The sequence below is a fragment of the Oncorhynchus gorbuscha genome, linkage group LG11 (genome assembly GCF_021184085.1).
Source record: "Oncorhynchus gorbuscha isolate QuinsamMale2020 ecotype Even-year linkage group LG11, OgorEven_v1.0, whole genome shotgun sequence".
NCBI lineage: Eukaryota > Metazoa > Chordata > Actinopteri > Salmoniformes > Salmonidae > Oncorhynchus > Oncorhynchus gorbuscha.
The window spans coordinates 46,942,323-47,230,680 of record NC_060183.1 but is presented as its reverse complement, the minus strand read 5'-3'; the positions used below and the strand labels follow the sequence as shown (position 1 = coordinate 47,230,680).

General features: G+C 43.5%; 10 protein-coding genes, 1 long non-coding RNA gene and 1 pseudogene across 26 annotated transcripts; 6 read left to right on the top strand and 6 right to left on the bottom strand.

Annotated features, from left to right (window-relative positions):
• Window positions 1–26,936: 26,936 nt before the first annotated feature.
• On the bottom strand, window positions 26,937–28,662 carry LOC124048782. Its single transcript, XR_006841303.1, has 2 exons — window positions 28,439–28,662; window positions 26,937–27,306 (listed from the first exon to the last, which is right to left on the bottom strand). It is a non-coding gene; the product is annotated as an uncharacterized LOC124048782 (long non-coding RNA).
• On the top strand, window positions 27,638–31,203 carry srsf9 (serine and arginine rich splicing factor 9). 7 transcript variants are annotated; one of them, XM_046369859.1, is made up of 5 exons: window positions 27,638–27,822; window positions 29,057–29,236; window positions 29,421–29,614; window positions 30,167–30,339; window positions 30,459–31,203. In XM_046369859.1, the coding sequence occupies exons 2-5, from the start codon at window positions 29,079–29,081 to the stop codon at window positions 30,690–30,692; spliced, it is 759 nt and encodes a 252-aa protein (XP_046225815.1). In that variant the 5' UTR covers window positions 27,638–27,822; window positions 29,057–29,078; the 3' UTR covers window positions 30,693–31,203. The 7 variants fall into 7 exon arrangements, with proteins under 7 accessions (XP_046225815.1, XP_046225812.1, XP_046225809.1 ...); XM_046369856.1 differs by lacking the exon at window positions 27,638–27,822 and adding an exon at window positions 27,850–28,036 and having other exon boundaries at window positions 29,060–29,236; XM_046369853.1 differs by lacking the exon at window positions 27,638–27,822 and adding an exon at window positions 27,850–28,036.
• Window positions 31,204–31,382: 179 nt separating this feature from the next.
• triap1 (TP53 regulated inhibitor of apoptosis 1) lies at window positions 31,383–32,612 on the bottom strand. Its single transcript, XM_046369860.1, has 2 exons — window positions 32,329–32,612; window positions 31,383–32,030 (listed from the first exon to the last, which is right to left on the bottom strand). Exons 1-2 carry the CDS (start codon window positions 32,473–32,475, stop codon window positions 31,953–31,955), a joined length of 225 nt encoding a protein of 74 aa, XP_046225816.1. The 5' UTR covers window positions 32,476–32,612; the 3' UTR covers window positions 31,383–31,952.
• A 149-nt stretch (window positions 32,613–32,761) lies between these two features.
• Window positions 32,762–48,152, bottom strand: sgsm1b (small G protein signaling modulator 1b). Of its 3 annotated transcripts, none has more exons than XM_046369849.1 (20): window positions 48,010–48,152; window positions 47,728–47,878; window positions 43,111–43,178; window positions 42,529–42,671; window positions 42,292–42,423; window positions 42,053–42,174; window positions 41,858–41,925; window positions 41,598–41,761; window positions 40,500–40,629; window positions 38,436–38,627; window positions 38,180–38,325; window positions 37,837–37,965; window positions 37,546–37,713; window positions 37,335–37,397; window positions 35,720–37,186; window positions 34,918–35,125; window positions 34,714–34,823; window positions 34,509–34,605; window positions 34,057–34,224; window positions 32,762–33,812 (listed from the first exon to the last, which is right to left on the bottom strand). In XM_046369849.1, the coding sequence occupies exons 2-20, from the start codon at window positions 47,775–47,777 to the stop codon at window positions 33,724–33,726; spliced, it is 3,714 nt and encodes a 1,237-aa protein (XP_046225805.1). In that variant the 5' UTR covers window positions 47,778–47,878; window positions 48,010–48,152; the 3' UTR covers window positions 32,762–33,723. The 3 variants fall into 3 exon arrangements, with proteins under 3 accessions (XP_046225805.1, XP_046225806.1, XP_046225807.1); XM_046369850.1 differs by having other exon boundaries at window positions 47,728–47,875; window positions 48,010–48,124; XM_046369851.1 differs by lacking the exons at window positions 35,720–37,186; window positions 37,335–37,397 and having other exon boundaries at window positions 37,513–37,713.
• Window positions 48,153–53,205: 5,053 nt separating this feature from the next.
• LOC124048778 lies at window positions 53,206–73,365 on the top strand (annotated as a pseudogene). Its single transcript, XR_006841301.1, has 20 exons — window positions 53,206–53,470; window positions 54,820–54,953; window positions 55,502–55,614; window positions 55,808–55,913; window positions 56,041–56,127; window positions 56,258–56,388; window positions 56,696–56,790; window positions 56,895–56,940; window positions 57,605–57,656; window positions 57,739–57,811; window positions 58,775–58,872; window positions 59,013–59,124; window positions 59,251–59,396; window positions 62,450–62,602; window positions 63,109–63,317; window positions 63,534–63,623; window positions 64,378–64,460; window positions 64,618–64,791; window positions 70,779–70,842; window positions 71,142–73,365. The product of XR_006841301.1 is annotated as an ARF GTPase-activating protein GIT2-like (transcript).
• Window positions 73,366–73,630: 265 nt separating this feature from the next.
• On the top strand, window positions 73,631–79,992 carry LOC124047674 (glycolipid transfer protein-like). The gene is made up of 7 exons (XM_046367984.1): window positions 73,631–73,636; window positions 73,761–73,865; window positions 74,329–74,332; window positions 75,577–75,635; window positions 75,749–75,882; window positions 76,036–76,186; window positions 79,213–79,992. Exons 1-7 carry the CDS (start codon window positions 73,631–73,633, stop codon window positions 79,393–79,395), a joined length of 642 nt encoding a protein of 213 aa, XP_046223940.1. The 3' UTR covers window positions 79,396–79,992.
• Window positions 79,993–89,257: 9,265 nt separating this feature from the next.
• Window positions 89,258–125,460, bottom strand: LOC124048775 (protein FAM222A-like). Of its 7 annotated transcripts, none has more exons than XM_046369843.1 (3): window positions 125,161–125,460; window positions 102,321–102,475; window positions 89,258–90,800 (listed from the first exon to the last, which is right to left on the bottom strand). In XM_046369843.1, coding segments are annotated over exons 1-3 (1,551 nt in total). In that variant the 5' UTR covers window positions 125,163–125,460; the 3' UTR covers window positions 89,258–89,406. The 7 variants fall into 7 exon arrangements, with proteins under 7 accessions (XP_046225799.1, XP_046225800.1, XP_046225802.1 ...); XM_046369844.1 differs by having other exon boundaries at window positions 125,165–125,460; XM_046369846.1 differs by lacking the exon at window positions 125,161–125,460 and adding an exon at window positions 117,738–118,127.
• Window positions 125,461–136,386: 10,926 nt separating this feature from the next.
• Window positions 136,387–144,014, top strand: LOC124048771 (ankyrin repeat and LEM domain-containing protein 2-like). The gene is made up of 13 exons (XM_046369839.1): window positions 136,387–136,535; window positions 137,321–137,692; window positions 137,782–137,979; window positions 138,129–138,322; window positions 138,427–138,615; window positions 138,766–138,888; window positions 139,055–139,118; window positions 139,215–139,396; window positions 139,494–139,600; window positions 140,537–140,736; window positions 140,859–141,339; window positions 141,478–141,609; window positions 143,304–144,014. Exons 2-13 carry the CDS (start codon window positions 137,335–137,337, stop codon window positions 143,446–143,448), a joined length of 2,373 nt encoding a protein of 790 aa, XP_046225795.1. The 5' UTR covers window positions 136,387–136,535; window positions 137,321–137,334; the 3' UTR covers window positions 143,449–144,014.
• LOC124048774 (serine/threonine-protein phosphatase PGAM5, mitochondrial-like) lies at window positions 143,961–151,055 on the bottom strand. Its single transcript, XM_046369841.1, has 6 exons — window positions 150,623–151,055; window positions 150,271–150,452; window positions 150,027–150,152; window positions 144,914–144,999; window positions 144,584–144,714; window positions 143,961–144,326 (listed from the first exon to the last, which is right to left on the bottom strand). The coding sequence occupies exons 1-6, from the start codon at window positions 150,853–150,855 to the stop codon at window positions 144,176–144,178; spliced, it is 909 nt and encodes a 302-aa protein (XP_046225797.1). The 5' UTR covers window positions 150,856–151,055; the 3' UTR covers window positions 143,961–144,175.
• Window positions 151,056–151,138: 83 nt separating this feature from the next.
• On the top strand, window positions 151,139–177,272 carry cplane1 (ciliogenesis and planar polarity effector 1). Its single transcript, XM_046369838.1, has 40 exons — window positions 151,139–151,290; window positions 151,585–151,781; window positions 151,943–152,078; window positions 152,381–152,500; window positions 152,597–152,829; window positions 152,956–153,056; window positions 153,223–153,483; window positions 153,570–153,752; window positions 155,955–156,207; window positions 156,392–156,574; window positions 156,798–157,549; window positions 157,677–157,867; window positions 159,622–159,702; window positions 159,781–159,945; window positions 160,144–160,311; window positions 160,420–160,651; window positions 160,784–160,923; window positions 161,060–161,277; window positions 165,186–165,350; window positions 165,816–165,957; window positions 166,046–166,155; window positions 166,409–166,561; window positions 166,697–166,808; window positions 167,052–167,388; window positions 167,536–168,529; window positions 170,326–170,480; window positions 170,554–170,803; window positions 170,915–170,973; window positions 171,282–171,362; window positions 171,522–171,762; window positions 171,858–173,477; window positions 173,614–173,854; window positions 173,937–174,172; window positions 174,300–174,402; window positions 174,917–175,111; window positions 175,577–175,636; window positions 175,971–176,004; window positions 176,157–176,288; window positions 176,395–176,715; window positions 177,179–177,272. The coding sequence occupies exons 2-39, from the start codon at window positions 151,701–151,703 to the stop codon at window positions 176,588–176,590; spliced, it is 9,114 nt and encodes a 3,037-aa protein (XP_046225794.1). The 5' UTR covers window positions 151,139–151,290; window positions 151,585–151,700; the 3' UTR covers window positions 176,591–176,715; window positions 177,179–177,272.
• A 4,953-nt stretch (window positions 177,273–182,225) lies between these two features.
• On the top strand, window positions 182,226–271,006 carry LOC124048773 (WD repeat-containing protein 70). The gene is given in 19 exon segments (XM_046369840.1): window positions 182,226–183,126; window positions 183,979–184,032; window positions 184,148–184,231; window positions 184,309–184,396; window positions 184,561–184,771; window positions 185,641–185,700; window positions 192,497–192,541; window positions 192,543–192,631; window positions 198,663–198,816; window positions 201,601–201,677; window positions 223,267–223,441; window positions 242,532–242,631; window positions 243,264–243,348; window positions 243,571–243,709; window positions 250,202–250,302; window positions 255,870–255,949; window positions 261,105–261,221; window positions 265,590–265,752; window positions 270,740–271,006. Coding segments are annotated over 19 exon segments (1,935 nt in total). The 5' UTR covers window positions 182,226–183,101; the 3' UTR covers window positions 270,828–271,006.
• A 2,017-nt stretch (window positions 271,007–273,023) lies between these two features.
• Window positions 273,024–285,372, bottom strand: LOC124047840 (glial cell line-derived neurotrophic factor-like). Its single transcript, XM_046368158.1, has 3 exons — window positions 284,670–285,372; window positions 283,198–283,428; window positions 273,024–276,595 (listed from the first exon to the last, which is right to left on the bottom strand). Exons 2-3 carry the CDS (start codon window positions 283,400–283,402, stop codon window positions 275,994–275,996), a joined length of 807 nt encoding a protein of 268 aa, XP_046224114.1. The 5' UTR covers window positions 283,403–283,428; window positions 284,670–285,372; the 3' UTR covers window positions 273,024–275,993.
• Window positions 285,373–288,358: the final 2,986 nt, after the last annotated feature.

The window sequence follows — 288,358 nt, the reverse complement described above, 5'->3', positions numbered from 1 at the left end:
TGATGTGGACACAGAGGAACTTGAAGCTCTCAACCTACTCCACTCCAACCCCATCGATGTGAATGGGAGTGTGCTCGATCCTCTTTTTCCTGTAGTTCAAAATCATCTCCTTTGTCTTGATCATGTTGATGAGAGGTTGTTATCCTGGCACCACACTGCCAGGTCTCTTACCTCCTCCCTATAGGCTTTCTCATCATTGTCGGTGATCAGACCTACCACTGTTGTGTCATCGGCCAACTTAATGATGGTGTTGGAGTGGTGCCTGGCCACACAGTCATGGGTGAACAGAGAGTACAGGGGGGGACTGAGCACGCACATCTGAGGGGCCCCTGTGTTGAGGTTCAGCGTGGCAGATGTGTTGTTTATCTACCCTCACCACCTTGGGGCGGCCCGTCAGGAAGTTCAGGATCCAGGTGCAGAGGGAGTTGTTCAGTCCCAGGGTCCTTAGCTTAATGATGGTGTTGAATGCTGAGCTGTAGTCAATGAATAGCATTCTCACATAGGTGTTCCTTTTGTCCAGGTAGGAAAGGGCAGTGTTGAGTGCAAAAGAGATTGCATCATCTGTGGATCTGTTGGGGCAGTACGCAAATTGGAGTGGGTCTATGGTTTCTGGGATAATGGTGTTGATGTGAGACATGGCCAGCCTTGCAAAGCACTTCATGGCTACAGTTGTGAGTGCTACGGGTCGGTAGTCATTTAGGCAGGTCACCTTAGTGTTCTTGGGCACAGGGACTATGGTGGCCTGCTTGAAACATGTTGGCATTACAGACTCAGTCAGGGACAGGTTGAAAATGTCAGTGAATACACTTGCCAGTTTGTCAGCACATGCTGGGAGTACACGTCCTGGTAATCTGTCTGGCACCCTCGGCCTTGTGAATGTTGACCTGCTTAAACATCTGGTAGGCTCGTGTCACTGGGCAGCTTGTGGCTGTGATTCCATTTGTAATCTGTAATAGTTTTCAAACCCTGCCACATCCGACGAGCGTCAGAGCCGGTGTAGTATGATTCAATCTTAGTCCTGTATTGACGCTTTGCCTATTTGATGGTTCGTCGGAGGGCATAGCGGGATTTCTTATAAGTGTCCGGGTTAGAGTCCCGCTCCTTGAAATCGGCAGCTCTACCTTTCAGCTCAGTGCGAATGTTGCCTGTAATCTTCTGGTTGGGGTATGTACATACAGTCACTGTGGGGACGACGTCATTGATGTACTTATTGATGAAGCCATTGACTGATGTGGTATATTCCAGAACATATTCCAGTCTGTGCTAGCAAAACAGTTCTGTAGCCTAGCATCTGCGTCATCTGACGACTTCTTTATTGACCGAGTCACTGTTGCGTCCTGCTTTAGTTTTTGCTTATAAGCAGGAATCTGAAGAATAGAATTATGGTCAGAATTGCCAAATGGAGGGTGAGGTAAAGCATTGTATGTGTCTCTGTGTGTGGAGTAAATGTGGTCTCGTGTTTGTTTTCCTCTGGTTGCACATTTAACATACTGGTAGAAGTTCTGAATGAAACGTATTTCATTTTCCCTGCATTAAAGTCCCCGGCCACTAGGAGCGGCGCCTCTAAATGAGTGTTTTCCTGTTTGCTTATGGCCTTATACAGTTCATTGAGTATGTACTTAGTACCAGCATTGGTTTGTGGTAGTAAATAGACAGCTACGAAAAATATAGATGAAAACTCTCTTAGTAAATAGTGTGTACAGCTTATCATGAGATACTCTACCTCAGGCGAGCAAAACCTTGAGAATTCCTTAATATTAGATTTCATTCACCAGGTGTTGTTTACAAATATACACAAACTGCCACCCCTTGTCTTACCTGAGGCAGCTGTTCTATCTTGCCAATGCAGCGTAAAGCCCGCGAGCTGTATTTTATCAATGTCGTTGTTCAGCCACGACTCTGTGAAACATAAGATATTACAGTTTTTAATGTCCTGTTGGTAGACTATTCGTGATCGTAGCTCAACTATTTTGTTATCCAACAAGGCATCACGACCTAAGTCCTCCATATCTCCTTCTCTTTCTCCTGCGAATGACGGGGATGAAGGCCTTGTCGGGTGTCTGAAGTAAATCCTTTGCGTCCACCTCGTTAAATAAAAATCTTTGTCCAGTACTAGGTGAGTATTCACTGCCCTGATATCCAGAAGCTCTTTTCGGTCATAAGAGACAGTGGCAGAAACATTATGCACAAAATAAGTTACAAATAATGTGAAAAAACACACACAATAGCACAAATGGTTAAGAGGCCGTAAAACGGCAGCCATCTCCTCCGGCGCCATTCAAAGGTCATTTTAATCCTGGAATGCAGTTTATTCGTCATCATCAAGTATCATGGCATACATTATTAAATTACTGTGCTTCTCTGCAGTAACTACAACATGACAACTGAGAGACAATGTTTGCTCTTTATTCTAGTTAGATCAGGGTATTTTGACTGAACTGTTTCATCATCATTCATTGCAATCATCTTCATTTAACCAGGTGAATGGAATATTGAAACTTGCTGATATTGTATTAAGACCAAACTTCAATAACACTGAAATTGATATAAACTGGAACATTACTGCTCGAAGTAGGCCTACTGTACATCGACTGAAAGAAACCAACCTTGGTTCTAAACTGGCACCCTGACTGGACCACTGAGGTCACGAGACAACACAACAAGGTCACACACCAACACTATTGCCTCACTGAAACCTATAGTAATGTAATGGCATGTCCACTAAGCCATATGCAATATGACAGGCCAATTGAAATACTGCTGTAAAACCACAGTCTGATAATCCATGAGTATTAGATATGACACCAGGGCATTCTCTCCTCTCTCCATTTTTCACTCCAGCTCTCCTCAGTGCAGTCAGCCAAATATAGAATGTAATGGGTGAAGAACAAAGGGGATTGCATTCCCCAAGGTCCATGAGAGTTGAGAGTTTGCCTGTATTTTGGTCTGGCTCTTGATTTGTGGACTTCTTCTGATTGGACAATCCACTGGTAGTGGTGTCATCCTCCAATAGCCCAAAGCAGCAGAGATTTGCATTGGCCTACTGGTACATTTCCAAAAAATAAAAACTGTGGAAAATCTAAGACTATTGTCAAATATAACTTCTGAGATTTGATCTCCTACGTCTGTCTACACACAGGGCACAGACGTCATTTCAGTCTAGTTTTGATTTACGTTTGGTTAAGTTGTCAACTAACTTGAATTCAACTTGAAATCAATAAAAAAAATGTGTGCTAATTTATGTTCATGTTACGATTTCAAGCTGATATTCCTACTGCTACATGTTATACACAATATCATATGTGAGTACAAAGTTTAACAACGTTTTTTGTTGTCATTATAATTTACATTGTATCATATCACCGACTTATAGGCAAGGCCTACACTCACCACTGCTGTTTTGTGGACTCTGGACTCGATTGGAGAGCACACATACAGGTCACGATAGTATAGCAGGTGCGTGTGCTCACTAATTAGAATGTTCTATGTTGAGGGATATTTAATTTCGTCAGGCTATTCTTTGAATCTCTGTCATATTATGTCCTCAGATGTTGAAATGTATTATCTATTGTCCATTGAAATGACAACTATTGAGAACTAGCTTATTGATTATAGCGTGATTGACTAAATACCTAAATAATTGCATTTGGATTATCCCATTGGTAGGGTTTGGGCGTTTAACCGGTTGCTCGTTTCAGACAAGACATTATATACAGTGGGGAGAACAAGTATTTGATACACTTCCTATTTTGCAGGTTTTCCTACTTACAAAGCATGTAGAGGTCTGTAATTTATCATAGGTACACTTCAACTGTGAGAGACAGAATCTAAAACAAAAATCCAGAAAATCACATTGTAGGATTTTTAAGTAAGTCATTTGCATTTAATTGCATGACATAAGTATTTGATCACCTACCAACCAGTAATAATTACGGCTCTCACAGACCTGTTAGTTTTTCTTGAAGAAGCCCTCCTGTTCTCCACTCATTACCTGTATTAACTGCACCTGTTTAAACTCGTAACCTGTATAAAAGACACCTGTCCACACACTCAATCAAACAGACTCCAACCTCTCCACAATGGCCAAGACCAGAAAGCTGTGTAAGGACATCAGGGATTAAATTGTAGACCTGCACAAGGCTGGGATGGGCTACAGGACAATAGGCAAGCAGCTTGGTGAGAAGGCAACAACTGTTGGCGCAATTATTAGAAAATGGAAGAAGTTCAAGATGACGGTCAATCACCCTCGGTCTGGGGCTCCATGCAAGATCTCACCTCGTGGGGCATCAATGATCATGAGGAAGGTGAGGGATCAGCCCAGAACTACACGGCAGGACCTGGTCAATGACCTGAAGAGAGCTGGGACCACAGTCTCAAAGAAAACCATTAGTAACACACTACGCCATCATGGATTAAAATCCTGCAGCACACGCAAGGTCCCCCTACTCAACCCAGCGCATGTCCAGGCCCGTCGGAAGTTTGCCAATGGCCATCTGGATGATCCAGAGGAGGAATGGGATAAGGCATGTGGTCTGATGAGAGAAAAATAGCGCTTTTTGGTCGAAACTCCACTCGCCGTGTTTGGAGGAAGAAGAAGGATGAGTACAACCCCAAGAACACCATCCCAACCGTGAAGCATGGATGTGGAAACATCATTCTTTGAGGATGCCTTTCTGCAAAGGGGACAGGATGACTGCACCGTATTGAGGGGAGGATGGATGGGGCCATGTATTGCGAAATCTTGGCCAACAACCTCCTTCAATCAGTAAGAGCATTGAAGGTAGGTCATGGCTGGGTCTTCCAGCATGACAACGACCCAAAACACACAGCCAGGGCAACTAAGGAGTGGCTCCGTAAGAAGCATTTCAAGGTCCTGGAGTGGCTTAGCCAGTCTCCAGACCTGAACCCAATAGAAAATCTTAGGAGGGAGCTGAAAGTCCGTATTGCCCAGCGACAGCCCCGAAACTTGAAGGATCTGGAGAAGGTCTGTATGGAGGAGCGGGCCAAAATCCCTGCTGCAGTGTGTGCAAACCTGGTTAAGAACTACAGGAAACGTATGATCTCTGTAATTGCAAACAAAGGTTTCTGTACCAAATATTAAGTTCTGCTTTTCTGATGTATCAAATACTTATGTCATGCAATAAAATGAAAATTAATTACTTAAAAATCCTACAATGTGATTTTCTGGATTTTTGTTTTAGATTCCGTCTCTCACAGTTAAAGTGTACCTTTGATAAAAATGCCAGACCTCTACATGCTTTGTAAGTAGGAAAACCTGCAAAATCGGCAGTGTATCAAATACTTGTTCTCCCCACTGTATACTCGAAATCTATGGATTTCACGACTGGGAATACAAATATGCATCTGTTAGTTACAGGAAAATTGTAAGAGTGAGAATCAGAAAACCAGTCAGTATCTGGTATGACCACCATTTGCCTCATGCAGCGCGACACATCTCCTTCGCATAGAGTTGATCAGAATGTTGATTGTGGCCTGTGGAATGTTGTCCCACTCCTCTTCAATGGCTGTGCAAAGTTGCTGGACATTGGCGGGAACTGGAACATGCTGTTGTACACGTCGATCCAGAGCATCCCAAACAATCTCAATGGATGATATGTCTTGTGAGTATGCAGGCCATGGAAGAACATTTTCAGCTTCCAGGAATAGTGTATAGATCCTTGCGACATGGGGCTGTGCATTATCATGCTGAAACACGGGATGATGGCGGCGGATGAATGTTACGACAATGGGCCTCAGGATCTCGCCACGTTATCTCTGTGCATTCAAATTGACATGGATAAAATGCCATTGTGTTCATTTTCCGTAGCTTATGCCTGCCCATACCATAACCCCACCTCCACCATGAGGCACTCTGTTCACAACGTTGACATAAGCAAACCACTCGCCCACATGACGCCATACACGTGGTCTGCGGTTATAAGGCTTATAGTAGAGAAATTAACATTAAACTCTCTGGCAACAGTTATGGTGGATATTCCTGCAGTCAGCAGGAATATTGCACGCACTCTCAAAACTAGATACATCTTTGGCATTGTGTTGTGTGACAAAACTGTACATTTTAGTGTGACCTTTTATTGACCCCAGCACAAGGTGCACCTGTGTAATTATAATGCTGTTAAATTAACTTCTTGATATGCCACACCTGTCAGGTGGATGGATTATCTTGGCAAAGTAGACATGCTCACTAACAGGGATATAATAAGCCTTTGTGCTATGAGAGAAATAAGCCTTTGTACTATGGAAAATTACTGTGATCTTTACATGTTACGTTTATATTTTCTTCAGTTACAAATCAAATCAAATATTATTTGTCCCATGCGCCAAATACACCTTACCGTGAAATGCTTACTTCCAAGCCCGTAACCAAAAGCGCAGTTCAAGAAATAGAGTTAGGAAATATTTACTAAATCAGCTAAAGTGAGAAAAAAAAATCCAATCAAATCAAAACGTAACACAAGACAATTACGTAACAATAACGAGGCTATATACAGGGGGTACCGGTACCGAGTCAATGTGTGGGTGTACAGGTAAGTCGAGGTAATTTGTAAAGTGACTATGCATAGATAATAAAAAGTGAGTAGCAGCAGTGTAAAAACGGGAGGAGGGGGTCAATATAAATAGTCCAGATGGCCATTTGATTAATTGTTCAGCAGTCTTATGGCTTGGGGGTAGAAGCTGTTAAGGAGCCTTTTGATCCTAGACTTGGTCCTCTGGTACTATTTGCCATGCGGTAGCAGAGAGAACAGTCTATGACTTGAGTGACTAGAGTCTTTGACCATTTTTTAAGCCACCCTCTGACACGCCTAGTGTACAGGTCCTGGATGTCAGGAAGCTTGACCACAGTGGTGTACTGGGCCGTACGCACTACCCTCTGTAGCGCATTACATTCAGATGCCGAATTGGGGGTCATCTGCTTTAAGGTCCCTCAATAGGTTACATTTCTGTGTACATTTTCCAATGTTAATCACTTGACATGTTTCTTGAGTGTTGCATGTTTTACATCCATTCTGGCCTGATGAAAATTGTATCCTGCAGTATGTCATTCATTTATGCATCATGTGCTCAGGAGAGCAGTTTCACTGCCTGGTTGTGCCAAGATAGTCTTTGCACTGCCAAACACCTAGGCAGGTGAGGAAATGCCTTGGTAACATCTGCTTAAGTGCTAGAGCATTTCAATTAGTTGGTGTTTCTAATGTCATCTTTGACAATCTCACTGAATTTCGGATTTTCACTTGCTCTCAAGCAAATCAAATCAAAAATCAAATCAAATCAATAATCTATGGCCCGACAATACGACAATTATGCAAGTTGCATAAGCACACCCATTGCTGCTATACAGCTACTATACTGCTATACAACATTCTGATACTTTTTACAAATGATGCACTTCAGACAAAAAAAATTGACATTGCCGCCCACGTACATCAGTAAATGTAGTAACATGCTCATTAAGGAAATCTAAATCAAAGACAGTATTAAGAGGTCTAAAACACTGTCCACTTCCCCCCCAGACATCCTCTGGATCTTCCTTCAGATAGAGATTCCATGGCCAGCATCACAGAACCTGCGTCTCTGCTCCCTAGAAACAACAGAAGCCATTCCTCTATTCTCTCATCTTAACTAGCCCTGGGGGACTGGGGAAAACAAAGGCTCAGTGGAAAAGCGAGGTGACAAATATGAAAACCCTTAAATCTCACTCTTATGTTTATCAGGCTGTAAAAGTCCACTGGATAGGTTGCTGTTGGCTGGAACTGTCACAAGATTGAGAACGAAGAAGATATTTAAAGCCAGAGAGAATAGGGGGGAGAGAGAGAGAGCATGCGAGAGAGAATGATTGGAACTTTTGTGAATGTAATGTTCACTGTTCATTTTTCATTGTTAATTTCATTTATTATTTATTTCACTTGCTTTGGCATTGTAAACATATGTTTCTCATGCCAATAAAGCCCCTTGAATTGAAATTGAGAGAAAGAGAGAGAGAGAGAGAGAGAGAGAGAGAGAGAGAGAGAGAGAGAGAGAGAGAGAGAGAGAGAGAGAGAGAGAGAGAGAGAGAGAGGAAGGGAAGGAAGATAAAGAGGGGAGAGAGCGTGAATGAGAGTGTCACGCCCTGATCTGTTTCACCTGTCCCTGTGATTGTCTCCATCCCCTCCAGGTGTGGCTTATTTTCCCCAGTGTATTCATCCCTGTGTTTCCTGTCTCTCTGTGCCAGTTCGTCTTGTATGTTTAGTCACGTCAACCAGTGTGTTTTTCCCTGTACCCCTTTCTATTCTCTTTTGCTAGTCCTCCAGGTTTTGACCCCTGCCTGACTCTGGACTACTTTCCCGCCTGCCTGATCATCCTACCTGCCCTGACTGGTTTTGACCTTTGGCCTGTACACGACCATTCTCTTGCCTACCCCTTTTTGGATTTAGTAACATTGTGAGACTCCAACCATCTGCATCTGGGTCTCGCCTTATGCCTTGATGGAGAGAGAAAGAGGAGGGAGAGGCAGATGTTAACTGAAGAGCATCGACAGCAGTGAATTATAGAATGAGATGGGCGCTGGGGGTTTGTTTATCTAGAGTGAAAGTCAGAATATGTGTTTGTGAGTGGAATAGCAAGCAGAGTGAGGTGGTGTGTCCTAATCACTGATGCAAAGGGGGGTGGGGGTGGGATGTAGGGCAGAGCGTGGGTAAGAGACACAAATATTTAATTACCCCTCCTTACCATTAGCAAGACATGAATCAAATAGATCAAGCTTTAATAGGTCAGGTATAGAAATCAAGCCATCATTCACTTAATAATCGTTATAACGTGAGTTGTGCACCACAGGAGATTGGTGGCACCTTAATTGGGGAGGACGGGCTCGTGGTAATGGCTGGAGTGGAGTGAGTGGCATGGTTTCAAATACATCAAACTCATGGTTTCCAGGTGTTTAATACCATTCCATTCGCTCTGTTCGAACCATTATTATGAGCCGTCCTCCCCTCAGCAGCCTCCTGTGATTGTGCACAGAAGGTTGATGACATTGGTCGTTCGTGACATGAAGCAGGTTCTGGGTATTGATTGTCTGGGTGTTGTTTTTCATGTTATCAGATGTGCTAGGCTCTCTTTGATCCCTGTCATTCAGAGCACGACAGCTAATCAGTGAAATGTGGTGCGTGCTGGTGGCAGGGAAGTCAGGCGTAAGAGAATGAACTTGGTAAAAACGGAGCTGTTTTAATAAACATCAAAACCTCAGAAAACCAAAGTATACAAAATAACAAATAGAGGGTGCAAAACCCGTCGCACACCAGAATAACAATAAACACCTACATACAACAAACAATCTCCGACAAGGACATGAGGGGAAACAGAGGGTTAAATACACAACATGTAATTGATGGGATTGGAACCAGGTGTGATGAGACAAAACCAATGGAAAATGAAAAATGGATCAATGATGGCTAGAAGGTCGGTGATGTCGACCGCCGAACACCGCCTGAACAAGGTGAGGGACCGACTTTGGCGTAAGTCCTGACAATCTGTCCCAACCACACAGACCCATTGCGTCACAAGAAAACTCTGTATTATGAGGGGAGCTGCAGAAACATAATCTATAGACAATGGAAATTCACAGCCAAGTTGTCAGTTATGTGCCCAAAACTTTACTAGACTACAGAAAAAGTTCATATTCATGGGCAAAATAATCAAATGTTGAAGTGGTTTGTTTCACTTATTGCCTGCTCACAAATCATTGCTAATCTACTTCAGAGCTGTGAAGAGGAGCTTCTGCTTAGGTAATGTGTGGGAACTGCAAGAGCAATGTGTGAGAGCAGGTTTTCCATGGTTTTCCACTCAATGATCCCCCAAACCAAGTCAGCACAGATCTCCCTCCAATAACCTTTGATAAGAGGTTGAGATTGCCATGGAAGTTCTCAGAAGTCTGGTCCACTGTAGCTTTTATAGAAATTCATCCTGGTGGCCTATAGAATGGCAAATTGCAGTGGTTCTGCCATTTCATGGAGTTTAATTAGACAGCATGTGATGTTAAAAGACTGCGGCAATGGTGCTCCCACAGGGATAAAATGGCAAGTTTTCCATTCCATCTCAATGGGGATCGCTGTAATATTTTCTATTCATCTACATTCTGAATTCCTTTTTTTGTTCAATGATTATGTGACAAAATAGAGTATGTTTCACAGAGCTGGGCGAGAAAATCTTGCATAAGGAGATGTTCCATTTTACAAGATATTAACAAACAGTATTTTGCCCACCCGGGATTCAAACTGTCAACAAATGTAATCTTCTCCATGGCAGAATATGGCTGTGTTGTTAAACATGAGAAAGCTAATAATTGCAAAGTACTTAAATTTCAGTGCCCCCAACCAACAAAGACAATGCTTTTTTTGGAGCCCTAGCATGATTTCTTTATTACCACCAACAAAATAATCCTACAGAAAGACAATATAGCACTAATAGCGTTCAATTTAATTATGCGAACACCTCATCAACACATCCCTTTTGATCTTTGGCCAAAGAGTGTCTATCTCTACAGTGAACACCTAGCATCAGCATACGTTTCACTATGGCTTGGCATATACATTTTTTTTCAGGTTTTATTTAGACTTGTAATGGACTCTGTCAATGAATCTTCTTGTCTGTGTCACTCAACCTGCATGCGTTCCCTGTCTCTCTTCTCTGAGCGAAGGATCACAGCCACCCATTAACAGGTCTGTTTTACCTGCATGTTCCAACTGAAGGTCAGGAGTGGAATATGCTTCTCCTGATAACATTCATATTTACCTAACTGCCATAACAAAATGGGATTTGCTTATGGTGTTTGACATCTGTTGGGAGGCAGAAGGACTTCCACTCTTCAAACAGAAAGAGGTGTATGAATATCAAGGTCCATGGATGCAGTATACACACAAAAACACAGAGATAGATATTGACAGAGATTGTATAATTAGATATGAATGCATGGGGAATAGATATGAGCACTAGAGACTAGAGGGAAAGGGTATGAATACAGGAATGAGGTGGGATATGAGTGCAAACGGAATTGATATGAGTACCAGGGTTCTGTAATAGATCTGAACCCAGAGATGCAGGAGTGATATCTGACACTAGAATGCCATGCTGAATATTACAGAGAGTAAACATTGTGGGCTCTCGCTCTCTCACCCACTCAACAGCCTCACCCTGACAACCTCACTGAATCCATCAAATTATGTTTTATCCACCTCCTCAGCTTGATCCACTAAGTTCAGCTTCACAGCTCTTTAAGGAGCATCTATTAACCAAAAGAAAATGAATCCGTGAGTCATGTCGTCCAGGGAAAACATGGGAATAGTAATTTGTTGCAAAACCAAGAATCTAGATGATTTCCTGCAGGAAAAAAAAACTCTGATGCGCAACGAATGCAGGCAGAAAAGGAAGCTTCAGAGACATATTTGAAACAAATAACTCTTAATAAATTTAAAATAAGTGCAATTATTTGAGTGTCCCCTTTTAGATTTGATCATTTGCAGCAAATTGTGCGCTGTGCGTAACTGATCGATGTGGGCAATTAGGAAGGTCTTTCCAGGGCTGTCTGTTGATCCATGTCCTCCATTGGTTTTCTTCCTGATATAATCCAACAACAAAGGAAGTTGGCCGGAGGTCAGGCTTTGTTCAGGTAACATGGTAAGAGTGGAAGCAGGTAACATGGTAAGAGTGGAAGCAGGTAACATGGTAAGAGTGGAAGCAGGTAACATGGTAAGAGTGGAAGCAGGTAACACACGCTATGCTTGACAGTGACAGATGTAGTCAAATTCATGCATAATCCACAATTTAAAGTGTATTAACTATTAAGATGTTATGGGCACAAATGATATGTCAAAAAAAATAAAAGCATTATCAGAACATGTTGGTTTCTAATTTATATCCTAATCCATTATCCATGGTCATTCATTTGTTTTAAATTCTTTCAGATATTTAACGCCCCTTTTGAAGAGGTCTTTGGGGACCTCTTTTGTGTTGGCAAAATGTAGAAGCACCTTACAAACACTCAATGCCACCGTGGTCATTTAGACACAGCTTCTTCATGGCTTAAGGCGTTAATGCAAACCCATGCAGTCATGATTCTTACCTTGTCTGTGTTTTGAGCATGTATGAATCCCAGTTAACCAGCAATGTACATTTTGATCATAAAATAACTATGCTGGGCTGGCCACTGTGCAAGTTTCCATGGTAACCAGCTCACAAAATAGGTTCTCTTCTCCCAACTTCCTTGTGGCAGTACCATAGAGTCCAGGAGATTTTATTGTTTTGTTTATAGTTGATGTCGGAAGTTTACATACACTTAGGTTGGAGTTATTAAAACTCGTTTTTCAACCACTCCACACATTTCTTGTTAACAAACTATAGTTTTGGCAAGTCGGTTAGGACATCTACTTTGTGCATGACACAAGTCATTTTTTCAACAATTATTTACAGACAAATTATTTCACTTATAATTCACTGTATCACAATTCCAGTGGGTCAGAAGTTTACTGTACCTTATATAGCTTGGAAAATTCCAGAAAATGATGTCGTGGCTTTAGAAGCTTCTGATATGCTAATTGACATCATTTGCGTCAGTTGGAGAAGTACCGGTGGATGTATGTCCCTAACCTTCAGTCCCTCTTGGCTTGACATCATGGGAAAATCAAAAGAAATCAGCCAGGACCTCAGAAAAAACAATTGTAGACCTCCACAAGTCTGGTTCATCCTTGGGAGCAATTTCCAAACGCCTGAAGGTACCACATTCATCTGTACAAACAATAGTACGCAAGTATAAACACCATGGGACCACACAGACGTCATCCAACATCTCAAGACATCAGTCAGGAAGTTAAAGCTTGGTCGCAAATGGGTCTTCCAAATGGACAATGACCCCAAGCATACTTCCAAAGTTGTGGCAAAATGGCTTAAGGACAATACAAAGGTATTGGAGTGGCCAACACAAAGCCCTGACCTCAATCCCATAGAAAATGTGTGGGCAGAACTGAAAAGGTGTGTGCGAGCAAGGAGGCCTAAAAATTGACTCAGTTGCACCAGCTCTGTCAGGAGGAATGGGCCAAAATTCACCCAACTTATTGTGGGAAGCTTGTGGAAGGCTACCCATAATGTTTGACCCAAGTTAAACAATTTAAAGGCAATGCTACCAAATACTAATTGAGTGTATGTAAACTTCTGACCAACTGGGAATGTGATGAAAGAAATAAAAGCTGAAAGAAATCATTCTCTCTACTATTATTCTGACATTTCCCATTCTTAAAATAAAGTGGGGATCCTAACTGGACTAAGACAGTTCATTTTTACTAGAATTAAACGTCAGGAATTGTGGAAAACTGAGTTTAAATAAATGTATTTGGCTAAGGTGTATGTAAACTTCTGACTTCAACTGGGCAAGTCAGTTAAGAACAAATTCTTATTTACAATGACAGCCTACCAGGGAACAGTGGGTTAACTGCCTTGTTCAGGGGCAGAATGACAGATTTTCTTTTACCATGCCAACTCAGGGATTCAATCCAGCAACCTTTCGGTTACTGGCCTAACACTCTAACCACTAGGGTACCTGGAGTCTCACTACAGAAGTCACTACAGAGGCCAGGGTCTACTGCCCTTCACAACATTCCATAGTACTTTATCAGACTATTCACTTAGGATTATCAGACTGAACCAGTGGGTTTTTTGTACAGATAAGTGCAGCCTAGTGTCAGAGCATTTCGTATTATTCTGTACGTAAATCAGTTCAATTTAGTATGATATGTTGCATTTTGTATGGTATGTATTATTTTGTATGATATGTTATGAATTACAAATGGTATTATATGTTACAAATTTGCTAAATGTACTATATGTTAAATTTGCAAAATGTATGATATGTTACGAATTCTAACTAGGTGGCGAAAGTCAGCTAGCTGGCTAATGTTAGCTAGGCTAGGGGTTAGGGTTAGGGGGTAGGGTTAAAGTTTGGGCTAAGTTTAGGAGTTAGGTTAAATGGTTAAGTCTAGGCTTAGGGGAAGGGTTAGCTAATTATCTAAAATGCTAAAGTTGTCCATGATGAGATTTGAATTCGCAAACTTTGGGTTGCTAGACGTTCGTGTTATGAGCATACCCATCCACCCTACTTTTGTAACCATCTGTCTTATGTAACCATACCTAACGGAACATATCATACTAATTTGATTGTCCTGGATTTACATTTGTGTATGAGACAAGGCTGATAAGTGGGATAAGAGACCCTCTTTTAGTGGAGATTCACCATGCATGTCATGGTTGCACATTTTCCCCACCCGCTAATATGAACATAAATTTTACAATTTGTGTATATTGTTTTATTATGCAATAAAACAGTTGGAACCTGTTTTACTGATACAGATTCTGTATGGTTTTTAAGAAGCTTCATTACGAAGGTGCTATACTGCCCCCTAGCAGCCAACAAATACACTGCTCCTTTATACAGCATCTGATATCATGATGATATGACAACCGAACCACTAACGGAATTGTCCCATAATTTGATTTTATACCTAATTTCCAGCCACAGCTCTATCAATATCAACAGCTGCAGTGAGATTGGAAATTTGTCAGACAGAGTGACTTTCAATTACTCTAGTTCAGCACTGGCTTGGTGTGACACTGCAATATGTGCAGAACTTCTGTCTGTCATTGCTCATTAGACAGTTCTGTGGGCTTTGTGTCCTTTCTCTCATTAGTGGGATAAAATAGTGTATTGCAAAAGCACTGAATCTCTACATCATTAACTACAGCAGGCTAGCTACTATGCTGGCTGGTTCAGTGGCTCTGGGAAGCGTGACTTGTTTTGAAAATAATGCTGATCAATGTCTAACTGTCATGGAGAGAAAAGGGGATTATCCGACTAAAGCACTTGAACCTTGAGCCCTGTTTAAATGAACATCGACCTTCATTAGGACTGTGAATGACGATTTGCACACTCATTTATATGCCTTAATCTACTAAATAACACACATTTGGCATCTTCAGTATGAGAGGAGGGGAAAAGGATGTCATGCAGGCTTCAAGAGCCAAACTCTGAGAGCAGTTTTCAGATTTTGAAAAAAATATAAACAATTCTAAGAATAAATTAAACATCTTAGATGTCTGTAATCAGCTCATGGCTGTTATACATACATCAATGCAATAAGACAACATTGCATTAGGAGTAAAGTCATTTATATTTATGTGCTCAGCCAAGTTGTTTAATCCAAGCTGTTCCATAAATCAGTTTGTAGCTTGGATATAGTGTGCTTTAAGCAACCCCATAATCGTGTGAGCCACAGATTGTACCCTAGCTCTGACAGGCACTGTATTTCAGGTGTGAGCATTTTCCGACAGAGTTCCCTGTATTTGGAACCAATATTTTTCCTCAAGTTTTAACCCAGGATGGAGTTCTCTCAGACTGGCTGCCAGGGAAGCAGATCGCTGTCCCGAATCATCCCAGCCTCCACTGCTCTGACTCCCACCCTCAATGCACATGGCAGCCATCTCTGCATGCCTCATCCTCAGCTCTCTCACATCCTGCTCCATCCGTATCTGCTAGTACGCCTCCACCTTGGCCCAGAATGTAGAGTTAAAGTGCTGGCAGAGCCTCCTGTCATCCCCGTTCCACTCCAGGGCCTTGGCCCTCAGCTCAAATCCAAAGTCAAAGAAGAGAAGGTTCTTGAGGTAGAATTAGTTGTAGCTCTCTGGGGTGTAGCTCCCTGGGACCCCGAGTGGCACAGCGGTCTAAGGCACTGCATCTCAGTGCTAGAGGCATCACTACAGACCCTGGTTTGATTCCAGGCTGTATCACAACCGGACGTGATTGGGAGTCCCATAGGGTGGTGCACAATTGGCCCAGTGTCGTCCGGGTTAGGGTTTGGCCGGGGTACGCTGTGATTGTAAATAAGAATTTGTTCTTAACTGACTTGCCTAGTTAAATAGGAAGGATGACTCAATCGGCTCTGATGGGTCTTGTAGGATGGTGACATTGGCAGTGTCTACTGAGAGAAGCTTTGCCACCTCATGCCCATCAAAGCCCATATGGTTACATATGATGTTGAAACATGCCCCAGGCTGGTAGTCTTTGACCTGGGAGCAAAGGAAGGGGGATGGGTAGAAGAAGCAATTGAGTCCATCAAGTAAGGCACTTTTTAATCTGTAGTTCTCACCGAAGCGGAAGAGGATGTTGAGTAATGTATTGCTGGCAGTCTTGTGGGGCTTCCTGAACATGATGTTCATTGTGGGCACCCACTCCCCCGACAGACTTGTTCAGATGTCAATTCAATATCTATTCCACGTTAAAATGACGTGGAAACAACATTGATTTAACCAGTGTGTGACCAGTGGGATGTTTGCATAGCAAACGATTAGAGGAAAAATGTTCCACTCCCATAGACAATGATGATGAAGATTTGTAAAGGTCACGATACAGAAAGCATGCAAAGCAAAACATATCAATTTGCACCCTTGAGACTCGGTTCAGCTGTCAGTCTTGTTTAAGCAGGTAGGGGTTTGTATTTGTCGCTCCTTTTTATTAAATGTTTTGATACACAATTGTATGAAACAAGAACTTTGTTTGCATTTCTTTTTCATTTCAACTTTGAAAGGTAACTGACACATAGTTACATATACATGCATACATACACACACACACACACATACACATATATATACATACCAAGATGGCATAGCAGTCAGACGTCCTTTGTCCTCGTCTTGTCGTGTCCCGTGTATATATATATTTACATCTTTCTTAACATATCTTTTATATATTTTATTTTCCAAAAACTCAACTTCAAAACACTCTCCTGCAACCCGCCTCACCAATTTAAAAAAAAAGTATAATTTACCTAAAATCTGAAATCCACAATAGAAGCTAGCCAAAAGATAGCCAGAAGCTATGCCAGAAGCTAGCCAGAAGCAAGCCAGAAGCAAGCCAGTTTAATGGCTAACGTTAGTATTAAGCTAACCACGGTTTGTGAGACAATAGAGACAATATCTCTCTCATCATCACTCATTACCTAGGTTTACCTCCACTGTATTCACATCCCACCATACCTTTGTCTGTACATTATACCTTGAAGCTATTTTATCGCCCCAGAAACCTCCTTTTACTCTCTGTTCCGGACGTTCTAGACGACCATTTCTCATAGCTTTTAGCCGTACCCTTATCCTACTCCTCCTCTGTTCCTCTGGTGATGTCGGGGTGAATCCAGGCCCTGCAGTGCCGAGCTCCACTCCTATTCCCCAGGCGTTCCCTTTTGATGACTTCTGTAACCGTAATAGCCTTGGTTTCATGCATGTTAACATTAGAAGCCTCCTCCCTAAGTTTGTTTTATTCACTGCTTTAGCACACTCTGCCAACCCGGATGTTCTAGCCGTGTCTGAATCCTTGGTTTAGGAAGACCACCTAAAATTCCAAAATCACGATAGGACGGCCAAAGGGGGCGGTGTTGCAATCTACTACAAAGATAGCCTGCAGAGTTCTGTCCTGCTATCCAGGTCTGTATCCAAACAATTTGAACTTCTACTTTTAAAAATCCACCTCTCTAAAAATATGTCTCTCACGGCTGCCGCCTGCTATAGACCACCCTCTGCCCCCAGCTGTGCTCTGGACACCATATGTGAACTGATTGCCCCCCATTTATCTTCAGAGCTCATGCTGCTAGGCGACCTAAACTGGAACATGCTTAACACCCCAGCTATCCTACAATCTAAGCTTGATGCCCTCAATCTCACACAAATTATCAATGAACCTACCAGGTAGCACCCCAAAGCCATAAACACGGGCACCCTCATAGATATCATCCTAACCAACTTGCACTCTAAATACACCTCTGCTGTTTTCAACCAAGATTTCAGCAATCACTGCCTTATTGCCTGCATCCGTAATGGGTCAGCGGTCAAACGACCTCCACTCATCACTGTCAAACGCTCCCTGAAACACTTCAGTGAGCAGGCCTTTCTAATCGACCTGGCCGGGGTATCCTGGAAGGATATTGATCTCATCCCGTCAGTAGAGGATGCCTGGTTATTTAAAGAAAATGACTTCCTCACCATCTTAAATAAGCATGCCCCATTCAAGAAATTTAGATCCAGGAACAGATATAGCCCTTGGTTCTCTCCAGACCTGACTGCCCTTAATTAACCAACACAAAAACATCCTATGGCGTTCTGCATTAGCATCGAATAGCCCCCGTGATATGCAACTTTTCGGGGAAGCTAGAAACCAATATACACAGGCAGTTAGAAAAGCCAAGGCTAGCTTTTTCAAGCAGAAATTTGCTTCCTGCAACACAAACTCAAAAAGGTTCTGGGACACTGTAAAGTCCATGGAGAATAAGAACACCTCCTCCCAGCTGCCCACTGCACTGAGGATAGGAAACACTGTCACCACCGATAAATCCACTATAATTGAGAATTTCAATAAGCATTTTTCTACGGCTGGCCATGCTTTCCACATGGCTATCCCTACCCCGGTCAACAGCACTGCACCCACAACAACTCGCCCAAGCATTCCCCATTTCTCCTTCTCCCAAATCCAGTCAGCTGATGTTCTGAAAGAGCTGCAAAATCTGGACCCCTACAAATCAGCCGGGCTAGACAATCTGGACCCTTTCTTTCTAAAATTATCTGCTGAAATTGTTGCAACCACCATTGCTAGCCTGTTCAACCTCTCTTTCGTGTCGTCTGAGATTTCTAAAGATTGGAAAGCAGCTGCGGTCATTCCCCTCTTCAAAGGGGGGGACACTCTTGACCCAAACTGCTACATACATATATCTATCCTACCCTGCCTTTCTAAGGTCTTCGAAGGCCAAGTCAACAAACAGATTATCGACCATTTCGAATCCCACCATACCTTCTCCGCTATGCAATTTGGTTTCAGAGCTGGTAATGGGTGCACCTCAGCCATACTCAAGGTCCTAAACAATATCTTAACCGCCATCGATAAGAAACAGTATTGTGCAGCCGTATTCATTCACCTGGCCAAGGCTTTCGACTCTGTCAATCACCACATCCTCATCGGCACACTCAATAGCCTTGGTTTCTCAAATGATTGCCTCGCCTGGTTCACCAACTACTTCTCTGATAGAGTTCAGTGTGTCAAATCGAAGGGCCTGTGGTCCGGGCCTCTGGCAGACTCTATGGGGGTGCCACATGGTTCAATTCTTGGACCGACTCTGTTCTCTGTATACATCAATGATGTCGCTCTTGCTGCTGGTGAGTCTCTGATCCACCTCTACGCAGACGACACCATTCGGTATACTTCTGGCTGTATACTTCTGTATACTTATTTTCCACCATCATTTGCAAATAAATTCATTAATAATCCTACAATGTGATTTTCTGGATTTTTTTTCTCATTTTGTCTGTCATAGTTGAAGTGTACCTATGATGAAAATTACAGGCCTCTCTCATCTTTTTAAGTGTGAGAACTTGCACAATTGGTGGCTGACTAAATACTTTTTTGCCCCACTGTATATATAATATGACTTTTTAGGTTTATGAATATGAATATGCTTTAGGGCTCCCGAGTGGTGCAGTGGTCTAAGACACTACATCTCAGTACAAGAGGTGTCACTGCAGTACCTGGTTTGAATCCAGGCTGCATCACATCCGGCTATGATTGGGAGTCCCATTGGGCGGCGCACAATTGCCCCAGCGTTGTCTGGGATTGGCCGGGGTAGGCTGTCATTGTAAATAAGAATTTGTTCTTAACTGGGGGGCTCAGGGTCAGGTCAGGCAGAGGTCGGTAATCCAGAGTAGCAGGCAGAACAGTCAGAACCGGGAAACTAGAAAACAGGAGCAAGGAAACAGGCAGGAGCAGGGAAACAAAACGCTGGTATGTTCTACGAACAAAACGAACTGGCAACAGACAAACAGAGAACACAGGAATAAATACACAGGGGATAATGGGGAAGATGGGCGACACCTGGAGGGGGGTGGAGACAGCATAAAAAAGGTGAAACAGATCAGGGCGTGACACACTAGCATAAAAAAACTGTTTTAAGCAATGAGCCTGAGGCAACAGAAGAGAATGCTTAGCTTAAAATGTTATGCTACTTCTTCACATTATAAGCACAGCAATGCGGACACAGCAGTAAGTGTGAATGTTTCATTGGCAGAAAAAAACCATTCTCAAAAGTGACCACAAATGTGATTATGCATGTATTGCTTTTATTATAAAAGTGCATTGTTATGGTGAAAATTATCTTCCCCAAAATTGAAACTCACACACTGCATATGTAGCCGATGCAAAATGGCTAGCTAGTTAGCGGTGGTGCGCGCTGGTAGCGTTTCAATCGGTGACGTCATTCGCTTTGAGACCTTGAAGTAGTGGTTCCCCTTGCTCTGCAAGGGCCATGGCTTTTGTGGAGCGATGGGTAAGATGCTTCTAGGGTGACGTATGCAGAGCATCCCTGGTTCACGCCCAGGTCGGGGCGATGGGACGGACGTAAAGTCTTTACTGTTACACATATATATGCCAGTTAGGCTCTACACCCGTTGTGAAGCAGATTCGTGTTTCATTTAAAAAAACTTATTTGGCCCCTTTAGTTGGTGACACAAACCTTATCAAAACATATAGGCCTATGGGTTAGGCTACAATGATTTGAAAAAGTCGCCAAAAGAGATCATGCGCGTTTTGCCTTAAGCTGGGCATCATTCACAAGTGATAGGCTAATATTGTTACCCATCACACTATTCTTGATTTAATCTTGTCTTTACATATACTAAATAATATATGTGTGAAATTTGTTATGATTTAGAATGGACCATTATCATACACCTGTCTAGAAACAGGGGCAGTGAAAAAAATGTGTGACACCTATGCACTTAAAGAGCTAATGGACTACGCGTTTCACATGGTTCATTTTCATCCCAGCCAGGTAGGCTATACTCCTGTTGTAAAGAGAAACCATGTGCTACTATTAGGAAAGTTGAGAAATAAATATAGTAGGCCTAGCCAATAGAAAGCTGATGCGATACTCTTTTTCCATACAGCACTTTGAGATATCAGCTGATGTAAAAAGTGCTATATAAATACATTTGATTTGATTTTTAATAGACGCCATCACTCTGTTTTCACGCAATTGCATAGCCTATAGAAATGTTGACCAACACGAGCTCATGGGCTCTCGTGAAAGTGTTTGATTAGATTTTCGATTACATTTGCATTGATGTCAGAGTGATTGGAGGGACAATAGAGTGCAGAGTACCAGGCAGTTAGCAGGTTTTGGTAGGCTGCCAATGACCATCAGCAGCATCAGTGCTTGGAGAAGCCTAATTACTGTGACTAAATGGTCACGTGGATTTTGACTGTCATCATTACTCGTGACCGCCCACCGTAACAGCCCTAGTGTAGGATCTCATCTTCACTTTGCATATTTATGAGTCCCATTTCTGTATGTCACCCAGATTAACAGAATTCTTAAAACCTGTTGCACAGATGGGTCATTCCGCCAATAGAGTGCCTTTTGCGTTCCAGTGATATTTTAAATAAAAATTGTGCACCAATATAGAATTTTTAAAGACTGTTAAATGAAATGAATTTAATTATAATATAAAACACATGGAACTTGCTAAAGTGCCAAAAATCTGCATTTTGACATGTCCTACATCATGTTTTTCTGACTTCTAGGAAGATTGTAACCCACTTAACCCCAACATTTCCCCAAGTTTTCACCATAATTGGTAAGCCCTAGTTATTTCGTTGCTTTGACAGTCATTTTCTGATGATTATTATTTATTTGTAATTAGCGATTAATAAATTGGTGTCCATCACCACGCCGCACCTTGGTCCTCTTCTTTTAACGGCCCGTGATAGAACTTCCCACTACAAACGGACCAAGCAGCGTGGTAAGGAGGAATGGACGTGGGAGGACATTTTGAATGGCAAGGGATCCTGGACGTGGGAGGAGATCTTGGCCGGGAAGGAAGGATCGCCTGCACTGGGAGCAGAGAGGAAGGCGAAGGCAGCAGCTAAAGCAGAGCGGCAGCATTATGAGGGAACACGACTAGCAAGGAAGAGGAAGCACCCCAAAATCTTTTTGGGGAGGGCACACGGGGAGTGCTTACCGTGGCCCGTGCTTACCGTGGCGAGCATGTGACTGGTCAGGCACCGTGCTATGGGGTGATGCGCACGGTGTCTCGGTTGAGCATTCACAGGCCGGTGTGCTCTGTGCCAGCCTCCCGCATTTGCCGGCTGGAAGCGGGCATCCAGCCAGAACGGGTTGTGCAAGCTCTGCGCTCGAGACGCCAGTGCCCCTCCACAGCCCAATGTATCCGGTGCCTCTGCCAAGAACTAAGCCTACTGTATGTCTCCCCAGCCTGGTGAGTCATGTGCCTGCTCCCAGAGCCAGGCCTCCTGTTTGTCTCTCCACTGCAGTGATGATCCATGGCACGAAGCCTCCAGTGATGATCCATGGCACGAAGCCTCCCATGATGATCCATGGCATGAAGCCTCCAGTGATGATCCATGGCACGAAGCCTCCAATGACGGCCTCTAGTCCGGAGCCTCCAGCGACGGCCTCCAGTCCGCGGCCTCCAGAGACGGCCTCCAGTCCGGAGCCTCCAGAGACAGCCCGCAGCGAGGGTGCCCAGTCCGGGGCCCGCAGCGAGGGTGCCCAGTCCGGTGCCCAGATTTTTGTAGTTTGTTCCAGTCATTGGCAGCAGAGAACTGGAAGGAGAGGCGGCCAAAGTAAGAATTGGTTTTGGGGGTGACCAGAGAGATATACCTGCTTGCTACAGGTGGGTGCTGCTATGGTGACCAGCGAGCTGAGATAAGGGGGGACTTTACCTAGCAGGGTCTTGTAGATGACCTGGAGCCAGTGGGTTTGGAAACGAATATGAAGCGAGAGCCAGCCCACGAGCGTACAGGTCGCAGTGGTGGGTAGTAAATAGGGCTTTGGTGACAAAACGGATGGCACTGTGATAGACTGCATCCAATTTATTGAGTAGGGTATTGGAGGGTATTTTGTAAATGACATCGCCGAAGTCGAGGATTGGTAGGATGGTCAGTTTTACAAGGGTATGTTTGGCAGCATGAGAGAAGGATGCTTTGTTGCGAAATAGGAAGCCAATTCTAGATTTAACTTTGGAATGGAGATGTTTGATGTGAATCTGGAAGGAGAGTTTACAGTCTAACCAGACTCCTAGGTATTTGTAGTTGTGCACATAGTCAGAGCCGTCCAGAGTAGTGATGTTGGACAGGCGGGCAGGTGCAGGCAGCGATCGGTTGAAGAGCATGCATTTAATTTTACTTGTATTTAAGAGCAATTGGAGGCCACGGAATGAGAGTTGTATGGGATTGAAGCTCGCCTGGAAGGTTGTTAACACAGTGACCAAAGAAGGGCCAGAAGTATATAGAATGGTGTTGTCTGCGTAGAGGTGGAACAGAAACGCACCAGCAGCAAGAGCGACATCATTGATGTATACAGAGAAAAGAGTCAGTCCAATAATTTAACCCTGTGGCACCCCCATAGAGACTGCCAGAGGCCCGGGCAACAACCATCCGATTTGACACACTGAACTCTATCAGAGAAGTACTTGGTGAACCAGCAGAGGCAATCTTTTGAGAAACCAAGGCTGTCGAGTCTGCGGTGATTGACAGAGTCGAAAGCCTTGGCCAGGTCAATGAATACGGCTGCACAGTATTGTTTTTTTTACACCCATTTTCTCCCCAATTTCCTGGTATCCAATTGTTAGTAATTCCTATCTTGTCTCATCGCTACAACTCCCGTACGGGTTCGGGAGAGACGAAGGCCGAAAGCCATGCATCCTCCGAAACACAACCCAACCAAGCCATACAGCGTGCATCCAACCCGGAAGCCATTATTTTTATTTAACCAAGCAAGTCAGTTAAGAACACATTATTATTTTACAATGACGGCCTACCCTGGCCAAACCCTAACTTGGACGACATTGGGCCAATTTTTCCCCGCCACACGCGCCTCCCAATCGCAGCCGGTTTTGACACAGCCTGGAATTGAATCAGGGTCTGTAGTAACGCCTCTAGCACTAAGATGCAGTGCGTTAGACCACTGCGCCACTTGGGAACTGAAGAAAAAAAACAATCTAGGAGCCTCATGGTTTTCACCCCCTTCCATAGATTTACACAGAATTATGACAACTCCCGGAGGCCGTCCTCCAGCCTATCAGAGCTCTTGCAGCATGAACTGACATGTTGTCCACCCAATCAAAGGATCAGAGAATTAATCTAGTACTGAAAGCATAAACTACAGCTAGCTAGCACTGCAGTGTATAAAATGTGGTGAGTAGTTGACTCAAAGAGAAAGACAATAGTTTAACAGTTATGATCAAATTAATTTCTTCCAAAATGAAGGAGAAGCAAGAGAGAATGTCATTCTTTTCATTTACTTAGCTAGCAAATGCAGTTAGCTAGTTTAGCCTACTGAAACACCCTCCTCAAACAGAGAGATGCTATGTTAGCTAGCTGGCTATGACTTTCCAACACAACACTGGAACTCGTTCAAGTCAAGGTAAGCTTTTGGTATTACTGCCACCAGGGCAGCCGGTGTATAACTTTCTACCCTCTCCACTACTGTCCCGTCGATGTGGATAGGACCCCCCTCTGCTGTTTCCTGAAGTCCACGATCATCTCCTTTGTTTTTTTGAGTGTGAGGTTCTTGTCCTGACACCACACTCCGAGGGCCCTCACCTCCTCCCTGTAGGCCGTCTCGTCGTTGTTGGTAATCAAGCCCCAAACTTGATGATTGAGTTGGAGGCGTGCATGGCCACACAGTCGTGGGTGAACAGGGAGTACAAGAGAGGGCTGAGAACGCACCCTTGTGGGGCCCCAGTGTTGAGGATCAGCGGGGTAGAGATTTTGTTACCTACCCTCACCACCTGGGGGGCGGCCCGTCAGGAAGTCCAGGACCCAGTTGCACAGGGCGGGGTCGAGATCCAGGGACTCAAGCTTGATGACGAGTTTGAAGGGTACTATGGTGTTAAATTCTGAATGCTTAAATGCTAAATGCTTTACTGCTCAGAATAAGTAGAGCTCTCTTCCAGAGGAATCCCTCAGCATTGTGGCCCTTTCTAAGAATAGCACAGAGCAGAAGTGAAGGGTTAAAACTCACAGTATTTGACATAAAGTACTTGAGATCTCTATATGGATATACACTGAGTGTACAAAACATTATATTGAGTTGCACCCCCCCCCCTTTTGCCCTCAGAACAGTCTCAAAACGTCAGGGCATAGACTCTACAAAGTGTCGAAAGTATTCCATAGGGATTCTGGGCCATGTTGACTCAAATTCTTCCCACAGTTGGCTGGATGTCCTTCAGGTGATGGACTATTCTTGATACACACAGGAAACTGTTCCGCATGAAAAACCCAGCAGCGTTGCAGATCTTAACTCAAATCGGTGCGCCTGGCACCTACTACCATACCCCGTTCAAAGGCACTTAAATCTTTTGTCTTTCCCATTCACCCTCTGAATGGCACACATACACAATCCATGCCTCAAGGCTTAAAAATCCTTCTCCCCTTCATTTACAAGGACATCAATAAGGGATCATAGCTTTCACCTGAATTCACTTGGAAAGTATGCATCATGGAAAGAGCAGGTGTGCATAACTGCATAAGAAATAATAATTAAGTATATATATTGCTACAAATCTCGATATTCAGGGGCATGTATAAAAATGCTGGGCAGGCCATTATTTTGGCTACCATGGCTATACCCCCATATGATGACAATACCCCATCCACAGGGCACGAGTGGTTACTGAATGGTTTGATGAGCATGAAAACTATGTAAAGCATATGCCGTGGCCGCCTCAATCACCACATTTCAACCCGATTGAACACTTATGGGGGATTCTGGAGCGGTGCCTGAGACAGCGTTTCCACTACCATCAAATGATGGAATTTCTCGTGGAAGAATTGCATCACATCCCTCCAATAGAGTTCCAGACACTTTTAGAATCTATGCCAAGGTGCATTGAAGCTGTTGTGGCTCGTGGTGGCCCAACGCTCTATTAAGACACTTTATGTTGGTGTTACCTTTATCTAGTGAATACCATGCCTGCAAGACACTGTTATACATCAAGGCTCATGGGGTTATATCCTGCCTGTTTGGCCCTGTCTGGGGGTGTCATCAGATGGGGCCACAGTGTCTCCTGACCCCTCCTGTCTCAGCCTCCAGTATTTATGCTGCAGTAGTTTATGTGTCGGGGGGCTAGGGTCAGTCTGTTATATCTGGAGTATTTCTCCTGTCTTATCCGGTGTCCTGTGTGAATTTAAGTATGCTCTCTCTTAATTCTCTCTTTCTCTCTCTCAGAGGACCTGAGCCCTAGGACCATGCCTCCGGACTACCTGGCATGACGATTCCTTGCTGTCCCCAGTCCACCTGGCCTTGCTGCTGCTCCAATTTCAACTGTTCTGCCTGCGGCTATGGAACCCTGACCTGTTCACCGAACGTGCTACCTGTCCCAGACCTGTTGTTTTCAACTCTCTAGAGACAGCAGGAGCGGATAGAGATACTCTCAATGATCGTCTATGAAAAGCCAACTGACATTACTCTTGAGGTGCTCCTCTGTTGCACCCTCGACAACTACTGTGATTATTATTATTTGACCATGCTGGTCATTTATGAACATTTGAACATCTTAGCCATGTTCTGTTGTAATCTCCACCCGGCACAGCCAGAAGAGGACTGGCCACCCCTCATAGCCTGGTTCCTCTCTAGGTTTTGGCCTTTTTAGGGCGTTTTTCCTAACCACCGTGCTTCTACACCTGCATTGCTTGCTGTTTTGGGTTTTAGGCTGGGTTTCTGTACAGCACTTTGAGATATCAGCTGATGTAAGAAGGGCTATATAAATACCTTTGATTTGATTTCGTATTATACATCATATTCACCCTCTATAACAACTGTGATAACAAAAAGGCTGCAATGTTATTTTAAAAATCCTTTATCAAGGGAGACAAATCACATAAACCTTATTGATACAAATGAAATGAGATTGACCTGATAGGGCTGTAATACTCTTTAAATGCTCTGCTCTGAGTTGCCCCTCTGCCTGTTACTGAAAAATCAGACCTCCCATCCACATGCACACATCTCTGTCGTGGAAGCATTTAGATGTCAGTTTAGATGTGTCCCGCAGCATGACAGCGGTGACACTGAAATGTTTTGGCACCTTCTTCTGTTGGCCTCCCTCCTCATCTCTATGGTTCAATGTTCCACAATGCAGCAGAACCTCAACTCGCTCTTACATGCCATCACTGGAGCTCACTCTGGTGGTGGCTACGGTATTAAAGGAAGGAAGCTATATCAGAAAAATGGACAGAAAAATGGAAACATACAAAAAGTCTTGAGTAAACCAGTCAGTGAGATTAACATTATCTGACATTTTTGACAATCTTGTTGACTCCTTGCTTCCATAAGTTCTAACTGTAAATTAATTTGGAGTGATTTATTCGCCAGCCCCATGCAACCCTCAGGTTACCAAACAAAGTCAAAATGTTGAAATTGGATTGTGCCTTGCCTCCAAAGGGAAGATTGTATTGATAAGCCTATGCAAATAGTTCTGTCTCAAGTAGGCGCGTATTTCTGACGTAGAGAACCAGCGACAGCTATTTTTTTTTTATTAAACAGTAACATGCTAAACATAAACAGCTCACATAAACATAAACATTCATAACCGATCAAAGTAGCTCTTGCTATTTACGCTTTAACATTGAAGAGGAGAGTAGACTTTAGCGTTAGCATTTCTGACGCGACTGCTCGAGCTGACTTCCTGCATTGACTGCTAGATAGAGTATCTTTCATAAATTACATTGAGGTATGTCTGAAAATAAAATAAACATTTATAGCAAGTAATTCGCTACACATAAACGACCAAAATACCTGTTGCTATTTACACTTTAAAATTTAAGAGTGTAGACTTCAGCTTTAGTATTTCTGACGTGGATATCCAGCGACAGCTAGAGCTAACTTCCTGCATTGTTGAAGCACTGCTTGATAGCGTTCCAGTATTTTACATAAATTACACTGAGGTATGTCAATTTTTTATAGCAAATAATTCGCTACTCAAACGATCAATGTACCTGTTGCTATTTGCACGTTAAAATTGAAGAGGAGAGTAGACATTAGCAATTTAGTATTTCTGACGTAGTGATCAAACGACCGCCCGAGCTGACTTCCTGCATTGAGGAAGAGACTGCTTGATAGCGATCCCGCCCGTATTTTACATAAATTACAGTGAGGTATGTCTGAAATTTTATAGCAAATAATTTGCTACTCATAAACATTCATAACCGATCGATGTACCTGTTGCTATTTACACTTTAAAACGGAAGAGCATAGTAGACAGCGTTAACTAGCTAACGTTAGCCTAGCTAGCAAGGATGGAATCAGAGGGCTAACGTTTGCTAACTAACTACTGTATCGAACGTTACCTAGTCAATCACTTTGTCACAGGAGGCTGGTGGCACATTTGAGGAGGACGGGCTCATGGTAATGCATGGAGCGGAATCAGTGTGGAATGTTATTAAATCCATGAAACACACCTTGAAGTGCCAGCCCTCTTTGCTGTCTGTTTAGCTAACTGTAGCCCGCCTCTTTGCTACGAAGCCTAGCTATCGAAGTGGTTTGTAAATTATAGGCTACGTCACTTTGAGGGAAGATCAGTAGTACTAGCTAGCTAGCCACTAATTAGTGTATGTTCAAACGACTTCTGATGGCTATATGGTTTGAATCTAAGGCATTCATCATTATCCTGTGTTTTAAAGCTTTCAGACTGGTCCAAGGTGCTGTGCAGATTGTCTTGAACTCAACATGTAACGTTACTGCTACTACTACTCCTGCTCCACAAAGATTCTAAATTTTTCCTAATTAAAGCAATAGAAGAGAATGGACATGTGGATTGGGACTAAGATTAGGATACGGATTCTAGATTTCTGAGGGTATATTTAAAGCATTAGAAGAGGATGGATTAGGATACGGCTCACCTCCACCTTTGTTCTTGGAATGGATCAATGAGTTTGAAGCCTGCAGGTGCCTTCGGTTTATTTTAGCAGGGCCTATCCAATACCAACAATGACTGATGGAAGGATCTACGTGGGAAATCTTCCAATGGACGTCCAGGAGAGGGACATAGAGGATCTCTTCTTCAAATATGGAAAAATTCGGGATATCGAACTGAAGAATAACAGGGGAACCATCCCTTTTGCTTTTGTTCGCTTCGAAGATCCACGGTGAGTTCCTGGAATGATCTAGTGTGTGTACACGTCCAATCACAATACCTGGCTGTTTGGCAAGGCGTTCTCCTGATTTAGTAACATCGCCTGGGACTGACCTCAGTGAATGGATGGAGAAGGCGTTGACAAGTGTATATCCCTTAGGCAAGTAAGTAAGGAGTTCTGTGCTCTCTTCTCTTAGGGATGCAGAAGATGCTGTCTATGGAAGGAATGGATATGGATTCGGTGACTCCAAGCTTCGTGTAGAATACCCTCGCTCCTCTGGTGCCAAATTTAGTGGCCCTATGGGAGGCGGAGAAAGAGGCGAAGGAGGGGGTCCTAAGGGGAGGTTTGGGCCTCCAACTCGGAGATCTGAGTTCCGGGTGATAGTGACTGGTAGGTGGACGTTCTGAGTCGTAGACAGTTGTTTTTGTCTCTCTCTCTTGGCGGACTGGAGGTCAAAGGGACTAAGTGGAGGTCAAGTCAGCTGCCCAAAACAAACAGGAACAAAACGGTAAAAGCTCTAACTGATCATGTTGACTGCATATACCCAAACACCGGCCATAGTGACTGGTATGTTTTATCATTCATTTTTGTTTTACCCATTGGTAGTTCTCTATTGTATGTCCTCTTATATAGCTTAGACATTCCTATTTCTTAGGTTTCAATCTGGCAGTCAGATCATATGCCACTTTTTTTCTTTCAAATCAAGGGAAAATATTAGTTGAAAGACTGACAGTATTTGCATACTTATGGTGTCCCTCAAAGCTTTGCATGAAAATGTAGACACAAATGTGAATTGGAGGTATGCCACTTGAAACAGGTCTATAAGAATCTGTAGTTGAAAAGGCGTAGTTGATTGTATCAACATAATCACTTTTCCACTCCACTAAGCATTATGCAGACTTAGCAGCTTCTTGTATGACAATGTGCTGTCTCCCCTCCCAGGCTTGCCCCCATCAGGGAGCTGGCAGGATCTTAAAGACCACATGCGTGAGGCAGGGGATGTTTGTTTCGCCGACGTGCAGCGGGATGGTGAAGGGGTGGTGGAGTTTGTCCGTCGGGAGGACATGGAGTATGCCCTGCGCAGACTGGACAGGACTGAGTTCCGCTCCCATCAGGTGAGTACACCTCGCCACAGCAAAACATCTCAAATAGGAGTGCATTTGCGAGTTACAAGCTTATTCAAGCCCATGACGGAAGATTGTCTCCTCAGTCATTTGCTCTGTATGTCCTTCAGGGGGAGATGGCAAACATTCGTGTCCACGGAGAACATGGTGCCAGTTATGGTCGCTCGCAGTCCCGCTCCAGATCCCCCCGGGGGCGTGGCTACTCACCACCTCCTTACAAAAGCAGAGGGTCCCCTCCACAGCGCTACCAGTCACCACCACGGCGCCATGTGTCCCGCCATAGCCCCCCAGCGAGGCGACACCCAGTAACACACCACAGCCCACCCCCACGCCACTATCGGTAGACCAGCCAGCCATTCACAAGAGGGCACTGATGATTAGGGGCAGTTTAATTATGTTTTGTTTATACCAGTTCTCCTCCCTGACACACACAAATAATTGTCCCCCTTTTGCTTGCTATGTGCATTCCATGGTCAGTCACCCCTGCCTTCTTGTTGGCCTTAATATGGTTGATTTATTTTCCTGTTGATTGATGTAAACTTCAGTTCCCTGTGTCAGCGCACTGTATTGAGCTGAGTTCTGGTGAGACCATTTGTTAACTTGTCAATTTACTGGTCTTGCTGCTCTTGGTCATGTATGAACATGATCCATTTGTGATGAACACTGCCCTGAGTGTGACTCAACAAAAACTAAATGTGAAGATCTGCCTGCAATGTCTATTTTTAAATGAATTGTAAGTGTGGACCTCCAAGTGTCTGAATACCTTTTGGAAATTGTTTGATTGTAATCTGCTGGTAAACCTGAAATCCTTAAATTTGTTTTATTTTAAATAAATGTCAAACTTTTTAATCAGTTCATTCCTTCCCCTCTCAATGTTTTGGTAACTGGTGGTGGCTGAATTGAAGATCATTTTGTTTTTCAAACCAAGCACCTGCAATGGGTTGTCACGTTGCAGATTGGGTTTCATGCTATACCTTTTGTCATTTCTGGTCCATCCTCAGAGCTGAAAATATGAATTGGTAGTAGTAATGAAACATGATTATTCTATTTATTGCTTTGCCAATGTATATGTTAATCACATTACATTGCATCACTGAACTAAACACATTCCAGTAAAAAAAAATAATACTTTGAGCAAAGAGACCCACAACTTCTACTCTTGTACAGTATTAACCAAGTCCAATGCATCCACATTGATGTCCTCTTCAGTTGTCTTGAGGGACATTATGCCAGGACACTAATAGACATTGACAATTCCAGAATTTAAAAAAGTTCAATAAAACTCCCTTTGCAAAGCATCATAATCATTTTACAATGATCATCTGAAGTGCCCACCACATATCCATCTTGTGACCATGGATGTTTATTGGTCAGACCCAAATGTCTGGATTCATAGGTTCCTTTTAATCAATAGCCAAAATCCAATCCCAATTGTCATTCAGCACTTTGGATCCTTCATATGAATGCTCTTTAGTCTCCACACGAGGACAGCGACCTCAAAACCCCTTTCAAGCTAAATTGGTGGACACGCTGTTCATGTTCCATTGCATGCCCAGTAAGCGATGCCAGTGAGTCATAAGGCAACGTTGTTGGGGTGATCCATCTCATCGGTCACCTTTCTCTTTATTTGGGCCCATGAATTCTACGCCATCAATGGGAATGTCCTTTTCTTTTATGGCCTTCTGCGAATACAAGCACACCATATGTTGCTGTAACATTAGATACATGCATCTGACGTTTAAAAAGACAATGGATTGAGGACAATAGGCTATCATGAAGTGAGTATATTTACATTCATATATTGGAAATATGACCTGTGTTTCAGTCCTGTGAAAAATAGACTTGTGGCCTGACAGCTGACACATTGGTGTTGCATAATTTTGGTTAGCTAACAGTACGTGGTACAGCAGTTATCAATGCGTGGTGATGATGAACAGGCAGATAGCTAACATACGTCCGTGTTTGATATCATGTATTTACCTGGACACAATGCTGATATTTCTTGAACATTTCGGTACAGGGATCACCGCTTCGATCTCCCTTCAAGAATTTCTCAGCAAACCAACGGTTAAAGCACTGGTCATATTCCCGTTTTAGGTCAGTGCAGCCCTCTCCAACACTATTCATCTTCAATGCGGAATAACCATAGACCGTCTGAGAATAACAAATACTGAAAGAATAAAGATGACGATTAATTATTGAATTTATTGCAAGCAAAAGTCTCTTCCGCACAGTTCTCTTGACTTCCCTTGAACCATATGATCTATTTAGCCAGACACCATTGCGTACTTTGATGGCGTAATAAACAAGCGACACATTGTTAAAGCAACAGCACACTTTGGCTACAGGCAAACAATTTTACACCAAAGACCGCACAGAGAGTGAAACGAATTAAACCAAACTTTGCACAATGTTGAATCCAAAATATACTGATTGTTTAATGCACAGCAAAGTAATAACAAAAACAATTCAAGAATACATTGAAAAAATAAGAGTATTTTTCTCATATGTTTGTCGGTATATTTATCTATTGTCGTCAAGCAACAAATCACATGTACAGTGGCCTACGTGTGTGTACATATCTGATATTACACAGTATAGCTACATTGTTATACTCACAGATACTTTTGAATATTAGCCTGTGTGTGTTTCAAATAATTGTACAGTTACCATTACAGTACAACAGCAATACACGCAGACATTTAGCCGATAAAGAGAAGATAAGAGAAATTTAAGCACTTAATACAAAAACACTGGAATACATGGGGGACAATATGTTTAAGATACAGCCAGGGGTTTCAGCAAGTGTTCCTGCGATGTTGGAGAGGTGCAAGCTTTTTGGCTGCACCTTTACTCTGTGAATGGTTCTAACTGATGGGAAGTGTATGAAGGAAATGTACAAACAAGATCTCATTTGGTTATCATATTGAGAATATCCCTGCACAAGATAGCTACATTTAAGGCAAAACAAATACAAAAACATTCTGAAGCAATATGCAAAGAGTTTTTGTTTTTAAAATGGTACATTCACCAAGTGAACAATTACATTTTTTTCATAAACTTATTGATTATAATGTTAATTACCTGAACATAGGAAAGTGCTTTTAGGGACAGACAGAAATACTGCATTGTGCAATTATTGTAGTGTGACAACAGCTTCAGTATGGTTCACCTGACGATTTCAGGAATAAAAATCATGATTGAGAAGCGTGATTTTAAAATACTGACCACTATGTCTGCTTTTGTCAATTGTTGGTTTAGCTTTCATACAAATACAAGTTACGATTTTCAGAATACATTAATTCTATGTGACTTTCTCACAATTTTCACAATTTTGGACACTGAGTGAAAGGGGAGGAAAAGACACATGCTGGATCACTTGTTTTCTATGAGAGTCTGCACTTTGAGGACCAAGTCTCGAGCCATCGTTAGGACCTGCGGGATGTTGTGATGCTCAGCCATTTCTGAAGAGGGAAATCAAATCAAAAACACACCGTGTCACTCGAGCCTAGCCGCTTGTGCTGATTTACATATGAGTGTAGCCTTTGGGAGGTAGCTAGGCTTTTTGCCTTTGTCAGCAAGCACAGTAAAGGCAGTTGGTACCTTCAGATCATACATTTAGCAAGCAAACACTCAGTGACAATGAAATAACTGAATGATCAAATATTCCATTGCATAACAGCATCTAACGTCATCGTTTAGCCTCACCGTTGAAGAACTTGATGATGTCAGTGAAGTCCATGTTGTTCTCCAGGATGATGTCTCGGTACATCTCCACCAGTGCCAGAGCGATGAAGAGGACAAAATGAGTGGAGGAGGTATATGTGGCTGCCCAGATGCTCTCCCACACGGAGAACACATCATCATACAACATCTCTGGAGGAAGAATGACACATCAGGTTATATACAGAGTAGGACTATCAGATGTGACCTGCCTGCAGAAGAGTCATGTTAATTAAATAAAAACATTGACAATGACATTTTCCAAAATCTATACAGGTCCTTCATATTGTATACCTTGAACACGATTAATTTAAGTTTTAACGTCATCAGCATGAACTATTTCCTTAGGTTCCAATGTGAAATCCCCCCTTTCTGTTCGATTTCATCACCATACAGATAGTGTATGCGGTCAAACACGCCCATGCAGATGCCAGTACCTCTTTTGAAGTCTAGCAGGAACCAGCGGTAGCAGAAGTAGAAGTGAGTGTAGTCTCCATTCATCTGCATCAGTTCAAAGAGCTCTGAATCAAGGATCTAGTGGGGGAAAAATGGCAAGTGCCTTTATTTTACTACAATGTAATATCACTGTACTTATAATAATGTGCATGTGTGATTGAGTATGTACATGCACGTGTATGGTACCTGGATTAGGGAGCGCATGTTGGCAAAGTGTGAGTCCATGGCCCCTCCATGGGGGAAGTTCTGATTCATCCTCTTCATCAATTCAGAGAAGCAGCTGAAAGCCATGACCTCTGAGACACACATCAACAGCAAATTATTCATCGTATCTTACTCATGGCTGTGAATAATGCAGTTCAAGGAGAGCTATTGCTAATGCAGACTGACCGTCATCCAGAATGACCAGTAAAGGAGCCAGCAGATCACACATGCCCTGGACATAGCCAATCTCCAGATGCTGCCACACATAACTGCACATTATGTTGCGTAGTTTCTCCAGGTTAGCAGGGGTGAAGTACCAGTAGGTTCTGTCACAGCGTCTCACGTCCTTATCAATGCGATGCAGGTTGAGCAAGTACAAGTCCAGCTGCTCTTGCTGCACAGAGTGACAAAGGGGACTAAGGTTAGTTAAAGCGGTTCATGTTCAAATGGCTACTGTTTCATGATTCATTCCAGCATTGTGACAGCTCTGTTTGTAGTTGGGTATTTTATTAGGATCCACATTAGCTGTTGCAAAAGCAGCAGCTACACTTCCTGGGGTCCACACAAAACATAATACGAAATGACATAATGCAGAGCATCAATAGAAAAGAACAGCTGAAGGACAGTACTACATACATTTTATAAAAAGGCACATGTAGCCTACATATCAATGCATACACACAAAATATCTAGGTCAAATAGGGGAGCGGTGTTGTGCCGCATGATGTTGCTTTATCTGTTTTTTTTAAACCAGGTTTGCTGTTTATTTGAGCAATATGAGATGGAAGGAAGTTCCATGCAATAAGGGCTCTATATAATACTGTACGTTTTCTTGAATTTATTCAGGATTTGGGGACTGAAAAAGACCCCTGGTGGCATGTCTGGTGGGATAAGTGTATTGTATGTTGAACCAACTCTTAGCCAATCAACCGCTAAAATCGGCAACATGCATTACAGTGCACACAGGTAACTCATTTGGAGTACTTACAGAGTAGGTAGTCCCTGCAGGGGACACTACCACTGGTGAAACCTCAGGTTTGAGTTCACCTGTCACAACCAATAAGTCAGACTGGGGGTAGAGACTCTCCATCTCAGGCTCCTCCTCAGACAGGGTTGGCTCAGTTCCATCAAGACTGGTGTTGGAGCTTGCATGCAGGACAGGTTCCCCTGAAGCAACTCTCCCCAGGGCCAAGAAGGGGGCAGCAGGGGGGGCCATCAGGCCGGACAAGGGTCTTGCCCAGGCCGTGGGAATGTCCTCCATCTCTAAGGCAGAGGGCGAGTCATCAGAATCTAGTGTATCAGGAGAACGCATAGAGTGGGCTGTCACTGTAACACTGGCCCTGGCCTCTAGCTGAGGTGGCTTCAGTACTGGCATGCAAGGTGCATGTTTCTCTGAATCTATGGCAACTGTCATTTCTGCAGCTTTGGTATTGCTTTTCTCAGGGACACTGGCCTCCACAGTGTCTAATGTTTTGGTTTCGGCTATTTCTGAAACCTTTTCTTCAGTACTACCCATGTCTTTCTCACAAACACAAGCTTCGCTGGTTTGAGGTGTTTTAATTTTTTGTAATTCAGATTCTGTGATTTCTTCAATGTCAGAGAAGTTTGGGTCCTCTTTTTCAGCAATACCAGCCTCCACTGCTATTGTTGAAGCTTTGCTTCCTTCTGTTAAAGATGGCTCTGTGGCACAGGATGGTTCTGACACTGAGGCTTTGCTCTCTAGTGTTTTATTAACTGTGGCCTCGCCTAGTGGTGGAGCTGGAATATATACATTAGAAACCTCCGTTTCTAGTATGAGAATATCAGTATTCTCAGTTGCGTACGCAGCTCTCACAGGCAGCTTTGGGTCTTTTGTGGTGGAAACTTCAGACAACCCATTTCCTGCAACTTTGTTTTCAGTTTCAGTATTTCCTAAGGACTTCACGTCTTCTTTGTCAGAACCGCTTTCTTTAACCCTCTCTGGGATTTGTATGATTTCTACCGATTCAGAGCATTCAACCACTTTACTCTCTGGGGCTTTGGACTCTTGTGTTGGAGCCTTAGGATGCTCCTCCCCTGCCTTGTCATCAACTGTTATCGTGACCTTTGGTTCCTCTGTTGATCTTGAGACAGGGAGATCTTCGGTTAGCTTTGACCCAGCTTGGGTCTCTGCCACTGGCCTAGATGCAGCTCCCTGGGGCTCTGATGGCTCTGGTGATGGCTGAGTGGCAACTGTTTTGACAGTTAAATCAGTTGCAGGAAGTTTTGTTGCAGGGCTGTTGTTGTTTGTGCTTTGGGGCTGTTCTGGAAGACCTGAGCCAACAGAGATTTTTTGGGGTGAGTCTCCAGATTCTGAGGTAACATTTCGGTTGGCCACATCTGGGCAGTCTATCATTGGAATTTTGGACACCTCTTTGCCTTCCTCTGGCTTCATCTCGGATTCTATCGGATCCACCTCCTCCACAGACCCAAATGCCTGCAACACCGGACAACAGACAGTGAATACCCAGCATTATAAAGTCTCCCTACTATTGTAAGGCACAACTTCACAAGTATTCAGTATTAAGGGAAACTATAATGTTATGTGGTGATGTATTAAGCCCCAGAAAGAAAGCCTCCTGTACCTGTGTGCTACTGCTGGAGTCACTCTGGGCAATCTGTTTCTCTGAACTGGTGCTCTGTGAGGACTGGTGTAGGATATGGGGTCAAATGCCATCCAGGAAGAGAACACCATGAAGAATCATATGTTAGTACAGTATGTTAACCATATGCCAACGAGTCACTAACTCTGTCATGTATTACCCTCATCAAATGGGACAGGTAGGACCCCCTTACATCAGTGCTGATGGTGGAGTCTCGCTGCACTGGTCCTGGTCTTTCCACAGAATTGCACTTGGCTATGGCTTCAGCATGCTTCTCCCCCTCCCTCTGCTTGACGATGGCCTCACAGCCCAGCCACTCCTTCATAGTCTGCTCATAGTAGGCCCGCACCTGCTTATCCACCTACACACACACACAGATGAACACACAGGGTCACTGGTATGTAATGGTATTACACATGACCCACCTCCCTACTTGGATTCCAGAGGTAGTAGTTTTACGTCATGACAATATAACAGTACTCACCTCCAGCCTACGTTTCTGGGTCATATCGAAGTGGTAGTGTCCCAGCAGGAATGGCCAGACCTCCTTGCGTATTGTAGGGGCCACACCACCATAGTACACCATCCGCATAAGCTCATGCTCATCATACGCCTGAGAAAACGTTGTGAACGTGATTACATATTGACTCAATACAGAAACATACAAGTTCAGTACGATCATCGGTTGCAGTGGAATGTTGATGTTGGTGAATGCAGATACATTCAAGCTGTGACCTGTTAGCTAAGTCATAAAGAGCATGCACAGTCACTGCAGGTTGTGGTTGTGTGTACAGTATTTTTAGAGCAGATTGTACAGTAGATCTTACAGAGCAGTCCTGGAGGAAGCTGCTCCAGACATCCACAGTCAGCCCTCCTCGGGCATCATGAGGCACGTTAGGGTCAATGATGGTAGGGTTGACCAGGGCAGAGAGGTGGATACGAACGGTGGACAGGTGACGGCAGTAGGCAAGCCCTTCAATGAAGAAGTGAAGAAACACGCATGGTTATCAATCCAGCCATAACACGAAGACTATAGCATTCGAATCAGTCTTTCCTAAAGGAATTCATGATGCATGTACTCACAGCCATAGAAAGCACGGGAAATGATCTGGTACTTCATGGTGTCACAGAGGAGTTTCAGGGGAGCCCTGTCCTGGTTGCAGCCGTTGGATAGTGAGCCAACAGGGGATCCGTTCTGAGAGCAGGAGAAACAGGAGGACTTCCTGGGGGTGGGGTGCCACATGTTCACCGCCTGGTCCATCAGCTCTGGAGCCACTAGACACCAAACAGGATCAATGGTATCATCAGCAGGATCATCGTCATCATTGTCATTAGCAACATGATCATCTAGAACTGATGGAGGATTTGGGTGACTTTCTCTAATAATATACACTACCGGTCAAATGTTTCACAACATTTACTCATTCAAAGGTTTCTTAATTTTTACTATTTTCTACATTGTAGAATAATAGTGAAGATATCAAAACTATGAAATAACACATATGGAATCATGTAGTAACAAAAAAAGTGTTAAACAAATCAAAATATATTTATATTTGAGAATATTCAAATAGCCACCCTTTGCCTTGATGACAGCTTTGCACACTCTTGGCATTCTCTCAACCAGCTTCACCCCTGAATGCTTAAATAACCAACAGTCTTGAAGGAGTTCCCACATATTCTGAGCACTTGTTGGCTACTTTTCCTTTATTCTGAGATTCGACTCATCCCAAACCATCTCAATTTGGCTGAGGTCAGGTGATTGTGGGAGGCCAGGTCATCTGATGCAGCACTCCATCACTCTCCTTGGCCAAATAGCCCTTACGCAGCCTGGAGGTTTGTTGGGTCATTGTCCTGTTAAAAAAACAAATTATAGACCCACTAAGAGCAAACAAAATGGGATGGTGTATCGCTGCAGAATGCTGTGGTAGCCATGCTGGTTAGGTATGCCTTGAATTCTAAATAAAATCACAGACAGTGTCACCATCACACCACCTCCTCCATGCTTCACAGTGGGAACCACACATGCGGACATCATCTGATCACCTACTCTGCGTCTCACAAAGACATTGTGGTTGGAACCAAAATCTCACATTTTGACTCATCAGACCAAAGGACAGATTTCCACCAATCTAATGTATATTGCTCGTGTTTCTTGGCCCAAGCAATTCTCTTCTTATTATTGGTGTCCTTTAGTAGTGGTTTCTTTGCAGCAATTCGACCATGAAGGCCTGATTCACGCTCTGAACAGTTGATGTTGAGATGTGTCTGTTACTTGAACTCTAATGAACTTATCCTCTGTGGCAGAGTTAACTTTGGGTCTTCCTTTCCTGTGGCGGTCCTCATGAGAGCCAGTTTCATCATAGAGCTTGATGGTTTTTGCGACTGCACTTGAAGAAACGTTCAAAGTTCTTGAAATGTTCCGGATTGACTGACCTTCATGTCTTAAAGTAATGGTGGACTGTATTTTCTCTTTGCTTATTTGAGCTGTTCTTGCCATAATATGGACTTGGACTTTTACCAAATAAGCTATCTTCTGTATACCTTGTCACAACACAACTGATTGGCTCAAACACATTAAGAAGGAAAGAAATTCCACAAATGTACTTTTAAGAAGACACCTGTTAATTGAAATTCCATGAAGCTGATTGAGAGAATGCCAAGAGTGTGCAAAGCTGTCATCAAGGCAAAGGGTGACTATTTGAATCATCTCAAATATAAAATATACTTTTTTGGTTACTACATGATTCCGTATGTGTTATTTCATAGTTTTGATGTCTTCACTATTATTCTACATTGTAGACAATAGTAAAAATACAGAAAAACCCTTGAATGAGTAGGTGTTCTTAAACTTTTGACCGGTAGTGTATATGCTTTTTTTTTAAACATGGAAACATTGACAAACCAAGCCAGAAGATAGAGGTGTGACAAAGACAACTTCATGCCCATGCATGGTCTCAAATCCAGGGTAACCAATGTAAGGTGTTCACAGGGCTACAGGCACAGGGGCTGGACAGAGAGGGGCTGAGGGAAGGGCAATGGTCAACAAAACGAACGGTGAGAGAAAAATAAATCATGAAAAAGTATATTATGTACAAATTTCAACAGAAAATCGACATAGAATAAGGAGATCACAAGTGAAATTACCAAAGTCTGACGGAGTACCAGGGAGCAGGATCCGGAAGACATAGTCAGTGGCCTCGTCCTCCTCTTTATCCGACACAGACTCCACAGACCCCTGCGGACTCCTCTTCCGCAACTTAGGGAAAACCTTTCCCTGTGGGCAAAGGAAGGTAGTGCACTCAGTATAAGACATTAACATGGTGTTATTATGATTCGCAAGAGTGATTAAAGTTGATACCCTAAAACTCAGATCCCCATCATTTCATTGTGATGCAAGACTAGGCTAAATATAATTAATGATCCAGCCAATCTCAAGTCAGTCATCTTTTCCTTTTCTGTTTAAAAACAACAACAATTTTTAGTAATTTAGCAGTCTTATCCAGAATGACGTACAGTTAGTGCAGTCATCTTAAGATAGCTAGGTGAGACAACATGTCACAATCATAACAAGTACACTTTCCCTCAATAAAGTAGTTAACAGCAAAGTCAGTGGTACAGTAGTAGGAAAATTACATTTGTATAATTTTTTTGGGGGACCTCGTCTTTGGTCTGCAACTTTCCTTCATGGTGGTTTGAGGACGTATTAAGACCCCACTCACTCCTAGACTCTCTGTGCCACTCCTAGGTTGTATAGTCTTTCCCTGCTCCACAGGGTAATATACCAGAACCTTAACAATGCTATATTCTACAGCAGCCTGTAAATTATAGTCTCAGCTCTAATACGATTACCACTTTTATCATCACAACCCCTCTAAAAACTTCCTCATGGGGTTCCCTTTGCTTTGGCAGGTCAGGGTTGATATTATCTACTTAGAGGCTAAATTGGTGGATAAGATCAATGAAATTACAGTGTCAGTGTAAAAGTATCCCTCTGGCAGCAGTGCACAGTACTAACACAGAGATCAGAGTTGCCCTCAGTCCAACAACATCCACTCTGCTATAGATTAGTTGTTTCTAATGCTACAAGAAACAAAAATCATACCATCACGTTTCAATTGGTTTAGTGAATGTGGACATAATAGCTACAGTAAACATTAATTGAGATCTGAAACATTGTCATGAATTCCAAATGTGAGGGTTATATCTGGTGCATGTTAGGACATGTCTATGTTCCATGCTGACCTTTCCCCTCTGGGACCACAGAGGGGGGTCGAGTTGTCCGTGTGGCAGCAGGCCTGTCTCCAGGCAGGTCAGGAACTGGAGCAGGTGTCCTCCCCGGGGGAACCGCAGCGGAGGCCTCTGGATCCCATCCTGACTCACCAGAACCACTGTTCCACCGCTGTCCACTAGGAAAAAACGTGAATTCAAGGTCAAGAAGACACACACAAACACATGGATACAAAGATATATGCCTACATAATTAAAATAGGTTCCTCCTGTACCTTGCTGATGGCAGTGCAGATAAACAATCTCCTCCAGGCGAATAGTCATGGCAAAGTCCCAGTAAACACTGGGAAAATCAATATGAGAAATTGCTGAGATTTAAACAATATCCAATTATATAAATTGGCATGTCCTTTGTAGACACCTATGAGTGTCAGAATAGGTTTCTTTACTGTGATTTGATATTACATTACCTTTTTTCAGTGTCATCTGCCACAGTGCCATTCATGAGCTGGTTGGGGGTCCATTTCAGGGTCATGAGATCTGCAGTCTGGTGGAGAGACAGGTACCCTGGGATAGCCTCCATATCATCCCTCTGTAGACCAAGACAGGAGATTTGTAGAAAGCATTCCTTGCTGTTTAAACAGTGATGAAAAGCAATGCCAAGTCCTTTAACACGCAGAGAGAGACACACACACACACACAAACACACCGGCTGCACCAGGACGTTGTTTTTGCCAAACAGCAGTGTAGCCCTGTTGTTCTGATGGAGGGACTCAACGTAGTCCCGAGCCCACAGGATGGGCCTGTCCTCCATACTGCCACTGGACTGCCTCTTCTGGATCTATTAGAAAATATAATTGTATTCGAGACCATTGGACCATTTTTTATGCATCATATATTATACACGCACACATCATTCGTTTAAACACATAATCCACACACTGACCAGGGCAGGTCGCCTGGAGGGGGAGTCCTGGCGACAGTGGCCACTGTGGATGCGGTGTCTCTGGACGAGCTCATCAGCAGAGGGGTCTGTCCAGAAGTGGTCAGCTGTCTTCACCTTAGTGTACTCCAGAGCACAGGGGCCGACTGCAAGGCATAAGGGCAAGACAACACTGAGATCCACAACAGTTTTCATGTAGAAAGGTGTAGTCACTATTTCTAACTTCTAAAGCACTGTACTGAACCATCACCATCCAGAGTGAAAGTTAGTGTTACCAGCAATGTCAATGTTACCCTTACAGTAGAAGGTAAATGCACTTGTCTATTATAAGTGTGAGTACAAAGTCAATTTGGAGTTAGTTACCAGTATGTTTAACTTCAAAACCACAGAATTATGGCCTTATCTGAAATAAGGCAATTTCCACTGTAAAGCACTAGTCTCCAATGTCATGTTAACCTACAGACTATCTCAGGGGGAGTCAAATTCACTGTAATGTGCCATTCATTGTGCTATTTCTTATCTTATCAGAGATCTGTCCGGCCACATCTTGGCAAGAGAGGCCATAAGAAGAGGTTCCATCAATACCTAACAGAGAGGCAAGGATTGGTCCATCCACAGGATCCATTAGAATGGCCTCACTGTCATAGAACGTACTGGAAAAGAGAAAATCACGTTTCCTCAAAATGGTGCAAGAAGAACCATTGCTGCATGTTCACTGAAAAGCGACTAGAAATACAGATGTCAGATCTTAATTTGACCCGTTTAATTGCAGCAGGAAAATAATCTTGCAGCAGGAGGATTTGAATATCTGAAGAAATATTTAGAATGGCGCCAAGAAGCAGCTGGAATACATTGCAGTACCGTACCCACGTTGTACCTTAGACTGGAGGTCCACTGTGCCCCGGTTCAAGTAGTCTATGTAGGCTATGTGCAGGCTACAGCGCATCTCGTGTGAATTCTTATGTGGATTATAATAAATTGACATATTTGTAGAGGTAGATATATTTTTTTGTTAGGTAAAATCTTTTTTTTTTTTAATCAACTGTTTTATTATATGTTCAAGGCAAGTCATAATGCTGCCCTACAGTAGGCTACACCTTAACCACAGCCTACTGTAGCCTATCAAAACTAATTGCACACATAGGCTTATAATATCATATGTAAAGACGCGATGAAATTGAGAATAGTGAGGTATCCTACGGAATGGAGTGCAATGGTGGATGAAAGAGTGACTCAGATTGTAAAACCCCCAAGAATTTAGGAACCCAGAGAATACATGTGGGTGTATATATAGGAGAAGATCATAGCATTCAGACATGTATGTGTGTGTGAAACACACACACACACACACACACACACACACACACACACACACACACACACACACACACACGCGTATCTATTGCCAACAAGGGTTTTGCCACCAAGTACTAAGTCATGTTTTGCAGGAGTCAAATACTTATTTCCCTCATTAAAATGCAAATCAATTTATAACATTTTTGACATGAGTTTTTCTGGATTTTTTGTTGTTGTTATTCTGTCTCTCACTGTTCAAATAAACCTACCATTAAAATTATAGACTGATCATTTCTTTGTCAGTGGGCAAACGTACAAAATCAGCAGGGGATCAAATACTTTTTTTCCCCCTCACTATATATGAATGCTATGATCTTCTCACATACGAGATATTGCCTCACATGCTGGTCAAAAGCATGGCTAAAATCTATCCAAACCTGTACACCTGAGTTATCTGTGGTTCCTCATATGTAAGACGACAGCTGATGATAGTGTTGTTGTTGTTGTTAGAATGATATATTATTTGATGTGATGTATTGGTATGTTGTGTTGTTTTAGTGAGTATGTTTATTGTGGCTGAGTAATTGTCCTTAGCTGCACTGGCACCCACGGGTGCAAATGATCTTTTGGCTAACCCCGCCACATTTAAATGGATGTTGAATTATTGTAATATTGATTAATGTGCATTGTCCCCTATAAATAAATATATATATGTATGAATGTGTGTATGAGAAAAGAGAATATATATATTATACATACGGTTGATCTGGGGGGGTGTTGGGGTTTTAAAATCTGCACCATTTCACTCCATTCCGTAGGATATCTCACTATTCTCAATTTCATCTCGTCTTTACATCTGATATAAGCCTGTGTGTGCAATTAGTTTTTTATAGGCTACAGTAGGCTCTGGTTTAGGTGTATTCATTTTAATAGGCTACAATAGGCTGTAGTTTAGGTATATTAATTTTGATAGGCGAGAGTAGGCTATAATTTAGGTATAGCCTACTGTAGGGCTGCATTTCAGACCGTGTCATAGACCAATATCTATCTTGTGTTAAGCTATATAAAATGGCAGTTGTTGATGTGTATGGCTGCATTTCACATAAACTTATGTACATTTGAATGTTGCAGTAATAGGACCTATAGGTCTACAGTAACAATAGGACATTTATTCGCTGCAACTCCCGTACGGACTCGGGAGAGGCGAAGGTCGAGAGCCATGAGTCTTCCGAAACACAACCCAACCAAGCCGCACTGCTTCTTGACCCAATGCCCATTCAACCCGGAAGCCAGCCGCACCAATATGTCAGAGGAAACACTGTACACCTGGGATATGTTTCGTATTGCGTCAGACAACAACATTGACGAATACGCTGATTCAGTGAGCGAGTTCATTAGAATGTGCGTTGAAGATGTCCTTCCCATAGCAACGATTAAAACATTCCCAAACCAGAAACCGTGGATTGATGGCAGCATTCGCGTGAAACTGAAAGCGCGCGAACCACTGCTTTTAATCAGGGCAAGGTGACCGGAAACATGACCGAATACAAACAGTGTAACTATTCCCTCCGCAAGGCAATCAAACAAGCTAAGCGTCAGTATAGAGACAAAGTAGAATCTCAATTCAACGGCTCAGACACAAGAGGTATGTGGCAGGGTCTACAGTCAATCACGGATTACAAAAAGAAAACCAGCCCCGTCACGGACCAGGATGTCTTGCTCCCAGGCAGACTAAATAACTTTTTTGTGCGCTTTGAGGACAATACAGTGCCACTGACACGGCCCGCAACTAAAACATGCGGACTCTCCTTCACTGTAGCCGACATGAGGAAAACATTTAAACGTGGCCCAGACGGAATCCCCAGCCGCGCCCTCAGAGCATGCGCAGACCAGCTGGCTGGTGTGTTTACGGACATATTCAATCAATCCCTATCCCAGTCTGTTGTTCCCACATGCTTCAAGAGGGCCACCATTGTTCCTGTTCCCAAGAAAGCTAAGGAAACTGAGCTAAACGACTACCGCCCCGTAGCACTCACTTCCGTCATCATGAAGTGCTTTGAGAGACTAGTCAAGGACCATATCACCTCCACCCTACCTGACACCCTAGACCCACTCCAATTTGCTTACCGCCCAAATTGGTCCACAGACGATGCAATCTCAACCACACTGCACACTGCCCTAACCCATCTGGACAAGAGGAATACCTATGTGAGAATGCTGTTCATCGACTACAGCTCGGCATTTAACACCATAGTGCCCTCCAAGCTCGTCATCAAGCTCGAGAGTCTGGGTCTCGACCCCGCCCTGTGCAACTGGGTACTGGACTTCCTGACGGGCCGCCCCCAGGTGGCGAGGGTAGGCAACAACATCTCCACCCCGCTGATCCTCAACACTGGGGCCCCACAAGGGTGTGTTCTGAGCCCTCTCCTGTACTTCCTGTTCACCCACGACTGCGTGGCCACGCACGCCTCCAACTTAATCATCAAGTTTGCGGACGACACAACAGTGGTAGGCTTGATTACCAACAGCAGCGCCTATTCAACCTCAGGAGGCTGAAGAAATTCAGCTTGTCACCAAAAGCACTCACAAACTTCACCGCCTGGTATGGCAACTGCTCCGTCCACAACCGTAAGACTATCCAGAGGGTAGTGAGGTCTGCACAACGCATCACCGGGGGCAAACTACCTGCCCTCCAGGACACCTACACCACCCGATGTCACAGGAAGGCCATAAAGATCATCAAGGACACCAACCATCCGAGCCACTGTCTGTTCACCCCGGTATCATCCAGAAAGCGAGGTCAGTACAGGTGCATCAAAGCTGGGACCGAGAGACTGAAACACAGCTTCTATCTCAAGGCCATCAGACTATTAAACAGCCACCACTAACATTGAGTGGCTGCTGCCAACACACTGACACTGACTCAACTCCAGCCACTTTAATAATGGGAATTGATGGGAAATGATGTAAAATATATCACTAGCCACTTTAAAAAATGCTACCTAATATAATGTTTACATACCCTACATTATCCATCTCATATGTATACGTATATACTGTACTCTATATCATCTACTGCATCTTTATGTAATACATGTATCACTAGCCACTTTAACTATGCCACTTTGTTTACATACTCATCTCATATGTCTTGCCTATGCCGCTCTGTACCATCACTCATTCATATATCTTTATGTACATATTCTTTATCCCCTTACACTTGTGTCTATAAGGTAGTAGTTTTGAAATTGTTAGCTAGATTACTTGTTGGTTATTACTGCATTGTCGGAACTAGAAGCACAAGCATTTCGCTACACTAGCATGAACATCTGCTAACCATGTGTATGTGACAAATACAATTTGATTTGATTTGACCTGGTCAGCATGCACTGCGCCCGGCTCGCCACAGGAGTCGCTAGTGCGCAATGAGACAAGGATATCCCTGCTGGCCAAACCCTCCCTAAACCGGACAACGCCCCATGGGCATCCCGGTTGCGGCCGGCTGCGACAGAGCCTGGGCTCGAACCCTGAATCTCTGGTGGCACAGCTAGCACTGCGATGCAGTGCCTTAGACCACTGCGCCACCCGGGAGGCGGGTCTGGTGCTTTTAGTTTGAGCGAGTGAGAAAGGGAGAATGATTTTGATGGCTGGCACTGCTCTGAAATGACTGGACTATTCCCACATGGAGATAAAGAGAACTGAGGATTTTCAGTGAATGTATGTAAATCACAAGCCCCATTTGAAATTTCCTGATGCGCAGGGGGAAAAAATGTGACAAGCGAGTGATCAAATTAAGATCGGACATCTGTAGTATACATATTGAGCAGCTACGATTGTTGGTATTTGTAAGATCAAACACAATGTCAGACTTTCAGCTGGAATCTGATCTGTTGATTGATTAGTAACCTGCTGTTCTCCACTAGGTACATGACAATCTTGTCCAGAAGCTTCTCCATGAGAGCAGTGCGGATCCACAGGTTCCTCAAGCCCTGAGGGGGGGAGGTTGGTCAATCCGGGTTGCTTCTGAACACTGCCATTATTTAGTTGAGCCTGTCTGCTGGAGAATACAGAGAGAAGTGTTTGATACACATTTTGTATTAATTTATGGCATACTAGTGTGTGTATGTGCGTGGAGGGGGGGGGGGGGGGGGGTTTAGGAGTAATGACTAGTCAAGATCAATGTCTTACTTGGTCTCGATGAGCTGCTCTAGTTCCTGGACCTTCTGACAGAGTTCCTCCGCCGGGGTGAAGCTCTTCCCCACCTTCATGAAGAGTGCTGCTACCTTATTACTGCAAAGGAGGCCCGCTGCTCGCCTCTTCAGCCCATGGAGCACACATGCCTCCACTACAGCTGTAGACACACGGAAACACATAGTATTGAATATACAGACACCAACAGTACACACAGAGTTTGGTTTCAAAACCAACTTTCCCCAAAGCGATATTCATTAAGCTATGATTGCATACACTGTCAACAACAAGTAAACCACATGCAGAGTTTGCTAATTAGATTTTCAGGCGCAACCAGTGAAAACCCTTGGACAGTCTGAGTGCTACTGCAGGGAAGCAGAGACGGGTTAGAGGGAAGGTGCAGGTGGCTCTCAGCAGGACCAGAAATAGACTAAAAACTGACAAACGATGTTTACTGTTGCTAGGATATCCGTGGATGTGTAGAGGTGTAGTATCAACACCTTTGCATAGTGTCTGCTGTCAGTTAAATTTAACACAGATGGACCGACACATCTCTATGGCTGTGGCCGGTGCCAACCTAAAATCAAGCTGTGTTCGGTTGAGAACGTGACCGTACACACTTTGGGGTAGTAGGAGGTGGCCAGGCTTGACATTTCAACACCACAGGATGATGCCCAATGTCACTTGCTCTGTAAATGTCAATGTAGTCATGAGAAATTAATTTTAAAAATGTTCTGACTCAGATTTTTTATGTGAAATTAACATAATACCTATGGCATTTACCTCCGTACAATTCAACCAGCAATAATCCACCTACTTTTGACTCCATAATCTTACTGCTGTGCTCTTAATGTAACAATAATCCTATGTGTCACATCACAAGTGTGAAATGTGAGGCTGTGAAACCAGAGTGATGGGGTGGAGGACAATTGTGAAGAGATTACAAAGCACTAGTTCGAACCAACTGTAATTCTTTAGTTGACGGAGAATAGCAGCACTGCTCGAGTCTGCGATGAGAGAGAAAGGTGCTCTTTCTTTTTCATTTTGTTATTAACTTATATTTTCAAGCATAGCAATTCCTAATAGAGGTAGTGTAAACATAATTGTTGGCGTCATCATTATTATTGTCTAGCTCCCCTACCCATTCCCCAAACTACCTTGAGTCAGTATGTGTGATCTCCAATCAGCAGCGTGGTCTGGGTCACTGCGTGTCCAGCCCCCGTACCCTTTCCCAACCACTGAGGAGATTCCCACTTGCACTTTGCAGAGTATTGCTCTATGCCGTGACAGCAATAGATTGGTATAGTTTTGTAATTTTTTAACCACCAGTTGCCCTTTTCTGAGTATTGATAAATGTTTTTCTATGAGAGAGGGCTCACCCTTCCTTTTTACCCATTTGTGGTGTTTCAGTAAATAGTCTCTTAGCTGTAAATAGCTAAAGAAATCTGACTTTGGCAGATGGAAGTCTGAACTTATTTCACCGAATGATTTAATTTGGTTGTTCTTCAAGACTTGGTGTACACATTGCAAAGTAAGTAATGACCACCATTTGGAAACCTGAATCGATTGATAATGGGGAAATATCTGTAAGATCTGCAGTACCAGTTAGAGATGATATACCCATAGGCAGATGGAGACTTTTTAAAACTTTCCTCCAAAACTGGAGCGTATGCTTTGACCATGGGTTCTTACTATCACGGTCTGTCCTCTTACCCAAGTAATCATTGGTTGCAATTGGGTGGCCCAGAAGTCCCACCTACCTTTTGGTAGGTGCTCTTTGGAGATAAGGTTACTTTCATCTCACCAAAAAATATTATGTATTTCTTGCCACGATCTCTTACTTCTTTCTATCCACTCTACTCTGGCTCTTATTACAATAGTAATGGTCTTCGGTCAAAGATGAGAAACCAAGCAGGTAAGTATCTGTTACACATACTGGAAGCCAAGCAGTCATTCATTTAAATCAACACTTCAACCTACCCAGACCAGCTATGCAGCTAGGCTTGCCCATCAACTATGGCATGCACCCTCCCTCCCATCCCGTCACAAGAGCACAGCACTGCCATGTGGCACTAAAGTCCTTCAGTGGGCTTGTAATAATTAAGTACCTCACTGTGATTGTTTAGAAATTGGAATGGTCAAAAAGAAACAAAAATAGCTTCTTAGCAAAGAGTCATTTCTCAAGCAATAATTTTTCTAGGAGGGGAAAACTGAAAACTAACTGTTATTGGTAGAGGTTTGGAACTCTATTTCTTATTGGTCAATTGACTAATTTACCATCTGGGGATGTCACCAGGCAGGCCAAAACTCCATCCCACTAAAACAGGGTGAAATTTCAGGTCGTCTTTTTAAACAGCTTCCCTAGAAGGGAAATATCATAATTTTCACAATATTATTCCAACCTCCTTATGTGGAAATATATATAAATCACAAGACTATCACAGTTTTGACTGCACTGGGCCTTTAATTGGGGGTTAACAAACCATAAAAACTCAAAATGAGCAAGTCGAAACTCTAATGAGCCATATGAACTGTAAATTCAATAAGTAATATATTACGACATGAACACACTCACCACAGAAGGATATGATATGGCTGCTGTCTGCATGCACAAACTTCCGAGTCACTGACTCCTCCATGATCTGTTTCACCTGAGAAAAAGAGAGAGAGACAAAGGTGAGGTGGGATTTGATATGACAGGCACTTAAAGAGACAGGGTCTGACTAGAGTAGGCACAGAAAGAGAAGAAATCAAAGTGCAGAAGGAGGCAAGGATGGGGAGCGATTTTGCAACAATAGATAAAAAAAAGTCTGGGGTTGAGATACAGTATATATTTACTATCACCAACTAGGACTCTCTTCCTTGCTGCATGACCTGGTGCTAGTCATGTCCCTTTTGTGATGTGGCCTCCACATGCAAACCTCACACTCCTGTTTACCATCCCAGGGGGCATGTGACCAATGATTGCCTTCATGAGACGAGAAGAATTGCTGCCAATAACTTGGCAGAATAAGAGTGTTTCTCTAGCATGTGCCTGTGTACATGAGTGTGACTGCCTGTTTGCTTGCGTGTTCATGCATGCGTGTGTGCGAGAGAGAGACTGTTTTTCCATCATCTAAAAAAATGGCACAAAGATGGACAGGGCTATCCATACAAATTAGAACACGATACAATATGCTGCTAATAATGCTCTTTTACTTTTCAGGGCAAAATAAAATAACATCTCATAAACGGAGCTAGAACAGAGGACACACCAGCATGCAGCTACAAAGAAAATAAGCCAGACAGGGAGTTGGTCTCTTCTCTCCCTTTCAGGTTTCTGTAGTGCTGCAGCCCAACTATACCATATGCCAGACAATTTTCCTTTGAAGAATGGTCTGGCTGTAGCTAACAGATAAGTGCGAGGAGTCCCCAAATAATAAACCGTGACTTTATGTCACAAGAACAACATCCTTATCACTTTAATTGGATAGTTTGTAGAGCATCTGCAGATGGATTGTATACAAACTATCAGTAACATTTCAACTTACTATCTACTAATCCTAACCCCAGCCATAACACTAACCCTAAACTTAACCATAACCATAACCTTAGCAAGCAGTTTCTTATCAACAGATAGTTTGTTGATATTACAACCATATGTAGAGCATCTGGACTATCCAAATAAAGTGTGACCACTATCTGGACTATCCAAATAAAGTGTGACCACGATCTGGACTATCCAAATAAAGTGTGACCACGATCTGGACTATCCAAATAAAGTGTGACCACTATCTGGACTATCCAAATAAAGTGTGACCACATCCTTTAGGCCTAATTTCCAGACACAGGATGAAGCAAGATATCATCTGATCAATTGATTACGTGATTTTTCATATAAAAGAGAGAGGGGTAATAGGCTATCCGAGATATGAGCATGCCCAGTGAATTGAGCTGCCCTCCATTACAGCATTAGCATTCAGATAAAAGAAAAACACACGTAAAAGCGGTTATCAATAATCCTAATGATGCTGCTCTTGGCTCTGCACTGTGACATGCACACGTATTCACGTCAAGCAGAGATAACAGATACATTACTGCTACTTTGATCGTGGCGTTATTGCCTAGGCCTGCCTACTGATACCAAATCATTGCTATGTATCTGGATATATACACGTATTTCAATCCAGGTCGCCCTGAACGCATCCTTTATAATAAAATCACGATCCAAAGAATATAATATCCTGTTAGGCTACATGTATCCTTATGATCAATTTTATTAAAGCATATACACCAGACTTCCCGGTGTCTCCAATTTACAATCTTATTTTGGGCATCAAAATACAACAGAACGGCTAATAATTTGTCGTTAAAAACATTGCAAATACTGAAGGCACTCACCTCTTTCTTCACATTGCGCAGCAATTTCTGACGCGTCTCGGCCTCTGGAATGAAAAAGCATAACGATATCATTGAAAGTTGGTGAGGCATTCAAGACAATTTTGATATTTTATAACATAGCCTATTCAAATCGAAAAACCTAATTTACCTCCCATTGCGCCCCGTTGTTGCTGTTGATTCAATCGCACAAGGCCAGCTATTTGCTTCAAATGAGTCCCTCTCTTCAATTTACACTCTGGCAGATTGGGAATATGCGACCGAACGCCCCCTTTAAAGCGACACGGTGCAGTACACAGCCAATTCTTGATGATAGGGCTTGTATTTGCAGTCTATGGTTGATAAAGAATGCACGGACGCACGCAGGTAGGCTACACACACAGGCAGGTACATGCGCACGCTCTCTCACTCACCCATTCACACAACATAAGGGGTTAAATGTGTGGGTTGAAAGATATTCCACTGTTCCAAGGTATTCTAACTGTCCACTGTTTTATTTTGCAGTGTAATCTGTGATTATCTCCACCTAATATATTATGAGAGTATACCTAATCTGCATTAGGTTTACCAATATTGTCAAAATTACAGCTAGTGAAAATTAAGAGCTAGCCAGGCCTACAAATAGCTTCAACGTACCACTACCTCCATTGTAATCAATGTGAACATTTGACAAATATAATAGGCTATAATCACGCGGTGTATCAACAATAAATTATTAGTACCACAATATGAGGTAAACATATATAGAATTTTGGTGTTTGCGTTTTCAATGACAACCCAGATGCCTCTCGCTTTCTGTTGTTGACGTCAGATAACGGGAGGGAGCCAGGGAGGGCTCTTTGGAGAGGGGATCTTGATGATAATGAGATAGCATAGACAGTTAGCATTTTCCCTTATCAAATTCCCTGACCTCGTCGTTGTAGCTACATTAGATACTAGCATAGTGTGTCTCGTGAGTTTCCGTTGAACCGGATAGTTTAAAGGGCTTTCTCTATACAACCAGCTAGTTTGCGCGCTTACGGGATGTCAAAGCGTCTGCGCAACAGAGACTGTCAGGTCTGCGCTGACTGTAGCGCCCCGGGTAAGCTAAGCGATGGCTGGCTAGCCTTATGAATTTAGCAAGAAAGCTATCTTATGCTAGCAATTGTATTTCATGGAATGATAGCCCAAGCCCTTTTAGTCTTTGTTTGCTTTATTTTCACTTTCAATGGGATTCACAGTCTTGAAACGTTAGTTCCAACAATGCATCGCGTTGCTTGCAACTAGCTACATACTTGCTGCTATGACAATGATATCTACGTTAACAAAGAAGAATGGGGAAGTCCGCTACAGTAGCCTTAGCCGTCTGTTGCTAACTAGCAGGTCTCAACTTTAATGTTCCTAGCTAGCTGGTTAACTTATGGCTAGCTAGACTTTACAAGAGTCATTCTTTTTTTGTTTTAGCTTGCAAGTTAACGTTAGTTGGGGTATATCTCGTTTATATTGTGTAAAATCGTTAGCTATGACATTTGTAGCTAGGGAGTTGCTGTCTGGCTGAAATCATAAAACAAGTATGCATGAAGAATGATTTGTACACTCAACCTGGTTTCAGAGCACTTCGTTTTATTATGTACGTAAATCCGTTTTTGGTGTGATATGTTAAGTTTCGTATGGTATGTATTAATTTGTGAATATCTTTCAGTGTAACCCATTTCGTATGATATGTTATGAATTACAATTCCTATTTTATGTTATGCCTTTTCAAACATAAAATATGTTGGGCTCCCGAATAGCGCAGTGGTCTTAAGGCACTCAGTGCAAGACCCGTCACTAAAGTCCCTGGTTCGAATCCAGGCTGTATCACATAGGGTGGCACACCATTTGCCAAGTGTCAGCAGGGGTAGGCTGTCATTGTAAATAATAATTTGTTCTGTTCTTTAAATAAAAAATATGATTTGCTAAAGTTTTATGTCACAGATTTGCAAACTTAAAATATGTTACGAATTTGCAAAACGTATGATATGTGGCAAATTTGCTAAACGTATATGCTATGAATTCTTGCTAGGTTGCTAACGTTAGCGAGCTAGGGGTTAGGGTTAAGTTTAGGAGTTAGATTAATGGGTTAGGTACATGCTAAAATTCTAAAATTGTCCCAGATGAGATTTTAACTTGCAACCTTTGGGTAGCTAGATGTTCGTGTTATACATCCACCATGACCAACCAACATACTTTCAGTTTTTGCCTTAAGTAACCATCTGTTTTATGTAACCATACCAAACGTAACATATCATACTGAATGGAATGTCTTGGATTTACGTACGGAATAATAGGAAATGCTCTGAGAACAGGCTGGTGCACTGGATGCATGACTTTTATTCTTTATGGTGTTTGTGTGTGGACTTGGAGCCTTTGTAGTAATATTGAGTCTAATCTTGTGTGTGTGTTTTCCAGGCCCATGTTGGGGCTCAGTGAACAGGGGTGTGCTGGTCTGTGATGAGTGCTGCAGCATCCACCGGGGTCTGGGACGACACAGTTCCCAAGTCCGACACCTGACCCATACACCATGGCCCCCCTCCCAACTACAGGTGGGCACCTCACACAAACTCACACAGTAGTACTGACACAAGAACAGTCAGTGGTGTAAAGTACATTGGTAGTCTTTAAAGTAATTTGACTTAAGTTGTTATTTTGGGTATCTGTACTTTACTATTTTATATTTTTGACAAATTTTAATTCACTACATTCCTTAAGAAGATAATGCTCATTTTAATCCAAACATTTTCCTTGATACCCTAAAGTACTCGTTACATTTTGAATGCTTAGCAGGACAGAAAATGGTCCAATTCACACACTATCATGAGAATTCCTGGTCATTGCTACTGCCTCTGATCTGGCAGACTCACTAAACACACATGCTTCGTTTGTAAATTATGTCTGAGTGTTGGAGTGTTCCCCTGGTTTGCTGTCTAGTTTGCTTAATTAAAGTATATTTTACTCAAGTAGAATTTCAGGGTGACTTTCACTTTTACTTGAGTCATTTTCTATTGTGGTATCTTTGCTTTTACCATCAGAGAACTTCTTCAAATGTTGTTTTTCCCCTATCAATTGGTTTTATTGTTTGCTTCTTTTATAGATGGTTCAGACATTGTACAGCAATGGGTCCAACTCCATCTGGGAGCACTGCCTTCTGGATCCCTCGTCTATCTCGAGTGGAAAACGCAAGGCCAACCCCCAGGACAGAGTCCAGTGAGTGGAACACATTTAAAACTTTTTGTTGAAGGTTAAACAATGGAACTTTCAACAATGTCATGACAAAGCATAAGCATCTAGTCTCGCCATGATCTATCACCATCAGTGTGGGACTCTCTGTTGTATTAAAGTGCCATTGGGGTTAGGACAGTCTCAGAGGTTTATTAGTGTGTGTCTGTTCCCTTTCCAGTCCCCATAAAACGGAGTTCATCAAGGCCAAATATCAGATGCTGGCTTATGTCCATCGAATGCCCTGTCGAGAGGATGACAGTGTCACTACGAAGGACCTCAGTAAGGTGAGAGATTGCAGCTAGAACATCCCCTGGATTGCAAGCTTCGTTGCCATTGAGATCATTCATTTGCCAATTTATTTAAAAAAAACTGTTTTTAGCTAACCAAACCTCTCTTTGGTGTTGCCTCTAGCAACTCCACTCCAGTGTTCGGACTGGGAACCTGGAGACGTGCCTGAGACTGTTGTCTTTGGGAGCCCAGGCCAACTTCTTCCACCCGGTATGTCAAAAATAGCCTGAACTGTATCAATACATAATGGAATGATTATGAGCCTGCACATTATTACAACAGTGCCCACACAGTGTCCAGTGTCATATTGTTTTGGGGTGGTGGCCTGTTTGTTCTTCAGGAAAAAGGAAACACTCCGCTGCATGTAGCAGCTAAGGCAGGCCAGGTGTCGCAGGCAGAGTTGCTGGCTGTGTATGGGGCGGATCCCGATGCCCTAGACATGGGGGGTAAGACCCCTATTGACTACGCAAGGTAAAGCAGGCTTCATACTCTTTTATACTGCACGGGAGCAATCCATAACCCCTGATGGTTGCACAACTCTTTCACAGAGAACGGTTTATGAGGCTGCCTAGTACTAAAGTTTATTTGAAGAATCTACATGATTACAGATGTCAACTCGCTGAATAAAATATAACTTTACCACCCTTGGCTTTATTGTAGAGCGTTCTTAGAAATAAATAGTGCTATAGTTGGCATTTACAGTAAACAGAAATTGACCTCAACGCCACTAATATTGATGTGGAGAAGAATCATGACCTTTTATACCTGTTCTGCTCAGACAAGCAGGTCATCAGGAGCTGGCAGACAGACTGGTAGAGATCCAGTATGAACTCACTGACTGCTTGGCATTTTACCTCTGTGGGAGAAGGCCAGGTAAGAGTGCAGAGAAGGGGGGGGGGTTATAGGGAGATGGTGATTCATTGATGAATTGAACAATGATTTTTGTTTGTTCTAATCTGACTGTGTTTGCCTACTAGATCATAGAAACGGACAGCACTTCATAATTCCACAAATGGCTGACCGGTAAGAACTGAACCCAACACCATTGCTTGCTTATGGAGTAATAGAATGCTGTTCAGGCATCTTTGTGACATTTTACAAAAACCTCAGTCTGATAAGGCCAAAATGAAATGCATCTGTGTGTATCCATAGTAACTGAGGTTAAAACATAATTCCTTTACCACACCATTGTTTATCTCCCTTTGCTTTCATATGTTAATGGAAAAGAAATGTGTAAGTATGTCAACTGTTGGCTATAATTTATTGTCTTGCATTTGCTATATAAACTGATGAGATATAGATTGTGTGTGTCTGTGTGTACCAGCACCAGTCAAAAGTTGGTTGGTTGAGAGAATGCCAAGAGTGTGCAAAGCTGTCATCAAGGCAAAGGGTGTCTACTTTGAAGAATCTCAAATGTATTTTGATTTGTTTAACACCTCTTTGGTTATTATATACAATTCTATATGTGTTATTTCATAGTTTTGATAACTTCACTATTATTCTATAATGTATGAAATACAAAAAATAAAGAAAAACACTTGAATGACTAGGTGTGTCCAAACTGTTGACTGGTAGTGTGTGTGTGTGTGTGTGTGTGTGTGTGTGTGTGTGTGTGTGTGTGTGGTGTGTGTGTGTGTGTGTGTGTGTGTAATTTATATGTTATTTTATTTATTATTTTTGTCCACAGCAGTCTGGATTTGTCAGAATTTGCAAAAGCTGCAAAGAAAAAACTCCAGTCTGTGAGTGAAATGAAACTTTTTGTTTTATTATGGTCCTTTTGACATACCAGTGATATGATTTTACTGTGGCTTGTGATTTCAGCTCACCAACCATCAGTTTGAAGAGCTTGCCATGGACGTTTATGATGAAGTGGACAGAAGAGAAACTGATGCAGGTGAACAGATACAGTGACATTTGATTGTTTGTAGTAGGGTCGTTCTTGAATTGCGGTGCCATTTTGTGGCCCTTGCCTATGCAACCAAAAAAAAAACACTTTACAATGACATAGTTACACATCACGTTTGATTATTTTGAACTGTTTATCAAGGATAAAACATAATGAAAGTATTTTTTTACTGCAAACTTTTATTTAAAGGACTTAGGGTAAGAAAATGGGTTGTCGAAGTAGTGACGTGTAGCGTTATATTGACATGTTTTGGGGATTTAGAGATCTATTATTTTGAATGCTAAAAGGTGAACAAAAGTAGTTAATGTATTGTATATTTCTATAACAAATGAGTAATGTCTGTCCCTCAGTTTTGTCATTGGTGTTACTGCCTTAAATCACTCATTTAAAGATCTTCAAGGACCTTGAGCATTCCCTCCAGCAGCAAACTGTTATCGGGGGAGGGGTCTCTATTAAAGAAGTGTCTTTTATGTCATACATTTGAGGATTCCGTTGATACTTTGGTATGTCTGAGTCCAAAGTGTCACTTGGTGTTACTCAGTTTGAATGAAGAGAAATAACAATGTGAGCAAAATGATTAATGGTATCATTTAGTGAAGGGACCTTAGATTTGGGCATCTGTGGCCTCCATTTTAAGAAAATGTTCAATAACCTAAAATGTCTCATTGGTATTATCATGGTTAGTGTTTCTAGCTCCTACTGGTGGCACAATGTTATTTCAAGTAATTAAGCTGCCATATCAGTTGATTTTAAATGGAAAGACGTACCGAAATGCATTTTCTTCTAAAATGCCATGCCCAAATGCCACTGCAATTCAAGACTGACCCAGTAGGTTTAGCAGAAATTGTGATTGCTTATAAGTGTTTGATAAAGGTATCACTAGGTGTGTTTTAATAGATTATTAATATGAAACAAATTATGTATATCTATGGTTTGTCTTTGCTGTATCAGTGTGGCTGGTGACTCAGAACCACGGCACTCTGGTAACCGACACAACTGTGGTGCCTTTCCTCCCTGTCAACCCTGAGTACTCATCCACCAGAAACCAGGCAAGTCAACTACAAATGCAATTCACTGTTATTTCAAATTGGTGGGTCTCTTTCCCAAGCTATTAGGTGAGTTTTATGCATTTGATTGAAGAGTCTTAACTTCCAAAACAGCCGCTTCATAATGTTGTCTTGTTTTGCAGGGCCGGCAGAAGCTAGCGAGGTTCAACGCACATGAATTTGCAACACTCGTCATTGACATATTAACTGACGCCAAACGTCGGCAACGTGGGAACTCCTGTAAAAGTCCCAGAGGTATAGTACAGTAATCTGAAGCTACTTTACTTACATTTGGCACTTTGGAACAAAGCTCATTACTCTACCCACCATGGCATGGTTGTTGCGTGGTCCACTCCTCTGACCGTTGCTCTCTCTCCTCAGAGGACATAGAGCTCATCCTGGAGGGAATCAACAGGAGTGATAACCAGGATAATGAAGACCAGCCAGATTATGACAGTGTGGCGTCTGATGAAGATCCAGAGCGGGAACCAGCCCCTGGGAAGAATGGGAAAGATGGCAGGACCAAGGTAACACCATATTTGTCGTTTTTTTAGTTTCGCTTTTCATTACCATTAACATAGTATTGGCATAGCCATTATGTGAAACTGACACTATTTGAACTACTTTGCAGATATGAAACAAAGACATTATCATTCAAAAAATATCAAATTCAGTTTGTTACAAAAACCAACATTTTGTAAGATGTTTTAAAAATGGGTTCTATTTGCATAATTCATATTCACCAATACATTTCTTGGTAGTCTAATAAATATTTATAATAGTTGTAAATCACAGCTTGTACGTTGTTTGCTGTCTTTAGCCGTTCGGATGAAAGAAAAGTGTGGGTCTCAACACAAACTAGCCAGGGCAGTTATCACAAGTCATAACGTGGCAAGCTTATCTATTTAGCTATGTATTTATTTGGCAAGCTAAAAACACAGAGCCTCGTAGCTAGCAAGTTGGAGGGATGGGATGTCATCTTATACCAGTGGGTGAGTGGCAGCTTCGGTGGCTAGCTACAAGTTGCATTTGGTTAGCTTGCATGTGACTCGCTTTGCTGAACTTGAATGGTTGTTATCCACAGTTAGTGCATATCCCTTAGTTGTCAATCAAATGTATTGGGAATGTTTGTTTTTTTGATAGTGGGTGCGGGACCTATGTGTGCACGCCCTTTCATATTTTTGGGGAATAATACTATAGATGTAATTTAACTGTAAAAAAGTAGGCTTTTAATGTGACATGAACACCACCCAGCATGATGTTTTCATCAAATCACTTCAAAAAGGAGGCTACCTGCGCATGTTCAATCCACTCCATAAGGATTCCAGCATCTAAAACAATGCACTATGCACCCGCCATTCACCTTAAAAAAACAAGTCTAATGATATTTGTTGATTGTCACTAGGTTCACTTGTAGCCTATAATGATTGATTGATTGCGTACACTATTGTCCGAACACGTCATGGTTCCAGCTAGTCATCTCCTGGCTACTTTCACCCCTTATCATTTCTGACATTTGGTAGGCTATTTGTTAGCCAACTTTTCTATAATTAGACAAGCCTATATGCAGCTTCTCTTCTGTCTTTACTTGTTGCTCTAGAAGACATTTTTTTTATTTTTATAGATTGCATCAATAATAATTAGCCTAATCTAGTTGACATCAGTAAAGTTATTTTCCATTTCTGCTCTGAGCGAGGATGTGTAGGAACCGGGGAGAAAATACATTAGCCTAACTAAAACAGCGAAAAGATTTTCCCTGCAAAACTTTGAAATTACATGAGTTGGACCAGTTTCAAGGATATGAAAAGCTGTGAAAACGATCCAAAATGAATCTGATACATTTAAGTTGGACTTGGATGCATATTTTATGTGGTTGACATAGGCTATGGTCTCCTTTTATTTCACTGACAAAGACTGCATGTTTGCACGGTCCCTAACTGTGCATTTTCATTATCTCAAGATGCTGAATGAAAACATTCCTTCACTTCTATTCCTGAGACAATTGTAAATTTGGTGTATAGTTTCACTGCAAGAAATACTATACCGAACAAAAATATAAACGCAACATGCAACAATTTCAAAGATTTAATTGAGTTACAGTTCATATAAGGAAATCTGTCGATTTGAAATAAATTACCTTTTAATAAAATGCCTTTTTTTTTTTAAAGGTAGGGGCGTAGATCAGAAAACCAGTCAGTATATGGTGTGACCACCATTTTCCTCATGCAGCGCAACATCTCCTTCGGATAAAGTTGATTGTGGCCTGTGGAATGTTGTCCCACTCCTCTTCAATGGCTGTGCGAAGTTGATGAATATTGGCAAGAACTGGAACATGCTGTCATCCACATTGACCCAGAGAATCCCAAACATGCTCAATGGGTGACATGTCTGGTGGGTATACAGGCCATGGAACAACTGGAACATTTTCAGCTTCCAGGAGTTGTGTACAGATCCTTGTGGTGTGGGGCTGTTCATTATCATGCTGAAACATGAGGTCAATGGCAGCGGATAAATGGCACCACAATGGGCCTCGGGATCTTGTCACGGTATCTCTGAATTCAAATTTCCATGATAAAATGCAATTGTGTTCGTTGTCGTAGCTTATGCCTGCCCATACCATAACCCCACTGCCACCATTGGGCACTCTGTTCTTAATGTTGACATCAGCAAACCGCTCGCCCACACGACGCCATACACTTGGTCTGCAGTTGTGAGGCCGGTTGGACGTACTGCCAATTTCAATCTATAAAACGACGGAAGCGGTTTATAGCAGACAAATTAACATTAAATTCTCTGGCAACAGCTCTGGTGGACATTCCGGCAGTTAGCATTCCAATTGCACGCTCCCTCAACTTGAGACATCTGTGGCATTGTGTTGTGTGACAACTGCACATTTTAGTGGCCTTTTATTGTCCCCACCATAAGGTGCACCAGTGTAATAATCATGCTGTTTAATCAGCTTCTTGATATGCCACACTTTTTAGGTGGATGGATTAGGAGAAATGCTCACTAACAGGGATGTAAATGAATGTGTGCACAAGTTCAGTATATATTATATTATGCTACAGTCAGTGTCCGTAACTATAGTAGGCTAAAACACATTTGTATTTTTAGTTCAAAGGAGCTGTCGCACCCTGCAACCCTACTTCCTTCGTCAGCCAGGGCGAGTAGGCTACTATTCCTAATCGTATCCGTGCAATTTGGACTGCCAACTAGGACCACATGCTGAAAAAGTTTGAGACGGTTTATCCCTCACTAGATTTGAGCTCATTCGTTGTTGATGTGCATACAGTATCCGATTGAGGGAGAGCGAGCCTACCTTTTTTTGGGAGGGGGGTTGGTCGTTGTAAAGTTCTCCAAAGTAAGATGACTTCCATGGTATTTACATACTGTATTTAAAGAGAACCATTAAGGTGTATTTGTGGCTTTTGCAATTGCTTTTTAATGATCTAAAGTCGCGCTGTTGCTGCTCTGTCGTCGTCTTCCTCAGGGTGTGTATGAACAGATTTGAATCACATGGAATGGTGCTAAATGTGCAACTTTTAAAATCTCCATCCCACCATGCTTCCCCATCCTTCAGAGCTCCGAGTCGTCGGACTTGTCTGATGGACCCATTACGTTGCATGAGTTCATGGAGGTGAAGAGCGCCCTCACGGCCTCCGAGGCCAAGATACAGCAGCTACTCAAGGTCAACTGTCACCTGAGTGAGGAGCTCCAGTTGATGCAGAGCAAGGTACGTTTTATGACTTTGGCATTATAACAACCCACCGATCCCACAGTAAGTCTAGTAGCTTTATGCAGATTCAGATGTTTGCAGACCCACAAGAACTGCTCCCTTGTTGTGTTGGTCCTTCTCATGTTTCTTATGTTGTCGGTGCAAATAGGTATTTGGGTATTTGGTTGAACACGTTCAGATTGTAATTCATATATGACAGGAACCTTTAGCTCATTCAAGGAAGCAGCTGGTTTGTTGTTTTCTCATGAGAAGTTGAGAACAATAGTTTGGGAGTGTCCTTCGTGACCAGACCAGGGCTATTTACAGAAAAGGAAGTGAAAACACAGTGGAAGTGCAGCTGCCTGGTCATGGAGAGTCTGGATAGAGATTTTTCTCCATCCAAACCTGCACTGATATACTCACATTCTCCATGGTATTATCACCTTAGGTTTCACACACAGGCCTTTTTTTTTAGGCTATTACACAGAAATAATGCTGATATTCTGAACTTCTGTCCCCTCCAGCTGAACTCCCTGCAGACTGAGAAGTCCTCCCTGAGATGGCAGACACCCAGTGGCCAACAGCACCCCGGGACCTCTCCGGCCGCCCCCCTCTCCCCGGGGGCCGCCCCATGTCCATGTATGAAACGGGCTCGGCCATGAGGCAGTATCCCCACAGGGGCGTGCCTCCTCGCCGTGACGACAGCCTCACCGTCCAGCCCCTCCCTACAAACGTAAGTTCAGAGGTCACACCGCTCCCTCCTGGACTGTTCTATGCCGTTCACTGTGGACCGTTGCCTTCAGAATTTTTGGTTTGTGGTAATTATTTTTAAGCATATTTGGTTTGGTTTGTGGCAATTCAGTTTTTGTTTGTGCATTTACCCCCGCCCCTTTCTCCTGTAGAATACAGTCAACTCCCTTTATGTGAACTTGGTTTGAACCCTTTCTAGATTGGGAGGGGTCCTTTGGGGAACGCCTCGTCCTCCCTCCCTACCTTCCCCTCCTCCCTGTCCTGGTCGCGGGACGAGCGAGCTCGAAGGGTTAAGTACCTAATCTTCCCTCTGAGAGGATGGGGGCAGCTGCCCCAGGGAAGGGGTGCTATCCCCTCTGCCTTGCCACTTCCTCTCCTCCTGTACCATCTCCTCATACTCTATCCTTCAACTGCTGCTGTACCTCACTGCCTCTCCTCTCCGCATGGTATGGCTGGCTGCATGCACCACTCTGCTGCTGTTCTTCACTAACCCTTCATCCCCCAGACAGCACTGCTGTGTCGAATACCTGAAGAAACTCTCTGGTTTTAGAAATGCCAGAGTTATACATTGGTGTCTGTGTGTTTTCAAAGGCCCCGAAACACGACAAGTACACTGTGGTGTTTCCATACATCCTGTCAGAAGGCTACAGGGTTGTTGAAACAGATGAGGAATACAGAATGTCATCGTTCATTGTAGTGTGAACCGTGTTTACAAGCCATAGGGGGTGGACAACCATCTGCACTGAAGCCCTTAACCGTACCACAGGAATATCGATCTAATTGACTGCTTATTGCCACAGAGCTGGTCCCTGGTTCAAACGTACTACCTCGTTTTCCTCTCTGCTTTGAAACCAGTTGAGGTCTGGTTTAATATGAAATGGCTTTTTAGGTTCAGAGAGCATGATTCTGATCCGTCTGCTTCATCAAGCACGTTCAGACTGTGGTAGCGTTTGTGCGGCTGTTCTCTCACCAGATTCAAAGGTTGTCTGCAAACTAAACTAAGAGACGAGCATCATCTTACTTGATCATTCATCCCATTGTAGGGTTGTAGCCTGGAGGGACAGAGCCGCATGCTGGAGAGTGACTATGACAACACACCAAACCACACAGGACTGGAGGAGTCCGGGTAGGACTTTTGATTTAAAATGTCTATAGTAGAAAAATATTGTATATTTCTGACTTCTGTATGTAAAATGTGGAAACATTTTAGCAGTCGCTCATATACAAAGTGATCCACAAGTGAGGGAGTGCCTAACCGTAGAACCTCTCCTCTCCCCATACAGTATGGGCAGGAACAGCAGTTGGCTCGGGGATAGCAGTACAGCAGAGCAGGGGGAGGATGAGACTGAGGCTGACTCCACCCTGCCCTGCACAGAGGACGTCATTTGTAAGACGGAGCAGATCACCAAGAATATTCAGGAGCTGCTGAGGGCCGCGCAGGAGAACAAACATGAGAGGTAAGGTCAGGGAAACACAGAAAACTACAATCAGCAGTTAGAGAAAATATCTCTTGACTTAAAGGTTTGTGTGAAACTTTCCCTATCGGTTCTAAATACGGGAAATGGTGCTGCTCATATATTGTTCCTTCACCTATCCATCTTTCAACCTTCAGTAATTGTGATATTCATTTACATTACATTTACATTTAAGTCATTTAGCAGACGCTCTTATCCAGAGCGACTTACAAATTGGTGCATTCACCTTATGACATCCAGTGGAACAACCACTTTACAATAGTGCATCTAAATATTTTAAGGGGGGTGAGAAGGATTACTTTATCCTATCCTAGGTATTCCTTAAAGAGGTGGGGTTTCAGGTGTCTCCGGAAGGTGGTGATTGACTCCGCTGTCCTGGCGTCGTGAGGGAGTTTGTTCCACCATTGGGGAGCCAGAGCAGCGAACAGTTTTGACTGAGCTGAGCGGGAACTGTACTTCCTCAGTGGTAGGGAGGCGAGCAGGCCAGAGGTGGATGAACGCAGTGCCCTTATTTGGGTGTAGGGCCTGATCAGAGCCTGGAGGTACTGAGGTGCCGTTCCCCTCACAGCTCCGTAGGCAAGCACCATGGTCTTGTAGCGGATGCGAGCTTCAACTGGAAGCCAGTGGAGAGAGCGGAGGAGCGGGGTGACGTGAGAGAACTTGGGAAGGTTGAACACTAGACGGGCTGCGGCGTTCTGGATGAGTTGTAGGGGTTTAATGGCACAGGCAGGGAGCCCAGCCAACAGCGAGTTGCAGTAATCCAGACGGGAGATGACAAGTGCCTGGATTAGGACCTGCGCCGCTTCCTGTGTGAGGCAGGGTCGTACTCTGCGGATGTTGTAGAGCATGAACCTACAGGAACGGGCCACCGCCTTGATGTTAGTTAATATTCAGAGGATGTATCCTGTTTTTCATTCTGTTCTTCTCCTGAGTTCAGTTTTAACTGTCCTGCATTCCCACTCTGTCCTCCCCTTCCTGTCCTTGTGTCTTCCTGTCTGACTTTCTTCCTCACGGTGTGGGCTAGCTCCAGGCCAGGAAGTCTAGGCCGCTTCTCTGGCTTGCTGCCCTGCTGTGAGGGGGCCGGCCGCGGACGGACTTGTCTCTACAGCCTGGTGCCCTGCTCTGACAGGGCTGCCCAGGGCTGTCTATCTACCCTGCTGCCCTGTTCTGAGAGTGCTGAGGGGGCCCCTGCTTCCTCTCTCCAGGCCCCCCCTGGCTCATGGTACTCTGGCCTCGGTCCCTGTCTCCCAGGCACTATCACCTTCTCCTCAGTCTGTGTGCTGAGGGGCGGGGGCGTGTGTCAAACGTAGCTGGCAGGAAACAAAGAGGACGATGTCTCAGATTCCCCTTTGGAATGCCAGATACAGTGCATTCGGAAAGTATTCAGACCCCCTTTTCCACATTTTGTTACGTTGCAGCCTTATTCTAAAATGTGTCAAATAAAGCATTTTCCTCATCAATCTACATACAATATCCCATAATGACAAAGTGAAAACATTGAAAAAATTATTTTTGCACATTTATTACAAATTTTAAAAAAGAAACCTTATTTACATACGTAATTTAGACCCTTTGCAATGAGACTTGAAATTGGGCTCAGGGTCATCCTGTTTCCATTGATCATCCTTGAGATGTTTTTACAAATCATTTGGAGTCCACCTGTGGTAAATTCAATTGATTGTAGAATTTAAAAAATGAGCTGGCGCACACAAAATGATTTTATGTGAATGTGCTGACTAACGGCGAATAAAAATACAGTCGCACACTTCACATATCAACTCCCAGTCATTTATTTTTATAGTTTAAAATTCAATTGATTGGACATGATTTGGAAAGGCACTCACCTGTCTGTATAATGTCCCACAGTTGACAGCGCATGTCAGAGCAAAAACCAAGCCATGAGGTTGAAGGAATTGTCCGTAGAGCTCCGAGACAGGATTGTGTCAACACAGATCTGGGGAAGGGTACCAAAACAGCATTGAAGGTCCCCAAGAGTTTTCTTTTCTTTTTACTATTTTCTACATTGTAGAATAATAATGAAGACCTCTCAACTATGAAATAACAGTTATGGAATAATGTACTAACCAAAAAACTGTTAAGCAAATCAAAATATATTTTGTAATTTAGATTCTTAGTAGCCACCCTTTGTCTTGATGACAGGTTTGCACACTCTCTTGGCATTCTTTCAACCAGCTTTTCCTGTAATGCTTAAACAACAGTCTTGAAGGAGTTCCCACATGCTGAGCACTTGTTGGCTGCTTTTCCTTCACTCTGCGGTCCAACTGATCCCAAACCATCTCATTTGGGTTGAGGTCGGGTGATTGTGAAGGCCAGGTCATCTGATGCAGCACCCCATCACTCTCCTTCTTGGCCAAATAGCCCTTACGCAGCCTTTGTGATAATCTCACAAAGCGCAAACCAGATGGGATGGTGTATTGCTGCAGAATGCTGTGGTAGCCATGCTGATTAAGTATGCCTTGAATTCTACATTTTTTTTTTTTTTTTTTTTGTGTGTAGATTTGAGGGGGGGGACAATTTAATTATGGAATAAGGCTGTAATGTAACAATGTGGAAAAAGTCAAGGGGTCTGAATACTTTCTGAATGCACTGTACAGGCCTATGGGGCTTTTACATGTCAACACACAGGACATTCTTTATTCTTAGATTTTAGTCTGTGTTTGGGGTGGGGGTTCTGTTTTTATTAAATACAGATTCACACTGGCTATTCATTCAGTGTTTATACAATCCACTTGAATTCAAACTGTTCTCTTTAACACAAACCTTCACTATTGGCCCCCGTTTGACTAAAGCTGTGTCGTATTTGCTTTTTCGCTTGTGTGCCAAACCCCACTCCAGATGGTGACCACAGAACACTGCTGAAGAATTTCACCCTGCCAATTTGTATGCGTCCTCAGTCTACTGGGTTATATCGGAGACATTGTTATTGATTGAAATGGTGGAAAGTTATGATGCATTCCATTATCTGATTTCTAAGCCATGTGTTGGTTTCAAACAATGATTCATTGTTGATGATGTTTTCAGGGCGTAACAGACTCCACTTCATCATATAGTCGACGGGGGAAAATATGGGTGGTTCTTGAATTACGTTGGCATTTGGGCTTCTTTTTTTTCATTTAAATGTATTTGGATACATCTTCCCATTCTAAATGAACCTATAGGTTAACTTAATGACTTAATGACTTTAAATCATTTCTACCATTATGATAACATTGTGCCACCAGTAAGAGTAGTAACACCAATGATGGTAACACCAATGAGAAGTTTAAGAAATCATCTTTAAAGAATTGACCTTCCATTTCAGAAAATCCCAATTTACCAAAGTGATATGATTAATCAATTTGCTCACAATGTTATTTCCCTTCATTTAAATTGACTAGCACTAATGGACACTTTGGGTTTACACACACCAAACGATCATTGGAATCCTCAAATGTAGACAGACTAAAAGGTTGTGTTTAGCTAATAATTTAGATGAATATAGATCCCTCCCTCTAACAGTTTGCTGCTGGAGAGAATGCTCAAGGTCCTTGTGTAACTTTGTAATCTGTGATTTAAGGCAATAACACCGATGACAGTAAACTGAAAGACACATTGTATTAGTAAAGAAAATCAGTATTTTAATAGCCTTTGATTTTATTGATCTATACAATATATGAAATACTTTTGTTTGCTGTCTAGCATCCAAAATAGATCTCTAAATACACCAAAACATGTCATAATTAGGTTTGAGCGGTATCCAGATTTAATTTCATATACCGTCCTCTCATCTGGGTATTTACGGTATTACTGGCTTAGTACACAAGGGGGTGGCAAAAAAACGGGAAAAAAACTTTTGGCGTCTGACCAGAATGCCAACAAATGTAGCACAAGTAATAGTGAATTTCCATGGATGCTGCTAGCTAAATATGCTAACAAGCCCAAACTGAAATAAACAAATTGCAATGACAGGCAATCCAGGTCATAAAGTTATACATACAGTACCAGTCAAAAGTTTGGACACATCTACTCATTCAAGTGTTGTTGTTTTTTTACTATTTTCTACATTGTAGAATAATAGTGAAGACATCAAAACTATGAAATATCACATATGGAATCATGTAGTAATCAAAAAAGTGTTAAACAAATCAAAATATATTTTAGATTTGAGATTCTTCAAAGTAGCCACCCTTTGCCTTGATGACAGCTTTGCTTACTCTTGGCATCCTCTCAACCAGCTTAATGAGGAATGGTTTTTGAACAGTCTTGAAGGAGTTCCCACATGCTGAGCACTTGTTGGCTGCTTTTCCTTCACTCTGCAGTCCAACTCAACCCAAACCATCTCAATTGGGTTAAGGTTGGGTGATTGTGGAGGCCAGGTCATCTGATGCAGCACTCATCACTCTCCTTCTTGGCCAAATAGCCCTTACACAGCCTGGAGGTGTGTTTTGGGTCATTGTCCTGTTGAAAAACAAAAATATTACATTTGGACTCACCAGACCAAAGGACAGATTTCCACCGGTCTAATGTCCATTGCTTGTGTTTCATGGCCCAAGCAAGTCTCTCTTCTCCTTATTGGTGTCCTTTTTAGTAGTGGTTTCTTTGCAGAAATTCAACCATGAAGGCCTAATTCACTCAGTCTCCTCTGGACAGTTGATGTTGAGATGTCTGTTACTTGAACTCTGAAGCATTTATTTGGGCTGCAATCTGAGGTGCAGGTAACTCTAATGAACGTATCCTCTGCGGCAGAGGTAACTCTGGGTCTTCCTTTCCTGTGGCATTCCTCATGAGAGCCTGTTTTGTCATAGCACTTGATGGTTTTTGCAACTGCACTTGAAGAAACGTTCAAAGTTCTTGAAATGTTCCGGATTGACTGACCTTCATGTCTTAAAGTAACGATGCTGTCATTTCTCTTTGCTTTATTTGAGCTGTTTTGCTATAATAAAATGAAATATTACCTTTTAATTAAAACAATAGGAAATGTAGCAGGCTACATTCTTTCTAGAATACAAATTAGAAACATGATGTCCATGCATCGTCTTTATTTTTTCATTATAAGCTCATTTACTTGCCAAATAGCGTTGCACTTCTGTCGTCATCTGAAAATGAAGCTATTGTCCTGCGAATGTTTTGCACTAATCTATTTTCTGAGAAGTAAAACTATACTTTCATGTCCTTGATCATTCTATTGAAGCAAGAAAACACGTGACTTTCAATATAAAACGCTACCCATGTCATTACACATCTGGACTCACCTGCTCCCTCTTTCTCCCGTGGTGCCATTTTACAAACAAACACGTGACTCGCTCAACTGTTCTGGGGAACTACGGTAAGCTTCATAATATGTGACGGGTGAAATGAAGAACGCAATCTGCTGAATCTCCTAACTTATTGCACAAGTTGACTGCAGGTATTTACTTAAAAGTAGCTACAAATATGACAATTTATAGAAAATCTTTAAATAGTTTCAACGGTATTTACAGTATTGAATAATAAATAAGTTAAATAAAACAGAAACCATATTTGTCATGTTTTTGTCATTTTAAAGTGTTGTTACAGGCTGTCCCTTGACTTTGGCACCATTTACCACCATAATTCAAGAATTATCCATGCAGTACTGGTGTTCAATTTCCTCAAATGGAGCACATGTTTGCTATTAATGAAGACCCTTCAGTATATTCTATTTTGTCTGCTCCATGATGGACATAACCAGGGCTGCTAATTCTCTCACTTGTCCACTAATAAACCTCCACCAGGACATGGCTTGCTGATTTTGTTCTTTAAGAAGTGTCTTTATGTAGTAAGGGGATCAATGGCTTTGCAAGCTTCTGGAAACATTCCTAAGTATTCAACATATTTGTTTAACTGTCTTACTGAGAAGAGAAAAAACTGGGCCAGAGTTATCTACTAACACCTATGTTGGAAAAAGGATCACTCGCTTATTTGATGTTTTCTTCCTCCTCCCCCCTCAGCTTTGTACCGTGCTCAGAAAGGATCCATGTGGCTGTGAGAGAGATGGCCATCCTGTTTCCAAAGGTAAGCTGGGATGACCAACTGAGACACTCCTCCTTTGTATGCAAGAGCCAGAGTGTTTTTTTGTTTGGTAAACATGGATGGGAAATGAATGTCCTGCATCTTAGCTCAGCTGGTGTTCTGTTGTTAGATGTTGCACTCTTTTTTTTTCTTCAGGGTGGCCGAGGAAAGTTTATGCAATCACACACACACACACACACACAATGGCAGTAAATCCACTCCTTACACTGCAGTGTGAATAGGACCGTTAATGGCATATGTTTTGCCAACAGTACCTCCTGCCTCCTCTCTCCTTTACTCAGAGGCCATGCTCAGACACAGTGCGAGGGTCTCTGCGGCTGCTCACCTCTAGTGCCAGCCGGCTCCATGGGGAGTGCCAGAAGGCCTCGCCCCACAACCCTTGCCCCTCCGACATGCAGCTGGTCACGCAGCAGGTCATCCAGTGTGCCTATGACATTGCCAAGGCTGCCAAGCAACTCGTCACTGTGACAACCAAAGAGAACAGCAACTGATGTTTTTTTTAACCCAAGGACTAACATCCCTTTTTAGATATTGGAGAGATATATATATTATCAGTACTAATTTCAAGTTGGTGTTTATCAGTGTTACCATTGTTATTTGTATGCCACCATTTTTATTTAAAGTACTCAATTCGTCTTAGTAAATTTTCTAGTGAAGAATGTTTACAGAAAGTGTACCTTGCGAAATGTGGGTCACCCAAGGGATTTGTCCATCGGTTTGTCTGTTAGGCAGGTCATCATACTCTACCAGTATGAGTATATCTATCTGGGATTACCTCAAAAAGAGACATTCGTTACTATTTTGCAACATTACACATTTTAAACAGCCTTGGATCAATTTCAGGTGGTTGAACATTTGTGGTTGCTGGGAGTGCTTGTTCTTGGTGCTCTCTGCTATGCAACGAGGACAGTTGGCTGTCCAAAGCTTTCAAACAGTTCGCTTTTAACTTCTTATTCAAGGCCAAACACATTGGGATCTTAAACCTAGTCAAATCCATAATTATTGGCACCCTTGATGATGATGAACAAAAAAAATACTAAAATAAATACACCTGACCATAGCACTGCCTGGTGTTTGATAAACGGCATTGGCACATTGGATTGGTGGATCTTTGATGTTATGGGACTATTTTGCTTCCACTGGTCCTGGGTGCCCGTGTTAAGGTCAACAGCAGCATGAACTTTACCCAGTACCAGGACATTTGAACCAAAAACCTGGTTGCCAATGCCAGGAGGCTGACACTTGGCTGCAAGTGGATCTCCCAGCAAGACAATAACCCTAAGCACTAATGAAAATCCACAAAGAAATTGTTAAGTGACCACAAAATCAACATTTTCCAATGGCCATCTCATTCTCCAGACTTGAACACCCAGTGGTTTAAATTGAAGAGGGCACTCCATAAGAGCACGAGGAATGCTCTAAGATCCCTCCCAACGTGTTCTCCAATCTCATAATACATTTTAGCAAAAGGCTATCCTCACAAGGGGAGGGTGATAAACTATTGAAAACAGGGGTGCCAATAATTTTGACTTGTTTTATTTTTGAGCCAACAATATAGCTCAGTATTTGTATTTTTTGATACAGTATTTTTTGCTGATCTTTATCAAGGGTGCCAACCATTATGGGCCTGATTGTAGCTTCGTGGAATAGTGAGCCATGATGTGTCCATTACAACGTTTTCCTCAAGGTATTTTCCATTAATGCCATTTTTATGTTTCATGCCAAAGCCATAAAGGTGAGGACAACGCCCAAGTCCGTTTTCCATTGTTCAGTTTCTTTTCGTAGTTGTTTGAGCTCAAAAGGTATAGCAAAAAAAGGATCCAATGTAGCCATACCTCACACACATGCCCAATATCAATTTTGTTTTAGTGTAGTGTGTTTATGACGTTTATCCCAAAGGGATACTCAAAACAGCCGACCCAAATTCTATAATTTGTTTTATAAAAAATATAAGAATAGATGGTTTGTACATTTTTATACTTAATTCATACAACCCATCTCTATATTCTATGTATGAATACAATCTCACACTTGACAAATTGTCAACATTTTATTTTCTTAAACTTATTAACACGTAAAGTTCCCTCGTATTCTATGCTGTTTTAAGGCATGCAAGTTTTCATATTGGTGATGTCTTCTATACAGCATTTGGATTTCAATATATCCACAGGCAATCAGATGTGCTTGTGATCTCTCTCACTCTGTGTGTGTGTGTGTGTGTGTGTGTGTGTCCCATTAATTTACATTGTCTTTCTTGTGCTGCAAGTGGTAAAACATGTTAATCTAATAGGGTTTTAAGATGTGTTAAAAGCATTTGTCCTTTTTATATGTATTATGGGCCATACAGTCATGTGGGGGTCATGTGTTGTCCAGGGGTGTGGGGGAGTGAGGATCATTTGTGTGCCATTGCGTGTTATGAGCCAGACAACAGTCATACAGTTACTTACATTGTGATTGAAATAAAGAACTGCCTTTTAAAGTAATAAACTTGAATTTATAACTCGACTACTAGTTTGCTTTATATTACTCAATCTATAAATAATGAATAGGCCTACCTCAACTATTAGGCGACAGTTTGTTCTGTTCTGTCATATCCTTCCGATTTAATTGTTCCATTTTTTTTCTTCTTTATTGCTAATTTTATCAGAGTAATGTTTTGTACAGTAGCGTTGCCCATTGAATAAATCACAGGTGTGTTCCGTGTCTAAACGTGACATGCCATTCGCGTATTTCATTCAAACGTGTTTTAAAAAAATAAAATAACTCTTGAATGGACGTAAAGTGAGAAGCACTCCCACGCCAACTTGGTGTTCCTTGCCAAAGTATACAGTTCAGTTGCCTTGCACAGTGAACACGGAAGAAAGCAATTGTGATCATTCAGGTTAGTCGTATTATTTCAGAAAACGATAGTACTATTAATGGATAACCAATTCAGAAAGCTTCCAGCCGACAACGCAGTGAATACAAAGTTGTTTCTGGAGTCAGTGGCATATCTTCCACCTTTTGTTTGGTGAGTAGACCACCTGACTATCCTTGTTATTCATTAAATTGCAGTCGCTCAAACTCTCCTTCAACGATACCTTTTTATCTAGAAAATATTGTCGCTTCATTCTCTTTCTGTCTCACTATCCATGGTTGTCGAACGACATTTTGAAATAAACTAAACTTACATTGCTATTTAGTCTTAACAAAACACAGGTTTGATATGCCACGTTCATGTCATGTCGGAATTTCTGACTTGCTTACCTACTCGGAAGAGTCAGAACGAGTTATGTATATAAACCTCGGATTGCTGATGCTATGTAATTGCCAATAAGAGGGTTTGAAGCCACCAGCCGGCCATATTGGCAGTCTTCCATAGGAATGAATGGAGCTCTACAGTATTTAATTTAAATGTTTAATATAGGCTATTTAAGTAGTGACGGCAATAACATTAGAACTTTATAGAAGTTATACTAAGAAAAAAAGTTTTGTTTAGTTCATATATAAAAGTATGCATTAAGGTGGCTGTAGTAGAATAAATGTGGCAAAAACAAATGTAGACCTGAATGAATGCATTTCTATGGCTTCCAAAATATTTTATACAATGGACGGGGAGTCCCAAGATGGAGGTTTCAAAACAGAGCCCCCAGTCATCAATACTAAACTGAAATATAAATGCAACATGTAAAGTGTTAGTTTCATAAGCTGAAATAGAGGATAGCAGAAATGTTTGATGCACACAAAAGCAAATTGCTCTAATTTTGTGCACCAATTTGTTTACATCCCTGTAAGTGAGAATGTCTCCTTTGCCACGTGACAGGTGTGGCGTATCGACAAAGCTGATTAAACGGCATGATCATTACACAGGTGCACCTTGTGCCGGGCACAAAAGGCCACTCTAAAATGTGCAGTTTTGTCCCACAACACAATAGATATCTCAAGTTTTGAGGGAGTGTGCAATTGGCACGCTGACTGCAGGAATGTCCACCAGGGACTCTCAATCACGGCCAGTTGTGATACAGCCTGGATCCGAACCAGGGTGTCTGTAGTGACGCCTCTAGCACTGAGATGTAGTGCCTTAGAATGCTGCGCCACTCGGGAGCCATTGACCTAGGTGAATAATAACATTATGTGGAGTGAGTACAGCGTTATAATTACTTGGTCAATGTCAGACTTGCAAAGATTACTATCACCCATACTAATAAAGTACCATAATGGAATTTTGAATGAGCCGCAAGTATCTTTGTGGATGGTTCAATCATAGGCTCATCTTGGGATTTAAATGGGATATTGTCTGTTGTAACAACCTTGCACAATGTTGTTTTGATATCTTGGTAATTTCAATGAATAGTCTAGGCATACGGTTTACGAATCTGATTTTAATTAAGTATTGTATTAAGGTAGTGAAACCAAAGGAGTGAAACCCCAGCACAAGAGGAACCATGTGAATGTGGGTTTGTATGGAGCTGCTGTAGCCCCTCTCTTTCCTCCCACACTACACACTGCATTGACCTCCTTGTGACTTCAGATTATATGAATGGACCCTTTTCTCTATTGATTGCCCAACAAGAAACAATCATAGAATTCCCATAAGCATTGTGGGAGAAAAATTCAATTTATAATCTTTTCCTCCCCCCAAGGTGTCCAGCTACGTCCAAGATGCTGAGTCTGCATATACTCACAACTGCTTGATTGCATTTCAATTCAATGTTTCATTCCTCTCCTTCTTTCCAGACTGCCTGGGGTCAAAAGTATTTGCTCCTATCAAATCAGACATCAGTGGCAATATAACAGTAAGCATGTTTTCCACACACTGTAATTGTGCCTTGTGTGTAACCCTACTGCAACTTACGTCTATAACTAATGCCTAAGCCTTAACATTTGGATGGTAATATTTTCCTTCCAGAAAATCCGAGGTGTGTTTGACAAGGACCCTGCCAAGTATGCAACTCTACAGCAGATAGTGGAGGCAGAGAAGGAGACACGTGGCACAGAGTGGCCCAAAGTGGGAGCCACCTTGGCCCTAATGTGGCTGAAGAGGTGAGCTCAGAATCATCACATCTGAATGTGTTAGAGGTTTGTACTGCCTAAAGGCCGTGAAATTGTGTGTTTATGCCTAGATAGAGACCTACACTTCATTAATAATGGTGGGACTGAAATCAGGTGAGTTAAGCTGATTGTCCTCTCCCACAGAGGTCTCTGTTTCATTCAGATCCTGCTGCAGAGCTTGGCAGACGGAGAGAAAGACGAGAACAACCCTCACCTCATCCGTGTTAACATCACCAAAGCCTACGACCAGGCCCTGAAGAAATACCACGGCTGTCTCGTGCAGAAGATCTTTAAGGTGAGACCATGTGACTAGTCATGTGGTAGCATAGTCTTGACGTCCTTTGACCCTTGACCGGGTTTTCTACTTAACCCTGGTGCTCAAGCACCTCTGAGTGTATTGCTTTCATATTGAACTTCATTCACCCAAAGCGAAACATGTATAAATATAATAACTGAAAACTACATAATTGAATTTGAGTGTGTATGAACTGCTTAGTGAAGGTGTACTATGTAACAGACCTGGGTTCAAATACAATTTAGGGTATTACTTTCAAAGACATTTGGAAGTAAGTATTTAGAAAAGTTTTATTTGAAAAGGCAAGTAGTTGAATATGGGAATACATTTGGAAATACACTTGGAAAGTATTTGAAAATACTCAAATACACTGACTCAAATACACTCCCATGCATTAAACCAGGTATTTGAAAATATACAATCTTCCGAAAACATCTGAAACCGTATCTCTTCAAAGAAGAGTGGATTTTAAATAATACATCTCACACACACACACACACACACACACACACACACACACACACACACACACACACACACACACACACACACACACACACACACACACACACACACACACACACACACACACACACACACAAAGGCACATATTTTCCTACTAGTACTGACTTTGCCAATAACTTCTTTATTGAGAAAAATGTACTTAATACAACTGTGATATGTTGTTGTCCCACCGAGCTGTCTTAAGATGAATGCACTAACTGTAAGTCGCTCTAGATAAGAGCGTCTGCTAAATTACTCAAATGTAAACTAATATTTGAAAGAGGTATTTGAAAATACTTTCAAATAGTAGGCTATTTATAGGAAATTATGGTAACCCTTTACTTGACACCCAGCATCATAACACTTTCTGACACGGTCATAACCATGTCATAATTTCATAACTGATGTAATATGGTCATAACACTGTCATGACCCATACATTGACACCTGTTGTGACTTATATTGCATTATTTTGTGGCTGGTTATGACACCTACATAAGGGTGTTAAAACTCACATTTCTTTAGATGTATTTTCTCCCTGCCAAGAAGTTTCCTTTCATTTGAAAGTTTGTTTCTTAAGTCCTTTGTTGTTGTTTGAAATCATATTTTAAATAAGTTGACACTGTCATGAAGCATTAAGACCATCCTGTGTCACTTGGACCAAGAAAATACACTTTATGACACTGTCAAGGATTATGACCGTCATATGACTGTCTGGTTTATATGATTATCACGTACATGCCCTTATGTCAGTCGTCAGTCACCAAGAGGGTGTCTTGTCCTGCTCCTGAAATCTGCTCCAGCATTCATTCCTGTCATCCGGAACAGAGCATTTGGGTAGGTTGCATGTCTGACATCAATGTGTGTGCAATTACATTGATAATTTAATACGGTAAATTTCAGAAAATGCTTCAAATAACATAAACATACTGTTGAGGCTATGGTGTAATGAACTGTTTTGCCTTGTGTGGTGGGTTTTGACACTCTTATGTAGGTGTCATAACCAGCCATAAAATAACGCAATATATATCACAACAGTCCTAAATATATGACAGTGTTATGACCATATTATAACAAGTTATGTCAGCTGTTATGACATGGTTATGACCTCGTCAGTTGTACAACTCAATGCATTCAACTGAAATATGTCTTCCACATTTAACCCAACCCCTCTGAATTAGAAAGGTGCGGGGGGCTGCCATAATCGGCATCCACCTCTTCGGTGCCCGGGGAACAATGGGTTAACTGCCTTGCTCAGGGGCAGAACGACAGATTTTTACCTTGTCAGCTTGGGGATTCGAACCAGCAACCTTTCGGTTACTGGCCCAACGCACAGTGGCCAAGTAGGCTACTGTGGCTATTTGATCATAATGTAGGCCTACCAGAGTGGCCTACCATCAAAAACAACACTTTAACATGGAAATAGCTGTTTTATCATTCAGCCTACAGAAGCAGCCAATGTGTGGTGTTCAATGTTGGCCTACATTCCATGAGACATTCCATGAGAACATGCAGGGCTTGACATTAACCTGTTTATCCTTCAGACAAGGAGGTGACTGAAAATGTGATGTTTGATGCAAGAAACCTCTTTACATTTAAAAATATATATATTATTACTATACCATTATTATAGAGAATCAGACAAATTATGCTACTCTCTACCTATTGTCTATTTAGCTTATTCAAGACTGTCTCAAAATACAACACTACCCCTTTACCTGACTAGTTTTTCAAAGATGGCTAGAAAGGCACATATTTTGTGCTCTTGTAGAAAGCAATCCCTCCCCCATTGCTGACTAGAAATTAGCTATAACTGGGCTAATAACTAACTAACTAGCAAAGGATATGAACAAATGTGCACAGGTGGCTACATGCAGCTCTCACTTTGATATCAAAACAAGCTCATCTACTCGTGACGGCTCATGCTATAAACACAGTCCAGTTCAAAGTGAATGTCACAGATCCATATATGGACATGGCTGTTTATAGGCCTACTGCAGCTCTGCAGGTTATGGTGCACCGTTCTGTGTAGAGTAGGGGCCTGAGTAGTGCCTGTCACTGCAATAGAATCCTACTCCAATACACTCTGCCCACATGAACATCTCTTGCACAGTTAGTTTTGCTCTGGTATGTTACATTGAAAGTGGCTAACATTGCGTTGATTCGACCAAAATTCCCACAGTAGAGCAAAACATTGATAGTGTTAACTAAAGGGGAAAACAATACAAAATTAAGTGAAGTTCAATCTCGTGCTTCTCTGCGCGGGCTGATATTTCTTCTAAACCTGCAGCTTAGATGTAATATTGGTCATATTGTGTTATGACATTGGATGTCAAGTAAAGTGTTTGTGAAATTATCTGATAATACTTTCAAATACTTCCAATATAAGTAGTTGATTCAGGCCATATCATTTGAAAATACTCAAATACACAGAAAATAAGTATTTAAATAACATGTACTCAAATATACACGTATTTGAGTACACACACACACACAGCTGTATTTCTCCCTGTCCACTCCAGGCGGTGTTGCTTGCAGCACCCTACAAGTCAGACTTTATCAAGGCCCTGTCAAAAGGTCAAGAGGTCACAGAGGAGGACTGCATGGCTAGTGTATGCCAGTTCCTCGTCAATTTCACAGCCACTGTGGATGCCATCTATGAGATGTGCACAACGCTGAATGCAGAGCTGGACTGTAGCGTGTGATGTTGTCCCCCAAACCGGACTGCAGCAGCATCCTGCTTGTTACTTTCTTTGCCTTCTGTTTTTCGTCCTTTCTCTCAGGTGATGGGACATTCCATCTTTTGAGGGTTGAGGATTCTATTTCAAAGAAGACGTTTTCATCCGTGTCACCATTTTTATTATTACTTTTCTGTCCCTCCTTTTAAATCCCTCCCTACTGAATGTTGATAGTTTGGCCCATGATGAGTTGCTACTGGACAGAAAGTGGCATATTCCGTGTTGAGTGTTTTTTAATTCGTACAGGTCTAGCACAGCTCTTGGTGCGGTCTGATGCTGCTACACATGATTCACCACAGGTAAGAGACATTCAGAAGTGATATCCTGAGATCTGGTCAGTGTTATTTTAATACAGCATCTCTTTCTCTGTGGGAGGGGAGAATATTCCTGCTATTGATTCGCATTGCACATGACTCATAAAATTCCTACTGTAACTCTGCCAAGAAATGTGAAAAAAAAAGCTTGGTCCCAGGGATGTACTGGGCCGTACACACTACCCTCTGTAGTGCCTTGTGGTCGGAGGCCGAGCAGTTGCCATACCAGGCAGTGATGCAACCAGTCAGGATGCTCTCGATGGTGCAGCTGTAGAACCTTTTGACGAGGACCCATGCCAAATCTTTTCAGTCTCCTGAGGGGGAATAGGTTTTGTTGTGCCCTCTTCATTCTCTTGGTGTGCTTGGACCATGATAGTTTGTTGGTGATGTGAGCACCGCGGAACTTGAAGCTCTCAACCTGCTCCACTGCAGTTCTGTCGATGAGAATGGGGTGTGTGCTCGGTCCTCTTTTTCCTGTAGTCCACAATCATCTCCTTTGTCCTGGCACCACGGCCAGATCTCTGACCTCCCTATAGGCTGTCTCATCGTTGTCGCTGATCAGGCCTACCACTGTTGTGTCATCGGCAAACTTAATGATGGTGTTGGAGTTGTGCCTGGTCGTGCAGTCATGAGTGAACAGGGAGTACAGGAGGGAACCGAGCATGCACCCCTGAGGGGCCCCTGTGTTGAGGATCAGCATGGCGGATGTGTTGTTACCTACCCTTACCACCTGGAGGGTTACCCATCAGGAATTATAGGATCCAGTTGCAGAGGGAGGTGTTTAGTCCCAGGGTCCTTAGTTTATTGATGAGCTTTGAGGGGCACTATGGTGTTGAACGCTGAGCTGTAGTCAATGAGTAGCATTCTTACATAGGTGTTCTTAAGTTGTCTATGAGTGATGTTTTGTTTGCGTGGCTTTTGCATGCTTGTTTGAACAACTGAACATTTAGTTGTGTAGGGTTGCACTTCTTTCATGTCTTTTTGTGTTAACGATTTCAGTCTGTAAGAGTTTCCATTAGTGGAATCCATATTTTCAGTTCCTTCAATTTTGTCAACACAATGCCAAAAAGTATTTGGCACATACATGTACATGTCAGTTTCCTTCACTATTGGGTTGTCATACTTCATACTATTTTGAAAGCATTTATTTTTCAGAAAGGTTATTTCAGAAATTGTAATGTATTTGCTAATTGTTGGAAACTGAGGGGAGTCATTCTATAGTGTGGGTGACATCAAAATAACAAAGTCAATGCATATATTTATTAATTTGCAAGAAACATGCTTGGGTTTGTACTGTATATATACCTGGAAAATGGTTATGTGCATTGCTCACATCAAATCTCTGAATGCCCTGTAGATTTCAAATGATGAACCGAATTTATATTGCATTTTAAACATTAAAATGTGAATTGAAGTACTGTGTATTGAGTCACGGTGTCCTTCATCACTTTATACCAAAAGCCAATGGATAAAACCAGCTCCTGCCTACCTGTCATAAGAAGCAATTCACTTGTCAACCTCATGGGGGGGACATTTACCAAATAAATATGAATTCATTGACTGTGTCCTTCTCATGGGATGCAGTTGCAACTTTTATCCAATAGAGGTCACCTTCTGTTTATTTACACACAACATAAAAAATGTGTACATACTTTATGTGATCTAAATAAAATGGCATGTATTTGATAACATTTCACCCTCTACATTTACTTAGCATCTTTATTACCAATAGTTTTATGCAGTCAATGTAATGGGGTGACCGCTCTAATGAGAGAGCCTTCCCCTTTTCACCGACCCCCATTATCTCCCCTCTCTGTCCCTGAGGGACTGTGGTAGTGCTAAAGGACAGAGTGGCTCCTGTCCCTCTAATCCTTTGTGAGCGTGTGCTGTGCAGGTTGAACAGGCCTCTTAATCCTGCAGGTTTATCAGCACAGCTGCCTCAAAGCCCAGCCAGGAGCCAGGACACAGACAGCCAGGATAGACAGACAGCCTGGGAGGAACAGGAAGGGAAGCCTCCCGGCAGGGCAGACAAAAAGACCAGAGACGGGGCCTCACCGACAGCTCCACCTTTACGACAGGTCTACTCAGCACCTAAACACTGAAGAAACAAAGCTAAATCAACAGCCCCCATTTACAGCAGTAGTGTCAAACATGCGGTCCCGATCTGATTTATTGCGTCCCCATTTGTGCGCCTAACATGAATGATCTTTTTTACATACAGTGCCTTCAGAAATGATTCATACTCCTTGACTAAATCAATTTTTTTTGTGTTAGTCTGAATTCAAAATGTATTATTTATATGTTTTTCTCACCCATCTACACACAATACCCCATAATGACAAACTGAAAACATGTTTTTTGAGATTTGTGCAAATTTATTGAAAATGAAACACGTAAATATCTCATTTACATAAGTATTCACACCCCTTTGCTATTACACTCCATATTGAGCTCCGGTGCATCCAATTTCATTTGATCATCCTGTGGACCACCTGTGGCCAATTCAATTGTTTGGACAGGATTAAGAAAGAAACACACCTGTCTATATGAGGGTCCACAGTTGTCAGAGCAGAAGCTATACCATGAAGTCCAGGGAACTGTCCATAGATGTCCAAGATTTGCGTTACAACAGGACAATGACCGCAAACATACAGCCAAGGCAACGCTGGAATGGCTTCAGAACAAGAATGTGAAAGTCCTTGAGTGGCCCAGCTAATTCCATTGAAAATCTGCTTACAATCTAATTTAACAAAGCCTGAGAAAATCTGCAATGAAGAATGGGAGAAAATCCCCAAATCCAGATGTGCAGAGCTGATACATACCCAAGACGACTCAAAGCTGTAATCGCCGCCAAATGTGCTTCTACTGATTCAGGGGTGTGAATACTTATGTAAATGAGATTTATGTATTTCATTTTTAGTAAATTTGGCAAATATAAAAAATAACATGTTTTCACTTTGTCATTATGTGGTATTGTGTGTAGATTGGTAAGAATGTTTTTATTTTGAATTTGGGCTGTAAACAACAAAATGTGGTATAAGTCATGGGGTGTGAATACTTTAAAGTATAAGCAAGCACAATGGCAATTTTAGCATGTAAATCTTGGTGGGGCAAAAAATGTGGGATGCATGCAAGAAAAGCCACTACACAACAACACCACAACACTAAACAATACATTAATTGCACTACACCACTGATACACCTGGCTATCAGTGGAGCCTTGTCTGGCAGTGAAACAGATCATTCAGCATAATTTACTACATAGATGACATTTACATTTACATTTAAGTCATTTAGCAGACGCTCTTATCCAGAGCGACTTACAAATTGGTGACATGGTTGACTTGCTGAAACAAATGTGGTTTCTACTGACAATTGAGATGAACAAACTATGGCATAAGGGGACGACATGCGTATAAGAGGCAATCCATAATTCTGATAAGACATTTATGAGCGAGCTCGGACGGACGTAGTCAATATAACTATCAGCACGTTTGAAATGTACAACGACAGAATTCAGAACATGGGCCATTCTTACGGTGTTCTCCCTGTACACCAAGTCAGAACTGTAGGATAAATAAAGGGGACATATAAGCAGACAATGAAAGCTCTTACAATAATCGATCATTACATTTCTCAAAAACAGGTTATAGGTTACATGTGCACCACCAAGTCAGAACAGTAGGCCAAATGAAGTGGTGAAACTTTGTCATTAAAGTCTGGCATTCTCTGGATTTATGGTGCTTTCAAGACAACTGAGAACTCGGGGGGGGGGGGGGGGTTGAATCATGATGACGTCAGTGATCTTCGGGTGTTAGCTCTAGAAAGAGGCCAGAGTAACCGATTTACAATTTCGAGTTGGATGAAAGTTCAAAACGTATTTTCCCAGTCGTAGCTCCTCTTTCCCCCCCAGGTTCCCAGTTGTCTTGAACTGTCTAAAGTCAGATTTTACCGTTCCGAGTTAAGTTGTTTTGAGAGTGGCACAAATCATGCTTCATTGACAGTATGGCCAATGTTAAATGTTAATAATTTTAAACTACGAAAAGAGACCCTTAATCTTAGATTTGGGAACACACAGTCACTCCACTGAATAGGAGTCTAAAGATTGCTTTGCAATACTTGCAGTTAGCCACTGATTCCTTCCAAACCACTCATTGTTGAATTTGCAATTTCCAACTTGTTGTGTAAGCCTTTATGTCCAATGGCTGATGAGCACTGATACATTTTATCTAACATTTCTCTTCATTATTTCTCTTCATATGACAAGGATTAAAAATAATTTGCCAGTAGATTGTCGACTTGATTCATGATGATGACCTCTAGTTAAGATTTTGAAAGTATGATGTTGTATGATCCGTATTATCAAAGCTACTGTAGATATAACGTGATTTGACATCATTTTATCTGTGTCCAATGACCTTGAGCCTTCTTGGATGGACACTTCTAATGTAACATTTAGCAATGTAACAATGGCAGCACTCAAGGGAATTTAATTTTCGAGCTCTACCCTTAGATTTGGCGGTGACATAGTGTCCCCATGAGTGACAAAACACTGAGCCAATCACAGTGCAACGCTCCGTATTTTCTGCTGGCTTGCCCCACCGCCACAGAAAGCACCGAGCTAGGCTGGAACATCTGCATTTTGGAGCTGCCTTACTCAAGAAAACCAAAAAGAGACCATGTTTGTTATGCAGCTTTATTAACTCAATAATATATATATATATTTACATTGTTTGCAAACTGATATGTATTAATGCCAAAATAACAAGCAAAACAGGCTCTGCCCCACCTGCCCTTAATAACGGGTCATCACTGTGTAAGCAGAAGTGCTTTTCTTTCTATTTCAGTTTCTTTACACTGACGTTTAACCCTTCTCCTGATGTTTGCGTTAATAAAAATGGCCAAACTAACTGACATCATCAGATCTTTTGTGAGCTGACATTTTCGTAATGATGCAAAACCAGTGTTGAAGACACAGAACTTCCGGCTCCAGGCTAAATATTCAACAGCTCAGAGTTGGCTAGCCCATTTCTGAAGAATGGGATAATAAACATTCTTAAAAGTAATATATTCTTGCACATTTATCCTGAGGAGAGCATGCATTTTTCACACACAAATGCAACACTGCAGGGAGAGGAGTGAGGGAAGGCCTATGGAATCGTATTTCCATATACAGTACCAGTCAAAAGTTTGGACACACCTACTCATTCCAGGGTGTTTCTTTATTTTTACTATCTTCTACATTGAAGAATAATAGTGAAGACATCAAAACTACGAAATAACACATATGGAATAATGTAGTAACCAAAAAAAGTGTTAAATTTAAATATATTTTATATTTGAGATCCTTCAAAGTAGCCAACCTTTGCCTTGATATGACAGCTTTGCACACTCTTGGCATTCTCTCAACCAGCTTCATGAGGTAGTCACCTGGAACGCATTTAATTTAACAGGTGTGCCTTGTTAAAAGTTAATTTGTGGAATTTGAGCCAATCAGTTGTGTTGTGACAAGGTATATATATATAAAATATAAAAGATAGCCCTATTTGGTAAAAGACCAAGTCCATATTATGGCAAGAATAGCTCAAGTAAGAGAAACGACAGTCCATCATGACTTTAAGACATGAAGGTCAGTCAATCCGGAACATTTCAAGCTGCAGAGGATACGTTCCTTAGAGTTAACTGCACCTCAGATTGCAACCAAAATAAATGCTTCACAGAGTTCAAGTAAGAGACACATCTCAACATCAACTGTTCAGAGGAGACTGCGTGAATCAGGCCTACATGGTCAAATTGCTGCAAAGAAACCAACACTAAAGAACACCAATAAGAAGAGACTTGCTTGGGGCAAGAAACACAAGCAATGGACATTAGACCAGGGGAAATCTGTCTTTTGGTCTGGTCCAAATTTGAGATTTTAGGTTCTAAGCGCTGTGTCTTTGTGAGACGCAGAGTAGGTGAATGAATGATCTCCGCATGTATGGTTCCCAACGTGAAGCATGGAGGAGGTGGTGCTTTGCTGGTGACACTGTCTGTGATTTATTTCGAATTCAAGAAACACTTAACTAGCATGACTACCACAGCTTTCTGCTGTGATACGCCATCCCATCTGGTTTGCGCTTAGTGGGATTATCATTTGTTTTTCAACAGGACAATGACCCAAAACACACCTCCAGGCTGTGTAAGGGCTATTTGACCAAGAAAGAGAGTGATGGAGTGCTGCATCAATGTCCTGGCCTCCGCAACCACCCGAGCTCAATCCAATAGACGGATTGGGATGAGTTGGCCTGCAGAGTGAAGGAAAAGTGTTCAGCCAACAAGTGCTCAGCATATGTGGGAAGTCCTTCAAGACTGTTGGAAAAGCATTCCTCAATTTTCTTTCGCATTATATAGGATACACACCTTGGCATAATAACATTTAAATATTTCACTTCAGAGAACTTAAACTTATTTTACTCTCTAATGAACTTTCTCACTTGCTTGCAATTGTACTTTATCTGAACGCAGTTGAGTCGAACCGCCTCCTTTGCCTGCAGTACTTCAACTTGTGCACCAAAAAACAACTGAAACAAAGTGCTGGGTTTAAATTTTTTATTTGACAATCTTAACTAAGAATAGGGGATTGGGTATGGTAGTCTGGGGTCGTACATGTACTCGTGTAAATGTTGTAATTTCAACATGTTTGTCGAGGCCTCACTGTTCAATATTATAATTGCACTTCATAGTCATTGAGTCGGTTACTTGTTGTTCACCAACATAAATCCTAACTGGTTGAAGAAAATAAAAAGCAATTATCTTAGACAGTGCTGACAAAGATTCTTTATATAGCCATACTTCTCAGGCCATCAAATAAACCACTAATGAAATAAATACATCTAATCTTTAGAAAGAAAACATTGACAGAAAAGCAGTGACTGTATAAGGAATGCCTGTTCTCCAGTGATTGTGAAAACAGGACACCTATCCAGTGAACTCGACTAATTTGTAAATCAAATGGTCTTCCATGGAATTTGATAGTCACACTTTCACAGTTCACCTGTCATCCGGGAAACTCTGAGGTACTCCTGAAGATTAAGGTAGTATTTGTGTCATTCAGACCTAAAGGATGAATGATGAATGTCAACAAAAGCTAAGAAAATAGCAAGATGTGAACATATTAGATAATCAAAATGGCACATCCTGTCCACAAAGTCTGTGTTGTTTTGGGTAAAACATAATTATCTGTCATGCTAATAAATTAAATGATCAAACATTAACGGTGATGGCTTGCAGATGTCTGGCCTGTGACATGCAGCCTAGCAACAGCCTGGTAACAGATAGTCAGTAATCAATCAAAGACCAGACAAAACATTAACAAAAACAAGGTCAATCATTATATAAAATACATTATGCTCCATTAGCAGCCAACACAGGTTATGCCAAACAAAAATACAAAACAACAAAAAAATATTCAAGTGTTTATTTGAAAATAACAGATCCCAGACACCTTTCCCCATGTCTAACCCATTCTTTTCCATTCTTACAGCAGTGCATTATAATCAGTGACCTTTATTGGTCAATTAAGTGTTAAGGGTTAAAGCATGACAGTCTTGAGCCCTGGAGCTGTGCCCTTGTATCCCCCATGTATAAAATGGTCCAGTTTGGCACTTTGTAAAAGGGCAATAGGAGGATTGCCTGCACGTCACCTTTTCCCCATACTTGAATTTACAACATTTTGAAATGCTTTAAAAATTAAACAATGGATAGATGGACAAATAAGCCCCAAAACACCATTCTGACATAGTGCACAGCACTGGAATCTTTGAGGAACTTCCAGAAGATGTGAACTGATATGATTGGATAACAAACCCTCCGAAATGAAAACATTAAGATGTCAAATGAGATGACCCTTTAGGTCATGATTATCATTACCCTTTAAAAGGTTTAAAACACTTGGTCACATCCAAACCACATAGCCCTCTACCAATACAACCCACACATACACACTAAATAAAAGGTACTGTACATTTCTCATTCTGAGGTGGTCGCTTCAAAATGAAACGCTGCATCCATAGAGTTCCTGTTATACAGTGTATTTCCTGTTATACAGTATATTTCCTGTTATACAGTAAACAGTGCTTTCAGAAAGTATTCAGACCCCTTGCCTTTTCCCACATTGTTGTTACAGCCTTATTCTAAAACTGATTAAATTGTTGTTTCCCCCCTCATCAAGCTACACACAATACCCCATAATGACAAAGCAAAAAAAGCTCTTTATAATGTTTAGCAAATGGGCCTTCAAGTGGCGCAGCGGTCTATGGCACTGCATTGCTGTGCTAGCTGCGTGACTACAGATCCTGGTTCGATACAAGGTTGTCGCAGCCGGCCGAGACCGGGAGACCCATGAGGCAATGCACAATTAGCCCAGCGTCATCTGGGTTAGGGGAGGGTTTGGCAGGAATGGATGTCCTTGTCCCATGGAGCTCTCACAACTCCTGTCGCGGGACGGGCGCATGCACTCTGACACGGTCGCCAGGTGTACAGTGTTTCTCCGACACATTGGACATACAACCTTTGGCAGCGATTACAGCTTTGAGTCTTCTTGGGTATGATGCTAAAAGCTTGGCACACCTGTATTTGCAAGTCCAGGCCACTCATGGACATTCAAATACTTGTCCCGAAGCCACTCCTGCATTGTCTTGGCTGTGTGCTCTGGAGCAGGTTTTCACCAATGATCTCTCTGTACTTTGCTCCGTTCATCTTTCCTTCTTTCCTGTCCAGTCTCCCAGTCCCTGCTACTGAAAAACATCCTCACTGCATGATGCTGCCACCACCATGCTTCACTATAGGGATAGGGCCAGGTTTCCTCCAAACGTGACACTTGGTATTCAAGAGTTCAATCTTGGTTTCATCAGACCAGAGAACTCCAAGCTGGCTGTCATGTACCTTTTACTGAGGAGTGGCTTCCGTCTAACCAATCTAAACATAAAGGCCTGATTGGTGGAGTGCTGCAGAGATGATTGTCATCCTGGAAGTTTTCCCATCTCCATAGAAGAACTCTAGAGCTCTGTCAGAGTGACCATCGGGTTCTTGGTCACCTCCATGATCAAGGCTCTTCTCCCCCGATTGCTCAGTTTGGCCAGGCGGCCAGCTTTAGGAAGAGTCTTGGTGGTTCCAGACTTCTTCCATTTTAGAACAAAGGAGGCCACTGTGGTCTTGGGGACCGTCAATGCTGTAAGCATTTTTTTGGTACTCTTCCCTCGACACAATCCTGTCTCAGAACTCTTACACACAATTACTTTGACCTCATGGCTTGTTTTTTTCTCTGACATGTCCTGTCAACCTTATATAGACAGGTGTGTGCCTTTCCAAATCAATTGAATTTACCACGGGTAGATTTACCACAATATACTACAATCAAGTTGTAGAAACATCAAGGACGATCAATGGAAACAGGATGCACCTGAGCTCAATTTCGTGTCTCATACCAAAGGGTCTGAATACTTAGATAAATAAGATATTTCTGTTTTAAAAGTTTTATACATTTGGATTTTTTTTTTTTATGTTGCTATTTAAAAAAAAATCAATTTTAGAAGAAGGCTGTAACGTAACAAAATGTGGAAAAAGTCAAGGGGTCTAAATACTTTCCGAAGGCACTGTATGCCCTGTGTGGATATGTCCCGTCTTATCGGAACACAGGCAGCTGAATGTGGGTGTGCTGTAGGTTGTGGTCCAGTAGCTGGGGCATCCCCACCGCCTCATAGCCCCGTCCCAGCATGCGCTCCTTAATGCAGGGTGGGTGGATCTCACTGATCAGGCACTCCAGAGACTGCAAGCTGCTGCTCAGCACAGAGGCGTGGCACAGGCTGGTGCTGGGCATCCCAAAACAGAGGCCCAGGCTTTGGTCTGTGGCATAGGCCTGGGGATGAGGGTGGGGGTGGGGGTGGAGCTGGCGGTTGGGGTGATGGTTTGGATGAGGGTGGGAGAGCCCCATGTCTCTGGGCAGGACAATAGAGGAGCCAGGCACCAGCTCCTGAGGGTTGTAACAGTCGCTGTCCGGAGTGACCAGAACACTGTTCCAGGGAGGGGCGAAGTACTGGCCCACAGAGAACTCCCCATGCATGGCAGCACAGTTCAGAGGGGAGGAGCTAACCCGGTCCTGCCCTATCCCTGCTCCTGCCCCGTTAGTGCCTGCACTGAGGGGATGAGGCCTATAGGAGAGCTGTGCCGAGCAGGCCAAAGGGAGACAAGTCTCTGGAGAGCGGCTGACCACGGCACCTCCCCCGCTGCCCATCCGAGCATTGTTGTATATCCTTAGCGCCCCCTGTTGATAGTGCTGCTGCTGTTGTTTGTGCTGCCATGTGCTATAATCCACTCTGTCCAGGTAGCCAGCCTTGGCCATGTCTGCACTCTGGGTGGGCAGCACGGCCCCCGAATATGCCAGACTGCTCTGGGGCGCTACTCCCAGCGTAAAGCCAGAATCTGAGCAGGCTACAGCAGCCACAGCTTGAAGGGAAGGGCTTGGCTGGGCCCCTCCCCTGTGCTGCAGGGCCTGGCTGTGGGTGTGTCTGTTCATCTGCCTCAGCAGGCTCTGGACATCCAGATCCGGCTGAGGGGCCAGAGTCTGCCCTACCGGGGTGGGAATGACTGACACAGCCCCAATGATATTAGAGGGTACAGACACATGTGGCCCGTCATGAGGCTTGCAGGAGCCTATGCGGTAGCTCTTCTGCTGCCCGTGTCTGTTGTTACAGAAAAGGTTGTATGGTGCCACTGCAGTTTGGGCGGGGGAATGTTTAGTCCTCTTGCCCTCAGAGTTTTTCAGTACGCCTTTGACCATGGAGACGGAGGCCTTTACAACACCCAGTAGGCCCTGGTAGCCTCCTGAGTAGGGACTGTAGTGCTGGGTGCATGTGGTGTCCAGGCCGTTGACCGTCCTGTTCAGCTGTTTGTGCTGCGGCACTCTGATGTTAGATGGGAAGATCTTGATGGACAGGGGGCTGCTGGCCGTCTTCTGGGCAAAGGCATCCAGCTCTGCAGGGGAAGGATACCGAGGGCCATTCATGGAGACCAGCTCACCTGCAACACAAACACAAAAAGAAATGGTTATACTTCCAGAAGAGTTCTCTCACACCATGTGCCTGGTTATAAAGTACAAGGGCAGGCTTGATGATACTTGCCAGCTGGGACTAAAATAAAAACAATCAATTGACCTTTCCACAAAAGCTGTTTTGCAAAAACACTCCTCGTGATAAATATTCAAACAAATAAAAAAATCATGTAAGAACAGAGAACACAATGTCCAAGGAGCAGAGCTGAGACCAATAGACCAATAAAAACACACTTATTGTAATATCTCCTCCATTTCCCTTTCACACTCTCCAGTTTCACCCCCCCCCCCTCCCCCCTCTCTTTAGGAAGATGAACAGTCGACATCTGCATCTCTTATAAACTCATTTGGGGGAGGGAAACACCTACGGCACTGTTTGATCAGTGCTTTATCAAATTAATTTGGACTTATTTCAACCCAGAATCGGATTACCCTGGGAAATCAGGGAGTGGAGCAGGAGGCAACGGGGGAGAGAGAGAAAGCCAATTTTGTCGCAGCGGCTCAAGTGGGATTCATTTGGTGACATTTGGCCATGAAACTACCGTCAGATGTACCCGAGTTAAAAGCTGGAGCGGATGGGACTGGAAGTGAAGAAATTACAGCTGTGCTCATGTGCTTATATTGTTGGCCAATCGAAATCAGAAATGTAAAGCTGTTGTGGTTTCTCATACAGTCTGACAGCCAATATCCTTGAAAGAAAATGATGAGGAGAATCATGTTTTTATTCCTTGTAATTACATCTTCTAATTTCACTGATTGAAAAGAAACACTCATGTCCTACCATGTAGCCCTATATCCAACCATCTCTATTGTGACTTGAAGATGACGATCGCTTTCAAATCTTCCAAGGGTGCCTACCTGTGAAGTAAAAATTCAGCTAGCCTCTTACAGACCTGTATTACCTGCGATGTAAAAGCCTGGAGCTTAAACTGAGAAGTCAGGACACACTGAGAAAGAGCACTCTCCACAGGGAAGGCTATTGAATGGTCTACGGGAACGCTGAGGGGACAAACCAAGATTGGATTTAAAACGCCATTATTCAGGCAATTTCATGGCTGCTTAGCTCACAGCGACAAAGGAGACGCGCAAAAGGCGCTCCATTTAAAAGCAATAAATCACCTGACAGAAATTACCACCGCCCCTCTGAACGACACTTATGGAATTCCTGACATGAAAACCAAAAGTGCTGAAATGAACCTACTCTATCGTCAGCGGAAAATCACTGCCACAGCACACAGAACAAGGCAGAGAGAGAGAGAGGCGACAAAGGGAGCGTGAAAAACAAAACACTTCATTTCGTTTTCAATAACAAAACCCATTTGAAGAGGCACTTCAGCCGCGCAAAGGGAGAACTCACTTGTTGTGCCCGTTCGGAATTGATTGGGGAGTTAATTTCATTTCAGGCCCACAATGAGCCTCCAACTGTGAAAATGATTCAATCTACAAGATCCATCTCATAAAAGGAAATACAATTGGCTGTTTAAAATGGAGGAAAGAGGAGAGGTGGAGTGTTTTATCCATCCAAGCATCTCCCAGTGGAGCCAAGGGAACAGAACAGAACAGCACCGCAGCAGTGCCAGCAGCAGCCGGAGTGAATTCCACAGAGAGATACAACAGAGAGAAACACTAGTTATTTATGTATCACTATACACCAGTGGTAAAGAAAACAAGGACATCTGGGAGTGTTAAACAGATGCCTACTCAACCTCTAGACGTCGAAACAACCCTGTGATCCTGCATGAACATCAAGTCTCTCATTAAAGGTGAAAAACAAATTCAGTAAGGAGAACACTTTTTGAAAACGGGGAGTTACTGCCTGGACTTGTCCAATACGAGCAGAGATGTTCTTTTTTCCCGTTGCAGAATGTTTTGATACTGTGTGTCACACTGAACAAGGACCCAGGAGTGTATAAAGAATGAGCTGCCTTTAACTGCCTTCTGGTCAAAACAGGGAGAGAGTTCATGACCCTTCGACAGTTAGAACTAGAGCAGATTAGTGCTTTCGTGCTCACCTGAAAGCACTAATCTACTCTACGTTAATGAGTTGACCTACTTCAGTGATATAATATCTATTATAAACCCAGTAGTTTGGGTCCTGGATGCTGACTGTGTAGACTATGCCAGCAAATATACCATGGGTATGACGCAGAGATACTTGTTCACTGCTCTATTTAGGTTGGTAACTGGTTTATAAAGGCAATAAGGCACCTCAGGGGTTGTGGCATATGGCCAATATACCATGGCTAAGGGCTGTATCCAGGCACGACGCGAAGAACAGCACTTAGCCGTGGTATATTGTCCATATACAAACGTTTGTGGTCATACACACGTCCTTCAAAATGCAGGTGCTGGGCTAATAAAAGAATACTTGGGAAGAACAGGAAGCCCCGCACACTGTTTATGCTCCCAATTCACCGCTTTATGGACCATATATACAGGACTTATTGGTTAATTACAGAAACCCACTTCAAGGCATCATCGGGATCTTCCATCACAACACACCAGCATCAATCAGAAGTGCTGTACCACGCAAAGAGCGATCTATTCTGCTCCGAATCATCTCTCGCACCCAATTACCACAGCGAGATAAATATTGTGAAACCAATCACGGAGTGCCGTTGGTGCCATCCTTGTTTGGTATGGAGTCAATGTTTTGCCCTGATCCCTCCAGATTGGCTTGGTTTTCCGTAAACAATTCAAAAAACACTCGGAATGCTAACTCATCTTCAAAGGCCGTCTCGCTCCATAAATCCACAGATTACAGCCCCGTCAGCGGCACAAAGACGCAGTGTGGCCATGCCACCACAGTAACGGGCTCATGTGGCAACACACAGGCCTCGGCTGGTTTGAAACTCACCCGCTCAAATATTAAAGTCACTTATCAATTGAATACCATTGGCAGTGGCACGAATGGCATATCACAGCAGTCAGGGGGTTTCAAATGAAAGTGGAAACCTGGAATTATGTGGATTGCTGTGCTGCTGTGCACCAGGAGCTGCCTCAGTGTGAACTCAGTGTTTAGGATCAGAAGAGAAGCTAAAGCCAGAGAGCGAGCTACAGTCACGTCTGATGTCAGAGTCTATTCCTCTAGTTTCTCTAGAATTTCTCCATCCAGAATTAACCACAGGCACATTCTGGAAATCAAATGAACAATTTTCAGCAGCCTGATCCCGTGTATCTGTATGTGAGGAGTTGTGTGTGTGTGTGTGTGTGTGTGTGTGTGTGTGTGTGTGTGTGTGTGTGTGTGTGTGTGTGTGTGTGTGTGTGTGTGTGTGTGTGTGTGTGTGTGTGTGTGTGTGTGTGTGTGTACACATTTCCATGCATGAATGTATGTAGGCCTAATAGTTAACGTTTACAATATGTCAAACATAAACTGTCAATGAGAAACAGATTGGGGAGATGCTGTACAGCGTTATGTACTCTTCACCATGCCACAGTCTTCCGTAACCCTGCACTGAATCCACCTCCGTACAATCCCACACCACGCTTTCAGTCGCGGGAAGCTGGCTAATCTTTTTTCCCATGGTCAAGCTTAATGCAATACCCCACAGATCAGAGTGGAGACCTCGTTGTTTTGGAGCGGTTTGAGTTAATCACTGATTAACAGGCAAAACAAGCCCCTGAGCCAGGGCTAAAAACTGCAGTTGGAGTGGCTCATTGAATTTCCAGTTCCACAGAAAACAACTGCTGCTCTTCTGGTTCTCACAAAACACCAAGACCAACAGAAGGAACCGAACAAAATGACCTTTACATCTCCCTCCATTACAATGATCACGAAAACCAGTAATGTAGTCCTATGCTTGGTGATTGTCCTTGTGCAACTATCACAAAAAAAATCCTTAGCAGACAAATTTGAAAAACAGGGCAAGAAGCCCAAAAGTCTAGGTTGTGCGAAAGGTATTTGGTGTTAAATGCCTGTAAGATTAAAATGTTTGTTTGATAAACATGATTAATGAATAATCCTCACTGGGGACGCGCCACACAGCAGCACTCACGGAGGTCAATTAGTGCAGTTCTCAGAAATCACCAGCAAACACACACACACACACACACACACACACACACACACACACACACACACACACACACACACACACACACACACACACACACACACACACACACACACACACACACACACACAACATCGTGTTACACACCAGTGTTTCACGATGGCGATCCAAACATTAATAATATCAACACCACTATACACTAACCGTACCTACCTGCCCTACACAACCACAGACTCTCCTTGACAACTAGGCTGATTAACACATTAAAAACCTAGGCCGCTGCGTTGCCATGACAACCACTGGTACGAGCACAGTTGGCCCTAATAAGCCCACTCATTAGGGCCCATGTAATTAATTGACCCTGACTCCATTCAGCTCCTAGCGCCAAGGCACTGTAATTGACTACCCCCCCCTGCTGCTCAGGCAGTGCAAGAACACTTCATTTCGACTATCTGGACCTGCCTCACGTCCCACACAATACAGTACAATACAATACAGTACAGTACACCATACAGCTCCACATGGTTACTTTACTTTCCTTTCAATTTGACCGAGGCATACAGTAACTGCTGTGAATGAAAATGAAGTCAGAAACCTCATGCATGCATTCAATATCCATGAGGGGAGTGGGGATCTCGGGCGCCGTCTGGATCTTACGGTAGAGCATCTGAATGGTGTCTAGCTGTGCACAGGTCGGTGCTCTTATACAGCAGAGGTATTGAGATGCAGCGCCTGCAGCGCTCTTCACCTCTGTATCCATATTAACATGCATTAATATTAATGGAGTATGAGGAGGTTAGCTGGGTCGAGGCGGAGGCCTCCTCACATAGATCCGGAGTGAGAGTAGGGAGGCTGGACAGAGCCCCTGTGTTCCAGTCCTCTGTGTGCAGACCTACATACTCAACTCCACCGAGGTTACTATTCCTGAGCTCCTGACCCTGGCAAACCAGAGGCTCATCAGCCCCAAGACACAGAACGAGAGAAAGACAAAGCACTGATACACACACACACACACACAGAGCCTAGCACTCCATTCAGTCTACCGCTCCCTCGCTCTCATTATTTAGTCCTCTTCGTCCCGGGTGGGACATAAGGCCGCCCGCTCTCATACACACATGAAGAGAAACTGCGCTCATTCAACCCATTAACATCCCATCCCTCGCTTTCTCTCTCTCTCTCGCTCTCTGTAATCTCTTCATGAGGGGTGTTGGTCGTGGAACAGAATAACCTCAGTGGTGAACACTTAGTTATTTGTGCTTGAAGAGACACAGGCGGGTAACTCTTTACGCGAGTGTCACTCCCCATTTGTCTCTGTGCCACTCTGCTCAGCAGCCCCGGGGAAAGCAGTGCGCCGCTCTAAAAGAGCCCTCCGGAAAGACAGGCCGGCAGCGTGGGAAAAAGCATTCCTGGCTCTGATCTGCCGTTCAGGCCAAGAGCAGAGTAGAGCAGAGCACTCATTAACTTTCATCACATAAACCGTCGCACTCAGTCACACTTCCTCATATTTAAGAGATGGGTTGTCATTGTCAGAGATTCCTCTGTGAAACCAAACCACAGACCGACAAACCATTCTAATGGATGTCTAAACCTGCAACCTCAATCCTCTGCGAAAGCTTTTCAACAAAAATCTGTGTGAAAACCACTCTTTCAACACAGAATCCCAATGGGAAAAACATCAACTCAAAAACCTTTTAGAGAACTATTCTGGGTCTAATCAAGTCCAACCAGCAGGCTCCAATCAGTAGAGCAGTTTGTTTCGTATGGATGTGCTTGAAATGTCAGGTTAGTGCTGGAGGGAAGGGGGGATGGATGCTGCTCCACACAGACGCGCGCACCCCCCGATAACATATGAACACGTCAGAAGCAGTGACAAAGAAAAGCTGTAAAACTAACATCTTCTCAGCCTCATTGCAAAATGTGTAGAATTGTAGGAAATTAGCTGTAGTACACCACTGACACACACACACACACACACACACACACACACACACACACACACACACACACACACACACACACACACACACACACACACACACACACACACACACACACACACACACACACACACACACACACACACACACAGCTCCGGGAGGGAGGAATGATTCCTGCAGGTAAACAGGATGTGAAAGGCGCCCGTGGTTCTGCCTGAGGCAAACTAGGTCCTTCTGTTCCAGCATTTAGCAGACAAGTGCTCTACTGATTCCCAATTAATATTTAATAATGAGAGACAAAAAGGGGTGTTTCACCCCGGGAGAGAGATGAGGGAGGGACATGGGGATATGAGACTGCTAGTCTCCCAGAGAGCATTAGTGGAAGGTTTCAATGTGAAGGAAAGCTGAGGGATACACAGGATTTGTTTTCATGGCCCAAATCTGGGAAGTGAAGCTAGAGAAATACAATATACATTACAAATCCATCAGCTTGCATTTAGTCTGAAAGTCTCCACACAATTACTCATCGGCCAAGAGGTTAATCACTCAGACGATTTATGCATTTTCCATAGGCAATTTATATCACAAATAAAAAATGGAATATGTTATTACGCTAGCTATGTGGGGATAGGCACGGCGTGATATGCGGTTTCCCATAAATTTATGTCATAAACTCCCACAGAAGTCTGACAGAGCAGTATAAAACACAGTGATTAAACATTATCTCTGAATTGAATCATGGAAATATGACACGTAAACTCAGAATGCCCTGTGCTGGTTTCATCAGCCGACAACTGCCACAACATATACTCTCATTAAATGTGATAATAATGTGCACTGGCAGTGAGAATAATAAACACGGTCTTTTGAAACCTCTGTTTATGACATGGATTACATGGCTTGCAATCACTTATCAACTGATTAACACATGTGCTTGAGCAAGCATTTACTTTGATCCAAGTTCAAAAGGAAGATCCTGAATTGGTTAGGGAATGAGGTCATCTCTAGCTTGTGTTACATAGGGGAGAGCGGGGTAAGTTGAGCCAAAGGGTTAGTTGAGCCACCCTTTGTTTGTAGGAAACAATACACACAATGAATCATGTGACCAAATATTTAGGAAGAGGTCATTTTTTGTGGAGACTATGAAGGAAGACATGGGGAAAAGTGGTAAACAGATTTTCACAAAGTCAAATGAATTTTATGTGTTATAGGTTTCATGATGCTTGTATCTAAACCCAAAGAAGATTGTTTTATACATCAGTTGGGGTCTCTATAAGCTACAATATGAGGTCCTAAACTGAGCATGAAAGTGCATCCTTGAAGCTGTGTGGGATAATAGTCTAAATGTTTGCCTTAGGATAAGTTGAGCCAATGGCCACCATACCCCATACAGATAATGGATGACATTGTCAGTTTTATGTATAATATGCATAGTATTTTTTTATTTATTGTTACAGAGCAGACATCATAATGCCCCGTAAAAAAAGCAGCGGGTCTAGCCCCCTTAGTAGCCTCAAATGCAGAAATCTTGCTTACGAATTGGCACAACAAAACGAAAGTCCTGTTCCAGAAATAAGGGTAAGTGATATTGAGCAGAGACGTCTGAATGAAGGCATACAGCAAAGATAGGAATCATGTATCAACACATATGTAGCAACCCCAAAAAATGTTCAACAAATCTAAATATATTTTATATTTGAGATTCTTCAAAGTAGCCACCCTTTGCCTCGATGACACACTCTTGGTGTTCTCTCAACTAGCTGGAATGCATTTCAATTAACAGGTGTGCCTTGTTAAAAGTACATTTGTGGAATTTCTTTCCTTCTTAATGTGTTTGAACCAATCAGTTGTGTTGTGACAAAGTAGGAGGGTATACAGAAGATAGCTTATTTGTCAAAAGACCAAGTCCATATTATGGCAAGAACAGCTCAAATAAGCAAAGAGAAACGACAGTCCATCATTACTTTAAGACACGAAGGCCAGTTAAACAGGAACATTTCAAGAACTTTGAAAGTTTCTTCAAGAGCAGTCGCAAAAACCAAGCGCTATGATGAAACTGGCTCTCATGAGGACCGCCACAGGAAAGGAAGACCCAGAGTTACCTCTACTGCAGAGGATACATTCATTAGAGCTACAAGCCTCAGAAATTGCAGCCCAAATAAATGCGTCCCAGAGTTCAAGTAAAAGACACATCTCAATATCAACTGTTGCGTAAATCAGGCCTTCATCAGGCCTTCATAGTCAAATTGCTGCAAAGAAACCACTACTAAAGGGCACCAATAAGAAAAAGATACTTGTTTGGGCCAAGAAACATGAGCAATGGACATTAGACTGGTGGAAATCTGTCCTTTGGTCTGATGAGTCCAAATTTGAGATTTTTGGTTACAACCACGTGTCTTTGTGAAACGCAGAGTAGGTGAACAGATGATATCCGCATGTGTGGTTCCCACCATGAAGCATGGAGGAGGTGGTGTGATGGTGCTTTGCTGGTGACACTGTCAGTGATTTATTTAGAATTCAAGGCACACTTGAATTGGGACAATGACCCAACACACCTCCAGGCTGTGTAAGGGCTATTTGATCAAGAAAGAGAGTGATGGAATGCTGCATCAGATGACCTGGCCTCCACAATCACCCGACCCCAACCCAATTGAGATGGTTCGGGATGAGTTGGACCGCAGAGTAAAGGAAAAGCAGCCGACAAGTGCTCAGCATATGTGGGAACTCCTTGAAGACTGTTGGAAAAGCATTCCAGGTGACTACCTCATGAAGCTGGTTGAGAGAATGCCAAGAGTGTGCAAAGCTGTCAAGTCAAAGGGTGGGTACTTGGAAGAATCTCAAATATGTTTTGGTTATAACATGATTCCATATGTGTTATTTCATAGTTTGATGTCTCCACTATTATTATACAATGTAGAGCAGTCAAACTAAACAAAAACCCTTGAATGAATAGGTGTCCAAACTTTTGACTGGTACTGTATTTGTTAGAAATAATAATATATTTTCCTTGACATAGTGATGCTGAATGTAAAAAACACCTCAACATACCCCACTCTCCCCTATGTCATTTAGGTCTCAGAGCGAGAGTGGCCATGACAACAGGGTTTTCTTTGACTGTGTACCAGCCATATAATGCTGCAAAAAGCAGCATAAATAGCAGAGAACACCTGAATAATAAACTGTAAGCACTGTGTTTAGAGTTAAAATGGCAGAGCGTGCAAGTACATGTGAAAGAGCCATATAATAAGGTAAGAAGTGTAAAATAGTTATATTGGCAAAAGTTCAGGGCTGACTAGGAGAAGGTATGTGGGTGGGGGGTTGTGTGCTAGTATGCCCTTGGCAGGGCAAATCATCATCATCAGCAACAACAACCGGGCCAGCCAACATAACAGCGTTCCGCTCCATCATTGATCAGTGCTCTTAAGAATGAAATGAAAGAGTGCAAGATGACTACCTGTGATAAGACACAGAGCATCCACATAGATCTGAGTGGGAGATACCAACCCTGCACAGTTCTCTTCAGCAGGCCAGACAGCCAGGCAGGCAGCGGTAGATAGGCCAAGGTGAACTTGCCCTTCCTCACCACAGAACAGCCCTGTGGTCTCCTGCTCCGTAGCCCTGCAGGCAGAACTCCACACCTCCGATGCAGCATAGAGACGAGTGGCATAATTGAAGCCAATCAACTCCATCAGATGAAGGCACTGTGGTACAAATGGTTGCTACAGGAGAGTCTGGTTTACCCGGGTGCAACGCTCTACTTCTCTGAACTAAACTACAGTTGTGTATGTAAAGTGAAACTTTACTTTCCCCCAAAAAATCTTATACAGGGCTTTCTTTCGCGAAATCCGACTGTCACTACACAGAGCCACAAATTAAACAAAATGTGTCTCTGTAGTGAAATGTAGAGTCAGAGGCTGTTGTCAAAAGGAGATGATTGTGGACTACAGGAAAAGGAGGACCGAGCACGCATCCATTCTCATCGATGGGGTTGTAGTGGAACAGGTTGAGAGCTTCAAGTTCCTTGGTGTCCACATCACCAACAAACTATCATGGTCCAAACACACTAAGACAGTCATGAAGAGGGCACGACAAAGCCTATTCCCCCTCATGAGACTGAAAAGATTTGGCATGGGTCTTCAGATCCTCAAAAGGTTCTACAACTGCACCAGAGAGCATCCTGACTCTTTGCATCATTGCCTGGTATGGCAACTGCTTGGCCTCCAACCGCAAGGCACTACAGAGGGTAGTGCGTACATCACTGGGGCCAAGCTTCCTGCCATCCAGGACCTCTATACCCGGCGGTGTCAGAGGAAGGCCCTAAAAATTGTCAAAGACTCCCGCCACCCCAGTTATAGACTGTGGTCTCTGCTAACGCACGGCAAGCGGTAGCGGAGCGCCAACTCGAGGTCCAAAAGGCTTCTTAACAGCTTCTACCCCCAAGCCATAAGAACAGCTAATCCAAGAGCTACCTAGACCCCTATTTTACACTGCTGCTGAACATATTACCACAATTACCTCAACTAACCAGTGCCCCCGCACATTGACTCTGTACCGGTACCCCCTGTCTATAGCCTCCACATTGACTCTGTACCGGTACCCCCGTCTATAGCCTCCACATTGACTCTGTACCGGTACCCCCTGTATATAGCCTCCACATTGACTCTGTACCGGTACCCCCTGTATATAGCCTCCACATTGACTCTGTACCGGTACCCCCTGTATATAGCCTCCACATTGACTCTGTACCCCCCTGTACCCCACATTGACTCTGTATATAGCCTCCACATTGACTCTGTACCGGTACCTGTGTACCCTGTATATAGCCTCCACATTGACTCTGTATATAGCCTCCACATTGACTCTGTACCGGTACCCCCTGTATATAGCCTCCACATTGACTCTGTACCTGTACCCCACATGTATATAGCCTCCACATTGACTCTGTACCGGTACTCTGACTCTGTACCGGTACCCCCTGTATATAGCCTCCACATTGACTCTGTACCTGTACCCCCTGTATATAGCCTCCACATTGACTCTGTACCTGTACCCCCTGTATATAGCCTCCACATTGACTCTGTACTGGTACCCCCTGTATATAGCCTCCACATTGACTCTGTACTGGTACCCCCCTGTATATAGCCTCCACATTGACTCTGTACTGGTACCCCCTGTATATAGCCTCCACATTGACTCTGTACTGGTACCCCCTGTATATAGCCTCCACATTGACTCTGTACTGGTACCCCCCTGTATATAGCCTCCACATAGACTCTGTACCGGTACCCCCTGTATATAGCCTCCACATGGACTCTGTACCGGTACCCCCTGTATATAGCCTCGCTATTTTTATTTTACTGCTGCTGTTTTAATTATTTTCTATTTTTCACTTAGCACTTTAAAGAAAAAGAATTGTTGGTTAAGGGTTTGTAAGTAAGCATTTCACTGTAAGGTAACCTGTTGTATTTGGCGCATGTGACAAATACACATTTGATTTGATTTGTCCTGCGCTGCTGAGAGCAGAGACACGGGGACTCACTTTGCCGTGTGCTGGGCTGCTGCTGCTGCGGAGCATCCAGGATCTTGGGGGTGCAGACCAGACGCTGAGATGAGAGGTTCTGCTGCCGTCTCTGTAGGCAGGCTAACATGGCTGCTGCTTTCTGGGATCTACAGCCGCTCGGACCTTGGGGGATCCTGAGAGAGACCGAGAGAAAAGAAAAAAAACACACCAGTTAGACTTTTTATCATGTATTAAATTATAAGCAGCTGGCAGTTGAACTGAATGCAAAACCTTTTATCTAATCTTAAGTCAAAGCCCTGAAAGCAAACTGCTACCATGCTGATGGATGTTTTGCCCCTCAGGAGTTTCCCGTGCTCACTCTCTTTCCTTTTAAGCCCTAAATTTTAAAAAAAATGTTCCCACTCGGGTCTGTAACACCATATTCTAACTCAGCAACCCCCCCCCCCCCTTTGAACTACAGAGGCTACACATCTAAGAATGTAATATCACTTAACATCAAGCCAACTTCCCCCACTCTGCTCAGATGCTATGATGGGTATTTTCTGCTCTCCATCTTACTCTGTTGCAAATAACACAGCGCAATTTACAAGGCCTGTTGTTGCTGTCGGCTGTATCCTTTACCAAGTCACTGGCCCGGAGTTCAGGAAGTCTAGAATGTCTCTATGAATTGATGCTGATATAGATCAGGAGTGAAAAGCCAAAAGCAGCCCTCTCGCACAAATGGCTTCGGCACACAACGATACACTCCCCTCCATATGTACAGTGCATTCAGAAAGTATTCAAACCCTTTTACTTTTCCCACATTTTGTTGTGTTAGCCTACAGCCCAAACTTCAAATGTATTACATTGAGAGTGCCCATGATCTACACACAATACCCCATAATGTCAAAGTGGAATTTTGTTTGTAGAACATTTTAGAAATGAAAAAAAAAAAATGAAATGGTTTAAGTACTCAAGCCCTTTGTTATGGCAAGCCTAAATAAGTTCAGGAGTAAAAATGTGCTTCACAAAGTGCATAATTAGTTGTATGGACTCATTTTGTGTTCATTAATAGTGGTTAAATGATTTTTGAGTGACTGTATCCCACACATACAAATAATTGTAAGGTCCCTCAAATCGAGTAGTGAATTTCAAGCACAGATTTAACCAAAGACAAGTGAGGATGAGGACAAATAAAAAAGCTGACACTGAATATCCCTTTGAGCATTGTGAAGTTATTCATTATACTGTGGATGGTGAATCAATACACCCAGTCACCTCAAAGATACAGGCGTCCTTTCTTAACTCAGTTGCCGGAGGGGAAGGAAACTGCTTAGGGATTTCACCATGAGGACAATGGTGATTTTAAAACAGGTACAGAGTCGAATGGCTGTGATTTCAGAAAACTGAGGATGGATCAACAACATTGTAGTTACTCCACAATACTCACCTAAATGACAGAGTGAAAAGACAAATATTCCAAAACACATTGTTTGCAACAAGGCACTTAAACAAAACTGTAGAAAATGTGGCAAAGAAAGTTCATTTTTGTCCTAAATACAAAGCACTGTTTGGGACAAATCCAGCACATCACCGAGTACCACTTCATATTTTCAGGAATGGTGGTGGCTGCATCATGCTATTAGTATTCTTATCATCAGCAAGGACTAGAGAGTTTTTTTTGTAAAAAATGTAAATAAAACTGTAACACAGCCATAAGCACAGGCAAAATCCTAGAAGAAAAGCTGGTTCGGTCAGCTTTCCAACAGACACTGGGAGACAAATTCAACTTTCAGCCAGAATATAACCTAAAACACAAGGCCAAATCTACACTGGAGTCGCTAAACCAAGATGATATTGAATGTTCCTGAGTGGCCTAGTTACGGTTTTGACTTAAATCTACTTAAATCTATGCCAAGACCTGAAAATTGTCATCTAGCACTAGCTAGCATAGTGGATAGAGCGTAGGACCAGTAACAGAAAGGTTGTTGGATCGAATCCCCGAGCTGACATGGTAAAAATCTGTTGTTCTGCCCCTGAACAAGGCAGTTAACCCACTGTTCCCTGGTAGGCCGTCATTGTAAATAAGAATTGGTTCTTAACTGACTTGCCTAGTTTAATTTTAAAAATAAAGTCAACAAATCAATTTGATAGAACTTGAAGAATTTTCAAAATAATAATTGCCAAGTATTGTACAATCCAGGTGTGCAAAGATTTACCCCAAAAGACTAATCGCCGTCAAAGGTGCTTCTACAAAGTATTGACTCAGGGGTGTGAATACTTATGTAAATTAGATATCTGTATTTATTTTTCAATACATTTGCAAAAATGTCTAAAAACATGTTTTAAATGTCATTATGGGATGAGAAAATTCTAAATCAATTTTGAATTCAGGCTGCAACAGCAAAATGTGTAATAAGTCAAGTGGTATGAATACTTTCTGAAGGCACTACAGAAGCAAAAAATATATATATTTGGCTCTATGCCCCAGAATTTGAGATAGAATGTTCCATATTAGGCAACGGTACAGAATGTTGAGGGAACTTTCTTACATATCGGTTTTACCATTTGGAAATGAAAGCACTTACGAATTCTTCAAATGGAGTGGGGGGGGGAATAAAGCTTAAGTGCTTGGACAAATTTACTTAGTGTATTAAAGTAGTCAAAAATGTTTGTATTTTGTCTCATATTCCTTGCACTCAATGACTACATCAAGCTTGTAACTACAAATGTGTTAGATGCATTTTGGCGGTTTGTTCTGGATTGTGCCTTTTTGTAGTCATTTTTTATTGTAAGTAAGAAAGATGTTCTGAACACTTCTACATCTATGTGGATGCTACCATGATTATAGATAATCATGAATAAAAATTGTGACTAATGATGAGATGGTTACAGAGGCACAGTGATCATACCCACAAAGAAACGCTAACCTCCCCTGTTATTGGTCAATGTGAGAGGTCTAGCCTCTAAACAGCATCTCACTCATAAATATTCATGATTCATTCAGTCCCAATTTTTTTCCCTCAATCACGGCATTATCAGGATTAACTTAGAAGTGTTCAGAAACATCTTATCTACTCACTTAGAAAGAAACTTACTCCCAGTCTTCATTCACCATTCAGTTACTATTGGGCAAAAACATAACTGCAAATGCATCCAACGAGATTCTCGCCACACAAGCTTGAGGGTCATTGTGTGCAAGGAATATGGGACCAAATACTGAACTTTTAACTACTTTGATGCACTAATAGTGAATTTGTCCAAATACTTCTGACTTCTTCACATGGGGTGGGGACTAGTTGAATTAAGTGCTATCATTTCTAAAATGGTAAAACAGATACACATGAAAATACCTTCAAATAAAAAGGTGAAATATTTGATCAAATCCAAAAATGCTCAAATATATAAGCCAAATTCACAATTTTAGCTTAATTGTCTAAATACATATGGAAGGGGAGTGTAGGTGTGTTTGCGTTTGATTAAGAAATATTTTACCCCAGTATCTTTGATTATAGTTATCATTTTAATACTAGACTTAAGCAGAGTACTATATCCTACTCTCTATAGATAGGTGCATAGGCCTATATACCGGCAACAACATCTAAATGGTACTGTATGGTCAGCAAATCTTTTACTTCTATCCAAAAAACAGCACCCCTGAAGTTTCAATTCAAGTGAATGTCTTGCACACAGCTGTCTCAGAGCGGCTTCATTTCCTTATTCTCCCGGTCTTCCTCTTTTCTTTTACAATTCTTTGGCTTGTTTTCATTTCTCCCTCAATGTCCACAGGCCAGCTTAAGTCAGTCAGCCACAGGATAGAGAGCTCAGTGACTGGCTACAGAAACATGATTACCTCCACCCCAAAAGAAAGGAGGAACAGAGTGGCTTTCATTCTAGTCAGGTGCCTGAAGAGACCCCCCCCCCACCCCCCCAACTCTCTCACCCCTTTCGTCCTCTCCTCCCCCACCTGCCTCTCCTCTCACAATGTGACAGCCCCACTTCAAACCACCCAGCACAGCCTCTTTCTCTCGCTCTCTCATCTGATCACACACAGCTGACAAGCTAAAAGCCTCTCTATGGTCAGACTCCATTTTGAAAAGAATACCAATTTCACAACAACCCTTCCATTACCACGCATTTGTCAAAAGAGGGTTGAGGAGAAAAGGCACAGAGAAAGAGAAATCTCCAGGGAAATGCCTCCACTACTTTACTGTTTTGAAAAATGAGACGGGTATCAGAATAACTGCCATTACTCTCCCAATTTCCTCCCGATTAAAAATGCATCAAGGCAGGCATTATTCACAGAGAGAGGCCGCTGCTTTATTTAAGCTAAATTAAAAAGGAAGCTAGAAAAAGGAAATGGCATGCATAACTGGCAGAATGTTGTTTTCGTCCCATCAAAATGTGAAAGTAAAATAAAAACAGTTATTTTAGGGCTCTAAAAGTACTTTTGCATTCTCAATTAGACTGCCTTTAAAAAAGGACAGAGTACAGACAGATGAAAAAGTGAGTTCAGAGAGTACCAGCGCCATTGAGATAAAGGGCTCCTTCCATTGCCCGTCAGACCTTTTTTCCAGCTCCTACTCGCTCAGTGATATCCCCATCAGTTCTCCTTACTTTAGATGAGCATGCATTCAAAAAATACAAATACATGAAACTCAACAGCTCACATTGTTAAAACTGTAACTAAAACACAAGATATCTGAAGTCTCTGCTAACTGTCAATCAGGCAGCCATCTGCCAGCAAGAAGACAACTGTCAAGGTACAATGATCGACACAGCTCTACTCAAGCCTTATGACAATGACCCAATTGGGATTTCAAGCATGGTCATCTATCCAATTCCCCACCTGCTTTATTTTTTTTTCTTGTTAGCATTGCCGACATTCACAAAACCTCTAAAAACTGCTGAGTGCTGACCAGATTTTTCTCAAATGAACCATGCAGTTTAACACCAGCTAATATGTACCTCAGCTCCTGATTTGACCTAAAAACCTCAGCTTAGTCCCATAGATCTACTCAGCTCCTCCTCTTCTTCTGCCAACCAATCGCCTGGGAGCTTTATGCTCCCTATTATTTTTGTCTGCAAGGTCTCCACAGTGATGGATAATAAATAAATAATAATAAAATAAAAAAAAAAAAGGGGACAAAGTTTGAGTGGCAAGGACAGTAAATCCTTGGCACTTTGGGGTGACACCAGTGGCTGCGATAAGAGGCGTTATCAGGCGTGATGCAGGTCCGCTGAGGGTATGCCACATTGATAAGACCCCTGGCTCTGCACTCCATCTTTTGTCTCCCAAGGTTTCCCCTGATAAGGACGTTTTGGCAGACAAATTGGCCGCTCCATCAGTGATGGGCTAAGGGCTTTTGGGGGGGGGTCTGCGGGAATGGCATTGGAAAATAAAATGTCTCATTTGACAAGTTATTGCCTTTTGTCCTGGGCTCGGGAAGAAAGAGGATTGTTTATTGGGAGATAACAAGGTCACTTTGAGAGGGAGAAGGGTAGTGATGGGGAGCTAGATGGCTGTCATGGTTTAAATGAACAGAGGTCTAAAAGTGATCCTCTTATATTCTTACTGGATCCAGATGGTCCCCCAAGGACATGTAGTCTATCCTTCAGAGTAGCCTACCCTCGAGAGAGCAATTGATAAGGCACATAAACCTGATCTCTCTTATCTAGAAAGTTTGCCTTAGATTTACTGAAATCATTTGTCAGACTGAAAAGGTCTTACACCAGGCAAAAATATTTTCAGTTTTCAGAATCACACAGTCAAAGTGACGTAGCCTAATAGTTTGTTTGACAGACAGTAAACACATCAGTTAGAATTATGAGCCAGGTATATTCCTCAAAATGAGTTTGCTTATCTAAACACCAGACAATTGTCCTTTCGGATCAAGCCATGGCTGTTTATCCAGGAACTTGGCAGAAGAGAGTATCCTCCTTAGCTTCCTCCCTGATTTTTGCATCCATCAACAGCAACAGTATGAGAGTCAGTTAGCGACTGATGAAGAGTGGGTTGACTTGGTGGCTGGCTGTCATTTGTGAAACACCCCTATGGGAGGAGGTCAGCGCTTGACTTGTACTGAAAAAAAGGGCCGGTATTGTTTATTTGGGTGCAGGAACTCAACAATGGCTTTGACCTAATGTTCTTTAGGGTGTTTTCACATGTGAAATTCAGCACCCTGGTTCGGCTTCCGGAAGTGTTCGTGAGAATTCTACAGAATAAGTTTTGCTTTCACAAGACCTTAAAATCGTTTCAGGTTGCGGTTAGCAAGATAACATTACGTTAGCGAGCTAGCATGTTTACAACAGGCAAAAAAGGTTCCACGCCACTCACACTGCCGTGTCACAATACCTTGTACTCTGGGTGTTGGATCCGCTACTCCCGCAGGTCCAGGATTAGTTTCAGGCAGAGTTCGTTTGCATTTCACACATTCTTTATTGACCAGATCAGGGTACCAAATGCTCCAGGATCATGAAAGGATACGTGAAAGCGCCCTAAATAGGTGCAGGAACTCAAGCAGTAGATCATTTGAGGTGCCAGCACCTACTCTGTTGCAGTAAGAAAGCTGGCTGTGCATTGACACTGGAAGAAGAATACTGATGTATGATCTCATACGGATTAACCTTGGAGTGTCGAAGACTATGGTTTTGACAATTAATGGAAACAATTTATGAAACGTCGTGCAGGATAGATTCTCTCTCAAACAAGAACGTGTTGAATAAACAACCTCCGAAAGTGTGAAAGGCCATTCAGATTTTTTTACTTTAAAATATGCCAAAAAAAAAATTTGATTCCAAGGTTAACAAACCATACAACTCCATGCACAAGGACTACTTTGAACAATTTACACAAAACATATTCACTAAAAGAACTGCGTAGATGCAACGTTTATGGCAGAATTACGGTAAAATCTCCCTCAGTTTCTTTAATGCGTTCACGTTTTCCCAAAGCTATTAAATATCTGCTCCGAATTTAAATATTCAAATATGTCTTCGGAAAGAACGGGGTGTCAGCTATGACATGACACCTTGAGTTTGAAAAAAAATGTTGGTTATTGAACTACAGTAAGTGAAGTGGATTTACACTCGGTAACAGAATTACGGTAACGGAATTTGGTGCAGAATTATATATCATGGGTCCCTGATCTGTACTACACAGAAATGTAGAATTATGTATATAAATGCCATTCTCTTCATGGTGATGTTTGCTGAATAGGTACACAAAGTTAGAAATATGCAAGATCATAATTTGCATACATATGTATTATTTTACATACTGGCTATTATTCTAATTAGTTCCTTCCCCAAACAAAATCAAATTTGTTAGTCAGGACCAACCAGTCCAAATCTATGTACAGTGCCTTAAAACAGTAATCACACCCCTTGACTTTTTCCCCCACACTGTGTTACAGCTACAGGGTAGCCTGGTTAGAGCGTTGGACTAGTAACCGGAAGGTTGCAAGTTCAAACCCCCGAGCTGACAAGGTACAAATCTGTCGTTCTGCCCCTGAACAGGCACTGTTCCTAGGCAGTCATTGAAAGTAAGAATTTGTTCCTAACTGACTTGCCTAGTTAAATAAAAGGTAAAAAATCTACACAAAATACCCCAGAATGACAAAGCAAAAATAAGATTTATTAAAAATTTTAAAAGAAACCATCACATTTGTATTAGTATTCAGACCCTTTACTTTGTTGAAACACCTTTTGCAGCGATTACAGCCTAGAGTCTTCTTGGGTATGATGCTGGAAGCTTGGCACATCTGTATTTGGAGAGTTTCTCCCATTCTTTTATGCAGATCATCTCAAGCTTTGTCAGGTTGGATGGGGAGCGTCGCTGCACAGCTATTTTCAGGTCTCTCCAGAGATGTAAGATTGGGTTCAATACTGGGCTCCGGCTTGGCCACTCAAGTACATTCAGTGACTTGTCCTGAAGCCACTCAGTCTCCCGCGTCTAAGGCATTGATTCACAGTGCTAGTAGGCATCACGATAGACCCAAGTTCAATCCCGGGCTGTATCACAACCGGCAGTGATCGGGAGACCCAGAGGGCGGCGCACAATTGGCCCAGCATCGTCTGGGTTAGGGTAGGGTTTAGCCGAGGGGGCTTTGCAAGAGAATCAAATCAAAAATCAAATCAAATGTATTTATATAGCCCTTCGTACATCAGCTGATATCTCAAAGTGCTGTACAGAAACCCAGCCTAAAACCCCAAACAGCAAGCAATGCAGGTGTAGAAGCACTGTGGCTAGGAAAAACTCCCTAGAAAAGGTCAAAACCTAGGAAGAAACCTAGAGAGGAACCAGGCTAATAATATTGTTCCTCATGGTCTAAAAGTCCTTTAGGCAAACTCCAAGTGGACTCTCATATGCCTTTTACTAAAGAGTGGCTTCCATCTGGCCACTCTACCATAAAGGCCTCATTGGTGGAGTGCTGCAGAGATGGTCGTGTTTCTGGAAGGTTCTCCCATCTTCACAGAGCAACTCTGGAGCACTTTAAGAGAGTGACCATCGGGTTCTTGATCACCTCCCTGACCAATGCCCTTCTCCCCCGATTGCTCAGTCAAGCCGGGCGGCCAGCTCTAGGAAGAGTCTTGGTGGTTCCAAGCTTCTTCCATTTAAGAATGATGGAGGCCACTGTGTTCTTGGGGACCTTCAATGCTGCAGAATTGTTTTGGTACTCTTCCCCAGATCTGTGCCTCGACACAATCCCCTACATACAATTCCTTCAACCTCATGGCTAGGTTTTTGCTCTGACATGCACTGTCAACTGTGGGACCTTCTATAGACTGGTGTGTGCCTTTCCAAATCATGTCCAATCAATTGAATTTACCACAGATGGACTCCAATCAAGTTGTGGAAACATCTCAAGAATGATCAATGGAAACAGGATGCACCGGAGCTCAATTTCCAGTCTCATAGCAAAGGGTCTGAATACTTACGTAAATAATGTATTTGTATATATTTTGTCATTGTCATTATGGAGTATTGTATGGAGATTGATGAGGATTTTAAAAAATATATATATTTTAGAACAAGGCCGTAATGTAACAAAATGTACTCTACTCTACTGTGCTTCACGTACAGTACTGTCCAAGCATGTAAAACATAGACGTCTATGATTGGTTCAGATTTGGTCCGGTCACCAATCATGGAGGCCTATGCTTACTCAAGGCCGATCCAGACCAAAAATCAATGTCTGACGAGAAATCAAGGCCGGTCCGGAATGGTAAAAAAAATATTACGTCTGTGGACATGGAAATCAAAGCCGGGGGGGGGGCTCATGGGTAGGTATCAGCAAGAGCCAGGGGGGGGGGGGGGGGCTCATGGGTAGGTATCAGCAAGAGCCAGGAGAGTTAACATTAACTGGAGAGAGGGAGGAGTTGTCCAGATGGTTTTCACACTCTCGCTTTGACGACCATACAACAGAAAGAAATCAGTTATGAACTGAACATGGCATAACAGAATGCCAGTGGAAGGTAGGACAGTAGCAGGTGACCCAACTGCGAATACTATGATTTCCCCATTGTAGCCAATTCAATTGTATTAATTCCATTACTGTTTTGTCCGTAATTATGTTACTGATTTGGTAATAGAAGTACACATTTTAATCACTTAATAATGCAGAAACAAACATTGAAATCAGTAAAAATAATAAGTAATTGGCAGGTCTACCTTTACTTACTTCTGTGAACATTCATTATCCTGTCTCCTCATGAAGGAGAAACATTTGAAAATATCTTAAGATACATGGATTTCTTGGTCATGGAATTACAAGGCACAAGGCAATGCTTCTTAAAACGTACAGAAGGCAAAAAAAGTATCCAAAACGAAATATATAAAAGTGCTGATATTAGTTGGCAGCAGGGTTTTCGTTAGCCGTCAATGAAACTGTTCCTGGCCAAAATGACCAGGAGAAAAAAATCCCATTGCAATATAATTATTTTCATTGATTGATGTAAATACATTTGACCGTCAGGCTTATCGGTCCACTTTACAATGTGAGCTGGAGGCAGTATGCATGTTTGAATGTTTTATTTAATATTATTCTGCATGTCTTACCTTGCTTTAATGTAGCCTATTGGCAAAATATGACCATGGAAACATGGAGGCAATTGATTTAAAAACACTTCATAGGCAGCGCATGAGTTTCAAGTTTGGGGAAGCTTTATCCTACCCTTTCTACCATTCTGCGTGCCAGTTATGATTTTCATATGCGCATTTTCATGGAACAGTTATTTCAATCATAATCATTTAAATTTCTCAAAAATCATTGAATTAAAATGATCAAATGTAAAAGTTAAAAGTCAACTAATGTGACTTTGCCATATGCACATTGACACACAGAGATCCATTGGTGGCTAGAGAAAACGGGGTCATGGAACTCATTGCCAAAAGTCTACATCTGCATTGGCCCATAACTGCCATTGCTCTTTCACACTGAGGATTGGTGATTATCAAGAGGGAGATTGCTAGAAAGATTTTTTCAAATAGCTTACTGTGAGGAACTATCGTTTTAATATATTATCATTTGCAATGGATGTTAAAAAAAACACTTTACTACATTTCCAAGCAGGACAGGTACTTCTATGCATCCTCAGGCGCGTGCGCTCCCTCAACATTGACAGGACAGAGAAACCAGACATGCTCATTGATCACTCCTCACATGGTGTACTCAAAACAAAAGACAACGAAAAAAAATGAAAAATATCATAAATTATGTTTATGAAATAAACCAAAACTGGCAGAAGTGCAGCAGGTTGTGAACTCTGCAAACAACGTTGACTCAGAATGAGAATTGTAAATGACTGTAATTACATGTATTAACAGAAATTAATGCAACCAAATGACAGGGATTAACGGTAGATTTACTACTTGTGACAAACTCAGCAAAAAAAGAAAAAGAAACGGCCCCTTTTCAGGATCCTGTCGTTCAAAGATCATTCGTAAAAATCCAAATAAATTCACAGATCTTCAATGTAAAGGGTTTAAACACTGTTTCCCATGCTTGTTCAATGAACCATTAACAATTAATGAACATGCACCTGTGGAACGGTCATTAAGACACTACAGCTTACAGACGGTAGGCAATTAAGAACACAATTACGAAAACTTAGGACACTAAAGAGGCCTTTCTACTGACTCTGAAAAACAGCAAAAGAAAGATGCCCGGGATCCCTGCTCATCTGCGTGAACGTGCCTTAGGCATGCTGCATGGAGGCATGAGGACTGCATATGTGGCCAGGGCAATGAATTGCAATGTCCGTACTGTGAGATGCCTAAGACAGTGCTACAGGGAGACAGGGAGACAGGAAAGACAGCTGATCGTCCTCGCAGTGACAGACCACGTGTAACAACACCTGCAGAGGATCTATACATCCGAACTTCACACCTGCGGGACAGGTACAGGATGGCAACAACTGCCCGAGTTACACCAGGAACACACATTGCTTCCATCAGTGCTCAGACTGTTCGCAATAGGCTGAGAGAGGATGGACTGAGGGCATGTAGGCCTGTTGTAAGGCAGGTCCTCACCAGACATCACCGGCAACGTCGTCTATGCGCACAAACCCACCGTCACTGGACCAGCCAGGACTCCCAGGACTGGAAAAGAGTGCTCTTCACTGATGAGTTGCGGTTTTGTCTCACCAGGGGTGATGGTCGGATTTGCGTTTATCGTCGAAGGAATGAGCGTTAAGGCCGGTACTCTGGAACGGGATCGATTTGGAGGTGCAGGGTCCGTCATGGTCTGGGGCGGTGTGTCTCACAGCAAGAACGGGCAAATCTGGTGCAGTCCATGAGTAGGAAATGCACTGCTGCACTTAATGCAGCTGGTGGCCACAGATACTGACTACAGATACTGACTGTTAATTTAGATTTTTCAATCCCCCCCTCCTTTGTTCAGGGACACATTATTCCATTTCTGTTAGTCACATGTCTGTGGAACTTGTTCAGTTTGTCTCAGTTGTTGAATCTTGTTATGTTAATACAAATATTTACACATGTTAAGTTTGCTGAAAATAAACGCTGTTGACAGCGAGAGGATGTTTATTTTTTTGCTGAGTTTATATTATGGGGAATTTATTTAAAAAATAAAAGGGCAAACAATTCACACAATGAAAGCGAAATGATTGGCAGGAGACAGCTGAGCCATTCTGGAGAGAGACTGACCTATATCGTCGCCATACACACTCCTCTTTGTCAAAATTTGAAATTATACTCACAGATATTTGATGCTTTTCACGTACATTCACAACTCAATAATCAGCTAGGCCTATTGCCACACATGCAGCCCAAATTGCGGGCTTCCCAAATACGCATACGAGTTTGCGATTTGAAACAATCCACAGCTATTTTTAAAGAATCTAATGATCCTCAATTCCTCTGTGCTAATCCATGCTTTCGGTGAAGTATTTTGAATGATTTCATTTATTTCTGTATCAAGGAGTAATTATATAATTTGGGCAAATGTATTCCCCCCAACCCCCCCATTTACTCCACTATTGGACCCACCGCTATGCCATTTCTCTCCTGTTCTATTGGTTTTCATGTCAACTTTATTTAGATGTCAAGAAGCCAATCCTAGTCATATTAACAACCTATCCTAGTCATATTAACAACCTATCCTAGTCATATTAACAACCTATCCTAGTCATATTAACATCCTATCCTAGTCATATTAACAACCTATCCTAGTCATATTAACAACCTATCCTAGTCATATTAACAACCTATCCTAGTCATATTAACAACCTATCCTATCAACCTATCCTAGTCATATTAACAACCTATCCTAGTCATATTAACAACCTATCCTAGTCATATTAACAACCTATCCTAGTCATATTAACAACCTCCTATCCTATCCTAGTCATATTAACAACCTATCCTAGTCATATTAACAACCTATCCTAGTCATATTAACAACCTATCCTAGTCATATTAACAACCTATCCTAGTCATATTAACAACCTATCCTAGTCATATTAACAACCTATCCTAGTCATATTAACAACCTATCCTAGTCATATTAACAACCTATCCAACCTAGTCATATTAACAACCTATCCTATCCTAGTCATATTAACAACCTATCCATATTAACAACCTATCCTAGTCATATTAACAACCTATCCTAGTCATATTAACAACCTATCCTAGTCATATTAACAACCTATCCTAGTCATATTAACAACCTATCCTAGTCCTATCATATTAACAACCTATCCTAGTCATATTAACAACCTATCCTAGTCATATTAACAACCTATCCTAGTCATATTAACAACCTATCCTAGTCATATTAACAACCTATCCTAGTCATATTAACATCCTATCCTAGTCATATTAACAACCTATCCTAGTCATATTAACAACCTATCCTAGTCATATTAACAACCTATCCTAGTCATATTAACAACCTATCCTAGTCATATTAACATCCTATCCTAGTCATATTAACAACCTATCCTAGTCATATTAACATCCTATCCTAGTCATATTAACATCCTATCCTAGTCATATTAACAACCTATCCTAGTCATATTAACAACCTATCCTAGTCATATTAACATCCTATCCTAGTCATATTAACATCCTATCCTAGTCATAACATCCTATCCTAGTCATATTAACAACCTATCCTAGTCATATTAACAACCTATCCTAGTCATATTAACAGTCATATTAACATCCTATCCTAGTCATAACAACCTAACATACATCCTATCCTAGTCATATTAACAACCTATCCTAGTCATCCTAGTCATATTAACAACCTATCCTAGTCATATTAACATCCTATCCTAGTCATATTAACAACCTATCCTAGTCATATTAACAACCTATCCTAGTCATATTAACAACCTATCCTAGTCATATTAACATCCTATCCTAGTTGTTGCATCTTTAGATCCCCCCCTTTTCTTAGTTTTCCCGCGAATTGCATTTTGGCAAATGTTTGAAAAGGACGTTTTATTGGCTGCTTCATTACATGAGTTGCATGTTCTGTTCAGATGCATTACCAGAATCGACATGTGATTTCTGTCATTCTGAGCACCGGGGGTAGACGCACTAATTTCTTATGAACCCAATGCATATGGGTCCAGAAAATGTCTCAAATAGCCAGTCAATTTAAATATTCTCTGTCACGTTGTCAGGTGTCACATTTTCCTAACAGTCACCCTGGTTGGCAGGGGTCGTCGCTTCAACATTATTGTGTTTTGATGTATTTCTAATAGATTGATTGGTTGTTTAGAAACAAAACCGACACGTGTGCAACTATGGGGCAAAACAGACAGGGTTGGCTTAGATTGTTGCCGACATGTATATTATATTTAGTCTCCAAATACATTTGCAAAACGAGCACTTGTCTATCAAATACATCGTTGCTGTTGTTAACTAGCTAGCGTATTTTTGCCATATTGGCATGGACATGAAATCAGTCAAAACACCTTAAAAACAAGACATGGTATCAATAACATAATAAAAACTTACTGAAATGAGCCACCTACGATTCCCCACGTGGCAGCTTCCTGTCATTGTTGCTAGCAATCTGACCATTCAGAATCATAACAAATCACAGCTTCCGCCCCATCGATGGGCGCACATCATCTTTCATGACGTTTCCAGCCAACCCTTCTATCTTCTAAGACTTTTTCATGGTAGATGTTTTCTAAGATCCCCTTTCCTATCTGTTTGACTAGAAATTAAAGCCATTGCCTTATTTTTAAGATGGAAAATGGTTGAAAAATGTATCTATGTATAATTTCCTTAAAATATAGACAGCCTTCACTTGACACCCAATTTGATATCCTCTTATGAACTTCACGTTGGTGCTCATGGGTCCTTTTACATGGAAATTAAGCAGATAAAAAGGCTGTGATCTACCTGACCTTCCAGACGCTTCTCTCCTCTGAACGGCCTCCAGGGCCTTGACTGGAGCAGAGTAACATTGCCCTGTAACCCTTCCTTTCAATACTAAAACGCACAGACAAAAAAAAACACAAACTCGCTAACCCCCCTCCCTCAACCCCTCCACCCCATTCCTCGCCCAATCCCCTCAGCTTGTCTTTGCAGTTCTTAGAATCCTCAGTTAATAATTAGATTATCATGAAAAAAGGTTTTAGGCTGAGAGCCCTTTTCACTCTCTAGTTGGATTCATTTGAGTGCTTCGCTAACGTCCTTCCTTCCCTAACCACTGTGAAATCCCTGACAGGTCCAAATGCAAACACAGACACAGGAGGTACAAACTTCATACAGTAACGTTGACCTAATTTAACTTTTTTATGTCTCTACACTGAGTGGCCTCCTTACAGCGTCATCACCCTGAATAGCAGAGTTATAACCTTGCAAAGAGCGGTCAGCCACCTACAGGCTCTTTATAACCTGAAATGTACGCACCCTGCAACAACGGTGTTACAGTACACTGGTAAAAAAAAACATTGGATAAGACTTACCATTAGTGATGTGGTCACAAAGACCTGCAAAACCACGGGTTCTGTTTGGGGATGACAGTAAAAATGGGTATAAAATGACTGCTTTAAAAGCACTGAAAATGCAGGAGGTTTTGTGAATAATCCATGCCAAAAGTGAGCCCTAAAGTATTAACAAGTTCCATCAATGACCTGCAATGCCAGACTGATAGCTTGCAGTCACACTTAAAGACTATCTAGTGACTCTCAAAGGCCTCCTCTAAATGGACGCAGGATCTTGCCAAAGCGATGGAGCCAGGGAGACAGGGCAAGCAGTCTGGTCAGAGTCTAAAACAGACTGACAGACAGCACTGCTACTGCAGCTGCCGGTTTCATCTCTGCACCCCCTCATGCATTTTTAATGGAATCTATTACTCCCGGATTAGCCGATAAGAGCCATCCTGTTTAAATTCTATAATAGTTTCCATAATTGGTATCAGAACATGGTTTGAGAGAGACAGATTTTCTTCCTCTTATGCGCCATTTTTTTTAACAAAAAAAGAAAACAAGGTTGAATTGCAGGACATCCAAACAACCCAGAACAGCTCTGCTCCACACAATGAGCACAAGGCCTGAGGCCGACAACAATGAGCCTCATTTCCATTGAGATTAGCTTCTATAAAAAGGTATTACAACGGTGTTAAGCAGGGTTTGGAGGATTGTTATTTCTATACAAAGCATGCACTTGCTCGAAAATGTATGGAAAATAAATACAATGGGTCGATATGAATATCCCTCGAGAGACATCTGGCAGATGCATTTTGAGAGCAGGAGGGTATGAGAAGCCTAGACTCAGTAGAGTATTCAAATTCAGTTAAACGTTTCTTTAGACCTTGGCCAAGTACATGCAAAAGCAAATAAATAACTAAATAAATAACTAAAATTGCAAACCAAAAATAAAATTCTCTACTAGAATGAAAGAAAAAAATATATTTTACCACAGACACATTGTCAACATGGGGGGAGTAGGTAACCTGAACATACAGCCCATGTAGGCTAATCATAAATCCCATGAACTCGTTCAGTTCTGTCAGGGCATCATTAACGGTTCTCACAGTAGGGAGCCTTGGTACAGAGCCTTGGGCTCCCTCAACCCTGTCCTTGCACAGGTGCCAAGGTAAAATCACTGCTCGTGCTTTGGGCATGGAGCCTGGCAATAGCCGAGGGAGCATGAAAAGTAAACAGGGCCTTATCTTATCCTCATCCCACACACCGACTGGATAACCCTGGGGAACATTGGCCAACCTTGACTTCTAGTGTGTGTGTGTGATATATACACACACACACACACACACACACACACACACACACACACACACACACACACACACACACACACACACACACACACACACACACACACACACACACACACACACACACACACACACACACACACACAGTTAGTGAGGCAGAGTGCACAGACAGATCTCTCCCGTCTGTTGTCCATACAGATGTTCGTCAACAAAATGCCCCATTCCTGGGCTTCCCGTCCCACACCACTGACACTTTGTATTGGCTGCATCAGAGATCATTATTTAGTCTGCCTCTATTAATAACCAACAACAATATTTACGTTGATATGCCCGCTGTGTGCTCTGCATGTAAATGTCATCATAATGTAAAATAAAATAAATGTTTATTAACTGTGGACTACCACATTGGATGGCCTTGAATTTGGAATGAATGCTTTCACGACAAAATACAGTTCCTCTGTATGACATGTTAGACTTTGTGCTTCCCATAAAGCATGCTCTTTTACCCTGAACAGTGTCTGACAGGTTTTAATGGGTGTGGGTGGGCTGACAAATGGGCAGAGAGAGAGAGAGGACTGCTCACTGAGGGCACTGACAAGATGCCTGGATCTAATCAAAACACACCTTAAGCTATCAGACCACAGCCCAACAACTACAGCCATAACAGATGTTTGTTTGCAATGAATCAACTTGAGAAATGGTCCATGCCTTACAAAAACATTCATATTATGCTGCGGGTACTCCAGCTTTCTGACAGATGAAGCTTTGACAAACAAAGAAAATCCCAAGTCATTGTAATGAGCACTGTTCAAAAGCTAGCTCGGGTTAAAACATACACACAACGTCAGAGCAATAACTATCCGTTTTGATCTACAGATGCTTTGCGTCTATGATCCGCCCACTGACTGCCAGTCTCACCTGCTGGGAGTGGAAACCCAAAAAGATGAACCCAGGCAATAAACAAAAGGCCTGTCTTTGTCTTTAATCAGTTAGAGCACACATGGAGATGGAAGCTTTTCTAGTCAAAACATAGTGACAGATGTTCTTCTGTCTCTCTCTACAGATTAGCATGGTTGGAGAAGAGTCTACAGAACCAGACTAGACTGGACTGGCTTATACCGCAGACAGGGCAGACTCAAGTCAAGTTAGACCTCTCGTGAATATTCTCATATTCTCATAGATTCTCATCTCAAGCAATCATTGTTACTGGGCTTTACAAGTACTTTGATTGAGTTTATGCTCTCAATCTAGCCAAGAACAAATCCTTTAATTAGTCTCTGTATGTCCTTAGGATCTTGATGTAAGAATGGATTATTAAACCCTAACTGTTTGTTTTGCTTACCCACCCTCTAGAGACGAAGTGGCAGCTATGCCTGCCTGATGGAAAAATGTTCCTACAGTATAGCTTTGGCTACAGTGCCTTTCACTGCCAAACTCCTCCATACACCCCCCCCCCCCCCCCACCCCCTCTCTCTCCTGTCAGAGCAGGCAAGGCCATTCATTATGCTGTTAAGGGTCACTGATTCCTTCAAGTCATTAAACATTTTAATAAAAACAGAGAAGTCATGAGAAAAGATTGGCAAAATGCTCCCTGCAGGGTAATCACACTGGAGAGAACTCCTTTTCCACACTTAATGATAAGCTCTGGTCCTCACAGGGCGGCATGGAAAAACCAAACCGTTCTTGGAGAAAGAGGACTTTAGTCCCTGGACTAATCCAAAATGACCTCTGCCTGCTGCCTTCCCAGTAAGGGCAGATAACATTGCTTCGCGTGCAATCAGGCAGTATGTGTATTCTTGGAGGTTTCTGAGCACCATAATGTACACAAAACAACGGGCTGTTTCAAATGGCAAGCACAGCAACGACAGCCCCCAGAGCTCCCCCTCCCCAATGACCCCAGAGATCCAATCTAACCCCCACCCTTAACCCCCTGTCTCTTAGCCTCCTCATCCCATCAAAATAAAATAAAAAGACCAATTAGGCAGATTTCAAAAGATGGCAGCTAGCTCATAATTACACATGACATTGTTAGGAGATAAAAGGTGATTACTATGGATGCATGGGAGAAATAGCTTAGCAACCAAGCCATTGACAATATCCTTTTAAGCAGAGCAGGGGGATTGGCCGTCCATGCACTCTCTGAGGTCACTTTACCTCCACTGACTCTCTCGATCTCACAAACACAAAAAGAGCAAACAGTCACTGGGCAGGAAACACAACTTCCCAATAGTAGGTTAACATCAACAAACCATCTTGGTAATAATAGCCATTTTGTTTTGCCCCATGACTAGGCCTAATAGCCTAGCTGTGTGTTGGATATGAAGCGCAAAGGACTGCATAAAGGGAAAGACTGGTTGAACATATCAATTCTATCTCGCAGTTCACCGGCACTTGAGAGTGGGTGGGCCTGCTGCACACAGTAGGCAATATAGCCTCCTGCAGAGTAACTGCGGGATACATAATACAATGTGATATTCGTGTAGCCCCTACCTGTGGTGTTGCAGAATTATTTTCAATGTCTTTTTTTTTTTGTCATCACTCTTTCTTTCTTTTAGCCGGTGGAGAAATGTGGGGTGTGCATGTCACCTACACACTCCAAAATCATTTCCAAATCTCTTGGTGAAATGATAGCAGCGAAGATATTCATAGAACTCCAGGCTAAATATGCACAAACCTCATTGGTTTGAAACATAGCAGAGCATAACATGCAACAAAGAGGCATAACATACGATCCATCCATTATCCCTGCACATTGTAAATATGGCACTGAGACTGACCCTGTACGTGGTATGCTTACTTACTTACTTACTTTATCGTGTTCCTCTTATTTCTTGTGTTTTTTTGTTGTTCTACCTTAAGTTATTTTTAGTATTGTTATTGATTACTGCATTGTTGGGTTTTTGCAAGAAATGCATTTCACTGTACTTGTGCACGTGACATTAAAACTTGGGTGGCTAGACGAGTGGACCGGGGGGGGGCAACGCAGAACCTTCAAAAGAGCTACTCCTATGGTGACCTGCATGGAGAACAGAGAGAAACAAGGCAGCAGATGACAAATCCCCATCATGGATCAGGAGATAAAATGCTGATGGGTGTGAGGTGATCTGTTGAAAACCCCAGGGAGAAGTACACATGACTGTTTGTAATTCTACCCGCTGGCCTCTGATACACTGACTACAGGCTGGCCAAGCCATAAAAAGCTACGCGTTTTAACTGTTTCTCAGATCAAGAAAAAGCACAAGCCAAGCCAATATCTAGAATGTTAATTAGAGCAGAGTATGCCGATATATCAGTTTTGCTACTAGGCTACTCAGTAAAATGTCTGACATCCCCACTAGGCCTGGGTTATATCACTCCAGTATAATAAACACAAGGACACTTTCCTTCCTCCAACCCAAATGTTCCCCAAAATGAAGGATGTTGTCTGTCAAAACCAATACAGACATTACAGGCAAAGCCAAAGCAATTTCAGAGTAATTACATTGACTTTATGCTCAGTCATATATTAAACATACAGCACTACACACAGAGTGGCAGCTGAAAGTAACATTTTTTTTTGCCACTGCTATTCAAACTGCAGACTTGACAGAATTATTAAAGTAGAGCCCAGTCAAACGGATTGAATGTCAACTCAAGATGTGTGAATAAAGCAATTTCCTTAGTGGGGATGTGGGGGAGGGTAAGTCAGAGCATTTTTCATTTAGTTTAATTACATTCGCTCTACTCAAAAGGCCATAATGTTTATTTCATGATTTAAATATATTCAGAGGCAATCCCATAATGATGCTAAATTATGTGAGTGGGCAGGAGTGGGAGCAGGTCCTCCCTAATTTAGTTTCAGATGCTTTATGGTATAACATTTATACAGACAGAGGCCTTTCAGGTACTGAGGCAAGAGACATGGAGACGGATGGAATGAGTTCTCAGGACTATTCATCATCAGTGCCTGACTTGGGCAGGAGCTCACTGGAGCATAGTACCGGCACCTCAAATGTTCTACAGCTATAAAGCTTATAGAATATTAGCTCAAAAGTATTGTGGAGCTCCTGCACCTAAATATAAACAAAATGAGTACCGGCACCTATTTCAGTCCAAGTCAAGTACTGTCCATCATACATATGGACTGATGTGCTTCAAAAGACGACACGGAGAACATAAACTGAAAACTTTGCATTTCAGACTTAGTCTGGTTGAAATGTGCTTTTAAAGATGTCTTCAATAAAAAATGTTTTAGTTTTGTCATTGCCAGAAAAGTCAGATAGTAGAGTAAGTTGTTAATTACCCATGATGCCGCTCTTTTATTGCTAAACCTCAGAAGGGAAGAAGATGTGACCGCTCTCTACCCAATAAATGATCTGACACCACCAGGAAAGCATGCAGGATAGAATTTCACACCTCGGCATATAATCCATGGCCCTTTACTGCGGCCAACCTTCAGCTCTGCCTCTAGGTGCAATGAGGTGTGAGGATTCCTCCTCCGGCTTTGCCAATAGACGTGGAAGATAGCCTTCGGATGCAGCTTTGAAGGGCCAATAATATACTTCAAAGCATTTCCTGTAACCACTGGGTTTCTGACACATAAGTCCTCCTTTATTGCAGGCTGTACATCTGCCAAAAAAAACACTCTGCTCACCTCAGAGACAGAGTGGAACGTCATGCCAGACTAGACCCGTTTGGAGCTTTCAATCAGTGACGGGTTCCATAACAGACGGAAGTAGTTTGGGGGTACCGTGCTGAAGACCTCTATATTGGTCCGCTAATACAGGACTAGTAAAAGGCCCAGTGGGTCAATTTATTTGGAAAAGTCTGATAATTACCTGTACAAAAAAAGTTACTGATAATACTTGTGGAATAAAAAAAACAATTACTTGATATATGTTTTCCAGTTTCTTGAAATACTTTTGCAACTTATTTCTGTGAAAACTGAAATGCCTTATTCATTCCTCTTCCATTTTAGTAGATGCTCTTATCCAGAGCAACTTATAGTAGTGAGTGCATACATTTTCATACTGGTCCCGCAGGAATCAAACCCACAACCCATGCATTGCGAGCGCCATGCTCTACCAGCTGAGCCACATGAGTACTCAATTACTGTATTGCACATTGTTTTTCTTCATGGTGATGGAAAGTCTACAGGAACAAACCTAGATGACCAGCCTATGTACTATACAGTAATGTACATTTACATTGTGGTTTGTAAAGACGGTAGATTAACACTGCACAACACATTGTAGTTTTCCATGTTATTTGACCAATAAAAATATTTAATTTGATGTGGAGGTTGTGTGTCTTTATCCATAACTTTACACCTTTTGATGTAAATGTTTGAGGTTAGGGTTTTGTTCTTTCTGGATTCCATTAGAATGACAATTGCAGAAAAAGGGACAGGGCAAGTCTGCTAATACGAGTAAAAAAAAAATATATATATATATATAATATATATACATATAAACATTTTTTATTTTAAATTATTTTTTAGTGGGTGGAGCAGTACCCTCCGCAGCTATGACTAGTTCCAAATGCGCACAAAGGGGGAACTGAAAAACGCTAGTCTAATACTCAACATAAATTTAAAGAATAAACGTAGCAGTTAGGTATCTGGATATGCCTTAATACGGAGCGGACCATCAAAAACATGAAAGTAGCCTTCCACCCTGTGTCCCAGTCCGATATATTTAATATTATAGTATTGCACAAATCTGTCCCACAGTCTCTCGAAGTAGGTCCAATAGATGCCGCATTCGGGGGCAGAGTGTTTCCATAAAACAGTTAATCCAAAGGAAAGTAATTCTAGACTACAGGACAAATAATGAACAAGTCTAGACTGGGTCTGGGACCATACGCATATTAGTGGGCTACTGGTCTCATTGCGCACAAGACATTGATGGATTAACTTAATTAATTCACCTTTATTTGATCCAAGTAGAACAATCTAGGCAATATAAATGCACCACGTTTCATAAAAGGAGATTGATTTCCCTCCCATTCCCATCATTCTTAAGGTCTACAAATCTTAACCATAGCCTAGTCAAATGAATGCACCTGCTGATGAGCGCAAACAATGCATTAAACTGAATCGATAGCCTGGCGAGATTTTGTCAAATGAAGTAATGCAACGAAGACTAGAATAGGACATAAAAACTATTTCTTACATACAGTGTTCAGTGTTATCATAAGGCTTGTTTATCTTTGGCTCGCCACTGCTGGATGGTTGTTCCCCTGTTCGGAAGGCGTATTTCCTTTTCCAAAGAGACGTTGCTGAAGTCCGATGAGACTGGGAATTATCGGTCTGAAAATATCCATGAGAACCACTTTTAAAAAGTATGTTCGAGATGCCAAATGGGTTGATATTGAAAATGAATTCGTGTGTAGCTATATTCAGTTCAATTTGTCTCCCATGTCCTCTTCTCTTCCCAAAGCCGACCGAAATGAAAGATGTCGAAGCGCAAGGAATGAATTCTCCCGACTGCACAAACCGGGCATCCGACCAATCAATTAAGAGTACATTTGAATATTCCCACGGCTCAACCAATCGTTTGAAACAGAAGGCGGTAACCACGGTGACGCCGCAAGCGTCTAGGTGAGCACGTTGTTATTTCGCGGAAAAACTTAAAGGGGTATTGCATGGCTTCTGTCAGGGTCTCACTCTACAACAAAGGAGATTAAAATATGTTTAATTTACTCATGGTTGTTCGATTAGCACATGATCGAACACAAATATAACCTACACCAATAGATAGATGGTTTCTGAAATAAGACGTTTTGAGTGTCATCAATTAGGCTACCACAGAAATGAAGCCTTTACTAAAAGGCTTTCCAGCTGACCTGAAGGCTTCAGCATGCGTCAGTTCAGCTGGCGCCTAGATTTAGCTAGCCAAACCGAACTAGTGTGCTTGCATACTTGGTTAAAAGACCTTAGCTATTTTTTTAAAAGCTACATTAGTACTGTTTGTCCATTTTGAGACCCTGTAGACAGTATACACTTCCTCAAAATAGTACAAATTACTCTAAGATAACTCAAGAAATCTGTCATTAATTTTTAAGATTTTGTCAAAGAGATCTTAGTGGGGCAATTTTACATCTCAGGGACAGATCCAAATGTACTGGGGGGAGAGGCTGGTCCAACTTAAGGTGTCATAAAAAATTAAGTGTGCCCCCCTCCCCAAAGTAAAAAATATTTTTACATGACCCTCCCCTTGTACTGTAAAATAAATGGAACACCCTCCCCCTCATCAAATTAACTCAAAATAATGTTTACAACCACAAATAACAATAGCTGTGTTTATAAACGTGGATGGACTTTGCTATTTCAGCATGCTTTTGTGTCACAGTCGATGCCACGCAGGGCTACGGCCAGAAAGTTAAGGGTTCGCCAAAGACCACAGACAAGCTCCCTCTCCCTGCCTGTTTCATTACACTACAATCAGAACCGGCTGCAGACAATTATCAGCCAGGGGAGGAAATCAGATTTTCAACATTTTGATGCCATTTATAATTCTATAAAATATATGCAAAAGAAATTCCACCAACAGGTTTCTTTGCCAATAAACCACACAACCAATAAAAAAACATACAGACTTTGGGCACATCGACATCATGGTTTGTGTATGACACCACAATAAAAAGACTATGTCCATCTCGACAAAGAGAAAATACATCCCTCCTACCTTGTAGGCTTACCCAGTATTGAAGGCTTGGCTTGACAATCTCCGAAGGTCATTCAACTTTTTGGGTGTTTTGTAACAGATGTCTCTTTCCATTCATTAATTGGCCTCTGCACAGTTTGGATTGATTGATTTAATTTTTCCATTAAAGAAATTAAAAATAATTATATACAAAATGGTATCGTCTGCGTAGAGGTGGATCAGAGAATCACCAGCAGCAAGAGGGACATCATTGATGTATACAGAGAAAACAGTCAGCCCAAGAATTGAACCCTGTGGCACCCCCATTGAGACTGCCAGAGGTCCGGACAACAGGCCCTCCGATTTGACACACTGAACTCTGTCTGAGAAGTAGTTGGTGAACCAGGCAAGGCAGTCATTTGAGAAGCCAAGGCTGTTGAGTCTGCCGATAAGAATGCTGTGATTGACAGAGTCGAAAGCCTTGACAAGGTCGATAAATACGGCTACACAGTATTGCCTTATCGATGGCGGTTATGATTTCGTTTAGGACCTTGAGCATGGCTGAGGTGCACCCATGACCAGCTCAGAAATCAGATTGCATAGCGGAGAATGTACAGTGGGATTTGAAATGGTCAGTGATCTGTTTGTTAACTTGGCTTTCAAAGACCTTAGAAAGGCAGGGTAGGATAGATATAGGTCTGTAACATTTGGGGTCCAGGGTGTCTCCCCTTTTTGAAGAGGGGGATGACCGCGGCAGCTTCCAATCTTTGGGGATCTCAGACAATACGAAAGAGAGGTTGAACATTCCAGTAATAGGAGTTGCAACAATTGCTCTGGATAATTTTAGAAAGAGAGGGTCCAGATTGTCTAGCCCAGCTGATTTGTACTGGTCCAGGTTTTGCAGCTCTTTCAGAACATCAGCTATCTGGATTTGGATGAAGGAGAAATGGGGAGGCTTGGGCAAGGTGATGTGGGGGGTGCAGAGCTGTTGACCGGGGTATGGGTAGCCCGGTGGAAGGCATGGCCAGCCGTATAAAAATTTGTGTTGAAATTCTCGATTATCGTAGATTTATCGGTGGTAACAGTGTTTCAAAATCTCGGTGCAGTGGGCAGCTGGGAGGAGGTGCTCTTATTGTCCATGGACTTTTCAGTGTCCCAGAACTTTTTGGAGTTTGTACTACAGGATGCAAATTTCTGTTTGAAAAAGCTAGCCTTTGCTTTCCTAACAGCCTGTGTATATTGAAAAGTTGCATATCGCGGGGGCTAATCGATGCTAATGCAGAATGCCACAGGATGTTTTTGTGCTGGTCAAGGTCAGTCAGGTCTGGAGTGAACCAAGGCCTATATCTGTTCCTGGTTCTACATTTTTTGAATGGGGCATGCTTATTTAAGATGGTGAGGAAAGCACTTTTAAAGAATAACCAGGCATCCTCTACTGACGGAATGAGGACAATATCCTTCCAGGATACCCGGGCCAGGTCGATTAGAAGGCCTGCTTGCTGAAGTGTTTTAGGGAGCGTTTGACAGTGATGAGGGGTGGGCTTTTGACCACAGACCCATTACAGATGCAGGCAATGAGGCAGTGATCACTGAGATCCTGGTTGAAGACAGCAAAGGTGTATTTAGAGAGCAGGTTGGTCAGGATGATATCTATGAGGGTGCCCGTGTTTACGGATTTTGGGTTGTACCTGGTTGGTTCCATGATAATTTGGGTGAAATTGAGGGCGTCTAGCTTAGATTGTAGGATGGCCGGGGTGTTAAACATATCCCAGTTTAGGTCACCTAGCAGTACAAACTCTGAAGATAAATGGGGGGAAATTAATTCACATATGGTGTCCAGGGCACAGCTGGGGGCTGAGGGGGGTCTGTAACAAGCAGCAACAGTGAGAGACATATTTATGGAAAGGTGGATTTTTAAAAGTAGAAGCTCGAACTGTTTGGGCACAGACCTGGATAGCATGACATAACTCTTCAGGCTAACTCTGCAGTAGATTGCAACTCCACCCTCTTTGGCAGTTCTATCTTGGCGGAAAATGTTGTAGTTGGGGATGGACATTTCAGAGGTTTGGTGGCCTTCCTAAGCCAGGATTCAGACACGGCTAGGACATCAGGGTTGGCGGAGTATGCTAAAGCAGTGAGAACAAAATAACTTAGGGAGGAAGCTTCTGATGTCAACATGCATGAAACCAAGGTTTTTACGGTTACTGAAGTCAACAAATGAGAGCGCCTGGGGATTAGGAGTGGAACTGTGGGCAACAGGGCCTGGGTTAACCTCTACATCACCAGAGGAATAGAAGAGTAGGAGGATAAGGGTACGGCTAAAGGCTAGCAAAACTGGTCGTCTAGTGTGTTGGGGACAGAGAATAAAAAGAGCATATTTCTGGGCGCGGTAGAATAGATTCAAGGCATAATGTACAGACAAGGGTATGGACGTAACAGAGACACAGACACAATACACAGATAGACACAGACACATTACAGAGATACAGACACTCTCAGGAATCAAGGTAAGACCAAGATGCAGACTGTCGAAGTAACAATGTTTATTGTAGTAACAGGGGCAGGTAAAAACAGGCCAGGGCAAGGCAAAGGTACAGGACTGCAGGCAGACTCAGGGTCAGGCAGAGTTCAGTAATCCAGAGGTGGAGAAAAGGTACAGGAGAGCAAGCAGGCTCAGGGAGAGGCACAGAGAGGTCAGGCCGGTGGGTACAGGGTCAGGACAGGCAAAGTTCAAAACCAAGGAGAACGAGAAAGGAGAGGCTGGGAAAAGATCAGCGCTGACAGGAAAACCACAGGTAAGTTTGAACAAGCAAGACAAACGGGCAACAAACAGACAGGGAACACGGGTATAAATAATAGGGGATAATCAGGAATATGACCTAAGAAAGGGAATTTTTAGTAGGATTAAATGTCAGGAATTGTGAAAAACTGAGTTTAAATGTAGTTGGCTAAGGTGTGTGTAAACTTCCAACTTCAATTGTGTGTATATATATAGTATATAAATGAAGAGAAGCTTAGGCCTAACCCCAGAGAGTAAGAGATATGCCCGTGGCATGCTACGACACCAATATGCATTTCTTTATGTCAGATGGCTACTGTGTCTGCTACACAGAAATAGATGTACAGAAGGAGGCTAATTCGTACATTTTCTATAAAAATATAGTGTATAAGCATTATATTGTTAGATTATAGGAGTAATTCTGGTAGGGCTGAAACAGACTTCCTCACCTGAAGTTCAACTGTCAGAGTCAGTTGGAGCGCCGGAGCGCACTGCCTTCATATCATAGGCCTGCAGTAGCTAAAGCTTAATAATAGCCACACCATACCAAACCTTCACCAACGTTTATAAATGCTATTGGGGTAATATAAAAAGTAAGTCAAGGCATTATTTATAGAGAGAAAACAGAAGCAGAACAGCGAATGTAAACCAGGGAAAAAACACACTACAATCACTAATGTTGACCTATCACCAGCTAAGGGGCGTAGACTTCGGCTCCGATCTTCAACTTCCCTCTCGATAATGTTTTTGTGCCTGAACACCAGAAAAAAAAACACTCACTGAAGTCCTAAACTAACAAAAAACATCACAAAATGTTGTGTGATATATGCATGAACTCTACCGAACTGTTTAGGCTGGGAAGCACGCGGACGCCTTTATTTAGTACACTTTGAAAGGGCTTTAAAATAAATCTGAGATCAAAATACAACATTTACTGTAGGTAGGCTGGCCTACATAGATAGTATTGTAATATGTGGAATGGGAGCTTTGACTAAACAGTAAACTTCAAGCTTACACACCTGAATGGGAATTGAAGTCAGACGTCTGTCAACCTTTCCATCGCAAATTATAATTTCATCAGCAATATGGCCTTACAGCAGACACAGCTTTCATTCAAAACACAGTCTCCATGGTAACTATTGATAGCTGCTTGTTAGGGCTTGTTGCTAGAAAATGATTACTTTCTGATGGTGCGAGGGACTCAATCCCCCCCCCCCCGCTAGATAGAGGTACATTGAATCCTTTTTGTCTGACAGAATTACAGCTCAATTTGAATTTCTCAATCTCGTCATACAGAACTCTACTTCATGCTATCAGAAAATGTGTGAACACTTGCAGGCGTGCATGTGTGTGCATGTGTTTGAGCTTGACTGAATTGAGCATCAGCTCAAAATGCACCACAGGCCAATCATAAACAGATTGAATTGGATTGTTCACGAGGTCGTTGAGTTCAACCTGAAGTGCCTCATTCTTTTATACATGTATTTTATTACACTTCCAAAAGGTTTGAGTGCTGTATTCTTTGTCTGGTATGTTGTGTATGTAGGGATGGTTTCAAGGTTGTGTGATAACTGATTGACTGTGACTGTACTGGTGATTCCAAATGAAATACCACTGGCACAAGCCAAATTGCTCCAACAGTAATTGTAGTATGAACATTTTAGATTGTTCACATCGGGGCTACATGGGGCTATATTTATTGCAAACAGTATTTCCAAGCATATATAGTATTTGCAAGCTTTATCTGGGTAGTTGTCTTTCATCTCTAATGTCTAATGGCAACACAGCAGGGGCTGTCTGCCTGAGGGATCTAGGGTGTACCTGTGTGTGTGTATTTGTGTGTGTGTGTGTCTGTGTGTGCGTGCGCGTGTGTGTGTGTTTGTGTGCGTGTGTGTCTGTCTGTGCGTGCGTGCATGTGTGTGTATGTGCGTGTTTGTGTGAGTAAGTGTGTGCATGTGTGTGTGCTTGTGTGTGCGTGTCCAGGCCAATGCTCCTGCAGCTCATACTGTGCTCTGCTCTCAGAAGGGACTCTACTCCCACTGGCTGGCTTTTAGGGTAAAACAGCTGCACCCATCTCTGCCCTTAAGCTTCCTACCCCCTACCCCGCCATCCTGCATCTGTGACCTCATTTCCTATTTACGCAGACATGCAGAAACACCTCATGACCACATCATCATTTCATTTGCAGTTGCTCAATTAGCCTTCAAACAGCCCTGTCATTTTATCCACATATTAAACACATCACAGTTCACTCTGTAGCACAGATAGGCTTACTGCTCACCTCAGTGAATATTTATAACGCTGTGTGAGCCAATAAACACCTTAAAAAAGACATACTTAAAATCTGAACTTTAATTGTGCCCTAAAGTAAATTTGACAGCTGTGTTCTTTAAAAAAAGGAAATTGGACCCTCATTATGCACAATGTCATATAAATTACCATTTGAAACCTACATGTACAGCTGCTTTCATGAAGAATATTGAAATATGTTTTGACAATACCCCTGAGTGCCATTCTTCAATTTCAAAAAGGGCTCCCAATGGCAAATGAGGTTACCATGCCAACCCGGGTTCTATATGATATACAATACATGGAGAAATGTTATCCTCGTAACTGTTGTTGCTGCCAGCCTTACACAATGCAAAACACACAAATTAATTTATAAATAAGCGGATTGATCAAAGGGAAACTACTTTGATCCCCTTGAGCTTGTGACAGCAGAATAATTTGTAAAAGGGTCCCTCCGCTTTTAGTCTATCAGGGCTCCTTACGCAAAATGAAAAAATGCTTTTAGGCTTACTTCATTTGTGTTAAACCACCGTTTACAGTTGTTACTGACAATACTGCAGGTGCTGGTTGTCAATCATAGACAGGGAACAATACACCCTGATTGTAATACATTCTCCAGGACAGTAAGAATACCCCTGTATAATAGAATTAGTGTAGAAATAGAACATTTACTCTTTGGATGAATTTTAAAATCCTTCCTTTGAATCAATCCATGTGGAAAAAAACACAGTGGATTTTTTTCGGTTTTCTTTTTTCAATCATCTTCTCAATTTGATGTTTCGTTGCAAAAAAATGACTTTCCAAAGCAGATTGACGTTCATTTAGCAACTAAGCACAACCATCAAGGGAGAGCATTAAGTGAATTTCAACAGTAAAAGAGCAGTCACTCATCTGAACGTGTGTTTAAATTTACATTAGATTCTCAAACAGACTTTTGCAGCATGTTAATTACCCCCTTTCACTCAAACAATATTCTGCTAAGGTATGTCAACATGTTTACAATACTGTGTCTATTTCCATGTTATTTTGGCAAACTCCAGTTATTCTTCCTCATGTAAGTCATATGAATCTCTATAGTCTACAACAAAAAAAGGAAGGGACACATTTTCTGATAGCATGAAGTGGAACTGTACAAAGAGATTGAGAAATTAAAATTGGGATATATTTCTGTCAGACAAAAAGGGTTCAATGTACCTCTAGCTAGATTTAACACACACACACACACACACACACACACACGCACACGCACTCACGCAAACACACACACACGCACGCACACACACGCACACACACACACACAGCTGAAATGGTCTATTTAAAAAGACAATTCGGTTTTAAATGAATGCTTGAAAAAGCGGTGAAAAATCAACATCTTGTATATATTGCTGTTTTATCCCCGAGAAGAGAAACAACAAGAAGAGAGACTGAGATCATTTTTATCCAGAAAGCCGCTTATCAAAAACAATAGCATGTCCAAGGGGACATGCTGAGGGATGCAAATATGGATACATTTTGCCTGGGAAATACAGTATAACAAAGAGAAACAACATGCGAAAGCTGCCTGTGCAATCTGTGAAAGTATTTTAGGGAATGCAGGAAAAATTTAATTATAGATTGAAAACCATCCACGTGATTACTTTTACCCTGAAAGGCTGAGACAGATGTCTTTGTGCTTATATTAATCAATCAGAACATGATGATAATCTAATCACTGCATTACCATGTCAGATTTACACATTCAAAAATGGGTGTTATGAAAGTGTTCATGAATATTAACCAAGCCAGAATCCTAATCTGGCATTTTTGTTAAATCTGGTTATAATGGTCATGCTCATATATATATATATATAAAAACATTTATTTCATACAGCAGACAAGATCTGCTTGGTTTGAATAATCAACATGATAAAGTATGTTTGCAGACTTTTGTTTAGACTCAGGCCTATTCACTGACAGATGTTCTCAAAATATTAACCAAGCCCCCCTGTGTTCTCCCAACTCCCATATAGTTACATCCTATCTCAGCCATGCCATTTGGCTGCTGCCCTGGACTCTTCCACTTCCGCTAGCTGTCTGTCACCGCTGAGGATGTCAGGCAGGCCCTCCCTCTACCGAGTGTCCTCATCAGAGCAGAATGAACCTGGCGCTGACACTAATAAAGAATACCATCTGTGCCTGGCAGGCGGAAGGAAAGAGGCGAATGAACCAATGAACTTCTCTGTAGCATCTCCTCTCTCACCACATGCCACTGGCTCCCCTGAGCTCTGTCATGATGAAAGGGGAAGAGTGCAGGGGTAATTCAATTCCAGCAGGGGTCAGGGGCGACCCCGGTAGAACTATCTGTAAAAGGGTCAGGAGAGACATTATGACTGTGAGATTCAGAGACTAATGGGGGAAGAAGCATTATCGTCAAATTGCGCCTTCTCTCAGACCATCACATCCAGTTCAATAACCTATGGGGAGGAAGACAATAGCCCCTAGTCTCAGGTAGTGGAGAGGTGAAGCTGTATTATAGCCTACATTATCTCTGAGAGAGGACTTCTATATATTATATAAACATACACAAATACTAGGTCTACATGTGTGTTCATGGTGCCTCTTATTTATTTTCTGTCTTCTTGAGAATCCACTTTCAGCTTAAAATAAAAACAATTTTTCTCTCACATGGATTTGGGATCATATGAGAATATGATTATTTCATAATGTATATTGCCACCTGCTGGCTAACATTGCCTCTCATAAAATCATACTGCACTCCACAATGACAGTTTTAGAACATTACACATCTTGAATACTGTCTGATTGGAGTGTGGGCCAATGGGTGTGGAAAAAATGATCAGAGTTGTATTCATTACACTGATTCTGTTACAAAACATTGTGTCTGTGGCAAAACGTTTTGCAACAGAAACAGTTTACTCAAAATGGCAAATGTTTTGCAACGAAAACGAGAGTTTCTATTGGTCAAATGCAGGTAGGTCCTCCCCCCAAAAAGGAGAAAGAACTGTGGATGTACAAATAATCAATCCATTAAGTGGAATGTTATGATTATCGGAGTAGGGAACCGATAAAAGGTGTCATCTGGCGTCTCGATGGACATTAAGCCGTCGTGGTTAAAGAGGAACAGGAATAGTTGACATCGCTTAACACACACTGTGAATGGAAAGGAGGAAAAGCTTTCTCTATTATTGATGTTTGATGAAGAAGCTATCCCAAACCATGTAAAGTTGGTATATATGAGATATGCGATGCGAGTTTATGTACAAAAGTCCATTCAATGTCATAAATATAAAACGATTGACCACGTGTAAAGTGTTTGCAAACGGAATATCATTGTTGAAGAGTCTGAGGATGCACGGTGTTGCAATTGTGATGGGAATCACGTTCCAGAGTTCCCTGAGTGAAGGTCAAATTAGGAAGGATCAGGGCTGTTGAGAAGGTCTCCTATGCAGAGGCAGTGAAAATTGTCGAAGCAGGGAGTAGAGATGATGAATGCAGTGGATGGCCAACAGTCTGTGGATGTCAGTCAGTTGTGAAATCTAATTGTGAAGAAGGTTGCTATTGTTGCGTTTATTGCGCAGGTGATAATTGCACAGGTCAAACATACAAAACATCTAAGGAACTGGAAATCAGTGTAAAAGCGGCTGAAAGATTCTTGGATCTCCAGGATTTTCACGGCTGAAACATTGGAGGGAATACTGTCTAACACACCGACAGCGTCATTTAATTTTGGTACACAAGAAGTACATTCATTTCCAAATAAACGCTGCGTTTGCCTTGCAGCATTGCATTCGGTGTGGTGCAAACGTTGGCTTTATCGACCATATGCTTCAAACTGTATGCATAGATGGCTGGACAGAACTGGTGTCAGAAGGTGTATTTTGAGCTTTTGTTGCATACATTTTCAGATTATGCTGCATACTATTTTGCACAAAAACACCACACTGAACGCCTGCAAGTGCCTCTGCAACTCAATGGTGCAAGGAAAACGCAGCGTTTCATTGGAAATAAAGTCATTTTGGTGTACCAAAACGCAATGACACTATCGGTGTGTTTGAAGGGTCAGGCCCCCGAGCTTGTGTAGGGATCTGAGTACATTTGACGAAGTAGAGTACGTTTACTTTTTTTCGTTAAAGTATCTACGTTTTTACCCCACACAGTAGGTTGCGGCAATACACATTTTGGGATATAGTCCGCTAATAAAAAGAAGAAGAAGAAGGTCCCTCCCCGTTTCGTTTGATCTGTTGGCTTGGTCAGTGCTATCACAGCTCGAACAATGAGACAGATATTTCACTGGACGTATAAATGTGAAGCTTCCGCATGGAGTTTCCAATCACTACCAAATATGGTAGTGAGAGGAAGCCCAGTGGCCGGCAGTGGGAGAAGATGGAACGAGATGGATTTTGGCCGACATTCTGCAAATGTTCTTATTAATGACACATTTGATCTCAGTACAGTTTTCTGTTCCCAAAACTATAATTTGTTTCGAACAGAGTGGACAATGTTTTGTAAACTTTACCCCTTGTTAAAGTAAAAAAATGCGTTGTTTAGAAGGAGTGCAAATGCGAATTTAGTTATTGCACACGCGCACTTCATATAGTAGGCGTTCCCTAACGGAAATATGCAAATAATTGCTAGAACGCGCCAATAGGATCTCGCTATCTCGTGCTTGGCTCTGATCACATCCTTGTTTGTTCTGCCCACTATGACTCACTTGTTCCCATTGGAAACGACTATCTTAGTTATACAAATCTTTGGTGCTATCGGTTCTTAAACGGTTTCCGTTGACTGACGTAATGAGTACACCACAGGAGGACGACAAGCACGAGTTTGTGAAGTAAGATATTATCTGAGTGTATTCGAGAACGTTTACGAGTCCATTTAAGTTAAATACATGTCTGGCACGTAATTGAATCAGGTCTTAGCTGCTATTAGCTAGGGTGGCTATGGAAAAGTTAGCTGTTGTAGTACATTCCTCAATGGGAATATATGGCCTAGCCCTAGCACTATAAGTTTCTCATAACCAATGATTATGGGGCAGATATTGTGAGAATTGGGCCATCCTAAGTACGTATCGTAGCCTAAAGAATACATGTAACTATCGATTGTGTACATGCAAATGCACTAGAGCTGCAGCACGTTGAATGTAATGACAGCATACATTATTACAAATGTACAACTATTTGTATTATGAGTCATATTGGAAAAGGCGGGGCATCGTTTTGTTTGAATTGACCAATGAGTTCGCGCCCCGATAGGTAAATAACAGGCGTAGGTAAACAGAATACGTGCTCCAGCTACATTGTTACAATATTCTCCACATGGAATCGTTCCACATCCCAAAATATATATATACGTAGGCTACAATGGCGTGTAGTAATTCTTCCGATTTAGACCATGGTTTTGCCAATTATGCATGTGATTTTGAAGAGAACGTGGCCAGAGTGGTTCAATAACATTTGATCTTTAGCCTATGACACAACGTACCATTTTATTTGTTGGTTATCTACTGTTTTAAGGCCTGGAACGTGTCATTTCTGATGCGAATGATTAGTAGTATATTCTTCAGAGTATATTTGTAACATGACTCTTCTCTGGATATGCCACATTTATTTATCATAGGTAGTGACAGCAACATGGAGGAAGTCATGAGCAGGCTGCAGACCCTGAACCCAGATCAGCTACGACAGGAGATTATCGGGGCAGGGCTGAAGTGTGGTCCCCTTACCACCACTACAAGAGCCATCTTTGAGAGGAAGCTGGCCAGAACCCTCCTGGAGAAGCAGGGAGGGGATGGAGGGGTGACTGGTGAAGGTAGCACCTCTAATGCAGAGCCTAATAGACCCTTAACAGATACAGTAGAAGCAGACCACGCCCTGGAACTCAAATCACCAGCAGAGGAGTGCAAAGAGACAGAGGAATTGGATGAACCAGAATTTCCCCTTGTTTACTATGGTGTATGTCCTCATTGGGAGGAGTCAGTGGTCACTGATGGTAAGACCTCTTTTTATCCTATGAATAGTGCAAGATAGAGATTGTCTCTGAGTTCAATGTGTGGTGAATGACTATGTTTTCCCCACCAGACAAAGTACATGTATATGTGGACAGGAAGAAAGCTCTGAGAGCCATGAGGACAATGAAAGAGTCCAGGTTTAAGTCCTTCTCAACACGAGAGGAAGCGGAGAAATTCTCAAAAGGCATCAATGAACATTGCCCAGCTGTAGCCAGCACAACTGCACCAGACGGGCCCCAGGGAGCGCTGCAACCTGTAGTCCACACAGGTGTGTCTGCTTCATAGCATAGCTTTATCTAATATAGAGCTACTATATAGATAGAAAGCTAGATGGATCATTCACCTCTTTTGTGTCATGTAAAATTAGCAAGAAAAAGGTTGACCGGCATGCATACAATGACACCCTTGTCCTCCCAGGAAGCCCTACCGCATCAGGGACTTTACCTGTGAACCTGGAAAGGGCTAATGAATTCCGCAGCCCCCGCACCCAGGACCTGACAGCCAAGCTGAGAAAGGCAGTGGAGAAGGGGGACAAGGAAGCCTTCAGCAAGCTGGTCTGGGCCAACCCACGCTACCTTATCGGATCTGGAGACAACCCCACCATCGTGCATGTATGCATTTGAGATAATTATTGTTTCTGTCATGTCCATGGGAGCAGAATAGTGCTTCACATTCTCTGGTGTGGAATAACTCTGTATTCCTGTTGTTTTTATAGGAAGGATGCCATTATAACGTCCTGCATGTGGCGGCCAAAGAGAACCAGTCAGGGATGGTCCAGCTCCTCCTGGACACTCTGGAGAGCCCAGACTTCATGAGACTCATGTATCCCGATGACCAGGAGGCCATGTTACACCAACGCATCCGCTACCTCGTTGACCTGTACCTCAACACACCTGACAAAGCAGTGAGAACTTGCAGTCTATGAACTGTAACTGTGTAATACAATGGGGGTTGGTAGTCAGCACAATGCACACAGACATTATAGTCTGTTAGTGTTAAATTGTGTACGTAAGGTATTCATGAGATGTACTGAATGTGTGTGATGTCCCTTTAGAGCAATGAAACTCCTCTTCACTTTGCCTGTAAGTTTGGCTGTCCAGACGTGGTCAACGTGCTGTGTTCTCATCCGGCCACTGATAAACACCGGCAGAACAAGTACAACCAGAAGCCCTCTACTGTAAGCCACATTACAGCTATGAAGAACCACTTAATTTGCACTAAAAACCCTTCTCTTAGTAAAGCATTCCATTTCTGTTCAGTAAGGTGTATTGTCCCCTGAATGTCATGCCAGAAAAGAGACGATTTAGAGGACTAAATACTTGACTTTATAAATGCCTTTACAGGTGATATGTGAGAGGAAAAACAAAACCTCTGACATAAAGAAGAAGATCAAGGAATATTTGGAGGGTACGTTTAGATGTTTGCCAACGGTGGCTATAAAACCTTTTTTATGTGTAAAAGCCAACTTGTGAACACATTGTTAACTTTGACCTTTTCTGACAGAACGGTGTTATGTTCCCTTGCTGAGGGATACAGACAACAGCTTCCAGCCTGTGATTGGTTTGCCATGGTCTCCAAGCCCACTGGAGGTGGATTTTCATTCGCTGGGATCAGGAGTGGCTGGGAGTCCCATAGACCCAGTCATGACTGTGAGAGCGTATGTGGGTCCCCTCAGTCCTTCAAAGGTAATCTCAATAGCTTGGAGTATTATACAATTAAATAATCCATCTGTAGAGGCTCAGGTCTTTGTCTCTAAACCCATTTTCTGTTTTGGTCTTCCAGGCAGATGAGTTCCATAGACTATGGAGAACTCCACCCAGGGATCGAGCAGAGTATTTCCACCGTATTCTCAAATCTGACCCTGACAGGGGTGCAGAGCGTGTGGGGAGGTGAGTGAATGGACAGTGGACCTGTGACCTTTTTTAAAGGTCAAATGCAGCTGTTTTTATCTCAAATTAAATTATTTCTGGGTAACAATGAAGTACCTTACTGTAATTGTTTTGAATTAAAATGGTTCCACCATCACAGCAAAACAGGTTGAAATTTCAGGGAGTCTTTTCAAGCAGCTCTTACACTAAGGGCATGATCATAATATTGTTCCAACCGTATAGTGTGGAAATACACTGAGTGCACAAAACATTAGGACCAGCTCATTCCATGATATAGACTGACCAGGTGAATCCTGGTGAAAGCTCTGATCCATAATTCATGTCACTTGTTATATCAACTTCAATCAGGGGAGGGGAGGACACGCGTTAAATTATTTTTATGCCTTGAAATAATTGAGACATGGATTGTGTATGTAGGTGAATGGGCAAGACAAAAGATTTTGAAGTGCCTTTGAACAGGGAATGAGGTGCCAGGCGCACCAGTTTGAGTGGGTCAAGAACTGCAACGCTGCTGGGTTTATCATACTCAACATTTTCTTGTGTATATCAAAAATGGTCCACTGCACAAAGGACATCCAGCCAACTTGACACAACTTTGGGAAGCATTGGAGTCAACATGGGCCAGCATCCCTGTGGAACGCTTTTGACATGAGTCCATGCTCTGATGAATTGAGGCTGTACTGATGGCAAAAGGGCGTGCAACTCAATATTAGGAAGGTGTTCCTAATGTTTTGTACACTCAGTGTATATGTAAAGCATAGGCAAATATAGTTTTTGACTGCAGTGAGCTTTTAATAGGCTAAACTCTAAGGAAACAAACAAGCACATTTGATCAAGTAACCGTAAACTTGCTGACGATCGATGAATGTAATGTCAAGGAAAAATGCAATGGCGACAGTTGGCATATTTTCTGATCGATCTGATCTCTCTCAACAGGGAGATTGCACATGGCATGGGGCATCCTTGGGCAGAGTACTGGGACTTCCTTCAGAGCTTCACTGACCTGTCTACAGAGGAGGGATGGAAGAGGCTGGAAGAGTATCTGGATAGGAAGGACCGAAGTGAGCTTCCCCGAGAAGAATATGGGAGGACAGAGGAGACCGGTGGTGGATTTAAAACATCAACACCCTCCAAAGGTAAGCATTTCCATAGAAAATCTACAACCTTACAAACATGTTATATCATATTATTTCATGCTTGAAATTATACAGGGAAATCCCAAAGTAATCTCAAATTCATGTGTTTTCCGTCATTTCAGAGGAGCAGAAAAACCACCAGAGCCATGCCCTGTCGAACCACATCCTAAATGACAAGAACTCCGCACCAGTGGAGAACAGTTCCCAGTCACCTGTGTGTAACCTCCTGCCAGAGTTTGAGAAAGCCAGTCTAAAGGTAGCATCTGGCACTGTGGAGGACTCAGAGAAGGCATGTCTGGCTCCCTCTGTACCTTGGAGAGAAGGCCTGGACCTGGGGGACGGTAGCTTCTGGAGGACCTGGGAGAGGAGTCGGGGGAAGAGGCAGGTGGAGGAGCTCTCTAACCCTAGCTCTGAGGAGTATCTGACTGCAGATGAGGGCTCAGACTCAGAGGGCCCAGATGGTCCCAGAGATGGTGGAGACCGGAGGAGAGACTCAGGATCCTCTAGCGCATCTTACAAATCAACGGAAGGAGACACCGCTAAGGACACAATTCTGATGACTGACACCCCTACAAGACGAAGACAGGAACTGTTTATGGATGGGTAAGTCTAGTCTTTGTTTATTTACTGTACATCAGTCAACCTGTCAAAATGATCTGTTGCAATTTAAACTGGTACAATAAATGTTTCTTTGTAGCCCAATGGAAATGCTAACCAATGTTATTTTACTCTTTCTTGCAGGGAATTTCCCACCAAGTTGGACAGTGAGGTCCTGTCTGCAATGAATAACATGGAGATTGACCTTGAGAGATACCCTTGCATTACTAAGTGGAAGACCACCATTCTGGCCTATCCCTCTTCACAGAGGCTAAGGTGAGATAGATACCTATTCTGTTTCTTTATGCTGTGTCAGCAGACATACAGTTAAAGTCGGAAGTTTACATATACCTTAGCCAAATACATTCACACTCAGTTTTTCATAATTCCTGACATTTAATCATAGTAAAAGTTCCATGTCTTAGGTCAGTTAGGATCATCACTTTATTTTAAGAATGTGAAATGTCAGAATAATAGTAGAGAATGATTTATTTCAGTTTTTATTTATTTTATCACATTCCCAGTGGGTCAGAAGTTGACATGCACTCAATTAGTATTTGGTAGCATTGCCTTTTAAATTGTTTAACTTGGGTCAAATGTTTCGGGTAGCCTTCCACAAGCTTCCCACAATAAGTTGGGTGAATTTTGTCCCATTCCTCCTGATAGAGCTGGTGTAACTGAATCAGGTTTATAGGCCTTGCTCGCACACACTTTTTCAGTTCTGCCCACAAATCTTCTATAGGATTGAGGTCAGGGCTTTGTGATGGCCACTCCAATACCTTGACTTTGTTGTCCTTAAGCCATTTTGCCACAACTTTGGAAGTATGTTTGGGGTCATTGTCCATTTGGAATACCCATTTGCGACCAAGCTTTAACTTCCTGACTGATGTCTTGAGATGTTGCTTCAATATATCCACCCTCATGATGCCACCAGTCCCTCCTGCAGCAAAGCACCCACACAACATGATGCTGCCATCCCCGTGCTTCAGTTGGGATGGTGTTCTTTGGCTTGCAAGCCTCCACTTTTTTCCTCCAAACATAACGATGGTCATTATGGCCAAACAGTTTTAATTTTGTTTCATCAGACCAGAGGATATTTCTTTGTCCCCATGTGCAGTTGCAAACCGTAGTCTGGCTTTTTTATGGTGGTTTTGGAGCAGTGGCTTCTTCCTTGCTGAGTGGCTCCTTCCTGAGTGGTATGACGGCTGCGTGGTCCCATGGTGTTTATACTTGCATACTATTGTTTGTACAGATGAATGTGGTACCTTCAGGCATTTGGAAATTGCTCCCAAGGATGAACTAGACTTGTGGTCTACAATTCTGAGGTCTTGGCTGATTTCTTTAGATTTTCTCATGATGTCAAGCAGAGGCGAGTTTGAAGGTAGGCCTTGAAATACACCCACGGGTATACCGCAAATGATGTCAAGTAGCCTATCAGAAGCTTCTAAAGCCATGACATAATTTCTGGAATATTCCAAGCTGTTTAAAGGCAGTGTATGTAAACTTCTGACCCACTGGAATTGTGATACAGTGAAATAATCTGTCTGTAAACAATTGTTGGGAATATTACTTGTCATGCACAAAGTATACAGTATGTCCTAACAGACTTGCCAAAATTATAGTTTAACAAATGTGGAGTGGTTGAAAAACGAGTTTTAATGACTCCAACCTATGTGTATGTAAACTTCCGACATCAACTGTATATTGTCTTCGATACTCTTGAGCGGTATACTACAAAGTAGGATTATGGAGTTAACTTGTCTTAATATTATGATGTAATTTTTTATTTTGTAGAAAAATGCATTTGAAATGGGCATGGTCTAATTGATTTAACAAAATAAAAAACATTAATTAAGCTTTTTTTTTTTTTAAATGAACCATTAAATCAAATGTTAGTTTCTGGCTAACTCATTGATCCTGCTTTGTTGTATAACTCTCAGGTGGTTAATGCTGCTGTTTTGTATTTCCAGCTGGCCAAGCCCAAAAAGGAGAAGCTTGACTGGGACACCAAACTGTTCTCCCAGCAGGCTCAGCTTTCACAGCCCAGGCCCCAACACCCAGAGCTGTTACTCCCAGACCATCCTCTGCAGGACTCTATTCCACTCCCCAACCTGACACAGGGGAACCACAAGCAAACAGGATATCATGTCCCACAATCTGAATGTGGTCCAACATCCTGTACCACCACATCAGGTCTATAGTCTGACTTTAGAACCCAGGCAGGGGACCACTACATTGCCATTTAACACGTTACATGTCCTTATTTTACCTTTGTGCTGTTTTCCATTCATGTAACTCTTTTGGCTTTTCTATGCAAGCCACTATTACCTTATCTGGTAACTATTGAGCTGATATTTGCACTAATGCATGTCCACAATGCAAGCATTCCCTTCTGCCGGATAGCATAGCTACAGATTACACTTTGAATTTACCTAATGGTGTACACTGCTCCCAATACTAAAGTGATACAGTATGTAATGTATTTACAATTTGCAATGATGCATTTTCTTATAAATGTTTTTATATTGTTAATTACTTAACTAGCTGATTCAGGGTAAATTTAAGAGTTTTAAATTATCTAATTGTTTTAATGTATACCTATACACAAACGGATATGAGGTAGTCGGTACATTTCCTCATGTTTATTCATAAAATGTCATATTAAAGCATTATCAAATCAATTTACTAAGAAATGGCACTCTGTAAAATACATTACAAATTATTTTTCCATACAAAACTTCAGTCAAAAGAATGATTCCCAACGTGGGCAAAACCATCTTAGAGGAGAAATGGTGGCTGCAGAAGGTCCGGTTACATGGGGCCAGCAGTGTTGGAAGGAGTGTCAGGTACGGGTAAGTTTTTCAGGAGGCATAAAGCCTGAGTCGCCCATCATCCTCAGTCCCACCCTGCCACTGGGTCTGATGGTGATCCAGGTGATGCTGCCGTTATTCAGGCCCAGCCGCAGCCAACCTTCTGGGGGAAACTGCAGAGCCCTGGATCAACCAAGAGAAACAGTTCCGACCTCACAATCAATGCCTAAAGAAATGTGTCCCGATTAAAGCATTACTACAGGAAACCAGGACCGTGGGACGATATCAGTGTTGAACATTGACAAGTAGATCATGTTTTTCCACACCTTTCCAGTAATCTGTGAACCTCTTGAATGTTCACCTCACCGAGGAGAAATCACTCACTATGAATTAGCTGAGCAATGCAACTCCATTAGCGTGTTGTAGAATACTTGACTAACCTGCACACAAAGTAGCGAATAACATTTGCGTGGCAGACAATGATCTCGTAGCTATCCTCTGTCTGCTTGCTGTCTGCACGGTGGATGTAGCGACGGAAGGCTGCCTCGATTCGAGCTCCATCTTCATGATACTGCAGAAACCAAAGCACCAGTACAGTGTGTGAGGGAAAGTTTGACAGCCAATTTTGTACAGCACTTTAACAGATTGCTTTGAAGCTCAAGTGCTAAATGGTTTGTATCGGTTAAGCCTTTAAGTGAATATCGCACAAAAAATAAGTGCAAGTGGGTAATTGTATCCATCTCCAGGACTAAGGATAGCAGATCACTCACCACACAGTCAGGTTTCCAGGAGATTGGTGGCACAGGCTCAATGGGAGCACCCTCTCTTAGCAGGTCACAGCTCACTTTGTCCACCTCTTAATGCAGAGAGAGCAAGTTGTTTAGTACTGTTCAGTTTGGAGGCTTAGAATTACAGTACCAGTCAAAAGTTTGGACACACCTACTCATTCAAGGGTTTTTATTTTTACTATTTTCTACATTGTAGAATAATAGTGAAGACATCAAAACTAGGAAATAACACATACGGAATCATGTAGCAAAATATTTTAGACTTTAGATTCTTCAAAGTAGCCACCATTTGTGCAAAGCTGTCATCAAGGCACTCTTGGCATTCCCTCAACCAGCTTCATGAGGTAGTCACCTGGCATGAATTTCAATTAACAGGTGTGCCTTGTTAAAGATAATTTGTGGAATTTCTTTCCTTCTTAAAATGTGTTTGAGCCAATCAGTTGTGTTGTGACAAGGTAGGGGGGTATATAGAAGATATCCCTATTTGGTAAAAGACCAAGTCCATATTATGGCAAGAACAGGTTAAATAGGCAAAGAGAAACATCAGTCCATCATTACTTTAAGGTCAGTCAATACAGAACATTTCAAGAACCTTTACAGTTTCTTCAAGTGCAGTTGCAAAAACCATCAATTGCTGATGAAGAAACTGGCTCTCATGTGGACCTCAACAGGAAAGGAAGACCCAGAGTTACATCTGCTGCAGAGGAAAGTATATTAGAGTTACCAGCCTCAGAAATTGCAGCCCAAATAAATGCTTCACAGAGTTCAAGTAACAGACACAAATCAACGGTTCAGAGGAGACGAAATCAGGCCTTCATGGTTGAATTGCTGAAAAGAAACCACTACTAAAAGGACACCAATAAGAAGAAGAGACTTGCTTGTGTTTCTTGGCCCAAACAATGAATATTACTGATGAAAACTGATGGAAATCTGTCCTTTGGTCTGATGAGTCCAAATTTGAGGTTTTTGTTTCCAACCGCCGTATCTTTGTGAGAAGCAGAGTAGGTGAATGGATGATCTTCGCATGTGTGGTTCCCACCGTGAAGCATGGAGGAGGTGGTGTGATGGTGTGGGGGGGGGGGGGGGCTTTACTGGTGACACGGTCTGTGATCTATTTAGAATTCAAGGCACACTTAACCAGCATGACTTCCAGAGCATTCTGCAGCGATACGCCATCCCATCTGGTTTGGGCTTAGTGGGTCTCATTTGTTTTTTTTTACCAGGCCAAAACACATAGAACAAAAACATAAAATACCCACCCACATCACACCTCCATTCAGAGCTCCAAGATGACGTCGAAGGACATGGCTGACGTTTTACATCCTCCCAACGTCACGTAGATTGCTTTGTATGTTTCTATTTTTACTTTGGTCAGGGTGTGATGTGGGTGGGTATTCTATGTTTTTGTTCTATGTTTGTATTTCTATGTGTTTGGCCTGGTAAAAAAAAATGAGTCCCACTAAGCCCAAACCAGATGGGATGGCGTATCGCTGCAGAATGCTCTGGAAGTCATGCTGGTTAAGTGTGCCTTGGATTTGGGGAGGGTGTTTAGTGTGAAAGGCCGAAACACCCTAGGAACCAAAGGTATACTACTGACGATGCGCTCCCCAAATTTCACCAAGCTCACTGTTCATGAACTCTTGGAAGTGCATGCACAAAGGATAGTAACATCTCATCCTGTGTTCTTGGAATCTGTCCTTTTTGCGTAACTTATTTTGGACATAATGTTGCTGCTACCGTCTCTTATGACCAAAAATATCTTTTGGACATGAGAACTGCGATTACTCACCGCGGACTGGAAGAAACTTTTTCCTTTAACAAGAAGGATATCCTGCTTTCACTGGAACAGGCCACGCCTTTTTCGTGAATACGCAGGAGAAGGGGCCGCAGATCGTGCTGCCTTCGGAGAATCCGTAGGCGAGCGAGTAAACTCCCACTGCTATCCGTTCTTTTTGCTAATGTGCAATCATTGGAAAATAAAATTGATGACCTACGATTAAGATTATCATACCAACGGGACATCAAAAACGAACATCTTATGTTTCACAGAGACGTGGCTGAACGACGATACGGACAATATAGATCTAGCGGTATTTTCCATGCACTGGCAGAACAGAGATGCTACCTCTGGTAAGACGAGGGGTGGGGGTGTGTGTCTATTTGTCAATAACAGCTGGGGCGCAAGGTCTAATATTAAGGAAGTCTCGAGGTATTGCTCGCCTGAGGTAGAGTACCTTATGATAAGCTGTAGACCACACTATCTATATTATTCGTAGCTGTCTATTTACTACAACAAAATGAAGCTGGCACGAAGACTGCTCTCAACCAACTCTAAGGCCATAAGAAAACAAGAAAATGATTACACAGAAGCGGCGCTCCTAGTGGCTGGGGATTTTAATGCAGGCAAACTTAAATTAGTTTTACCAAATTTTTTACCAGCATGTCACATGTGCAACCAGAGAAAAAAAATCCTAGACCACCTTTACTCCACACACAGAGATGCATACAAAGCTCTCCCCCGCCCTCCATTTGGCAAATCTGACCTGAATTCTATCCTCCTGATTCCTGCTAACAAGCAAAAACTAAAGCAGGAAGTACCAGTGACTCGCTCAATACGGAATTGGTCAGATGACGCGGATGCTACACTACAGGACTGTTTTGCTAGCAGACTGGAATATGTTCCGGGATTCATCCAATGGCATTGAGGAGGACTCCACATCAGTCAGTCATCGGCTTCATCATACGTACATAACCCAACCAGAAGCCATGGATTACAGGCAACATCCGGATCGAGCTAGGACTGCCGCTTTCAAGGAGCGGGAGACTAATCCAGACGTTTATAAGAAATCCCACTATGCCCTCAGAAAACCATCGAACAAGCCAAGCGTCAATACAGGATTAAGATTGAATCCTACTGCACCGGCTATGACGCTCGTCTGATGTGGCATGGCTTAAAAACTATTACGGATTACAAAGGGAAACACAGGCGCGAGCTGTCCAGTGATAAGAGCCTACCAGATGAGCTAAATGCCTTTTATGCTCGCTTCGAGGCAAGCAACGCTGCAGCATTCACAAGAGCACCAGCTGTTCTGGATGACTGTGTGATAAAGCTCTCGGTAGCCGATGTGAATAAAACCTTTAAAATAGGTCAACATTCACAAAGCCGCTGGGCCAGACGGATTACCAGGACGTGTACGCAAAGCATGCGTGGACCAACTGTTAAGTGTCTCCACTGACATTTTCAACCTCTCCCTAACCGAGTCTGTAATATCTACATGTTTTAAGCAGACGACCATAGTCCCTGTGCCCAAGAAAGCAAAGGTAACCTGCCTAAATGATTACCGCCCCGTGGCACTCACGTCGGTAGCCATGAAGTGGTTTGAAAGGCTGGTCATGGCTCACAACAGCATCCTCCCGGACACCCTAGACCCATTCCAATTTGCATACCGCCCCAACAGATCCACGCAATCTCCATCGCACTCCACATTGCCCTTTCCCACCTGGACAAAAGGAACACAGCCATGCTGATCCTTAACACTGGGGCCCCTCAGGGGTGTGTACTTAGCCCCCTCCTATATTCCCTGTTCACCCATGACTGTGTGGCAAACACGACTCCAACACCATCATTAAGTTTGCTGACAACACAACAGTGGTGGCCTGATCACCGACAACGATAAGACGGCCTATAGGAAGGTGGTCAGAAAACTGGCAGTGTGGTGCCAGGACAACAACCTCTCCCCCATTGTGAACAAGACAAAGGAGCTGATCGTGGACTACAGGAAAAGGCTGGCCAAACAGGCCCTCATTAACATCGACAGGGCTGTAGAGAAGCGGGTCGAGAGCTTCAAGTTCCTTGGTGTCCACATCACCAATGAACTAGCATGGTCCAAACATACCAAGACAGTCGTGAAGAGGGCACGACAAAACCTTTTCCCCCTTAGGAGACTGAAGACTTGGCATGGATCCCCAGATCCTCAAAGGTTCCTACAGCTCAGCATCTGACCGTAAGTCGCTACAGAGGGTAATGTGAACGGCCCAGTACATCACTGGGGCCAAGCTTCCTGCCATCCAGGACCTATACAATAGACGGTGTCAGAGGAAAGCCAATAAAATTGAGAGAGACTCCAGTCACCCAAGTTATACTGTTTTCTCTGCTACCGCACAGCAAGCGGTACCGGAGCACCAAGTCTAGGACCAGAAGGCTCCTCAACAGCTTCTACCCCCATGCCATAAGACTGCTGAACAATTAATAAAATCACCACTGGACAAGTTACATTGACCCCCACATCTTTTGTACACTGCTGATACTCACTGTTAATTATCCATGCATAGTCACTTCACCCCCACCTACATGTACAAATTACCTCAACTAACCGGTACCCCCGCACACTGACTCGGTACTGGTGCCCCTTGTATATAGCCTCGTTATTGTTATTCTTATTGTGTTACTTTTTGTTATTACTTTTTATTTTAGTCTACTTGGTAGATATTTTCCTAACTCTTTTTTATTTTAGTCTACTTGGTAGATATTTTCCTAACTCTTCTTGAACTGCACTGTTGGTTAAGAACTTGTAAGTAAGCATTTCACGGTAAAGTCTACACATGTTGTATTCGGCACATGTGACAAATAAAGTTTGATTTGATTTATAAGGGCTATTTGACCAAGAAGGAGAGTGATGAGTGCTGCGTCAGATGACCTGGCCACAATCACCCGACCTCAACCCAACTGAGATGGCAGCCAACAAGTTCTCAGCATATGTGGAAACTCCTTCAAGACTGTTGGAAAAGCATTCCAGGTAACTACCTCATGAAGCTGGTTGAGAGAATGCCAAGCGTGTGCAAATGGCAAGGCAAAGGTTGGCTACTTTGAAGAATCTCAAATACAAAAAATATTTTGATTTGTTTAACACTTTTTTGGTTACTACACGATTCCATATGTGTTATTTCATGGTTTTGATGTCTTCACTATTATTCTACAATGAAGGAAATAGTCAAAAATAAAGAAAAGCCCTTTAATGAGTAGGTGTCCAAACTTTTGACTGGTACTGTACTTTTGATTCGAGCTTAGAATGAGTGGTGTCCTGTTGTCTCTGACCTGGAAGATGCTTGCTGATGATGCTGGCAGTCTCTGTAGCACGGGTCATGGTGGAGTGGACCATGACATCATACTTCAACCCCAGGGCAGCCAATCGCTGACCAGTGTACTCAGCCTGCTCCCTGCCTATAAATCAATCAAACAATCAATCAATCAGTGCTTTATTGTATTCAATTTACTTCAGCCTCCTCACTGATATTTTTTTAATGGCTACAACACTAATCAATGCATTTCATATACATACCTAGAGGGGTTAGGACCCTCTCCTTGTCCACACTCCCATTCAGGTTGTACTGTGAGTGGCGGATCAGGAAGATGTGACGAGTCGCTTTGGGTTTGTTATTCTCCACCTCTGTGTTCAGTTCTTCACTGGTGATCTCTTTGTCCTTCTTTTTCTTCCCATTTATGAATGCCAGGGGGTCACGCCTCACAAATGAATCACATGAAAAAGCAGAGATCAGGGAATTATGAACCATATCGTTTCACTTCATACACAAATTCCCATAATGACAATCAATGATTGGATTGGTTCAATCTTACTCCCTTTACTGAGAGATGTGCTCATGAGAAATTAATTTAGGCTAATTATAGCTTACTTATCCCAGTTACTGTCCCAGCCATTCCCACTGGCAGTCACAGTGTGGTCGTGGCCTGGTGACCACGTCTGAGGCACTGCTGCTTGGAGAACACCTAGACCAGTCCATTTTCTTGAACTTCCGTTATGTTTCGTTTTTTCAAAAGGATATCCTTTCGGTTCAGCCATTGCCACAAGTACTGCTGTTCCACCAGCAAGCCCACACACCAGCTTTGTTAACCTCCTGAAAGACATCCTTGCCAGGAAAAGGATAACAAAACGATATCACCAAATCCAGACGCAACAACTACTGTAACAAACCTAAACTGATTTAGCTACCACATCTGAGACATTAACATTTTAAATAAATAATCGATGTGCGTGGACAATGACAGCAGTGGCGTATGCACTGAAAAGGCGATGCAACTACGGAAACGTAGGAAGGAAAAAAATACGGAAATAATAAACGCTACCTATCCAAACACAGCTTTACAGCCGTAGTACCCATATTTGCCACAGGATGTCAGTAGATAGCTAGCTATTTTCATTTGGCACAAAAAAAAAAAAACAATTCTGGCTTTGCCTAGCTCCAAGGCAACGCCGTGGCTTTACTCAGGAGGAGTCAGGATCATGGGGATGTCTCTCCCCACACAGAAAGCGGAGGGAAATTTGAAATTCTTCGAAATGATGGTATTAAAATGACATTTTTCATTATTTTTGTAGGTCGAACTATTGCAGTAATTGTAAACAAGAATAATATTTGAATGACATTAGAAATTACAGTTTAGATTAAGTGAAAATATTTTGGGTCGGTGTTAGCATTAGCTAGCTAACGTTAGCTAGCCAGCCAGCCAGCCAACGCTTCCTTGTTGTTTGTTGACGCCAAAGTAGCATACATGCTAGCTAGCTACCAGCTAAATCACTTTATTACCATTTGACTTGTGTGATATCTGACCTGTGATCGCTTCTCGGCATTTCGTTTAGCTAGCAAGTCCCTACCATTACAGAACATCAACTCGACCTGAGATGCTTGAAGATGATGCATGATGATTTCCCCATCAATACCTAGCAAGGCAGTACGCTAACGTTATCGATTAAAGATGGAGCTGAAGCTGGAGGTTGTGTTGTCAACGAGCATCAAACGGAAGAAACCATGGCCACGGTTCTGTTGGCTCGGATTGGTGAGGACACTGAACTGTCAATCATCCACACAGAGATATTGACATCCATCACTAGATAATGCAAATCATTTGATTGCACAGCTTGAACATGAAATGGACTAGTATTGAAAACGGTAGTATCTGTGCAGTTTGTGACTGTATCAAACGGTTGATTTGTCCAGGAGAAGGAGTCTGTTTTCCTGCTAGATGACAAGCGGATCAGTGAGATCAACATGGTGTCTGGACACACCAAGAAGAAGACCCCCAAGCTGCAGCCCCTGCTCCCCAGGGTGGTAACCATGGCCGCATCCCAGAACGGTACACTTTCAGTGGCCTTTACATTTCAAAACCATTTGATTCCATAGAAACACTGCAGTAATCCTCATTGCTAAATTGTAATTATTTTGCCACTATGGCCTATTTATTGCCTTACCTCCCAAATCTTACTACATTTGCACACACTGTTATTGACTGTATGCTTGTTTATCCCACGTGTAACTCTGTGTTGTTTGTGTCGCACTGCTTTGCTCCATCTTGGCCAGGTCGCAGTTGTAAATGAGAACTTGTTGGTTAAATAAAGGTGAAATAAATAAATTCCCATGATTCATTTCTGTTTGTAGGTGTGTGGCTTGCTGGATTGCTGGTCTCAGGAGAGATGTTTCTATGGAGCAGGGACAAAGACTTCTTGAAGACCGTGGCAGCAGTCCCGACAGAAGCTCAGCTCGTCACTGCAGCACAAGGTCTGTATGTGCTAAAGCCATTGTTACAATAAGCCATGTTCAAGCTTGCCAACACAGCTCCATGTACTTACTGCGTATGTGTGGGTATGTACACAGGGTCTGGCGTGTGCCTGTCTCTGGTAGTTTCAGGGGATGGGATGCGGGTGCTGCTGTTGACTGTGACAGGGCAGGTGTTCCTGTGGGAGTGTGTGCACGCGCGTGACCTGGCAGGGGTACGGGATGGTACTGCTAGAGGACGCTGGGCACAGATACAGCACCCTGGAAACACTGCTCTGCCATCCCCAAAGGACAAGGAGGCATCTCAACACAGCATCTTCGTCAGAGGGGAGGTGAGAAGGACTACTCTGTCCACAGGGATAGACATGATCCAGTTGGAAAAGTCTGACTAGTTTCCCTAGGAAATGTTTGTCATGCCCTTATCATTTCTTCTGGTCTTTTCCTTGTTTTACTGCCAGGCAGTGGGCGATATCTGCTTGTCAGCTTTTGTTTTCACCTCGGAGGTGGAGCTAAGTGTCACTTTCCTAAAGATCCAATGGGAAGAGGGTCAGAGGAGCAGGTGAGTGGACTGGGAACAACTTCTCAGGGTCAAGGGGTCAATACTGCTGCTCGCGCATTTACACTCCTCTATATACCTTTTTATTGTCATAATACAATCAAAGATCTTTGTTCTCACGTTGCTCATCTGGAACATCTTTGATTGGGATGTATGTTTTTTCCGTCAGTCCTGTGGGGTACAGTGTACGCTGGGTCACTAAGACATACCCCATGTCCTGCCTCACACCACCCTGTCGTCCGGTGAGGTCCAGGGGGTCACTGGTGCCAGCCTTCTCCCCTGATGGCCTGCTGTTAGCTGTAGTCCTGAACCAAAGAGACCCAAGGGCTACGCAGGTTCTCTTTGTCAGCACTCAGAACTTTGTGATTGTCTCCAGTGGACTGGGGGGGTGTGGCAGCAAGAAACTCGTCATTCCTTCTAAATACGTGAGGTAGGTACACAACTATAACAGGGAGTATGTACCGTAGACTCTGTGTGTGTTTTAGATGATAAAGATGACACCCTTGTATCTTGCAGGTCGTACTGGGTGGGCAGTGTGAGCTGGGCTGCGGGAGGGCTCTACCTGGCCTGTGTGCTGAAGAGGGGCTCCTTCCTCATGCTGGCTCGTCTGGGGGGGCTGCTCTCTCTGTCTACCTCAGGGTGCAGTGTGGACTATGGCCCTGCTCACTTCCTGCCCCTGCATCCGCTAGTCACTTACAGGTAAACATGAGAATGATTCCATTCATATAAGCAACCCATTTCAAATGGAAGGGTCAGTTTTGATAATCCTACATATTGTAGCCAACCTGACCAATTTGGATTTGTTCAAGTGTTCCATAAGTCATCCAACAGGAAATATACCATCAGTGTCTCTTCATCAATCAGTCCATCCATAGCCACATAATGGCAAACTAATTTGAACACACTCTAGATTATTTTATATCTGTTTTGATCCATTAGTCTCTCTACTTCCTTTTCCTTTCTTCTTCTCTCTCATCTGTAGTCATCCTCTTTCTCTATTTCTTCGCTCTCCTCTTGCAACATGGTCATTGTGTCCTTTTTCTCATGTCAGTATTTGAGGGGTTAACACGTGTTGGTCTTGATACTCAACACAGCACACTTGCACTATCTCCTAAACATAATTCACTTTCTCATTAGCTTGATGGCACTTGAAACACAAAACAAATCACTGACATTTCTGATGATTATTTCTACACAGTTGGTACAGTGCATTCGGAAAGTATTCAGACCCCTTGAATTTTTCCACATTTGGTTACCGTACAGCCATTAAATAAATAAAAAATGCCTCATCAATCTACACACAATCCCCTATAATGACAAAGCGAAAACAGGTTTTTTGAAATATTTGCAAATATATAATAAAATAAACTGATATCTTATTTACATAAGTATTCAGACCCTTTGCTATGAGACTCTATGAGAAATTGAGCTCAGGTGCATCCTGTTTCCATTGATCATCCTTGAGATGTTTGTACAACTTGATTGTAGTCCACCTGTGGTAAATTCAATTGATTGGACATGATTTGGAAAGGCACACACCTGTCTATATAATGTCCCACAGTTGACAGTGCATGTCAGAGCAAAAACCAAGCCGTGGGGTTGAAGGAATTGTCCATAGAGCTCCGATACAGGATTATGTCGAGGCACAGATCTGGGGAAGGGTACCAAAACATTTCTGCAGCATTGAAGGTTCCCAAGAACACAGTGGCCTCCATCATTCTTAAATGGAAGAAGTTTGGAACCACCAAGACTTCCTAGAGCTGACTGTCCGGCCAAACTGAGCAATCAGGGGAGAAGGGCCTTGGTCAGGGAGGTGATCACTCTGGCAGAGCTCCTCTGTGGAGATGGGAGAACCTTCCAGGAGAACAACCATCTCTGCAGCATTCCACCATCAGGCCTTTACGGTGAAGTGGTGGTTGCAGCATCAAGCTGTGGGGATGTTTTTCAGCAGCAGGGACTGGGAGACTAGTCAGGATCGAGGGAAAGATGAACGGAGCAAAGCACAGAGAGATCCTTGATGAAAACCTGCTCCAGAGCGCTCAGGACCTCAAATTGTGGCGAAGCTTTACCATCCAAAAGGACAACCACCCTAAGAACACCGCCAAGACAACGCAGGAATGGCTTCTGGACAGATCTCTGAATGTCCTTAAGTTTCCCAGCCAGAGCCCGGACTTGAACCTGGTCGAACCTCTCTGGAGAGACCTGAAAATAGCTGTGCAGAGACGCTCCAGATCCAACCTGACAGAGCTTGAGAGGATCTGCAGAGAGGAATGGGAGAAACTCCCCAAATACAGGTGTGCCAAGCTTGTAGCGTCATAACCAAAATGACTCGAGGGTATAATCGCTTCCAAAGGGGCTTCAACAAAGTACTGAGTAAAGGGTCTGAATACTTGCCAGCCGGGCACTGGAGCGAACACAGGTGAGGGGTCAGAAGAGGGTAGGGAGTTGAATGTAATTGGCTCCAGTGCTTTTAATTGTTTTGCTCTTGTGTAGTTGCTGAAATGCTCAATACTAATTTGGTCAATAGCTAAGATCAACGGGCCCGTATATTTCTCTTGTTTGCTCTTTTTTTTCTGCTGTAAATGTGATATTTCAGTTTTTTTTTAAATAAAAAAACATTTTTGCTTTGTCATTATGGGGTATTGTGTGCAGATGGATGAGGGGGAAAAACGATGTAATCAATTTTCGAATGAGGCTTTAATGTCACAAAATGTGGAAAAAGTCAAGGGGTCTGAATACTTTCCGAATGCACTGTACATGCCTGTCCCCTTGAAAACCATGTTAATATACTACTATAATATACTCATGAATGGTGATGCTTTTTCCCACCCTATATTAATCTCTCCCCTCACTGTCCCCTTTCCCAATCATCTCTAACTATCACCCCTCATCTCTCCTCAGACCTCCAGTCTCTGTCGGAGGGGCTGGGGTTGACCCTCTGTCCAGCTCCAGCCTGTCTGTACGGGATGTCCTGAGACAGCGCTACTCGGTGACCTGGCACCCGCGGCTGCCGTACCTCATTGTGTCTGATGGCTACATGGCCACAGTGCTGCGGGTCCCTGAGCAGCCCTCCCCCGCCACCCTCCTCAGGGCTCTGCTGCACGACACCAGCCAGGGCCTGGAGAGTGCCAGCCGGGCACTGGAGCGAACACAGGTGAGGGGTCAGGAGAGGGTAGGGAGTTGAATGTAATTGGCTCCAGTGCATTTCATTGTTTTGCTCTTGTGTAGTTGCTGAAATGCTCAATACTAATTCGGGTCAATAGCTAGGATCAACGGGCCCATATATTTCTCTTGTTGTTTGCTCTTTTTTTTCTGCTGTCTACCTTCTCTTTTCCCAGCCCCATGCCAGGGCGTGGCTGGAGTCCATATCCTGTCTGAATCCTAGTAGCAGTCTGCAGGAGCTGAGAGCCAGGCCCACACCTGTACCTACCCCAACAGCCACAGCTACATCCACCCTGCCCCTCTTCCTGCAGGACCAGGGAGACCTGGGGGACACCAGGGAGCTGATCCAGAGAGTTCAGGTCTGTCCATCAGCTGATTCTCACACACACACACACACACACACACACACACACACACACACACACACACACACACACACACACACACACACACACACACACACACACACACACACACACACACACACACACACACACACACACACACACACACACACACACACACACACTCAATGTTCTCTTCTCTTTGTCATAGTAAATGTTAATTTGTGTGTTACCTTAGGCTTTGTTTGAGGATGACTCTGATCTTGAAGGACCGCCCGCTGGTTCACATGTGGAGGACCACGGTCGGCTGGAGTTTGCCTCCATGTTCGACACCCTCCATGCCCTCTCAGACACCCTGGCTGATCTTGACCCCAGTTCTCGCCCTGACCCTGATGCTAGCTCTGCGGACTCAGAGAGGAGTCCCCCAGCCCTCCCTCCTGAGCTCCGGGGGGTCCACGGCAGCTTGCTGACAGCTTGGGCTCTGGGTGTGTCATTAGGTGGCGTTATGGAGCAGAGAGAGCGTCTGCTGAAGTACACAGTCTGCTGTGCGGTCCGCTTCGCTGCTCTCCTCCGTCTAATTTCCATCCCCAGCTCTCACACGGGAAAGAGAAAGAACAGCACCATTCCCTTCTCCTCCCGCCTCCTCCACCTCCTCAGAACCCTTCTCTCTTTCCTCCCCTGGGGTGCCCCTCACACAGGGGGGAGGAGTTGCCTGGGTTTGGTTGTGGAGCTAACTCAACAGCTAGTGGGCCTGCTCCTATCCTCGCCCCCTGACCTCTCTCAGACTGGCCAGGCTAGCTCTGAGCCCTCCTCCCAGACCCTGTCCACAGCTCTGCTCCTCCTGCAGCTGACCTCCCACAGTATGGACCACACCTATAGCCTCCAGCAGAAATGTGCCCACACAGATGTCTACTGTGTGCTATTCCTGCAGGAGGAGGGAAGAGGGCCATCACAACAGGATCTGCCTCTCCCCCAGTGGCCCTCTCGCAGGTAGAGTCAATCTCTTGTGCATGTGTGTATTCATGAGAGTGGGCGTGTGATTGATTTTTAACGTAGTGTCATTTTTGGCTCTTTAGTCTGATCTCTCTCATATCCCTCGGACATTATGACTCGGCAGATTGCGGGGAGCGTGGCGTGCAGTATACAGGCACACCCTGCAGTACTGGGAGGAGCTGAAGTACCGAAGGAGTGGTACGGACTGGAAGGAGGAGCAGGGCCGTGTGTCTGTCATCCTGTCCCAGATCCAGACAGCTCTACAGGGGATGGGAGAAAGGCTGGAGGAAGGGCCCACTCTGCTGAGCTACACAGGTAGGATGAACAGGAGCCTGTGTGAGCACTATAAAGTTGGTGGTTGTCTGGTTTCTGTACATTGAAGTGGTACTGTATATACAGTGCCTTGCGAAAGTATTCGGCCCCCTTGAACTTTGCGACCTTTTGCCACATTTCAGGTTTCAAACATAAAGATATAAAACTGTATTTTTTTTGTGAAGAATCAACAACAAGTGGGACACAATCATGAAGTGGAACGACATTTATTGGATATTTCAAACTTTTTTAACAAATCAAACACTGAAAAATTGGGCGTGCAAAATTATTCAGCCCCCTTAAGTTAATACTTTGTAGCGCCACCTTTTGCTGCGATTACAGCTGTAAGTCGCTTGGGGTATGTCTCTATCAGTTTTGCACATCGAGAGACTGAAATGTTTTCCCATTCCTCCTTGCAAAACAGCTCGAGCTCAGTGAGGTTGGATTTAGAGCATTTGTGAACAGCAGTTTTCAGTTCTTTCCACAGATTCTCGATTGGATTCAGGTCTGGACTTTGACTTGGCCATTCTAACACCTGGATATGTTTATTTTTGAACCATTCCATTGTAGATTTTGCTTTATGTTTTGGATCATTGTCTTGTTGGAAGACAAATCTCCATCCCAGTCTCAGGTCTTTTGCAGACTCCATCAGGTTTTCTTCCAGAATGGTCCTGTATTTGGCTCCATCCATCTTCCCATCAATTTTAACCATCTTCCCTGTCCCTGCTGAAGAAAAGCAGGCCCAAACCATGATGCTGCCACCACCATGTTTGACAGTGGGGATGGTGTGTTCAGGGTGATGGGCTGTGTTGCTTTTACGCCAAACATAACGTTTTGCATTGTTGCCAAAATGTTCAATTTTGGTTTCATCTGACCAGAGCACCTTCTTCCACATGTTTGGTGTGTCTCCCAGGTGGCTTGTGGCAAAATTTAAACAACACTTTTTATGGATATCTTTACGAAATGGCTTTCTTCTTGCCACTCTTCCATAAAGGCCAGCTTTGTGCAATATACAACTGATTGTTGTCCTATGGACAGAGTAACCCACCTCAGCTGTAGATCTCTGCAGTTCATCCAGAGTGATCATGGGCCTCTTGGCTGCATCTCTGATCAGTCTTCTCCTTGTATGAGCTGAAAGTTTAGAGGAACGGCCAGGTCTTGGTAGATTTGCAGTGGTCTGATACTCCTTCCATTTCAATATTATCGCTTGCACAGTGCTCCTTGGGATGTTTAAAGCTTGGGAAATCTTTTTGTATCCAAATCCGGCTTTAAACTTCTTCACAACAGTATCTCGGACCTGCCTGGTGTGTTCCTTGTTCTTCATAATGCTCTCTGCGCTTTTAACGGACCTCTGAGACTATCACAGTGCAGGTGCATTTATACGGAGACTTGATTACACACAGGTGGATTGTATTTATCATCATTAGTCATTTAGGTCAACATTGGATCATTCAGAGATCCTCACTGAACTTCTGGAGAGAGTTTGCTGCACTGAAAGTAAAGGGGCTGAATAATTTTGCACGCCCAATTTTTCAGTTTTTGATTTGTTAAAAAAGTTTGAAATATCCAATAAATGTCTTTCCACTTCATGATTGTGTCCCACTTGTTGCTGATTATTCACAAAAAAATACAGTTTTATATCTTTATGTTTGAAGCCTGAAATGTGGCAAAAGGTCGCAAAGTTCAAGGGGGCCGAATACTTTCGCAAGGCACTGTAAGTGATGACTCAAATGTGCAACCTTCTTTTGGGTCTCCAGGGGAACAGCACTTCCTGTTTGGTTCCTACTCAGAGAGTGCTCAGACTTGGAGAGCTGAGCTGTGGGCAGAGAGAGAGAGAGGTGAGATGGATAGTTTAGTTGATATGTGTGGTTTTGGGGGACAGTTTGAATCTAAAGGTGTCACCTCCTGTTCCCCAGATGGGCCTCGGAGTGCGTTCTTGGAGACACGTCTGTTGCTGTCCTTGCTGTATGGACTGCTGTTCCAGTACCGTCTGAAAGAGGCCCAGGGGCTGGGGGACCACATGGCCCGTCTGCTACTCCATCAGGCTGGACCACATGGGGACGATAGTGCCCACAACGCTGGTGTGTATGGATTTTGGTCAATCCAGGTTCATTGGAAGAGATTACCCCCAAAATTATCCATTTGTCTTTACAAAGCACTAAAGTGCAAAACTCATAAAAATTGGTTCAATGTCATGGCAAGAGACTGTATCTGTATCAGTTTTAAAAGTCATGTATTGTTGCTTGTTGATATTGACTTTATTTATCTGTTGGTTGTAGAGGAGGCTCTTCCTGGCTCCTGGCTGCCTGGAGAGGTCCACAGGGAGGCAGCCTGTGCTGTAGTTCAGACTCTGGGAAGGTTCATGGCCTCATATTTCACCAACCAGCCCCTTCTCATCCTGCCCCCTCACAGTGTGGATGTACTGCCTCCCTTACACCTCCCCCATGGTAAAAACTTCTCCATCAAAACACATACACACACACATTATTGGTCCATACAGGCCAGTGTGTTGGACAGTGTGTTTATTCCTATGTCTGTGTGTCCACTCTCTCCAGCACCAGGTGTAGGGCGCCTGGTGCCCCTGTGCCAGGAGGGTGTGGCGGGGGCTGTGCGGGGTCAGCAGCTGTCAGAGGTGTGGACGGTGGGCTATGCCCTGGACCTGCTGCTACAGGGGGGGCTGCTGCCGGAGGCCACCTGGCTGGCTCATCGTCTGGGGGACTGGAAGACTGCAGTCTCCCTGGGCCTGGCCTACACCACCTACTCCACAGAGCACTGCGACTTCACCGGGTCAGTGTGTGTTTGTCTGTACGTGTTAGAGCTGCCAGCTCATCAATTCACCACTGAGACATGTATGTGGATTGTGATGATTAAGTCAATGAGCTTTTGTGAGTTTCTGATGGTTGTCTGTTGCCACCTCAGGCTCAGGTGGCGAGAACTACATCTCCCAGCAGCCCTTGAGCCTGTGAGCCTCTTTCAAGGTCAGCTGGAGTCTCTACTGGGCAGGAAAGCCAGGTCAGAGGAGACCCAAGGAGACGAGGAGAACTACAAGAGCTTCACAGGTGTGTTGTGCCTGACGGTGGACCTCTGCTACTCCATTCTACAGTACAGTTTGCCTCCACATCTCCGTCTCTATCGCTCATATGCACTTTTCTATTTTCCTCTCCTTTATCATTCTCATCTCTCTCTCTCTTTCAGACTCTCTGGAAGGTGAGGACGTGGAGTTGTTGCAGGGTTCCGTGCAGGAGATCCTGAAGGCATCAGTCATGGCTGGGGTAGATGTGTTGTCTCAGCCCCTGGGGGCTCTACTGGACTCAGCCAAAGACCTGTCCTCCTGCCTTCCTGCTCTGGTGCCTATGGGCCTGTACCTGCCTGCGCCGCCACTCTACTGCCCCCAGCCTGCACCCAACACACAGGTACTACAGAACACAGCGTTTCCCCGGGAAAGCTGTAACAAGATGGTGCTGCTGAGCAAGGCCGGGGGGGATGCCCAGAGCCTTTGGACTGTTAACTGCCATTTCCTGTGCCTCTTACATTGTTTGGGGAGAACCCTGGAGTACCACCACACCCAATTTGAAGGGAGGGGGACTGAGACAATGTTCCACCACTATTCCAAACTTAAAATATAGAAATATCTAGAAATGGAACCGTTAGGTGTTATTCTATCTATATATTTGGTATGTTATTAGGATCCCCATTTAGCTGTTGCAAAAGCAGCAGCTACTCTTCCTGGGGACCACACAAAACATGAAACAATACAGAATGAGATAGTACAGAACATCATTACACAAGAACAGCTCAAGGACAGAACTACATACATACAATCATACACACAAACTATCTAGGTCAAATAGGGGAGAGGTGCTGTGAGGTGTTGCTTTATCTGTTTTTTGAAACCAGGTTTGCTGTTTATTTGAGAAACATGAGATGGAAGGATGTTCCATGCAATAAGGGCTCTATATAATACTGTACGTTGTTGAGTTTGTTTTGGATTTGGGGACTGTGAATAGATGTCTGGTGGAATAAGTCTGTGTGTCAGAGCTGTGTGTAAGTTGACTATGCAAACAACTTGGGATTTAACACATTAATGTTTCTTATAAAAATAAGTGATGCAGTCAGTCTCTCCTCAACTCTTAGCCAAGAAAGACTTGCATGTATAGTATTTATATCAGCCCTCTGATGACAATGAAGAGCAGAATGTGCCGCTCTGTTCTGGGCCAGCTGCAGCTAACTAGGTCTTTCCTTGCAGCACTGGACCACACAACTGGCAATAATAAAGATTAGACAAAACTAGAGCCTGAAGAACTTGCTTTATGGAGTGCGGTGTCAAAAAAGCAGAGCATCTCTTTATTACGGCCAGACCTCTCCCCATCTTTACAACCATTGAATCTATGTTTTGACCATGACTGTTTACAATCTAAGGTAACGCCAAGTAATTTAGTCTCCTCAACTTGTTCAACAGCCACACCATTCATTACCAGATTCAGCTGAGGTCTAGAACTTAGGGAATGATTTGTACCAAATACAATGCTCTTAGTGTTGGAGATGTTTAGGACCAGTTTATTACTGGCCACCCATTCCAAAACAGACTGCGACTCTTTGTTAAGGGTTTCAGTGACTTTATTTGCTGTGGTTGCTGATGCATACATGATTGAATCATCAGCATACATGGACACACATGCTTTGTTTAATGCCAGTGGCAGGTCATTGGTAAAAATAGAAAATAGTAGAGGGCCTAGAGAGCTGCCCTGCAGTACACCACACTTTACATGTTTGACATTAGAGGAGCTTCCATTAAATAAGACCCTTAGACTTATATTAGATAGATAGCTCAGAATCTACGATTTGGCAGAGGTTGAAAAGTCCTAACACAAGTTTTTTAAACAACAGGTTATGGTCAATAATATCAAAGGCTGCACTGAAATCTAACAGTACAGCTCCCACAGTCTTCTTCTTAATTTCTTTCAACCAATCATCAGTAATTTGTGTCAGTGCAGTACGTGTTGAGTGCCCTTCTCTATAAGTAGGCCAAAAGTCTGTTGTTTAATTTGTTTACAGAGAAATAGCATTGTATTTGGTCAAACACAATTCATTCCAACAGTTTGCTAAGAGCTGGCAGCAAGCCTATAGGTCTGCTGTTAGAACCAGTAAAGGTCGCTTTACCACTCTTGGGTAGCAGAATTACTTTGTCTTCCCTCCAGGCCTGAGGACAAAGACTCCTCTAGGCTCAGATGAAAAATATGACAGATAGAGTCAGCTATCATTCTCAGTAGCTTTCCATCTAAGTTGTCAATGCCAGGAGGTTTGTCATTATTGATCGATAACAACAAAACATCCACCTCTCCTACTAACTTTACAAAATTCATGCTTCCAATGCTTTTTTTTCAATATATATATATATATATATATATATTATGCATGAATACAATTGCTCACTGTTCATTGTTGGCATTTCCTGCCTGAGTTTGCCCACTTTGCCAATGAAATAATCATTACAATAATTGGCAACATCAAATGTTTTTGTTATGAATAAGCCAACTGATTCGATGAAAGACTGAGTTGAATTTGTCCTTCTGCCCATAATTTCATTTAAAAGTACTCCAAAGGTTTTTTCCATCGTTCTTTATATCATTGATCTTGACTTCATAACACAGCTTCTTCTTCTTTTTGTTGAGGTTAATCACGTCAATTTTTCAATTTGCAGTAAGTCAACCAGTTCGATGTGCAGCCACACTTATTAGCCACTCCTTTTGCCCCATCTCTTGCAACCATACAGTCAAATCCTCATCCATCCATGGAGCCGTAACAGTTCTAACAGTCCGTTTCTTAACAGGTGCGTGCTTATCAATAATTGGAAGAAGCAATTTCATAAATTCATCAAGTGCAGCATCTTGATGCTCCTCATTAATCACATCAGACCAACAAATATTTTTAATGTCATCCACATGAGTCACAGATAAATATTTAGTATGATCTCTCATACACTATTATAGGCCCAGCTGTTGGAACTTTGGCTTTCCTGGATATAGCCACTATACTGTGATCACTGCATCCAATGGGTACGGATACAGCTTTAGAACAAAGTTCTACAGCATTAGTAAAAATGTGATCGATACATGTGGATGATCTTGTTCCGGTATGTTTGTAAACACCCTGGTAGTTTTATTAATAGCCTGAACCAGATTACAGGCACCGGATACAGTAAGAAGCCTTCTCTTGAAAGGACAGCTTGATGAAAACCAGTCAATATTCAGGTCCCCAAGAAAGTAGACCTCTCTGTTTACATCACATACTCTATCAAGGATTTCACACATATTGTTTAGAAACTGACTGTTAGCACTTGGTGGCTGATAGCAACATCCCTAAAGAAAAGGCTTCAGATATGCCAAGTGAACCTGCAACCACAACACTTCAATAACACTTGACATAAGATCTTTTCTAAGAATTACAGGGATATGGCTCTGAATATATATATATATATATATATATATATATATATATATATATATATATATATATATATATATATATATATATATATACACAGAAACACCTCCCCCATAAGCATTTCTCTCTTCTATATATGTTATATCCTTGTACTGCTACTGCTGTATCATCAAAGGAATTATCTAAATGAGTGTCAAATGGCTAATATATGAGTGTTCTCTGATGTTAGCAAGTTATTGATTTCACGAACCTTTCTGATGCTGCATATATAATATGGGCTATTTTCAGCCCTTTTCTGGGTAGATTATCAGAGGTAGACATAATACTGAAAAGAGCAAACAAAGCAAGATAAAAAAAAATAGATCATTACATTCAGCAGTCCATTTATCAATTTGTGTGCATGTGTGTGTGCTGCGTGGTTGAAGCTATGAACCCATAGGTTTGGCTCTCTCATCCCTTCCAGGCTTGTGGGCGGGAGGGTGAACAATGAGCCTGTCATAGCAGATGTAAGCAATGTCCCCACACACTCTGGCAGCTTTCATGGCTGGGATCAGTTCTTTCCTCTTCTGGGGAACAGCTTTAGGATAGTCCTCGTTGAGGAAGATGTACGTTTCTCTCAAGTTCTTGGCTCTTTCCAGAACAGCTACCTTGTCCTTGAACCTCGGGAACTTGACCAACATCAGCCTGGGCCTGTCACCTTGGCCAGTGGTGGGTTTTCCAGTCCTGTGGGCGCGCTCCACCTAATCTTCCTGTGGTCTTCAATTACTCAGAGATCATTTCCCTCACCTTGTCCTTAGATTCTGCAATTCCGTTCCACAACCATGTTGTTCCACCTTGATTGTCCCCCGAGAGTCTGATTTATGTCATTGTTACTTAGGATCCGTCAGGGGGATTTGGGCAGCTGTTGGAGGGGGCGTCCCGTCACAGGGTGTCAGGGGTCCTCCAGAGGGTGCTGCTGCTCCTGAGGTCTGCCCGCTGCTCCCGTCCAGCTGCCCAGTGGTACATCAGCCACCTGCGACGCTCCCGACATCGCCTAGACAAGGTATTTCCTCCATTTCTCCTACACAAGGTACTGAACCCTCCTATCCTGTTCTTACCCCTGTCTCCAGCCCTCTTCCCCCATGCCATCCTGTTCTTACCCCTGTCTCCAGCCCTCTTCCCCCATGCCATCCTGTTCTTACCCCTGTCTCCAGCCCTCTTCCCCCATGCCATCCTGTTCTTACCCCTGTCTCCAGCCCTCTTCCCCCATGCCATCCTGTTCTTACCCCTGTCTCCAGCCCTCTTCCCCCATGCCATCCTGTTCTTACCCCTGTCTCCAGCCCTCTTCCCCCATGCCATCCTGTTCTTACCCCTGTCTCCAGCCCTCTGTCCCCACACCCTCTAACCCCCCTCCTGTCCTGTTTTATAGAATAGATTGTATGAATGTGACTATCTTTTTGAGTGAAATGAAATGATTTGGAGTGTTCTGCTGAGTCTCGTGGGGACTAACTTGGTGGTCGGCCTTTAGATCCGTCAGAAGTACTCCCAGCAGCAGTGTGTGACCAAGGCCTTCCCAGAGGCTCTGATGAAGTTTGTGACCCGCAGTGGATTCTTCAGACTGGGACCCAGTGGGGACGGAACCATGGACTCTGTCACTATACAAACTATCAGTAAGATACTTTTTTTGACTGTTTGTCACACCATTGAACTACATTCATCCATTGAAGCATGGCCTAATTCTGAGCCTTTTCCCTCTAGTCTGCTTCAGGGAGCTGTGTGGCCTGTGTTGGATGCTGAATGTCAGAGACCAGCTCTCAATGTCTTGCAGGAAGTATCAGGCTGCAAGGAACCATGGGAGAGATCCCCAGGTACCACACAAAGGCCTTTTTCCTGTGTTGCTTGGTATATCTTCTTCAGTGTGTGTGTGTGTGTGTGTGTGTGTGTGTGTGTGTGTGTGTGTGTGTGTGTGTGTGTGTGTGTGTGTGTGTGTGTGTGTGTGTGTGTGTGTGTGTGTGTGTGTGTGTGTGTGTGTGTGTGTGTGTGTGTGTGTGTGTGTGTGTGAGATCCTCTATAATCAATGATCTGTTAACAACTTGTTTATGTGTGTATTTCATCCTGTAGGTCCCAGCAGATGACAGCGAGGTGACCGCAGCCTGCGAGGAGGCTCTACACTGGGCCTGTCGTTTCCTTCCCTTCTCCCGATTCCTCAATGCTGAGGAGATCCTCCAGGACACCCTCCTCAGCTTGGTCTCTGAACTACCCCCTGTACCTCTGGTAAACCTGAGCCGGCAGTCACCTCATTCACAGGCATTCCTATTCGGTTCATTGTGTTTTTCCGCGTCCCACACAGGAGAGGTATAAAGTAGAGTGGAATCACATCTCTTACCCCAGTCTGTTGTCTTCCTCCAGGTGGCAGAGACTCTGGTGCACGCCTTCCCTGAGGAGGAGGAGTCAGTCAGGGTCCCTCTGAGAGAGAAGTACAACTCACTCCTGCGGAGACTGAGGCACTGCACTGTCCCAGGTAACTACTATCTACTAATGTCATTGCTCTTAACCTTTCTGCCCAGCAGAACGTAAAGAGAGTCAAAAATAATGTATGTATGTCATTTAGCAGACACTTTTATCAAAACTGACTTAGTCATGCGTCCATACGTTTTACGTCCGGGTGGTCCCGGGAATCAAACCCACTGTCTTGGCGTAAGGTAAGGCTAATGTTTCTTACTAATCTTCATTCGCTCCTTGACCTTCTCTTTCTCTCTTCCAGCCTCAGGACAGAATGGTGAGAAGAGGGATGAGGAGGAGGGAGAGGAGGTGATGATGATTCTGGTGCAGGAGCGGCTCAGACAGAGGAGGAAGGACCTGAAGCGTCTGGCCAGGCACCTGGCTCCCCTGGAGCTCTACCTATGGGAGAGGGAGGAGGAGCAGGACAGGGGGGGAGGAGGGCAGGGGGCTGTAGCCCTGCTGGAGAGATTCTCCCTGGGGGCCAGTCTGAGTAACAGCACCCTGACGGACTGTGGGCGCCCCCTGGTGTACAGCGATGGAGACACGGCCGAAAACTCTGTGGCTCTCTCACCTGACCTGCACAGCAGGCCTCCTCACAGGTAGACTCAGGCTTTCTTGATGAAATTTGTATCTGTCAGAACTATTTTTTAAAGAAATCAATCATTACTTTGAAACCTTGTCCTTTTTTGATTGGACAAAAGTTTCTCTTTGGCGGAATTTGTGGTGTAACCTATTTTTGTTTTCAGCATCAGCAAGAGAGTGAGGGTGCAGGACCGAGCAGACAAGCCTGGAAGTCAAGTAGAAGTAGTTGAGGGTGGGAGCACCCAGGAGGAAGACCAGAGCTGCACGGGCCCAGCCCAGGACCCTGCTGTGGGGGAGGACAGCCCCTCTCTTACCCTACCCGTGGTGGGGACCTGGGAGTTTGAGTTGGAGGATGCAGAGTACCTGCGTTTCCTGGAGCTCTTCCTCAGCTACGTGTTGGAGAAGGACGGTCCTGACCCAGACGCAGGCTGTGACCCTCCCCTGCTGAAGGGCTTCTGTAGCCAGCTGAGAGAGAGGGAGCTGCACTCCCTCACCTTCGATGTCCTCACCACCCTCCGCCGCCGCCAGAGAGATGGGCGCCAAGCGACCAGGAGGCAGGGGGGCAGTGACGCCCCCGTGTTCAGAGCAGGACACTGCTACAAACCAGTACTCGTTACCACCCCTTTGTTTCTCCACAGTGAGCCCCCTACACCCAGACCCAGCATGTCTGTCAGTGTCCTGTCCCTTCCTGGGCTCAGGACTGGCAGGCAGCAGGGGTTGTTTGGCTTCAGTCTGCAGGCCAGGTCAGCCAGCCCAGCTCCAGAACCCGCACCTCAAAGAAGCCGCCTTGGCTCGAAGTCGAGCCCCGGTCAGAGTTCTGTTCCCTGGGAGCAACCATCAGAGGGCTGGGCGTTCGGGCCCCTGTGCTCCGTGGAGGCTGTAGAACTGCAGCAGGAGCTGGAGCCCAAGCTGGAGGCCCAGTTCCCAGGGCTGGGCAGGCTGTTGGAGTGGATGGTGCGCTGGGCTGATAAGAGGGTGTTGCTGGGACAACCCAGCCGGATGAAGGAGAGGGAGGTGGGCGGAGGAGAGGTAGCTGGAGGTGGTGTGGTTATTCGGGTCAAAGCCTCGGCTCCTGCGGTGCTCACGGCCCTCAGCATGTTGGAGCACAGGTACACCGCCGCCCTGCTAGGCATGGACCACTACAACGCAAACTTACAGGTGAGTACATAGTGTTCTATGAACTGTTTATTAACCAGATATAAAGAGGTGAGTGGGCTGTGTGCCATGAGTGATGAGAACCACCAGACTTGGCATAGACCAGAATTCTCTGACAGGTTTCCTTTCTTCTCATTATCTCAAATCAAATGTTATTGGTCACATACACGTGATTAGGAGATGTTATTGCGGGTGTAGTGAAATGCTTGTGCTTCTAGCTCCGACAGTGCAGTAATATCTAATAAAGTACACAACATATACACCCAAATGTAAGTAGGAATGAATGAAGACTGTATACATATATGGACGAGCGATATCAGAGCGGAACGTACTAAGATACAGTAGAATAGTATAGAATACACTATATACATATGACATTTGTAATGCCAGATATGTAAACATTAAGTGACTAGTGTTCCATTCCTTAAAGTGCCCAGTGATTCCTAGTCTATGCCTATAGGCAGCAGCCTCTAATGTGCTAGTGATGGCTGTTTAACAATCTGATGGCCTTAAGATAGAAGCTGTTTTTCATTTCTCTCGGTCCCAGCTTTGATGCACCTGTACTGACCTCCCCTTCTGGATGGTAGCAGGGTGAACAGGCAGTGGCTCAGGTGGTTGTTGATCTTTTTGATCTTGATCTTTTTGGCCTTCCTGTGACATCGGGTGCTGTAGGTGTCCTGGAGGGCAGGTGGTTTGCCCCCGGTAATGTGTTGGGCAGACCGCACCACCCTCTGGAGAGCCTTGCGGTTGCGGGCGGTGCAGTTACCGTACCAGGTGGTGATACAGCCCGACAGGATGCTCTCAATTGTGCATCTGTAAAAGTTTGTGAGGGCTTTAGGTGACAAGACACATTTCTTTAGCCTCGAGGTTGAAGAGGCTCTGTTGCACCTTCTTCTGTAGCTCAGTTGGTAGAGCATGGCGCTTGTAACGCCAGGGTAGTGGGTTCGATCCCCGGGACCACCCATACGTAGAATGTATGCACACATGACTGTAAGTCGCTTTGGATAAAAGCGTCTGCTAAATGGCATATATTATTTTTTATTTTTTTCACCACACTGTCTCTGTGGGTGGTCCATTTTAGTTTGTCAGTGATGTGTACGCCAAGGAGCTTGAAAACTTTCCACCTTCTCCACTGCAGTCCCGATGTGGATAGGAGGGTGCACCATCTACTGTTTCCTGAAGTCCACGATCATCTCCTTTGTTTTGTTGACATTGAGTGAGATGTTGTTTTCCAGGCACCACACTCCCTCACCTCCTCCCTGTATGCTGTCTCGTCACCATTGGTAATCAAGCCTACTACTGTTGTGTCATCTGCAAACTTAATGATTGAGTTGGAGGCATACTTGGCCACGCAGTCATGGGTGAACAGGTAGTACAGGAGTGGACTGAGCACGCACCCTTGTGGAGCCCCAGTGTTGAGGATCAGCGGAGTGGAGGGGATGTTTCTTACCTTCACCACCTGGGGGTGGCCCGTCAGGAAGTCCAGGAACCAGTTGCAAAAGACGGGGTTCAGACCAAGGGCCTTGAGCTTAATGATGAGCTTGGAGGGTACTATGGTGTTGAATGCTGACCTATAGTCAATGAACAGCATAGGTATTCCTCTTGGCCAGATGGGATAGGGCTGTGTGCAGAGTGACGGCGATTGCATCGTCTTTTGATCTATTGGGGCGGTAAGCAAATTGAAGTGGGTCTAGCTTTCTTGGGAACAGGAAGAATGCTGGCCATCTTGAAGCAGACTGGGATAGGGAGATATTGAATATGCCCGTAAACACTCTCTCCTTTCTCCCCTCCACCCCCAGGTTCCAGAGAGGCAATGGACAGTGGCTCCAGTGTTGCAGCCTGAGGTTGGCTGGAAGCTGGAGAGGGAGAGCAGTGTGGATACAGGTTACCCTGCATCAGCTGGCACACCCATTACTCTGCCAGACCAGGATCCCCAACACTGCGAACTGTCCTAGTGAGTGTGTGTATGAGTGTTTTATCGTTTTCTTATGACTCAGAGAGGATCTTAATATATTTCTGTTCTACAGTGGCTCACAGACTGAGGGGGTGGAACGAGTGACATCCCAAGAGACCTCACAGCTTTCTGACCCTGTGGGAGTGAACTTAAACCCTGAGAGTGGGGTGGCAGACTTCCCAGACAACAAGTGTGACCTTTCTGCTGAAAAAGGAGAGGACAGCAATGCTGACGAGGCCTTGAGGTCGTCAGCCTCTCTCGCCATCCTCAACATCTCTGTCCACATCAAGAGCCTCCGTCCAACACTGAGCCCACCAGGCCAGGTGGGCACTGCCAATCACACCATGAGCGTTCCTCTATGTTGCTAGATGAAGTAGACTCAGGCTTTGGTTGACACCTGGTCACTAAGTTTGTCTATCCTTTCTTCTCCCCAGGCATTAACGCTGGCAGATCTACGGTGCTCAGAGAGGGAAGAGGACATTGTCAGCTCTCAGTGAGTTCTGGGTGTGGGAAACATAGGGAAAAGTGATTTTACTATTTTTACTATTTGACTCCAGAGCCAAACCGTGGCTGGTTGGTCGAGGTGAGTTGGTAAGCTATTGTTACCGTGGTGATAGTAAACAGAAGCTACAGTTTGGTATGACAGACCATAGAAATGGATTCTATTCATTCTATTTCTACGTGACCGACACTGGATTGTAACCAAAGCAGCAGCCAGTTACTAGAGGGCTTGTTTTATGTCTCTTTGGAAAAGTCATTTCACATCATGTTTATGTTTACATGAATGTTTGTGTGTTCTAGAGAGGAGGAGGCAGGGAATCTGCTGTCTCATGGCTCCCTGAGAAGACCATCAGATATTACTGAAGAAGTGACAAGAAATATGTACGTGAGCCCAAACAAAAACACAAACAAAAACACACTGTAACACACTATTGTTTTGTATCCTTTTAGTTCCATATAAAATATTACAGAGGTACTTTGGTTCACTACCCTTCAAATCTGCATTTGTGACATTTACCTGGTCTGTTTTCTCCTCCTCAGAACTCTGAGTGAGGGTTCAGGATCAGACGGCCCTCCCAATGCCAGCTTCCAACCCCTTCCCGGGGCAGGGCCTCAGGCTGGGGCTCAGGCAGCAGACTCTGCCCCTAATGGCGGACTGCCCCAGGAGAGCACCAATACGACCCCTGCCCCTGCCCCTGCCTCTGCTCCCAACCAGACCCTGCCTGCCCAGACAGACCCTGTCAGACAGCTCTTGCAGGATGAGCTATTCAGACTGGTCCAGGTGGATATAAACATCAGACAAGGCAGAGGAAAATACGTAAATGTATGTATGTAGCCATGGACTATTTCACGATTGCTTCGTGTTTCTCTCTTCAGTTGCAGCAGATCAACTTCATGAGTTTGATGCAGGTGGTCGGAGCGTCGTTTGTCAACCTCCCAATTTTACAGAACAACACACTCCCGGCCCAGTCCAATGTGTCCTATCCACACCCCAATACGCCTCTGTCCCACCCTAACACTCTCCTCCCTCACCTGAATCTGACCCCCTCCCAGAACAACATGTCCCCTATGCCTCAGACCCAGAGCTCGGTTCAGGCCCCTCTAGCCTCGGAGCCCCTGTCTGGGGGACACAGACGCGCAGACCAACCCCCCATCCACGAAATGCAGCCATTGGCCGTCCACCCTGAGCCGTTGAGAGATATCCAGGGGCAGACCAGGACATTGATCTCATCTCATGGGCTTCAGACCACTGTGGACCCCACCTGCAGTGCCCCTCTGCTACTGCCCTTTGGTGGTAGTTCACAGGTTACTGCTCCCTACAGCTCAGGACTGAAACTGCTTCAGCTGCACCCTCCCTTGCTGTCCCTCCAGCGGCATGGTAAAACGGCCCCTGTACGTGAGGCCTGGGGACCCCCGTCTGAGAGGAGACCCAGCACTACCGTGCCCCCCCACCTGAACCCCAGCCAGTATGACCCAGCCGCTCTGAGGAGGGCAGAGGAGAGATCGAGGGAGGCAGAGAGAGAGTCCACCGCGCCACCATCACACCTCAATCTGACACAGTATGCCCACTATCCCTCCAACCAGGCCCCCAGGAACACAATACCCCCGCTCCAGAATCCAGAGACCAGGGTGGAGAGGTCCAGAGGGGCTGAGCCCCGTCACCTGCCTCCTACCCTCCCATCCCACAGACCTCCCCCGGTCCACGGCCTTCCCCTCCTCCGCTTCCACCCTGACCCACGCCCCCCTACGACCTTCGCTCTCATACCCCTCCCACACTCCTCCAGGCCCCTGACTGTCACCCCAGCAGCCATGGGCCACAACCCCAGACTACAGCTACTCCAGAGGGACCCAGACCCTCCTAGGATGATGCTGCCCGAAGCCACCCCTCCGGCCCGCGTGCCACATCTCATCCCTCTGGGGGAGCTGATGGGCTGGGCTGCAGGGAGACAGAGGGGGGCAGAGGCCAGACTCCAACTCCTCAGAGTGGACCCACAGGCACAGAACCCTACCCCTGCAACACCCTCCACCAGCACCAACTCCAGCAGGAGGCAGAAGAGACGAGTGGAGAGGTTGAGGAGAGAGGGAGAGAAAGCAGAGGTCACATTTAGACCGGAGGACTCCATCATACTCCCGCTAGAGTGCAATGAGGACGAGCCTGCAGAGCCTGTTCTTGGGGAGGGCTATGTCTTCCCTCTTGGGACATTTGACTCCATGCTGACTGGTCAGGGATTGGTGGACAAGGCACTGTCTACTGCAGCTGAGCTCCATGCCTTTGCCTCTACACACAAGAGGCCTCCTGAGAGCCACGATGCCTGCACCAACACAGACCCAGCTTCTCCTCCCTCAGATACAGGCATTTCTGCCCAACCTACGGTCACTTCTGCTGCTTCTGGACATGCTGCTCTCCCTCCTGAATTGTTCCTGAATCTGCGGTTCCCTAGAGACCCTCCTGTCCACGACACAGAGACATCGGGGGAGAAACCCGAGAGAAACACGGTGAGAGGACTATTTCATGACAGAATCGAGTGGAACGTTCAGTACACCGGTACAGATCATCTTTACTGTTTCAGGCATTTTATGAAATGCTACTTAATGGTCTTATCTCTCTCTCCCTGCCTCTCCGGATGCACAGGGTCATCAGTTCATAAATGTGATAGATCTGGAGGGTGGGGCCCTGCTACAGGAGTTGCCATCGTGCCCCCGTCCTGCGGTGCGGGACCATGACGTCACCCTGTCTCAGCCCTCTCCCCCCACCTCAGCACAGCTCCACCTGCTGGCAGCCTCCGTCACCAACTCAGCCCCTTCGGAACTCACTGCAGACACCAGCACAGAGGACGACCAACCCCAAGCTCAGCCAAGTGGTCTGAGTCAATGTAATCGATTCACTCTGCTAAAACAACAGAGTTGTACGCCGTATATTGTCTCTGTCTGTAATATGTCCTGTGTCTCCTCCAGGCTTCTCTGTAGCGTCCCTCCCACCTGCCCACCCTGAGCCCAGTGGAGACCCAGTGACTCGCAGTCTGCTGCAGGAGAGGAGAGCCCCAGGCCGCTCCCTGGAGAGCCTTCGCGGAGCTCCATCCAGGGCCCCAGTGATCCAGGTGGCTGCCCGTCTGTCTGAGATGGACGCCCAGCTAGCTGCCTTGCAGAACATTGCAGATCACATGGAGAGAGAGTTTGCCAATACCAGACTGGTAACGTAGCTTTGGGATTTACATTTCTGCACCTCATCCTGCCTGTCTACTTGTCGGCCTGATGATTGGCAAGTCAGTGAGTCTGCTGATAGTCCGTATGTGTAATATGAAGTGTTCCCTCTCTTAGCTGGTGAGAACCATTGAGACTCTGGGTCCTGCCATGGCTCCTGAAAGGGTGGAGGGAAGAACACCAGTGAACAAGACAGTGACTCTGGCCGTCTCACCAGAAGGTCAGATCCACAGTGAAGGCGTCTCCTAGCAGAATTCGGGCAAGGCGACGCAGACGCCTGTGCTCGCATACTCCTTTCAAAAATGTGCATGGAAACTAGTTGTCTCTCTTAGAATGTCAACACACGTTTCATTGAGGAACCCCGTCCGTAGTTCCCACTCCTACTCGGAGTAGTACTTTTGACCAGTCACAGACGAAGGGGCGTGGACTTCAGCTACCGAACTTCGACTTGTGTGCTCAAACATAACCAAATGTTGCTATAATGTATGCGCTAACCGTTACGACTTGGAAGCGTGCGCCAGGCTTGACACCAGACCAAACGTCTTGACACCAGACCAAACGTCTTGACACCAGACCAAACGTCTTGACACCAGACCAAACGTCTTGACACCAGACCAAACGTCTTGACACCAGACCAAACGTCTTGACACCAGACCAAACGTCTTGACAACAACAACAGTTCTGCCATACCCCCCCTGACTCTGTATATGTGTGTATCCTCTCCTTTTGAGCAGGGTGGCGATCACGTCTGTCCGTGCATCATGACCCTGAGCTAGCGGGACTTCGACAGGAAGAGGAGGAGCAGGAGGAAGGACCTGATAGTGTCGTAGTCAGCTCCGCTCCTTGGGTTGTGAAACAGCCCTCCTCTCTTTCTCCTCACGCTCATGCTGTCCAGAGCACCTCGACCCTGCACCAGCCCACACCCACAGGTATAGCAGCACTCTGCAGCAAGCATTCCCACTGTGGGAATATAGTTGTGCTCGTAAAACAATTCTTAACATGTGTCAACAGATCGCTATTAGCTTAACTTGTCATGGCATTGTTGATACATTATTGGCCATTGGATCCTATGGAAATATCTCCCTAGTAGATAATGGTGAGCCATGATGGTGTTAGTGTGATTGCAGTTCTTATGAGTCCCTAGTGGTTCGGCAGGTGGTAGTGGTCTGTTGTGCCGTTTCCAGTTACCAGGCTACCATCGAATACTCCTCTTACTGGCTCACCACAGTTGTAACTTTAGTGTCTGTCTACCCGAGCACCACACATCCCTGCTTTGTGCCTCTAACCAGGCTGTCTGACCTGAGGTCTACAGTATATCAACTGGGGATCCGCCTGCGTAGAATGGCATCTCTGTCTGTGGTTGAATGGCATCTCTGTCTTGTCTGTGGTTGCAGGCCTGTGGTTGTCTCCCGTCAGACCAGAACCAGAGCAGCGTGTGTGGGACATGGGTCAAGGTAAGAGCCGTGTCAACACACACTGTCACACACACCTGGCTGGGACTCGGTGCTGTTTCCTAACTCTGCATACACACTTGTGCTGTAACCGATAGAGACTGCGAGTGGACACGTGTCCTTCTGCCCCTGAACAAGGCAGTACATCCCACATACAGGCACGCTCACCTTGTAATGGTACACCTGGTACTTGCATGTCTCTGGTGCTAGTTTGTGTTTCAGGTCGACATACTTGGAAGAGACACTGGACAGCTGCACAACTCACCCCCTTGCAGCAGCATTCAGATCTGTATCATCCTATTTAGTAAACTGTATGTTGATTGTGTTCCTCTTGCAGATTTAACAGACACTATGGATGGAGCACCTGGAACGTAAGTATGTGAAAACTGATATCGGTCATCTATTTAGGAACATGTTAAATGATCACTGTTGGTTACCCTCTGTGTGAGCATTATTCCATAGATGTGATTGTGGTTTGAACTATCACATATTATTCTCCTCCTGCCTTTCCGGTCTTCCTCAGATGGGCAGAGGAGACTCTGGGTCTCAGTGGGCTGAGTGATGTGGCAGACATCTTGACGGAGTTGGTGAGGGGGGGAGGCATCTCCCCCACGGCCCTGGGGCTGTCGCACACCCAAGCTGCCCGCCTCAACAGGTAGGAACCTGCATGGTGAACAGCTCTAAACCTACTCCTCCTCTGATTGTCACCATCTCGAGCACTTTTGACTGGCTCTCAGCAGTGATGTGTTTGTGATTGACAGCAGGCTGGACCAGCAACAGAGCGGCAGGGCGGGACAGAGGGGCATGCGAGCAGAGGAGGAGAGGCGAGAGCTGAGGGTTTGGATGAGAAGGAAACAGAGGGAGAAACTGGTCGAGTACCGCAGACAGAGGGAGGAGAAGAGGGAGAGGGAACGCAAACCCTTCTCGGCCCCAGTCACACTGGTGAGAGGCTTCTGACTCGCATTTACATTCTGTGTTCTGATTATGTTTTCAGTGCCTTCATTCAGACACCATTTCTCTTCACAGAAACCAACGTCCAAAGATATAAACATCAATAAGAAAATCAAGGAAGAGAAAGACAAGTATGAGCACGAACACAGATACAGACATACAGATAGATACACTACCGTTCAAAAGTTTGGGGTCACTTAGAAATGTCCTTGTTTTTGAAAGAAAAGCACTTTTCTTTGGTCAATTTTAAAATAACATCAAATTGAACAGATTGTTTATGTAGTAAATTACTATTGTAGCTGGAAACGGCAGATAAAAAATAAAAATAGTAATATCTACATAGGCGTACAGAGGCCCATTATCAGCAACCATCACTCCTGTGTTCCAATGGCACGTTGTGTTAGCTAATCCAAGTTTATAATTTGAAAGGCTAATTGATCATTAGAAAACCCTTTTGCAATTATGTTAGCACATCTGAAAACTGTCATCCTGATTAGAAGCAATAAAACTGGCCTATACGGTAATGTACATGCAAGTGTTCCAAGTACTAGAGGCGTGTATGTGTGTTGATATGTTGTGTATTTGGACCTTTAGGACGGTTCTGCTGGAGCACCACAATCAGCGGGCCCGCGATGCCTGTAGTCTGATCACAGACCTCCTCACCACCCCACTGACCCTGCCCACTAACGCCAACCGCACCCTGAACCTACCCTCCACCTCCTCACGACCCTCTTCCACACGACCCCTTACAGCTCAGACTGTCGGCAGCACCCGCAGCAGCCCCAGGTACACCTCGTAGGGTATTCACATCTGGGTGGTTTTTAAAGAACAATTTGGTTTTTAAGAACAGTTTTCAACAAATGTGTCTAAAACTATAATGAGAGGGATAGAGGATGATCCTTGTCGTTCTGTGACGTCCCAGAGGTCGTAGTCTCTCTGTTGGGGAGAGGAGGAGGACCAGTACCAAACCCCAGACTGGGAGAGCCCGCTCCCTCTCCTCTCCAGGGGTGACACCACGTTCAGAAAGAAGGCCTGCGTCATCAGGGGGGCAGGAGTCACTGACTTCCAGATTGGGACTGCACAGACCAGGTTAAGGCTTCTACCATCCACTAACAATCTCTTTTTGATTTTGGTGTTCTAAGAATATCTAGGGGTTTACGCTCAGAAAATGTATTGATATGTGATGACCTGGGATCCATAGCATTTAGAATGTTTGGGTAGAATGTTACCAGATGCAGTGACTGACCAGTGTGTCTGTTTCCTGGGCGTTAGCGAGTTGTCTGCCAGGGGATCGTCTCTCCCACGTGACCCGGCGGGGTATGATTACAGACCTGAGGGGCAGGACTGGGGCTGGGCTGATGACACCCAGCCAGCAAGGTGAGACACTGCCAAGCTGTTGAGTAATCTTAGTAGCCATGTTTAGGCAGGGTTGTGGAGTAACGGATTACAAAAACCCGGTAACTGTAATCCATTACCAGCCAAAATATTGTAAACAGATTACAGATACTTTTGAAAAACTAGATGATTACTTTTAAATTCAGAAAGAATGTTTGAGAGAGAACAAAAATCGTCAACATTTCTCTGCTTACTCAATGACATTCAAATCAGCATTGAAAAAAAGTGAAAGTTGAAGTGTGTTCCACCTGAGCAAGTCTGACCACAAGTCAGAGACCACTATGATGACACACCAAATGTGTTTGATGAATCGCGGTAAAAAAGCAGGAATAGGCTTTTGTAGGCTACAGTCTGAGCTGTCTTCCAATGGTGCAACTGCTGTCGGCACCCAAAGATTATCCAACTTCAATAAACGCCTGGAGTTAAGGATGAGTACAGTGGTGTAGTCTACGGCGATACGGATATCACTTATCTTTGCTGTCTACATAGCACATTGATGTGAATCACACTGCTGCTCTTTCATTTAGCTATCTGCTCCTTATGGATTGTGGTTGTTGTTGATGGCTGTTCACAAATCTAACTGTGTATTTGAACCCAATAATGGTTGAACTCAAGAAGTTTAAGCTGCCTATCAATCATTGTTTTTGATACCAGTGGACAGCCAGTGAAAAATGTGCTCTTGCAACTGCTGCATAGTGCGGATCCCAGCCAATGGAATAAAAGTGGGGTGTTCAATTTAATTCATGCTGATGATTAAAATAAATCCATAGGCTTAATGGACACATGCTCAAACTCGCACACTTATGATAGACTTAAAGGGGCAATCTGTAGTTGCTACATCCATTTTTGGATGTATAAATGTTATACACACATACAGTCAGTCAGTACCAGACAAAGGTTTGGACACACCTACTCATTCAAGGGATTTTCATTATTTTTACTATTTTCTACATTTTCAAATAATAGTGAAGACATCAAAACAGGAAATACACATGTGGAATCATGTAGTAACAAAAAGTGTTTTTTATATTTCAGATTATTCAAAGTAGCTACCCTTTGCCTTGATGACAGCTTTGTATTCTCTCAATCAGCTTCACCTGGAATGCTTTTCCAACTGTCTTGAAGGAGTTCCCACATATGCTGAGCACTTGTTGGCTCCTTTTCCTTCACTCTGCTGTCCAACTCATCCCAAACCATCTTAATTGGGTTGAGGTCGGGTGATTGTGGAGGCCAGGTCTTGGTCAAATAGCTCTTACACAGCCTGGAGGTGTGTTGGGTCATTTTCCTGTTAAAAAACAAATTAGAGTCCCAAGTGCAAACCAGATGGGATGGCGTATCGCTGTAGAATGCTATGGTAGCCATGCTGGTTAAGTGTTCCTTGAATTCTAAATAAATCACAGATAGTGTCACCAGCAAAACACCATCACACCACCTCCTCCATGCTTCACGGTGGTAACCACACATGCAGAGATCATCCATTCACCTACTCTGCATCTCACAAAGACAAGGTGGTTGGAACCAAAAATCTAAAATTTGGACTCATCAGACCAAAGGACAGATTTCCACCAGTCTAATGTCCATTGCTTGTGTTTCTTGGCCCAAGCAAGTCCTTTAGTGGTTTCTTTGCAGCAAATCTCCTCAGAACAGTTGATGTTGAGATGTGTCTGTTACTTGAACTCTGTGAAGCATTTATTCGGGCTGCAATTTCTGAGGCTGGTAACTCTAATGAACTTAATCTGTAGCAGAGGTAACTTTGCGTCTTCCTTTCCTGTGGCGGTCCTCATGAGAGACAGTTTCATCATAACACTTAATGGTTTTTGAGACTGCACTTGAAGAAACTTTCAAAGTTCTTGAAATGTTCCTCATTGACCAACGTTCATGTCTTAAAGTAATGATGGACTGTCATTTCTCTTTACTTATTTGAGCTGTTCTTGCCATAATATGGACTTGTTAATGTTAAATGTTAATGTTAAATGGTCTTTTACCAAATAGGGCTATCTTCTGTATACCCTCCTACTTTGTCACAACACAGCTGATTGCCTCAAATGCATTAAGAAGGAAAGAAATTCCACAAATTAACTTTTAACAAGGCACACCTGTTAATTTAAATGCATTCCAGGTGACTACCTTATGAAGCGAGTTAAGAGAATGCCACGAGTGTGCAAAGCTGTCATCAAGTCAAAGGGTGGCTACTTTGAAGAATCTGTTATTTGTTTAACACTTGTTTTTGTTTACTACATGATTCCACATGTTATTTCATAGTTTTGATGTCTTCACTATTATTCTACAATGTAGAAAAAATAAAAACCCTGGAAAGAGCAGGTGTGTCCCACATTTTGACTGATACTGTATATCCATTGATTCTTGAAGAATATAACTTATAAATGCCTCATGAGCTTAGTTCAAATGTCTCACTCCATGAGAACCCACAATATAAGCTTGTTTTTCCAATGTTTGTATGGCCTCATAACATGGTTAAAACAATAATTTTGATGTCATGGACGGTCAGTCCTTGTATCCATAGTTCTGTCTATTAATCTGAGAGTGGTTACATTTCTCCAAGCCCATCCCTCAGCTTTTTACCAAAACAGGCAGAGCGACAGTTTTGTTATGGTTTCATCTGTGGATTTTCCATTTAAACAGCTGTTTTCTCTGCTACCGCACGGCAAGCTGTACCGGAGTGCTAAGTCTAGGACTGAAAGGCTCCTCAACAGCTTCTACCCCAAAGTCATTAGACTGCTGAACAATTCATAAAATTCGCCACCGGTCAATTTACATTGACTCCCCATCCCCTCTTATACATTGCTGCTACTCGCTGTTTGTTTGTTACCGATGCATAGTCACTTCGCCCCCACCTACATGTACAGATTACCTCACCTAGCCTGTACCCAGGCACACTGACTTGGTACTGGCGCCCCCTGTATATAACCTTGTTATTGTGTTACTTTTTATTTTAACTTACTTGAATAAAATATTTACCTTCTTGAACTGCACAGTTGGTTAAGGGCTTGTAAGTAAGCATTTCACTGTAAAGTCTACACTGTTGGTTAAGGGCTTGTAAGTAAGCATTTCACTGTAAAGTCTACACAGTTGGTTAAGGGCTTGTAAGTAAGCATTTCACGGTAAAGTCTACACAGTTGGTTAAGGGCTTGTAAGTAAGCATTTCACTGTAAAGTCTACACAGTTGGTTAAGGGCTTGTAAGTAAGCATTTCACGGTAAAGTCTACACTTGTATTCAGCGCATGTGGCAAATAAAGTTTGATTTGATATTATCGAGATATCAAAGTGTCACCAACAAAAAGGTAGCTCTTTTCAGTAGTGCTCAAAGCATGCCATTCCATGAGCGCAGCATTTAATTTTCAACTCAACTCAATGACCCCAATCAGTCCTCCATGACAACATCATAAACAACACAGTAGGGCTGGCTAATAAGTCCTTCGTTTTGGGGTTATGCTCAGGTAAAACAATTTGGCTAATCTATACCTCCATATTTCTAAGTCCTATTCTTGAAGATCAAGGGGTATAACATTTATTGGAATGACTGGAATTCTGATAGGATTTGGTTTTTAAATGTAAAGATATCATTTAATTGTATTATTATATGTAGTAGAAAGCGATGGTTTATAAGAAGCCTACATAGCCAACCCCTAAAGTAAAGTTTTACATCCATTGCCAGCTATGTAAACTTTAACATTGATTTATCCTGCAATAGTTGTCGTTCAATTGGTAACATGCATTTTTGTCTTCTTCTAATGCCTCTCTTAAAGGGAAAGTCATCTAAAAGTAACTGCATGTAATCAGATTACATTACTGAGTTTAGGTAATCCATAAATTGTTACTGATTACAATTCTTGGACAGGTAACTGTAACGGATTACATTTAGAAAGTAACCGACCGAACCCTGTGTTTAGGTAATACAGATTAAAGTTATACCCTGTTTCGCCCTGTAGCGTGGAGAAGAGAAGTGATCCAGTCGTCATCTGGATGGAGAGGTGGAGGAGCAAGGGAACAGAGAGAGACTGAAGAGAGGGAGGAGGAGGTGGTGAGCCCATGGAACCCCCCTCCAGAGATCTGCAGGTTGCTGGGGCTGGAGAACTCAGAGGGCCAGGGTGGTGTGGTGGCTAGAGCTGGGGGAGCAGGGCTGGACAGACTTGATACCCTGTCAGAGAGCACTGGCAGCATCCTCAGCAAACTGGACTGGGCTGCCATTGAAAGCATTGTGGCCTCGGAAGGGGCCATCTGATTGACTTGGAGCATCCCCATCGGCATGCAGGGACGAGGATGACTATCTTGAGGGACAAGAGGAGCAGAGGGTCACAAGGGAAGGATCACAACACAACATTAAAACCGTTGATGTGCTTATATGCTGTGATATTACTTGAAAGCGTCTCAACTGTTCACGGGAGCATGTGGAGGGTAGTCAGTACTGTGTGTCTTGTCATGCATCCTCTTGGTACCAGCATGTACCAGAGAATCAGCATCATCATATTGGTACTCATGCCATATCTTTGTATTGTATGAGTTTGTCATGTCTATTTTTGGAGATCCAGTGTGTGTATATGACATTGTTGTTTTGGGTTTTAAATACCTGCGTATGTATTTATTTTTGTGTGAACTTATATAACCAGCTGATCTGGGCGGCAGGTAGCCTAGTAGTTTGAGTGTTGGACTAGTAAACGAAAGGTTACACGATTGAAGCCCGAGCTGACAAGGTAAAAATCTGTCGTTCTGCTCCTGAACAAGGCAGTTAACCCATTGTTCCTAGGCTGTCATTGAAAATAATAAGAATTTGTTCTTAACTGATCTGCCAAGTTAAATAAAGGTAAAATAAAACAACATGTTGATTTCCACTCAGGAAAAGTAATGAAATAGAGTTTGAATGTAGTCTTTGCTTTGTGGCATAGATCAACATTTAAAAAAATATATTTTTATAAAGACTTTGATAGTACTAAAAAGGGTAAGAATGCCTCTTTTGTAAGATACAGAATCTGCACAAATGGTCAATGACTGGAAGTGACAATATTATCAATAGCTAGAAATGACAACTACTTGGCAGTATTGGCGCTTTTGTTGAAATATTGAAGCAGCTTCCGGGTCACAGTTCAAGTAAACTTAAAAAAACATGGATCCTAACACAACGGGCAACGGTAAATATTACGTTATTAGCTGTTTTTTTCGGGGGGGTCAATTTTATAATTAAGCGAATAAATGGTTGCAGGGGACAATGTTCGCAGCAAGCATGATTATTCAATATAACGAATGTGAGAGAAATCATCCTTTTGTTGTTGCTGCTAGCTAGCTAGCTTGTTTGGTAGCTAGCTATCTGGCGTTAGCTACTACAGCATATCTGGCTACGACTATTCTTTAAATGAACAAAGCACGCCGAAATGTTTTCGTAATTAAACGGGTTCAACTGCAAAGTAGCTCAACCCAACAGAAGTCTGTATCCTCGTGCAGTTTGTAATGCGCTAGGTAGTCAAATGTATGTGTCATATGCACAGGGTACACAGACACAGTACAATGAGACGCTTACTTGCAGGTTCACCTCAACAATGTGACAACAGTATAATGTATGTAAAAAAAAAATCAATAACGATCAAATAGAAATTAAATGAAAATATGGGAATGAAAATATAATACAAAGGCACTCAAACAAGAACAATAGTTGCATGTGCGATAGGGGGTATGGTTAGCAAAGTATTTACATTTTGCAATATTTTTTGCAATGTAATAGAAGTCGTGTCGTATGTGTTTGTGCATAATATGTACATATGCGTGGGTGAGTGCATATGTGAGCTAGCTTGTGAAATACAATAGCCACTCTGGAGTGTAGTCAAGTCTATCAGGAAATTATGTATACAGTCTTGACTGATTTTTGGTTAGTTCTTGGTGTGACAATGGTAACATTAAGTATTGACAATGGTAGTAATTTCATGTTGAGAGAAAGTAGTGAATGAATGAAGCAGCTAGTGTGATTGAATCCTTTCCTTCTCTTTTAGCGTCTGACCAGAGTGATGGAGATATGGCCTCTGTCATGGGATTCTCTGGCTTTGGTAAGTGTTACTTCCATTGGTCTTCATATCGACCTGACGTCAACATGTTCACCAGAAATGTATTTTAATAGGTGAGTACAGCATTTTCACACCAGCGTTCCACTCTTCACTCCAGGAAAGAAAGCTCGCACCTTTGACCTGGATGCCATCTTTGAGCAGACCCGAAGAACAGCAATCGAGAGGAGTCAACAAGTATTAGGTTAGTGACAAATAGCTACGTGCCCTTTAACTCAGTGTATGTGTGTTTTAAGTGTCTAACCTCAGCTGTGTCTCCAGAGGAGAGGCAGAAAGAGGAAACTGGGGACAGCTCCCATACAGCCAAGGCATCAAGCTCCAAACAGAGAGACAGAGCCCCTGCACCCAGGTAACACAAACAACCCCATCCATCCTAACTGACCAATGACTTTCATATGCTCTGAGTTATATTAACTGTGTGGGAGGGTCATTTCAATTGGAGTGTTATTACCAGTATGCAGAATTGGCTAGATTATTAAAACCCATGGGTCTCTATCATATACTACCCAACAGGAAGAAGGAGGAGAGCAGTAGTGGCAGCGGCAATAGTGACGCAGACTCTGACTCAGAGCTTATTGGCCCCCCAGTGCCCAAACAACTGACTGGTCAGGAGGATGATGAGGACTTGGTGGGGCCACCACTACCACCAGGGTACAGAGGAAGCACAGCTGACGATGAAGACGACGACGACGATGATGATGATATGGAGGATGATGAAGATGATGTAAGTCTGTTTCCACTTATGACACAAGGAAACGACTAAACATTTTACAGTAGATTTGCTTGAGGCTAAAAACATCTGCTCCCATACTGTTGCTAAACCTTTACATGAGTACATACATTTCTGTCTGCAACAATAAACAATTTACATAAGCAGACCAAATAGGTTCATAATTATGATCTTTATACATTTCAGTCTGTAACACTGAACATTTTTTACAGTTCTGAAACCACATATTTATTTACATGGTGTGTTCTTACTATGTTATACCACTGGAGGCCAGTACACTCTTAGCATTTCATGAGACTTGCTTTATCATTCCCTTTTACACAATAATATATTGTGAGTCGACCCAGTGCAATCTTGGTGTACTGCTTGGGAAAGCAAGAGTTGGCTTACTCACACTACCACCTGATATACCATAACAAAAAGACATAATTTCAAAGTATGTAGGCCACCGAAATGCACCGCCCAAAGACACTTGGCCAGATGGTTTTCTCCTTAAAAAAGTGTTCTCCCTCATCTCCCCCTCTTTCTCTCTGAGTAGTAAAAGTCTCCTTGCTGTGTGTATGTTATAGGTGATATAGGCCAGACACCCAGCGTTCTCAGAGCAGGTGTGATTTGAGGCCGCCGTGGGGCTATGTGATGGATGGTGGCCTGTGACATGTCGGCCCCTGGTAATAACACGGCGCTCAGGCCAAACGCAGCCCTTCCATTGGGTGTAGGTGTAGCTAGTGGACCCTGCTGTGGGAGAAAACCAGCCTGTAGCATATCACAGCCCATTAAAGCTGAAATATTGTGTATGACAGTGCCACTCCACCTTCATCAACACATGTATGACAGGCAACTTCCTGTCCCTCTCTCTCTCTCAGAATCCAGTGAAGAAGATTCCAGACACTCATGAGATTACGCTGCAGCATGGCACCAAAACAGTAAGTATTTTCCAACTTTCCTCTCTATAACCCCCCCTCTATGTTTATTAACTGCGGTGTTCTATAACCTTTCCAAAGTGGATTCCAAACTGCTCATTGTTACTCATTGCACTCATGAGCCTGTTTAAATTTATATAGCACCCATTAATTTGGATATTTCCCTCCTAGGACTCATTAACAATAGAACTGCCTGGCCTTTGTCTATCAGTACCCGCTAGAGAACGTTGCCGGGCGTCTCCTTTAGACATTTACATTTAACATATGCATCAGATGCATATCAACCTGCAAGGTGCAACAAACATAAGCACCAATGCTTGATAAATAGTGCATCAACTATTATAAACATATATTATTTGTTTATGGGGTAGAACAGCTTTAATATTGCAGATAGATTGTAGCTTCCTTCATTGTAATTGTCTGCATCATTTCCAATCCCCCATGTATTTTGTTGTTGTATGTACAGTCATGGCCAAAAGTTTGAGAATGACACACATTTTAATTTTCACAAAGTCTGCTGCCTCAGTTTGTATGATGGCAAATTGCATATACTCCAGAATGTCATGAAGAGTGATCAGATGAATTGCAATTCATTGCAAAGTCCCTCTTTGCCATGCAAATGAACTGAATCCCCCAAAAACATTTCCGCTGCATTTCAGCCCTGCCACAAAAGGACCAGCTGACATCATGTCAGTGATTCTCTCGTTAACACAGGTGTGAGTGTTGACAAGGCTGGAGATCACTCTGTCATGCTGATTTAGTTCGAATAACAGACTGGAAGCTTCAAAGGAGGGTGGTGCTTGGAATCATTGTTCTTCCTCTGTCAATCATGGTTACCTGCAAGGAAACACGTGCCGTCAGCATTGCTTTGCACGAAAAGGGCTTCACAGGCAAGGATTTTGCTGCCAGTAAGATTGCACCTAAATCAACCATTTATCGAATCATCAAGAACTTCAAGGAGAGCGGTTCAATTGTTGTGAAGAAGGCTTCAGGGCGCCCAAGAAAGTCCAGCAAGCGCCAGGACCGTCTCCTAAAGTTGATTCAGCTGCAGGATTGGTGCACCACCAGTACAGAGCATGCTCAGGAATGGCAGCAGGCAGGTGTGAGTGCATCTGCACGAACAGTAAGGCGAAGACTTTTGGAGGATGGCCTGGTGTCAAGAATGGCAGCAAAGAAGCCACTTCTCTCCAGGAAAAACATCAGGGACAGACTGATATTCTGCAAAAGGTACAGTAAAGTCATTTTCTCTGATGAATCCCCTTTCCGATTGTTTGGGGAATCCGGAAAAAAACTTGTCCGGAGAAGAAAAGGTGAGCGCTACCATCAGTCCTGTGTCAAGCCAATGGTAAAGTATTCTGAGACCATTCATGTGTGGGGTTGCTTCTCAGCCAAGGGAGTGAGCTCACTCACAATTTTGCCTAAGAACACAGCCATGAATAAAGAATGGTACCAGCACATCCTCCGAGAGCAACTTCTCACCACCATCCAGGAACAGTTTGGTGACGAACAATGCCTTTTCCAGCATGATGGAGCACCTTGCCATAAGGCAAAAGAGATAACTACGTTGCTCGGGGAAAAAAACGTCAATATTTTGGGTCCATGGCCAGGAAACTTCCTAGACCTTAATCCCATTGAGAACTTGTGGTCAATCCTCAAGAGGCGGGTGGACAGACAAAAACCCACAAATTCTGACAAACTCCAAGCATTGATTATGCAAGAATGGGCTGCCATCAGTGTGTGTCCCAGAAGTGAATTGACATGCCAGGGTGGATTGCAGAGGTCTTGAAAAAGAAGGTTCAACACTGCAAATATGGACTCTTTGCATCAACTCCATGTAATTGTCAATAAAAGCCATTGACACTTATGAAATGCTTTTAATTATACTTCAGTATTCCATAGTAACATCTGACAAAAATATCTAAAGACACTGAAGCAGCAAACTTTGTGGAAATTAATATTTGTGTCATTCTCAAAACTTTTGGCCACAACTGTACAGTAGTAGTCAAAAGTTTGGACACACCTACTCATTCAAAGGTTTTTCTATATTTTTTGCTATTTTCTACATTGTAGAATAATAGTGAAGACATCAAAACTATGAAATAACATATGGAATCATGTAGTTACCAAAAAAGTGTTAAACAAATCTAAATATATTTTATAAAGTAGCCACCCTTTGCCTTGATGACAGCTTTCCACGCTCTTGGCATTCACTCAACCAGCTTCATGAGGTAGTCACCTGGAATGCATTTCAATTAACAGCTGTGCCTTGTTAAAAGTTAATTTGTGGAATTTCTTTCCTTAATGCATTTGAGCCAATCAGTTGTCTTGTGACAATGTATTGGGGGTTATACAGAGAGAGCCCTATTTGGTAAAATACCAAGTCCATATTATGGCAAGAACAGCTCAAATAAGCAAAGAGAAACGACAGTCCATCATTACTTTAAGACCTGAAGGATAAGTTAATTAGTTAACTGCACCTCAGATAGCAGCCCAAATAAATGCTTCAGAGTTCAATTAACAGACACATGACCTGTTCAGAGGGGACTGCGTGAATCAGGTCTTAATGGTCGAATTGCTCCAAAGAAACCACAACTAAAGGACACCAATAATAAGAAGAGACTTGCTTGAACCAAGAAATGCGAGCAATGGACATTAGACCGGTGGAAATCTGTCCTTTGGTCTGATGAGTCCAAATTTTAGATTTTGGTTCCAACCTCCTATCGTAGGGGAACAGATGATCTCCGCACACGTGTGTTTCCCACCGTGAAGCATGGAGGAGGTGTGATGGTGTGGGGGTGCTTTGCTGGTGACACTGCCAGAGATTTATTTGGAATTCATTGGACACTTAACCAGCATGGCTACCACACAATTCTGCAGCGATACGCCATCCCATCTGGTTTGTGCTTAGTGGGATTGTCATTTGTTTTTCAACAGGACAATGACCAAACACACCTCCAGGTTGTGTAAAGGCTATTTGACCAAGAAGGAGAGTGATGGAGTGCTGCATCAGATGACCTGGCCTCCACAATCACCCGACCTCAACCCAATTGAGATGGTTTGGGATGAGTTGGACCGCAGAGTGAAAGAAAAACAGCCAACAAGTGCTCAGCATATGTAGGAAATCCTTCATGACTGTTGGAAAAGCATTCCTCATGAAGCTGGTTGAGAGAATGCCAAGAGTGTACAAAGCTGTCATGAAGGCAAAAGGTTGCTACTTTGAAGAATCTCAAATATTTTGATTTGTTTAACAGTTTTTGGGGTTTCTACATGATTCCATATGTGTTCATAGTTTTCATGTCTTCACTATTATTCTACAATGTAGAAAATAGAAAAATAAAGAAAAACGCTTGAATGAGTAGATGTTCTCAAACTTGACCGATATGTGTGTGTACATACATACATACATACATACATACATACATACATACATACATACATACATACATACATACATACATACATACATACATACATACATACATACATACATACATACATACATACATACATACATACATACATACATACATACATACATACATACATACATACATACATACATACATACATACATACATACATACATACATACATACATACATACAGTTGAAGTCGGAAGTTTACATACACTTAGGTTGGAGTCATTAAAACTAGTTTTTCAACCAATTCCACACACTTCTTGTTAACAAACTATTATATAGTTTTGGCAAGTCGGTTAGGACATCTACTGTGTGCATGACACAAGTAATTTTTCCAACAATTGTTTACAGTCATCATCTGAGTCAATTGGAGGTGTACCTGTGTACCTGTGGATGTATTTCAAAGCCTACCTTCAAACTCAGTGCCTCTTTGCTTGACATCATGGGAAAATCAAAAGAAATCAGCCAAGACCTTAGAAAAAAAATGTAGATCTCCACAAGTCTGGTTTATCCTTGGGAGCCATTTCCAAATGCCTGAAGGTACCCCGCTCATCTGTACAAACAATAGTACGCAATTATAAACACTATGGGACCACGCAGCCGTCATACTGCTCAGGATGGAGACACATTCTGTGATGAACGTACTTTGGTGCAAAAAGTTCAAATCAATCCCAGAGCAACAACAAAGGACATGCTGGAGGAAATGGTAAAACAAGTCCTATATCGACACAACCTGAAAGGCTGCTCAACAAGGAAGAAGCCGCTGCTCCAAAACCGCCATAAAAAAGCCAGACTACGGTTTGCAACTGCACATGGGGACAAAGATCATACTTTTTGAAGAAATGTCCTCTGGTCTGATGAAACAGAAATAAAACTGTTTGGCCATAATGACCATTGTTGTGTTTGGAGGAAAAAGGGGGAGGCGTGCAGGTTGAAGAAAACCATCCCAACAGTGAATCACGGGAGTGGCAGCATCATGTTGGGGGTGCTTTGCTGCAGGAGGGACTGGTGCACTTTACAAAATAGATGGCATCATGAGGATGGAAAATTAGGTGGGTATATTGAAGCAACATCTCAAGACATCAGTCAGTAAGTTAAATCTTGGTCGCAAATGGGTCTTCCAAATGGACAATGACACCAAGCATACTTCCAAAGTTGTGGCAAAACGGCTTAAGGACAACAAAGTCAAGGTATTGGAGTGGCCATCACAAAGCCCTGACCTCAATCCCATAGAAAATGTGTGCAGAGATGAAAAGGTGTATGCGGGCAAGGAGGCCTACAAACCTGACTCAGTTACACCAGCTCTGTCAGGAGGAATGGCCCAAAATACACCCAACTTATTGTGGGAAGCTTGTGGAAGGCTACCCGAACCGTTTGACCCAAGTTAAATAATTCAAAGGCAGTGCTACCAAATACTAATTGAGTGTATGTCAACTTTTAGCCCTCAGGGAATGTGATGAAAGAAATGCTGAAAGAAATCACTCTCTCTACTATTATTCTGACATTTCACATTCTTAAAATAAAGTGGTTAACTTTCCTAAAACAGGGAATTTTTATTAGGATTTAATGTCAGGAATTGTGAAAAACGGAGTTGAAATGTATTCGGCTAAGGTGTATGTAAACTTCCGACTTCAACTGTGTATGTATATATTATAAAGGATTAATTTCAAGAATAATTATTTGTGGAAATAGATCAATAAAATAAAAAAACACACTAGTCATTTGTTTTGAGTCAAGAATATGTTTTGTATATTTCTACAATGACCTTAGACTTAGACCAGTCACACGGACACATGCACACATACACACAAACAATCACATGCACACACACAGACACATACACAAATCCATTTGATCAACTTTATTTGTAGATGTGATTAGTAATAGAGTAATTCATTAATAGTATAATGAATTAGTATAGTATAATGAAATAGTATAACTAATGAAAGAGTATTATAATTAAATAGTATAATTAGTATTTCTAGTAGTCAGCCAGGTTAAATTGTTTTCTGTATTCCTAAATAAAAGTGTCAGTGCATGAACAATTGTAAAGAATGAATTGCGTAAATAAACAGCATATTAGATTTTTAAGTTTATGTTACTCGTTTTTGCACAGTAGCCAGAGAAGTGCTGCTGCGAGTGTGGTCATGTGATGAATACATGGACAGCACTGATATTCTTGGAAATAGAGCTTTACTTGAATTATGAGAGTTATTTGACAAAGTTAAGTGTAATATAAATGACAGAATATCTTCTTTCAGATACTATATAGAAATCAAAGTGTTTTACCTGCATGTGACCTGACCTTCTGCTCAGTTGGTAGAGCATGGCGCTTGTAACGATTCAACCACCCATAAAATGTGATGATCCTTTCCATATATTATTATTATATTATTATTATATATTATGTGAAGGACGATTCAATAAAGTGATGATCCTTTCCCTGCCTCTTTAAATTACAAGATGCGCCCATCTCTTCATGTTCAATTTGACAACTGATAGGCCTCATGTTGTCACTCATCAGAATATTGAAAAATGTAATCCTGTCTATAGGTTAACTCTTATGTGTGAAATTTGGGTATAGTGTGTAGTTTCGATGTGCAGGCTGACTGGCGTCGTTTGTTTCTCACTCATGAAGTTAGATAGAATAATACGAAACATATCCTTTACTCTAAAGGCCTACTACAACACAGCATGATTTCATTTCCCTTACAGTACATTTGATTAGTAATAGAGTTACAGTAAATAAAACAGTCCTGTAACAGCATCTTTTTACAAGGTCAAATGTCAAAGACAATGGTATCAACTCACAAGGCGCACGGTCAAATTATTAACATGAGCGCCAATGCTGATAAAGAGGCATTACACTATTTTTTTCACAATTAAATCAACCTCTTCACCCTCCTTAACATTCAGTTGGGCCTAATTTAACTTCAATTGTGAAGTGCCTGGCTGGGTACCAACATCCTACAGCACATTGTCTTGCGGGTTAAGTTAGGAATAGGTGTGAAAAAAACGTAAAAGGCACTACATACTTCTCTGTGGTTTCAGAATTCTGACAAATGAGCTGTGTAAAATACGAACATTTAGAAAAGTCAGGGAAGCATCAGGACAAAGCTTTTTGGGGGGATTGATTTCTTTAATTTACTAAATCAAATGTCAGTGGCCGTTGGCCTATGGCGGTTCTAGCGTTAAAAGGCAAGGCAATGCACAATCCAGACAAACTAATGGGACCCTCAGCCAAGATTGTGTCCATTGTGCACTGAGCTGGCTGGTTAGGTGGTGTGCTGTTAACCCAGTAGCAACTAGGTGTTAGTTAAGTGGTTAAGGTCTCTGGCAGGTGAAAGTAACCTCTGTTTCCTCCCTCCCTCCCTCCTCAGGTGTCGGCCTTGGCATTGGACCCCTCTGGAGCCCGTCTGGTCACCGGGGGGATACGACTTTGACGTGCGCTTCTGGGACTTTGCTGGGATGGATGCAGCTCTGAATTCCTTCAGAACAATACAGCCCTGCGAATGGTGTGTCCACCACCTAGACTAGAACATACACATGCCTATCAAACGGAGTGCATTGGGAGCGTAACCCATTAGGTCGTCCACCCATGCAGCCAGAGCCATCAATAAACGAGGGATATTGGCCAAATGAGCCATTTTTACCTTTAAAAAAAAGAAGCTTATAACAAATGACAAAAACACTATTCCTTGTTTGTGATATGTAGCGTATGCAAAACTTTACAGCCAGTTGTCTTCTTGGTTTTTACTTTCCTTAAACAATAGTTGTCCACATCACGGTTCAGCTGTCGGAGATTTGAGTGATAAATGCATCAGGGCATTGCATGCATACACCTATAGCAGGGGTGTCAAACTCATTTCGCATCGTGGGCCACATACGGCCTAGGGAGATGTCAAGTGGGCCGGACCATTAAAATTATACCATACTCTGCTATAAATAACCAAAATATCATGTCTTTCCTTTGTTTTGGTGTAAAGAAGCACAAGAACATTAGGAAAATATTGAAATTTAATGAACTATCCTTTTACAAAACATTTCATGAAACACCTCATATTTCCTTAGACAAATGTGCAATTTACTTTTATCATTCACAAATATGCATTGCTACTGATCCCAGACCCGCCAGCAATTCGTTAATCTTATCTCTTCTCAGTTGTCCTTGCAAGCCGTCATATTTTTCGCTGTGATGAGTCTCGTAGTGGCGTCGAATATTATATTCCTTCAATACCGAAACTTGTTGCAAACACACCAAGCACAAAGGTTTTCCGTGCATCTCTGTAAATAGGACGTGGTCCATTTTTCTTTGAAAATTCTACACTCCTTATCTACTTTTCTCCGTTTGGATAACGACATTTTGGCTAATGAGGGTGTAGCGGAGAGGTAGAGACCAAGGTATTAACAACGTCGTAACAAGCAGCAGATGGCGCATTGATACCGTCTGCTGTTTTCAGTCTGTCTCAGTGATGCGGCTTGTCTTCTACTCTGATGGAAAGAGTGCGCCCCTTAGCGGATAATCCACGAATTGCAGCGAATTAAAAATATTAATTCCATGTCTTTTATGCATTTTTTCCACTTTCAAATTATCCTGCGGGCCTGATCGAACCTCCTTGGGGGCCGGTTCCGGCCCGCGGGCCGTATGTTTGACACCCCTGACCTATAGGCTTAGGAGTCCACTGTATGATATTAATATATATGAAGAAAGAAACGTAGGCCTAGCCCCAGAGATAGATGTGCCGGTGGCAGATAGGCTACTGCGTCTGCTATACAGATATAGGTGTACAGAAGGAGGCTAATTCATGAATATGACCACATATTTTTTCTTTATTAAGATAAGCATTATATTGGTAGATAATAGGAGTAACTCTGGTCGTAATTGCAGCAATTACTAAGAAAGGCTGGTGCATACCGTAACCAACAAATGATAGCAATAGGCTAATAATATTAATTTTACAACAAGAGAATAGAAATTATTCACCAGCTATTTGTTTGGGGTGGAGATGGAATAAATGAAGGTGTGGTGGTGTCTACAGATATGCTATATTCTGACCTTGACTTAATTCCAACACCTTTACACGCGAGGAAACCATGAGTAAAGTCTAGTGAATCTACCGGTTCCAAGTGGAAAAAACATGGACTGAATTTTTGTAGGTAGAAATAAACACCATTCTCCATGCACTTTAATTTACACTGAGTTGCACCCCTTTTGCCCTCAGAACAGCCTCAAATCATCGGGGCATGGACTCTACATGGTATTAAGCATTCCACAGGTATGCTGGCCCATGTTGATTCCAATGCTTCCCACAGTTGTGTCAAGTTGGCTAGATGTCTTTTGGGTGGTGGACCATTCTTGATGCACAGGGGAAACTGCTGAGTGTGGAAAAAACCCTGCAGCGTTGCAGTACTTGACACACTGGCACCTACTACCATACCCTGTTCAAAGGCACTTGAATCTTTTGTCTTGCCCATTCACCCTCTGAATGGCACACATACAATCAATGTCTCAATTGTCTTGAGGCTTAAAAATCCTTCTTTAACCTGTCTCCTCCCCTTCATCTACACTGATTGAAGTGCATTTAACAGGTAACATCAATAAGGGATCATAGCATTCACCTGTGAGGCACACCTGAGTGAGCATGCATTTAAATAATGAGCATTTATTTATTTATTTTACCGGGCTGATGGTGCCTGCATCTTATGGTCAGTGTCAGCAGAGGGAGAGAGCAGCAGAGTCAGGGTCAGTCTCTCAACATCCTTCCGCTCTCCCTTTCCTCCACTGACCAAAAAGGGACATCGTCTTCCAACTGATGGCAAAACTCGAGTCGCACCGCATTATTTCTGCCTCATGCACAAATTGAACAAATGAACAAAGTGAAATATTCCTTGATATGAAAAAAGACCCAAGCCTCTAATATTAACAACACAAGCCTATAGAAACACTTTCCTACTCATTCATTACTGCTGCAGCGATACAAAGTGTTGACAGTGCAGAGTAAGAACTTCAACATAAACACAGCTCTTTGCTGTATTCATTGACAGTCTTCTTTAGTCATGGTTTTACATGTTATGAAATCTCACAGAATCAACTTTGCTGTAGCTTTGTACATTTTGAAATGGTTCAAAATGACAACAGTTGCCTTCCCGGCGCGCAGGGCAGCTGAATCGAGTACACTTACGGCAAACAGCCCAAGACGGGGGGGAAAAAATGTTTTTATTTTTACAGAAAAGTTTGCAGATCTACCAGGAATACCTTTGAGATCGACCAGTTCAATCTCGTGCATTTCTCTGTGGGCTGATATTTATTCTGCGGGACAGTCCCGGGGGAGCTGCGCGTGGCAGTCTCGGGCTAATGTTTTTTACACTCGGTGTATAACTTGATAAGAGCTATTGATAAATGAGTAATCTGTTTGGCTAAGGGAATTGTAAATATAAATGACACTTTTAAATCTATTTTATCTTATAATCGCTGGAGACAAATGTGAAACCACTCATATGGCAGCAACCTGAAGCAAATCAACTTAAAGTAAAGTTTTAAATTTAAATTGTACAGCATTTTAACTTGCACTGATGGCCACTGTTAATTATAGGCTACCCAGACTTCCTCTGTTTCCTATTTGTATCATGTTAAGTATTAGCCTCTGTCAGTATCGACTGTCAATATGCCTAAAAACCACATATATTCAACTTCCAATTTACTGTTAGTTCTATTCAGTTGCTATAGCCTACATCATTCCATTTAATGACATGTTTCGATTACCTTTGTTTGCTTCCTCTGTAAACGGCGTCACGGCCGTGTGGTTGTTGCTGAGGATCATTAGTAACAAAACATGTAGGGTGATTAAATGGTTATGTAGCGGAGAGCAGACCAAGTCGTAACAGTTTGAACCCGACGCATGGTGCAATAATTAATTGGCCGTGTCATCACACAGTCCCGTGGTTAGTGCAGGCAATAGACATGGATGTTGCCTACTATTGTACGCTATTCTCCCTATTATAATTCTGTGTACACTAATCTTCCAACATTACCATGGGTCGAAGAGCTGAATGTGGCAATTTCCCATATTTCGGTCCGTATTATTAGGTATGCTATTAGCAATAAGCATTACCACCTGTAGCCCAACTGATGCAGCATAGGCTGAAGCATGGGGTTGCCTGTCTGGATTTACCCTGTTGGGCTAATCATTAGTTAGATCCCAAATGTCATCTTTTAACTAGTTAGCATCCTATTGATGAATTTTATGTCCCAAAAATCTTGCATAAACACTGAATGTAGTGTAAGCCTATATGTTTAGGTAACTTGGGGTAAACCGCCACCCGGGGTAACACGTTCCCTGTTTGTACTTCTCCAAGAAACCACTTTATAGGGTGGCGTTTTAAATCAAAGTTACTCTACAATTGACCCGTTAGTTAGCCCCACTCTCCCCTATGCACTCACAGGGATTTGCAGAGGTGTACGGTGCTTAACCTTGACACTGCAGTTGGAGCATATTTAGGAGTTGACAAATAAATGAAGTTGGAATGGAAAGCTGGAATCGCCTTTTTAACAAAGGCCATTTAAACAGCCATTTAAACAATTAGAGGAATTGTTGTGCATTGACTGCTTGTCAGAATGTTTCCCTCCCTATGGCACTCGTAACTTAAATGCGCCTCGAGAGGAATATCTCACATAGAACACACAACAACAAGCCGACTATGTAAATAGATAAACTATTCTACTATGGGTTGTCTGATTGGTGGCCTGTTCTAGCGTGTTCAAAGTGCGCCACGGCATATTTTTTTCACGCCACATTTTTTTTTGCCATGGAGGCAATGATTGTGCCGCGGCGCAGCGCCACAGTTAAATGACTGCAGCGGAAACACTGTTCCAATATCCCATCGATCGATCTTGATATATGGCAACTTTCAGGACCACTCTATTTTTTTATTCACCAATATATTTAGTGTGTAAAGGCTCTCTAACTAAGCCTTTTTTTATGGTTCATAAATACTTTCCCAACCCTAAATAATCGACAAGATCAGAGTATTTTTAAGTCTACCAATTGGTGCTGAAACGGAGACGAATATGAATGTATTTAGATGGCTTTATTTAATTTATCCCTAATATTCTGAACCCGTTCTTTCAATATATTCTAGTGAGTCTGATATGCATAATATGCACCCCGGGACAATTTGTCCTGCTACAATTGTATTTATCGGCTTTTAATTGATTTTATTGGCCAAAAAAACGACAATTACCAGCTAAGGAAACCCTGCTATCAAAATGCTCATACACATGCACAAACATGTTGTTGTGTTGCTTCAGCGCACCTCATGTTAACTGTACTACCTCATGTCAGAGGAATGGATCTTCTGCCTTTAATTAAATGGACCTAACCTAAATACTGTATACTCGGATGCAGATGAGAGGAAGAGCTTGTGTATGTGTTTGTGTACATGTGTATTTAATGTTTGTTTCGTGGAACCCATCAATGAATACATTCTCTCAGGGGTTTTGAGAACCAATGGGCTGAGCTGGAGCGGGCTTTCCCTGAATCTTATTAGCCGAACCCCACGCCACATTTAGCCTGATTACAGAGCCGTCCAATAGTCTCCGCGGTCACTGACACACTAGGCCGTATTTGGAGAGCCCACTGTTTCTCCATCGCTAGAGTTAAAAACGAGGGGTTAGTTCCACTTCATGAGAACTTGATTGGGTCAGTATTGTAGACTCTTCCTCTGAAGGAAATGTAGTGATGGCTGTCTGTGCTCCAGACCCTGGAGGTAGGAACAGAGATGTTAACCCAGTTTTATTTCACTATGGTCCCACTCCCTAAGCGTTCAGCTCCCCGCACGAAACCTGGCTGGCCCCTCTACCCCCTGCTGGGCTAATGCAGTTTGATATCGACCTGAATTGCTATCTGCACTTTGGGAGAGTGGTTATGTGAGTGTGTTTGTGTGTGTGTTTGCGTGACACGTGTGGTGTGCGTGGAGTAGGAGGTAACAGTTCAGCGCATAGATTGGTATTGTGAATGGGTTGCTGGTGTAGCTAAATCCCAATCTTTGGGCTCATATTTGAAAATCTACACTCCTTTTCTTGCTGTAAAGAAGAAACCCAACTATGTGTAGTGCAGCCAAGGTTAGCTTCGGTGTGTGTTACATTCTTCTGTCCCAGTCTAACAGACTGTTCATTGTGTTGAGTCTGAGAGACAAGACAGAGAGAGGCCCAGACCTAGACATCTCCACTGTTGGTCTGTCTGGTCCAAATCAGATGGGCCAAACGTCTGACTGTTTCCGCTAACTCTCTGTGATGTCTGTTGTCACGGTTCCTATGGTAACAGGTTTTAGTCTAAAACTGCTTCAGGATTTAAAGCTGTTATATGACATTGCTGTAGCTCTGATGCCGTACACATTCAGACCTAGCAGATGTCTCTCACCAATTCAACAGAAACTCCCACAAAGACACTTACCGCACGCATTTCAGGAATGACCCATGGTAGCCACGGGAATGATAAGTAAAAAAGCTTTGCCTTTCTCATCCTCTCCCATTGTGTCCCCTCTCAGCCACCAGATTAGGTCCCTGCAATACAGCATCACTGGTGATGTCATCCTGGTGGTCTCTGGGAATGCCCAGGCCAAGGTGTTGGACCGTGACGGGTTCCCGGTCATGGAGTGTCCCAAGGGAGACCAGTACATCGTGGACATGGCTAACACCAAGGTACACACTCATCCACCACCTACTCTCTGATATGTGCTTCCTCTGTTACTGAGAAGGGAAGAGATATAGCCATCGGACACTATGGCCTTCCAGCCCCCCTGTCGGTGGCCACTCAAACAAGCATTCAGGCCTGGACCTTAGCTTTGTGTCAGGGATGACCCCTGCACTGTATGTTCTGCAGCTGCAGGTTAGTTTGTGTATGGGAGTAATGATGTGTACTGTACTTCCAGCTGGGAGCAGTCAGAGTGGAGTAGGAGAGGGTCACGATGGCATTCGTTCAATGCGTCGTGGGTGAACAGTTTTTGCTGTCGAAAAGGCCGTTGCTGATTGTCCATTCACAGAGCATGTTCTGCATGGTGGCTGAGACACCTGTGAGAATGATGTGATAGAGATGACTTCCCCAGTAGGAGAACTATTGTAGGGTGTCGCTCTGTCTCTCTACATTCCTGTGAATCCAATGCTCCATTGGGGCTGTTGCTGGCAGCAGGGTTTTGGGTAGTGAAGCTCTGCAGCTCTGCTGAAGGTGACCCAGCAAATGTAGTGTGTCCAAAACTAATTCTCTCACATCCCTACATCACCACCACACACACACACAAACACACACACACGCACTAGTCTCTCTCTTTCTCACTCACTCTATTCTGCTCTCTGTCTCTTGCACAGCACCCACCCATATGCTCTCTCACTCACTCACTCTCACTCACTCACTCACTCACTCACTCACTCACTCACTCACTCACTCACTCACTCACTCACGCACACACAGTGCGTGAGAGAGAGAGGGCTGAGAATTATCATGATACTTTGGTTAGCGATATGATATGCATTGTAATTTTCACGATTCTATATGTATTGCGATTCGATACTGTGATTTTATGGCAATTCGATGTTCTAAACATACTGCTCATCATGTCTGCTGCAGAGGGACAAGAGAGCCATGATAAAAATAAAAAATAAATGTTTTTCGTGTTTCACTCCAATTTTGTGGTGTCCAGTTGGTAGTTACAGTTTTGTCTCATCGCTGCAACTCCCATGCGGACTCGGGAGAGGCAAAGGTTGAGTGTCGTGCGTCCCCCAAAACACGACCCGCCATGCTGCACTGCTGCTTGACACACTGCTCGCTTAACCCGGAAGCCAGCCGCACAAATGTGTCGGAGGAAACGCCGTACACCTGTCGACCGTGTCAGCATGCATGTGCCCGGCCCGCCACAGGAGTCGCTAGAGCAAGTCAACAAATTGGATGCGGTCTATCTCACTTCCATCCGTTTTGTCACCAAAGCCCCATATACTACCCACCACTGTGACCTGTACGCTCTCGTTGGCTGTCCCTCACTTCATACTCGTTGCCAAACCCACTGTAGCAGCACCCACCCGTAGCACGTACTCCAGCAGGTATATCTCTCTAGTCACCCCCAAAGCCAATTCCTCCTTTGGCTGCCTTTCCTTCCAGTTCTCTGCTGCCAATGTCTGGAATGAATTGCAAAAATCACCAAAGCTGGAGACTCTTACCTCCCTCACTAGCTTTAAGCACCAGCTGTCAGAGCAGCTCACAGATCACTGCACCTGTACATAGCCCATCTGTAAATAGCCCTTCCAACTACCTCACCCCCATACTGTTATTTATTTATTTATCTTTCTCCTTTGCACCCCTGTATCTCTACTTGCACATTCATCTTCTGCACATCAATCACTCTAGTGTCTATTTGGTATATTGTAATTACTTCGCCCCCATGGCCTATTTATTGCCTTTACCTCCCTTTCTTACCTCATTTGCACACACTGTATATAGATTTTCTTCAACTGTATTATTGACTATATGTTTTGTTTATCCCATGTGTGTCAGTCTGGTTCTAATAAGTCCTCTCCTGTTCTGTTGGGGAGGAGGGGAATCAGAGGTGCATAGCAACGGTAGTTCCTCCAGTCCAATTAAAAGACTGTGAACAACCGGAGCTGTTTGTTTTGATGCCTTTTGCCAGAACGTGGAAGTAATTCAGTCATTTACAAAACCATATAAGCGCTAAACATACAACACCATTTGTGGACTGTACCCTAAGCATTACAAGTATAGGTTGAAATACATTTTTGTTCTCCATCTGTGAATATTCAACGGAGTCCTTGTATTTTACAGTATGGGGAGATATAGCATTTAAATGCTGTAAATGAGAGGAGAGAATGGCGGTTTGATAATTCGTGGTAAAGGGGGAACATAGTACAGTGGAAGCCGGGCCGTGTCCAGTCCCATGGTAAAAGGGCTAACAGGCAGGCCTCTCCAAAATTCACACACTGATGTGATTTTGCTCAACTCCTGTCCTTTCTGTCAGGTTGAGATATGTCATGTCTAAACTCTCGGCTGCACGTCGGAGAAATCCCCTGCCATCTCGGTGCAAGAGGGCCTCTCTCTGGGCAGTCGCTCTTTGAAGATGTTATTTGTTATGGCTATTTCTGTGAGTGCTTTTTTTTACCAGAGGAGAACCCTGCTGGAGGTCACAGTCCTATGAGCTCTCAGTTTTGAGGCAGAGGGAGCTCCACTGGGCCAGGCTGGCTCTGGTGTTTAGGGGTCAGTGGCTCAGTGTCAGGGGGGGGGGTTCTCCTTCCCTGTAGGTTCATCTCTTTTCTCTGGAGAAGGACCAAGGACTAACTAGGAGCAGTGAGATCAGGCTGCTATGCACGACGTGCCACTCCGTAAAATAGATGTTTGGTCGTTAATTGTTGAAATCCAGATTCCTCAGTGCTGATTGGGTCAAATTATAGCCATTTAACTACGTTTCTGTCTTTTTATTTCAGGGTCACACTGCCATGCTGAACAGCGGCTGTTGGCACCCCAAGATTAAGGACGAGTTTATGACCTGCTCCAACGACGGGTGAGTTGTATGTGCGTGTGCGTTTCTCTGTGCCGGTGAATCTGAGATTCACAGGGACAGACAAACGCACTGTTACAAGCTGACAGTGGTGGAAAAGTAGTCATTTGTCATACTTGAGTAAAGATACAGTGGGGCAAATAAGTATTTAGTCAGCCACCAATTGTGCAAGTTCTCCCACTTAAAAAGATGAGAGGCCTGTAATTTTCATTATATGTACACTTCAACTATGACAGACAAAATGAGAGAGAAAAAATCCAGAAAATCACATTGTAGGATTTTTAATGAATCTATTTGCAAATTATGGTGGAAAATAAGTATTTGGTCAACAACACAAGTTTATCTCAATACTTTGTTATATACCCTTTGTAGACAGACAGAGGTCAAACGTTTTCTGTAAGTATTCACAAGGTTTTCACACACTGTTGCTGGTATTTTGGCCCATTCCTCCATGCAGATCTCCTCTAGAGCAGTGATGTTTTCGGGCTGTTGCTGGGCAACACATATTTTCAACTCCCTCCAAATATTTTCTACGGGGTTGAGATCTGGAGACTGGCTAGGCCACTCCAGGACCTTGAAATGCTTCTTACGAAGCCACTCCTTCGTTGCCCGGGCGGTGTGTTTGGGGTCATTGTCATGCTGAAATACCCAGCCACGTTTCATCTTCAATGCCCTTGCTGATGGAAGGAGGTTTTCACTCAAAATCTCACGATACATGGCCCCATTCATTCTTTCCTTTACACGGATCAGTCGTCCTGGTCCCTTTGCAGAAAAACAGCCCCAAAGCATGATGTTTCCACCCCCATGCTTCACAGTAGGTATGGTGTTCTTTGGATGCAACTCAGCATTCTTTGTCCTCCAAACACGACGAGTTGAGTTTTTACCAAAAAGTTATATTTTGGTTTCATCTGACCATATGACATTCTCCCAATCTTCTTCTGGATCATCCAAATGCTCTCTAGCAAACTTCAGACGGGCCTGGACATGTATTGGCTTAAGCAGGGGGACACGTCTGGCACTGCAGGATTTGAGTCCTTGGCGGCGTAGTGTGTTACTGATGGTAGGCTTTGTTACTTTGGTCCCAGCTCTCTGCAGGTCATTCACTAGGTCCCCCCGTGTGGTTCTGGGATTTTTGCTCACCGTTCTTGTGATCATTTTGACCCCACAGGGTGAGATCTTGCGTGGAGCCCCAGATCGAGGGAGATTATCAGTGGTCTTCTATGTCTTCCATTTCCTAATAATTGCTCCCACAGTTGATTTCTTCAAACCAAGCTGCTTACCTATTGCAGATTCAGTCTTCCCAGCCTGGTGCAGGTCTACAATTTGGTGTCTGGTGTCCTTTGACAGCTCTTTGGACTTGGCCATAGTGGAGTTTGGAGTGTGACTGTTTGAGGTTGCGGACAGGTGTCTTTTATACTGATAACATGTTCAAACAGGTGCCATTAATACAGGTAACGAGTGGAGGACAGAGGAGCCTCTTAAAGAAGAAGTTACAGGTCTGTGAGAGCCAGAAATCTTGCTTGTTTGTAGGTGACCAAATACTTATTTTCCACCATAATTTGCAAATAAATTAATAAAAAAATCCTACAATGTGATTTTCTGGATTTTTTTCTCTCATTTTGTCTATCATAGTTGAAGTGTACCTATGATGAAAATTACAGGCCTCTCTCATCTTTTTAAGTGGGAGAACTTGCACAATTGGTGGCTGACTAAATACTTTTTGCCCCACTATACCTTAATAGAAAATGACTCAAGTAAAAGTCACTTGAGTAAAAGTTGGTTTTAAATATACTCAAGTATCAAAAGTAAATGGAATTGCTAAAATGTACTTAAGTATCAGTATTTAAAAAAATCTAATTCCTTATATTAAGTAAACCAGACTGCACCAATTTATATTTAAAATGTTTTTTAAAATTGTTGGATAGCCAGGGGCATACTCCAACACTCAGACATCATTTACATATGAAGGATTTGTGTTTAGTGAGTCCGCCAGATCAGAGGCAGAAGGAATGACCAGGGAGATTCTCTTGATAAGGGTGTGAATTGGACCATTTTCCTATCAAAATGTAACAAATACTTTTGGGTGTCAGGGAAAACGTATGGAGTAAAAAGTACATTATTTTCTTTAGGAATGTAGTGAAGTAAAAGTTGGCAAAAATATAAATAGTAAAGTACATATACCCCCCCAAAACTACTTAAGTAGTACTTTAAAGTATTTTTACTTAAGTACTTTACACCATTGCAAGCTGGCTAACACCCAGTACTCAACCCTGTGTACATAGTCATTGAAAACTGGTCACTTTAATCATGTTTGCATACTGTTTTACCCACTTCATATGTATAACTGTATTCTAGTCAAGGCTCATCGTATATATCTACTGCTGTTCACACCTTTTCTATTCATATACTGTCCATAATGTCAATACACACCATCATATACATGCAGTATATATTTATATTCCGTACTCTGACATCGCTCATTCTATTTCAGTATTTCTTAATTCCTTTATTTACATTTTTGGGGTTGCATGTATTGTTTGGCATTGTTAGTTATTACTGCACTGGTAATAATAGTCTCGGGCTGACTCTCTTCTCTGTATACATCAATGATGTCACTCTTGCTGCTGGTGATTCTCTGATCCACCTCTACGCAGATGACACCATTCTGTATACTACTGGTCCTTCTTTGGACACTGTGTTAACTAACCTCCAGATGAGCTTCAATGCCATACACCTCTCCTTCCATGGCCTCCAACTGCTCTTAAAAGCAAGTAAAACTAAATGCATGCTCTTCAACCGATCGCTGCCCGCACCTGCCCGCCCATCCAGCATCACTACTCTAGATGCTTCTGATTTGTGGACAAGTACAAATATCTAGGTGTCTGGTTAGACTGTAAAGTATCCTTCCAGACTCACATTAAGCATCTCCAATCCAAAATTAAATCTAGAATTGTCTTCCTATTTTGCAACAAAGCATCCTTCACTCATGCTGCCAAAAATACCCTCGTAAAACGGAATATCCTACCGATCCTTGACTTCTGCGATGTCATTTACAAAATAGCCTACAACACTCTACTCAAATCAAATCCAATTTTATTTGTTACATACACATGGTTAGCAGATGTTAATGCGAGTGTAGCGAAATGCTTGTGCTTCTAGTTCCGACAATGCAGTAAAAACCAACAAGTAATCTAGCTAACAATTCCAAAACTACTGTCTTATACACACAAGTGTAAGGGGATAAAGAATATGTACATAAAGATATATGAATGAGTGATGGTACAGAGCGGCATAGGCAAGATGCAGTAGATGGTATCGAGTACAGTATATACATATGAGATGAGTATGTAAACAAAGTGGCATAGTTAAAGTGGCTAGTGATACATGTATTACATGAAGATGTAGTAGATGATATAGAGTACAGTATATACGTATACATATGAGATGAATAATGTAGGGTATGTAAACATTATATTAGGTAGCATTGTTTAAAGTGGCTAGTGATATATTTTACATCATTTCCCATTATTAAAGTGGCTGGAGTTGAGTCAGTATGTTGGCAGCAGCCACTCAATGTTAGTGGTGGCTGTTTAACAGTCTGATGGCCGTGAAATAGAAGCTGTTTTTCAGTCTCTCGGTCCCAAGTTTGATGCACCTGTACTGACCTCGCCTTCTGGATGATAGCGGGGTGAACAGGCAGTGGTTCGGGTGGTTGTTGTCCTTGATGATCTTTATGGCCTTCCTGTAACATTGTGTGGTGTAGGTGTCCTGGAGGGCAGGTAGTTTGCCCCCGTTGATGCGTTGTGCAGACCTCACTACCCTCTGGAGAGCCTTACGGTTGTGGGCGGAGCAGTTGCCGTACCAGGCGGTGATACAGCCCGCCAGGATGCTCTCGATTGTGCATCTGTAGAAGTGTGTGAGTGCTTTTGGTGATAAGCCAAATTTCTTCAGCGTCCTGAGGTTGAAGAGGCGCTGCTGCGCCTTCTTCACAATGTTGTCTGTGTGGGTGGACCAATTCAGTTTGTCTGTGATGTGTATGCCGAGGAACTTAACTTGCTACCCTCTCCACTACTGTTCCATCTATGTGGATAGGGGGGTGTTCCCTCTGCTGTTTCCTGAAGTCCAGAATCATCTCCTTAGTTTTGTTGACGTTGAGTGTGAGGTTATTTTCCTAACACTACACTCCGAGGGCCCTCACCCCCTCCCTGTAGGCCGTCTCGTCGTTGTTGGTAATCAAGCCTACCACTGTGGTGTCGTCCGCAAACTTGTTGATTGAGTTGGAGGCGTGCGTGGCCACGCAGTCGTGGGTGAACAGGGAGTACAGGAGAGGGCTCAGAACGCACCCTTGTGGGGCCCCAGTGTTGAGGATCAGCGGGGTGGAGATGTTGTTGCCTACCCTCACCACCTGGGGTCGGCCCGTCAGGAAGTCCAGTACCCAGTTGCACAGGGCGTGGTCGAGACCCAGGGTCTCGAGCTTGATGACGAGCTTGGAGGGTACTATGGTGTTAAATGCCGAGCTGTAGTCGATGAACAGCATTCTCACATAGGTATTCCTCTTGTCCAGATGGGTTAGGGCAGTGTGCAGTGTGGTTGAGATTGCATCGTCTGTGGACCTATTTGGGCGGTAAGCAAATTGGAGTGGGTCTAGGGTGTCAGGTAAGGTGGAGGTGATATGGTCCTTGACTAGTCTCTCAAAGCACTTCATGATGACGGGAGTGAGTGCTACGGGGCGGTAGTCGTTTAGCTCAGTTACCTTAGCTTTCTTGGGAACAGGAACAATGGTGGCCCTCTTGAAGCATGTGGGAACAGCAGACTGGGATAGGGATTGATTGAATATGTCCGTAAACACACCAGCCAGCTGGTCTGCGCATGCTCTGAGGGCGCGGCTGGGCCTGCAGCCTTGCGAGGGTTGACACGTTTAAATGTTTTACTCACCTCGGCTGCAGTGAAGGAGAGGCCGCATGTTTTGGTTGCAGGCCGTGTCAGTGGCACTGTATTGTCTTCAAAGCGGGCAAAAAAATTATTTAGTCTGCCTGGGAGCAAAACATCCTGTTCCGTGACGGGGCTGGTTTTCATTTTGTAATCCGTGATTGACTGTAGACCCTGCCACGTACCTCTTGTGTCTGAGCCGTTGAATTGAGATTCTACTTTGTCTCTATACTGACGCTTAGCTTGTTTGATTGCCTTGCGGAGGGAATAGCTACACTGTTTGTATTCTGTCATATTTCCGGTCACCTTGCCCTGATTAAAAGCAGTGGTTTGCGCTTTCAGTTTCACGCGAATGCTGCCATCAATCCACAGTTTCTGGTTTGGGAATGTTTTAATCGTTGCTATGGGAACGACATCTTCAACGCACGTTCTAATGAACTCGCACACCGAATCAGCGTATTCGTCAATGTTGTTGTCTGACGCAATACGAAACATATCCCAGTCCACGTGATGGAAGCAGTCTTGGAGTGTGGAATCAGATTGGTCAGACCAGTGTTGAACAGACCTCAGCGGGGAGCTTCTTGTTTTAGTTTCTGTCTGTAGGCAGGGATCAACAAAATGGAGTCGTGGTTAGCTTTTCCGAAAGGAGGGCGGGGCAGGGCCTTATATGCTTCGCGGAAGTTAGAATAGCAGTGATCCAAGGTTTTGCCAGCCCTGGTTGCGCAATCGATATGCTGATACAATTTAGGGAGTCTTGTTTTCAGATTAGCCTTGTTAAAATCCCCAGCTACAATGAATGCAGCCTCCGGATAAATGGATTCCAGTTTGCAAAGAGTCAAATAATGTTCGTTCAGAGCCATCGATGTGTCTGCTTGGGGGGGGGGGTATATACGGCTGTGTTTATAATCGAAGAGAATTCCCTTGGTAGATAATGCGGTCGACATTTGATTGTGAGGAATTCTAAATCAGGTGAACAGAAGGACTTGAGTTCCTGTATGCTTTTGTGACCACACCACTTCTCGTTAGCCATAAGGCATACGCCCCCGCCCCTCTTCTTACCAGAAAGATGTTAGTTTCTGTCAGCGCGATGCGTGGAGAAACCAGCTGGCTGCACCGACTCCGATAGCGTCTCTCCAGTGAGCCATGTTTCCGTGAAGCAAAGAACGTTACAGTCTCTGATGTCCCTCAGGAATGCTAGCCTTGCTCGGATTTCATCAACCTTGTTCTCAAGAGACTGGACATTGGCGAGAAGTATACTGGGGAGTGGTGCACGATGAGCCCGTCTCCGGAGTCTGACCAGAAGACCGCTACGTTTCCTTCTTTTACGAAGTCGTTTTTTTGGGTCGCCGGCTGGGATCCATTCCGTTGTCCTGGGTGAAAGGCAGAACACAGGATCCGCTTCGCGAAAGTCATAGTCTTGGTCGTACTGTTGGTGAGTTGACGCTGCTCTTATATTCAGTAGTTCTTCTCGGCTGTATGTAATGAAACCTAAGATGACCTGGGGTACTAATGTAAGAAATAACACGTAAAAATTAAAAAAACTGCATAGTTTCCTAGGAACGCGAAGCGAGGCGGCCATCTCTGTCGGCGCCGGAAGTCTTAAGACTCAGCAAATTGGATGCAGTCTATCACAGTGCCATCCGTTTTATCATCAAAGCCCCATATACTACCCACCACTGCGACCTGAATTCTCTCGTTGGCTGGCTCTCGCTTAATATTTGTCAAACCCACTGGCTCCAGGTCATCTTTAAGTCTTTGCTAGGTAAAGCCCCGCCTTATCTCAGCTCACTGATCACCATAGCAGCACCCATCCGTAGCGCACGCTCCAGCAGGTATATTTCACTAGTCACCCCCAAAGCCAATTCCTCCTTTGGCCGACTTTCCTTCCAGTTCTCTGCGGGCAATGACTGGAACTAATTGCAAAAATCACTGAAGCTGGAGGCTCAAATCTCCCTCCACTAACTTTAAGCACCAGCTGTCAGAGCAGCTCACGGATCACTGCACCTGTACATAGCCCATCTGTAAATAGCCCATCCAACTACCTCATCCCCATACTGTTATTTAATTTATTTTGCTCCTTTGCATCACAGTATCTCTACTTGCACACTCATCTTCTGCTCATCTATCACTCCAGTGTTTAATTGCTATATTGTAATTATTTCGCCGTTATGGCCTATTTATTGCCTTTATTGCCTCCCTTATCCTACCTCATTTGCACATACTGCATATAGACTCTTTCTATTGCATTATTGGCTGTTTGTTTGTTTATTCCATGTGTAACACTGTGTTATTGTTTTTGTTGCACTGCTTTGCCTTATCTTGGCCAGGTCGCAGTTGTAAATGAGAACTTGTTCTCAACTCGCCTTCCTGGTTAAATGTTGTTTTTTTAAACTGCTGGAGCTAGGAACTTTCAAAGCGTTTCGCTATCCCCGCAATAACAGCTGCATTAGGCTGTTACCCGACCATTACAATTGTATTTGATTTAAATGAACACGGCACTAGGCTGTCTCCTACAGCTGGAGGGCTCTATCAGAGCTGGGATGAGTGGCTTGATTGGTTTGAAAAAGGCAGTAATGAGCTGAATAAGGGTGCACTGCCATGTCTCACTGCTTTCTCAGAATGGCACCGTGCAACTCATGCCTACTTGGTCACTAATCTTCCTAACAGCAGGATTATGTGGATCAGGACCCCCGCCAGAAAAGACACTAAACGATTCTTACAGGGAATAAACTAGTCGGATAACCTCACCGAAATGTAAGGACAGCAATGCCGGTGTATGATCACTAGAGTCTTTGTTTGAGCTGGGGTACAGTGGCTTATCCAGGATCAGCTGGAGGATTACAAATTAACATATCCCTTTAAGACTCATTTTCATTGAGATCACCTGGGCATCAATATGGCCCTCTCTGAAGTCTATTTCCAATTCAACAGTTACTAGGCAGTATAAGTTTGAGCTTCCAAAAATGCTGGTTTATCATTGCTGACAATATAAACTCAGCAAAAAAAGAAACGTCCTCACTGTCAACTGCGTTTATTTTCAGCAAACTTCACATGTGTAAATATTTGTATGAACATAAGATTCAACAACTGAAAGACAAACTGAACAAGTTCCACAGACATGTGACTAACAAATTGAATAATGTGTCCCTGAACAAAGGGGGGGTGGGTCAAAATCAAAAGTAACAGTCAGTATCTGTTGTGGCTACCAGCTGCATTAAGTACTGCAGTGCATCTCCTCCTCATGGACTGCACCAGATTTGCCCGTTCTTGCTGTGAGATGTTACCCCATTCTTCCACCAAGGCAAGTTCCCAGACATTTCTGGGGGTAATGGCTCTAGCCCTCACCCTCCGAACCAACAGGTCCCAGACGTGATCAATAGGATTGAGATCCGGGCTCTTCGCTGGCCATGGCAGAACACTGACATTCCTGTCTTGCAGGAAATCACGCACAGAACGAGCAGTATGGCTGGTGGCATTGTCATGCTGGAGAGTCATGTCAGGATGAGCCTGCAGGAAGGGTACCACATGGGGGAGGAGGATGTCTTCCCTGTAACGCACATCATTGAGATTGCCTGCAATGACGACAAGCTCAGTCCGATGATGCTGTGACACACCGCCCCAGACCATGACGGATCCTCCACCTCCAAATCGATCCCGCTCCAGAGTACAGTCCTCGGTGTAACGCTCATTCCTTCGACGATAAACACGAATCTGACCATCACCCCTGGTGAGACAAAAGCGCGACTCGTTAGAGAAGAGCACTTTTTGCCAGTCCTGTCTGGTCCAGCGACGGTGGGTTTGTGCCCATAGGCGACATTGTTGCCGGTGAGGACCTGCCTAACAACAGGCCTACAAGCCCTCAGTCCAGCCTCTCTCAGCCTATTGCGGACAGACTGAGCACTGATGGAGGGATTGTGCATTCCAGGTGTACCTCTGGCAGTTGTTGTTGCCATCCTGTACCTGTCCCGCAGGTGTAATGTTCGGATGTACCAATCCTGTGCAGGAGTTGTTACACGTGGTCTTCCACTGCGAGGACGATCAGCTGTCTGTCCTTTCTCCCTGTAGCGCTGTCTTATGCGCCTCACAGTACGGACATTGCAATTTATTGCCCTGGCCACATCTGCAGTCCTTATGCCTCCTTGCAGCATGCCTAAAGCACGTTCACGCAGATGAGTAGGGACCCTCTGTATCTTTGGTGTTTTTCAGTCAATAGAAAGGCAACTTTAATGTCCTAAGTTTTCATAACTGTGACCTTAATTGCCAACCGTCTGTAAGCTGTTAGTGTCTTAACGACCATTCCACAGGTGCATGTTCATTAATTGTTTATGGTTCATTGAACAAGCATGGGAAACATTGTTTAAACTCTTTACAATGAAGATCTGTGAAGTTATTTGGATTTTGAAAGACAGGGTCCTGAAAAAGGGACGTTTCTTTTTTGCTGGGTTTAGTTTCCCATCATCTCACTTGTCACCAGCAGGGAGTCCTCTAGGCTAAGCTATGCCTCTGGGACCCTTGGTCTGTCCTCACCTCTCTCACAGCGTGGAGTCACCTCCTGGAGCTTTCATTGGGGAAAATCTCTGTTTTCAGAATACAATGGTAATACAATACAGAATTATCCATGTAACCTACTACACTTTCACAAGCCCTCTGTTTGTTATGTGTTCCTCTAGCCAATTGGTTTCCCCATAGAGCTTATCACAGGGGCTGTAGTGTTTCTGTGTTTAGGGGCGGGGTCCATGTGTGTGTCTCTGAACATGTTTATGTATGTGTGTATATGTGTGAGAGAGCGAGAGGGAGAGAACCCCAGTGATGAGTCTAAGTGAGTGTGACAGGCAGCGGAGCAGAAACCCAACACCATGATCAGGACTGAAAACAAGGCTGAGGAGGGTAGGGGCTGGGACCAGTGTTCACCTCTGACTGTCTCTTCTCCCTCCCAGATGTGGCGCTGGGGCTAGCTGCTTTATTTAGCTTTACTTTGGGTCCTGGGAATCCTCACGTGGCACGTTAGCACTGAGGTTTGCCAGCCCAGTTCTGGGAGTAGAGCAGATCAGAGCAGTGGATAGAGAGCCGTTTGCAGCCGCGGCCAGCTGTAGATGTGAAGGGTCCCCAGCGGGAGGATCCGAAGCGGGTCACTACAGCTCCCTGAGCCACAGGGACCAGGAGAGGAAGGGAATGTCCAGTGGCCAGCTTTCAGGACCTCCCTCTTCTTTCAAAGTCTCTCTCCCTCTCCTGCCCTCCATCCCTCCCCTTGGTTTCCCTCAATCACGTCTCACTCTAAGGCATCGGGGAACGGATGATTGTCGGGCGGATGTTGTGAAAGGGGATGTTTGGGACTTTTTATGACTGCCTCTTGTGAGCTCGGTGAGGTTCACTATGAGTAACTGAGGTCAGAACTGGAAGGGACTGAATGAGGCGTACGGTGAAGTGTTAGTCTCAATGAAGTGCTGCTGACAGTAAGAAACAGTTCATGCGTCGTCATTGGGTAATGATGATCAGCGTGGGAGGTACACCCAGTAGACCTCGCAGCACAGGGAGCTGGGCTGTAGCCTGGGTTTTCACCTCAGGCAGTTATCTAAAGGCCCAGTGATTCTGAGGGGGTTGTATGAAAATGTATGCGCTCACTACTGTAAGTCGCCCTGGATATGAGCGCCTGCTGAATGACTAAATTGGAAATGTTGTCTCCTCCCCACTCCTGCACTCCTGTTCAGTGGTCCCAGTGGGGAGCCTGGATGTCTTGGCTGCTGTGTGTGTGGCTCTGTCTGACAATGGGCCAGATAAACCAGGACCCAGGGCTTCTATTTCTGAAGACCAAAGGAGGGCCAGCCGTACCGCCTGGTGCCGTTCGCCTGTCTTCCTGACAACAGACCAGTGTTACCACCCAGATTTAATAGTCTCTCTCTCTCCCTCTATTGTTCTGAAGCCGCTTTTGATGTGCTGCTTTCGATGCTTTAATGTACTAGCTCTTTCAGGTCTCTACGATGACCTTTTTTTACAAGGAGCACGTGTGCCCCTATGTTGAAATATTTAGAAGCACAATGACACATATTTAAGATAACAAGCCGTTTTCTTTAGCAATGGTGCAAGCATGATGGTCATGTATTCTCCATGGCACTCGGGCTGCGGTACAGTGAAGTAATCATTGCAACAATTATCATCTAGGGTAGAGCCCTGTCTTTACCCACACTAAAAAAATACAACAAATTACTATAGAATTCTTTAGTAAACTGTAGAATACTATACTACGCACTGTAGTGTCTCTCAATCAGGTGTAGTACTTGTTGAAAAATACTATACTAAATACTACAGTATTATCCGCAAAACAAACACTAGTAAATACTACAGTAATGTCCACAAAACACCACAGTATTTATTAACTAACATTTACCCTGCCCATTCTCCTCCCCCATATCCCCATTTGTGCCACTCATTAGTGGAAAACCTACATGCCAAGTATACAGTCCATTCGGAAAATATTCAGATACCTTAACTTTTTCCACATTTTGTTACGTTACAGCCTTATTCTAAAATGGATAAAATAGAAAATGTCCCTCATCAATCTACACACGAATCCCGAGCTGACAAGGTAAAAATCAGTTATTCTGGCCCTGAATAAGGCAGTTAACCCACTGTTCCTAGGCCGTCATTGAAAATAAGAATTTGTTCTTAACTGACTTGCCTAGTTAAATAAAATAAATAAATAATAAAAGGTGCAAGGGTACCAAAAATGTTGTGCAACATTGAAGGTTTCCCAAGAACTCAGTGGCCATCATTCTTAAATGGACGAAGTTTGGAACCACCAAGACTCTTCCTAGAGCTGGCCTCACGGCCAAACTGAGCAATCGGGGAAGAAGGTCCTTGGTCAGGGAGGTGACCAAGAACCCAATTTGTCACTCTGATTGAGCGACAGAGTTCCTCTGTGTTGATGGGAGAACCTTCCAGAAGGACATCCATCTGCAGCACTCCACCAATCGGGCCTTTTTATGGTAGAGTGGCCAGACAGACTACTCCTCAGTAAAAGGCCCATGACAGCCCACTCAGAGTTTTCAAAAAGGCACCTAAGGACTCTCAGACCATGAGAAAAATATTCTCTGGTCTGATGAAACCAAGACTGAACTCTTTGGCCTGAATGCTAAGCATCACGTCTGTAAAAAACCTGGCACCATCCCTACTGTGAAGCATGGTGGTGGCAGCATCATGCTGTGGGGATGTTTTTCAGTGGCAGGGACTGGGAGACTAGTCAAGATTGAGGGAAAAATGAACAGAGCGAAGTACAGAGAGATCCTTTATAAAAATCTGCTCCAGTGCGCTCATGACCTCAGACGGGGGTGAAGGTTCACCTTCCAACAGGACAATGGTCCTAAGCACACAACCAAGACAATGCAGGAGTGGAATTGGGATAGGACTCTGAATGTCCTTGAGTGGCCCAGTCAGAGCCTGGACTTGAACCTGATCAAACATCTCTGGAGAGACCTGAAAATAGCTGTGCAGATACGCTCCCCATCCAACCTGACAGAGCCTGAGCGGATCTGCAGAGAAGAATGAAAGAAGCTCCCCAAATACAGGCGTGCCAAGCTTGTAGCATCATACCCAAGAAGGCTCATGGCTGTTATCTCTGCCAAAGGTGCTTCAGCAAAGTACTGAGTAAAGGGTCTGAGTACTTATGTAAACGTGATATTTTATTTTTAATTAATTTGCAAAAATGTTTGCAAAACCAATTTTTGCTTTGTCATTATGGGTGTATTGTTGAGGGATAAAAACGATTTAATCCATTTTAGAATAAGGCTGTAACGTAACAAAATGTGGAAACCGTCAAGGGGTCTGAATACTTTCCGAAGGCACTGTAGACCATATATTGTGTTCCTTACAGCAGGGGTTCTCAAAGTGGGTTCCACAGCCAGCTGTCTAAATAAATGACTATTACTAACAACACAAACAACTTTTGACCAAGGGATTGGTGGAATAAGTTTAAGTGTGTAATGCAATACAATGTAATATTATTATGTTCTTAATTAACCCTGGGCAACATTGGCCTGGGAGGCTCACATGGATATTGGTACAAAATGTTATCTTCGATGCTAAGAAATGGACCAAAATATAGAAATTTGCCCACATACAGAAATCTGGCCTGTATGATGCATTTTGCATCATATGAGCCAGATTTCTGTATTTTGAAAGTTACATATCTTGAAATCTTGAATGCTAACATGCAAAATGTTTTGTGACTATATTAGCAATGGACTTATGAAACAAATACCAAAATATTTGTTGAGGTGGAGTTTTCCTTTAAGGCAGCCCCCCCACACCTTTCTGAGGGTTTAGCTAAATGCGGAAGACACATTTCGGTTGACTGCATTCAGTTACTGACTAGGTATCCCCTTTCCCTTAACAGTACAGTATATTCTAGAGTTTTATTTTACTGTAAACTGTAGTATTTATTTACTGTAAATACTACAGTAAATATTACAGTATTCACTGGTGTTTTCATAGACTTTCTACAGTGAATACTACAGAACAGTCTGCAAAAACACTACAGTGAATACTCAGTATTTATATCATAGTATACTACAGTATGTTTTTACATGGGTTATTAGGCCTAAAATCTACAGCATATTCTCTGGTTGTCACATTCTGTGGATTCCTCTTCCCATGGCTGTGGCGGTCCTCTTTAAGTGTGACTAAACTATCCCAACATATTTCTATCAGAGGAATGTGACGAGAGATGTCGTTTCCCGATAAAGTAGCCCTGTGGCGCAGCAGTTGGAGTTAGACCGTATTGAAGCCCCTTTCAACATTCTCACTCTTGTTTGAGGTTAAATTGGCATACATGCCAAATAGCACGCTACCTAAACGCAAAGTGATTACTCATATTTGAAGCATAGGGCCCAAATACCTGCTAAGTGCGGTGTTACTTAAACAAATTCTCTGCTGAAAGAACACCTGTTTGAAAGCCTCAAGGAGAATAATATGTTTCAGGCCAAATAGTTTGCTCCTGGAAAGTGTAAAGACTTTGTTCCTCTGTGGGAGTATTTCTAGCCAAAATTGAGCTATGGGTTTTACTAAGTAAGACATGTTTTGACACAGATTAATAGGGATGGACACACACACACACACACACACACACACACACACACACACACACACACACACACACACACACACACACACACACACACACACACACACACACACACACACACACACACACACACACACACACACACACACACACACACACACACACACACACACACACACACACACACACACACACTAACCTTAATAACTGAGGAATGTTTTGCTGGATGCCAGGGATAACCTCCATGCTGGGCTGCAGGACAGGACTGGGATGTGGATTCAGATTGGCCCCAGAGGAGAGGAGAGCATGTCTCTGTCAGCCCCTGTCCTGGAGGTTCACCTGTCTGCTGTCTTTATCATACAGTACACCCCACCACTCCATGCACCATTCCATACAGTATATGATCTACACTGATGGAGGGGTGTGCCTTCAACTCAATAATACAAAGGGTTTCTTATTGTTTTGTACACTCAGTGTAGATGGCACATTCAGGAATCACCATTGTACATGATCTTTCTGGAAATGGACACCATTATGAATCTGCTTCATGCTCTCGGGCCACACCAGTATAATAACCATGATAAAGGATGTGTGAATTGAGCGAACCCCGTAAATCTTTGCTATGGGGTTTCTCGCACTGTAGCAGCCTCTGAGTTGAGCTCTCTCAAGTGTTTTATGTCCCGTCTCGATGTAAACTGATACTCCTCCCTGCTCTTGAGATCATCCCACTATCTCTTAATTGTTCATTTCTGGCATACTGTGCTTGTCAACTGAGTATTTTTCCCATTTTTCTATATGTAACCCTATGCTCTCAGCCCAAAGTATGGAGCTTGGAGATACCCTAATTTGGGCTTTTTGGAGGACTTGTGCAGGATCACAGGGCTATTAATTGTGATCTCCATGGCAATACGGAGATGTGGAGTGAGAACAGACCGATGTCCCAGGGGTCTGAGAGAACTTCTCATCCTCTCTGGGCATTGAGACACTCAGACACACCAGGTTCATCCACAGTCCAGCGGGTCTCTAACACCACGTCTCCCAGAGCCCGGCACCCCGCCTGCCTTACGGAGCTAGTGTTCCATATCCTGCTGCCCTGGAATGTAATTCAATGAAGAAAAATATGAACGCAAGATGCAACAATTTTGAGTTACAGTTCAATAAAGGAATCCAGTCAATTGAAACATACAGTTGAAGTCGGAAGTTTACATACACTTAGGTTGAAGTCATTAAAACTTGTTTTTCAACCACTCCACAAATGTATTGTTAACAAACTATAGTTTTGGTAAGTCGGTTAGGACATCTACTTTGTGCATGACACAAGTAATTTTTCCAACAATTGTTTACAGATGGATTATTTCACTTATAATTCACTGTATCACAATTCCAGTGTGTCAGATGTTTACATACACTAGTTGACTGTGCCTTTAAACAGCTTGGAAAATTCCAGAAAATTATGTCATGGCTTTAGAAGCTTCTGATAGGCTAATTGATATCATTTGAGTCAATTGGAGGTGTACCTGTGGATGTATTTCAAGGCCTACCTTCACTCAGTGCCTCTTTGCTTGACATCATGGGAAAATCACAAGAAATCATCCAAGACCTTAGAATTTTTGTTTTTTTTGTTTTAATTCTGCCAAATCGGTGTCCAAAAATAAATATTTCCGATTGTTGAAAACTTGAAATCGGCCATTCCGATTAATCGGTCGACCTCTAATGCCAATTGCATGCGTCCTCAAAACATCAGTGGCGTTGTAGTAGGCCTTGTACCCAGCACAAGGTGCACCTGTGTAATGAATGCTGTTTATTCAGCTTCTTGATATGCCACACCTGTCAGGTGGATGGATTATGTTGGCAAAGGAGAAATGCTCACTAACATGGATGTAAATACATTTGGCACAAAATCTGAGAAATAAGCTTTTTGTGCGTTTGGAAAATTTCTGGGATCTTTTATTCCCGCTCATGAAACATGGACCAACACTTTTTTGTTCACTATACTTACCACAACCAGATACTTTCAATTACAGACTGTTGCACAGAATGGATTGGATGTTGAACTCTATAACCTCGACCTGCTGCTATGGTGAGGCTACTCCTGTTTTATTGGAGCGAAAAGAGACTTTCATGGTAATTTCCTCCTGTGCTACTCCAATGGGTTCTAGGCTAATGGCTTACTTAACTTGTCAACCAATCAACCTGGATGAGCTACAGTCACTTTATCATTTGGTCTTTGGATGCAGATTCACTGCCCTACTTATTGAGCTTAATGAGGATCCATTAAACCAAGCTGACAATATTGATAAGCCTTTTTATCTCACTATTGAAGTGGATTTCAAATCCAGTGTACACACAGGAATCATAGCCACGGGAAGTAGGGTGGCGGTGGGGGTGCTACGTTTTCTTTGCCCAGGCTGAAGACGTCTATATCGGTCCATTAATGCAGGACTAGTAAAGGCCCAGTGCACTTCTTTTGTGGAGCATGTTTAAAACAAATGTATTTGAGAGTTTACCAGCATTTGTAACTTGAGTCTGGTAATTACAGTGGGGCAAAAAAGTATTTAGTCAGCCACCAATTGTGCAAGTTCTCCCACTTAAAAAGATGAGAGAGGCCTGTCATTTGCATCATAGGTACACTTCAACTATGACAGACAAAATGAAAAAAACAAATCCAGAAAATCACATTGTAGGATTTTTACTTAATTAATTTGCAAATTATGGTGAAAAATAAGTATTTGGTCACCTACAAACAAGCAAGGTTTCTGGCTCTCACAGACCTGTAACTTTTTCTTTAAGAGGCTCCTCTGTCCTCCACTCGTTACCTGTATTAATGGCGCCTGTTTGAACTTGTTATCAGTATAAAAGACACCTGTCCACAACCTCAAACAGTCACACTCCAAACTCCACTATGGCCAAGACCAAATAGCTTTACTAGTGCACTCTGATTTTTCAAGGGGTGTTCCCCAACTTCCCGCTGCTATGATGGGAATATCATATAATAGCAATGTGCTGTATATTTTATTCTGTATGCTATGTTTGTGCACGAAGGAGGCAATAAGTCAACATCTTCCCCGGCCTCACCTGGATGTCTGGTTGAACCTCCTGTGTTCGTCTATGTGTCTTGACTGCTCCACTTCCAGCAGTTTCTTTCCCCTTCTTATCTTGTACATCCTCTGAGATGGAGTAGCTTCCATTTTCCCCTCTAATCCCTATCAGTGATTATAACAGAGCCTCAGCGGGCCTCACAGCCGGGCCCCATCCCCGGGCCCCCAGCCATTCTAACACAGCCTGACACAGAGGCCCCTGCGCTTTGATCAGACTGTCCTTTATTACTCTCCTCCTTATCCCTCCATCTGGGGAGCTTTCCCATAATCCCAGCCACCCGGCCCTGGCAGACCTAACGACTGTCCCACAGATAGCATCTGAAGGCAGAGAGGGGGGGGCTAAACCTCGGGTTGATGTGTGAACGGCTGTGTTACCTAGTAAACCACACATGCATGACTGAGGCTGTATGGCTCTCGTCTTTTATCACAAACACCCCTCTGGGTCTTTAAGCGCTTACACAGGAAAAGGGGAGCGCTGATTGAGGCGAAAACAGGCTTGTTGGGGAAGGGAAAGAAAGGGTGGCGTGATACTTTGTGTGCCCCTCCGTGTTTTGGTTTCTTTATTGTTCTATACGTGAATGTTTTGTCACTTCATTGAAAAGAATTGAGTTGCGACTTGTGAGATGGTTGCTAAGTTGTTCGTTCATCACACAGGAACGTAGCACCCTTCTAAAGCGGGTGATGTTAGAGGGTCACCAAAATAATTTATTTGAAGAAACAGCTCCTAAATAACTTGAGTGCACCTGTAGTTTACAATCCACTAGGTTTTGCATTCCTTTGCGGTCATTCCTTGAATCCCTTCAACTTCCCACCTAATATGTGGTAGAGCATCCTTGCCTAGCTGCTGAGATGTGTGAGAGACCCAGGATCGGCCCAGCCGTGGTGGGATGGCGGTGGCCTCTGCTCCTGCCCTGTCAGCCATCAAGGCCATGTTTTGGAAAGAGGCTGGCTGAGATGAATTGAATTCCTGGTGTTGTGTGCTGCTACGTGAAAGGTTCTGCTGTCTTTAGTGTCTGGACAGACACCTAGGCTCCTATGTAGACAGAATAGAGACGTCTGTGAGCGAGCAGGTGGAACGATCTGTCACCCTGCACACTCCTGTCACCCACGACACGTAAGCAATACACACACACACACACACACACACACACACACACACACACACACACACACACACACACACACACACACACACACACACACACACACACACACACACACACACACACACACACACACACACACACACACACACACACAACATTCACATACGAATTCACATCACGCACTAAACTTGGTCACTGTGTTGCTAGTATGAGGATCAGCCTGAAAGCACTTCGTGCTAGCAACATTATTAAACACTTGTAAATTTGTGAGGTTTATTAAACAACTGCCAATACTCCCTCAAATGATCTGTCTTTGGCTGGCATCTGTGTCACCTTGTCAAACTTATCTAAACACAGTTGAGTGTGTGTCTGACTGTTGTAGTGTGTAGCGAGCCGTGGAGGAATCCATGCCTTGCTGTTAGTAGCAGCTCTGCGTGTTTATGCTCCTCTCCTGACCCTGTGACCCCCAAGGGTCAGGCCTGTTGAAACAGGCAGTGTGTCAGAGAGACACACATGCAAGAGAGACATACATTGGCACGGCTGGTCTGCTAGGCTGACACATGGCACCAGGCGCCTCTAGTGTCTGCCCTCTGACTCATGTTTGTGCTAGTCGGCTTCCACTTCCCCATCCTCCTTTCCCCTCTACTGTCCCCTCTGTCTCTACTCCATCTCTAGCTCGATTTTCTCTCATCCTGTACTCCCTTTTCCTCCCCCCTCCTCTTGTCTATCTCCTCAACCTCTTTAGAAGGGTGAACTACTGAGCGTCTATGTTAAGTGAGGTGAAGGTTATAATGTTGAGTGAGGTGGTAAGGAGGCGTGTGGAACTTACCTCCTTAAGGCATCCTTAGGATGGGAAACCAACCGTGTTGGTGAGGTTAAAGGTTACACTTCCTTTCCCCTCTGACCCTACAGGCCTTGGTGGTCCCAGTCACATGACTGTCCAGTGTCCACTTTGGTATGTTTTAAAAGCTGCAGAATGCCTGCTTTGAGCCTGTCTGACACGTATACATATTTCAGATCAAATTTATGGTTTGTTACCTGTAGAAAAAAATATGGCTATGTTTATATGACACCCTTTCAAACAGTCATTTTTTTCTCTCACCACTTTACCAGCATACTTCTTTTATACATAGTGTTGTGCAGCCCGGCACCGGTGACGGGTGGGAGTAGGGGTGTGCAGATGTGGGTATTTTAATAAACCCATTGAATATACACCATCACAAAGAAATGCGTTATTAATTAGTTCAAGCAGGACCTGATCAGTCAACATACATATATTTTATAATAATAATATAACAAAATATTAGTAATATGTTTCCCAAACTACGCAGGAACGTGTGGAACCCGTTATTCGTCAAAAAAGTTTTTTTTTTTTTAACAGAGACCACGCCCTTGTTTAGAATTTCTGGCCTGGGTAAAATTGTATGGGATGATTTTAATGTATTCATTTTTTTAATCACCTTTTCAAGGAATTACAGAGAATATATGCAACCTCCCTCAATATGCCTCCATTTGACTTTTACCACCCTGTCCCTGTATCACTCCTCTTCTAGTAGCCAAGTCAATATTTGGTTCAACACTTAGAATTGACTCAACCGTATACAACCAGCTCAGCTGTGTTTGTGTACATATCGGTGTTAGAAATATGTATGTTTGTTTTTTAATTCTTCCCATCCTGCGCCGTCTGTCTGCAGCACGGTTCAATAATGTGTTGAGCAGATGTAGGGAGTAAAATCAGGACTTCATGGAGGCTTCAGACACGCCTGTCAGGCTGATCTAGTGTTCCGTCTCTCTGCTCCGTTCCATAACCTCTCATCCTTCAACACATATCTGGCTGATACTATATGGAGGGGTATGGGAAGAAGGCTCAGAGACTAGGGAACATCTATATGATGTGAGTTACTGGCTGATAGGATTTGTGGCGTTGTAATAGGAGAGCTCTCAGAATACTTGGATGATAATGGAACGGTGGTATGTTGTGATTGTTAATGGATTTGAGGAGTTTCGAGTCGGGGATATTGTTGCACAGAGGTTTGGGCTACTGCTGATACAGTGCATCCGGAAAGTATTCAGACCCCTTGGCTTTTTCCACGGTTTGTTACGTTACAGCCTTATTCTTTGATGGATTACATTTATTATTTTCCCCTCATCAATCAACACACAACACCCCATAATGAGACATTTTAGGAAACTGAAATACCACAAGTATTCAGACCCTTTACTCAGCACCTTTGGCAGCGATTACAGCCTTGATTCTTCTTGAGTATGACACCTCAAGCTTGGCACACCTGTATTTGGGGAGGTTCTCCCATTCTTCTCTGCAGATCCTCTCAAGCTCTGGAGCAGGTTTTCATCAAGGATCTCTCTGTACTTTTCTCCGTTCCTCTTTCCCCTCGATCCTGACTATTCTCCCAGTCCCTGGTACTGAAAAACACTCCCACAGCATAATGCTGCCACCACCACGCTTCACTGTAGGGATGGTGCTAGGTTTCCTCCTGACGTGACTCTTACCATTCAGGCCAAAGAGTTCAATTGACCAAAGAATCTTGTTTCTCATGGTCTGAGTTCTTTAGGAGCCTTTTGTCAAACTCTAGCATAAAGGCTTGATTGTTGTCCTTCTGGAAGGTTCTCCCATCTCAGCAGAGGAACTTTGGAGCGCTGTCAGAGTGACCATCAGGTTCTTGGTCACCTCCCAGACCAAGGCCCTCCTCCCTTGATTGAGCAGTTTGAGCAGTCTGCCAGCTCTAGCAAGAGTCTTGGTGGTTCCAAACTTTTTCCATTTAAGAATGATGGAGGCCACTGTGTTCTTGGGGACCTTCAATACTGTAGAAATGTCTTGGTACCCTTCCCCAGTTCTGTGCCTCGACACAATCCTGTCTCCTCGCTCTACAGACAATTTCTTCGACCTCGAGGCTTGGTTTTGCTCTGACATGCACTGTCAACCGTGGGACCTTATATAGACAGGTGTGTGCCTTACCAAATCATTTCCAATCAATTGAATTTACTACAGGTGGACTCCAATCCAAGTTGTAGAAACATCTCAAGGATGATCAATGGAAAATGGATGCACCTGAGCGAAATTTCGAAGTCTCATAGCAAAGGGTCTGAATACTTAAATAAATAAGGTATTTTTGTTTTTAAATAATGTTGAACAATTTCTGAAAACCTGTTTCCACTTAGTCCTTATGGGGTATTGTGTGTAGATTCATGAGGATTTTTTATTTATTTAATCCATTTTAGAATAAGGCTGTAAAGGAACACAATGTGGAAAAATTCAAGGGGTCTGAATACGTTCCGAATACACTGTATGTTAATATCATGTGTCGTTTGAGCATCTTGTGTGTTGGTTCATAAACCTCTACTCTTTCTCACTGTGTTCTCAGTACTGTTCGAACATGGGACCTGAGCTCTAACAAGAAGCACAAGATGTGCTTCAAACCCCGCTCCCTGCAGGGGAAGAAAGTCACGCCCACATGTTGCACCTACAGCCGAGACGGGAAGCTGGTGGCAGCCGGCTGCCAGGACGGAACCATCCAGATCTGGGACAGGAACCTCAGCGTGAGTCTCTCTGTCTCACGCGCTGACTCGCACACGCATAAACGACCACACGCACGAACAAACACACACTACCTCACCATTGTCTCACACTGGCTTATGCACACACTGTTAGTCACACATGAAGGACTCCGAGCAGGAGGCCAGGGGATGGGGTCAGAGTTCAAAAGGTCCCCAACACTAAGCAGGACCCAGCAGTAAATAAAGCCATAGGTGGGAAAGTGGCGTTTGTGTTTTATAAATAGCCTTAATTCAAACCATCCTGTCTGTTTTTTCCCATCTGTCTTGTATCTGGTGTGATATAGGATGAGGGATGTGTGGTATGCGGATGGAGAGGTCTCTCTACGTGTGTGGTGGGGGGACATGGTTGAATAAGAATGTGTCGTATGTTAGTGGGACAGATGGTTAGGTTTGATCCTCATTGCTGAGATTGAGGATTGTTGGTTGTTAGGCAGACATTTATTGTTTTCGGTCACTGGGGTGGGGGTAACCGTTTACATTACCTCCACCCCCCCCCAAAAAAAAAATATAGGGGGTGGTATGCTGGTATAGACTTTACAGTGAAGTGCTTGCTTATGAACCATTCTAACTCAGAGTTGGATCCATTCCAATGCAGAGTTTATAAAATAATAATGCAAAATGGAATAGTGACTAACATGAGGAATAAAATGCACAATAATGGAGCTATATACAGTACAGGGAGTACCAGATCGATGTACATTTACATTTACATTTAAGTCATTTAGCAGACGCTCTTATCCAGAGCGACTTACAAATTGGTGCATTCACCTTATGACATCCAGTGGGACAGTCACTTAACAATAGTGCATCTAAAACTTAGGGGGGTGAGAGGGATTACTTATCCTATCATAGGTATTCCTTAAAGAGGTGGGGTTTCAGGTGTCTCCGGAAGGTGGTGATTGACTCCGCTGTCCTGGCGTCGTGAGGGAGTTTGTTCCACCATTGGGGGGCCAGGGCAGCGAACAGTTTTGACTGGGCTGAGCGGGAGCTGTACTTCCTCAGTGGTAGGGAGGCGAGCAGGCCAGAGGTGGATGAACGCAGTGCCCTTGTTTGGGTGTAGGGCCTGATCAGAGCCTGGAGGTACTGAGGTGCCGTTCCCCTCACAGCTCCGTAGGCAAGCACCATGGTCTTGTAGCGGATGCGAGCTTCAACTGGAAGCCAGTGGAGAGAACGGAGGAGCGGGGTGACGTGAGAGAACTTGGGAAGGTTGAACACCAGACGGGCTGCGGCGTTCTGGATGAGTTGAAGGGGTTTAATGGCACAGGCAGGGAGCCCAGCCAACAGCGAGTTGCAGTAATCCAGACGGGAGATGACAAGTGCCTGGATTAGGACCTGCGCCGCTTCCTGTGTGAGGCAGGGTCGTACTCTGCGGATGTTGTAGAGCATGAACCTACAGGAACGGGCCACCGCCTTGATGTTGGTTGAGAACGACAGGGTGTTGTCCAGGATCACGCCAAGGTTCTTGGCGCTCTGGGAGAGGAGGACACAATGGAGTTGTCAACCGTGATGGCGAGATCATGGAACGGGCAGTCCTTCCCGGGAGGAAGAGCAGCTCCGTCTTGCCGAGGTTCAGCTTGAGGTGGTGATCCGTCATCCACACTGATATGTCTGCCAGACATGCAGAGATGCGATCGCCACCTGGTCATCAGAAGGGGGAAAGGAGAAGATTAATTGTGTGTCGTCTGCATAGCAATGATAAGAGAGACCATGTGAGGTTATGACAGAGCCAAGTGACTTGGTGTATAGCGAGAATAGGAGAGGGCCAAGAACAGAGCCCTGGGGGACACCAGTGGTGAGAGCGCGTGGTGAGGAGATAGATTCTCGCCACGCCACCTGGTAGGAGCGACCTGTCAGGTAGGACGCAATCCAAGCGTGGGCCGCGCCGGAGATGCCCAACTCGGAGAGGGTGGAGAGGAGGATCTGATGGTTCACAGTATCGAAGGCAGCCGATAGATCTAGAAGGATGAGAGCAGAGGAGAGAGAGTTAGCTTTAGCAGTGCGGAGCGCCTCCGTGATACAGAGGAGAGCAGTCTCAGTTGAATGACTAGTCTTGAAACCTGACTGATTTGGATCAAGAAGGTCATTCAGAGAGAGATAGCGGGAGAGCTGGCCAAGGACGGCACGTTCAAGAGTTTTGGAGAGAAAAGAAAGAAGGGATACTGGTCTGTAATTGTTGACATCGGAGGGATCGAGTGTAGGTTTTTTCAGAAGGGGTGCAACTCTCGCTCTCTTGAAGACGGAAGGGACGTAGCCAGCGGTCAGGGATGAGTTGATGAGCGAGGTGAGGTAAGGGAGAAGGTCTCCGGAAATGGTCTGGAGAAGAGAGGAGGGGATAGGGTCAAGCGGGCAGGTTGTTGGGCGGCCGGCCGTCACAAGACGCGAGATTTCATCTGGAGAGAGAGGGAGAAAGAGGTCAGAGCACAGGGTAGGGCAGTGTGAGCAGAACCAGCGGTGTCGTTTGACTTAGCAAACGAGGATCGGATGTCGTCGACCTTCTTTTCAAAATGGTTGACGAAGTCATCTGCAGAGAGGGAGGAGGGGGGAGGGGGCGGAGGATTCAGGAGGGAGGAGAAGGTGGCAAAGAGCTTCCTAGGGTTAGAGGCAGATGCTTGGAATTTAGCGTGGTAGAAAGTGGCTTTAGCAGCAGAGACAGAGGAGGAAAATGTAGAGAGGAGGGAGTGAAAGGATGCCAGGTCCGCAGGGAGGCGAGTTTTCCTCCATTTCCGCTCGGCTGCCCGGAGCCCTGTTCTGTGAGCTCGCAATGAGTCATCGAGCCACGGAGCGGGAGGGGAGGACCGAGCCGGCCTGGGGATAGGGGACATAGAGAGTCAAGGGATGCAGAGAGGGAGGAGAGGAGGGTTGAGGAGGCAGAATCAGGAGATAGGTGGGAGAAGGTTTGAGCGGAGGGAAGAGATGATAGGATGGAAGAGGAGAGAGTAGCGGGGGAGAGAGAGCGAAGGTTGGGACGGCGCGATACCATCCGAGTAGGGGCAGTGTCGGAGGTGTTGGATGAGAGCGAGAGGGAAAAGGATACAAGGCAGTGGTCGGAGACTTGGAGGGGAGTTGCAATGAGGTTAGTGGAAGAACAGCATCTAGTAAAGATGAGGTCGAGCGTATTGCCTGCCTTGTGAGTAGGGGGGGAAGGTGAGAGGGTGAGGTCAAAAGAGGAGAGGAGTGGAAAGAAGGAGGCAGAGAGGAAAGAGTCAAAGGTAGACGTGGGGAGGTTAAAGTCGCCCAGAACTGTGAGAGGTGAGCCGTCCTCAGGAAAGGAGCTTATCAAGGCATCAAGCTCATTGATGAACTCTCCGAGGGAACCTGGATGATAAGGATGATAAGGATGTTAAGCTTGAAAGGGCTAGTAACTGTGACAGCATGGAATTCAAAGGAGGCGATAGACAGATGGGTAAGGGGAGAAAGAGAGAATGACCACTTGGGAGAGATGAGGATCCCGGTGCCACCACCCCGCTGACCAGACGCTCTCGGGGTGTGCGAGAACACGTGGGCGGACGAAGAGAGAGCAGTAGGAGTAGCAGTGTTGTCTGTGGTGATCCATGTTTCCGTCAGTGCCAAGAAGTCGAGGGACTGGAGGGAGGCATAGGCTGAGATGAACTCTGCCTTGTTGACCGCAGATTGGCAGTTCCAGAGGCTACCGGAGACCTGGAACTCCACGTGGGTCGTGCGCGCTGGGACCACCAGAGTAGGGTGGCCGCGGCCACGTGGTGAGGAGCGTTTGTATGGTCTGTGCAGAGAGGAGAGAACAGGGATAAACAGACACATAGTTGACAGGCTACAGAAGAGGCTACGCTAATGCAAAGGAGATTGGAATGACAAGTGGACTACACGTCTCGAATGTTCAGAAAGTTAAGCTACGTAGCAAGAATCTTATTGACTAAAATGATTAAAATGATACAGTACTGCTGAAGTAGGCCAGCTGGCAGTGGGTGCGTTGTTGACACTACACTAATCAAGTCGTTCCGTTGAGTGTAATAGTTTCTGCAGTGTTGCTATTCGGGGGCTAGCTGGCTAGCTAGCAGTGTTGTTTACGTTACGTTGCGTTAAAAGAACGACAATAGCTGGCTAGCGAACCTAGAAAATCGCTCTAGACTACACAATTATCTTTGATACAAAGACGGCTATGTAGCTAGCTAAGTAGCTAGCTACGATCAAACAAATCAAACCGTTGTACTGTAATGAAATGAAGTGAAAATGTGATACTACCTGTGAATGCGACCGGGTAGTTGAGTTCTATACAGAAGACGTTGGCTAGCGTTGGCTAGCTAGCAGAGTCACCTACGTTAAGGACGACAAATAGCTGGCTAGCTAACCTCGGTAAATTAAGATAATCGCTCTAAGACTACACACTCTAAACCTAAACAACACAATTATCTTGGATACGATGATACGAAGACAGCAAAGACAGCTATGTAGCTAGCTAACACTACACTAATCAAGTCGTTCAGTTGAGTGTAATAGTTTCTCCAGTGCAGCTAATCAGTGGACGTTAGCTAGCTGGCTAGTGAAGACTACGTTAGGACGGCGAAATACGATAATTACGCAATTATCTTTGATACAAAGACGGCTATGTAGCTAGCTGAGAAGAAATTGCTAAGATTAGACAAATCAAACCGTTGTAATATAATGAAAAAGTTATACTACCCGCGGGAGCGAAGTGCAGATGCGACCACTCGCTCCAACCGGAACCGGATGTACAAGGTAGATATGTACATGAAGACAGGGTAAAATGACTAGGCATCTGGATAGATAATAATGAGTAAAATAAAGAACAGAGTAGCAGCAGCAACTGATGAGTGTAAAAGTGTGGGTATGTATGTGTTTTTGTTGTGTCAGTATGACTGTGTGTGTTTGTGTGTATGTAGTGTTTGTGAATGTGGGAGGGTTTTGTGTAAGAATGACAGTTCAGTGTGTGTGTGAGCGAGTGTGTACAGTTGAAGTCGAAAGTTTACATACACTTAGGTTGGAGTCATTAAAACTCTAGCTTTGGCAAGTTCGTGAGGACATCTACTGTGTGCATGACACAAGTAATTTTTCCAACAATTGTTTACAGGTGGATTATTTCACTTATAATTCACTGTATCACAATTCCAGTGGGTCAGACGTTTACATACACTAAGTTGACTGTGCCTTTTAAACAGCTTGGAAAATTCCAGAAAATGATGTCATGGCTTTAGAAACTTCTGATAGGCTAATTGACATAATTTGAGTCAATTGGAGGTGTAACTGTGGATGTATTTCGAGGCCTACCTTCAACCTCAGTGCCTCTCTGCTTGACATCATGGGGAAATCAAAAGAAATCAGCCAAGTCCTCAGAAAAAGAATTGTAGGCCTCCATAAGTCTGGTTCACCCTTGGGAGCAATTTCCAAATGCCTGAAGGTACCACATTCATCTGTACAAACAATAGTACGCCAGTATAAACACCATGGGACCACGCAGCCGTCATACCGCTCAGAAAGGAGACACGTTCTGTCTCCTAAAGATGTACAGTGGGGCAAAAAAGTATTTAGTCAGCCACCAATTGTGCAAGTTCTCCCACTTAAAAAGATGAGAGAGGCCTGTAATTTGCATCATAGGTACACTTCAACTATGGCAGACAAAATGAGAAAAAAATATCCAGAAAATCACATTGTAGGATTTTTTATGAATTTATTTGCAAATTATGGTGGAAAATAAGTATTTGGTCAATAACAAAAGTTCATCTCAATACTTTGTTATATACCCTTTGACAGAGGTCAAATGTTTTCTGTAAGTCTTCACAAGGTTTTCACACACTGTTGCTGGTATTTTTGCCCATTCCTCCATGCAGATCTCCTCTAGAGCAGTGATGTTTTGGGGCTGTTGCTGGGCAACACGGACTTTCAACTCCCTCCAAATATTTTCTATGGGGTTGAGATCTGGAGACTGGCTAGGCCACTCCAGGACCTTGAAATGCTTCTTACGACGCCACTCATTCGTTGCCCGGGTGGTGTGTTTGGGATCATTGTCATGCTGAAATACCCAGCCACGTTTCATATTCAATGCCCTTGCTGATGGAAGGAGGTTTTCACTCAAAATCTCACGATACATGGCCCCATTCATTCTTTCCTTTACACGGATCAGTCGTCCTGGTCCCTTTGCAGAAAAACAGCCCCAAAGCATGATGTTTCCACCCCCATGCTTCACAGTAGGTATGGTGTTCTTTGGATACCAAAAAGTTATATTTTGGTTTCATCTGACCATATGACATTCTCCCAATCGTCTTCTGGATCATCCAAATGCTTTATAGCAAACTTCAGACGGGCCTGGACATGTACTGGCTTAAGCAGGGGGACACGTCTGGCACTGCAGGATTTGAGTCCCTGGCGGCGTAGTGTACTACTGATGGTAGGCTTTGTTACTTTGGTCCCAGCTCTCTGCAGGTCATTCACTAGGTCCCCCCGTGTGGTTCTGGGATTTTTGCTCACCGTTCTTGTGATCATTTTAACCCCGCGGGGTGAGATCTTGCGTGGAGCCCCAGATCGAGGGAGATTATCAGTGGTCTTGTATGTCTTCCATTTCCTAATAATTGCTCCCACAGTTGATTTCTTCAAACCAAGCTGCTTACCTATTGCAGATTCAGTCTTCCCAGCCTGGTGCAGGTCTACAATTTGGTTTCTGGTGTCCTTTGACAGCTCTTTGGACTTGGCCATAGTGGAGTTTGGAGTGTGACTGTTTGAGGTTGTGGACAGGTCTTTTATACTGATAACAAGTTCAAACAGGTGTCATTAATACAGGTAACGAGTGGAGGACAGAGGAGCCTCTTAAAGAAGAAGTTACAGGTCTGTGAGAGCCAGAAATCTTGCTTGTTTGAAGGTGACCAGGTGGAAAGCATGGCCAGCCATAGAAAAATGCTTATTGAAATTCTCAATTATCGCAGATTTATCGGTGGTGACAGTGTTTCCTATCCTCAGTGCAGTGGGCAGCTGGGAGGAGGTGCTCTTGTTGTCCATGGACTTTTCAGTGTCCCAGAACTTTTCAGAGTTTGTGCTACAGGATGCAAATTTCTGTTTGAAAAAGCTAGCCTTTGCTTTCCTAACTGCCTGTGTATATTGGTTCCTAACTTCCCTGAAAAGTTGTATATCGCGGGGGCTATTTGATGCTAATGCAGAACGCCACAAGATGTTTTTGTGCTGGTCAAGGGCAGTCAGGTCTGGAGTGAACCAAGGGCTATATCTGTTCCTGGTTCTAATCTTTTTTGAATTGGGCATGCTTATTTAAGATGATCAGGATAGCACTTTTAAAGAATAACCAGGCATCCTCTACTGACGGAATGAGGTCCATATCCTTCCAAGATACCCGGGCCAAGTCGAATAGAAAGGCCTGCTCTCTGAAGTGTTTTAGGGAGCATTTGACAGTGATGAGCGGTGGTCGTTTAAATGCGGACCCATTACGGATGCAGGCAATGAGGCAGTGATCGCTGAGATCCTGGTTCAAGACAGCAGAGGTGTATTTGGAGGGCAGGTTGGTTAGGATTGATATCTATGAGGGTGCCTGAGTTTCTGTATTTGGGGTTGTACCTGGTAGGTTCCATGATAATTTGTGTGAGATTGAGGGCATCAAACTTAGATTGTAGGGTGGCCGGGATGTTAAGCATGTCCCAGTCCGATAGGCTCCGATAGGCTCTAGACAGCTAGCAGGCCGCGGATAGCAGATGGGCATTCAGGGGACGTTGCGTCGGAGGAGCCAGTTGAAAAACCCACTCGGGCGAGTTACGTCAGTAGTCCAGTCATGATCGGTCATCGGGCAAATTTTCCGTCCTTTCTCTGACACCGCCTGTAATAGAGGTCCTGGATGGCAGGGAGCTCGGCCCCAGAGATGTTTTGGGTTGTGAGCACCACTCTTTGTAGCGCTATGCAGTCAAGGGCGGTGCTTTGCCATACGAAGTGGTGATGCAGCCAGTCAAGATGCTCTTGATGGTTCAGCTGTATAACTTTTTGTGGATCTGAGGGCCCATGCCAAATCTTTTCAGCCTCCTCAGGGGGAAGAGGCACTGCCGTGCCCTTTTCATGACTGTTCGTGCGGTAGCTGTCGACCGATTATGATTTTTTCAACGCCGATACCGATTATTGGAGGACCAAAAAACATTTATTTGTAATAATGACAATTAAAACAATACTGAATGAACACTCATTTTAACTTAATATAATACATCAATAAAATCAATTTAGCCTCAAATAAATAATGACAATGTAAAATAATAAAATAATAAAAACAAAGTGTTGGACTGCAGCGCCAGCTGTGCCACCAGAGACTCTGGGTACACGCCCAGGCTCTGTCGTAACCGGCCGGAACCGGGAGGTCCGTGGGGCGACGCACAATTGGCCTAGCGTCGTCCGGGTTAGGGAGGGTTTGGCCGGGTTTGGCCTTGTCTCATCGCGCATCAGCGACTCCTGTGGCAGGCCGGGTGCAGTGCGCGCTAACCAAGGTTGCCAGGTGCACAGTGTTTCCTCCGACACATTGGTGCCGCTGGCTTCCGGGTTGGATGGCGCTGTGTTAAGAAGCAGTGCGGCTTGGTTGGGTTGTGTATCGGAGGACGCATGACTTTCATTTTTCTAGCGAGAAAGACATAGCACAAATTCATTCAGAAATGGAGGAAGAGGATAGCTAGCTATAGTAAGCTAACGTTAGCAGCTGCCTCTTCAACAAGAAGCAACTGTGACAACATTGATCGTAAGATCCAAAATGAAACTTTTCCAATGAGCAAAATCCACCCCTCCTAGTGTCAAGCGTCAAATTTCAGTTTAGCCCACACTCGGCAGGCTATGTAGAAAACTCCCCCGGAGCCACAGAAATACAGAATTACCGCAATGCGCAAAACACCTTGAAAACTTGCTTTATACAGTAACAGTGACCACCATCGCGGCCAAAACTACGTTTTCCCTTAAGATTGTACTGTTTATAGTATGACAAAATCAGTAGTTGGCTACGAAGAGCAGGCAGACATGTTTACAGTTGGCTCATTTTATTTGTGTTATTTACATGGAAGACGTGAGCTAAATGCACTCGCTAACATTAGCAGAGAGGTAGCAAGTTAGCTCTTTGACTTTTACTTACCTGATTGACTTCCATGCTGACTGAAACCCATGATAATGCTTAGTCTCTGCTGGTGCTGCTGGCTGTTTGAGATGCTTTTGAAGTGACATTGATGGTAGGGACAGCATCCACTTTGAGAAGCAACTTCTTGCTGAAGCACTCTTTCCAATTTGCTTTACCCTGCAAATTGACGAGTAGACGCCCAATTCGCCTTACTCATTCTCACAAATGTCCCACATTTTTACAAATATCAGATTTTAGTAACACTTACCGATTTTGTGCTTGTGGCTAAAACCACGTTAACCTAGTGCAAGTGAGGGCATTTCAAATAGTTGTTCTATTTCAGATAGTGGGGTTGTGGGATTCCTTCTGAAGTTAGAGCTGATTTGGGGAGAACCTCAAACCCAGCTTTTAGAACAACTTAATATAATAACAATTTGATTTAAGAGTTTGTAATTTGGGAATGTTTTCTTGGGGTGATCTAAGTTACAACTATATGCGTTTCTGGCATTGAGAAATAAGTGCTACACCTGGGGTGAATTCCTAGAGTGATAATGTCACATTCGAGGGTTCAACTAATGGTGTGAACAGCTTGGCGGAGAGGATACTGTGAATTACTAGCTAGATGGAGGATGCTTCCACTGAAACAGTAAATCAATTCATAGCTTAGTAGACTTGCTATACAACTCTATTTGGGTGGCCCTAGAGTTTCGCCTAATGTTATTCATGGCGAACTGAATTTTCGAGTGCATGTGAACTGCACAACAACAGAAGAGTAACATATTCCATCCACCTGGGGTTTTAACCTCAGAAATACCCTGCATGTTTTGGTCAACAGTCCACTATTACACAATACTGCTGCCTGATTCTGGCATAACTCAGCCGTGGCTGTAGTAAAGTATATAACCTAAGCGAAGCTCCACAGGCTATCCGTCATCCTGAACTTAGCCCAGTGAAAAATAGCCAGTGATGTAATAAGAGTCTATCTGTGGTGGGGTGTGATGATTGAGTGGGCAGACATGGAGGTTGCTGGGAGGCCTAATCAAATCCACTCTCTTCTGTACTTTTCCACTATTACTTAATTAAGTAATCAAAGTGTGCATTCCATCCATCTCTCTGATCCCAACTGCACGGTTAATTGTGTATTTTGGATCCTGGGAAGCGTTCTTCACATTTGCCTGACTGTTCAGTTGTTCTCTGGAGATACGTGACAAAGCATCACAGTTAGGACCTTCAACTCAAATCTGCAATGCGGAGAACGCGGACAGAATCACATAAAAACGAAATTCAACAATATTCAAATATTTATTGAACTAAGTAGGCAATCGACTAAATGTCTTAAATGAATACATTTGTCCAAGTTTATCATAAGCATGAACAGAATGCATCAGTGATTCATATTTCCTGCAACTTTCAAGAGGCAATGAGCATGCCCCTGTCTGTGAGTTGTGTGCACGTCTACCACTTTTTGTAGCCATTAGCGATGATGCTAATGATAACAGTCTTCTGGTAGATGGAAAGGCTTTCCCAACAAACCTTCTCATTTAAATATGAACTACAAAGTAGCCTCTGCTTACCTGGGAGAAGGATATAATGATTATTTGCATCAATCCAGTGGGTGTTTATTTGTGCTCAACAGAAACACTGCTAAACAGCCACTTGCTAGGTGCCCACTGGAATTAAAGGGTAATTACACCCAAAAGTTATTTTTTTATATAGTTCCCCAGACCTCAAAAGTGGTCTCCTGATGTCGTTTAAGCTTTGTTTGTCTATTAAAAAGGTGTGATTTTCAGAGTGAAAACCTGAAAAAAAACAGGGGGAAACGGAAACTGATGAAATGGAATTTGGGAGAAAATAACTGAATCAGCCAAAAAATACAACAGATTTTATAGAGCCCTTCACAGTGGAGGAAAATGACCTGCATTCAGCACCCGGATATGTCTCAATCTGCTTCAGTCGAGTGTCTCTCATGGAGTAGAATTTCTTGCCTGGCTACAGACTGAGGAGAAACAGGCCTTTTTTCCCCGGCTCAGACGGTCAGTCACATCTTCACTTCTCCTCTTCCCGGACTCTCCATGTCCTGCCTGACTGTCTACCCATGATCCTACCTTTGTTGGGGGCTTTTGCGGCCGGTGGGTGACACATCTCTGGTCTGTGTCGGGGTGGTGGGAAGAAATGACACGCCGCAGCTTCCTGTGGAGGGATCGGTGGAGAGAGCAGGTTTGGCAGTCTATCGCTCACAGCCTCACTTACAGCTGTCACAGACAGACCTGACCCCCGAGAGGGGGAAAGAGAGAGAGAGCACTCTGGACCTGGCAAGAGGCCTACTGAGGCAATCTCTTTAAGTTTGAGGAGGTGTCAGAATGTCAGGACATCACTCCAGTTTGATTTCCTCCTAGTTATGTCCATTTCCTTAGTGTTTGTTGCCAGATTTCACAAGTCTTGTTATCCCACTAGAGTAGACTATTCACAAGGTACTCTAGTACTCTACAAGGCTGAAGCTGGACTTTCATCATCTCTTTATTTATTCTTCCCATGTTAGCTTTTGCTTTGTTTTCCCCTTCTATTTCGCTTAACCAAAACAAAATCAGGACAACATTAATCCAAATGTTGACCGTCATTCATGCTCGTCTGCCTTGCTAACAGCTAAATCCTGGACCGTAGTAATTGGCTTAAGGAATGTTAGGAGATGATACAGAGCGTATGGGTTTCCCCTTTATGCCTCCAGCAGCTCCCCCGATCCCTCCGTTCCGCTGAGGACCTTTCTGTGGACAGGGTTGAGTAGCTCAATGTGTGTGAATATTAGTGTGCGTGTGATGTGACTGTTACTTAGTGTGAGGGGACGTCTGTGAGACAGTGACAGGCAGGCCTGATATCGGCAGGCTCTCTGTGCAGTAAGTCGGGAAACAGGGCTCAGACAGAGGACGGTATTTGTTTAGAGATTCGAACATTTTATATTCACAAATGTAACAATACTTTTTTTGTATTATTACGATCCATGAACCTTTGATTTTATCTGTAGCAGGCATGCTTTTAGTTTCACATTTTCTCACGTCTGCCAGAGAGTCTGTGAATTGAGTGATGCTAGTGAGTTTTCTGTTGCTATATTCCTGTCCTGCCAGCCCTAACAGATCCCAGAGACTTGCCCCCCCCCCACCCCTGCATGGCTATAACAGCAGGCTCAGAGAGATTGAGTAAAAGCTCTATAATTTATTACTGGTTCTTCTCCCAGACTAAATATTTACCCAGCATCCCATAGCAGCTTACAATAACACTGTGTGTTCCCTGGCCACCTGGGCTGGAGGGGCAAGTTTTCACTGAATGCCCTTTACCGCTACACATTTGTAAGAACCCTAGCCCTGGGACAAGGACATGTTTGTGACATGTTTGTGATTTAAATAGAGGACCCCAGAAAACATTATGACAAAACGTAATCAATTTGACTCTTATCACTCGCATAGATTTAGACCCACTTCCTAGCAACTCACTGCTGATGCCCTTTCACTGCTACTCCTCTTCACTCTGAAGAGGTTAGGATCAAGTCCATCTCTTGCCGTATCACTTCTATTACTCATGGGCAGAAAATGTCGACAGACAATATCAATTATCCAGCCGACCTTGATCTAGTGCTCGGACCGAAGAAGGATTATTGAGGATGACAGATCAGGCTCCTGAACCCTGACGTGGGATTGATTGATCCTGTGATGGGAGTCAAGAAAGGTCTCAGCCTTGCTGCTGTAGGGTCGGCAGTGATTGCGTGGCTTGCTGTTATTACTGCATTTGTGCCAGAATCACCCGGTTTCATGTCCAAGGTTGCCAGGTAATGTGCAGTGGTACTTTAGGGTGCTGCTGGGAAGCCTTTCACACTAAGAATGGGTGACGTACGGGTGAAAGCGGTGCGTGGAGACGCTGGCCTCGGTTCCAGAACATTCCCACAGAGACGTACGGAATGTTATGTCGTCAGTGTTCTCCTCCAAGCCCTCCAGAGTACAAAGTGCGTCCACTCGAGGGGTGGTTTCAATCAAGCAGTGGTCAGTGTTAGTGTAGTACAGAGCCGTTACGAAACGTCTGTGTGAAGTCCTGCACACCATAATGAGGAGGAACATACAGTCCTTTGTGATCTTAATGTGTTCAATCCATACTGTTCATATGCATATTGTGATGGCATGAAGTCAAATTTGGTGATAAACCTCCATCCTGTTTTATTCTAATCACACACTGTATACCTGCCTGGGTAAATGGACCAGAGCTGGCCAACACATCATTTACAGTCACCGGCCTAATGGGACCTCAACGCAGCAGCAATGTGACTCTGCACAGTGTCACTGTAAACCAGTAAATCCCGGGGCCATAAAAGATTGGGCCAGGGACTTTGGCTAGGAACTGCCTGCAGAGGTCTAAAAACACAGGCCCAATGAAAATGTTTCAAGGAGAAGCCCAGACCCTGACAGAAAGCTGGAGCAGCTACTCAGCGTTCTTTACGATCCTGTCTTCAGGGAACCCTTTGGAGTGTGAACAAACTGCCCCAGCTGGGCCTGTCTGTCTGGCTGAATGCATCCTGCCTCCTACAGACACAATACCATAATACCACAGCCTCCATCACAGCTGGGACTGGTAGACTAGCAGCCAGCCAGTCAGGGAACGGGGAGATTTGCCTTGTGGCAAAGGAATGCCACTGACAGCCTCCAATATGGTTCTTAACCTGTTTCTACATCATAAAGTGAAGAGATTTTATTCCCTGCATTTTGGCTAAGGCTTTATGACTTAGAGAAATGTTTTGTGGGGGAGATGGAGAGATAAGGTAGAGGAGATTGGCTCAGAAAATACACTGACATCTTTCTCTAAAACACACACACAGAGAGAGAGTAGGACTTGTTGATTTCCATGAAGGATCAAAGCAGCTGTTCAGGGATGGAGTTGGGCAGCTTGATCCTCACAACCAGCAAGAGTTCAGAGCCTGATCGTAAAGCTGACTAGACAGAGGTCCTCACAAGGTGGCTCAGGTGTGTGAAGTAATGTGTCATTGTGTGTGCTGGGTGTGGCGGTTGTAATATTGATATAACGCTACTCTGATAACAAGGTCAGGAACAGTTGTGCTTGTGGTAGATCTTTATCAGACCCTTCCAAGGATGAAACTAGGTCGACCGATTATGATTTTTCAATACCGATACCGATTATTGGAGGACCAAAAAATTCCAGTGCCGATTTAAAATAAAATACAATTGTAATAATGACAATTACAACAATACTGAATGAACACTTATTTTAACTTAATATAATACATCATTAAAATCAATTTAGCCTCAAGTAAATAATGAAACATGTTCAATTTGAATTAAAAACAAAGTGTTGGAGAAGAAAGTAAAAGTGCAATATGTGCCATGTAAGAAAGCTAACGTTTAAGTTCCTTGCTCAGAACATGAGAACATATGAAAGCTGGTGGTTCCTTTTAACATGAGTCTTCAATATTCCCAGTTAAGAAGTTTTAGGTTGTAGTTATTAGATAAATTATAGGACTATTTCTCTCTATACCATTTGTATTCCATATACCTTTGACTATTGGATGTTCTTATAGGCACAATAGTATTGCCAGCCTAATCTCGGGAGTTGCTTCAAGCATTGCGAAGAGTAGCTGGCAAACGCAGGAAAGTGCTGTTTGAATGAATGCTTACAAATCTGCTGCTGCCGACCACCGCTCAGTCCGACTGCTCTATCAAATATCAAATCATAGACTTAATTATAATATAATAAACACACAAATGCGTGCCTTGGGTCATTAATATGGTAAAAATCCGGAAACTATCATTTCGAAAACAAAACATTTATTCTTTCAGTGAAATTTCGGAACCGTTCCGTATTTTATTGAACGGGTGGCAATCCTAAGTCTAAATATTGCTGTTACATTGCACAACATTCAATGTTATGTCATCATAATGTAAATTGTGGCAAATTAATTATGGTCTTTGTTAGGAAGAAATGGTCTTCACACAGTTCGCAATGAGCCAGGCAGCTCAAACTGCTGCATATACCCTGACTCTGCTTTCACGGAACGCAAGAGAAGTGACATAATTAGTTAATATTGCCTGCTAACATGAATTTCTTTTAACTAAATATGCAGGTTTAAAAATATATATACTTTGTATTGATTTTAAGAAACTCATGGATGTTTATGGTTCGGTACATTGGTGCAACAACTGCTTTTTTCGCAAATGTGCTTGTTAAATCATCACCCGTTTGGCGACGTAGGCTGTGATTCGATGATAAATTAACAGGCACCGCATTGATTATTTGCAACACAGGACAAGCAAGTTAAATTAGTATTATCATCAACCATGTGTAGTTAACTAGTGATTATGTTAAGATTGATTGTTTTTTATAAGTTTAATGCTAGCTAGCAACTTACCTTGGCTTATTGGCAGCGTAGCCTAGTGGTTAGAGCGTTGGACTATTAACCGGAAGGTTGCGAGTTCAAACCCCTGAGTTGACAAGATACAAATCTGTCGTTCTGCCCCTGAACAGGCAGTTAACCCACTGTTCCCAGGCCGTCAGAAAATAAGAACATGTTCTTAACTGAATTGCCTGGTTAAATAAAAAATAAAAATTAATTTAAAAAAATTGTTGCACTTGCGTAACAGGTGGTGAACCTGCCACACAGGCTCCTCGTAGAGTGCAATGTAATCGGCTATAGTCCGATTACATTGCCGATTACCGATTTGTTATGAAACCGTGCAATCGGCCCTAATTAATCAGCCATGCCAATTAATCGGTCAACCTCTAGTTGTAGGCTCTGAGCCCAATCTGTTTTCATCCATGCATATAATTTAGTGTGTGTGTGGGACAGGGATTCATAGAGGGGCCACCTATTGCTCCATACTGAGGAAGGGGAGAGCGAGAAATCTGAGACAAGCTTCAAACGAAGAGTCGAGTTTCACAACCTGGTGCAGAACAGGAAGCTAGGCTTAACACTGGAAGTAAACCAACATCAGGAAATGAACACATATTAAAACCTGTAAGAATGTAGTCAGCAAATACACAGTATAGGATTGGATTGAAATAACACAAATGCATTGTGTGATTGATTGGTACAATGACGGTTGATACTCCCCATGCCTTAGGTGAGATACCTATAAGTCAGTGTGATTCTGTTCCTAGGCCATCATTGAAAATAAGAATTTGTTCTTAACCGACTTGCCTAGTTAAATAAAGGTAAAATAATTGTAAAAATTCTAGATCACTATTAGGAAGCTTCTTTCTCCAGCCTGAGGAGTGAAATGAGAAGAATTTGGTGCTCTGCTGTATCTCAGCAGGGTTCCCAGTTCTCAGAAGACCCTTTCCTGGTTGAAGCTGTAACTATGTCACCCCCCCCCCCCCTGTGTCTCTCCCCTCACCTTTCCCAGTCCTCTACTGAGGAGAGCGGTGCAGGGAAAGGGATGAATATGTCATGTCAACAGTAATCAAATCTCCCTGTAACAAGGCTTACCTCATGTCTGTGTTTTGGGCTGGGAGAATAACGACCCCAGTTCCCATAGCTCAACCAGGGGTCACATTGCTCTGTTTAGCAAAAGTAAGGACTTCTTAATTTTCAAGAATATCTAGGATCTCGTAAATGAGATAATTTGACCCAGAATATGAACTTAGTGCTTGGTTTTCACATTCATTACAGCTTGAAAAGCTAAAGTACTTTTTCTGGTATGCAAAATGAATTATTTGTAGGTCAAAAAGAGTGCTGTGCTTCCAGATATTGTCCTGGTCATACCTCTCTCTGTGTTGAGATTTCTCCCCTGTTGTTCATTTAACATTCTAAACTTTTGAACATGGGAAAAAAAAAAACATATACAAGCGAAGCTTTTAGCAATCACTCTTCGAAAACCATTTGCCCCAGAGGATATGAGATACTTGAGAGATAAAAGAAAAGAAGTCGTCGAGGCCAAATGGTAGAGAGGACTGGAATAGACGGAGAGAGACGTTGAGTGATAAAACGCAGTGAGTGGATGATGTGTGTGTTATCTGAAGCTGAAAGTATACAGCAGCGTTCTGTTTCTTTCCCAGTTTAATAACTTCCCTCCACTTACTATGGTGCTTATGACCCTGTTCCCTCTCTCGTCAATACAGCACCACCTGTTTCATTCCTCTGTCTCCTTTTCTGGCAATATATGCTCTCTCTTTCTCTAGCTCTCTTATCTTTTCCCTCTACTTTATCCCACCATCCCTCCATTTCAAATTCCTTCTCTCGCTCTCTGACTGAAATTCCTTTGTTGCTATATTTAATTTACCATTGATGTATTTGGTTATCGTTTAGAGTTGAAGGTTTACATACATAAATCCCGGTTGTGTATGTTTGAGTGCTGGGAAGTCCTTTTCGTCAGTGCTGAAAGCTGTCTGGTTGTGATTTATGTGGGTAGTCTGGTTGTACTCAGCACAGGTAAAGCCGAGATTCGCTATGATATACAGTAATTAAGCAATAAGGCCCGAGGAGGTGTGCTATATGGCCAATATACCACAGCTAAGGAGTGCCTGGATACAGCCCTTAGCCGTGGTATATTGACCATATACCACAAACCCCAGAGGTGCCTTAATGCTATTATAAACTCGTTACCAACATTATTAGAACAGCACAAAGTACTATTTTGTCATACCCATGTTACACGATCTGATAAACCGACATTCAGGGCTCCAACCACCCAGTTTATAATATATCATTCTATTCTGGTAATCTACATTTTTTTTTTTTTTACTCTGTGTGTGCTGGGTTGTGCAAATGTGTTCCTCCTCCGTGTTGTTTCTCATCGGTCTGAGTGGCTTTGGTTTAGTGCTGTGGAGCAAAAGCTATAACTCTCCTTGCCATTCCATCCTGAAGGCACATTGCGGCAATGCCAATAGTCTAGACCTGTGGACCTCGACACACAGCGCCTCTGCCGCAACAGGAGCTGATGCAGTGGAGCACACAGGAACCACGTTGGATGGGAGGCTATCTTGGATTGCTGCAGTCTGCTTCAGCGGGGACATGGTTAGGGAGCTGAGATGAATGTTGGTGGATGAACTTGACTTCACATGGCCACTTGTCAGTCTGATTGGCTTTTATCTAAATAATCTGTATCTTGAATGTACTACACGTCAACCCCCCCCTCCGAGACTCATAAACAGCTTTTCAATAGATGATCTATAAAAGCACTACTCAAAGTGAAATTCTGTTGTATCAGCTTTTTTAACCAGTGAGGGCGTTTTAGCCAGCATTAGCACTGTCAGGCCGTTTCAGAGCCCTCAATAGATTTGACTCTGGGCTGAAAAATCATGTGGCTTCCATGGAGGGAGTGGCACGTGTTGATCACGTCACATGCTGCAATGTCAACCATGTTTTCGTTTTAGTATTGATATGTCTGTGCAAATGTATGACGCCCCTGACAGGTGGTGTTTACAGTGTTATTAACGTCACTATAACTGACCCCAGTCACGTGTAAAGCCTTGTAAGCTTTCCAACCTAAATGCCTTAAAAGGGTTAGGACAAAGTGGTTTATCTGCTATGTATTGTGGTGTGGGACATACGTCTTGAGTTATGATTATGTGTTTCGGATTTAAATCGAGAAAAATAAAAGACTAGTAGTCGGGCAGCTCAGCTTGCCAAGGTAAACCCCCAGAGTCTAAAATCACACACTGTGTCTGTACCGTCTGCAAAGGTCTGAGCGTATCGTACAACATGGTGGTTTTGAGGGTATGGTGTTTTAGGCGCTAATTGAAACCGTATGTTGTCTTGAAGAGATGGAGCATGAATAAGTCTTTATGTTACTGGAGTGGTAAGAGTTCAACATCCGTTGGTGACAGAAAACTTCTAGAAGAACGTTTAGAAGTTCACCAAAGGTGATTGACAGTCTAGGGAACATGCATTTGCTACAGCACTTCCGCCACTGAGACGATGTCCTGGGATGTTCAGTCTGATACGATGTCTATGTGAATGTTGGGTCACCTTTACTTGTCATACCTTTTGACCTCTATCCTCTTCACCCTCAGGTCCACACCAAGTTCCACTGTCGCCAGGCCCACGCCCCAGGAACAGACACCTCCTGTCTCACCTTCTCCTACGACGGGACAACACTGGCCTCTCGAGGAGGTGGGATCTATCAGCCTGCTTCACTACTTACCCATTTCCTTTCTTACTACAGTACACCACCAGTATAACATGGACATCAGTGTTGCCTGACTGTGCGTTCAACAACACTGTACTGTAGCTCTGTGCCTGTGTGTGTATACGTTGGAGCGAGTCCCTCTGCCCCAGCCCTGACCCCGTGCTTTCAGGGGAGATGTCATGTCTGAACACGCATCCACAAGTCTGTTGTTTCAGCGGGGAAAGAGCTCATCTCTTCCCCAAAGTGTAAATAAAGACAGCCAGTCTGTCACCATCAGTGAAGCTGTGCAGCACACATGCAGATCTTCCATACACAAAAGCAGAGGGGTTTCCTCCGTCTTGGCGTGTGTTCTGTTCTAGCCGTACGTCCCTCTGAGTGGGCTGTATGCTTGGCCCGCGATGCCTCAGCCTTAGATCATGCCTGTGTTGACTCTTTCATCAGGGTGCCAGTGTTCCTTAACCATTATAGTTCCCCGTAAGGTCACTGTTGAGTTAAGAACAAACGGTATTTTACTGTACATGACTGACCAGACTGTGTAACACAGGAGGGCGTTGTACATCAGTGCACCGTGAAATAATTACAATACCTCTTGAATAACTTCCATTTTCTCTGCCAGGTGATGACACTCTAAAGACCTGGGACATCCGTAACTTCAAGAAGCCTCTGAATGTGGCTACAGGGCTTTCCGCCTTCTTCTCCATGTGAGTACTCCTGTCGTTATTCCCTTGATTAATCATTGGTGATTTGAACACCCTTTATGGGATTTCCTGTGATTACTTTAATATAACTGGTTGGTACTACCTACATGTGCAGGGTACAGTTCCTGAGAACAACTGAAGGACATGACTTAAAAAAATAAAAAAATAATGTGCTTGTCTAGTATCAGCTGGCTGAAGTGTGGTGTGTGACTGTGTCCCGAACAGGACAGACTGCTGTTTCAGCCCTGATGACAAGCTGCTGGTGACGGGGACGTCGGTGAAGAAGGACGAGGGCAACGGGAAGCTGGTGTTCTTTGACAGAGCCTCCTTCCAGAAGGTTTATGAGATAGATGTCACCAACGCGGTGAGAAACATTATTTAACTCTGACTGCAACACTAATAATAACTGACCAGAATGACTACATCGTATCCTCAGGTTTCATTTAATTGTGGTGATTCACAGACGTTATAATAAAAACATGTACATTGATAATCAAACTGTAATAATTGGTTGAAGGGGCAACATTCATTTATGTAGATTGCAACAGAGGCAGTATTGCAGACTTCCCTAGAAAGTCCCTGAAATGTCATTTCCTCTCAGGATTTGGGGTTTGTCCTTGTGTTCCATCTTAAAACTCTCCTACATCAGTGTAAGCTCTCATTTGGGCAGGAAATAAGTCTTGTCTGTTCAGATTACGGGGTTTAAGGTCATTTCCCATTTATCCCAAGATGAATTATCCCCAGCAGGGGTTAGAGCTACTTTACAACCACTACTGTGACTGTACAGGCAGGATAGGAAGGTTATCCTGGGGAATAGTGCACACTGCTGAACTCTATTAGTAAGTTCTGATACTGTAGATACTGCTGAACTCTATTAGTAAGTTCTGATACTGTAGGTACTGCTGAACTCTATTAGTAAGTTCTGATACTGTAGATACTGCTGAACTCTATTAGTAAGTTCTGATACTGTAGGTACTGCTGAACTCTATTAGTAAGTTCTGTTACTGTAGATACTGCTGAACTCTATTAGTAAGTTCTGATACTGTAGGTACTGCTGAACTCTATTAGTAAGTTCTGATACTGTAGATACTGCTGAACTCTATTAGTAAGTTCTGATACTGTAGATACTGCTGAACTCTATTAGTAAGTTCTGATACTGTAGATACTGCTGAACTCTATTAGTAAGTTCTGATACTGTAGGTACTGCTGAACTCTATTAGTAAGTTCTGATACTGTAAATACTGCTGAACTCTTAGTAAGTTCTGATACTGTAAATACTGCTGAACTCTATTAGTAAGTTCTGATACTGTAGATACTGCTGAACTCTTAGTAAGTTCTGATACTGTAGATACTGCTGAACTCTATTAGTAAGTTCTGATACTGCTGAATGCTAAACTTAATCCCTCAGGCCTGGTGTCTACTGGTTCTGTTGCCTTGTGTAAGTAGCAGTGAGGGTTTTTTGATGGCCAAGTTATGTTTTAACAGTCCTGCTGGTTGAAAATGTGTGTTATTATAGAGGCTCACACAGCCCCTCCAATACGTGTCCCTGTTGATATGTAGATTTCATTATGAACAATTCATGGAACAAGTGACCTTAAGCTTTGTTTCACCTTTGTATCACGTCATTTAATTCAAGCCATGCATGTGTGTCTGAACATCAGAATTAGCCTACATGTATCCTTGCTACATTTCAACAGTGTTAGCCTTTTCTCTTTAAGCATCTGCCTTGAGTTATGGCTGTGGGTCTAAACATGGCCACCTGTGCTATCTCTGAATGAGAGCAGAATTCTGATGTTTCCCCCAACTCTGTGGTTTGCCAGTAGCACGATCATCTTTCAGTGCAGGGACAACTGGAAAACCCAGCTCAACCCATCCAAGCCAGGAGAAAAGAGTCAGGAACACGGTTTGGGGCCGAGCCAAGCCAGGAAAGAGAGGCGTAATGTAACCCTACTCTCTGCCAATCAACCACGTCAAGTATTGGCAGAAGATGCTTTTCCAATTGATTCATTAAACATTGGATAGAGAATTAACTGGTCTAACTAGCAAAACATTGTATAGACCATTCACATACACATATTAATGTACATGTGAAGTAATGTCTTCTGCAATCTAGCATGTAGGGAACCTTCTGTACATGCTACTTGTTGCCATGGCAAAGGGCACGTAGGTGTAAAAATGATCTTCTGGAGATACAGCAGCTCCAGACGCTCTTCTCACCGACACTCCACTGCAGCGTCTGTCTAGCATTAGCTGATCAGAATAGGTCCCTTCACCAGGGTAGATGGGGATCCAGATCAGAAGGCTGCTGTGAGAGAGAGAGCTCTGTCTGTGGAGAATTGAAACCACACCGCCAGCCCCAGGTTGAAAGAATGTTCTCTCTGTGTCATGTGGTACAGTAAAGTATGCGCAGCGCAGACCTTTTTCCATTCTCCTCTCTTCTACCAATCCCTTTCCACCTCTCCTTGCTCTCTCTCTCTCTTTCTCCTGCCCACCCCGGACCTCCAGTGGATTTTTCAGACTGTATGTGTAGTCAAAACAGTGAGGTCTGACAGAGGCTAACTCAGTATCCCTCTGGTCCAGGCTGGACAGCTAGGTTCTCCTATCCTCTGGGGGTTTACAGCGGTCGCGTTGCACCCTACCTGCCAGCCGGCTGCCGTCTCCTCTCCATGTATGTTTGACAGCCGGCCTGGCACAGCCTACAGAGAGAGAGAGAGAGAGAGAGAGAGAGACACAACTCTTAAGTGCATGTACCCATGTATATTTAGTATCTACCCCATTCCAAATCAGATAAGCAAATCTCTGAGGTGTTAAACGTTTGTCTTTGCAGCAGATGTAGTTATTTCTGGGGCGACGTGCACTCGAGGGACCTGACCAATGAGCTGTTTACTGTGTTTACACCAGCCGTCCCCGCTCTGAGATGGGTTAAGAATTTAAGTGCTGTCTATATGAAGCGGTGTACCAGACGGTCGAGTGAAAGGCAGGGCTACCAATCATCTCCGACTAAACAGTCTTCATAACCCCTGGACCAGGGGCATAGGCTGTGCTATGGCGTGGAGGAGTTTTTAGCCTGGGTTAGGTAAATACTCCAGCCACTCTAAGCTTATCTCTGTCGATGACAACGGGCATGAACCAGGTGAGGACTCACAGACTCACTCCAGCTGAGGTACAGTGGGAAATACCTCTGAGAAATACCTATCAGTGAGAGTCCTGGTGGATGTAGCAGTCCCGGGAACCCTACGATAGATTCCTCTGGGGAGAAATGGCAAAGACCCTGTGGGTGTAATGGGTATTTATTTCTGGTGGCTGGGTGTTGTGTGTCGGTGAGGCGTTGTCCCAGCCTCACATTCTCATAGTGTGTGTCACATCTGTGTGTTGATGTCTGCACTCGCAACACTTCACTTCTCACGCTTGATGGCTCTCAAACAGTAGCCTTCCTCTCCTGCTCTTTGATAGAGATGCTTTCATCTTTAGTGTGAGGAGGGTGGAAGGTGGGCCAATGTCCATGGTGGTTCTCCTCTTTGTGGCTCAGTACGTTGCTCCTCCACAAGGGCCTATCTGGAGGTCATTCTGATTTCAGTTATGGGGTGCTCAGGCAAACTCGGATACTTTAGTAGAGATTTTCCCATTTGATGGCACCAACGCTATATTTCTGTCTGCTGTGGGTAAATAGTCAGCTGTGGCATGGGAAAAGGGGGGGGTGATAGTTAGGCTTTGTATGGATGTGTCCTTACAACCTTGTGTGGAGTAGGAGTGTAAACAGTGTATTCCCCACACTGTAAACACACGGCTCTGAATATCCACATTGGAACCCTCTACTGCTCAGCGAGGCTACCGCATAGCTCTGCTGGCTTGGGCTGGGCCATACCTGGCTGGGCTGAGTCAGTTGGGTTGGATCGGACTTGTCCTGCTGGTCTTGGTTCTGCTGATCTTGCCTGTGTTGGGCTGAGCTCTGCTAGGCTCGGTTCTACTTGGTTCTTGCCTGTGTTGGGGTGCTGCTGGGTCAAGTCTCTGAACTGTGATTGAGCCTCCACTGGAGTGGAACGGAATTCCTCAATGCTATGCATGTGATGTGAATGATGTGCTCCGGTACCATAGCGACTGTGATAGGCTGTTTTACACACTGCCCATTGATTGTCATTGAAGCATCTCTACAAGGGGCGCTTTGGTTCATTACGCTATACACACACACACACTGACACAGTTCTGTCCAGATACGTTTGTGCAGCATGTTTACACATTTCTTAAAGTTCTAATTGGGAGCATTTTCTAGATCTTTCTAAATCATCAATTACTTCGCCACATGGTCAGTGGGGTAGATTAACCCTGACATGTCCACTACACTCACTCACCCGTCACCACAGAGCTGCTGGAGGTGCCTCGGGGGTCTGCTAGGCAAGTGTTTGAGGATCTGGGATGTTGTGGTGAGGGGCTGTTTGGCTGACTGCGTTTATGTAAGTGCATGATGTGTAATGCATAGCTATTGTGGGAATAGGTGAGTTCCTAATAGTATGTGTGTGTTTTGGTTGCTGTGTGTTGGTCCCCTTACCAACTGGAGCCCGGTGGGAATCTGAACAGCTGGGCATTAAGCAGCTTTCAACCAGTCACAGACCCTGCCCACAGCACACCACCCCTAGTCCTAACCGTCCCCATCCTGTCCCATCCCCCACTGGGCCACTGATTTCCACATACACACTAATACTCCATCCATGGTCTCTGCTTGTAGTACTGCCCACTGCCCAGCATCATTCATAAACCGTTTTCATCATTTATTTTAATACAAAACGCTATGCTTTGTGAACTAAAAAATCATCACTATTCCTCCCTCTCTGTCACACACACAGTCATGCATAGAGGAAATTGCACCTCAGTGTGAGCAAGTAGGTCTCTGACGGTCATGGAATTTTGGATGACGGTAATTGGCCAGACAAATGACCATGGTCTATGTACATTTAATACAAATATAAATGCAACATGCAACAATTTCAAAGATTTTACTGAGTTGCAGTTCATATCAGGAAATCAGTAAATTGAAATATATTCATTAGGCCCTAATCCATTGATTTCACGACTGGAGATACAGATATGCATCTGTTGGTCACAGATACCTTATGAAAAAGGTTGGGGTGTGGATCAGAAAACCAGTCTGTATCTTGTGTGACCACCATTTTCCTCATGCAGCGTGACCTCTCCTTCGCATAGAGTTGATCAGGCTGTTGATTGTTGACTATGGAATGTTGTCCTACTCCTCTTCAATGGCAGTGCGAAGTTGCTGGATGTTGATAGGAACTGGAACACGCTGTCATACACATTGACCCAGAGCATCCCAAACATGCTCAATGGGTGACAAGTCTGGTGAGTATGCAGGCCATGGAAGAACTGGGCCATTTTCCAGGAATTGTGTACAGAACCTTTATCATCCTAAAACATGAGGTGATGGCGGCGGATGAATGGCACGACAATGGGCCTCAGGATGTCACCATGCGGCGCTCTGTTCACAACATTGGAATCAGTAAACCGCTCGCCTAAACGACGCCATACATTCATCCGTGGAGAACACACTTCTTTAGCATGCCAGTGGCCATCGAAGGTGAGCATTTTACCACTGAAGTCGGTTACGACGCCGAAATGCAGTCATTTTAAGACCCTAAGGAGGACGACGAGCACACAGATGAGCTTCCCTGAGATGTTTTTTGTTTGTTCAGAAATTCTTTGGTTGATGTGCAAACCCACAGTTTTGTCTGTTGTCCAGTTGACTGGTCTCAGATGATCCCACAGGTGAAGAAGTCGGATGTGGTGGTCCTAGGCTGGGGTGGTTACATGTGGTCTGCGATTGTGAGGCCGGTTGGATGTACTGCCAAATTCTCTAAAACAACGTTGGAGACTGCTTATGGAATAGAAATTAACATTCTATTATCTTGCAATAGCACTGGTGGACATTCCTGCAGTCAGCATACCAATTGTACACGCCCCCAAAACTTGAGACATCTGTGGCATTGTGTTGTGCGACAAAACTGCACATTTTAAAGTGGCCTTTTATTGTCCCCAGCACAAGATGCACCTGTGTATCGATATGGAAGTGGAAGGATTATCTTGTCAAAGGAGAAATGCTCACTAACATGGATGTAAACACATTTGTGCAGAAAGTTTGAGAGAAATAAGCTTTTTGTGCGTATGAAACATTTCTGTGGTCTTTTTATTTCAGCTCATGGAACACTTGACATTTCACTGTTATGAAGGATATTTTATTTTCATTATGGTTTTTGTCTACAACCGTCGGTTACACGGTTGTACGCTAATTGTGCCATCCCTATGCATGAGAGCAATGCATCCTCTTCCATTCCTCTGTTTTGGCCCCTGTTTTGGCCCCGCTGTTACAAATAGGGTCTTCGAGAGAGGGATGAAGAGAGCTCAAAATAGCCTGAGGATTCTGCTCTACATTCAGAAAAATCCCAACGTCCAGCCACTACTGTGTTAGCTGCCACACATCTGATTTGCAACTCTCAGAATTTCAACCTATCGACTGGAAGTCTCTACACACATGCACTCGTAGGTGCTTCATCACTGCTAAACACTTTTGCATACACACAAACACCACACACACACACACTCTGGATGAGCGTGGTCACATTTGCCCTTGGCAGCGAGCCATCTGTCATACACAGACTGAAGGATCCCGGCTGCGTCCTGACGACCAAATATAGTCAGCTAATGCAGAGACCCCTCCGACAGTTAAAAACCTGCCTGTGTCCGCTCCAGCGGTTATCACTAAGAATTGTTTTAATCATGTTACAATCGAATGTTCACCATGTTTCTAAAAAGCTCATCTCCTGTCTGTTTCTCTTTGTGTATTTTTCAGGGTGTGGTGCGGTGTCTCTGGCATCCCAAGCTGAATCAGATTATGGTGGGGACTGGAAACGGACTGGCTAAGGTCTACTACGACCCTGTCAAGAGTCACAGGTACGCTGCGCTGAGAATGCTTACCTTTACGGTAGCTGCGGACGGAAGTTGTCTTTTTGCATGGCGAGTTTTTAGCTGTCCTGTACATCAGTCTTTTTCTGACTTCACTGTACAAACTCCCATTGAGAAATGATAGTGTGCACATTTGATAATTGGTCTGAAGTAGCGTTGTACGGTATACAGAAACGTCGGTGCTTTTTTGATACTAGAACATGACAAACGGGTCGGCGCTAGAATTTTTGTTACTTTCCGTAGTTCTGTCATATGTGAAGTCTCACGTCATGTACGGATTGAAAGGATTGAGTCTGTCTAGTAATTTGTCTGAGTCTTCTCAAGGGGGCAGTAGTAAGCTAGCCAGGCTACTTGCGCTTGTGCATGCAGCTGACACAGCGAGAGCCACTTTTGGGAAGCAAGCGAGGGGAGAGCAAATGCCGACAGCATGGCTTCTTCTAACGAAAACATACCTCCATGCCCACAGCTTGTAGACAAAAATGGCTCCTGAAGCGAAATATGGGAATTGTTTCCTTGAAGAGCAGATGAGGGCCAGCCCACCCAAACAACTATGCAAAAGCCGTCCAGTGCAAGGGAGTTTTAGTTCCAAAACGACTAAAAATATATATATATTCACACATGACATTTGCATTGTAACGTTATTCTACTAGTAACTACAGTGCCTTCAGAAAGTTTTCACACCCCTTGACTTTTTCCACATTTTGTTGTTTTACAGCCTGAATTTAAAATTGAATAAATTTAGACTTTTTTTCACTGGCCCACACACGACAAAAAAGATGAAATATTCGATCCCTTTCTTATAGCAAGCATAAATAAGTTCAGGAGTGAAAATGTGCTTAACAAGTCAAATAATAAGTTGCGTGCAATAATAGTTTTTAACCAGATTTTTACCTAATCTCTGTACCCCACACATTTAATTATCTTTAAGGTCCCTTAGTCGAGCAGTGAATTTCAAACACAGATTCAACCACAAAGACCAGGGAGGTTTCCAATGCCTCGCAAAGAGGGGCACCTATTGGTAGATGGGTAAAAAAAAAAAAAAAGCAGACATTGTATATCCCTTTTATTTCACCCTGTGGCCAATGGTGACTTTAAAATAGATTGTTTAATGGCTGTGATAGGAGAAAACTGAGGATGGATCAAAACATGGTAGTTACTTCACAATACTAACCTAATTGACAGTGATAAGAAAGAAGCCCGTACAGAATAAATATATATTCAAAAACATGCATCCTGTTTGCAACAAGGCACTAACGTAATACTGCAAAAAAATTGGAAAAGCAATTAACTTTTTGTCCTAAATACAAAGTGTTATGTTTGGGGTAAATCCAATACAACACATTACTGAGTACCATTCTCCATATTTTCAAGCATAGTAGTGGCTACATCATGTTATGGGTATGCTTGTAATCATTAACGAATTGGGAGTTTTTCAGGATAAAAAGTAAATGGAATGGAGCTAAGCACAAGCAAAATCCTATAGGATAATCTGGTTGTCTGCCTTCCACCAGACACTGGGTGAGTAATTCACCTTTCAGCAGGACAGTAACCTAAAAGGCCAAATCTACACTGGAGTTGCTTACCAAGAAGACAGTGAATGTTCCTGTGTGGCCGAGTTACATTTTTTACTTAAATCAACTTGAAAATCTATGGCAAGACCTGAAAATGGTTGTCTAACAATGATCAACAACCAATTTTACAGAGCTTGAAGAATTTTGAAAATAATAATGGGCGAATGTTGCACAATCCAAGCTTTTAGAGACTTACCCAGAAATAGTCACAGCAGTAATCGCTGCCAAAGGTGCTTCTACAACATATTGACTCAAGGGTGTGAATACTTATGCAAATGAGTTATTTTTTTATTTCATTTGCAAACATTTTTTTTAAATGATTGGATATTGTGTGGAGATGGGTGAGAAAAAACATACACCACCATTCCAAAGTTTGGGGTCACTTAGAAATGTCCTTGTATTTGAAAGAAAATATATTTTTAAAGTCCATTAAAATAACATCAAATTGATCAGAATTACCGTGTAGACGTTGTTAATGTTGTACATGACTATTGTAGCTGGAAACGGCAGATTTTTTATGGAATATCTACATAGGCGTACAGAGGCCCATTATCAGCAACCATCACTCCTGTGTTCCAATGGCACGTTGTCTTAGCTAATCCAAGTTTATCATCTTAAAAGGCTAATTGATCATTAGAAATTTTGCAATTATGTTAGCGCAGCTGAAAACTGAAACATGCTGGCCAGCAAGGCAGAGTTGCAAAGAAAAAGCCACATCTCAGACTGGCCAATAAAAATAAAAGATCAAAATGGGGAAAAGAACACAGACACTGGACAGAGGAAGATTGGAAAAAGGTTTTATGGACAGACAAATCTAAGTTTAAGGTTTTGCGATCACAAGAAGAACTTTCGTAAGACCCAGAAAAAATTAAGATGCTGGAGGAGTTCTTGACAGCATCTGTGATGGTCTGGGGGTGCTTTGGTGGTGGTAAAGTGGGAGATTTGTACAGGGTAAAAGGGATCTTGAAGAAGGAGAAGCTATCACTCAGCTTTGTAACTCCATGCCATGTCCTGTGGACGGTTGGAGCCAATTTGCTCCTACAACAGGACAAATGACCCAAAGCACAGCTCCAAAGTGTGCATTAATTATTTAGGGAAGAAGCAGTCAGCTGGTATTCTGCCTATAATGGAGTGGCCAGCACAGTCACCAGATCTCAACACTATTGAGCTGTTGTGGGAGCATGACTGTATGGTACGTAAGGAGTGCCCATCAAGCCAATCCAAGTTGTGGGAGGCGCTTCAGGAAGCATAGGATGAAATCTCTTCAGATTACCTCGACAAATTAACAACTAGAATGCCAAAGGTCTGCAAGGCTGTAATTGCTGCAAATGGAGGATTCTTTGATGAAGTTTGAAGTACACAATTATTATTAAAAATCATTATTTATGTCCTTGTCAACGTCTTGACTATTTCCTATTCATTTTGCAACTCATTTCATGTATGTTTTCATGGAAAACAAGGATATTACTAGGTGACCCCAAACTTTTGTGCATATTTAATACGTTTTGAATTCCAGCTGTAACACAACAAAATGTGGAATAAATCAAGAGCCCCCCCCGCGCTTCTCCTTTACCCAAATCCAGACAGCTGATGTTCTGAAAGAGCTGCAAAGTCTGGATCCCTACAAATCAGCAGGGCTAGACAATCTAGAAATTGTTGCAACTCCTATTACTAGCCTATTTAACCTCTCTTTTGTATCGTCTGAGATCCCCAAAGATTGGAAAGCATCCGTGGTCATCCCCTTCTTCATAGGAGGAGACACTCTAAACCCAAACTGTTATAGACCTATATTCATCCTGCTCTGCCTTTCGAAAATCTTTGAAAGCCAAGTTAAAAAACAGACTCAATGGCCTTGGCTTCTCAAGTGACTGCCTCGCCTGGTTCACCAACTACTTCTCAGATAGAGTTCAGTGTGTTAAATCGGAGGGCCTGTTCTCCCATCCGGACCTCTGGCAGTCTCTATGGGGGTGCCTCAGGGTTCAATTCTTGGGCCGACTCTTTTCTCTATATATATCAATGACATCGCTCTTGCTGCTGGTGATTCTCTGATCCACCTCTATGCAGACGACACCATTCTGTATACATCTGGCCCTTCTTTGGACACTGTGCTAACAAACCTCCAAACAAGCTTCAATGCCATACAACACTCCTTCCGTAGTCTTCAACTGATTTTAAATGCTAGTAAAACTAAGTGCATGCTCTTTTGCTGCCTACACCCTCCCGCCCGACTAACATCACGGGGTGGCAGCCTAGTGGTTAGAGCGTTGGACTAGGAACCGGAAGGTTGCGAGTTCAAACCTCCAAGCTGACAGGTTACAAATCTGTCATTCTGCCCCTGAACCCACTGTTCCTAGGCCGTCATTTAAAATAAGAATTTGTTCTTAACTGACTTGCCTAGTTAAATAAAGGTAAAATAAAAAATAAAATAAACTACTCTGGACGGTTCTGACTTAGAATATGTGGACAACTACAAACACCTAGGTGTCTGGTTAGACTGAACTCTCCTTCCAGACTCACATTAAGCATCTCCAATCCAAAATTAAATCTAGAATCGGCTTCCTATTTCGCAACAAAGCCTCCTTCACTCATGATGCGATACATAACCTTGTTACACCCTCCAACACTCTTCTCAGCAAACTGGATGTAGTCTATCACAGTGCCATCTGTTTTGTCACCAAAGCCCCATATTACTACCCACCACTGCGACCTGTATGCTCTCGTTGGCTGACCATCACTACATATTTGTCGCCAAACTCACTGGCTCCAGGTCATCTATAAGTCTTTGCTAGGTAAGGCCCCGCCTTATCACAGCTCACTGGTCACCATAGCAACGCCCACCCGTAGCACACGCTCCAGCAGGTATAGTTCACTGGTCATCCCCAAAGCCAACACTTCCTTTGGCTGCCTTTCCTTCCAGTTCTCTGCTGCCAGTGACTGGAACGATTTGCAAAAATAACTGAAGCTGATGTCTTTTATCTTCCCCTCTAATTTTAAGCATCAGCTGTCAGAGCAGCTTACCGATCACTGTACCTGTACACAGCCAATCTGTAAATGGCACACCCAACTACCTCATCCCCATATTGTTACTTATCCTCTTGCTCTTTTGCACCCCAGTATCTCTACTTGCACATCATCATCTGCACATCTATCACTCCAGTATTAATGATAAATTGTAATTATTTCGCCTCTATGGCCTATTTGTTGCCTTACCTCCCTAATCTTCTTCATTTGCACTCACTGTACATATAATTTTTTCTATTGTGTTATTGACTGTACGTTTGTTTGTAACTCTGTGTTGTTTTTGTCGTACTGCTTTGCTTTATCTTGGCCAGGTCGCAGTTGTAAATGAGAACTTGTTCTCAACTGGCCTACCTGGTTAAATAAAGGTGAAAAAATAAATAGAAGCTTCAAACTGTGTTTTTTATGTCGTTTTGGCTCAAACTATTCGTATAAAACATTAAATGATTTGGGTATAATGAATGTCATTTGACCCAATATTAAGGCCATAGATGAGCAACTTCAGCTTAACGTGTATCAAATTATATTTTAAAACCGTTTAGATGTACTTTTTAAATGATTTTGTTGTCTGTTGTGGTTTTTTGCATAAGGAAGATGTAAGATTCCTTATGTGTTTTATTTTTCAAGCAATTTAATATAGAACGGAAGATATTCTATTTGTTAATTTTGTTGATCTACAATTTATCAACATATTGTTCAATGTTTAAAAATCGAGTATCATTTTGGTATCGAGTATCATGATATTAAACCTGGTATCAGTGTGGAAGTCAATATTCTGGTATCGCGACAACACTAGTCGGAAGTTTGTCTAGACTCCATCCTGTTAGGAGCAGATCAGAAAAGACTGGCCGGTACTGTATCTAACCTACAGTCACCCACGTTTGAGAACAGTGTATAAAGCTGACCGTGCCTCCCACATAATGAAATATGAACTCTATGGTGTCTCCTCTATCTCTCTGTGTGTAGGGGAGCTAAGCTGTGTGTGGTGAAGAGCAAGAGGAAAGAGAGGCAGGCGGAGACACTGACGCAAGACTACATCATCACACGTAAGTACCTCAGCACACACCTGTGCATTATTTAGTATGAGATCTACAACACACCTACCATATACCATCCATGATCACTTAATTCTTTCCTAGCTAGTAGCCCCTTGTAGTCATAACTCAAGTTCAACGGTAGCTGTCGACCCTAACACTGTCATATAGGCATTATAGACCCTCTTTCCCTCAGGGTAAGTAGTTGTGCAAGGCATACATTTTAGTCCCGTTTATGAGGGGGACAATTACCAGAGCAATTTGGCTTAAGTGCCTTTCTCAAGGGTACTACAGCGGTAGGAGCTACCTTGAAACAGCTACAACCATCTGGTCACCAGTGGCCTGCTCCCTCCCATATGTCACTGTGTTCCAGGAAGGACAGCCATCCTAGTCTAAAAAGCACTGCACCAGAACACAGAAAACCACTGCATGATGTGGAGTGGAAGGGGGCTTGTGAAAGCTTGTTAGACAATCGGAACACTATACACACACACACCAGGGTTTCTGTCAGGAAAATGTAGCGCTGGACATTTGACCGTTTTTCTTACTGAATTCCCATGCACACATTGAAGATGTTAGAAAAACTGTCCACATGTACCTTTTCTCAAACAACAAGACCAGTAACGATCAGCAAAATAACTTGCCTATGTGAATCTACTCTTCCCCATAGTAGAACAGTTGACCTATTCTTTTGGTCAGCTTGTTGAGAAGGAAATAGCCTATTTCGAATGAGTAGAACCAGTAGGCTTCGGCTATATAAATAGAAAAATATAAAAAACTTTAAAAAGCAATGAGGCTTGATGCAACATTTAGCTTAAAATGTTGAAAAACTATTATGTCTTCAGTAGGCTATGCACGAATGTTCGTTGCACATGCTAGTGGTTTCATGTGACAGAGATGAAAATATCCGCTAGAAAGAGGGGAGATCTAAAGATGTAAGAACTAGCATGGGTTGCTAATATGGCTAGGATTGTGCCTTGGGCTACTGAACGGTGACAGAAAGTTGATTTGAAAACCAATAGAACATGAGAGAAATAGGCTACTGGTTTCAATGTCATATGGAAGTCTTTTATAAAATGATTGCCGGCACAGATATGGTCGAATTTAGGCTAGGGCACTTTGAAGAAAGGTAAGACATGCCTCATAATATGTAGTAGAACGTTCAGGTTTCAAACAAGTATGTTTTCAAAATCCATACGGCCTTTAGATCATTGCAAAGTTCTGTGTGACGTGCTGATGAAGCCTGCCTTCTGTTGCCTACCCATTTGAATGGCGAATGGAAGCGTGCATCAATTACAAGTTGAGGAATAAAAATATTAGGTTATTTTAGGCATAGCCATCAAAACCGTTTTTAACACTCATTTAAAAATTTTGAGCAATGATTGGGCTTATAAAGCACACGTTTTACTCCAGCAGCAACGAAGAGCTGTTTGAGGAGCTTAGTAGCAATGAAGAGCTGTTTGAAGAGCTTAGTAGCAACGAAGAGCTGTTTGAGGAGCTTAGCAGCAACGAAGAGCTGTTTGAGGAGCTTAGCAGCAGGGAAGAGCTGTTTGAAGAGCTTAGCAGCAACGAAGAGCTGTTTGAGGAGCTTAGCAGCAACGAAGAGCTGTTTGAGGAGCTTAGCAGCAACGAAGGGCTGTTTGAGGAGCTTAGCAGCAACAAAGAGCTGTTTGAGGAGCTTAGTAGCAGCGAAGAGCTGTTTGAGGAGCTTAGTAGCAGCGAAGAGCTGTTTGAGGAGCTTAGTAGCAACGAAGAGCTGTTTGAGGAGCTTAGCAGCAACGAAGAGCTGTTTGAGGAGCTTAGCAGCAGGGAAGAGCTGTTTGAGGAGCTTAGCAGCAACGAAGAGCTGTTTGAGGAGCTTAGCAGCAACGAAGAGCTGTTTGAGGAGCTTAGCAGCAGCGAAGAGCTGTTTGAGGAGCTTAGCAGCAGCAAAGAGCTGTTTGAGGAGCTTAGCAGCAGCGAAGAGCTGTTTGAGGAGCTTAGTAGCAGCGAAGAGCTGTTTGAGGAGCTTAGCAGCAACAAAGAGCTGTTTGAGGAGCTTAGCAGCAGCGAAGAGCTGTTTGAGGAGCTTAGCAGCAACGAAGAGCTGTTTGAGGAGCTTAGCAGCAACAAAGAGCTGTTTGAGGAGCTTAGCAGCAGCGAAGAGCTGTTTGAGGAGCTTAGCAGCAACAAAGAGCTGTTTGAGGAGCTTAGCAGCAGCGAAGAACTGTTTGAGGAGCTTAGCAGCAGGGAAGAGCTGTTTGAGGAGCTTAGCAGCAGGGAAGAGCTGTTTGAGGAGCTTAGCAGCAACAAAGAGCTGTTTGAGGAGCTTAGCAGCAGCGAAGAGCTGTTTGAGGAGCTTAGCAGCAACAAAGAGCTGTTTGAGGAGCTTAGCAGCAGCGAAGAACTGTTTGAGGAGCTTAGCAGCAGGGAAGAGCTGTTTGAGGAGCTTAGCAGCAGGGAAGAGCTGTTTGAGGAGCTTAGCAGCAGGGAAGAGCTGTTTGAGGAGCTTAGCAGCAGGGAAGAGCTGTTTGAGGAGCTTAGCAGCAGGGAAGGGCTGTTTGAGGAGCTTAACAGCAGGGAAGAGCTGTTTGAGGAGCTTAGCAGCAGGGAAGAGCTGTTTGAGGAGCTTAGCAGCAGGGAAGGGCTGTTTGAGGAGCTTAGCAGCAGGGAAGGGCTGTTTGAGGAGCTTAACAGCAGGGAAGGGCTGTTTGAGGAGCTTAACAGCAGGGAAGAGCTGTTTGAGGAGCTTAACAGCAGGGAAGGGCTGTTTGAGGAGCTTAACAGCAGGGAAGGGCTGTTTGAGGAGCTTAGCAGCAGGGAAGGGCTGTTTGAGGAGCTTAGCAGCAACGAAGGGCTGTTTGAGGAGCTTAGCAGCAGGGAAGAGCTGTTTGAGGAGCTTAGCAGCAGGGAAGGGCTGTTTGAGGAGCTTAACAGCAGGGAAGAGCTGTTTGAGGAGCTTAACAGCAGGGAAGGGCTGTTTGAGGAGCTTAACAGCAGGGAAGGGCTGTTTGAGGAGCTTAGCAGCAGGGAAGGGCTGTTTGAGGAGCTTAGCAGCAGGGAAGAGCTGTTTGAGGAGCTTAACAGCAGGGAAGGGCTGTTTGAGGAGCTTAACAGCAGGGAAGAGCTGTTTGAGGAGCTTAACAGCAGGGAAGGGCTGTTTGAGGAGCTTAGCAGCAGGGAAGGGCTGTTTGAGGAGCTTAACAGCAGGGAAGGGCTGTTTGAGGAGCTTAACAGCAGGGAAGAGCTGTTTGAGGAGCTTAACAGCAGGGAAGGGCTGTTTGAAGAGCTTAGCAGCAGGGAAGAGCTGTTTGAGGAGCTTAGCAGCAGGGAAGGGCTGTTTGAGGAGCTTAGCAGCAACGAAGAGCTGTTTGAGGAGCTTAGCAGCAGGGAAGAGCTGTTTGAGGAGCTTAGCAGCAGGGAAGGGCTGTTTGAGGAGCTTAACAGCAGGGAAGAGCTGTTTGAGGAGCTTAACAGCAGGGAAGAGCTGTTTGAGGAGCTTAACAGCAGGGAAAAGCTGTTTGACAGATTTTCCGCTCAAAGGCTGTAACGCTGTGCGCATATGATAAATAAGATGCATACCGAATGTACACATACCCCATTTTTAATTCCACAAAATTATGCAAATGAACCTGTAGACAGATAAGCATGACATGTCAAATGTATTTCCATCGACTGGGATTTCCATTAATGAATAGGTAAAAAATAGCATTGTTTAGCAATGGGATTTTTTTTCCTTCTCCCAGATAATTTAGTTATCTGCTTTTAAAAATTTTATCATCCACAAGCCGTCTATTACCAGCTAACAGAAACCCTGACACACACACACACACACACACACACACACACACACACACACACACACACACACACACACACACACACACACACACACACACACACACACACACACACACACACACACACGCATCAGCGAGTTTTGCCATTAGCTGATGGCGTGGGGTGAGAGTGAGTGAACAGACAGCCACAGGGCATGATGCCACGCGTCAGCCACAGTCAGCCACCAGGGCTCCAGTCACGCCAGGGACAGCCACCTCGCCCACCCCCGGCAGCGTGATACCCCCGCTAACACACACACACTCCCGTATCATACTCCCACTCACCCCTCTCCTGAATCAACACACTCCCCCCTCCCTACAACCCACCACACTTGACCATTCTTTAACCCAGCCAGTCTGTCATTTCCACACGAGTCACTCAGCTGCACGGTGCATGGACGACGTGTGGCTCTCTCAACCTCATACAGAAGACTCTCTCACTCCCACTGAGGTAATGGGTGAACAGTAACTGGAGGACAAGACACCTGGCTGTGCCGTGATGGACTAGGAGGGAAACACAGCTTATTGTTTAGGTGACAGAACCCTTCTCTAATATCCATCATGTGATATCACCACCACCCCGACAAGCTGAGAGACTATTGGCCGGTGTCTGATGGCCGCGGTCGCTGAGTGACGCACTTGTGCCCTAGTGCTGGAAAATTAGAGGGGACAGGAAGCGTGGTGATGGCCCATTGAGAAAAGAGTGGAAATCTGTTAACAGTAACCTTTTTGCTTAATGTAGCATGGAGGAGAAGAATTAACACTGAGCAGTGACAACAGGGGCTCCTGAATGGAAAATCACTTCATCTAGCCCACTCTGTGTCCCTTTGTAACCCCTGAGGAAACACACACACACACACACACACACACACACACACACACACACACACACACACACACACACACACACACACACACACACACACACACACACACACACACACACACACACACACACACACACACACACACACACACACACACACACACGGGTACTTACTCAGCTATACAAGCGTACACATACTGTTGGGGACACGCAATAACTCAGGTGTAGACATAGAATACACACTTACACTGTAAAGTGCCCAAGACATGCATTGTGGTGGTGTTCAGCAAACTGTAAAATATAAATATAAACATGGACCTGATAGTGTTGGTGTCCAACAAGGCAGTAGGCAGAGTGCTATAGACCTCACTAGAGGTCACTTGGTGTGTTTGGCTTTTACGCTATGCTCTGCACTTAGGCTTGTTGAAGTGTTTGTTAATGTATGCGTTTTCTACTCGTTTTCTGTTTCTCCCCCCCCTCTCTCTCGCTCTCTCATATTTTATCATTTCTTCTCTCCCGCCAGCCCATGCTCTTCCCATGTTCCGCGAGGCCCGGCAGCGCAGCACTAAGAAACAGCTGGAAAAAGACAGACTGGACCCAATGAAGTCCCACAAGCCTGAACCCCCTGTCACTGGACCAGGTAAAATTACGTGGAAAATTCCACTACATACACACATATATATTATACAGTGCCTTAAAGTATTCACTTTCCTTTACTTGTTCTGCATTTTGTTGTGATAATGCCTGAATTTAAAATGGATTACATTTAGATTTTGTGTCACTGATCGACACACAATATACCCCATAATGTTTTGTTTGTAGAACATTTTAGAAATGAATACAAAATGTAAAGCTTAAATGTCTTGCGTAAATAAGTATTCAACCACTCTGTTATGGCACACCTAAATAAGTTCAGGAGTAAAAAATGTGCTCAACAAATCACATAAAAAGTTGCACGGACTCATTCCGTGTTCAGTAATAGAGGGTAAAGTGATTTTTGAATGACTACACCATCTCTATACCCCACAAATATAATTATCTGTAAGATCCGTCAATCGAGTGGTGAATTTCAATCACAGATTCAACCACAAAGACCAGGGAGGTTTTCCAATGCCTCATTCTTAACTCAGTTGCCGGGGTGGAAGGAAACCACTCAGGGATTTCACCACGAGGCCAATGGTGACTTATAAACAGTTAGAGTTTAATGGTTGTTATATGAGAACTGAGGATGGCTCAACAGCATTGTAGTTACTCCACAATACTAACCTAAATGACAGAGTGAAAAGTAGAACACCTGTACAGAATACAAATATTCCAAAACATGCATCTCGTTTGCAAAAATTCACTTTTTGTTCTGAATACAAAGTGTTACGTTTGGAGCAAACACATCAATGAGTACTATTCTTCATATTTTCAAGCATGGTGGTGGCTGCATCATGTTATGGGTATGCTTTTCATCAGCAAGGATAAAAAATAAACTAAATACAGCTATGATGACAGGCAAAATCCTAGAGAAAAACCTGGTTCAGTCTTCTTTCCATCAGACACTGGGAGACGAATTCACCTTTCAGCAGGACAGTAACCTAAAACATAAGACCAAATATACAATGGAGTTGCTTACCAAGATGACATTGAATGTTACTGAGTGGCCGGCCGAGTTACATTTTTTTACTTAAATCTATAGGCCGTCATTGTAAATAATAATTTGTTCTTAACTGACTTTCCTAATTAAATAAAGGTGTAAAATATATGTATATTCACTGCTCAAAAAAATAAAGGGAACACTAAAATAACACATCCTAGATCTGAATGAATGAAATATTCTTATTAAATACTTTTTTCTTTACATAGTTGAATGTGCTGACAACAAAATCACACAAAAATTATCAATGGAAATCAAATGTATCAACCCATGGTGGTCTGGATTTGGAGTCACACTCAAAATGAAAGTGGAAAACCACACTACAGGCTGATCCAACTTTGATGTGTAATGTCCTTAAAACAAGTAAAAATGAGGCTCAGTAGTGTGTGTGGCCTCCACGTGCCTGTATGACCTCCCTACAACGCCTGGGCATGCTCCTGATGAGGTGGTGGATGGTCTCCTGAGTTATCTCCTCCCAGACCTGGACTATAGCATCCGCCAACTCCTGGACAGTCTGTGGTGCAACGTGGTGTTGGTGGATGGAGCGGGACATGATGTCCCAGATGTGCTCAATTGGATTCAGGTCTGGGGAACGAGCAGGGCCAGTCCATAGCATCAATGCCTTCCTCTTGCAGGAACTGCTGACACACTCCAGCCACATGAGGTCTAGCATTGTCTTGCATTAGGAGGAACCCAGGGCCAACCGCACCAGCATATGGTCTCACAAGGGGTCTGAGGATCTCATCTCAGTACCTAATGGCAGTCAGGCAACCTCTGGCGAGCACATGGAGGGCTGTGCGGCCCCCCAAAGAAATGCCACCCCACACCATGACTGACCCACCGCCAAACCGGTCATGCTGGAGGATGTTGCAGGCAGCAGAACGTTCTCCACGGCGTCTCCAGACTCTGTCACGTCTGTCACGTGCTCAGTGTGAACCTGCTTTCATCTGTGAAGAGCACAGGGCGCCAGTGGCGAATTTGCCAATCTTCGTGTTCTCTGGCAAATGCCAAACGTCCTGCACGGTGTTGGGCTGTAAGCACAACCCCCACCTGTGGACGTCGGGCCCTCATACCACCCCCATGGAGTCTGTTTCTGACCGTTTGAGCAGACACATGCACATTTGTGGCCTGCTGGAGGTCATTTTGCAGGGCTCTGGCAGTGCTCCTCCTGCTCCTCCTTGCACAAAGGCGGAGGTAGCGGTCCTGCTGCTGGGTTGTTGCCCTCCTACGGCCTCCTCCACGTCTCCTGATGTACTGGCCTGTCTCCTCCATGCTCTGAACACTACACTGACAGACACAGCAAACCTTCTTGCCACAGCTCGCATTGATGTGCCATCCTGGATGAGCTGCACTACCTGAGCCACTTGTGTGGGTTGTAGACTCCGTCTCATGCTACCACTAGAGTGAAAGCACCGCCAGCATTCAAAAGTGACCAAAACATCAGCCAGGAAGCATAGGAACTGAGAAGTGGTCTGTGGTCACCACCTGCAGAACCACTCCTTTATTGGGGGTGTCTTGCTAATTGCCTATAATTTCCACATGTTGTCTATTCCATTTGCACAACAGCATGTGACATTTATTGTCAATCAGTGTTGCGTCCTAAGTGGACAGTTTGATTTCACAGAAGTGTGATTGACTTGGAGTCAACATTGTGTTGTTTAAGTGTTCCCTTTATTTTTATTTATTTATTTTTATTCGGTTAGGACATCTACTTCGTGCATGACACAAGTCATTTTACCAACACTTGTTTACAGACAGATTTTTTCACTTATAATTCACAGTATCCCAATTCCAGTGGGTCAGAAGTTTACATGCACTAAGTTGACATTTAGAGACTTTCCCAAATAGACTCACAGCTGTAATCACAGCCAAAGGTGCTTGTACAAATTATTGACAGGGGTGTGAAAACTTATATTTTTGTATTTCATTTTCAATAAATGTACAAGAAATAAAAACATGTTTGTCATTATGAGGTGCCTGCGATGGCGGTTTCCACCATCGTAAACACACCAAATGATGGAATTTCTTGTGGGAGACTGGTGTCACATCGTTCCAGACACTTAGAGAATCTTTGCCAAGGCTCATTGAAGCTGTTCTAGCTCGTTGTGGCCCAACGCCCTATTAAGACACTTTATGTTGGGAGGTTCCTTTATTTTGGCAGTTATGTACCACTACATATGTCTACTGTTATTAATGTTACATGACCAATAACGCCACTATAGCTGTCTACTAGTGTTATTGCTGGTGGTAGGAACACTTCTTACCCAAGGCAGGTGCATCCAGGGGCTTGGCTGTTGGAAGTGTTTTCCTCTTGAAATGAATTGACTCGATCATTCTTTGCTTACCAGACGGCAGACACATTCATCCAAAGCCACTCATACACTACATTATATTTTCTACAGTAATACAGCAGCAGTTCGGGGTCACACAGCAGTATAGATTTTCACGCTGTGACAAATACTTTTCACTCTAAGCCCCTGTGGGATTTTCACTCCTAACACGTTTGGCCACTGTCATTTCCCTAACTGCCTAGTCATACTGCTGCACTAAGGTGAACTCCTATGTCCACGCTGCATACAGTCAACCTCTACGCTCTACCTGACCCCCCTAAATAAGCTGAGGTGTGGCCACAACCTTTCTTGACTAAATGTCTCCCAGCTGTCTGTTTAGCTGTGATGCTATGAGAAAGTTTACATCCCAGTTTTCCTCTTGAAACGTCCCATATTTTCTTCCTCAAGACGGAGAAAGTGGAAGAAAGAGGTAGAGAGAGAATGACTTGTTGGCTAATTCACTGTCATTTGCTTATCATCCTGATTAACCTACCTTTTAAAAGTACTGTGCAATGTTTGGGATTTTGGCTGGTTGCTTGCAAGAGGACCTCCAACTCTCCCCTAACAGCTACCTCTGACACCAACCCACTGAGACAGGATATCACTGGAGTCTCCTCTTTCAGCTGGGCCTCTGTCTGTGTGTGTGTGTGTGTGTGTGTGTGTGTGTGTGTGTGTGTGTGTGTGTGTGTGTGTGTGTGTGTGTGTGTGTGTGTGTGTGTGTGTGTGTGTGTGTGTGTGTGTGTGTGTGTGTGTGTGTGTGTGTGTGTGTGTGTGTGTGTGTGTGTGTGTGTGTGTGTGCCAGTCCATGTTTAAACACAACATAAATACCCTCTTACGGAGATGAGGATGTTTTTCCCAACGTTCTCATGTGTGTATGTTTTGGCGCAAGAGGAATGTGTTTCCTTGCATGTCACTAAATTTGTGGTCAACGTTTTTTTGTCATCTATATTTGGTGGGGTGTATGCTTTTGCCAGTGTGCCTGTCTGTTTGTGCTTGTGCATGAGTTCCTAATCCAGTGGTTGTCGTCTCCTCTCAGGTCGTGGTGGTCGCGTGGCAGCCCATGGAGGTACTCTGTCCTCCTTTATTGTGAAGAACATTGCTCTGGACAAAACAGACGATAGCAATCCTCGCCAGGCCATCCTCCGACACGCCAAGGAGGCCTCCGAAAACCCCTACTGGGTCGCCCCTGCCTACACCAAGTAAGACTGGCCACACACACACACACACACACACACACACACACACACACACACACACACACACACACACACACACACACACACACACACACACACCTGGGATGACGCAGACAGACAGTAAGGTGAGTCTGCACTGGGTGTAGTTTATGGCAGTGTGGCTGTGCTAAGGATCCAGCCTTCCTGCCTGGCCGGCTTGATGACACATGAATGTTTAAAGAGCTGCAGCCTAGGCCTGGAGGCCCACCAACAACCAATCAGCTACCTGAGAGGGCTTGTGTTTCACCTCAGTGTCCACAGACACGCTGGCTAAAGAACGGGTCTATTCTTGGCTGAGGATCTAAAGGTGTTGAAGGAGAACTTCCACATTCTGTAGACGTATCGGATCTCTTGATGGTGTGAACAGGCCCATATCAATGTAATTCATGGCAGGGTGTTTGGCAGGAGATAAGCTCACCGTATTTTAGTTGGAACAGTAAATGAGTGAATGAACTTATTGAGGTTGACAGTTTTACCTTATATAACCTTTTAACTCAATTGAATGATCAAAGTCGAATGACCAGGCGTAAGAATAGGTCACTCCCCTGAGAGAGATTTCCCCGTGTTGATGCTATTGCTCTAGAGGTTGGAGTGTAGCCTGGTCCTGGTTTGGCCCTCTGGGAGTGAGGTTGGAGTGTAGCCTGGCCCCGGTTTGGCCCTCTGGGAGGGAGTTTGGAGTGTAGCCTGGCCCCGGTTTGGCCCTCTGGGAGTAACAGCAACAGTCACACCTCTCTTGGCTCTGGTCTCTGCTTGTTTGGGTGTTCACATGCATTATGCATCAGTCTAATTATAGCGACACAATCCCAATGGATTGTCTGTCAATAGCTTATCACCTCACCAGTGGAGTGATGGAGATGTTACCATTAGTATCATCATCCTCTTCATCGTCATCCATACAGGTACAGGTAACTGCCAAAATAAAGGAAACACCAACCTAATAGGGCGATGAGCCACCACGAGCCAGAACAGCTTCAATGCACCTTGGCATAGATTCTAAAAGTTTCTGGAACTCTATTGGAGGGATGTGACCATAGCCCCTCTAGTAATTAGTAGGATTTCTATGTCATAAATCCTCAAAGTTCCAGAATGGGGTGAAAATGATGGTTGATGGTGGTAGAAACCGCTGTCTCAGGCGCCACTCCAGAATCCCCCATTAAGTGTTCAATTGGGTTGAGATCTGGTGACTGAGACACACACACACTTTAAACCCTCTATGTTCCTTTGAGATCCCTCTTTCAAAGTCACTGATCTCTTTTAGCCGTGGTAGCCAAAATAATGGGCAACTGGACATTTGTATACAGTACCCTAAGCACGATGACCCTAAGCATGATGGGATGTTCATTTCTTAATTAACTCACCAGTGTGGAAGCACCTGCTTTCAATATACTTTGTATCCCTCATTTACTCAAGTGTTCCCTTTATTTTGGCAGTTACCTATATGTGTGCTTAGCAAGTATTTAGTGTTGTTGTCAGTAGGGTAAGACACTCCAAGGTGCCATAATATCAAATCAAACTCTATTTGCCACATGCGCCAAATACAACAAGTGTAGACTTTACCGTGAAATGCTGACTTACAAGCCCTTAACCAACAGTGTAGTTCAAGAAGAAGAAAATATTTACCAAGTAGGTTCAAATTAAAAGTAATAATAAAAATGAACACAATAAGAATAACAAGGTTGTATACAGGGGGCACCGGTGTACCGAGTCAGTGTGCAGGGGTACAGGCTAGTTGAGGCAATCTGTACATGTACACTCGTGGCCAAAAGTTTTGAATGACACAAATATTAATTTTCATAAAGTCTGCTGCCTCAGTTTGTATGATGGCAATTTGCATATTCCCCAGAATGTTATGAAGAGTGATCAGATGAATTGCAATTCAATTGCAAAATCCCTCTTTACCATGCAAATGAACTGAATCCCCCAAAAACCTTTCCACTGCATTTCAGCTCTGCCACAAAAGGACCAGCTGACATCATGTCAGTGATTCTCTCGTTAACACAGGTGTGAGTGTTGACGAGGACAAGGCTGGAGATCACTCTGTCATGCTGATTGAGTTCGAATAACAGACTGGAACCTTCAAAAGGAGGGTGGTTCTTGGAATCATTGTTCGTCCTCTGTCAATCATGATTACCTGCAAGGAAACATGTGCTGTCATCATTGCTTTGCACAAAAAGGGCTTCACAGGCAAGGATATTGCTGCCAGTAAGATTGCACCTAAATCAACCATTTATCGAATCATCAAGAACTTCAAGGAGAGCGGTTCAATTGTTGTGAAGAAGGCTTCAGGTCGCCCAAGAAAGTCCAGTAAGCGCCAGAACCGTCTGCTAAAGTTGATTCAGCTGCAGGACCGGTGCACCACCAGTACAGAGCTTGCTCAGGAATGGCAGCAGGCAGGTGTGAGTGCATCTGCACGAACAGTAAGGCGAAGACTTTTGAAGGATGGCCTGGTGTCAAGAAGGGCAGCAAAGAAGCCACTTCTCTCCAGGAAAAACAGCAGGGACAGACTGATATTCTGCAAAAGGTACAGGGATTGAACTGCTGAGGACTAAGGTAAAGTAATTTTCTCTGATGAATGCCCTTTCCGATTGTTTGGGGCATCCGGAAAAAAAGCTTGTCCGGAGAAGACAAGTTGAGCACTACCATCAGTCCTGTGTCAAGCCAATGGTAAAGCATCCTGAGACCATTCATGTGTGGGGTTGCTTCTCAGCCAAGGGAGTGAGCTCACTCACAATTTTGCCTAAGAACACAGCCATGAATAAAGAATGGTACCAACACATCCTCCGAGAGCAACTTCTCCCAACCATCCAGGAACAGTTTGGTGACAAACAATGCCTTTTCCAGCATGATGGAGCATCTTGCCATAAGGCAAAAGTGATAACTAAGTGGCTTTGGGAACAAAACATTGATATTTTGGGTCCATGGCCAGGAAACTCCACAGACCTTAATCCCATTGAGAACTTGTGGTCAATCCTCAAGAGGCTGATGGACAAACAAAATCCCGCAAATTCTGACAAACTCCAAGCATTGATTATGCAAGAATGGGCTGCCATCAGTCAGGATGTGGCCCAGAAGTGAATTGACATGCCAGGGTGGATTGCAGAGGTCTTGAAAAAGAAGGTTCAACACTGCAAATATTGACTCTTTTCATCAACTTCATGTAATTGTCAATAAAAGCCGTTGACACTTATGAAATGATTGTAATTATACCTCAGTATTCCATCGTAACATCTGACAAAAATATCTAAAGACACTGAGGCAGCAGGCGTTGTGAAAATTTATATTTGTGTCATTCTCAAAACTTTTGGCCACGGCTGTAGGTGGGGGTGAAGTGAGAGTGCACAGGTAACAAACAGCGAGTAGCAGCAGTTTACAAGAGGGGGGGGTCAATGTAAATTGTCCTGGGGGTAGAAGCTGTTGAATAGCCTTTTGGTCCTAGACTTGGCGCTCTGGTACTGCTTGCCGTGCAGTAGCAGAGAAAACAGTCTATAACTTGGGTGACAAGGAGTCTTTGCCAATTTTATGGTCTTTCCTCTGACACCATCTATTATGTAGGTCCTGGATGGCAGGATGCTTGGCTCCAGTGATGTACTGGGCCATTCGCACTACCCTCTGTAGCGCCTTATGGTCAGATGCCGAGCAGTTGCCATACCAGGTGATGATGGTCAGGATGCTTTCGATGGTGGAGCTGTAGAACCTTTTGAGGATCTGAGGACCCATGCCAAATCTTTTCAGTCTCCTGAGGGGGAAAAGGTTTTGTCGTGCCCTCTTCACAACTGTCTTGGTATGTTTGGACCATGACAGTTCGTTGGTGATGTGTACACCAAGGAACTTGAAATTCTTGACCCGCTCCACTACAGCCCCGTCAATGTTAATGGGGGCCTATTCGGCCCACCTTTTCCTGTAGTCCACGATCAGCTCCTTTGTCTTGCTCACGTTGAGGGAGAGGATGTTGTCTTGGCACCACACTGCCGCCAGTTCTCTGACCTACCTATAGGCCATCTCATCGTTGTCAGTGATCAGGCCTCCCACTGTTGTTTCTTCAGCAAACGTAATTATGCTGTTGGAGTCGTGTTTGGCCACACGGTCATGGGTGAACAGGGAGTACAGGAGGGGACTAAGTACACACCCTGATCTAGTCTGGCCTAAGTACACCCCCTGATCCCCGTAACCCTACCTGTAGCCTCTCATCTGGGGGGCCTGGTTCAGCCGATCCACCCAGTATGGGAAGATCACTCATTACCACGGCTAATTGGAGTGTTGACACTAATGAGTCGCATTGTAGCACTTGGGTACTGTGACATTCATGACCAAATTAACTGGTTACTCCCTTTGTTGGGCTGTTTTAATGGGTTCCCTCTGGTATTAGAACACACGTGAGACAGAACACAGTGGATATTGCATTACAACTCTCTCACCTGATCATTGAATGACCTGGATGAAAGTTCTGGAAGAGTGGATGTTGTCTATAAAACATCCTTAGGAAAGAGTCACAGAGTAGGAGGCATACTGCAGGTGTTTTAGGAGGTGCTGGAACTCGTGAAGGTTTTGGAAGAGCATATTCTTAATTCCTGTACTCCTTCCTATAGTCTAACCTTGTGTGTGTCTTTTCTGCGTAAGTCTGTGCACGTTTCACTGAGTGTGTTACATCCCCTCCGTAACTCACACAGGACAGATGTTGGTTTTTAATCACTGCTCAGAATAGACAGTGATAAAAATAGAGGAATGTTTCATCTCATCCTGTCCCGCCGCACTGGTTTATGTCCTTTCACTACTTCTCCGTTCTCTCTTTATCTTGTCCCTTCCATCTCCCGCATCTGTTTTCATTGTCTGTTGAGGGTTGACCCCGAATTCGACCCTCTTATTTAGATTGAATAAGGATGGTTGTAATTGTACTGTACCAAAGTAAAAGATGTGTAGTAAGTTGTCTCCCCTTCTCCCTGTCTTCTGCCAGGACCCAACCAGATGCCATCTTTCAAGAGGAGGAGGAGTCTGATGAAGAGGCTGACAAGGAACCAGAGTGGAAGAAACGCAAGATCTGAGCCGCAGCAACCCCTTAGTGTGTGTTTGTGCGAGTGTGCACTGGTGTGTTTGGATATGTGCATGTTTTTGTACTTTACTGTACTTGAATCAAATGTAGTGCCGTTTATGATCTCCTGAGAAACAGTAATAAAAGGGACAGTCCATCCAAGTCACACTCGCAGTACTTTTACCTCATTTTACCTCATCTCTTTGATGCTCATAGCATTGTCTTTGGACCTGTAGAGTCCAAGATCAACCCAGATCAAGATTTTATTGTGATGCATTATGCTCCACTTAGAAACCAGATAGATCAAGGTGGATTCTATCAGAGAGTTCACCCTCTTGGACGTCCACTCAGTCTTAGTCATGGACTGAAGGACGTGCATGTGTTTCCTTCAGTGAGTCACTCCTTCAAATAAATATTTATTTAGATGTTATTTCTAGTGCGCAGTTTCACTTGCAGGACTCAAACATTCCTAAATATTGATGGGAAAAGTGAACATTTTGCATGAAAATGAATGATTGCGTTCGGAAATACCAAGACAACTCCATGCCATGTGGTGTAAATTACGATCCATCATGTTGGAGAATAGTTTGGGGGGTATGAATTGACTAGAAGGTTATGTTTCTGTCCATATCAGCAGGTAATATATCTGTTATACATACCCAATAGAACTATATGGGTAACAAGCTGCTGCATAGCTAGACATTTTTTAAATATACTTGAATCGCTTCCTTTCACCTCACCCGGAAACTAGATAGTGACGACAGTCAGCAGTGTTGTCCTAAATCTCTTGTACAACCTGTAGTGTCTATAATTACGTTAGTGTGACAGAAAAAGCTATGCCATACAGTTCATGGATCACATGTCCGTGTTCATTACAATCCCCTGGAATGTAGCCTCTGGTTAACCCACCAAACTGTTGTGTGGGATTGAGAAGACCATTCAGTTTCAACAAGTTCTACTATAGTGCCTTTAGAAAGTGTCAGTTGTCTTTCACGGGTGTGACTGAAGACAGGCATGGAAAGGGTTCGATTTATCTTTCCTTCTTAGTGAATGAAATCGCAAAGGCTGTGCTGCGCTTTGGCCTGCACAAACAATCATCCCAAGAGATCTGGACTAGAAAACGTGTTCTTAACACAAATCCTCGAAAGCTGCTCATTATCTGGGCTGTGGCCAGATCGCCATGAAAAAGCCTCAAACGTCCTGAAAGCCGTAACAACTCCCAAAGGAGCGTGGCTTAGCCAAGCCCCAATCCTCCTGCCCAGCACTACTATTCCAAATGCTGACGTCACCAGCCACTGGCTCCAGCAGTGTCTGTTACCGGCCCGGGAATGCCACAATGTTAGAATGCAGGCGAGCTATGGGTGATATCACAGTCCACCCATGCCCAGTGTGATCATCTGCCTCCTTTAGTAGTGGGCAACGGGTGTGTTGGGGCTCTGTTTGGCACTACGGCCCGTATAAGTCATGGAGGAGTCAGAGGATCAAATCTCTCCTCTGTTTTAGTCTCAAGTTTGTCCCCATCTCCTTGCCGCCAATAGCTCAAGAGAGGGGCAGGTTTTGGCCGGTAGTCCAGGCGTGAAGTCTTGATCCTCACAGGACAGTTGTGTGTACATAATCAGTGCTTTCGTTTTATCCACTGGGGGAAAAAATCGAGGTACATCAACCTTGAGGTGTATACACACCGGCCGAAGTTGACTGACTCACTCCGCCTGGCCAACTGTGCCATTTTCTCATCAGCGTTTACATATCTTCTCTGCACGGTGGAAACATTCCCGCTGAGTGCCTCGATTTACAGCATGGTGTCGCTTTACAGCAAGCTTTTGTTTAGCGTACAACCCTGGGCCAGCGTTCAGGAATGCACAACACGAGGAGTAAAGCACTAGAGAGCCTCTATCTCCTCTCTCTAATCCGGTCCTACGACTCCCTACACACAACCTACAACCCTCAACCACCCTCTCCCCTGACCCGCCCTAACTTCGAGTGCTGATGACAACCCCCCCAACACGATGATACATTATTCCACAATGAGAAATACTTTTGCACTCGCCTTGCTTACAGTCTTAAAACAGTCTCCTTTTCTCTTTATTTTCTCCACAAATGTATGTCGGGGAGAGACTACTTATGTTATGAAAGACCTTTCTGGCTGGTGAGAACCTGGCAATCTTTTTCAGATTCTACAGCTCACTGAAGCAACAAGCATTTAGTATTCAATAGCCATCAGACAGACATTTTGATAAAAATGAGTTTAATTCTGTAAAAAGTTATAAAATGAGTATTGTACAAAAATAAAGTTTGTTGAGGGCTTTGGTTCAGTAACACAAAACATTACACCTTTTCTTTCGCAGCCGATTATAACACAAACATGGGTCTGAAAACAAAAAAATCTATCCTTTCTGCCTGGTGTTGGCACTGCAGATTCCTCTGCTTTTACACACACCTTACCTTCACAAAATAACTGCCAGCGTTATGAACACACAGGAAAAGGAACACTGACAGTTGAGGAAACAACCATATGTGAAGACGGAGGGGGAGTGGTCAGACACAGTTCACACACTTAAAAGTAACATACGGAAAGGTAAGGGCTCAAGAGGCTGCCGGAAAGGCTTACACAGAAATCAGTTATTAAAGGGGATGATGATCCAATTGATAAAAGCATGCTGTGATTAAAGGGGTCGATCTTTCTCCAACAGTGTTTGGCCTAAATTCATCTTGATGCCGTGGATTTGTTCTGTGTGCTGGGGGAGATTATGGGGCTAAAGCTGGCTTGGTTTCTGTTGGGTGAGCACAGATACTCTGGTCCATAATCCATGCTAACATCAAGGCCTGTTCTGGGGCTCCCTTTCTCTGGGTTTCACTCAAACGCTCTTCTATATGGACAAGGGCATAGTACTGTAGTAATAATGCTTTGAAGATTCCTCTGTTCGTGTTCTTTTCTGTTAAGTAGTTGTTTTGGGTGAGGATTTATGGTATGCTGTATAGTGTTCACACTGAGCATGCCTGGTTACCCCAGTGCTCCCCTCTCTCCCCTTTAGTAATGTCACAATCTATGTCCGTCTCTTTGTTGTACTGTCTGGCCCTAAGACATGTATGTCGGCTTGGCTAAGAGTGACAGAGCCAGATCTCCCTTAAATGGTTTTAAACACCAGGGTGCCTTTGCCAGTGGGAGTAGTGGGCTAAGCTGCATGTTAGAGGATCGTTTTCAAACTAACCCCAGATCAGTGAGAAAGACCTGTGTCAGAGCAGAGACAACAGAGACAGACACTCCCAGGAACGCTAAAGCCTACTGGGACAGTAACCACTACAAAGCCTTTGCCCAGACTTGGTGTAGAGCCAGGACCAGGCTGAAGGGTTGAGATATAAGACCCTGGCAGCCAAGCATACATGCATACCATCAACTTCTGCACTGTGATGGCCAAAGGACACTGGGTCCATTTTCCACAGTCTAGTCCCTCAAGGTTTTCATTATGATATCAGAGATTTTCTTGTGGTCTTTTGTAAAGCGGTCAGTCAAAAATTACTTTGCAAATGGTGTGATTTGAAAGAGAATGAAAGTGTGTTGAAAGCAGTGGTCCTGAAGGCTGCCCATAACCATCCTGTCCTGTACCTCCTGAGGTCCATTTGTTATTCTGTCTATAATTCAACGTAGTCTTTAATGTGGGGAGTATCATTGTAGGGAAGGCTGCACAGCTGTCTGGGATAACCACCGGCAGTGCGACTTTATTCTGTCCTAAAAATAAATAAAAAACGAGAATGCAGGATTTGAATGCTCCTTGTAAACATGCCATGGTTTTGCCAGAAGTCTGTTTACCCCTTTACTTTGATAGTTAGGAGTGAGGAGCAGCTGACTGGTCTTTCCCAAGCCCTAAGTCCTTAACATCCCAGGCCTCTCCATCCTCTCTGCTTTCCATTAGTGACAAATGAGGAACACTGTCAAAGACGCTCAAACCTGGCATCCTTCAAAATGATCGGAAAGCAGAGATAAGATTTTTTTTGTTTAGAAAAAGGTTGAAATTGGTCCACTCCAGGCTGTCTTTCTCTCTGCTTTCCCTCCCTAAACCTGATACCTTATGTTATTCTCATAAATCCACGATGTTTTGGAATCGGCAGTGGGTTTAGGATTATCTACCATGGAATTCAGATACAAACTGTACAGCGTTTGGAAACAAAAGGATGAGTTTGATTGGTTATGGCTGCACCTTGAACCCAGTTGTTTCAGCACAATCTGATTTCCCTTAGAAAACACATGCTCTGCTTTGGCACTATCCAGGACAAAACAAAGCTCAAATAAATAAGGAAAATCCTAAAAATGGACTGCAATAAATAACAATAAATTAGTTCAATCTTAATAAATACATCTCATATATAATTTGAAATATTTGGGATTTTACATTGGTGTGTAGCACCAGACAGTCTCTGCTGTAGGACTAAGCCAGTCAACAGGTTGAAGAGTCCTCTCTACTTTTTTTTCTCCCGTTCATTGTGAATGTAAACTTTAAGCTCCAGTCTGTGCAGTGGAACCAGAACACACTGGACTGCAGCTAAAAATACCCATCAGGACGAAGTCTGTTCTCACTGTGAGCCTCAGGAGCTGACTACGTTCCTGGGGAAATAGATGCTCCCAGGAGAATCTGACGTTTTGAGGAACAGACCAGCTTTCAATATCCAGATTTCCTCTGTCTGGTTCTGTCTCACCAACTCCATTGCAGGCAAGCCTTTGAGTCTAACGGCATGGTTCAACAGGTAAATGAGACAGTATCCATGTAGACCTCCAAGGACGGGATCCAACCATGAAGTGAATACTGAGCTGAATTGACAAAGTATCTTTAATGGGCTGTTACACTGAATTCCAATGTAATTTAATGTCAGTCATCAACTGGCATTAGAACATAGAGGAGTCCCTTCTCCACTGGATCAGCTTAAATCACTGGAGGTTTGGGGACTACACCATCCCTGTTCACCCCTTTGCAGCTTCTCAGGAGTAGGACAGGACACGCTAACACTGGCCATGGGTCCTAAGACACCACTGGAGTGGACTATCTGTCTCACGTTCTGTTATTTTCCACTGTGTTCCTTCCCTTGAAAAGGCAGTGCCAGCCTCCGAGAGGCTTTATGTCACTGCCCGCTTCATTTCTGTCTGTCAGCACTTTGCCTTTCTCTCTCGTTTTCATCTCTCCCAGAGTCAAACACAACCACATTTTCGGGCGGAATGCTTCTGCAGAATGTGGTAGTCCTCGTTGTTGTCATCCAGGAACGACAGGTCGTCGTCAAAGGAGATTGGTCGGCAGCAGGTGCGGGAAGGTATGTCCTTGACCAGCTTCTTGTTGTGGGTGAGGTTGTTGAGGATCTTGTCATAGTTGGTCTCTGCGTCTGAACAGGGGCCGCTGCAGTATCGGAAGATCAGCTCCTCTTTGGTCTGGTAGCCCAGACCTAAGTCTGTCACGTTGAGATGGACCTCTTTTAGCAAGCAGCCACGGCCTTCAACCGGCTTCGTCCGCTGCTCCCCTCTTTCACTGCTCCTCCCTTTGCCCCCTCGCCCCCGACCCTTCTTCTTCTCCGCGCGTCCTCCTCTTGCCCGTCCTCCTCTCCCCTCTCCTCTCCCTCCTCCTCCTCCTCCTCCTCGGTCCGTGTTTGCTGCTCCTCTCTGTCTCTCCTGCTCTCTCTGCTCCCTCCTTTCCCTTGAGCCTCCGGCGGGCTCGGATGATCTCCTCAGTCTGCCAATGGTAGCCTTGATAAAATCCATTACGTCATCAAACTGGTCCGGATATGGGCCTGTGATGTCATCTGTAAGAGAGGATGCATAAAGGATATGACGGATTAATGCAATAGTAAAGTCAATGCATTAAAGTGACGACATATACTGTAGTAATAAACAATAGAAGTAAAAATAGTGATGGCAACAATTTGAATGTTAAATCACTATAGAGTTTCCCTGTGACAAGGTAGCGATACTTCATTAACTGTAACAGTTGACAGTTCCATACAGAAGATTGTTTCAGTAATTCTAGTTATACTTCTTGGAACAGACCACCTTCTCTTTCCCTTTTTAAAACACTGAATCAGAGCTTCAAAGCACCGCTAGAAGGGAATCATATGGATTGTGATATGGAGAGAGACGATTTCATCTCTCTTCAGCACTTATTCTATTTCAAATTCAAAACATGCAGGAAGCCCTCCGCCATCTGCAGAGGGAAACAAAACCCCAGAGAGCCCTTTGATCCTCATGTAATACACGGTGATTCCATTATAGTGGGTTTAAAACCCTCCTCCTTCTCCGCATCGCTTAAACGTCTGGCAACCCACTCGGAAGATCACAGAAAACATTATTGTTGAATGACTCAATTAGTATGACACTAATCATATTACCCAATATGAATGTCAGGTGTATGATGTTTTTTTCTGTTTTAATGTGTGTGTGGCTAGCTTTTGTGCGTGTGTGTGTTCGTTCAGTGGAGGTGGGGTTAGTAGAGAAGGAATGCCCTTAAAGCTAGCCTTGGCATGATTTACTCCAGGCCTCAGTAGACTGGCCTGTGTGTGGCGGGCACAGGGCACCCAGGCAGGTTGTGTAGTGTGTCTGTCTGCCAGGTAGAGGTGTCAGTAGCCCAGCCTCTTCTTGCCGTTGGGAGTCACCTGTCTCACCTGTCCCACTGCCAGCGTGCAGGTCATCTGATCCACCCAGCTCGACGGCTGATTGGGCCGTCGCGGTGGTATCGGGTGAGCCAGGGACCAATCTGTTTAGACACCCTGTGCCCTTTGATTTAAGCACCTTCTATTGTGTGGCTATCAGCCGATGGACGATAGAGTAGACAGACAGACAGGGATAGCACGTATTCTACACCAGCTGTCAGACACAATTGTTCCACAGCCCAAACGACAGCAACACCTCCCGACTCTCCCCGTGCACCGGTTTCAAACGTTCTCCAGAATCACGTTTGTTATGATTTAGAGATCAGTTCTGAAGTCTGCCGGGTGTAACGCTCCACTGAGAACAAAGTGAAGTCCTGACAAGGCATACAAAAAGATGTTTGTATTGAATACTTCACGTCATATAGTTTTCTAGCCTAGTGGAGCATGCACCAGAAGCCAGACACAAGTATCTCTAGAGGCAGTGGATCAGCTGCAGAGACACTTGGCTCCAAAGGTTTCTTGGAACTGGTACAAGATTCATCGCTTACCACAGACATCGCACCCGAAACAAAAGGCCAAACCTCCCATTGAGTTCCAGGGTTGTTTACACCTTGGTGCATTGTTAACGGTCTTAAGTTACAGAACAGGCTGAGGTGATGTCACTCACCGCCGCTAACTGAATATGAGGTGAGGGGAAAAACATCTATCTGTTCTAAATGTTCCATGCCTTATCTAGAGCGCTGCACAGTTTACTACTGTGTAAAGTCAAGACTGTTATGTTATTTTAAACAAATGGAATTCCTTGCCCTCGAAGATGCTTAAATGAGCCTAAACACTGTTTTACCCTTGTTGGTTTTGACTCTGCCGTATTGTCCAGTCTTTCTCCTGTGATCTGCATCTGTTTCCATGTTTCTTTACTCTAACTTGGTTCGGGATAAAACACAACACGCTATGTTTTCTTGACAGGGAGAGGGCACAGGTCCTGCAGTCCCAAAGAGACGGGGGTGAAGATAAACAAGCAAGAGGAATGTCAGCTCTAGCCTCTGTTTGGAACTGAGGAGCCGCACTCACTATTTTTTGCTCCTTCTGCCGCATGGATGTTTTTACCATCAGTGTGATGCTGCCCACAGCAGTAGATGTTTTTACCATCAGTGTGATGCTGCCCACAGCAATAGATGTTTTTACCATCAGCGTGATGCTGCCCACAGCAGTAGATGTTTTTTTTTACCATCAGCGTGATGCTGCCCACAGCAGTAGATGTTTTTACCATCAGCGTGATGCTGCCCACAGCAATGTTTTTACCATCAGCGTGATGCTGCCCACAGCAGTAGATGTTTTTGCCTTCAGCGTGATGCTGCCCACAGCAGTTGATGTTTTTACCATCAGCGTGATGCTGCCCACAGCAGTGATGTTTTTACCGTCAGTGTGATGCTGCCCACAGCAGTAGATGTTTTTATCATCAGCGTGATGCTGCCCACAGCAGATGTTTTACCATCAGCGTGATGCTGCCCACAGCAGAGGTTTTTTTTACCATCAGTGTGATGCTGCCCACAGCAGATGTTTTACCATCAGTGTGATGCTGCCCACAGCAGTAGATGTTTTTACCATCAGCGTGATGCTGCCCACAGCAGTAGATGTTTTTACCATCAGCGTGATGCTCCCCACAGCAGAAGATGTTTTTACCATCAGCGTGATGCTGCCCACAGCAGTAGATGTTTTTTTACCATCAGCGTGATGCTGCCCACAGCAGTTGATGTTTTTACCATCAGCGTGATACTGCCCACAGCAGATGTTTTTACCATCAGCGTGATGCTGCCCACAGCAGATGTTTTTATCATCAGCGTGATGCTGTCCACAGCAGAGTTTTTTTTTACCATCAGTGTGATGCTGCCCACAGCAGATGTTTTTACCATCAGTGTGATGCTGCCCACAGCAGATTTTTTTACCATCAGTGTGATGCTGCCCACAGCAGTAGATATTTTAACCATCAGCGTGATGCTGCCCACAGCAGATGTTTTTACCATCAGCGTGATGCTCCCCACAGCAGAAGATGTTTTTACCATCAGCATGATGCTGCCCACAGCAGAAGATGTTTTTACCATCAGTGTGATGCTGCACACAGCAGAAGATGTTTTTACCATCAGCGTGATGCTGCCCAAAGCAGAAGATGTTTTTACCATCAGCGTGATGCTGCACACAGCAGAAGATGTTTTTACCATCAGCGTGATGCTGCACACAGCAGAAGATGTTTTTACCGTCAGCGTGATGCTGCCCAAAGCAGAAGATGTTTTTACCATCAGCGTGATGCTGCACACAGTAGTAGAGAGAACTGTTTAATTAAACCTACCTAGATAATTTCCGATTTGGACAAAATTGTTTGACTGCATAGGTAGCAAAACTGTACTTCAAATCTATGATACTCCCCCACTTAACATTCTGCTTGACTAGTTGGGCCCAAGCTTGCTGTACAACATGAAAATCCGTTCAGTCTGTCTACAAACAGGCTCTCAAAGTGCTTGATAAGAAAGACCAATAGCCATCATCACTGTTACATCCTCAGAAAGCACAAAAATATTGTGCAATACACTGACGCATGTCTTGTATTCAAGATCCGAAATGGCCCGGCTCCTCCCCCTCCACTTGGTACTTTTCTTCAACAGAAAACCCAAACCCATGGCAGCAGATCCACAAGGTCTGCCATGCGAGGTGACTGTATAGTTCCTTTAAGGAAAAGCACCTTTAGTCAATCTGCTTTCTCTGAGAGAGCTTCTGGAACACAATGCCATCAACTGCACCACCTATAGCACCTTCACAAAAAACATCAAGACATAGATAAAGGCCAGTCAGACTTGTGAACATATTCCCTAGCTGTGGATTGTATCTTTCCATGTTGTCTGTAGCTTGTGAGGTGTGGAAACACTGTTGCTTTTATGGATTTTGTTTTGTTGCTTTTTGTGTTATGTTGTTCTGTCTGCGTGCTACGTGTTGATGGTCCTATGCGGCTCTGCATGTGCTCACTGCTCATTGTTTGCTTGTATTGTATTGTACTGTTATTGTAATTATTTTTAATAATCTGCCCAGCAACTGCGGTTGAAAATTAGCCGGCTGGCTAAACCATCACTTTTACTGAAATGTTGATTAATGTGCACTGTCCCTGTAAAAAAAATAATAATAATCAACTCAAACTCAAACAATCAGCCCTCAATTACATCGACTGCTGTCCCTTTATATGGGATAAGCTTACCTTGCTAGTTGCTACAATATGATCCATAGCAAAAGTTCATGGCTTGCAAGACTTTAACCCAAGTGTGAACCCAAGGAGAGCCTGTTCCTACCAAAGGAGCGCCCCCGACTCTATTTAAAACACATGATCCTGTAAGTACCATACGGAACACATGGCAACCTATGGCCATCACATAAACATATGTATCGTCTCTGAGGTTTGTGTTAAATGTTTGGGCGGAGTATACCCCGTTTGTTTTGATAATCAGGACTTTGAACAAACTGGGTACCAAACCATAAATGGTATGTTGAATGTGCATTTTCCAGCGGTCGTGTTTGTCACCCTCTTCAAACCCATACACACTTCAAGGAACTGAGAACCAGTTGACTACTCAGTACTGCAGTCACTTTATTGCTATGGTTTTGCAACAGGGCCTCATCAAGCCACGTTATTAGTCTTCTGTTAGAGAATCCTTTTCTAGAACACGGTCTGATCTTAAAGCGAGAGCCCTTAATTGAATTAACAACAAGGCAGAGACCCCGCCTCTGTTTTAGTAAAAAGCTCAGGGATTGGCCGGGAGAAATGTAAGCACTCTCAAATTAATATACAGAGCAATGGATACAAGGACTGACCATCCAAGATATAAAAATGATCGTTTTAACCATGTTTTGTGGCTATACAGTGTTTGTTTACATTTACATTGTAAACAATGTAAAAACAAGCTTATATAGTAGAAGTCAGAAGTTTACATACACCTTACCAAATACATTTAAACTCAGTTTTTCACAATTCCTGACATTTAATCCAAATATAAATTCCCTTTCTTAGGTCAGTTAGGATCACCACTTTATTTTAAGAATGTGAAATGTCAGAATAATAGTAGAGCGAATGATTTATTTCTGCTTTTATTTCTTTCATCACATTCCCAGTGGGTCAGATGTTAACATACACTCAATTAGTATTTAGTATCATTGCCTTTAAATTGTTTAACTTGGGTCAAACATTTTGGGTAGCCTTCCACAAGCTTCCCACAATATGTTGGGTGAATTTTGGTCCATTCCTCCTGACAGAGTTGGTGTAACTGAGTCAGGTTTGAAGGCCTCCTTGCTCGCACACATTTTTTTCAGTTCTGCTCACAAATGATCTATAGGATTGAGGTCAGGGCTTTGTGATGGCCACTCCAGTACCTTGACTTTGTTGGCCTTAAGCCATTTTGCCACAACTTTGAAAGTATGCTTGGGGTCATTGTCCATTTGGAAGACCCATTTGTGACCAAGCTTTAACTGATGTCTTGAGATATTACTTCAATATATCCACATACTTTTCCATCCTTATGATGCCATCTATTTTGTGAAGTGCACCATTCCCTCCTGCAGCAAAGCACCCCCACAACATGATGTTGCCACCCCTGGGCTTCATGGTTGGGATGGTGTTCTTCAGGTTTGCAAGCCTGCCCCTTTTTCCTCCAAACATAAGGATGGTCATTATTGCCAAACAGTTCTATTTTTGTTTCATCAGACCAGAGGACATTTCTACAAAAAGTATGATTTTTGTCCCCATGTGCAGTTGCAAACCGTAGTCTGGCTTTTTATTGTCGGTTTTGGGGTAGTGGCTTCTTTCTTGCTGAGCGGCCTTTAAGGTTATGTCGATATTGGACTCGTTTTACTGTGGATATAGATACTTTTGGACCGGTTTCCTTCAGCATCTTCACAAGGTCCTTTGCTGCTGTTCTGGGATTGATTTGCACTTTTCGTACCAAAGTACGTTCATCTCTAGGAGACAGAACGTGTCTCCTTCCTGAGCGGTATGACGGCAGCATGGTCCCATGGTGTTTATACTTGTGTACTTTTGTTTGTACAGATGAACGTGGTACCTTCAGGTGTTCGGAAATTGCTCCCAAGGATGAACCAGACTGGTGGAGGTCTGCAATAATTTTTTCTGAGATCTTGGCTGATTTCTTTTGATTTTCCTATGATGTCAAGCAGAGAGGCACTGGGTTTGAAGGTAGGCCTTGAAATACATCCACAGGTACACCTCCAATTGACTCAAATGATATCAATTAGTCTATCAGAAGCTTCAAAAAGCCATGACATCATTTTCTGGAATTTTCCAAGCTGTTTAAAGGCACAGCCACTTAGTGTATGTAAACGTCTGACCCACTGGAATTGTGATACAGTGAATTATAAGTGAAATAATCTGTCTGTAAACAATTGTTGGAAAACTTACTTGTGTCATGCACAAAGTAGATGTTCTAACCGACTTGCCAAAACTATAGTTTGTTAAAAAGAAATTTGTGAAGTGGTTGAAAAATGAGTTTTAATGTGTATGTATGTGTATGTAAACTTCCAACTTCAACTGTATTTGGGGATCTGATGGGGTACGACAGTTCATAAGTTATATTCTCCAATAATCAATGGGTATATATCACAAGTCCAAAAATGGATGTAGCAACCAAGAATTTGAGCTTTAATCAGAAGAAAGTATATTTGACTCACACTTCAGCAGGTGATAAAACACTATCAGAGTCTTGACTTACATTTATCTTCCATGGAGATTTCCTGCAGGCTGTGAGACTCTGACTGGAACTCTGGCTCTGGTTCCTCCACAGACAGGGACAGAGAATCACTGTACCGATCCGAGTAGTGAGCTCTCTTGGCTGGCTGAAGGTTTTGGTAGAGGGGGCGTGTGGAGACGGAGCTCAGGAGCAACAAACACGTGGCCAAAACATCCCATAACTTCATCTTAGACTCAGTTCCTATGAAGGAAGCTGCAAGAAAACAAAACAGGCGTGTGATCAACCTTTTGAAATAATCCTACATTTACAAATGAGATTTAAATTGTTAAAGATATGTGTAGGCTGTGAACACAGGAAACATAGGACATAGTGCCAAAATGGGCTTAGTTTGGTCATCTTTTGAATTGCAAGAAAATATTACAAGCATGAATATTTGATGTTGATACTATGAAGGATGGGAATAAGGCATAATAGATACTGTAGCTCCCGACTGGCACATTGTTGACCTGCTTTGATACAGTGCAGAAAACAGTCTTGAGTCATGATGACATCTTTCGAAATTCATTTGGCAATAGCAACCATCCTTCATGTCAAGAGGTTATGCCCATTCAACAACAGTGAAGCCAGCCAACTTGCTGTATATAGCTGTTTTGGGACAGCTATTGGGGAACCAAATTAACAAACTTCAGAGACCATTATTTACATTGTATCAAATTGTATATCTTTCAACAAAAAGGTCAAATATAGCTAGAAAGCTATAAACACTATATGTAGGCTAAATATAAACTGTTAGCCCATGGTCTTTAGGTTGACATGGTCTAGATCTAATCTATAAATATGATTTCATACTGAACTATCCTATTACTTTTAGGGACCTCCATAGCTTCTACATGATACAAAATATTGATATTACAATAATGTCGCTTTAATTATTGTTTTGTATATGATGGACATTCTGATCCAAAGCACCTCGATTACAACACATTTTTGACCTATTTGAGTGGTCATTTACGAGTGCGTGTTACTGAAATGGATGGCCGTCACGGGCAAAGGGTGCGCCTTTACTCAAAAATTCGTTTATGGACGCACCATGCATAGAGCATTGGCTTGTGTTCAGTAGAAATTTGCCAGATGGTGAATCCCTATTGCTTATGTGACTATTGTTAATTGAGCATTTGGCTGCAGCTAAAGTATGTCCATAGGGTGCACTTATTGAATAGGCTTAATGCATTAAATAAATTACTTCCGATTTGCAACTAACACCCAGAACATTTGGCACACTGTTAATGCGTGTTAGAATGTTTATTTTCCTTTTTTGTACGTGTTTTATCCATTGTGAATGCTTACTTTGTAGGCTGATCGACATTCAGAATAGATCTGATATCCTCAAAATTCCTTCATCAATACTATAATAGGTTAACAGCCTACAAGTGCATCTCATTTACAACAAAAAAAAATATTGCACAATCAATAACTGATTGGAATGTGCTTACCTTAAATCTGGCCCTTGCAGACCTGCAATTGTATCCGTATTAAAGTCCAACACACAGCGATGCATTTAACGTTCCGGAGTGAGTATGAAGTACTTGTATACAAATGATATATTCAGACTGTACAGTTTTATCTGATCACATAAACCAGATCCGATGGGTTCAATTTAAATGACAATGTAAAAAAAAGTAAAAATGCCACTCAGAATTAATGGAACTCTGTAGCCTACAGAGCAGAGCGCCCAACCATGCGTCTGCCCACCGGTAGGCTACACGCTTAAGTGGCTTGCTGGCCAAAGTGCCTCTGCGCTGTCTATCCAGGCGCTCAATCGCAAACTAATTGGATGCTGGTTTCCACATTGGAAATCCGAGAGAGATCCACCATCATCAACTGCAAGGAGTCAAATGAAGACATCAGCTTTACCGTCGCCGAATTGCTTTACCGGCACCGAATCCGCTTTAGAGAGACAGTTTATTACGTGTTACCTTAAACTTTTTCAATGAGAGAAAATCAAATCATCCACCGGACCAACATAGAGTCAAGAAGATTTACTTGATGTTTTCATATCCCCAATGGACTTGGTATTCTAATAAAAAACGAGGGCAATGTGTATTCTCCATTATATCCAAGTGGTGTCCGTGCAAGGAGTGAGATGGTTGTCCACATGCGGGCTCTGTATATTCTCTCCAGGCTGGCACTGTCAGTACAGATGTGCAGCTGTCTGCGCATCACGCTGTACGAGTCGCAATAGACCGCCTGAATAGATTTATAGCTTTGAGCGCGCTGACGTTTCGAAGAGTCCGCCCTCCTTTTCTCGACCTCTGCACAACCAAACAGCAAGTACAAACAGAAGTACACGCAAACTCACATCTCCAAAACACCCCTGGAGCTCCATTTGCTGGGTCGCAGTTTTGGGATCTCTTTAGGAGTATGTCACTCTCCTAATGTCCTGGGGTTAGATTTCAGTAATGTGGAAGGCGATTTGGAGACGTTCGTTTGCTATACATGTTCCTTGAATACACTGATCTTTACCGCGCGCACTGGGTGTCGGGTTCCAGCTACTCATAGATCAAATTAGGATGCCCACCGCACTTATTAACTAGGACAGACTTGAAAATAAGTGTGATGGGCATTTGTGGGTAAAGGTGTAAATATGTAAGTCCTTTAATATTTTATGCATATGGCACAAGATATAATTCTCCAAAATGTTATGCACTGCAGCAGCTGTAGAATACCCATTACATAACCACTGGGCACACACTGGTTGAATCAACTGTTGTTTACATGTCATTTCAATGACATTATGTTGAACAAAGTAGAATAGACTTTGACTTGAAGTCTGTGGCCAGTGGGAAGTATTCAGATGCACACTATAGCTTGGAGCAAATGGTCACTTAATGACCAGTGTTTGGTGTCGTTTTGCCTGCAGGGGTCTGTGTGGCCCACAATAGAGTGGCTATAAACCCTCTGTGATGTGGTACCTGAGAGGCCTGGTCCATTAGCCCTCCTCATTTACACTCTAGATCTCTTTCATCTTCAGGATAGCTACATTCTTCATGGTTTTACCCAACTGTTTATATGAATTGAACTCATTTCTGTGTTGATGAGTTAGAATACACCCCCAGATATTTTACACATTCAAAAATCAAACATTTCGAGAGAAGGATGTTTATTTATGTTTGACAGGCACATTAAGGTGACTGGTGATGTGATTTAGCTCGTTTTTATCATGCATTGGTATTAAAGGGGCATATTTGTTAGCTCCGGGACTGGGATCACACGTTAATGTGTGTATTCTCTAATACGTTTCTTTGTGTGTCTGCCTTGGTTACCATCTGCCTCCTCTTGTTATTGACTCCTTTCTACGTACACAATACTGTAGATTCCTCACTGTCGTGTTCTCTTCAGAAGCTATCCACTTCATTGTTACTGGATCAGTAACATCCTGTGAGTAATGGGCGCTCCAATAACCGGTCGAGAGGTATACAATTGTCTAAATCCATGCCTTTATAACACACCTCTGGCTGCCTGTGTTCCGCTTATGTTGCGTCTCATAATCATGCCTGAAACACAGCATAACCATTTTTCCTCGGTGAATCCCTTTCGAAGTGTAGTGTCTGTCTGTCAGTCTGTGTAAAAATGTCCGATGTTTTAAAAGCCAAGAGAGGTGATGTCCTGTACCACAGAACACTTGACCAGCCAGTACTTTCTAAGTGCAGGTGCAGGCTAAGGGAGTTTACAGTATGACCTTGTGCATTTAGTTTTTGTTTTTACAAAACGACAGTGAATTGATGGTGGATGGGTCGGATTCTCCCATTTTTACATTCCTAGTATCACCTCTCCTCTGTTCCTCTCTTGGTGTTAGCTAAAAGGATTTGCACAACCCCATTGACCTGCTTTTCCTCTGTTGTTTAGAACCTTTGACATCTAGGATTTCACGGGAAGGGGTCAAATGTGGTCTATTCTGCCTGTACTTACTATGACCCTGAGAGAAATCATGGACTAATCTGCACTCTGGATCAATTTAACGGACCTGAACAGTCTAGTCTACCATCCACAAGCTCGACAAAATGTGTCCTGTCTCCAGATGATCTGTATTCACTACTTGTTTCTGTTGCTAATCCAAATGGTTGTTAGATGCCATCAGAGTCACTAACTGATTCATGTCATGTCAATAGAGGAACGGTTGATAGTCAGGTTACAGTACTACAACTTGTAGTGATATTGACAGTAACTGATGGCGGAACCATTTAACTGCAGGCTGATAGAAGAACCATGTGTTTGCCGTGGGTGAATCAGTTGACATTTGAAGGGAGGCACTCATTCCGTAGTGAAGTCCTATCTCTTGCTCCTCCATATGAGATATGTGAGTGGGGTTATATTTAAGCGGCCCAGTCATAATTGGTGCTCTGCCCAGCCTCTCTGATTTTGGTCTTGTCATGAGGAATTCACTTAACTGTTGGTTTCCTGTTCTGTCCTCTGGGTGTTAGTGACAGTCGAAGCTGTGTGTGCCTCTGTGATTCTCTGATTCTCTGGGTTTGTCCAAATGTTTAGCTTGGCGCTGGTGTCTCCAGGAAGGATGCCCATTGGCCATGGACACCTAGCTGCATCAGTCATCTTTTATGGAAGCAGCGGTTACTAGTGGTTACTAACAGACCATGACAAATAAACACGACCATAAAAACAAGAATAAACAGGATTGCATAATTCTCCTTTTCCACTTTTACGGTCAATGAGAATATCAACAGTAATGACAACAAGGATTAACATACTGTCTGCTACCAACAAGCACAGTACTGTCATAGTCATGTCCAGTAACAGATGGGGACAAAAAGCCAATATATAAAGCCAACAGTGGTCCTGAACTACAGCCTGGGTCTTTAATATATTTATTTTATTTTATTTTAAAGTGCTGACATTGAGAGCATTTTTTAAGGGGGGGTTGAGAATTCTACAGGCGGGGGGGGGTTGTACTGGAGAGAATAGCTATCCCCTGTGGTGGTGGTGGTGGTGGGGGGGGGGGCATTAAGGAGACCAGGGTCAGAGCTCAGGAGCTGTTATGATGTGATAACTAAACAACCACGCAGGGAATTACATCTTTGGGAAATATCAAAAAGCTTCTTCTGGCTGGCACTGGGAAATTGTGTCAAAAGTTTGCATGACTGGCGTGAGTACGTGTAACAACACTGTT

Coding starts and splice junctions, on each gene's coding strand:
- srsf9 (XM_046369859.1), top strand. CDS start 29,079: ATGACTGATGGAAGGATCTACGTGGGAAATCTTCCAATGGACGTCCAG. Junction 29,237..29,420: donor GTTCGCTTCGAAGATCCACG/GTGAGTTCCTGG, acceptor CTCTTCTCTTAG/GGATGCAGAAGATGCTGTCT. Junction 30,340..30,458: donor CTGAGTTCCGCTCCCATCAG/GTGAGTACACCT, acceptor TATGTCCTTCAG/GGGGAGATGGCAAACATTCG.
- triap1 (XM_046369860.1), bottom strand. CDS start 32,475: ATGAATAGTGTTGGAGAGGGCTGCACTGACCTAAAACGGGAATATGAC. Junction 32,031..32,328: donor AATATCAGCATTGTGTCCAG/GTAAATACATGA, acceptor TTGTATTCGCAG/AAGGCCATAAAAGAAAAGGA.
- sgsm1b (XM_046369849.1), bottom strand. CDS start 47,777: ATGGAGAAGCTTCTGGACAAGATTGTCATGTACCTAGTGGAGAACAGC. Junction 34,824..34,917: donor ACTGGTCATTCTGGATGACG/GTCAGTCTGCAT, acceptor TGTGTGTCTCAG/AGGTCATGGCTTTCAGCTGC. Junction 34,606..34,713: donor ACATGCGCTCCCTAATCCAG/GTACCATACACG, acceptor TTCCCCCACTAG/ATCCTTGATTCAGAGCTCTT.
- LOC124047674 (XM_046367984.1), top strand. Junction 75,636..75,748: donor ACATCAGTGGCAATATAACA/GTAAGCATGTTT, acceptor TTTTCCTTCCAG/AAAATCCGAGGTGTGTTTGA. Junction 76,187..79,212: donor TCGTGCAGAAGATCTTTAAG/GTGAGACCATGT, acceptor TGTCCACTCCAG/GCGGTGTTGCTTGCAGCACC.
- LOC124048775 (XM_046369842.1), bottom strand. CDS start 117,233: ATGTTACTCTGCTCCAGTCAAGGCCCTGGAGGCCGTTCAGAGGAGAGA. Junction 102,476..117,168: donor AGAAGCGTCTGGAAGGTCAG/GTAGATCACAGC, acceptor GGTCTCTCTCAG/GATCCCCCAAGGTCCGAGCG. Junction 90,801..102,320: donor GCAGCCCAGCACACGGCAAA/GTGAGTCCCCGT, acceptor TTTGTGTTGCAG/GTGAGCTGGTCTCCATGAAT.
- LOC124048771 (XM_046369839.1), top strand. CDS start 137,335: ATGGAGGAAGTCATGAGCAGGCTGCAGACCCTGAACCCAGATCAGCTA. Junction 139,397..139,493: donor GTCCCCTCAGTCCTTCAAAG/GTAATCTCAATA, acceptor TTGGTCTTCCAG/GCAGATGAGTTCCATAGACT. Junction 141,610..143,303: donor CCCTCTTCACAGAGGCTAAG/GTGAGATAGATA, acceptor TTGTATTTCCAG/CTGGCCAAGCCCAAAAAGGA.
- LOC124048774 (XM_046369841.1), bottom strand. CDS start 150,855: ATGTCTTTCAGGAGGTTAACAAAGCTGGTGTGTGGGCTTGCTGGTGGA. Junction 150,453..150,622: donor TGGGACAGTAACTGGGATAA/GTAAGCTATAAT, acceptor TTCATTTGTGAG/GCGTGACCCCCTGGCATTCA. Junction 150,153..150,270: donor GAGGGTCCTAACCCCTCTAG/GTATGTATATGA, acceptor ATTGATTTATAG/GCAGGGAGCAGGCTGAGTAC.
- cplane1 (XM_046369838.1), top strand. CDS start 151,701: ATGGAGCTGAAGCTGGAGGTTGTGTTGTCAACGAGCATCAAACGGAAG. Junction 152,830..152,955: donor GCATCTTCGTCAGAGGGGAG/GTGAGAAGGACT, acceptor TTTTACTGCCAG/GCAGTGGGCGATATCTGCTT. Junction 171,363..171,521: donor GAAGAAGTGACAAGAAATAT/GTACGTGAGCCC, acceptor TCTCCTCCTCAG/AACTCTGAGTGAGGGTTCAG.
- LOC124047840 (XM_046368158.1), bottom strand. CDS start 283,402: ATGAAGTTATGGGATGTTTTGGCCACGTGTTTGTTGCTCCTGAGCTCC. Junction 276,596..283,197: donor AATCTCCATGGAAGATAAAT/GTAAGTCAAGAC, acceptor CCTCTCTTACAG/ATGACATCACAGGCCCATAT.